We start from the raw sequence: 288358 nt of genomic DNA on the forward strand, positions 1-288358 counted from the left end.
TCTAATCGCTGGTATGCAGTACCTCTATAAATAGGCCACACCAGAAAGTTGTCCACTATGGCTATCACGGTTATTCCGCTGCAAGGTGTACTACGTTGGCCAAGGAACGGCGCCATGCGTGCAACTGCTAGAGCAGAAGGAGAAGACGGAGGAGGAGGAGGAGGAGGAGGAGGAGGAGATTATTAGTGCTTAACGTCCCGTCGACAACAATGTCATTAGTGACGGAGCTCGAGTCCGGATTAGGGAAGGACTGAGAAGGAAATCGGCCGTGCCCTTCGAAACGAACCATCCCAACATTTGCTTCAAGCGATTTTAGGGAAATCGCGGAAAACCTAAATCTGGATGGCCGGATGAGGGTTTGAACCGTCTTCTCCCCGAATGCGAGTCCATTGTGCTAACCACTGAGCTAACTCACTCGGTGACTACCAAAGCGCCACCGCACATCTCCCACAGGATCTCCCCTCAACTCATAACAACAACAGACGCGGTAGTGCAGACATTACTCGTTCGGCGCCACATAGAGCACTGCTGATAGGTGAGACCCAGAGGCGATTGAGCCAGGCAGTGCATGGTCCTTCAATCCACAGAGTCGAGATTCTGTCGCCTCCTAGCGAGGCGGCGTGGTAGCAGGGCGTCGAGCGCGACCCGAGATCTGTGACAATCCATCACGGTCCCACTCACTTTGGGAAACGCTCTCGTGGCATACCGTGGGTGATTTTGTCATTCTGGTAGGCAAAATGGATCAACGCAAGTATGCATCTATCACTGGGTCCATATCAACCCTTACATGTACTTTACTTTTCCTCGGAACAGTGGCATCTACCAGCAGGACGATGCCACATGTCACACAGCTCGCAGTGTACGTGCGTGGTTGGAAGAACACCAGAATGAGTTTACTGTACTCCCATGGCCAGTAAACTCCCCGGATTTAAACTCAATCATGGATCTATGGGACCACCTCGAACGGGCTGTTTGCGCCCTGAATCCACAAACGAGAAAGCTAGCTCAGTCGGCAACAGTACTGGAGTCAACGTGGCTCAGATCCCAGTTGGTACATTCCAGAATCTCATTGACTCTCTTCCTGCAGATCTCGCAACGGTCCACTCTGCAAAAGGTGGTTCTTCAGGCTTTTGACAGATTGTCACCTAAGTGGACAGTCACACTGAACAGACAGCTTGTACCCTGTAATACTGGTTCTACTCGTTATAACTGTCTGAAATTCGTTGACGCGACAGGCTTCTTCCGGTATACCATGTCACGGATCTGATGGACGCATCCGACTGTGTATGGGCTGCGAGATGAATGAACATTAGCAGACAACATTCGTCATCGTCACACGGTGCCAACATGGTGGTAAGGTGAGCCACGAGGAGCTCCTTCGCGGAGCTGGTAATTTGTACAGCAGCCGTTCCATTTCTAGCATGTTGAGGCTGGTTGCTGGGACCTAATTCTGAGGCCTCCATGACGTCATCTTTCAACAAGCTAGCGAAAGATACAGAGAGTATTTCACAGCTGCCCTAGCTCGTACGTTACACAGATCTGCCAAGCACTGAAAGCCTTCTGGCCACTCGTAGCCGCGAGAGAGGCACACTACCGTTCGTCAGCCACTACTCTTGAGAAACTCTTGGACCGAGTTAAGCAGCATTGAATGGCGTACCTGTATCTGAGCTTAGATCGACACGATACCCAGCTGGGATAGTGCCGTTGGATCTGCAAACGAGCTGTTTTGCGAGGTAAGGGACAACGTGTGACCACGAGCTGCCATTGAGATCAGTATGAAACATCGTCATTGTTGGGATAAATTGGAAGGTCACTGTTGATTCAGCCACCCTCCATTTCGATTACGTGCTTCCTCAAATCGATTTCGCGGGAGTTCTTTAATATATTTTCCGATAGCTCGGTGGTCGATTTGGAAGTGCATCTGCTACATGGCAAGTATTTAGAATGAAATTACAGTGAAATGAACACCCTTAGCTGCTTACAGGCGTTGACATACGTCAACAGGGACAGATGAAAATGTGTGCCTCGACCGGGACTCGAACCCGGGATCTCCTGCTTACATGGCAGACGCTCTATCCATCTGAGCCACCGAGGACACAAAGGATAGCGCGACTGCAGGGATTTATCTCTGGCACGCCTCCCGCGAAACTCACATTTTCAACGTATTGTCCCGCACTACATTCGTAGTGCCCCCGCCCATTATACTCATTACTCGCGGCGCGTTGCCGATTCCCGTAAGAATTCGGGCACTGCTTGTGCATTCGCACAGGAGAAGAAGATGGTCAAGTGGCCGGTGAGCCTTAACTATATATATACTAAGATGGTATCTGTTCTTTCGGACATGTCCGAAAGAACAGATACTATCTTAGTATATAGATGTAAGTATTTAGGTTTCACTGGCGTCTTTGCAGCTAGTATATCAGTAAATGAACGTCCAAAATATTATTGTCTGCCGAGGTCACTTGCAGGGCGTGCAGCGCGTTGTTTGTATTGCGTGCACACCGAGGCCGCATATTCACTTCCTAGTGGCGTAGAGCCACGATGCCGGAAGCCTATTGCCGTCCTCCCTACTGAAATTACATCCATTCTTGTAAATTTCAACCGCTTCTCCGACTTCTCTTCCATAAATGTTAGTTTCCTTAGCCCGCTCACGTACGTTATTAAAGTTACCCCGGCAGACAATAATATTTTGGGTGAGCATTCCCTCTCTCTTACTCTGTCCGTTTCGGATGGCAGTAGGAGGGATTTCAGCCAACAACCCTTCTCCAGCGTAAATGTGGGAAAGTGCCTTTCTATCCAATGACGATGGGCCATCAGTAGCAGTTAGCTAATAATGCCCCTTCTTCTGCACCAGCGATGGAATATTCGTCTATGACGATGGCCCACCAATGGTAGCCACATGAATTTTAACCGATACTCCCACTTCTCCAGCACAGCTGCGTGAAAACTCCTCTTTAGAAGAGAACGCAACATTGGTCTCTGACAGTGTTCTAGCAATAGTGAACACCGAAACATCCTGAAGAAGATCCCAGCAGATGAGTCGAAATGTCGATTATTTTAGAAGGAAATATGGCGCGTCCTATCAACCTCGGAGGTTTTAACTTGAGTTAGATCATGGCAATCAATTTATCTCCAGCAGGTGGCAAGGCAGGCGCGACGTCCACTGCCCAGACTGGTGCCGCTCGCCCACACATAAAGGTGGTGGCGTGCGCTGCCCCAACTTATACCATGGTCAGCCTTTCCGCAAGAAGGCGTGGTTGACACAAAGAGATTTATCGACGTGGTCACGGCCAACAAAAGGACCAGCAGCCTAACCTGAAAACGCCAGCAGGATGCGAAACTTTCTCTTCCAGCACACAGTCCAAATAATGGCAAAATAGTGGTTGTGAAATGAATAGATATCACATAGCGATATGCGACAGTAGTATCACAACATATATCTGACTTTACATCGTACCGATAATTCTTCGTTAGCGAAGTGTAACCTCTCAAATACGTTTGCATTTCCGGGATTATTTCCCTATTACAATATATACTGGCAGTATGGGGGGAGGGGGGAAACAGTAATTAGTTACATACACTTCAGCTGCTCGGAGAATGTGTTTACTGGAGCACTGTGCTCTCAGTTGTTTGAAGTTTTGTGTAAATTGTGTTACACAAAGATGTGAACAAGATGTGCCCTCCATGTCATAAATAAGAGTAGCGTTTTCTCTGTGGGGGTAAAGGAAGGTATGTTGATGAAGTCATCACGGATTATCAGCCGAGTCATGGCGTCGCGGGGTCGCAACGTTTTGACGAGTATCCTTCCTATCTTTTCTTGAAGACCTATTTTCCATAATCATCGAATGCTTGTCTAGCCGACATTTTATTTTGCATCACTTGTTATTCGAAGAAATATTCTTTCTACAAAAAGAGTGGGGCTACACGCACATCTGTGACTCTTACGTTGTTATAGAGTGTTTGAATTTCTGCCATTTTAAAATGTATATGATGATATATTTTAACCACAACAAATTTTTAATGATGTTTCGTATAATATAATCGAACTATAATCTGTGAGCTGTGCTTTCGATTTCATTCTGTAACTTCTCTTTTCACTGCAGTTGTTTACATGTAATAAAGCGGATAACGTACTCGAAATGTAAGCGAAAAGAACGTCGATTGAGGTCAGTGTCTGTTTGCCGATAAACTTTCCGTCTATAACCAAAGTTATTCACAATTTATTTTAGTTTACTATTTACAAGGTCTATTCGGAAAGCAAGAAACGATACGTCGCGAAATGGAAACCACAGTGAAAATCAAAACTGGTTCATTTGCAACAGTTAGCTACAACTTCCACCTACTTATCTCCATAGTCGCCAATCCGACTTAGACGTTTGTCGTAACGTTGTACCAACTTCCCAATACCCTCGTTATAGAAGGCAGCCGCCAGTTCAATACGCCAATTCTCTACGCTGGCCTACAGCTCGTTGTCTATGTCAAAATATTGTCTTCAAAGCCAGCGGTTCATGTGAGCAGAGATGAAACTCAAAGGGAGACAATTACGGGCTGTATTATGGGAAATCAAACGTTTCCAGTTGAAAACGATGCAGGATCATCTTCATTGCCCCTGCAGAATGCGGCTGAGAATTCTCTTGAGAAGAAAACGCACGACAGTTATGTAATGTTGGCTGCATACTTCAGACGAAAATTCTCACCAGGCCCTCGTACTTTGCGGGAGACACTATTGTTCTAGGTATCTTTATGTGCTCCCTGTGTGCTCAGAACTAAAAAGAAGGACGTAACGCGATCGACGGGCGTACTAGAGACACTGCCCAACACAGCTGTGCAAAACGTCATCGGATTTTTACTGCGGTTCCCGTTTCGCGACCGGTCGTTCCTTACTTTCCGAATATTTGCGACAACTACGCGATTTTGCACGATGTTTCTAGGCAGGCGTCTCTTGTCTGTAGCAACTTTTACTAATTCGGTTTGACTTATTTTTTGGAAGTACACTTTTTAACGCCGACCTTACCATCATCGGAAACCGGTAACTTATGGGCCGAGAACGTTATCATTTTGTGAATGAAATACATGTCAACTAACAAGGGGAAGGCCTCAGACACGGCCAACCGATTCAGCTCAAATTTGGCAGGTCGCTTGTGTATAATCTAAAACGAAGGACTCTAAGATATTTTTGACCAACACCCCCGCAATTTTGAGAAAATCATCCCTAAAGGTTATGACGACCAATCGACTCAAAATTGGAGGGATCGATAGATAATTGTAAATAGAGCATTTTTCATCATCATGTATGGGGTCCGCAAACGCAAAGTTTTCCAGAAATCGAGGAAAGAAACTTTTACAATAGCCGCATCTGTACCCACATGGTAAACGCTTTTCGCCGACAGCGTAAAAAATAAAAAAAAATAAATTAAAAAACCAAAAATTAAAAAAACTAAAAAATAAAAAAAATAGCGCAACGGCCAAGGTAACTGGCTGGGAATCGGAGAACCCGGTTTCGAATCTCGAAGAAACCTAGCGAATGTTATTCTTTTCGTTTGTATTTTTCCATATCTCAATTGATAGGGATAGGAGGGTTAATAACATAAGTAAATCAATAAGGAATTACAATAATAAAGTATGCAAATAAATTTCTCAAATCTCTTGGGACAGTAAACAACTAAAATGTTATTCCAGGTCACTTGACAATGACTCTTCCAGTCACTGTGACGTCTCCTCACTTTTCTTCGAACAACTAGATGGATGGTACTTGTCATATAAACATTCGAAACAAATACACTCACGGCACCAAAAACATCTAATGAATGCAATCTTTCGGCAGCTACACTGTTCCTTCCGAAGAGTCGGTGGAAAACAAACTTAGTTTACATTTAAAAATATGTCTTTTTCGAGAATTAATTTTGATGCGTACCACGCATACGACATCATTGCCTGAAAAATCGGTACTGAAAGTTAGTTGTGAATTATGCTGTGAATAGTTATTGCATCCGTGCGGTTGTGTAATTCCCGCTGGGTTTCCAGAAGCACACTGCAATTCTGAAGCCTGCAATGAAAGCTTTTAACCTGGCGATAGAAATAAACATCACACGGCTGGCACACAGGTGTGCAGTTTGGCGGTATTACTTTTACTGTGCATGTCGGCTGACCTTCGCCATCTATAAATATTGTGTCATATACGGTAGTGTTAATTTGTCCACTCCAGAAATCCGATATTAGACAAAATTTGTTATCAGAAACGTACGGTTTTAAAACATACTCAAGAAATGATCTGTAAATCGCATTCGTCAGTTTCCCGGATTTGGAGCAAGTAATGCAAACATTTTTCAACGAGTCGCTTAAGCGATTGACTGCTTCTATGAACTCGAGGAGCAAATGTAACATTCGTTTCTTGTAAACTCAGGAAAACCTCAGGCAACACTTTTCCAGAGGCTGTGATGGCATATTGCGCCGTGTACGAATGTGTTAGTTTGTCTTTACTACCAACTGCGACAAGGTTCGTTTTTCTCCCTTATGCGATAACGTGCGTCGAATGTTCACACGATACTCGCATCCTGTTTGAACGGTGTTGATCACGTAATCACCATTAAAACTGCTCATAAGTGACGCCGTTTGCGTGCTGAAAAGAGCCGCCACTTTCTGTATATCTTCTATCTTTTGTACCTCATTATGAGAGACGTAATTAGTGACGTGTCGTTGACGAATTTTATACTCCGATTTGAAATTTCTTGCACGAGATAATGATGCAGCAAACGTAAAATCCTTGTTGGTCGTATACTGAAGCGCTGCACCTGCAGCCCACTCCTGAAGTATTCTCGTTGTTGCATTCTCGTTACGACAACGAGATTCGACAAATCGGTTGTATGTCCACTTATTTATCGCCTGGTATTTGTCGTATCTTCTCCCTCCTTTAACGATATCACTTTCCCATAATTTCAAGTCCTTCTTCCTTTTCAGGGCTGTTGTTGCTCCATTCTTTTGCAGTGTTTGTAAGTTCCAATTTGGATGATTCCTGGATAGCGCTACCACCTTAACTTTTACTTCAAGGGGTATAGCGCAGTAGTTAAATCGTTTAGTAACAGGTTCATAATACTCATCGGGAACAGATGAAGCACATATTCCCAGTGACGTGGAAATTTCGAAAGTGTTATGACCATTTTGCGATTCACTAGTCGGGATATCTTCCACTGAATCACTTCTGCTTCGTCTTCATGGTATAGTACTTCAGTATCAACAAAAGTCATTTCGTTCGTCAGCTCCTAAAATCGCTCGACGATATCCGCTCCTATGAATCTGGAACGCCGAGAAACAGAACTGCCTGCTTCCGTTTGTGCATTGATAACGCATCTGTCTTGCGGAGGTTCGAGTCCTCCCTCGGGCATCGGAGTGTGTGTTTGTCCTTAGGATAATTTAGGTTAAGTAGTGTGTAAGCTTAGGGACTGATGACCTTAGCAGTTAAGTCGCATAAGATTTCACACACATTTGAACATTTGAACATCTGTCTTGCAACACTTTTACAAACCAAAACACAGCATCGGTAACTTCCCGCTTGCCATCGTCTGTGACAGGCTCCCAACTATATTTTACAGCGCTTGTCGAAGGGTGTACATCCTCCATTATTTAAATTATGCCCTTGAAAGATATGACACAACAAACAATAACTAGTTACTACGGCATAAACAGACGAGCGAATTACTACGTACAAACTACATACAGGACTCGTCATATGTTATTTACGGAAGAACACTGTATTCATTCACAAAACGTATTTTATTCGGTGTATTAACGATGGAAAAATCACTACATGCATCCGCGTGGTTTGCGGCAGCCTAATGATGGAAAACAACTTTTTCCGATTGATTTCTATAAGGCTCATGCTGGACACCTTCACTCTTCCAGGTTCACAGCCATGATATGACGAAGGGGCAACCGGGACAACATAACTCTCCCCGCGTGCATTCTGTCCCTTGCCTCGCTGTAAACAAGCGTCGCGCGGTTGGCTATCTGTCATCCCTCATGAGAAATTCGTAGCACTCTTACTTGTACTTGTTTTCATGTGACAAGGGTTAAAAGTTTAGTACTTTACTAACTCACGGCGTTTGGGAAATTAGTTTGCCTACCTGATTATTATCGTTCCTTATTAATTTACTTACGTTATTAACCCTCCCTATCAATTGAGATATGGAAAAATACAAACGAAAAGAATAACATCCGTTAGATTTCTTCGAGATTCGAACCCGGGTTTTCCAATTCCCAGACAGTTATCTTCGCCGTTGCGCTATCGGCGAAAAGCGTTTATCATTGGGTACAGACGCGGCAGTTGTAAAAGTTTCTTTCCTCGATTTCTGGAAAAGTTGGCGTTTGCGGACCTCATACCTGATGATGAAAAATGCTCTGTTTACAATTATGTTTCGATCCCTCCAATTTTGAGTCGATTGCTCGTCATAACCTTTAGGGGCGATTTTCTTGACCCAAAATATCAGAGTCCTTCGTCTTAGGTTGTACACAAGCGACCTGCCAAATACGAGCCGAATCGGTTGGCCGTGTCTGAGGCCTCCCCCTTGTAAGACTCAGATTTTTCGTTTGTATTTTTTAGCTATACTGCAATGGTCGTCAAACTGCGGCCCATAGGCCACATACGACCCGAATCAAGTATTCGTGTGTACCGCGGTTCTCCGCCGTATTTTAACAACAACATGCGTCTGCCAGCTAACAGGCCAATCCAAAAATTATCAACTAACGTTGAAAGCTTTTTAAGAGTGTAGTTTGCTACTTAATGACAAACAAAAATACTTACAAAGATAGTAATATTTCAAGCTGGACTTATTTCTGACTTGAACATATTTGACCGTGAGCAAAGTGCAGTTGGCCGCTAACTTATAAGGCAGAGACGTAGGTAGGGCAGGAAGTCAGTGGGGAATATTTTATTGTTTGTATTCCAGTACTGACAACTCAAGGCCTTGCGCGGCTCGTACCGATGAGCTGCTATGGAATAAACTTAAAACGGAAGTAAAATGGGTTTGTGAATATGTGTTACCGAGAAAAGTTTTACATGTTTGTGGCAAGGAATATGAAATTAAGTTAAGGTTCATATAAGAATACCCAGTTTCGTAAAAGAAAAGTGATATTAAAAATATTTATTAAACATTTGCTATCATGCTAATATTGCACAATGTATTTAAGTATAAGTTCAATTATTGCTATTAATCAGTTAATCAATCACATTGACAACGCAACAATACTTCGTTATACAATTACAGTGTCACAACTTTGTGATCGCTGTCGGATGCGGGAATGTGAAAGAGAGAAGAGTCGACCCGAAGTGTTCCAAATGATATGGATAGAAACTTTCAGTACTCTGAGACCGGCGGCCAACTTATCACGTCCTTAGCATCAGCTAGGCTACTAGAGGCTCATAACACAATAATTTACGTAGGTTACCGATTAGTAATACGTTCGGGACAAATGTGGCCCGAGGTGCCGTCCCACAATTTCAGATTAGCTATTGAGCAAAATAGTTTGACGACCACTGATCGAGTGCGTCAGTCTTGTAATGTGTACACCAAATATAGGGCAGAACAACATATGTGCCAAAAGTTTTCATATACTATTGTTTAATTGTGAGCCACAAATGAGTTTCCTTGTGATATTCTTCTTTTGTAGATTTGAAAATCCTGTAGCTCACTCAAAAATCTCAGTACACCTTTCAGAATGCAAGGACGATCGTTTGAACAGTGCTTGTTTGTCGTAAAGGCATTATACACAAATTCTGAACGTACTGTTACGGTCCGAAGCGCATCCATCAGCACATTTGGTCCAAGAGCAGCACTATCGGGAATTAAAACTTCTCCGTGAGGTTACAGTAGTGAAAGGAAGTCCAATTGTGACGATAAAATTAAAGCATCCTCTGGTAAAATAAATGTCGTATGACTAGGGCCTCCCGTCGGGTAGACCGTTCGCCGGGTGCAAGTCTTTCGATTTGACTCAACTTCGGCGACTTGCGCGTCGATGGGGATGAAGTGATGATGATTAGAAGAACGCAACACCCAGTCGCTGAGAGGAGAAAATATCCGACCCAGCCGGGAATCGAGCCCGGGCCCTTAGGACTGAAATTCTGTCGCGCTGACCACTCAGCTACGGGGGGCGGACAGCATCCTCTCGTACGAATTTTGTGTAATGTTTTCACTGTCTTTTTTAGCTGGTGATTAAACGTTTAAACTCAAGGAGTGGGTTCTCAAGACGACCAGCCCCAGCCGAAACCACGGAGAAAGTGTAACGAGGGCGACTCCTATTCAATTAGGACCCCAACAAATGAAAAAACAACAAATCATGATGTCACGACGGTCTCATCCGAGAACAATGAAACAGATATTAAACCTTTTCCCTTACAAAATTCAACTGTGACAACTCTGTGGAGCTGAGATATTCTTTTAGAAATGAGATGGTGGGGTCTTTGATAACCGAACATTCGTTAACGGTCAGGTTTGGTGATGAGCCACACGTCAATCTCCATGAGGACGTCAACAAACAGAATTGACTCCACTGGGATACATTTAATCCTCACGGTGAAACTGCTGGAAATGGTGTGGGTAGGCCTCCTTATCGTCTCAGTCTCAACCGTACGATTATTTCTTTCGGGATTATCTAAAGGACAGAGTCTTCGAAGACACACCTGCAACAGTTCTGGACCTTCGTACTGCAATTTCATGAATGATCCGTGAAGCCTAAGACGGTCTTCAGTGATTCATCACGCAATTCAGTTCAAGACTCTGCACATTCGTTGCTGCAGAAGGAAGGCACTTTGGAAACCTTTTCTATTAAATTTCAGATTGCCTATTGTAGCATAAATGTGATAACAAAAATCTGTCATCCCATATTGTGTAGTAATAGACAAAAACTTTGTAACACCTATTTTGCCCCACCCTGTACATCCTATCAAGACCCACGGTGACCCTGTGGAAACCTGAACTACAAGCTCCTCACGACGGTCGTGGTTTTTCCATTAGGGAATCAGACTCGCCACTTTATAGATTTTTTTACATGGTAGCTAAATTCTTCGCTTCGCAGATGTGAGTCAATGAAAGCTGCTAATGTTGTATAGGTGAGCGGAGGCGGTAAGCACTTCCCACGCCCTTGGCTTCACGCTTGGCAGAGCACGTCATCTGCCGGCTGCCGTGTGCCTTCTCAATAATTATACAGGACGCTGGGTACGTCGACGGTCAAGGCGAGTGGCCCACGCCAGAGCGGAGCCAAGGTCAGGATCAGCTGGCAGCGCGATCTTCGCCCATTGGCGCAGAGTGACCAGCTCTCTCCTTCTTTGACTATCTACGTCTACATCTACCTTCATACTCTGAAGGGCATCGAACGTCGGAAAGTTCTAAGTACACTGCTACCACTAAAATCGCAGCACCATGAAGGCGACATGCAGCAACTCTCAAACTGTCATGAAGTGCACTACGTGCTTGGATGTGCGAATGATTAGCATTTCACGCGATCAACGAAATATGTAGGAGTAACGCCATCAACATTCTGTTTATAAGGGAAGATAACGCAACAAGTTGTCATTCTGAAATTGTATGTGAATGTTGATCATTTGTGACAACATAGTGTTATGTCTTGTCTAAGAATATGCAAACGACAACCATCACGTGTCGGGATTTGACAGTGGAAGACAGTCGTTTATCGTTCCGCGGTATTGCTGTATGCGTTGGTCAGGATCTCACAACTGCCATAGGAATAAGAGTCGACGGCATCGGGAAGAGCTGTCCAGTCACATTAACGTGACCACCTGTCAAAGCCCTAATAAGCACCACTTGTAGCGCTGATCGCTGTGATATGTGAAGGATATGAGTCTGTGAGACTATGGAAGGTACCAAAAGGGATGTGGAGCCATGCCGACTCCAGTGCCCTGGTCAGCTGTGCTGGACTTCATGGTTGAGGAACCATGGCGCATACAGCTCGATCGACGTGGCCACACAGATTCTCGATTGCGCTTAAATCCGATCGTGTATATATGCAGACTGAAGCGATGAATGAGAATTTGTACCAAGGCCGAGATTCGAATTCAGGCCTCCTGCTCACTAGGCTGATGCGCTAACGACTACGCCACCCGCCACCTTCCTCCTAAATCCAAATTCCCATTCACGCCCCAGCCCACTTGGTATTTCCTTTAAACTCGAACAGAATTGCAGATCCTTTCAAAGGTATTGGAACAGCACCTTAGCATCGACGGAACGGGTGATCCTGCCTCAAATCCAGTGATACGATCTTTAGCCAAAATAAACTACATGGTTCCAGAGAGCTTTTCAAGTCTGAGACATCTGCGATGTATACATCATATACGTCTGAGACTGGAAATGATCTCTGGAGCCATATAAATTCATTAAATCCGGGGGGTAAGGTAAACTCTTCCTGGTGTGCTTCGAACCATGCAGATACACTAAGAGCTATGTGGCACGTTCCATTGTCCTGATGGTAGATGCCATCATGTCGAGGCAAAGCACAAGCTGCGTCTAGGGGTTGACATCGTCCCCAAGGATAGATTGATACTTGTGTTCATCGATTGTGCCTTCCAGAAAGACGCGATCACCCAGAGACTGCCAAGAAATCTCTCCCCAGACCATAACACTCCCTCCTCCGGCCTGGACTCTCCCGACGATTGTTCCAGGGCGTTTGCTTTCAGACGTTCCCGCCGCATACGCGGGGCTCCGATGTGCATAAAACGTGGCGTGCAATTTCCGATCTTCGTCGCTGATGAATAGCAGTCAGAATGGTTGCATGAAACAGGAGCCTGTTGCGGAAGCTCTTGTTCAAAATGTTCAGATGTGTGTGAAATCTTAAGGGACTTAACTGCTATGGTCATCAGTCCCTACGCTTACACACTACTTAACCTAAATTATCCTAAGGACAAACGCCCAGATCAGCCGCACAGTCCATGACTGCAGCGCCTTAGACCGCTCAGCTAATCCCACGCGGCGCGGAAGCTCTTACGCAGCAACGTTTGCTGAACGGTAGTTGGAGAGACACTATTGGTAGCCATTTGGTTCGTCTGCGTTGTCAGTTTCTCAACAGTTGCACATCTGTTCGCCCGTATACATATATCTCCGCAGCCGTCGTTCACCCTTCAGGTCTACAGCCCGTCCGCCTCTGTGGCATAGTGGTAGCGATACAGCCTATCACGCAAGAGGCCCGAGTTGGACACCCGGCAGGCGACTGTGTGTTGTCTGCCCTTCATCATAATTTTCATCATCATTGACTCGCAAGTCGCCTTTGTGGCCTCACCTAAGAAAGACTTGCAATACAGCGGCCGAACTCCCCCGAATGGGGCCTCCCGCCCATCAATGCCATACGATCATTTCATTTCATTTCATTTCTTCTGTGGCCCGCGAGCACCACAGTTGCCTCCTCACTGCTTTTGCATAGCGACATTTTGCCATCCACGGTTTTTTTTTTAACCACGCCGGCACGTGAATAGTTTACAAACTTAGCTGTTTCGGAAATGCTTCCATCCTTGTCCCGAAAGCCAATGATGATGCCCTTTAGAACGTTTCCCCATTATGAAGACTCCACTTATTTCCGCATCCCGCAGACAAGATTTATATACCCCCTCTGCTAGTGCTGCCACCTGCCGTCTGTGAGTGGTTATTGGACGTTGACGTCGTACATTGGCGGTGATTACATTAATGTTGAAACGTCCCCTTAGAACAATGAAACATGACTGTGCTTAAACTGACACACAATATTTTTAGCGCAACGCAATCTGACTTTCAAAAATCCCTACAAAAGAATGGCCCTGACTAACATTAACCTATACGTTTCAAATGGTTCAAATGGCTCTGAGCACTATGGGACTTAACATCTATGGTCATCAGTCCCCTAGAACTTAGAACTACTTAAACCTAACTAACCTAAGGACAGCACACAACACCCAGCCATCACGAGGCAGAGAAAATCCCTGACCCCGTATACGTTTCACAAATCACTTACCTCACAAAAATCTTGGTTACTTGAACTACTGCAATACAGCGAGCGCCACTACTGCCAGCTAAATAAAAGATTCAAACTACGGAAGGCACTAACTACTGATAGGCATAGTTAGCAAATGAAAGATTTTGATAGAGAACAAATGATGTATTTACCTTAATAGTCATAATATATATAGCAGTTCATGACATACAGTCTTACAAATTTCAAAACTCCCCCATTTCTCTCCCCACATCCACCACTGCTGGCGGCTCACGTCCAAATGCGCAACGCTACGCGCTGTTAACAGCCAGATGCCGCTGCCCAACACTACAATGGCAGACAACAATGCAAACTAGCCACAGACTGCACACAGCACAGCCAGTGATTTTCATACAGAGCGCAACGTAACGTTGCCAATAAGAAAACATAAACAGCCTACTTACATAGCCCCCATGCTCCCCATAAAAAATTTTACAAGTTGTTTTGGGCAGTGGCCAATAATGATTTGATAAAATTTTTCATAATTACAATAACAAAGAAATCAAAGGCACACACTTATTGATACAATGTTGGTCAAAAGCTAAAGTTTTCTCACAGTCCATAAAGACAGTCCTGATCGTTCATCACAGTAAAATAGCAGTGTTTTTCTCAAAGTCTGAGCAGTAGAAGAAAATGCACACGGAAGTAATGGATTTCCATGCAGTCTTGAAGAAGTAGTGTTGTCCTTCCAACGAAAAGACAGTGCTGACTCTTGACATGCAGACAGGTAATGGGTCACAACAGAGCAAACCCACAGCAGAGTCAGTCGAAGTTTTGAAGAATATTGATAGGTAGGTAATCACAGAGCCGACCCACTGTAGTCCTGGTAGAGATTACGGTATTGGTGGGCTACCAGAGGTGCAGAACCACTGCAGTCCTTGTAGAAATAATAGTATTGGTGGGCCATCAAAGATGCAGACCCACTGTAGTCCATGTAGAGGCGGCCAGCAGCCATCTGTTGCGACTGTGCAGGTGCACAATCACCATCGAAGAGTCTTGTGGACAATACAGCAAGTCCATGAACCACCACTTGTGCACTCATAATTTTTTTTTTTGAAATGTCCTTAGAACCAGCCATGCTGTTATCCAGTCCCTTGCTGAATTATTAACACTTGTGCGAACACTATCAGTCCCTACTTCTCTCATATTGTCCATATACTATGACCAACAGAAACGTGTGCAGTGAAATGTAACTTACAAGTTACTTAATTTGATGAACTGGTGTCAATTACAATTTTATAACGTAAGAACACAATAACAAAGGTACAAAATACATCATCAAAGAACATAACAATACAGATAACATTTGTAGTAATACGGGCTTTACAAAAGAATCGAAATAACATATACATCAGTGTTACAGGAATTATGACATAAGTAAATACATAAAAGATCAGAATAAATTTTGAAAATCAACTTCACACATGAGCATTAAAACAAAACAGAATAAATAATGTCTAAGCATATTTACAAGGTAAATAACATATTATCAGAAAAATTCTACAACATAAATCTTATTAGCTAGACACATACAGACAGGAAAAATACAAATTCACGTAGTGTAATAACACAAAAATACAGGACAGGGTTTGTTTTCAGTGTGACATTTGGTACTGCAGTCCACCCCAAAACTTCATTCCATATATCCTTCCTCTTATTTCAACATTTGTTTCCACCAAAAAAATTCTATCCAAGCATGCTTTCTGTATTTATATGTTCACACATTTCTTACCTCATTATTTATTTCCCATTATCTTACCTCATCATTTATTTCCAAGAAAATCCTACCTAAACCTGTTGTCCCTAAACCCTACTTTTTTGGTTCATATCCTCTTTCAAAATACTTTTTTGGCCAAACCATTTTCTTATAGCTTCTCAATGCATTTCTACCAATTCATCATAGTTAGTTTCTTATATAGTCTACCCCCTCTTAAGCTAACTTAAATCTACTGAGCTCAGATGCTAAACTAAGGGACGAGGCAATGCAGCATCACAAAACAATTAACACAAACAGCAATGACAAAAAATTCAAATTGGCAAAGCAATCGCAATATTACAACTAATATAAAGCACTGTGCAGCAAACAAGAAAAATAAATCCGTAGCAAAACTGGCTTAACAGCATAATACAAAGTCAAATTCAGTAGCACTATGCCTGGCACACAGCAGCAGCAAATGCAATAACTTATATCTAAACATGACAGAGCTCAAGCAGAAAAAAATATTACATTAAAGACAACAATGCAGACAAAGGAAATGTATATTTACATCGTAATGTCTATGTAATTAAAGTGGTGCACCACAAAAACTAATTCTACAAAAAAATTACCAAGTACTTGAAAAGAAAATTATATATACAGTTACTGTTATTAGTCCCTTCTTATTGTTCTTTCGATTCCAAGAGCTCCTTTTTCGAAGAATGTGGATCATAAAGTAATTATTTAATAGATCTGTTGACAGAAAGTGTTCACATTAGCAAATGCATTTAATTTTATTTTGTGAAACCGATGCTGCAAGACAGCTGGAAACCAGATATCAAATGAAATAAGCAACTATGTACAAAGTAAAGCATAACATAATCATTCAGTAGTCATGAGGCATTTCATAAGTTAGTAGAAATTCTCTCAATTCTCGTAGGTAGACACTTGTCCTAATCAGGTGTGCAGATGTAAGAATGTTTCCAAGTTATGAGCGTGTCGTATTTGCGGTGCTTTCTACAAAGGAATGTCAATAGCGAGGTTAATGGCCTCCTTTTTTCTCCACCTGTGCCTCTGAAAGGCACACACTAATGGCTTTTTTTCCAGGCAACTGTCGTGTGGCTGGGTGCTTACAGTGACCTACCTTCCTTACCGAAATATTTACATCAGTTTCCACTACAGCGACAGTTTGATAGAAATAAGATTTCACAGGTCGAAATATTTGCGTTCCGAATCTGTAGAAACAAAATCCTATAAATATAACAGTGTCCAAAAAATTTTCGCCGGCATTGTGATACATTCACGCATTTACACACATTTCATAACTCTTAAAGTACGATTCTTGGTTTCCAACATCCTTTTTCACAAGTCAGAGTCCCTAACCACTACTCATTATTCCTTACCTTATTACACATATACATATTCATCAACACGTCTTCAATATTTCATCATAATAAATACATAGCATAATCAGATTCCTCATATAGCATCATCTCATTGATAATAAACATACCTCAACAACATAATACACATCGTCATTGTAATAATATCATAAAACCTCAGTCAAATCTCAAAAACGTCATAGCTTTCTGCAATAATTTCAAAACCTAAAAAAAATTCAATGCTCATTTAAATAGTGTCATCCACCTCAAACGTACTTTAAATATCATGACCCATACCAAATACATCATTCAAAGCTCTCATAGTATCACAATGATTCTGCAAAAATATTAAGAGTTCACAAAGAACATACAAAATACAATTTCATAAATGTGAAGTTACCCAACTGTGTAATTGCGTAAACATGTGTCACTGATGTAGTAAAAAAAAATGTTTATCTCTCAGTTAAATGATCAGATACCTGTGTAATTTGTGTGTTAGAGAAATATGGTACCGATGTGTAAAGTTGTATAAGCAAATACCATATTAGCTAGGGCTCCTTGTGCTTGCCAAACACATGGTACACAAAGTAAGTGTGTACCCCCCTGAGGATTAGTGTAATTATACCCTCAGGTGTTACAGGTTACAGCAATGGAATGAAATGTATCACGGAAAACCCTCGTATCATTGTACTTCAAATATCTTAAAAAATAAATGTTTTAAGTGCGAAATTAATCACTCAAATACGTGTACTGTAGCGCTAAACTGTGTGTCATGTTGTAAGATAATCTCTGTGGAAGTCTCGTAGTTATCGTCCTCCGAAATCTAAGTTCTGCAGAAGTCAATGTACTTACCTCATGATAAACAAAAGTGAAATGCTTTGTGTATAGATATCGTAGTTATTATGCTTATTGTTGTGATGAAGAAAGTACTGTACTGTAACGTATTGTTGTGCTACAGAAAAGGCTGTCTCATTGTAGCTATACCACAAAATTTACTACTAAAACATGTTTTATTTTCCAGACTAAAACAGAAAACTGTGCAGATATAAAACAGAAACACTGCAAAAGCAACATTGTAAATTGTCACTCATTAGTAGCGTCATGATAAAATCGTGTAGCTGTCACATAAACTAACCACTATGTCATCTGGTATCTCACTGAAAGTATTTTAAATCCAGAATGTATTTTCAAGTAAACCAAAATGTTGCATTAAAATCTCATTAGCAGTGCCAGTATATGTCCTAAGTATGTAAGCCTGATAGTCATTATGTAATCGTGCAACTGACAAGCAAGAATGTACAAATACAACACTGTGTCGTCTGTTCACTATAACAATGCATTCGTAATTTCTGTTTAAAAATGTTCCCTAGGTTCTAGACTGGATATTTAACTTCAAACATTATTGCATGTTAACAGTTTCTTAAGTCTGACAAAGCATACTAGAAATGTGAAGTGAAAAGTTTTATGGCAAAGACAAAGTTAAAAACCAGATTATCTTTCAATAAACGGTTTTACATGTGAAATGTGGTGTAAACCTTTACTCTTCCTAGTACGCAGAGTTTCAACTTCAGCGCAATTATCATGTAGTATATGTCGGATTCTGTAAGGTCCATTGTAAACTAGAAATAATTTGTGACTCAAGTGTTTCTTCTTATGTGACACTGAATGAGCTTTAATGAGAACTTTCTGACCAATATATAATTTCTTTGCATTTGCTTTACCATGTGGTTTTCTCCTTTTGTCTGCTGCAGAAATTATATTTTTAATAGCCAAATCAATTGTGTCCTTGTGTCGAAGTTTACGTGTATTCGGGAAAGGTACAAGCTCTGGTTCTTCATTCTTCAGTACAAGAGTAGGTGGTAAAGCAGTGGAGTCGTGAGGCATTTCATTCAGCACGTTTTGAAATAAGTGTAAATATCTGTCCCAATGCTGATGCTTTCTTTGACAATAAAGTCTGCAAAGCTTATTGATTTCTTTCATAATCCTTTCAGATGGGTTACAATGTGGTGAGTACAATGAAATAAAAACAGGTTTGATTTTATGATTCCGAAGCATGCGTGACCAAACAGCAGATCTGAATTGCAGTCCGTTATCTGAAATGACTTTACTAGCATGTCCAACTTCACGTAAGAAATTTTTAACAAAGGCGTTGGATACAGACCATCCAGTGGCTTTACGTAACAGAGTGAAAGAAACAAATTTTGAAGTAAGTTCAACAGCGACTAGAATGTACGAAAATCCATTCGATGTTCTGACAATGGGCCCCAAGAGATCAACAGCAGCAAATTCTTTTAATTTAGAAGGAATTAGAGGAAACAGCGGAGCACGATGGGAGATAGTAGGTGGTTTCGCCTTTTGACAAAGTTTACAAATAGACAAGACTCTTCGAATTCTCTTTTCCATATTGTTAAAATAACAAGTCGTTCGAAGAATATGACAACATTTTCGTGGACCAAAATGTGCGTAGCTGAAATGAATGTACCAAATGAGCTTATTAACAAAATCATCTGAATGCAAAGTACCCATAGCTTGTCATCAACAGTGCAGCGTTTGAACAGTATGTTGTTTCTAACCAGATAATAATGCCGAATCTGTGTATGTGTCTTTTCATGCCATTTACTTTTGATGTCTTTCCAAATCGGATCTTTATCTTGTTCATGAGCAATGTCCTTTAAAGATGTGGTGATGAAGTTTTCAAAGGCGACTTTCTGAATGTAAAGAATACTGAAATTTTTCTCGAGGTTGCCTTCTGTGTTAATTTTCTCAAGCCCAGTCGGTGCGCGTGACAGTGCTTCCGCAACAATGTACTCCTTGCCGGGAATGTAGACTATTGTGAAGCGGAATTCTCGCAGAAACAATGCCCAACGTTTTAACCTGTCATGATTTAATTTTGAAGACATAAGAAATTGTAATGCACGATGATCACTGTATACTTTTACATGCTTACCAGAAAGAAAGAAACGGAATTTGTTAAATGACCAAACGATAGCTAAAGCTTCTAATTCAGTAACGGAATAATTTTTTTCAGATTTTTTTAGCACTCGGCTAGCAAAACCAATGGTTTTCTGAACAGCAGTGTCATTTTCTATGGCTTCTTGAAGTAAATGGGCACCAAGACCGACTTTAGAAGAATCCGTGCTAAGGCAGAAATCTTGTGACAGATCTGGATGAGCTAGTATTGGCGCGTTAAGTAGCGATTCCTTTAAAGAATTGAATTCAAACTGTGCTTGTTCGTCCCAGTTCCAAATAGTATTTTTTCCAGTGAGAGAACGAAGTTTTGGTGTAACTAGAATTTGCATATTCAGAAAACGACGGTAAAAATTTACGAGACCTAGAAAACTGCGGACTTGTTTTTTTGTGGGTGGAACTGGAATGGCTCTGATTGCTTCTAACTTTTCAGGATCCGGCTGAATAACTTCAGAAGAAATAATATGTCCCAAAAACTTCACCTTTGTCCTACCAAATTCAGACTTTTCCAAGTTAACTGTAATTCCAGATTCTGCAAAAATATGTAACACGCTGTTGAGGATGCGATTGTGTTGTTCCCATGAGGCTTCTGCTATCAGAACATCGTCCACATGTAAGGTGATGTGACGTTTTAAGAACTCAGGTAATATGGAATTTAGCCCGCGAATGAATGCTGCCGAAGAAATGTTCAAACCAAAAGGAAGTTTCCGAAACTGATAACAAACGCCGAAACAAAGGAAAGCTGTGTATTTTCTACATTCTTGATGAAGTTCGATCTGATAAAAGCTGGATCTGAGATCAATAGAAGACAACACTTTTACGCCATTAAAATTTTGAAGAAGTTCTTCCATCGTTTGCGGCCTGTCTATTTCAGGAATGATGATAGTATTGATTTGTCTCGAATCTAAGACAAGTCTGATCGATCCATTTTTCTTCTCAACAACATGTAATGGATTGTTGTATGAGCTTACTGCAGGCTCAATAATGCCCTCATTAAGCATAGATTGTATTTCTGTTCTAACACGGTCCCTATAATGTGCTGGAATTACGTATGGTCTAACAGAAAATTTAGTATGCTCACGAACACGAAATTGTTATTGAAATCCCTTGATTGTTCCTGCTTTGTGAGTAAAAACTGTGGAACGTGATTGTAAAATCTCAAAAAGGTCTTGCCTATCAGTGTCATTACAATTCTCAATTGTTCGAATTTTATTCTGAATTAACTCATTAGTATCAAATATGTCGTCGATATCATCCCTGTCAGTACTTGCAGAGAGATTGTTAGTGTCTAGTTCCGCAGAAAGGTAAAGCCGATTAATTTACTCGTCATGGTTTGAGAGCCTATCTTCAAATTTCAAAGCTATTGACTTACCTTCTTTCTCTAAACTTATTTCAGCATCGTGAAAGTTTAAGATTGCTTTGTATTCATTCAAAAAGTCTACTCCGAATATAATTTCCGTCGACAATAATGGAACAATGAGAAAGTTCATAGAGAAGCTGTGGCTTTGACAAAAGAATTCTAAGTTTGTTTGTTGGCGTACATCTACACTTTTTCCAACGATTGCACCTTGTAATTTAATCTTACGTAACGGAAGTGTGGGGCAAACGTTCGATTTGTTGCATTTGCTAAAGGCTGTTTCACTAATTACTGAAATGGGACCGCCAGAGTCAAGTACTGCAGTAAATTTTACGTCACTTACTGTAATGTGAATCACAGGATATGCAATGTTGTTATGTTTTATGTTGCGTGTTCCTGGAGTAAGATGTCCCTAATGTCTTCCATTTTTACGTAATTACTAGCTACGGCAGCTGCGTCATCAGTTTCATACGTACGTTTTGTGGCTGCCAGCGGTATGAGTCATTGCCTATTGTCTCTTTGTTGGCGCGCGTCGTTATTGGGATTTGGAGACCTCACTTCTACAAATTCACCTTGTCGAGAGTGCCCTGCTCTGTTTGACTCCCGCCAGTTCTGATGGAATTCAGGTCTGTCGTTTTGTCGGTAGTTTACATAGTTTCTTGTTTGTCGGTCATGTGGTGGAGAATTTCTCCCGGAATCGTAACTGCGCGCTGAACTGTTGCGTCTTAAGTTAGTCTGTCTCCCTTGATAATAATTGTTTTTGTTCCCATATTGTCTGTTTCTATGGTACTCTCTGTCATATTCATGACTACGGAAATGCGATCTTTCTCTGTAACTATTATTACTCTGCCAGTGGTTGTCATATGGGTCGTGTCTGTTTTGGTCACGATTTGCGTTGTAAGAATAGACTTGTCGTGTCCAGTTATTGGTTCTGTCGTCACGGAATTGTGACGGATGTGACCTGTAGTGATTGTTTTCCTGTTTTCGCATCCCGCGACTGTCTGTGACAATTCCTAATTCTTGTAAGAGTCCCTGAAAAGCTTCAATGTCGTCTTTGCAACGTCCTGCCAAAATAATATTTCTTAAATGTTCAGGCAATTTCATTAAGCAAATGCGGATGAGTTCTGAAGGGCTGTATGGGTTTGACAGGTATTGATTCTTGTGCAACATGTCTTCAAAATATTTGACAAAACTGGAAAATTCAGATTGTTCAAAGTGTTTCATCATCATGATGCTATGTTTTACTCGGTCTTACATACCTTGAGACCAATATGCTGAGAGGAAGGCATGATTAAATTCTCCTTCACTGTGACAATCGTGAATGACCGATCACATTCTTACAGCTGGTTCATTCTCTAAGTAGCCACACATAAATTCTAACCTGTGCTTCAACGACCAGTTGGGAGGAAAACAATGAGAGAATTGATGGAGCCATGCTTGTGGATGAATGTCTTTGCCAGAATTCTTAAATGACATTCGATTTTATGTAACTCAGTAGTTAAATCTTCACGTGTTTGTTCAAGTGTGGTGTGAAGATTTTGTTCCATTGGGTCTAACTGTTGCTGTGTTTGTCTCTGGTGTTGTTCCATTGTGTCTAACTTTTGAAGCTTTTGCTGTGTTTGTCTCTGATTTTGTTCCATTGTGTCTAACTTTTGAAGCTTTTGTCCCATTTGTTGCATTAATTGTAATAACAATGCACTGGTGTCTGAAACATGTTCCTCAGTGCTTTTAGGCAGTGAATTTGCACCGGCAACATTCACATTTTGACAAACGGAAAATGTGTCTTGACTCATTTGAGAAAACAGTGAGAACCCAAAACCTGAGTCTACAGTATTTGCAATATTGTGTTCTGTCATTCCCGATTCCTGAGGCGAGCTGTTGCCAACCAATCAATCGATAATGCTTCCCTGTTCACTACCCGTTTCACTGTCTACACCATTATTTGACGCCCGCTCCATTTCCCTATGCACAGTTACCAAATTACTACTTTGAATGTCTGTTAATTGATTACACAGCGATGCTGGTAAGCTACGCTCGTCGTCACTATTATTTCTCTGTTTACTTTGGAGCCTAGTGTTACGTTTTTCACACGCCATTATTGTCACAATATTTCACACGATAACACAGAAAATAAGAGAACACATTAACATAGCGCTGAAAATAATATCTAGTTCATTGCAAGCTGCGAAATACTTGGTGCAAATTTACATGCGTGCCACACCTGTTTTACTGTACAACAATGAAAGACTGCAACTACAAAGGAGATTCTCTCTACAATTACGCGCTAGCAATAAACAAAATCTACACTAATTACACAAACTACAAGAAAAAATCAGAAGATTCCAGGTTCGAATCCTGGCAGGGTCGCCATATGAAACGTCCCCTTTTGAACAATTATACATGACTGTGCTTAAACTGACACACAATATTTTTAGCACAATGCAATCTGACTTTCAAAAATCCCTACAAAAGAATGGCCCTGACTAACATTAACCTATACGTTTCAAATGGTTCAAATGGCTCTGAGCACTATGGGACTTAACATCTATGGTCATCAGTCCCCTAGAACTTAGAACTACTTAAACCTAACTAACCTAAGGACAGCACACAACACCCAGCCATCACGAGGCAGAGAAAATCCCTGACCCCGTATACGTTTCACAAATCACTTACCTCACAAAAATCTTGGTTACTTGAACTACTGCAATACAGCGAGCGCCACTACTGCCAGCTAAATAAAAGATTCAAACTACGGAAGGCACTAACTACTGATAGGCATAGTTAGCAAATGAAAGATTTTGATAGAGAACAAATGATGTATTTACCTTAATAGTCATAATATATATAGCAGTTCATGACATCCAGTTCTACAAATTTCAAAACTCCGCCACTTCTCTCCCCACATCCACCACTGCTGGCGGCTCACCTCCAACTGCGCAACGCTACGCGCTGTTAACAGCCAGTTGCCGCTGCCCAACACTATAATGGCAGACAACAATGTAAACTAGCCACAGACTGCACACAGCACAGCCAGTGATTTTCATAAAGAGCGCTACGTAACGTTGCCAGTAAGAAAACATAAACAGCCTACTTACAATGTGACTTTACCCTGTACTCACTGTTCGCCACGGGAGAGTCTGTCTGGCAACTGAAGCTAATACGAATTATACTCATTAGCTTTTGACAGTGCCGATCATTTCCCCTACCCAAACTATTTGGACTCTTTGTGGGTAGGGTGTTCGAGAAATCTGTCCGATACCCACAAAAAGATATCTTTGTAGTTGGAAGATGTCAGTAGTAAATACACGGTAACCGTATTCAACAGTGAGAAAAAGAGGCGTGAATTTCACGTGTCATTCAAACAAATTTCTTAAATAATATAGACGAGCATACGGAAATTTATAGACAATCATTCTTTCCGCACACCTATCGCAAATGGGAGAAGAGGTGAAATGTTAATGGCAGCAAAAGTGTATCCTCCGCCACACACCGTAAGATATCCTACATAAAAACAGAACACAGGAAATGCAAACATGATGGAAAAACTCATCTGAATACAGGGACTGGAGATGCCAAGAGAACAGATTAACTGAAGTACCTTGGTGAGTGAATCCAGTCAAATGGGCTTAATAGAGAAGCAAACAAAGTAGAAGGCAGAAAGATAGAACTAGCAAACAGGCTAATGTAGAACAGATGAAAAAAAAAATCCTCCTGTAATTCAAAGATTAGGCACTACAACAGGATTGTTAAACCTGATCCAGAAATTAATGTAACGGAATGTAATCGAATAAAATCAGGTGATAACGCGTTCGTGCAATGTCTGTATTTAACTGCGTGTGTATAGCTCGATGCAATGTACGACGGAACAGATGCTGCTGACGGTTGACAGCCCTAATAAATTATGCAATGTATACGCAAACCGAAAATGCGTTATCACAAAAATTCAACGGAGTCGTCTGAAAATTAGTGGCAGCTTGGGACTTGAACCCGTATTTCCGGCTTAGTGCGATCGGTCCCTTAACCTCTTCGGCTATCGCAGAATACTTTGAAGACCGATCCAAATCTCAGTATATCCCACTTTCTTCTTCCCATAGCGCTTACACAATTATGTGAGTCTCGCACAGATTTCCGTCAGGTTCCTTCGGCTTTGGCATGAAATATTTGTGAATACATTACATGACTGAATAAAAATCTCGATCATTCCTTCGCAGCATTGGAAAAAAATAAACATTGAGAAGAGCCGGGCACTTGAAATAGAATGAAGATGGCGGCAATCTTGCAGGTAGTGTAATTAAATTTCTGTTACATGAAATTCTCCGTCGGATGGCAGCGCAATATGGTGAGAGTTCTTTGAGTCGAACCCAAGTGTGCAAGTGGGCCGATAAATTCAGTGTGTAACAAGTGCTTGAGATTCACCACGACCATGATGGTCTCTCTGTGCAGTCGAACAACACTGCGAGAGCTGATGAGATGGTACGGGAAAAGAGGCGTATATTGCAGCAGCGATCAACATTAGTGTTGGATCACCCCACCATAGGCCACCCCGGAACCTGAGTGGTCAGCGCGACAGAATGTCAATCCTAAGGGCCCGGGGTAGGATTCCCTGCGGGGTCCGAGATTTTCTCCGCTCAGGGACTGGCTGTTGTGTTGTCCTATCATCATCATTTCATCCCCATCGACGCGCAAGTCGCCGAAATGGCGTCCAATCGAAAGACTTGCACCCGGCGAACAGTGTACCAGACGGGAGACCCCAGACACACGACATTTACATTTTATTTTAGCCCACCATACTATTCATGACTTACTGATGTTTAAGGAAGTGAGTTCGACGTGGCTTCCAAAACATTTGACATCAGAAATGCAAGAAAGACGCATTCATATGTGCAGGGAGACCTGAAGTTGGTATGCTTGCTCCGCCATCCGTACTTCCCGGATCTGGCACCTTCAGATTATAACATCTTTAACAATTGAGATAAGCTCTTAGTAGCTCAAGGCTCGCTGGTGATGAGGAAGTACAGGCAGCACTACATAACTGGTTGCACACATGCCGCCAGGAATTCCTTGCACATGGAATTGACAAGATTGTCCAGCGCTGGTGTAAGTGAACAGGACTTGTGGTGGGGGGTGGGGTTGGGGGGAGAAGGACTACGTTGAAAAATCGGCACTTTATTCTCGTAATAGATTTTTTTAAATAAATAAATCCGATTTTTCATTGAATGACTCTTGCGGAAAGCAGTTTCGGATGGATGTAGTTTGCGGTAGTGGGGATGCAGAAGATAGACTATCGTGGAGACCTACATCAAACCAGTTTTCGAGCTGAAGGCACAACAACATGTGAATGATACTGACTGTTCAGGCAGGCATTTGTTAGATGGGTGAAGGAGGAGAGGTGGTTTGTAGACATGAAATTTGGTCGCTCCTGAAAGATAATGACAAGGAACACAGAGGAGAAGGTGGGGACAAGGATGCACGATGCCATGTATAGAAAGTGGGGCTGTAAAAGAAATTTTGTATCATATGCATTCCGTAAATCCGCCTGGGGTTAGTTGCCTTACAACAGCCACTGCCGGTCCCAAGACTGGATAAAGGAGGAGGGTTGGGCATTGGGCTAACAACCCAATCCTGTAAAAAACTCTTTTTTACGAAACACAAACTTGCCTCGGACGTGGATGGATGCAATGGAATACGAAAACGGCAAACGCAAAATGGTATACGATTTAGAAATTTTAATTTTGGATCTCGGAATGTTAAGAGCCTATATAGGCCAGGAACCATCCAGACTATTGCCTCAGAAATTAACCGATATAAACTGGACCTGGTGGCGGTACAAGAGACAAGATGGCTAGGAGAAGGAACTCACAAAGAGGATGGATACACACCATTCTACGGCGGATGTGTAGATAAACACGAATTCGGCACCGGTTTTGTAATACACAACAAAGCAGCAAATTTGCTGAAGGAATTAAAAGCTGTTAACAAGAGAATGTCCTACATAGTACTTGGAAACCAAGTTTCAGACATCAGATTCATCAATGTTCATGCCCCAACTGAGGAGCAAACAGATGAGGAAAAGGAAGAGCTCTATGACCAACTAGAACAAACAATTGAGAGCACACAAACTAGAAATATCAGGATAGTACTGGGAGATTTTATTGGAAAAGTACGGAAAGAAGAATTCTATATACCAATTATAGGAAGACACAGTTTGCATGATGAGACCAATGAGAATGGTCCGAGGATGATCAGTTTAGCTATCTCAAAGTACCTGAGTGTAAGTTCGACTTACTTCGAACACAAAAAATGCATAAGGGAACATGGTGCTCACCGGATGGAAGAACCAGCAACCAGATAAATCACATCTTGGTGGACCAACGCTATAGCCATAGAGTCATGGATGTCAGGTCGTATAGAGAAGCCGACTGTGCGTCAGACCACTTTCTCATTGTGTGCAGGCTTAAACGTATGTTCACCTACATGCATAAGAAGAAGGGGACACTAGAACCTGCTTTGAATGTTGAGAAACTACGAGAAAGTGCCACTAAAGAACAATATGCTATAGAAATTAAAAAGCGTTTTGAGGTCCTAGAGACCCTGGAAGCAAGAGAAAACATGGAGGTAAAGTGTAAAGAAATAAAGTCCACGGTACTAAGTGTTGGGACGAAAGAAGATATATTGGGACGAAAGAAGATATTGAAGAAGAGAAAATGGTTCAACGAGACATGCCAGAAGGCTACAGAAAGGAGAAGGAAGATGAGGGAGAACTGGCTAGCTGACAGGGAGAATGAGCAGAAAAGGGAACATTTTATCAACATCAGAAGGGAGACAAAGCGAACCCTAAGAGCAGAGAAGAGAATATATCTAATCACTTCGCTGGAACAAGTTGAGGCAGAGAGCCAAAACAAGAACTCAAGGCAATTCTTCCAATAAATAAAAAATCGGAAACCTGGATTTCAGAGCTCAGCTTTTTTCATTGGTGATAAGAACGGCAACTTGATAAATGACAAGGAAAGAATTGTAGAAATATGGAAAAAATACTTCTCAGAACTGTTGAATCGGCCAGATCCAGATGAGATATTACCTGCAAACACTACGGAGAAAAGGAAAGATGAAGAAGAATGGGAAGTTAGTGAAGAAGACGTGAAGATCGCAATCAAAGGACTCAGAAACAACAAAGCCCCAGGGGAGGAAAGAATAACATCAGAACTAATCAAGGAGGGAGGTGAGAGCTTACACTTAGAGATATATAAACTGATCCAGTTGATATGGGAGAAGGAGACACTGTCGGAAGAATGGAAATTGGCTATAATATGCCCAATATACAAGAAGGGAAGCAAAATGGAATGCGGTAACTACAGAGGAATCAGCTTGTTGAATTTAACGTATAAGATGCTGTCCGTCATTATCCTCAGAAAATTGCAACCGTTCATAGAGAACCACATACGGGACTACCAAGCTGGCTTTCGACCAAATCGATCAACAATAGATCACATTTTCACTAAGACAATTGTTTGAAAATAACTGGGAATATGATAAAGACATCTACAGCCTGTTCGTCGATTTTCAACATGCATATGACAGCATCCACAGGAATAGCCTATACAATGCAATGCGTGACTTCAGAATCCCTGAGAAGCTAGTGAGAATGGTGCAAGCTTGTATGGAAGGGTCAAAGGCAGCAGTACGTTTCCGAGGAGCCACATCAGAAACATTCGAGATTGATACATCCCTCAGACAAGTGGATGCTCTCTCATGTGTTCTGTTCAATGCCATCTTAGAGAAAGTAATAACAGAGTGTAGGCAACAGGAGTTGGCTGGAGTAGAGATGGACGGTAACTTCAGTTGTCTTGCATATGCAGATAACATAGTACTACTAAGTGAATCAAAGCACGAGTTGAAAGGAATGTACCAGAAGTAAGACAATTATGCACAGAAGGTAGGGCTCAAGTGAATCGAGACAAAACAGAGTTCATGCAGGTAGGAAGAAGACAAGAGCAGGAAGAATTTCTTGAGGTAGATGGCAAGAGGTTCAAGAGAGTACACCAGTTCAAATACTTGTGATCTTGGTTTACCACGGACAACAACATAAAAATGGACATCAAGGAAAGAATAGCAGTGGGAAAGAAATGCATGCATTCGCTCAGAGAGACGCTCGGCTCTAAATCGATCTCAGTGAACACTAAGATGAAAATCTACAACACAGTGATATGCGCAGCAGTAATGTATGGTTAAGAAACATGGAGCATGACTAAGCGATAAAAGGAAAAACTATTGATATTTGAAAGAGGAGTAATGAGGAAGATACGGGGACGTTTTAGATAACGAAGAATGGAGGAGGAGGAAAAACGAGGAAATCTACCTTCTGTTGCGACAACCAACTGTCCTACAGAAGATAAAGAGCAAAAGAATACAATGGGCGGTCCATGTAGCCCGTATTCCAGATGGAAGACAAGCGAAGATGGCACTAGAAGGGAAAACAAACACCAAACGCCCCATTGGGTTACCAAGGCAGCGCGTGAATGGACGACCTGGCGACGGACCTAGCAGCCCTGGGAACTGAAGACACCTGGAGGAACCGGGCACTAAACAGAAAGAAATGGAGGCAGGTTGTCGAAGCAGCGCTTGGTCCGCAGGGCCTGTGATCGCTGGATATTAATCCATCATGCATTCGGTATTGTCAAGAGACACAACCGTTATAAAGCACTCGTGGGCTCAGTACACATCCATGGGCGTCAAGGGAATTGTCAGTTTCGTAACGGTGGGAGGTGTGGGGGAGTAAAAATTATAGAGGGAGACCATGGTTTGGACACAGTAAACACGTTCAGACGGATGTAGGTTGCCGTACTTATGCAGAGATGAAGAGAAATGCGCTGGATGGGCTAGTGTGGAGAGATGCATCAAAAATCAGTCTTCGGACTGAATACCAGAACAAAAACAGTACTCAAATTGTATGAAACAATCGATACTGCACGGAAGTGTTGTAACAAATATGTATGAAATGGCCGCGGTTTCCGGGGTATAGGTGAAGGGGTCTAGATCCTCTGTTCCTCTTTGAGCTAGGAACATGGGGTAGAAAGTTTTAGCTCTAGTCCGGTGCAGTGGCCATTTGTATAGCCATTCGAACATATATATTACTGTAGCCTTTTTTTTTTTTTTTTGTTCATCAGTCTACTGACTGGTTTGACACGGCCCGCCACGAATTCCTTTCCTGTGCTAACCTCTTCATCTCAGAGTAGCACTTGCAACCTACGTCCTCAATTATTTGCTGGATGTATTCCAATCTCTGCCTTCCTCTACAGTTTTTGCCCTCTACAGCTCCCTCTAGTACCATGGAAGTCATTCCCTCATGTCTTAGCAGATGTCCTATCATCCTGTCCCTTCTCCTTATCAGTGTTTTCCACATATTCCTTTCCTCTCCGATTCTGCGTAGAACCTCCTCATTCCTTACCTTATCAGTCCACCTAATTTTTAACATTCGTCTATAGCACCACATCTCAAATGCTTCGATTTTCTTCTGTTCCGGTTTTCCCACAGTCCATGTTTCACTACCATACAATGCTGTACTCCAGACGTACATCCTCAGAAATTTCTTCCTCAAATTAAGGCTGGTATTTGATATTAGTAGACTTCTCTTGGCCAGAAATGCCTTTTTTGCCATAGCGAGTCTGCTTTTGATGTCCTCCTTGCTCCGTCCGTCAATTTTACTGCCTAGGTAGCAGAATTCCTTAACTTCATTGACTTCGTGACCAACAATCCTGATGTTAACTTTCTCGCTGTTCTCATTTCTACTACTTCTCATTACCTTCGTCTTTCTCCGATTTACTCTCAAACCATACTGTGTACTCATTAGACTGTTCATTCCGTTCAGCAGATCATTTAATTCTTCTTCACTTATACTCACGATAGCAATGTCATCAGCGAATCGTATCATTGATATTCTTTCACCTTGTATTTTAATTCCACTCCTGAACCTTTCTTTTATTTCCATCATTGCTTCCTCGATGTACAGATTGAAGAGTAGGGGCGAAAGGCTACAGCCTTGTCTTACGCCCTTCTTAATACGAACACTTCGTTCTTGATCGTCACTCTTATTATTCCCTCTTGGTTGTTGTACATATTGTATATGACCCGTCTCTCCCTATAGCTTACCCCTACTTTTTTCAGAATCTCGAACAGCTTGCACCATTTTATATTGTCGAACGCTTTTTCCAGGTCGACAAATCCTATGAAAGTGTGTCTTGATTTTTCTTTAGCCTTGCTTCCATTATTAGCCGTAACGTCAGAATTGCCTCTTTCGTCCCATTACTTTTCCTAAAGCCAGACTAATCGTCACCTAGCGCATTCTCAATTTTCTTTTCCATTCTTCTGTATATTATTCTTGTAAGCAGCTTCGATGCATGAGCTGTTAAGCTGATTGTGCGATAATTCTCGCACTTGTCAGCTCTTGCCGTCTTCGGAATTGTGTGGATGATGCTTTTCTGAAAGTCAGATGGTATGTCGCCAGACTCATATATTCTACACACCAACGTGAATAGTCGTTTTGTTGCCACTTCCCACAATTATTTTAGAAATTCTGGTGGAATGTTATCTATCCCTTCTGCCTTATTTGACCGTAAGTCCTCCAAAGCTCTTTTAAATTTCGATTCTAATACTGGATCCCCTATCTCTCCTAAATCGATTCCTGTTTCTTCTTCTATCACATCAGACAAATCTTCACCCTCATAGAGGCTTTCAATGTATTCTTTCCACCTATCTGCTCTCTCCTCTGGATTTAACAGTGGAATTCCCGTTGCACTTTTAATGTTACCACCGTTGCTCTTAATGTCACCAAAGGTTGTTTTGACTTTCCTGTATGCTGAGTCTGTCCTTCCGACAATCATATCTTTTCGATGTCTTCACATTTTTCCTGCAGCCATTTCGTCTTAGCTTCCCTACACGTCCTATTTATTTCATTCCTCAGCGACTTGTATTTCTGTATTCCTGATTTTCCCGGAACATGTTTGTACTTCCTCCTTTCATCAATCAACTGAAGTATTTCTTCTGTTACCCATGGTTTCTTCGCAGCTACCTTCTTTGTACCTATGTTTTCCTTCCCAACTTCTGTGATGGCCCTTTTTAGAGATGTCCATTCCTCTTCAACTGTACTGCCTATTGCGCTATTCCTTATTGCTGAATCTATAGCGTTAGAGAACTTCAAACGTATCTTGTCATTCCTTAGTACTTTCGTATCCCACTTCTTTGCGTATTGATTCTTCCCTACTAATGTCTTGAACTTCAGCCTACTCTTCATCACTACTATATTGTGATCTGAGTCTATATCTGCTCCTGGGTACGCCTTACAATCCAGTATCTGATTTCGGAATCTCTGTCTGACCATGATGTAATCTAATTGAAATCTTCCCGTATCTCCCGGCCTTTTCCAAGTATACCTCCTCCTCTTGTGATTCTTGAACAGGGTATTCGCTATTACTAGTTGAAACTTGTTACAGAACTCAATGAATCTTTCTCCTCTTTCATTCCTTGTCCCAAGCCCATATTCTCCTGTAACCTTTTCTTCCACTCCTTCCCCTACAACTGCATTCCAGTCGCCCATGGCTATTAGATTTTCGTCCCCCTTTACATACTGCATTACCCTTTCAATATCCTCATACACTTTCTCTATCTGTTCATCTTCAGCTTGCGACGTCGGCATGTATACCTGTAGCCTTGTTACAGTATATTAAGCAGAGTTTGATTGACGAACCGGAATTGGTGCGCAAGCAAACTGTGCAAATCAAAAAATTCCTTTTTAATTCCTTTTTAATTGGGCTGAAATTAATACTCAGCTGATGACACCATCTGCATGTGCACCGTTCGAATTTTACGAGCAAAAGTAGTCACCATAATTCGAATTTTACGTGGAAAAGCAGTCACCCTAAATAACTCCGGACTGGAGCGAGACTGTTGGTTCAGATTTGTTGTACCGATGTATCATATCTTAGTCTAAGATAAATTTAAATCGTTTGAGAAAATCTTGCTTCCTTTGAATTTTACGTGCAAAAATCTTGTTTTCCTGGGAGGCTTTTGAAGCGCGCCACTTCTCTACCTTGTTCGAATCGGTTCAAACTTTACACGAAGGTAGGTAAATGGATAAACCCAAAATAAAATTTTTTCTTACAGTAATCTTTATCCATTGTCAAGATACGATGGTTTTAAGTCGAGCTTAATTGAAGCACGTAAAATTCGTTCTTACGTGAATTGAATCCGCAGATACAGTTTAAAGTGAATCATATAAATAAAGAATGCATTCTTACGACAAAATTGAAAACTCGCTTCATTCGAATTTTCGTGAGTTTTTTACGCGGTCCACTTCTATGTTTCAAACTTTGAGAATCGGTTCAGATTTTGTAAGAACGTGGACAAATAACTGAAATTAGTGGTCGTCTTGTTTCTTTGCGAAAGCTTTATTCGTTGCCACGATATAAGCATATTGGTCGAAAAACAATAAAAAAAATTTACATCGATTGCCAAGCTACGACAGTCAATTTTAAAATTATGATAGAGTTAATATTGGGAACCATAAAGAGAAATGCTCCTATCATAGTACAAAAAGGGCGAATATGTCTTGGGGAGAGTTAGGGACGGAAAAGGAGGGAACTATCTTTTCGTCTTATCAGGCAGCTTAAAAGACACTTGAACCACAAAATCTTGACATATTCGCACTTACGAATTAACCCTACTTCCCCAGCTCAATAAGCTCTCTTAGCTACAAGGTGTTGGCACACCTGCATCTTGACAGTTTTAAATAAAGTTTCTTACCCTGTCCCCAAAATTCAGAAGATTCGCCAGTCACAGTAAACGATACATAATATCATACAGCTGAAGAGCATACATGCAGTAGCTAAAAATGTTTCTTAGTGGGGATTAAATGTCTGGATGCATTATATAGCATTACGTGGGTAGTAATACTAACTAGTAAAATACAGCGAATATGCGAAACTGGTTTGAATTAAATGTCTTCGAAGGTATCAGATAAGTCGGAAAACTAGTTCCTTTCTTTTACATCCCTAACTCTGCCCAGGATACAATGGCCCTTTTTTATGCGATGAGAGAAGCATTTTTCATTCTGGTGTATTAGTTGCCTGCTACGGAGAGTTTCGGCACTAACTGGTCGATCGCAGAGTAATTTTGTGGAGTTGTGAAGGCCTGCACCCACTCCCCCAGCGCCGCCAGCCTGCTGCGCAGGTCGGGAGCCGAAGCAGCTGCCCACTGGTAGGGCGGGACTCAGTATCCTTGGGACGTCGGGGCCTAACCTGACAAATGGCCCCCCAAACCGGACCTTCCGGAACTTTTTTTCTCTCTTTTCGGGTCTGCCCATTTGACCTGAGCGGCGTGGGTCACGTAAGGCCTAAATCGACGGCTATCGGGAAGGACCACGCATGCGGTTTCATTTATCAGTGCTCTCCACCAGAAACGATAAAGCCGAGCTTTTCACATGTAAGTGAAGTAACATCATAGCGAGTGGCATGACGACCGATACGCTAGTGACGACGTTTCTTGTTTCCGCACTATCCAGCCAAAATTCTAACGGTACTGTTTCCAATATGGCGTCAACTAAAATTATTCATACGTACCTTCGTGTTCTCATTCGAGTTACGGCATTAGAAATGAATCAAGATTTCAGTAAGAACAAAAGAAAGCATAAAAGCTTTCTCAGAAATCTCATGCGCCTGGAACTGGTTATGAACGCCTACATTCGATATATCTGTGATATTTGTCTCTTCTATTGTGTAACCTCATCATACGAACAGCTATCCTGCCTGCGTGCAGACAGGCGCAGAGATTTCCGTACCGTCTGTCTTCTCTACTGTCTAAACAACGTACATTGTCCCTCATATCTCTCCTCGACTTCAGCCCTTCTGTCTGAACAACATGCCAAAAACACCCGTCCTCATCGAAGAAAAATCCTTTCTGATCCAATACGTCACTCATCAACTTTTCGAAGGCGTTTCCGGTAGCAGGAACATAACTCTGGAATAACCTTCATCATTGTATTGGAGAACTGAGTAACATCTCCAGTTTCAAAACACAGGTAATGACATATCTACTGAAGCAACAATAATGACACTGTCCCTGTACGTACTCACTACCTCTGTTCATCCTTCTTTCCAAACTGATATTCCTCGTTTCCCAGTGTTCCTAGCAGGTGCAATCTCCTTAAATTTACCTTCCCCAGAACTCGATATCCTAGGAAGGATCCATTCTGTACACCTATAAATTCTTTTATATCTGCCATCATCATTATTATTGTTGTAGTCATAATAATAATAATTATTATTATTATCATTATCATTATTAGTAGCAGCAGCAGCAGTAGAAGAACCGCCAGTATTAACTTTATTACCTCTTACTCTGTAATATTTTTTCACATTGTCTCTACACATACTCAGATCATTTTATTACTATTTGTCATAATAAAATTATTGTTGTTCCTCGGGTAACTATGATGTAAAAAAGGTACCGTATTTGTGAAACCGTGGTACGATGTAAGTCAGGAGCTGAAGGCCCTAATCTGATAAGGTTAAATAAATAAATCTGTGTGCAGCTTGTCCCGGCGGAGGTTCGAGTCCTCCCTCGGGCACGGGTGTGTGTGTTTGTCCTTAGGATAATTTAGGTTAGATAGTGTGTAAGCTTAGGGACTGATGACCTTAGCAGTTAAGTAACATAAGATTTCACACACATTTGAACATTTTTTTAAATAAATCAGTCTTGCCTTTTAAAGTGGATTTTGTCCAGAAATAATATGACGGTGCCGAAACACACTTATAAAGGAAGCAGCACTCGTAAACATCCATTCGTGAATCATTGTCGACTAACAAAAGTATATTTCGAGTATTTCTTGAACTGCGCGTCGAACGCTAGTAAGAGAATCGATACTCATGTTACACATCCAATACCGGCTTGATGAAACTATAAATGACACTTCGAGAACATCTGGCGATTGCCTCATCTCTCCGAAACTAAAATTTCGGAGTTCTTGTGCGATACGTTACTTGTTGTTTACGATGCCCTGAAGGCTCATTTGAAAGCATCAGTTACTCAAATAAGACGTCACAACAGTAGTAAATATTGTAGTTGTTCTAAAAAGAATTTCGAAGCTACGCTTTGTGTAAGTACACCAAAAGATACACCAACGTAGTTCGTCACAGGAAATTGATGTTCCTTTACTAAAAGGTACAGTCAAACTGAAATTATACTGCCACTTATTTTCTCGAATTCACTGGACAGATGTTTATGGGCATGTATACCTTATGTTGCTGATACTACAATCACAATATACTGCTATAATGGCATTAATTAATTTTTGTGATTCTACAAACGAGGTCGCACCTCGTATGGTTCAAAATTGTACATTTGTTGTTAGCGACCACTTTTTCGACATTTTTTGCGCTGCGAAACACACTAAAGACAAAACCACTAACACGAAAATGAGAATACTGCGATTCTGATTAGAAATTCAGCTAAGAGGCAGTAGTCAATGTAGGCTAATCGATGGAGTGCGGACGAAAGTTGAAGCGGCTTTAAGTTTTAGTCATTATCATCAAATCGACGGTAGAGGACCTTGTAGATCATGCGCCGACCTCACACTGCTCCTCCATAGATGGCGATCCTGTGCACTTAGGGCCCAGTAGTGACGCACTCCTAACTGGCAGAGGTCTTTCTGCAGCTCATCCTCCCATCGCTTCCTGGGACTTCCGACTGGACGGGTACCAAAAGGTCTTCCTATAAGTACGTCTTTTGCCCGAGAGGTGTCTAGTCTCCTAGCAATGTGGCCTGCCAAGTTTATTCTTCGCGCTTTCAGTTTTTGAACGATGCTTGGTTGCCTCATCAGCTTATGCAATTCTTGCTTTTTTCTACGTCTCCCGAGCTCGACTTCTGGACAGGCCCAAAGATCCTTCTCATAATTTTGCTTTCGGAGACCAACAAGTTTTCTTCATCCTTCTTTGCTGTGCTTAGGGTTTCTGTCCCATAAAACAATACTGGCATTGTATGCCTTAAGTTTGGTCTTAATTGACAGATTCTTGGATGACATTGTCTGCTTTAGACTGAAATAAGTTTTAGACCCATTCACAATATGTTGGTTTATTTCCTGTTTTAAATTATTTTGCCCGTTGAACCATGTACCAAGGTAAAGCCGGCCGATGTGGCCGAGCGGCTCTAGGCGCTACAGTCTGGAACCGCGCGACCGCTTCGGTCGCACGTTCGAATCCTGCCTCGGGCATGGATGTGTCTGATGTCCTTAGGTTAGTTAGGTTTAAGTAGTTCTAAGTTCTAGGGGACTGATGACCTCAGAATTTAAGTCCCACAGTGCTCAGAGCCATCTGAACCAAGATAAAGCAAGTTTACATATTCCTACCTGTAATGGGATGTCATTAGGGACTACTCTTGATACCTCCATTACCTAAGTCTTTTCCACAGTTTCTGCCATCTCTTCCTCTGATTTGCTAGAACTGCGATGTAGTCTGCATAGCCCAATAACTCTGTCGTACCATTTAGCGTCACTCCTTTGTTTTCTCTTTTCATTTCTCGGATTACTTTCTCTAGGACAAGATTAACTAACATCACCCCCGTTCTGATATGGAATTCCTTGGACAGCTCCACTTGGTATTTGGTTTTAGTCTCCACTGTGGACACCTTGATCACACTTATTAACTTCATTGGTATACCAAGCTCTCTCAGGATATTGCACATACTTAATCTGTGGATACTGTCATAAGCCTCTGAGAAGTCTACGGCCGTCACCAGAAACCGATGGTTCAATTCCCAGCACTTTTCCCAGATTGGCCTCGGGGTGAAATTTTGATCGATGGTCGATCGTCCTTCTTGGAAGCCTGCCTGGTAATCTTCTACAATATCGTTTGCAAATGGATGAAGTTTTTCGAGTATTATTGAAGATAGACCTTTGTAAGGTACACTTAGGAGAGAAATGCCTCTGTGGTTGATACAATTCCTATGACTGTTCTTTTATGTAGTGCGATAATAACGGCTGATTTCCACTCTTCTGGGATTTCCTCTTTTTCTCACATTTCTTTTATGAGATTTTATAGCTCTTTCTGAAGTGTTTCTCCTCCTGCCTTCAACATCTCTGCCGTTATCCTATCACCTTCTGGCGTCTTATTGTTCTTTAGTTTCCTCGTAGCTCTTTCTTCATTTTGTTAAGTCACTTGAATGTTTACGGTTTTTCCTTCACCCTGTGTATTATTCTCATGAGCAAAGACACTCTCTGGATCTCCAGCATTTAATAACTCTTCAAAATATTTGCGCCGTGCACGGCTTGCGTTTATCCCATTTATTGTTTGTCATCTTCTATTATGCTACTGCCGCCTCGTTTTCTTGTTCCATTTACTGGCGTCACTAACTTCCTGCCTTACTTGCCCGTGAGCGGCAGCAGCAGCGCGTGTCGATAAGTGCACTGTCATACCATCTTTGGAGCGACCAATAGTATTTCCGGGTCGTCGTGTGTCTGCCAGTCAGTTGGAGACGGACCAGCAGTGCAGTCGGGACGCAGCAGCAGTGAAGTCGGGGACGGAGCGCCGCTGAGGCGCCGACAGCCAGTGCTCGCCGACCACTGACGACACCCATGAACTGTCCGAAGGAGGCAGATTGGAGAGGGTTGTCGTTCGGTTGGTCATCTCATCGGCCGACATATATTTGGTCCTTTCACCGTTTCCGGCCGGTTGGCCGGGGTCTGGCGGCGTCCACGTGCGGTCGGAGTGTGAGGGGCTGTTCCCACGGCTACGAGGTCCGTGGCTCACCGATCCCGGACACGAAAGATACGTCATCCTGTCACTTGGTCCGTTGCCTGTCTGTCGTTTGTGTTGTCATCGGATCGAAAATGGTTGGACCGACTGCCTGTCTCACCTGGGCGAGCGTTGGTGTATGAATTCCAGGCCGACCCTCGGAACTTCTCAGCGCCCTTGGGTGTACTGCGTTTTTTTTATTTGTTTCTTGTTGTTTGTACTCGTATGGCTTCTAGCCGATTTTTAAAAAAAAATTAAGGTTGTTTTGCCCTTAAGGCATAAGATTCTTTAGGCCTTCAGTCTAATTTAAAGAACTGTTTCACGTAAGACCTTCGGCATTTTAAAGGTTTTAATGTTGTTGAATTTAAAGTGTTGGGCCTTTAGCCAATTTTGAGTTTGAGTTGTTTTGCTCTTAAGGCCTTCAGCCTAAATTAAAGAACTGTTTCACGCAAGGCCTTCGGTATTTAAAAACAATTAAAGTTATGGAGTTTTAAGTGTTAGGCTTTCAGCCAATTTGAATTTAACTTTGCTCTTGAAGTGTCTGATTCTTTGGATCTTCAACCTAACTAAGGAACTATTTTAAGATAAGGCTTTGCCTTTTAAATTTCTGTTTTGGTTGAGTTTTGCCTAATTAAGAACTGTTTTTCTTCTTTTTAAAAAAATTAATGTAGTTTAAAGTTTGGGCTTTCAGCCGATTTTGATTTCAAATTGTTTGCTCTGAAAATCTCAGATTCTTTGGCCTTCAGCCTAAATCAAGAACTGTTGCAAGATAAGACTTGCCTTTTAAATTTATGATAATGCTTGCGTTTTAAGTTATTGGCCTTCAGCCGTTTTTATATTAAAGTAGATTTCAGACTGTAATTAAGTCCCAAAGATTAATACAGTGTGTTAAAAAAATTTTTTGTGGGCTCTTGTAATGTTTGATCAAATAATAAAGTTGTATTTTCGAGTATAACTGACAGCCCCTTATTTTGGCCCCTTTCCACAATTTAAACTACCTGTCCTGTCCTGCGAGTAACCAGGGCGTTTCTCTCCACCTATTCAGAATTTTTTTCTTGTCTGTTACCATATATCCATCCTTATCATTAATAATTAAAGCTTCGTTTCTGTGACCATTCCTCACATGTTTTAACATCTGAAACATTAAGTTTTAGTGGCACAGTTAAAAGCAGCGACATTCGAGTGATGCGCCACAGTAATTTGGGTGTTCCCAATGCAACTTCAGTGTCGCCATTCGAGTGACACCCGAGTGGCGCCACTTGAGCTGTATGTGGAAACCTGGTTTGTCCCGCGTTCATATACGCAACTAAATAACGCCATACCTGCTGGCATGCAGCAGTAGCGCTAGCAGCTGCGGTTCATGAAGAACGCTGTAAATTTTACGTAGTTGTTCAACTTTTCAATATTGCGTCAGCCGATTTGGTTAGCGCGAATAATTATGTTACAGTGCAGTTTAAGGGCAAGAGTAAAATACAAGGCAAAGTAAACGACAATGACGGAGCCGAAAATGGATTTCGCACAAACTTTGAAAACAAATGTAGCCTGCTATGGCAAAAAACCAACAAGTGGATTGTAAATTTCATCTTCAGAACAATACTCTTCCGAGATTTTGGAATTTTATTGTGTTCGATAGTGTAGGCATTTTGAATAGTTCTGTTTTTAATTTCATAACTATCACATCACTCTCTGAGTTTCACTCCTGCATAGAATCCACAATTTCTAAAGTGCTTGGTCTCTTAGACTGTGATATTTATTTTATTTACTCCTACAGAGAGTAAAAGAGTAGTAACAGGTTGCTCTACCGGTATCAGAAACTGACTACTTGACCTGCACACCACTTTTTTTGACGTATTTTTCAGTGATTAAAAATCAGGTTCACCGAAATCGAACAGTCCAGAGCAGCAGTTATTCCACAGAAACTGGAACGGAGTTCTGGATTTTCGGAACCAATAAGAATCAGTACAATCAGGACGTACTGCCTGACAAAAAATGTGAAGCAGCGTCAAGGGAGATAGGAAACGAAACAATACTTCATCGGTTGAGATGGTATATGAAGTTATTATGGGTGGAGGTTACACTCAACAACCGAGCTAGGTTATTAATTGGCTCCTTTTACCGATCTCCTGACTCAGCAGCATTAGGGGCAGAACAACTGAGAAAAAATTTGGAATACATTTCACATAAATTTTCTCAGCATGTTATAGTCTTAGGTGGAGATTTCAATTTACCAGATATAGACTGGGACACTCAGATATTTAGGACGGGTGGTAGGGGCAGAGCATCGAGTGACATTATACTGAGTGCACTATCCGAAAATTACCTCGAGCAATTAAACAGAGAACCGACTCGTGGAGATAACAACTTGGACCTACTGATAACAAACAGAGTCGAACTTTTCGACTCTGTAAGTGCACAACAGGGAATCAGTGATCATAAGGCCGTTGCAGCATCCCTGAATATGGAAGTTAATAGGAATATAAAAAAAGGGAGGAAGGTTTATCTGTTTAGCAAGAGTAATAGAAGGCAGATTTCGGACTACCTAACAGATCAAAACGAAAATTTCTGTTCCGACACTGACAATGTTGAGTGTTTATGGAAAAAGTTCAAGGCAATCGTTAAATGCGTTTTAGACAGGTACGTGCCGAGTAAAACTGTGTGGGGCGGGAAAAACCCACCGTGGTTCAACAACAAAGTTAGGAAACTACTGCGAAAGCAAAGAGAGCTTCACTCCAAGTTTAAACGCAGCCAAAACCTCTCAGACAAACAGAAGCTAAACGATGTCAAAGTTAGCGTAAGGAGGGCTATGCGTGAAGCGTTCAGTGAATTCGAAAGTAAAATTCTATCTACCGACTTGACAGAAAGTCCCAGGAAGTTCTGGTCTTACGTTATATCAGTAAGTGGCTCGAAACAGCATATCCAGACACTCCGGGACGATGATGGCATTGAAACAGAGAATGACACGCGTAAAGCTGAAATACTAAACACCTTTTTCCAAAGCTGTTTCACAGAGGAAGACCGCACTGCACTTCCTTCTCTAAATCCTCGCACAAACGAAAAAATGGCTGACATCGAAATAAGTGTCCAAGGAATAGAAAAGCAACTGGAATCACTCAACAGAGGAAAGTCCACTGGACTTGACGGGATACCAATTCGATTCTACATAGAGTACGCGAAAGAACTTGCCCCCCTTCTAACAGCTGTGTACCGTAAGTCTCTAGAGGAACGGAAGGTTCCAAATGATTGGAAAAGAGCACAGGTAGTCCCAGTCTTCAAGAAGGGTCGTCGAGCAGATGCGCAAAACTATAGACCTATATCTCTGACGTCGATCTGTTGTAGAATTTAAGAACATGTTTTTTGCTCGAGTATCATGACATTTTTGGAAACCCAGAATCTACTCTGTAGGAATCAACATGGATTCCGGAAACAGCGATCGTGTGAGACCCAACTCGCTTTATTTGTTCATGAGACCCAGAAAATATTAGATACAGGCTCCCAGGTAGATGGTATTTTCCTTGACTTGCGGAAGGCGTTCGATATAGTTCCACACTGTCGCCTGATAAACAAAGTAAGAGCCTACGGAATATCAAACCAGTTGTGTGGCTGGATTGAAGAGTTTTTAGCAAACAGATCACAGCATGTTGTTATCAATGGAGAGACTACAGACGTTAAAGTAACCTCTGGCGTGCCACAGGGAAGTGTTATGGGACCATTGCTTTTCACAATATATATAAATGACCTAGTAGATAGCGTCGGAAGATCCATGCGGCTTTTCGCGGATGATGCTGCAGTATACAGAGAAGTTGCAGCATTAGAAAATTGTAGCGAAATGCAGGAAGATCTGCAGCGGATAGGCACTTGGTGCAGGGAGTGGCAACTGACCCTTCACATAGACAAATGTAATGTATTGCGAATACATATAAAGAAGGATCCATTATTGTACGATTATATGATAGCGGAACAAACACTGGTAGCAGTCACTTCTGTAAAATATCTGGGAGTATGCGTGCGGAACGATTCGAAGTGGAATGATCATATAAAATTAATTGTTGGTAGGGCGGGTACCAGGTTGAGATTCATTGGGAGAGTCCTTAGAAAATGTAGTCCATCAACAAAGGAGGTGGCTTACAAAACACTCGTTCGACCTATACTTGAGTATTGCTCATCAGTGTGGGATCCGTACCAGATCGGGTTGACGGAGGAGATAGAGAAAATCCAAAGAAGAGTGGCGCGTTTCGTCACAGGGTTATTTGGTAACCGTGATAGCGTTACGGAGATGTTTAGGAAACTCAAGTGGCAGACTCTGCAAGAGCGGCGCTCTGCATCGCGGTGTAGCTTGCTCGCCAGGTTTCGAGAGGGTGCGTTTCTGGATGGGGTATCGGATATATTGCTTTCCCCTACTTATACCTCCTGAGGAGATCACGAATGTAAAATTAGAGAGATTATAGCGCGCACGGAGGCTTTCAGACAGTCGTTCTTCCCGCGAACCATACGCGACTGGAACAGAAAAGGGAGGTAATGACAGTGGCACGTAAAGTGCCCTCCGCCACCCACCGTTGGGGGCTTGCGGAGTATAAATGTAGATGTAGATGTAGATGTAGACTGCAAAATCGAGTCAAATTTACAATGAACCTGGTCTTTACAATGAAGCCATTTATCGACATGAAGGCACACCCCCTGTGGCCTGGATGCTTGCACTGATTCGGTTGGGAGGATGTCGTAATGCCGTTGTATCCTCTTCTGAGGCAAGATATCCCACAAATGTTGTAACTGATGCTTGACATCCCAGATACTGGCACTGGAATGAGTTGACGTCCGAGCTGTTCTACTGGGAACAGATCTGGATATCACTGGGCAAGGGAGTGCCTCAACGTGGCACAAATAGTTCACCCACACACGCGCCTTGTGCTGAGTTGATGTATTGCAACGAGACGCACCACAGGCGATAAGTTATACGGACGCTGATGGTTTATGGTTCTTTTACTAGAAGTAGGATGATGATTCACTTTCAAAACGTGATTACCGAAATTTGTTACAATTAAATGAAAATAATACACACAGTTGTTGGTATTATTCTTGCTTAACATAAATGTAACAACTGCTTTCCCATTGTCCATTAGAAGATGGATTTACAGGGAAAAATCTGCCGTTGTGAAGCACTATCTCGATCTGGGCCACGGCATGGACTGGAAAGACGAGATACTCCAGTTCGCCACCCGTACTGGGGCTCCATCATCAAGAAAGCAGTTGAAATACGTACAGTTAACAACTTAACGGAGAAACAGGACTGCAGCTCAGCAAAGTATAGGTACCAGCTGAATCGCCACTACGAGCGTTTTTTTCACGCGCGTTTCTGCTGGCGTTCACGCCGACCTTATAGACCACTGCGTGTTGAATGGGGCTTGCCACACGAGGCGCTTTCGCATGCCGCGGGCCCGCAAACTTCGGCGTTCACGCTGAGCGAACGCTCTCGGGTGCATTCGTTCTGCGTGTTTTTCACGCTGGGCTCTGGCCACACGGGCGGGAGACACGCTGCGGCAGAGTCCGGAACCTCAGCCCTTTCCTCCGACTCTTACTGACAGTTACCGCACTGAAATCGTAGCGATGCTAACATATGCAACAATGCGTGCAGCGGTATTATTTCAATAGGTATTTCATAATGAAGAACATATGCAGTCTAACAATGCGTCGTGCGATATTATAAAAAGTAGGTATTTCATAATGAAGTAGCCACACATGTCTTATTTTTGGTTTAATAACATGTCAAATGCATGATAAATGTACGTGGTTTGAAAGCCAAAGTACGAGATTTTAGTTGTTTATGTACGAGGAAAAAAGTTTTATGGTTGGCAACCCTGCTCGGCAGCTCGCTGTTCAGTTCACGGACAGACTTTGGCGTCCTCGCTTCGTTGTCATTCTAGCAGTCTTCTTGTACTTTATAAAGTGCCAGAACGGAGCGTCTGGACAGTGAAATCAATATTACTGAAGTTGCCAGGTGCCGGGGCTAGCAGTGTATTTAACACTAAATTCTTCGAGAATCTTCATATATAAATGATGCTCTAAGCCCCCCCCCCCCCCTATTCTAACTCCGACTTTTGCTGTTGCACATGGATTAAAAAGAAACGCGAACTGACTGTAATAGACCCTGCAAGTGGAGTAGAAAAGAGTTTGGCACCTGCAATAATTTAATTTGATAGACATTAATGAAATAAAGGAAAGTTTCAGTAACGTAGTGAGAAATGAAAGGGTTGCTCTACCGATTAACAGAATGAAAGTTCTGTCCAAAATAACAATATGATTTATTATGACTAAACTCAAAATAATAAACAAAACACATGAAACATTTACAATACATCAAATTGGCTCAAATTGGATACTCAAATAAATGCTGTGAAGGTGAAGTTGTCCCTAAACTAGATTGTGACATTTATGACGAAGTGGTATGTGGAGCCAATTCCTTGCAACTCAAATCTTAAGAGAAAACACAAAGCCAACCCAACATTAATTGCTGCTACCAAAAACAGAACAAAGTTAGAAAAAGACGAACAGGCGCGCTCTGCTGAGCTCTGATTATCGCCTAGGAAAATCCCTGTCTGCTGGTGCTGCGGACATACATTACCAAACTGTCTTCTTAACTGCAAGAACACGATCTGGCGTACCGGAGGCGATGGCTGGTTGCTTCGACGTCCTGTCGTGGTGATGATAATGTCGCGAGTGTAGCCCGAAACTAATTATCCTGGTCTGGTTGTTCCAGACCAAAGACTTCCTAGCAATACAAATGCGCCTCTGAGGGAGATGAAGAAGGCTTGCCACACAATCACTGATGGTACAGTGATCGATTTTAACAAGCGAAGTCACACTGTAACTCCGGTACAGTCGACTTTAGCCAAAACTGCTCAAGACAGACAACATAGGCCGCTTGTACGCAGAACGCTCAATTGCCAACTGTACTCGGAAAGTTACGTTGAAGTCGAAACTTCAGCAACTTCGTCAAACAGTTATAATTAATTAAAAGTATATTAGACAGCCAACGGAAAGCAGGCTGTCCAGAGCAGCGAGAGCTCAGTCTTGTAACCTACTCCGACCGAAAGGCGAGAGCCGACTGCCCACAAGAGCACCCGTACAAACCGAACACAGAACATTCCCGCCCCCACGACAGTGGACGTGGTTAACCGTTCCAATTAGCAACTCGAAAACCGGCGGAAAATTCCACTCTATTGCCAGAGCACTACCATTCCACCAATGGAGATTCTTGGCGCCAATTTCTGCGCCGATTTTGCTACGTCACGGAGCTATGCCCTGAGCAAGCCAATCACAGTTACTATACGGCAGAAAACGCGGGAACTTGCGGGCCAAGGCTGCTTGGGAACACAAGTCATTCCCCCGCCTCACTGGTAGCCCGCCAGAAAGTGTTTTCGCTAAGTTTCTGCGAAGTAACGGAACCTCTAGCCCAGCCGCTACTTCAGGCCCCTCCGGGTGTGTCTTTTCACAATGTCGGCGTCTGGAAAGCATTCACTCAACTCCCTCACACCCATCAGCTTACCCTTTCAAGATCGGCAGAGCCCGCCTGTCACCGGACCACCTGGGTGACGAGAGACACTGCGTGGGAAGTCTGCGTGTGAAGGAATAGCAACTTTTCACCGCATGCAATTAGAGAGGAAAATCGTAAGATAGAAATATAAGAGGGGGCTCATGCCACCTTTCAAAGTGCAGAAACATCCATGGCTGTACAATACAAGGAATCCAGAAAACAAAATTAAAGAAAGAAAAAGAATCGTGGCGAGCAGTTACAGCGACTGTTCTGGGAAAAAAATGGGATGGAATGGATAACAAGCAAAAATCAGATCTAGGTAATTACAGACAGTAAATATTTTATTAATTGCTATAAACAGTGTACAATGAAATTTATACATGAATAAAATGTTAACAAGCCAATACAGAAATTAGTCTTCATCCAAAGAAGTTTGCATAATGATCTTGCCGTGGTACAGATCCTTGAGGGGAACAGAAGTAATCAGAAAAATGATCTCTGATACTTTTGCCACTGACCGTTCCTTTTGTCCCATGTGCCCGAATACTTTCCATTGTGCAAGTCAGTGTGTCTTCAAAATTGTAACCATCGTGTTGTCTCACAAAATTGTGAAGTACACAACATGCTTGAACAATAGTATCCGCCACATCCACGTTAACATCAATTGGACGATGGAAAATTCTCCATTTATTGAATTAAATGGAAAATGCACATTCCACATAATGTCGTGCTCGTGACAGTCTGAAGTTAAACACTTTTTGTTTATTCGTAAGGTTTTTTGCGGGATATGGTCTCATTAAATTGTCACTCATCGCAAAAGCCTCACCAGCTACAAACACATAAGGAATTTTCAATCCACAAGGATCATTCGGAAGTGGCGCGGCTTCTGGCAAATTCAAGGCTTGTTGGCAAAGTTTTTTACCCAATTCAGTTGCTCTGAATATATTGGAGTCTCCTTGGTGACCAAATGCCTCTACATCTATGAATCTGAAACAATATTTGCTGTCTACTATGACCATCAATATAATAGAAAAATTCTTTTTGTAGTTATAAAATTCGCTGCCTGATGTCCTGGGTTAACGATCCTAACGTGTTTTCCATCTATGGATCTCATACAGCGAGGAAAGTCTGCTGTCTTCTCATACTGGTAGTTGATATTCTTCCACTCTTCTGTAGTCGGGGGTTTCATATACTTCACTTTCAGCATCTCCCATATGGAAGTGCAAGTATCTCTAATAATATCAGCAATTGTGGATCGGCCGAGAAGAAACTCAAAATGCAGAGAACGCATCGAATTTCCAGTCCCCAGATGCCTGTAAAATTTGATTTGATCAGTTATAAATGGTTGGGGAAAGCCAATGGATTTTCTCTTTATTTATGTTTCAGGAAATGGTTCTCACTGCCAAACGAATTTTTGTGTGCTATGCTACTTTATCGTGTAAGGTGCTCCGTTGTCCTGTTGTCTTCATTGTAATATATTAAACCAAGAGGAATATTGAAGTAATTGTCGGTCTTTATATATAGTTAATGGTGAAAGTCTGCAAAAACGTCGATCATTAGTTAAAACTGCACATGGATTTATACATTAAAGACAACACAAGACTGCAGTACCGGACAGCACGCAGAAATTCACTTGAAAATGGGAACCATTTCATAAAACACGTTGTGGAAAATATAAATGGAAAAAATCGTTCTTGGTAGCAGAAAAATTGTTTCATACACAAACCTGTTAAATGATTTCATTTTAAGTAGGAGAAATTAAATGAGCTCCAGGTAATTATATAAATCTACAATACTTTTATTCGTTATCTTTTAGGGATAGAAGTTCAGAAACGGTGGAAAAGTATGACAGATTCCTATACAAAATATATGAAAAGCATAGGAAGAAGTGGTGATGCTGCTACGTCCAGCAAACCATATGTATTTTATAAGCAAATGACGTACCTTGAAGGAGTGCTGCAACAAAGGACGTAAGTGACAATTATCCCTTATTGTCTGTGGATTATGAGGTCACTTGTTGAACATAGTAGCTGTTTCAGTACGTTTAATATGAAAGGATACTGTTTTAAATAATAAAAAAGGTTATTTTTTCAGAACTGCTGGGAATATGAACGTCATTGAGAATGACGACAGAGCAGAGAGCGTACTAGCACCAGAACCTCGAAGTGCAGAAAATATTTCAAGGCCAAAACCAAAAAAGCGGAAACAAGATACGTTCGAGGACAAAATTGTGAAGGTCTTAAAAGGGCATTTGGAACAACCTGCACGTCACGTGCCTGATGCGGATGAGATGTTCCTCATATCGCAGCTTCCTGTTATTAGGAAGCTTAAAACGGAGGACATATTAGATTTTCAAATGAAATTCCTTCAACTTTTAAGGTCTTACACAATTCCGACGTCTTCACCTTCACCATCTTCACCGAGTGGCAGCACAATTAATCAGTCTTTTGTACATCACTATGAAAGCTATTCGTCACAGTCCACAGAAGAAAGAGAGTCCACAGAAGAAAGAGAAGATGCTTTTGTGACACTTTTTGACTTGTAATTAAAAACTATGTCAGGTCTTTCAGACCTAGATTTTTTTCCTTGGCATAAACATTTTTAATTAATATTAATATCTAAACAGAGAAAGAATTAAAAAAAAACGTACCTTAAGGTTACTGCGAGTATATCTTCTGCACTGATACATTCCCTCATGTTCGTGTTCCTTTTAGAAATTTTCTCTCCAATCATATTCAGAAGCATTGCAAATCAGTTCACCGACATCCTGTAGTATTCAAAGAATTTGTCTGGATTTGCCTTCAGTTTGTTGTGTAGAAGCACGAACTTTCCTTTAGTTGATCTGTCGCCAGATATGGGATGAATCCAGTATTTTTTTCCTGCCGCCGTTTCCGACGCCTATGTACAACTAACGCAGCACATACTGCAAGAACCGCGTTCATTTTTAATGTATTTCCGCTCATAGTTGATACTAAGCTGTGCACAGTGGATGTTGTCACAGCTTGCACCAAAGCACTACTGGCGTTTCGCTGGGCTTCACGCCGCGTGAGAGAGGCGACCATGTGGCCGCGCGTGTTGCGTGAATTCTGGCAGAAACGCTCGTGGAAAAAACGCTCTTGTGGCCGTAGCCTAAAGTCGGCGTGAACGGCGGCAGAAACGCGCGTGAAAAAAACGCTCGTGTGGCCGTAGCCTAAGGCATCGTTGGACGCAGACAAATAAATTCGGAAAAATAATGCCGATGGGTAATCGAAGTCAGAGTAGCCCCAACACCACGCCATCGTCCACACGCTAGGGTTCACGACTCTAGGCCGGAACAGGCCCAATGCATGCTGAGTCCTGCGTCTGTGGCCTGTTTCTGTTGCAGGGAACTCTGGATTTCAACATACCTTGCGATGACGATATGGCTTTTTTTTTGGGGTAAGTTCGTATGGGACCAAACTGCGAAGGTCATCGGTCCCTAGACTTACACACTACTTAATTCAACTTATGTTAAGGACAACACACACACCCATGCCCGAGGGAGGACTCGAACCTCCGACGAGGGAGGCCGCGCGAACCGTCGCAAGGCGCCTCAGAACGCCCGGCTACGCAGCGCGGCATGAATTTATACATTATGTGATCAAAAGTATCCGGACACTCCCAAAAACATACGTTTTCCGTATGAGGTGCAATGTACTGCTACCTACTGCCAGGTACTCCGTATCAGCGACTTCAGTAGTCGTTAGACATCGGGAGAGAACAGAATGGGGCACTCCGCGGAACACACGGAGTTCGAACGTCGTCAAGTTAAGTTGATGTGTGTGAAAACTTATGGGACTTAACTGCTAAGGTCATCAGTCCCTAAGCTTACACACTACTTAACCTAAATTATCCTAAGGACAAACACACACACCCATGCCCGAGGGAGGACTCGGACTCGAACCTCCGCCGCACAGCCCATGACTGCAGCGCCCTAGATCGCTCGGCTAACCCCGCGCGGCCGTGGTCAAGTGACTGGGTGTCACATACATCTGTACGCGAGATTTCCACACTCCTAAACAACCCTAGGTCCACTGTTCCCGATGTGATAATCCAGTGGAAACGTGAAGGGACACGTGCAGCACAAAAGCTTACAGACCGACCTTGTCTGTTGGCTGATAGAGACCGCCGACATTTGAAGGGGGTCGTAATGTGTAATAGATGGACATGTATCCAGACCATCACACAGGAATTCCAAACTGCATCAGGATCCACTGCAAGTACTATGACAGTTAGGTGGGAGGTGAGAAAACTTGGATTTCATGGTCGAGCGGCTGCTCATAAGCCACACATCACGCCGGTAAATGAAAAACGACGCGTCGCTTGGTGTAAGGAGCGTAAACATTGGACGACTGAACAATGGAAAAACGTTGTGTGGAGTGACGAATCACGGTACATAATGTGGCGATCCGACGACAATGTGTGGGTATGGCGAATGCCCAGTGAACGTCATCTGCCATCGTGTGTGGCGCCAACAGCAAAATTCCGAGGTGGTGGTGTTATGGTGTGGTCGTGTTTTTCAAAGAGGGGGCTTACACCCCTTGATGTTTTAAACACCAACTTGCTTCCCACTGTTGAAGAGCAATTTGCGGATGCCGATTGAATATTTCAACACAATGGAGCACCCGTTCATAACGCACGGCCTGTGGCGGCGTGGTTACATAACAATAACATCCCTGTAATGGACTGGCCTCCACAGGGTCCTGACATGAATCCTATATAACACCTTTGGGATGTTTTGGAACGCCGACTTCGTGCCATGCCTCACTGACCCATCTCGATATCTCTCCTCAGTGCAGCTCTCCATGAAGAATGGGCTGCCATTCCCCAAGACACCTTCCAGCACAATATTGAATGTATGCCTGCGAGGGTGAAAGCTACCATCAAGATCAGTGAGGGCCAAAAGCAGTAGTACAACAAAGTTCGTACAGCCCCACTTCCATTGTTTTTCAACATGGCGGATCCAATATGGCAGCAATAGATATGGCAACGTCGCAGTGACGTCATGGTGGGAAGTTCAAATTATGGTGAGGAGATAGGTTTATTTGGCTACCTCACCAGCCTAACACCTCCCCTCCCTCTGTCCCTCCAACCGCCAGAAAATGGCAGTAAGTTCAAATTCCAGTAGGATGCAACATACCATGATTACCTCCACTAACCTATGAAAATGGCGGGAAAATAGGTAACTTAGGCTACCTCTGCCTAGGAATCGGCAGGAAAAGGACTCAGCCTGTGTTGGATAGTATGGACATAAGTCTTTCTTTTGCAGGCAGTCTTTATTTAAATAATTTGAAGCAGTAGCTTCATCCAGTGTGCTCACCATGAGGTCTGGAGTCTAACTGACATAGTACACAATGCTGCCACCAGAGCGCACTGTAATCAGTCCTGTGACATAATCCAAGATGACGCTCTGGAGGGAAGAAACGGTGGAAAAAGGACTCAGCCGGTTCTGGGCTGCTGGGGAGAGGAAGGTGGGTACTTTATTTATTTTGGAACAATATATTTAGGGACGGATTTGACATTGTATATTTGCTACACTAATACAAAACACTCACCCTGACGTGCTTGAAGTCGCAGTAAATAGTCTACAGACATGCAAAAAGTTGTAAACTGTTGAAATAATGCAGTACACTGATGTACAGACACGCAAACAACTCATAAATTACCGAAATATATGTTTTATGTTTTTTTTTTATAAAAGGAAAGGGAGTTCAATGTTGAATGTGGAAGGATATAGTTTGTAATTGGATGTCAATTGGTTATCAACTGTTAAATAAACTTCGAGTTCGAAGTTGGAACAGTCAGTTGACTCTGTTGTTATAACATGCATCGTAAATATTACTTATGTGTGAGATTTGCAAGTTTTATTAAAATTCAGACTTCTTGAAGAGGTTCTGGCAGGGTTTTGTCGAGAGTGTGGACGATCTTCAATGGTTGACAGGTTTGAAGTTTTATTGGTGAGAGGTCGACACATATTGATATTTTTAAAATAATCGATATTGTGAAGTGTGTTAGGATTCTGTTTTGAAACTTTATCGGCGATTGTGGTCGGGAGAATCGGTTTTAAAGTGGAATATTTCGTTGAATGAAAACAGGATTTATTCTTTAGTGGCATCAATTAATTATTTTAAGGAAAAATCAAGAGAATTTCAATTTATTCTGGAAAAGATATCAAGGAGTGTCAGACCGCACAACTAACATATAGAAACTCTGGGACTTTTTTGAACTGTCAAAAATTTTTTTTCGATAAAACTTTTCTTCAACAGAGACTGGTGAATTTTTCTGCGTTTATCCTTATTTTCTAGGTAGAATCTGCTGGAGCTTAATGTTTTTCTTTATGGATTTTTGAAGTAACTGGGAAATGGACTTATAATCTGATCAGCGGCGGACCATCTATATTGGGTACACGGTTAGGCTGTTGTGAAGCCTGTTGGTTTGTAGATTGCCTTTCTTTCCCCTGCTGCAGACATCGTTGCTGAGTTCCTGCGACAGGATCGGTGGTTCAGCGCAATAGACACGCAAACTACTCGTAAATCACAGAAATAATGCAGTACACTGATGTGCAGAGATGCAAACAACTCGTAAATTACCGAAATAATGCAGTAACAGCATACAAACATGCAAACTGCTCGTACATCATCGAAATAATTAATGTGAGAGTCTCTGCAAACTTGCTCACAACTCTTAATCAGTCGAAAATAATGTAGTGCACAAACACTCATTGCATGTAAAAAAACGATTTTGAACTATCGTCAATCATGACATATAGTGAACTGTTCCAACATGCGCATGTGCAGACACTGCCGCAAACCATCATTAGAGTTATTGCTTTCAGGATGCTGCTGATGGCAGGTGAAAGTTGTGTCTACAGTTAGAGTTCTTCGAGTGTTATACTGACGTCACATGTTTACATAAACAAGTGAGATGGCAAGTCACCCTCTGGGCCATGTGAATGTGTTTATCACTGCTGGCGTGAAACCTCTCTACCTATGGATACTGATGTCACAGGTCGCGTTATAGAAATCTGTTCCAATGCTTTCCAGAAATAGCCCAGGGTGCATTGTTCCTAGCGATCCTAACGGGACACACGAGACGCCTCCGACCGACATTACCCAGCCACCATGCATACCTGCCACGCCTATCGCTAACTTAGTTACAAAACTGAAGTATCGATTTTACACCCAAGATACGACAGGGGAATGGAGTACATCACATAAATCTTCATTCATTTAGAGTAATGTGTCACGTTTCATCACACATGAGATGGATCTCCCACACAGAACATGCGTTTGTATGTGAGTCGCAGGCTATGTCACACAACTGATGCATCCTGACAGAACATCAGGAAAAGTGGTCAAAGGTCCTGAAGCAACTTCTCCCTTTCTCTCTCTAGAGTGCATCATCAGCCTCCCATTAAATCGTATCTCATTACAACTCCATCTCAACCGGTCACTCCATCCAGTGTATGTCACCCTTTAACACAGATGCAAGTAAGTTTAGAGGCAGACGGCTCCCTGTCTTCCTGAAAAGGGTCAAATACGGTAGCCAACTCACGTGTATCCCTGTTACCTCAATAGACAGGCAGTAGAGTGCTGCCTCGACAGAAAAAAAGTGACTGTTTCCCTGGTTCCCTTCACTTCCATGTCGATGTTTCCTCGGATTCCACTTGCTGTCACATACTTGTTGCCATGTACAAACTGCCGACCAGAAGACGCGCAAGTACTTCCTAAATTTCCCACACATTTTAGCGTATATTCTCTCAATTTATATGTATTTTCAGCAATTCTATCGATTTTTTATACCACTGCTTTCCATGCGATCATAACATAGCCTAACGTTCCATGTTCTAAAACTGTATGTAAATGTAGTGCAGCTACAAAGACCTGCGCAAATTCACTATTTTTCTGATTTGAAGGCGTAGTATAGCACTGTACTCGATTGTATCCAGTCGCCTCCAACCCACATATTCCACACCTGCAGAGCGTTTGCTCTGTTTTCTGCATGTCTGTTTATGTGCATGTGTCACAGATGGCACCTTAGGCGACGTGTAACCGCAGTGTTGATCTGATACTATAAACTCTGGTGATCACTGTCTATATTCAGTGTCACGGCATTTGTATGGAAAAAATGCCGTACCCCGTTTTATAAAGCCAGTATAGCTTTTAACATGGATACTTGTATGCACTTGTAAAACCGAGACCGCTTGTGACAGTAACATACAGTAGTTCTTGCGATCAGGTTTTTTAACGTCTGGCGGTTTGTAAGACGATTACGCCTCTCTTTCTAAAACACAGTGGTACCACTCCCAAGAAAAACTTATGAGACAGGTCCACCCATCGTTGATTTTCGGTCAGTATTATTTCGTATTGCCAGCGATCAGTTACTGACGAAGTATTGTACTTAGCAGTAGGGGGAGTGCGATAGGTTCGCCTTGAGAATCAGGCTTATAAAGTATGTGTTTGTGTTCCGACATGAGCAAAGGAAATGACTAAGTCCAGTCATAAGGAAAGTACGGATTTGACGAGCAATACTGTGATAACAAAGGGAAGACTATGTCAAGTCATAAGAATGGTACAGATATTCTTATTTCCAGAGCCACAGCCGTCAAAAATGGTTCAAATGGCTCTGAGCACTATGGGACTTAACAGCTGAGGTCATCAGTCCCCTAGAACTTAGAACTACTTAAACCTAACTAACCTAAGGACATCACACACATCCATGCCCGAGGCAGGATACGAACCTGCGACCGTAGCGGTCGCATGGTTCCAGACTGAAGCGACTAGAACCGCTCGGCCACCCCGGCTGGACACAGCCGTCAGCAGGGTGTATTTCCGGTACTTTGCTCATTGTCGAATGTCATTCAGTTTAGACCGCAATCGTAACATTTAATTGTAAGTATAGTGATTAAATATGTATGTGGCCGATTTCCTAGGACCATTCTGTGTAGGGGTACCGGTACATGGCGTGCCACCGGTGGCCTGTGACGAGAATGATCCATGCGTCCCATTAACGGCAGGAGCCATCGGAATGAAAAGGCCTGTTGTGATGCAGGGATGTAGCTGACTAAACCGTGTCGTCCTCTAGACGGCCGAATTGCGAACTAATACTTTGTATGTGTTGGACAGCTTTCGTAATCGCGTGGAAATTTTAGAAGACTCAATATGGGCATGTGATTGCGCTGACCATTATTACCTCAAATGTAGATTGTCCTATTGACTGCTTCTTCACATTTCCCGTCTTTATTTGGTTGAGAGAACATCGATTGTGGCGTGTGTTGAGTGCATCCAGCAGGTTAAAGACGGGTGGGGGACATGTTTTCTGGTTCTCTAGACATAAGAAACACATTAGTTGAGCTTGTAAATCGTAAGGATGATTTGGAATCTGTTTTATCATCGAAATCTGTATTTGCTAGTGGAAATATGATTTTCCACTATTTTTCCCGAGTTTTAACGTAAAGGTCTTCGCAGATGGGAATAGTTTCTTGTTACTCAATGGTTTACAGCACGCTCCGCCTCTCTGAAGTTTCGGGTTTGTAGAGAAAGAATTTCCAGACTATATCTTCGGAATTATGTTGCATGAGCGATCGGCAGGATACTCCTATGTGCTTGATATCGAGAATTATAGTGTAAATGGTATAACATTCTGGCAAAACACGTGAAAATACATGTGCTCTTGTAATCCCAGACTCTGGAGATGTGTGCAGAAAGCAAAAAAGCAAGGAAATAGGCCGGGGCCAGAAGCAGTGACGCCTTTGTGCCTAGACAACGGAAACAGCCTTTGTACAACAGTCTTCACGGTATATGTACGAGTACCTGGTGGTCGCTGCTGCGTCCTATAGTGAGGAAGGTATAGATTCAGCAGACCGATAGCTGTAAGGGGAATGAAAGATTTTTCTTCTTATGTGGAGAATTATGTGTGCTATAGATACTGAGATTCGTTCCAGAACCACGTTCATAAACAGGAGACATATCCAGCACATTGCTCCATGTCAGACTATGGCAGCAATCCTGATATGTAATTGTAGTTACACTGATAAATATGTGTCTGGTTCCCAATATTCTTGTGAGTCCCGAGATGGCTGTAGAAAGCGTAGCAGCAAGCGAACAGGCTCGAGCCGGAAACAGTAACACCTTTGTTCTGAGATGGGGCTTGCTCATCATTTGCACATCAGTTCAGAGAGTCCGAGAAAGCTTATGGCTTATGACGATTTGACTCACGGCTCCCCCTGGGCAGCTGAATAGTAAAATAATACCCAGTTTGCATTGAGTTGATTTCGGGACGGCATGCATGCTCTGTGGAAATTTGAAAAGATTAAATACGATGAGTTTTTTCACTGGGAGTATCGACAGCATTCTCTCGGGATGTGGGGTCGTCGTCCATGGCTGGCTGGCCTCTCTCTCTGGTTGACACACAGTTCCGCAGCGGCAAGGAGAATACGTGGGATAAATTTGACAATATGTAGATCACTTTTGCAGGGTTTAACTGTCAGTGCAATATGTCGTTTTGTACAAAATAGTTTTCTGCCACTGAAAGTCTTATCTCCAGAAAAAATGTGGACAGTGCTTCCACACTGGCAGCATTAGTAACTTGGCGGGTAAATTCAGTAAGAGCCTATCAGAATGCTCCATTCATTCACAAAACATTCTTCATCCTGGGGCATAGGAGCCTCTACATAGCGATGAGAACGTTTGTGTTTTGGAGATGTTTATTGAAAGTAGGACTTGACAATTTCTGGGAAGCGTAGCACGTGATGGACAGAGTGCCTCGTTAGGACCATCAGGAAGAATGCAATCGGTGTTATTCTGGGCTATTTTCGTGAACAGGTCCTGTTAGGACAGGAATATCCATTCAGACAAGCTGAGACGTCACGAAAGCTACAAATAAAGCGAGGGTTAACTACTTCTCTTAAAGTTTACCAATTCCTAGAAGGGAATGATAAGTATTGGACAGGCTGTCCCATTCGGATCGCTAGGGGGAAAGCGTTTGGTGTTATTCTGGGCTATTTTCGTTAACAGTTTCTGAAACCATTACAGAAGATTTCTATAGCATGTCCAGAGGGGGCTTGGCTGTTATTTACATAAACACGAGACATCAGTATAATACTGAGTGCATTTAACTGCACTTGAATGGGTGAGTCACTATTCGCACATCTCTCACTTGGCTATTAGCCCTGCACTGGACTGGCAGGTAAGTATGGTGACTGGGTAAGCATGTGCTTGGTCAGAGGCGCCTCGCGTGTCCCGATAGGATCGCTAGGAACAACGCACCCTGTGATATTCTGGGAAGCATTGGAACAAATTTCTACAGCGCGACTTATGACGTCATATCCACAGGTAGAGAGGTTTCGCACGAGCAGTGGTAAACACGTTTGCATGGCCAAGAGGGTGACTTGCCTCTTATTTACATAAACATGTGACCTCAGTATAACACTCGAAGAACTCTAACTGTAGACACAGCTTTCACCTGCCCTCGGCAGCATCCTGAGAGCAATAGCTCGCCCTCCGGCGAAGGCTTGCATTTGATGGTGGCTTGCGGAGGCGCCTGCATGTGCACGTGATGGAAAAGTTCACTGTAAGTTGTGGTTGATGATAGTTCAAAATCTTTTTTTTTACGTGGTTCATAGTGTGGGTTCCTGTAGTCATGTCCTAGTTCATGAACCGCGGGCAAAGTATGAGTGGCCAAGTAAGTGGTCCCGACAGTCGGGATACCAGTTACTTTGGAATAAGGCTGAGCATCTCGGACATATTCTGAGTCGTGGTCACCTTTGTGCTCATACGGCAAAGACTACCAAATCCACCGGTGAGTCTCTCAACCGTTAGGGGTAAAACTCAATGGGACTCGGGGCAAGTAAGGCTAGCAACCTGCTTCCCTGGTACTATAAATATGATGCTGGTAACAATCAGAGCAAAATGCCTCGGACCTTTGGAGGTAACGGAGTCCCACCTCTAACTGACAAACCAGGGACTCCTAAGATACGACTTGGCAGATCTGTCATTGACTATATAATAACAGATCAGGATTTCAGGAAGGCTGTGAGGGATACACGTGTATTCAGGGGATTCTTTTATGACACTGATCATTATTTAATCTGCAGTGAAATTGGGATTGTGAGGCCGAAAGTGCAGGATGTCAGGTCCATATGTAGGAGGATAAGAGTGGAGAAACTTCAGGATAAGGAAATCAGGCACAAGTACATAACAGTGATCTCAGAAAGGTACCAGTTAGTTGAATGTAGTCAATTACAGTCATTGGGAAAGGAATGGACAAGGTACCGGGACACAGTACTAGAAGTGGCTAAAGAATGTCTTGGAACAGTAGTGTGTAAAAGTAGGATGAAGCAAACAGCTTGGTGGAATGACACAGTCAAGGCAGCCTGTAAAAGGAAAAAGAAGGCGTATCAAAAATGGCTACACACTAGAACTCAGGTAGTCAGAGAAAGTTATGTTGAAGAAAGAAACAAAGCCAAACAGATAATTGCAGCATCCAAGAAGAAATCTTGGGAAAACTTTGGAAACAGGTTGGAGACGATAGGTCAAGCTGCTGGAAAACCATTCTGGAGTGTAATTAACAGTCTTCGAAAGGGAGGTAAGAAGGAAATGACAAGTATTTTGGACGGGTCAGGAAAACTGCTGGTGAATCCTGTGGATGCCTTGGGCAGATGGAGGGAATATTTTGAAGAGTTGCTCAATGTAGCTGAAAATACGATCAGCAGTGTTTCAGATTTCGAGGTAGAATGGGATAGGAATGATGATGGAAATAGGATCACATTTGAGGAAGTGGAAAAAATGGTCAATAAAGCAGCTGGGGTGGATGAAATTAAGTCGGAACTCATCAAATACAGTGGACTGTCAGGTATTAAATAGCTACACAGGATAATTGAAATGGCCTGGGAGTCGGGACAGGTTCCATCAGACTGGACAAAAGCAGTAAGCACACCAATCTTTAAACATGGAAACAGAATAGATTGTAACAACTACAGAGGTATCTCTTTAGTCAGCGTTGTGGGTAACATCTTCTCAGGTATTGTTGAAAGGAAAGTGCGAGTATCAGTTGAGGACAAATTGGATGAAAATCAGTGTGGGTTTAGGCCTCTTAGAGGTTGTCAGGACCAGATCTTTAGCTTACGGCAAATAATGGAGAAGTGTTATGAGTGGAGCAGGGAATAGTATCTATGCTTTATAGATCTAGAAAAGGCATATGACCGGGTTCCTAGGAGGAAGTTATTGTCTGTTCTACGAGATTATGGAATATGAGGCAAACTTCTGCAAGCAATTAAAGGTCTTTACATGGATAGTCAGGCAGCAGTTAGAGTTGACGGTAAATTGAGTTCATGGTTCAGAGTAGATTCAGGGGTAAGACTAGGCTGCAACCTGTCTTCACTGTTGTTCATATTATTTATGGATCATATGTTGAAAACAATAGACTGGCTGGGTGAGATCAAGATATGTCAACACAAAATAAGCAGTATTGCATATGCAGATGATTCAGTTGTGATGGCAGATGCGATTGAAAGTTTGCAAAGTAATATTTCAGAGCTAGATCAGAAATGTAAGGACTATGGTATGAAGATTAGCATCTACAAAACGAAAGTAATGTCAGTGAGAAAGAAATATAAACGGATTGAGTGCCAAATAGGAGGAACAAAGTTAGAACAGGTGGACGGTTTCAAGTACTTAGGATGCATCTTCTCGCAGGATGGCAACGTAGTGAAAGAACTGGAAGCGAGGTGTAGCAAAGCTAATGCAGTGAGCGCTCAGCTACGATCTACTCTGTTCTGCAAGAAGGAAGTCACTACCAAGACTAAGTTATCTGTGCACCGTTCAATCATCCGACCAACTTTGTTGTATGGGAGCGAAAGCTGGGTGGATTCAGGTTACCTTATCAACAAGGCTGAGGTTACAGATATGAAAGTAGCTAGGATGATTGCAGGTAGTAGTAGATGGGAACAATGGCAGGAGGGTGTCCACAATGTGGAAATCAAAGAAAAACTGGGAATGAACTCTATAGATGTAGCAGTCAGGGCGAACAGGCTTAGGTGGTGGGGTCATGTTACACGTATGGGAGAAGCAAGGTTACCCAAGAGACTCATGGGTGCAGCAGTAGAGGGTAGGAGGAGTGGGGGCAGACCAAGGAGAAGGTACCTGGATTCGGTTAAGAATGATTTTGAAGTAATAGGTTTAACATCAGAAGAGGCACCAATGTTAGCACTGAATAGGGGATCATGGAGGAATTTTATAAGGGGGCTATGCTCCAGACTGAACACTGAAAGGCATAATCAGGCTTGAATGATGATGATGATGATGATGATGATGATGTGCAATGAGTGTTTGTGCACTGCATCATTTTCGACTGTTGAAGAATTGTGAGCGTGTTTGTGGGAACTTTTACATATATTATTTCGGTGATCTATGAATAGTTTGCATGTCTGTATGCTGTTTACTGCATTATTTCGGTAATTTACGAGTTGTTTGCGTCTCTGCACATTAGTGTACTGCATTATTTCGGTGAGTTACGAGTAGTTTACGTGTCTGTAGATAAGTGTACTGCATTATTTCGGTGATTTACGAGCAGTTTGCAGGTCTGTATGATGTGTACTGCATTATTTCACAGTTTACGTTTTGTTTGCGTGTCTGTAGACTATTTAATACGACTTCAAGCATGTCAGGGTGAGGGTTTTGTATCAGTGTAATAAATATACTTTGTCAAATACGTCCCTAAATAAATTGTTCCAAAATAGGGAAAGTACACTCCTCCCTCTCTCCAGCATTTAAGAACAGACTGAGTCCTTTTCCCACCGTTATTCCCCTCCAGGCCACCATCTTTGATTACATTACAGGAAGGATGATGGTGCTCTCTGTCGGTAGTACTGTGTAGTAGGTCAGTTTGACTCCAGAACTCATGGTGAACACACTGGATGGAGCTACTGCCTCAAATTGTTTAAATAAAGACTGCCTGAAAAATAAAGACTTATTTCCATCCTATCCAGCACAGGCTGAGTCCTTTTCCCACCAACTCCTAGGAATAGGTGGTGGTCGGATGCCTTAGGTTAGTGGAGGTAGCCCAAGCGACCTATTTTCCCGTCATTTTCTTGGTTTAGTGGAGTTAGTCATGGTGTGTTGCATTGTCATATTGGAATTTGAACTTCCCGCCATTTCCTGGGAAAGGGAGGGGAGGGGACAGGGGAAGGGGTTAGGTAAGTGGATGTAGTCTAAGGCACCTATCTTTCTGCCAAAATTTTAACTTTCCGCCATATCGTCATTGCGATGTTGCCATATTTATCGTGGCCTTCTTGGATATTTTTGGCAACAATGGAGAGTTGGGCGGCGCCCCTGTCGTTCCACTACTAACACCATATTAAATTCCAGCATTACCGATGAAGGACGCCATGAATTTGTACGTCGTTTTCATCCAGGTGTCCAGATACTTTTGATCACGTAGGTTAGCTCTGCTTCTTGGCGTTTGCACTTCCCTGACGAACCAGCGTATAAATTGGCGAGCTGCAACAGCTAACTGCACAGGACTGACAGGTGGTGAGAGTCATACGAACACCATGGTAACTGAAGAGATATTTGACAGCTGGCCAGGGGCTGGTGTGCGAACCTCTCCACTGCGGAAACTCTCACCGAAACTTAAGCGATAAAATACGTTCCCACTGAACAACTTCATCGCAGAAGAACATCTTTACAAATCTCGTACACTCTAGCTTGTCGATGAGTATAGACGACGCCCGGCAACCATTGTTCCTCTTCGAGATCAGAAAGATCATAATGAAGCAAAAAAGGGCATCTGCACTTGAAATCGGATTCACCATTAACGATCGAACCCCATAAGAATTGCTCCTGCTGTACAGGGGAAATACATCTCAAAAAGATGCACGCGTCTCATGTAGACATTGGACCTCATTTAGTAATTTTCTTTCTCACCAACGAAAAAAAACAGTTATGTTATTATTAGTACTGAAATCTGTTGTCCGGTTTCCTTGTAAAAAATTTAAAAGAAATGTCAACCATAAAACCTTGTCATTCATCTCTTAGTGCGAATAATCTTGTTACGGTCTTACCAAGAGATAAACAATGAGCATCAGTGTGTAGTAGTAGTGTTTTACACCACCGGTCAAAAGTTTTCGATCACCCATCACTATATATTTTATTTCAGTGTACGAACACCTAGTACAAATTAAATAGACAAACAAAATAAATAATTTCTCTCTCTCTCTCATTAAGTACAATTCAATATGGTTTAGATTTTAGCCTATCAAGGTATCTACCCTTTGGCCTCGTAAAAGTTGTACAAACACTTGGCATTGTGGAGATAAGATTTTGTAGTGTTTTTGCAGGTATTGCTGTCCAACACGTCTGTAAATTATTCCATAGATCTTCAACAATTGATGATCTCAATTTTCTAATCTCCTTGTGAAGTTTATTACACAGGAGTTGAATGGGATGCAGATCAGATGACTGACTTAATCGTATCATGTTCTTTAGGTCCACACATTTCTTTCTTCTATTGACATAACCTCAGCACAATTTAGAAGCTTGTTTGGTATAACTGTCCTGATGCAGAACAAACCCACGACCGATAAGTCTCTTGCCAGATAGAACTACATTGCTGATCGCTATCCTGTGGTATTCTTCCTTTCTTAATATTCCATTATTTATCACTAGATCACCGACGTTATCAGTCGAGAAACATCCCCGTACAACGACCGACCCTCCACAATGCTTCACCGCTGGTGTCACACACTGACTATTAATACCAGCTTCACGAAGTCGATGAACAAACATTCGACAATGGCTTCCACACTACTTAATCTAATTTAAACTAACTTACGCTAAGAACAACACACACACACCCATGCCGGAGGGAGGACTCGAACCTCCGACAATGAAGCCGCGCGAACCGTGACAAGGTGCCCGAGACCGCTCGGCTACCCTGCATGGTTTTGTTTTATTATGAGAGCATGGGTATGGAAGAATATTCAGAATGAAATCCTCGTTTCATCCCCAAGTCTATATTTGTGTTAGGTGATCGAAAACTTTTGACCTGTAGTGTGTATCTGCACCCTTAATCTTCACACGATATTGAAAACGATCGGTAACGAAGAGCACTTCAAATAACGTAATTGATTATTTTTGATGCTTCATCAAGAACGAATTTTAGATCTGGCACCATCTTCTTTATCGTTATTGCTTGTCTATACGGGATGCAATGGTTGGGACTAAAGTTTGAGGCTTTACTTCTTATTAATGGTACCGCTCCTGATGTTTTAGCAGCTATTGCATTGGCCCAGTCATTACAAATATCGATACAGTCGTTCTGATAGAAATTGTTTATTTGAAAAAAGTTGTAAGTCATGTTAAAAATTTCTTTTTCAGTAGTGTTACTTGGCAGCGATGCTCACATAAGCAAGTTTTCTTCGAGTGAATGCTTATATGTCTATCGTACAATTATCAGCAAGATGGCCAGTCCAGCATCATCAGTCGACTCATCCTATTGTAAGCCGAATTTGTTGCTGAAGGCGACGAACTATGTCTTGCTTAATATAGCATGCGAGGTCATTTATTCGACGTGAAACAACGTCGTTAAAAGTTACACTGTAGAAAGAGGCTTTGCAGATTTTTTCGTTGAGCATACATTGTGTTCCACTACATGCGGTGTTATTAAATCTTAGTGACAGTGTGTCCTTCGTCCACTTGTGCAGTGTGATAGATGACCAGATATGATGCCTCTGTGGCGTTTTCTCTCACAATTTTAGTCGCATGCTTCACAGTTTCTTGACTTGTTAGTAATTGTTCTATCGTACGTACAAAAAATTCTGCATTATCGTCTTTGTAGTCGGGGTGTATAGTTTCCAATTGTCGGCGCATCTCAGCAGATACCATGGAACTATTCTGAAGTAGGTTGCTAATAATATTCAGAGAGGTAAACCGTTAAAATCAACAAATCTTAGACTGATGTAAGTTTTGTCATAGTTTTTTTCCTCACCTTTATTGGATTGTTAGATCTCTTACTGTTGATACCAAGGAGCTTGAAGTCGTTATATCACGTTCTTGAGTCTCATAGTATTGATTGGAAATTTTTTAGATTGATGTTACATGTTCCGTGTGAGCCACCATTGAACTTTTGATGTAAGGTTTTATTTGCAACACCTCTAAGCCAATGCTCTATTTAATCTTTTGAAATTAATAGTTTATTGTTACAATATGACAAAAACTGAATAATATCATCACAAGACAGCGATTTTAACTGTAGTCAGTAACAAACACAAATCGGGTATTCAAATGTCCGAGAGCGGTACACGGATTCGACGTGTCGAATTGGACTATACGTTGCACTCACAAATTGGAGTAGAAACTGCTGTACGATGCAGGTTCATACAGCCATGAGCGGTGAAGCATATGTAGCTAAGCGGCAAAATCTTTTGAGGCGGTTCGAGATGTTTCTGGATGAGAGAGAGACGGAGAGAGCATAGTGGAATGTTCACATTGTGTGTAGATGAGACAGTGCACAGAGAGAGGGGAAGAGAGACAGAGAGAGAGAAAGAGAGAGAGAGAGAGAGAGAGGGAGAGAGAAAGCTCCACCACGGCCATTGCGTGCATGCTTAATGACGAGTATCGAGTCGCTACATACCTACTCGCACAAGCTAAATTCTTTTGTTTGTAGTTTTTGATCGTAGCATTACTGTAGAGATTTTATGCTGCCTATTGCCTCATTTTCGGTTACTATGAATCGAGAGAAAAAAATAACTTTCATAAATCCAAGACTTAAATCGTATTTACAAGAGTTGTTTTTCTTAGTGTTTGACAAGACTTGTTGTGATTTGTTCTTCAGGTTGCTATTACTTTAGCAAGGCCTTTGCAGAGGCAGTACAGAGACCTAAGGCTCCGCAGGGCACAGGTTCAGTATTGCTGTTCTATATGACTCCGTTGTGTATGGTAACAACGAAGCTTCGGTAGCAAGGAAGGGTGAGATCACTCAGCGGTGGACAATATGGAATGTAGATCTCAGAGAAGATTTCAAGAACGTAAAATTGCTCGAATTGCGCCCAAATTTGTAACTGAAACGTCCCCTTAGAAAAATTAAGAATGACACTGCTGATAAACCTCTTACGGTATTTGATTTTCAAACAGCTGAGCGGAACTGAACGTACTCAGACATTTCTCTCTTTGAAACTTCCTGGCAGATTAAAACTGTGTGCCCGACCGAGACTCGAACTCGGGACCTTTGCCTTTCGCGGGCAAGTGCTCTACCATCTGAGCTACCGAAGCACGACTCACGCCCGGCCCTCACAGCTTTACTTCCGCCAGTATCTCGTCTCCTACCTTCCAAACTTTACAGAAGCTCTCCTGCAATAGCATGTCATATTTGCGTTGCTTTCTACAAAGGAATGCCAATGGCCTCTTTTTTCTCCACCTAATGGCCTTTTCTCCAGGGGACTGGCGCAGCTGGGCGCCCACAATGCATTACATCAAGGTCACTTGGCTTTCTTACCCAAAAATTTATGACAGCAGTTTCCGCTACAGTGACAGTCGCATATAAAAAAATTTCACACATCGAAAAATTACAGTAGTGATGGATAGAAACGAAATCTCATGAATAGCAGTGTTGTAATACATTCACACATGGACACACAACTCATAACTCTTAACGAACGATTCTTGGTTTCCAACATCCTTTTTCACAGAGTCCCTAACCACTACTCATTATTTCTTATCTTATTACACATATACATATTCGTTGACACTTCTTCAGTATCTCATCATAATAAATACATAGCAGAATCAAATTCCTCATATAGCATCAGTTTATTGATCATAAACATACCTCAACAGCATTATACACCCTGTCATCGTAATAATAACATCATAAAACCTCAGCCAAATCTCAAAAACGTCGTAGCTTTCTGCAATAATTTCAAAACAAAAAAAATATTCTCTGCTCATTTCAATAGTGTCATCTACCTCAAATGTAGTTTAAAAATCATGATCCCATACCAAATACATCATTAAAAGCTCTCATAGTATCACAATGGTTCTGAAAAAATATGAACAGTTCAGAAAGTACAGACAAAATACAATTTCATAAGTGTGAAGTTATCCAACTGTGTAATTGCGTAAACATGTGTCACTGATGTAGTAATAAAAAAAAAAATGTTTGTCTCTCTCAGTTAAATGATCAGATAGCTGTGTAATTCTGTGTTACAGAATTATGGTACCGATGTGTAAAGTTGTATAAGCAAATACCATATTAGCTAGGGCTCCTTGTGCTTGCCACACACATGGTACACAAAGTAAAGTGTATACCCCCCCCCCCCCCCCGAGGATAAATGAAATTATACCCTCAGATGTTGCACATTACAACAGTGGAATGAAATGTGTCACGGAAAACTTTCTTTGTAATTCAAAAATCTTTAAAAACAAATGTTTTAAGTACAAAAATTAATCACTCAAATTTGTGTCGTGTAGTGCTAAACTGTGCATCTTGCTGTAAGATAATTCTGTCGAAGTGTCGTAGTTATCATCCTCCGTAAGCAAAGTTCTGCAGAGGTCAATGTACTTACCTCATCACAAACAAAAGTGAAATGCTTTGGGTGTAGATATCAAGTTATTACGCTTATTGCCATGATGAAGAAAGTACTGTACTGTAACGTATTGTTGTACTACAGAAAAGGCTGTCTCATTGTAGCTACACCACAAAGTTACTAATAAAACATCTTTCACTTTCCAGAATAATACAGAAAAACCGTGCAGATATAAAACAGATACACCACAAAAGCAACAATGTAAATTGTGTCACTCATTAGTATTGTCGTGATATAATCGTGTAGCTGTCAAAGAAACCAAATACTAAGTCATCTTTAATCTCACAGAAAGTACTATAAATAAAGAATGTCTTTCAAGTAAACCGAAATATTACATTAAAATCTCATTAGCACTATATGTTCTAAGTATGTAGGTCTTATAGTCGTTACGTAATCGTGCAACTAACAAGTAAGAATGTAGAAACAACAACACTATGTCATCTGTTCACTATAGCATTGCATTCGTAATTACTGTCTAAATGAGTTCTTTTTTAGGTTCTTGACTGGATAGTAAACTTCAAACGTTGTTGCATATTAACAGTTTCTAAGTGTGACAAAGTATACTAGTAACGTGAAGTGAAAAATTTATGGCAAAGACTAAGTTAAAAACCAGATTATCTCTCAATAAACGGTTTTACATGTGAAATGTGGTGCAATCTTTTACCCTTTCTAGTGCGCAGAGTTTCAACTTCAAAGCAATTATCAAATTGTGTACGTCGGTAAGGAATGCTAAAATTTTTCTCAAGGTTAGCGTCTATGTCGTTTTTCTCTGAGCCAGCCGGCGCACGTGGCTGCCTGCGCTGCGAGTCATTGTCTGTCTCTTTGTCGGCGCGCGTCGTTATTGGGATTTGGAGAACTAACTTCTACAAATTCACCTTCTCGAGAGGGCCATGCCCTATTCGAATCTCGCCAGTTCTGATGAAATTCAGGTCAGTCGTTACGATTATATCGTCTGTCGTCATGTCGGTAGATTCCATAGTTTCTTTCTAGTCGGTCATGTGGTGGAGAATTTTTCCCAGAATCGTAACTGCGCTGTGGACCGTTGCGTCTGAAGTTATTCAGTCTCCCTTGATAATAATTGTTTTGGTTCCCATATTGTCTGTTTCTATGGTTGTCTCTGTCACATTCATTACCATGGAAATGCGATTTTTCTCTGTAATTATTTTTACTCTGCCAACGGTTGTCATACGGGTGGTGTCTGGTTTGGTCACTATTTGCGTTGTAAGAATAGACTTGTCGTGTCCAGTTATTATTTCTGTCATCATGGAATTGTAGCGGATGTGACCTGTATTTGTTGTGTTCCTGTTTTCGCTCCCGTGATTGTCGGTGTCAATTTCCAATTCTTGTAACAGTACCTGAAAAGCTTCGATGTTGTCTTTTCAACGTCCTACCAAAATAATATGTCGTAAATGTTCAGGCAATTTGATTGAGCAAATGCGAATAAGTTCTGAGGGGCTGTATGGGTTTGACAGATACTAATTCTTGTGCAACATGTATTCAAAATATTTGACGAGACTGGAAAATTCAGATTGTTCGAAATGTTTCATCATTGTGATGCTAAGTTTTACTCGGTCTTGTGTAGCTTGAGACCAGTATGCTGAGAGGAAGGCATGATAAAATTCTCCTTCACTGTGACAATCGTGAATGATCGAACACATTCTTACAGCTGGTTCATTCTCCAAGTAGCCACACATAAATTCTAACCTGTGCTCCAATGACCAGTTGGGAGGAAAACAATGAGAGAATTGATGGAGCCATGCTTGTGGATGAATGTCGTTGCCAGAATTCTTAAATGTTTTGAATTTACGTGTGGTAATGAACAGCTTATAGTCAAAATCATCATGTCGGCGAGTCGTATATCGGTCATTGTTACGTCGTGTAGGCGGTTCCATCTCAAAATTCGGTGCACCTTGCCAATTTCTTTCATAATTTCCGTAGTGCCCTGTGTTATTTTTTTGTCGCTGTTTCGTATTTCTATGTCCCTCTTCCCGTGTTGGAGCGCGAGTCTCCTCCGAAATATGTAATACTTGTGTTATTTGTGCCAACTGATCTTGTACTTCCCGGATTTCTCTTTTGTGTTGCTTATTAATTTGATTCTGATATTGTTTGAATTTCCTAATCTTCAGGAAACGCAGTTCATCCACAAACGAAGCTGATTATAAAATACTTCTAGAATGAAATTTTAACTCTACAGCGGAGTGTGCGCTGATATGAAACTTCCTGGCAGATTATAACTGTGTACCGGGCCGAGACTCGAACTCGGGACCTTTGCCTTTCGCGGGCAAGCGCTCTGCCAACTGAGCTACCCAAGCACAACGAAAATTTCATTCGAGGAACATCCCCCAGGCTGTGGCTAAGCCATGCCTCCGCAAAATCCTTTCTTTCAGGAGTGTTAGTTCTGCAAGGTTCGCAGGAGGGCTTCTGTAAAGTTTGGAAGGTAGGAGACGAGGTTCTGGCAGAAGTAAAGCTGTGAGGACGGGGCGTGAGTCGTGTTTGGGTAGCTCAGTTGGTAGAGCACTTGCCCGCGAAAGGCAAAGGTCCCGAGTTCGAGTCTCGGTCCGGCACACAGTTTTAATCTGCAGGAAGTTTTATAAAATACTTGTTTGACCGATCCTTGAGTAGTCTTCATTCCTAAGAAGGATTAACAGAAAAAGTAGAGAAGATCCAACGAAGATCGAGTGCTTCTTCACGACATCGTTTAGTCTGGGCTAGAGAGTTATGGAGATGCTCAAAGTGAAACATCCCCTTTGAACAATTTATATATAGGACTGTGCTTAACCTGACACACAATACTTTGTTAGCGCAACGCAATCTGACTTTCAAAATTCCCTACAAAAGAATGGCCCTGACTAACATTAAACTATACCTTTCACAAATCACTTACCTCACAAAAATCTTCGCTGCTCAAGCTACTGCAATACAGCAAGCGCCACTACTGCCAGCTAAATAAAAGATTCAAACTACTAAAGGCACTAACTACTGATAGGGATAGTTAGCAAATGAAAGATATTAATAGAGAACAAACAATGTATTTACCTTAATATCATCACAAGTCATAATATATATATCAGTTCATGACAAATTGCAAACCTCCGCCATCTCTCTCCCCACATCCACCACTGCTGGCGGCTCACCTCCAACTGCCAACGCTAGGCGCTGTTCACATCCAGCTGCCGCTGCCCAACACTACAATGGCAGACAACAATGCAAAGCAGACACAGACTGCCCACAGCACAGCCAGTGATTGTCATACAGAGGTGGCGTTACCAATAAAAAACCTAAACAGCCTACTTACATAGAGAAAACATAAACAGCCTACTTACATAGAGAAAACATAAACAGCCTACTTGACTTTCAAAATTCCCTACAAAAGAATGGCCCTGACTAACATTAAACTATACCTTTCACAAATCACTTACCTCACAAAAATCTTCGCTGCTCAAGCTACTGCAATACAGCAAGCGCCACTACTGCCAGCTAAATAAAAGATTCAAACTACTAAAGGCACTAACTACTGATAGGGATAGTTAGCAAATGAAAGATATTAATAGAGAACAAACAATGTATTTACCTTAATATCATCACAAGTCATAATATATATATCAGTTCATGACAAATTGCAAACCTCCGCCATCTCTCTCCCCACATCCACCACTGCTGGCGGCTCACCTCCAACTGCCAACGCTAGGCGCTGTTCACATCCAGCTGCCGCTGCCCAACACTACAATGGCAGACAACAATGCAAAGCAGACACAGACTGCCCACAGCACAGCCAGTGATTGTCATACAGAGGTGGCGTTACCAATAAAAAACCTAAACAGCCTACTTACATAGAGAAAACATAAACAGCCTACTTACATAGAGAAAACATAAACAGCCTACTTACAAAAGAAACGCAAGTTACTTTCGCTGCAAGAGAGGCACTCTGAATTTAGTATAAGTTTTACTGTTAAAATTCCAAGAGCGTACAGGAGAAGATTTGTCACGTTAAATATTATTCCTTTTCATCCCTTTCACTGAAACCTCTCGAAATGATCACGACGCGCGACTAAGAGAAATTATAGTGCATACGGATGCTCATCGGCAGTCCGGAAGCCGTTCATTCCACGCATAGCTCACTAATGGGTAAGGGAAGGCTAGAAAATTATAATATTATCGGAGACAATTTCGCCACACGCTGTAAGAACCCTTGCAAGGTATATACGTTCACTGTGCAATACATCTACACAGCACTTTTTTGAAAGACTGAAATTGTCTCCCATCGCTACACAGAAGTTTGAAATTTGGCTCAGAGGTGCCTACAGCCTTCCTCTGCAATGGTGCAAAAGCTTGATTGTTAACACATGCAGAATAAATAAATAAATAAATAAAACGACAAACTAAGAAGTTTGTGTAAGGTGGGTTAATAATGTCGCGTTGGCATCAAATTTCACCACAATTCTATCCAGTGACACCGTGTATGTGTTACACGATAGGTAGGTCGTCGCAGTCCCTCTTACCCACTCCTCTGCGATCGAGGTCAGAATCACTACACCCAGTGTTGCAATCACACGGGTTTCTTTTGGATGCCCGAGGAAAACGTTTCAGACACACCACCGTTCAGTAACGATACAAAAATGTCTTAGGGGTGATATACAGTTCGTCAAGGAAACAATCCCTTTCCTTAAGACGTTGATACCAAAACGCTTAGCGGCCGAAAGCGACAGTTTGGGGAGCGATGAGCAACAGGTAGACGTTCTTAAAAAACTTGGTACCATTTTGGGACAGATTGAAACCACTAGGAACTTTTTAAAATCATTAGATTAAATCTGTATGTGATCCGAATCAGCGAAAGGGTCTTATACTTTTTCAGTGCTCCTGTTTCATGCCCTCTTGTGGCGTCACATGGAGGGGTGCGACATTGACACATGCGTAAGTAAAAGGGCAAAGGGTCCCTCTAAGATCCTCCAGTTCGGAAATAAGCTCGGTGGCACCCTTCCCCCTCCCCCCCCCCCCCCGCATTTATTGAGAATTTTAAAAATGTGCTGTGACAGAGAAAAGCTTTGAAGTCGTGCGTCCAAGGTGGCTTCAGGAAGGCAAATGACATTGGAGGTGTATGAAGTGGTTGCCTAACGGCAGGTACTTAGCACTACCTTGAAGTATTTCTCTATAAGGGCACATTTTTAAAATGCTCAATAAATGTGGGGGGGGGGGGGGGAGATGCGAACGAGGCTATTCTCGAATGTCGGGGGAGGGGTGAGGGTGTCTTACAGTGATCCTTTACCATTTCATTCACGCATTTGGCAATTTTGCACCCTCCATGATCACGCCACAGGTGGGTATCAAACAGGAGAGCTGAAAAAGTGTAAGACCCTTTTGCTGCTTCGGATCACATTCAGATTTTGTCACATGGCTTTCAACGGTCGCTGGTGGTTCCAAGCTGAACAAGAGACGTCCGAAGAGAACGGTTAAATCGCCTAGGAATGTCGAAGGTTGTTCATTGCACTCTGAACTGTCGTTTGCGATCACGAAATGTGTGGGAATCAGTGCCCGGAGGAACGGGGTTGTTTCACGGACGCCCTTTATGCCTACCCATGAGGCTTTCGTTTCTGAGCGTCGGTGTGTCTGAAATGTTTTCTTCGGCCATCCAAAAGAAATCCGCGTGATTTTATCGCTCGTTGTCACTGTTCTGGCCTCCATCATTGAGGCATCAAGACTACGGGTGTAATGTGGGTTAAAGGGTTGTGACGAGCTTCCCATCGTGTAACACGTGCACGATGGCGTTGGACATAACTGTGCAATCTGGTACTAATATGACGTTACTATCTTACCTTACACTCACATGGACTTCTGAGCTACGATGTTTTCTTCGCATGTGTCGACACCCTGCTGTCTGAAGTGACGCCGAGCCGAGAGTAACGCCGCAGGGTGAAATGCCTCGAGAAGACACCTTTGCAACCAATGACAGACATAGAAAGAGTGACTCTTGCGCAGTACAGGTGTGATTCAGACTGAGATTGTGGTGTATTCCCGTAAAGGAAACAATACGTTGCAGTAAACAATAAACAGTTAACCATCACTAAGGTTGAGAAACTCGTTGTGGAAGTTGTGAATATGACTACTGAGATATGGAAGCAAATAGTGAAAAATAGTGCAAATGTCATCAGAGAGGCAGCCTAGAAGCCGCTGCTGAAGGTTATCTCACGCAATTCATCATACATCCGCGAGGTAGCAGCGGTAGTTCAAGTAAAGTAGAAGAAAGCGTTTCGCAATCATATTCTGTCAACGATGTGAGTAGAGTTTCTCCACTAGCAAAAAATACTTCGCAGACGGAAATTTAAAAGAGACATCGACAGATCCTCAGATTACCAGTTCTGGTATCAGATTGTAACTGTTACTTTTCTGATAGATTCTTCAGTTGCTCATTTGTAGAGACAAGTACATATTGAAAGTATTTAACAACGAAAAAAAAAAACATTAGGAATGTTGTACAATATTGTGAAAATAGTTTGCGTTACCACTGAGATATATTACAAATATTCTTAAAATATTTCTGCATGCTAGATAAAGAATACTTGTGTGCAATTTTTAGAGTATATATTCTACGAAACGTTCCCTTTCGTCTGTTGTCTCGGAGCTTCCGTAACGTCTGGTGAAGACCCAGTACAGCTCTAGGAAACCTACATAAATACTTTTTCCCTTTTCTTATTTTTTATTCCTTATAGTTAGCAACAAATGTCAATACGCTCAGATTTTACGAGAAAATAAGTACACTGATCAGCCAGAATATCACGGCTTCCTAACTAATAAACGATACGTCCATCTTTGGCACGGATAACAGCGGTGACGCCTCGTGGCATGGAAGCAATGACACCTTGGCAGATCATTGGAGTGATCTGACACCACATCTGCACACACAGGTCACCTAATTCCCGTAAATTCCAGGAACGTGGGGGGGGGGGGGGGGGGGGAGGGGGCGGGGTGAGCTCTGACGCCACGTTCAATCACATTCCAGATGTGTTCGACTCAGTTCAGATCTGGAGAGTTGGCGTTACAGCACATCAATTGGAACTTGCCACTGTGTTCCTCGAATCACTCCATCACAATTCTGGCCTTGTCACATGGCGAATTATCTTGCTGAAAAGTGCCAATGCCCTCGGGAAACAAGATAATCATGAAAGGGTGCATGAGACCTGCAAACAGTGTACAACACTCTTTGGTCCTCGTGGCGCCTTTCACGGGCTCCTCTGGACCAATGGATGCCCACGTGAATGTTTCCCAGTGCATTATAGAGCGCCGCGCGGGGTTAGCCGAGCGGTCAAAGGCGCTGCAGGCATAGACTGTGCGGCTGGTCCCTGCGGAGGTTCGAGTCCTCCCTCGGGCATGGGTGTGTGTGTTTGTCCTTAGGATAATTTAGGTTAAGTAAAGTGTAAGCTTAGGGACTGATGACCTTAGCAGTTAAGTCCCATAAGATTTCACACACATTTGAACAACATAATAGAGCCGCCGACAGCTTGCCTCCGTCCCGTCGTAAAATTGTCGAGGAGTTGTTCCTCTGGAAGACAACGGATTAGCGCCCTCACGTCGGCATGATGAAGAAGGTATCGGGATTCATCAGACCGTGCAACGCTCTACCACTGCGCTAAAGTACAGTGCCGATGATCACGTACCCACTTCAATTATACTTGCCGATGTTGTAGTGTTAACACTGGCACACGCATGTGTCGTCAGCTGCGGAGCCTGTTTTGTACTATCGAGCGTAAGACAATCGAGTGCCGATGCCTTGACAAATAAGAGTCGTTGACTGATGACGTGACGGTTGACTGGTGGGTTTTTTTCATGGTAAAGATACGGAGAAAACATTTAAATTGGTATTTGCACTGTATCGATGTCAGCTGTAGAAAGTCATTCATAGGGAGTGTTGTGAAGCTTAATCACAAGTTGTCAAAAGACAAAATTTTTGAATATATTTCTTTCCTTTCTTTTTCATTTCTATTCCCCTTCTGTTCCCTCTCTCTCACTTTTTTCCGATGTTAGTTACTACTTCAGTTTTTCTCTTATATTAGATGGAGGATAGTTTTAATGGGCAGCTATTATTGATAAATTAATAACTGGTTACTGAAGAAACAAGCCCTTGTGAAACATAGGGAACGATCATTCACAGGTCGGTTGGTACTCGAAATGACAAGAAAAATACCAGCTAACTGTCAACATCAGAAGATCCTGAAGAAGGTCCCAACAGAGATGTCGAAACATCAGTCGTGTAGAAGACACTGACGAGCAGAATGACGCAGTCTAACAACTGAGAACATTTCACTTTCAGTCAAAGAGGTGACAAAGCCTGTAGACCTAAATAAAATTATATGTGTCCTCCTTTTTGTATAACATGCTGTGCATAAAGAGCTGTCCGTTTAGTTAACTAGGTTATGGATCATCAGTAAAACGTAGTTGTAAATCTATGAGTAGTCATGTCTGTTTCTTGTCCACGGGGCTTTTAATGACCAAACAGCTGGGACCAGCAGTTCTGTGATTTCTGATCGGGATAAAACGGCACTGCTTTTGTGAGATTCGAAGGGGAAAGTCCGTTTGACAAGCACGGCCACGTATTGACAGGGAGGTCTGCCCAACCCACACCGTCCGATATCGCCCTTCTAGATAACTCTCCGTTGCCGACCGTTCAGCGTAAGACTTTCATGGAGACGCTCTTGTTTGTGCTGTCATCTGCTGAGTGCAGGAGACGGCGATTTATCTGTGTTTGGAGTTCTTCTTATCGAATTTATGTGTACGTTCTGATCTATTTCTGCCGCGCGGGATTAGCCGAGCGGTCTGAAGCGCCGCAGTCATGGACTGTGCGACTGGTCCCGGCGGAGGTTCGAGTCCTCCCTCGGGCATGGGTGTGTGTGTTTGTCCTTAGGATAATTTAGGTTAAGTAGTGTGTGAGCTTAGGGACTGATGACCTTAGCAGTTAAGTCCCATAAGATTTCACACACATTTGAACATTTTTTGATCTATTTCTGTGATAACCCGGGTTTAGAACCAATAACACGTGCAGTATTTCCTGCTCTACTCTATTTGTATTTCTTCTGTATAGCTCCTAACCTCAGAGTTTACGAATTTACATTTTTAGCAGAGTGTGATATATCGATACACCTCCCTCCATTGCGTTCTTCATCGTCACATTACACTAGTGATATACCATTATTGGATCTCTAGGATGTGACAAGAAGTCAAGGATATGCATTTCCTTTTATTGCAATATTACACAATGACTTTGCATTCTTCTTCTTTTTCTTGTGCCGTTGTCCCACATCTGCACTGTCTGTTAATGGATTTGGCACGGTTAATGTGAGAGGTTCCCGGTGCCCTTCCTTCGCCACCCCGTTATCCTGCGGGACGGAATGTGTGTACTCCAGCTGTCTGCTTGTTGTGTGATTCATTTGAAAGTGACCAAAAGCTTTATGAGTGTTGGTGAATCGTGTTACTGAGGCGGGACTTAGATGCCAGTCAGACTTAGTGCAGTGGTTCCCAACCTGTGAGCAATTAACCTGGAGGGCTAAAATTAAATTTTCTTACGGGTAAAAACAAAAGGGTTCGTCTGTGTTTCTATATCGAAACTAATTTCTTTTTAAAATAGCTCTATTTAGTAAGCTATCATACTAACTTCATAAGATACCCATAATTACATTTCTTAGCTTCAAATACTAATGTTACCGCCTGAGAAATAGTGGTGGATGCTACAGGCTGTGAAACGAGAAAGATGAACATCTTCCTCACGTAGTCCACCCACTACATAAATATTTTATATTGTGCATCCATGACAGTAAAATTGAGACATTTATATATCACATACGCTTAAAAATCTAATGAAAATTCCTGCTCCAAGTAGTAGGTACTACCTGAAATATACCGGAAATTGGTTCATTAGGCACTTAGCAACAATAAAGGAGTTAATTGATAAGACAACACGACGGTAATAACGTAATGGCTACTACACTGCTGTAGGGCCTACATAATCATTACTATTGGTAATATTATCATTATCGTCATTATTATTATTATCAGTGGCACTGCTCAGCCACAAACATTGGTAGCCTGAAGTGTTACAATTCCTCCCGTTTCAGAATTAAAGAGCTCAACGGTGAAGTGATTTACAATCAGTGAGTATAGTGAGTATAGTGATTTTCAATAGGGATGAGTGGTGTCGGTAAATTAAGTGTCACTAGGGAGAGGAGTGCTGTAGAGGAAGCATGTTTTGCAACGAGTGTCTACCCTCAATGTGGATAGTTAGTTTTCTTTTCTGAGGAGTAGTTGTAGGTTTGGCTTACGAGAGCTGAAACTGCTTCATCGTTGTACACTAAAGAGCCAAAGAAAACGGCACACCAGCCTCATATCGTGTAGGGCCTATAATATGACTTGGCAAGCACTTGACTAATGTCTAAAGTAGTGCTGGAGGGAACTGACACAATGAATCCTGCATGGCTGACTAAATCCGTAAGAGTATGAGAGGGTAAGATCTCTCCTGAACAACGTGTTTCAAGGCATCCCAGATATGCTCAATAATGTTCATGCCTGGGGAGTTTTGTGATCAGCTGAAGTGGTTTAACTCAGAAGAGTGTTCCTGGAGCCACTTTGTAGAAAATCTGGTCGTGTGGTGTATCGCATTGTCCTGCTGGAATTGCCCAAGGCCGTCGTAATGCACAATGGACATGACTGGATGCAAGTGATCAGACAGGATGCTTACGTACGCGTCACTTGTCAGAGTCGTATCCAGACGTATCAGGGATCCCATATCACTCCAACTGCGCACGCCCCGCATCATAACAGAACCCGCACCAGCTTGAATAGTCCAGTGGCGATATGCAGGGCCCATGGATGCATGCGGTTGTCTCCATGCCCATACATGTCCATCCGTTAGATACAATTTGAAACGATACTCGTCCGACCAGGCAACATGTTTCCAGTCATCAACAATCCAATGTCGGTGCTGACGGCCCCAGGCGAGGCGTAGAGCTTTGTGTCGCACAGTCATAAAGAGGAACCTTCGGCTCCGAAAGTCCATATGGATGATGTTTCATTGAATGTTTTGCACGGTGACACTTGCTGCATTGAAATCTGCAGCAATCTGCGGTAGAGTTGTACTTTTGTCACACTGAACGATTCTGTTCAGTCGCCGTTGGTCCCGTTCTTGCAGGATCTTTCTCCGGCTGCAGCAATGACGGAGAACTGATGTTTTACCGGATCTATGATAATCAGGGTACACTCGTGAAATTGTCATATTGGAAAAATCCCACTTCATTGTTACCTCGGAGATCCTGTGCCCCATGAGCTCGTGCGCCGACTATAACACAATGTTTAAACTCACTTAAATCCTGATAAACTGCCTTTGTAGCAGCAGTAACTAATCTAACAACTGCGCCAGACACTTGTTGTCGTATACAGGCATTGCCGACCGCAGCGTCGTATTCTGCCTGTTTACGAATCTCTGTATTTGAATACACATGCCCATACCAGTTTCTTCGGCGCTTCAGTGAATAAAACGATATTGTTAAAAATGAACAGTCCCAATGGTCTCATTAAGTCGTTAGTTCCTGGTTTAACAAAACCCTTACAGGTAAATATCTTTCATCTTTCATCGTTTGAAAAATAAATTCTTTTTCATTCTACAGTTAGGCGCTAATGTTTATGTTGGAAGAGGGAGATTTACTCCTTTGTATCTGATTTAAACGTCGGGTACGACCGACCTAGTAGAATGACCACCTAAATATCACATCCAGGTTGACCCGCACAAAGACTCTCGACATTAATCCGCTTGGCAGATCCGATACGGAGCCAGCGCAACTACCCATCCCGGAACACGCACGGCTATACGGAAAGGTAATGAAATGACTTTATACTGTGAAATTTTATTACAACACAGTGCTAATGTTAGCTGTGTAAAACCTGAAAGACAACTCTAAGACTTCCTCTGAAGACACTCACCAGTGGAACAGCAAGAGTTACCTATCAATAACATGTTGAGTTCAGTCTTAAACTCCACCACGGTGCCCATGACATATAAAATACGAGCTGCAGTCACATAGTTTTAAGTACCAGCGCGAAATAATGACGTTGCAACCACGAAATTTGTTGGCAGTTTTCATCCTTCTCTACATATTCAGCATTCAATGCGACACATTTTTCTCAGCGATGGATGGCTCGGCAGAGATCTTGATTATAGAATTCTACATTTCTGTTGCTCAGGAAATGTTCCACTTCGAAAATGAAGGTATCTTCATTCAGGAAGTACCTTCGTGCAAAACTGCCGTATTCGAGTAAGGACCAAAGAAGTATTTTGCGAGGTATTGAGCGTATATCGAAAAGACAGATTAACTTCATACGAGTTCGCAGTCGGCAAAAATATTGTATCTATCTAGGTCGAAACTAGGCCTGGTTGTGAAATTATCTGGACATGTGCAATTGATCTAGGTGAACTAGCGGATGTTTTTGTCTGTCATCCGATTCTGCCTAGATTATTTTAGAATCATTCAAAGACAGTCTACGCTGAGCAGCGCGAAAATACCCACATCATGCAGAATTACTTGGAGGCGACTTTAAGATACCGGTTACCGACTAGGACGCCCATGGCTTCATTGCGGGTTGTACGGTCAGGCAGTCTTGTGTAGTACATTGGCCCACGTTTTCAGAAAACTGTTTTGACCAGCTAGTTCGACAGACCATGTACAATAGAAATATTTTAGACCTTGTAGTTACAAACAGGGTTGACCATAAGGAGAGTGCGGTGTAGAGACAGCGATTAGTTATCATGATGTCATCATGGCGACGACGCTTACTAAAGTTAATGAAATTCTAAATTTGTGGTAAGTTCCTATGGGACCAAACTGGTAAGGTCATCCGTTCTTAGGCTTACACACTACTTAATCTAACTTAAACTAACTTACGCTAGGGACAACACACACTCATGCCCGAGAGAGGACTCGAACCTCTGACGGGGGGAGCCGCGTGAACCGCCGCAGGGCGCCCGAGACCACGCGGCTAGCCCACGCGGCTTAAAGTTAAGGACTCCATCATGAAGGGTAGGAGAGTATTTCTGCTAGGAGAAGCAGATTAGCAGGTGTTAGAATCCCACATACACAATGAATGGACGCAATCGAGTTCCAATATAATGGACGTAGAGGGATTATGGGCAAAGTTTAAACGGATTGTAAATCGCACTCTGCCGAAGCATGTGCCGAGTAAGTGGATTAAGTGCGAAAAACACCCGACATAATTTAAAAACAAATTTCGGAAAATGCTTACGAAGCGGAGGCTGTTGCACTATCAAGATGATTTACTTCAAACAGCACAGTGTCGACACATACGAAAGAAAGGGCAGAGCTGAGTAGTACATGTGGCCCGTAAAGTCCGTTACTGATGTTCCATTGGTGCCAAATTTCACCACAATTCTACACAACGCCTCAGTGAATGTGTCACACGATGCTAAGGTCGTCATAGATCCTCTTCCCCACATTTCACGCCTTCCTTTGACGGCCGTACTTTGGAGGTCAGAACTGCGACGCTCAGCGTTAAAATCACGTATTTTTCTTATGAATGACCGAAGAAAACATATCAGACACACCGCGGCTCAGAATCGACACGAAAGGGCCTCAGAAATGGCATACAGGGCATCCTTGGGATGTTGATTCCCACACATTTGGCGGTCGAAAACTTCAGTTTGCTGTGCGATGAGCGACAGGAACATATTCTCGACAATCTCTGATACTGGGGCTAGCAACCCCATTAAACGTGATCTGATCCCTTGGAGTGCAATGCGAGGGCAATTTTTACTCTGGTGCCCAGAGTGGAACCACTAGGGACGGTTTCAAAACATTCGACAAAATTTCAACATGATTCAAAGTACCAAAGAAGACTTCCGCTTTTTCATTGCTGCTGTTTTATGCCATTCTGTGGCATGATCATGGAATGGTGCAACGATTATACGTGCGTGAATAAAATGACGAAGATTCCCTTCAACGACCGCCGGCCAGTGTGGCCGAGCGGTTCTAGGCGCTTCAGTCCGGAACCGCGCGACCGCTACTGTCGAGGGTTCGAATCCTGCCTCGGGCATGGATGTGTGTGATGACCTTAGGTTAGTTAGGTTTAAGTAGTTCTAAGTTCTAGGGGACTGATGACCTCAGATGTTAAGTCCCATAGTGCTCAGAGCCATTTTGAACCCTTCAAGGACCCCCAGTTCGACAATAATCTTTGTGGCACTCCACACATTTATTCAGAATATTAAAAATGTGTGTTTGTAGAGAAAGGACGTCAACTGGCAACAAATGTATCAAGTGATATTTTGTCAAAAACTGACATTTTGAGGCGTGTGGCTGTGTGCAAAATGTAGGTCTACTCTTACATAGAAGATAACAGCAACCAGCCACTTTTTACAATGCTATTTATTTATTTAAAACTGTATGATGCATTTTATGTATATGTGTGCGCATAATGAAAAGCACCCTCACATACTAAGAAGTTTCATCACATGGCGGTATGTATACAAAGATGGCGATATTACAACCATAACAATGCCAAAGACTTCCACTCTCAGAGAAACGTCGTAATATACATGTATGTGACAGTAGAAATTTACAAATTACTAAGGTTACATGACTTACTTTTTACATTAAAATAGAATTAATAAAAATTAAGATAAAAAAATAAAGCAGTCAGTTTGTTATTATCCTTTGTCAGTGATGTTATGTAAATATTATGGTATACATTGGAACCAAAGTAAATGATAAGGCCCAGAGATACATAAATAACTATTACAACTATGGACATATTATGTAAATATTATGGCGCACATCGAAGGGTCTGTAAATGGTTTGGTATGGATGTGCGTATATAAATATTACAACAGTGGACATTTCACTGATTTTTTAAAACTTTAAACTGGAAAGCAGGCGAATGAAATAATGAAGAAAGGCTGCATTGGCTAACTCAATCTGTTCATTGAGAAGATCCTCTGGTGATTTGCTGTTATGTACATATATTTCAATCTCTTCAAGCAAATTCATAAAGCTACCTTTCTTAGCATGCTGCGATACTTGTACCTGGTCTTCAATGCTCTTTATTCCATGACTGTTAGTAGTTGTGTGCTTGGCAAATGTGGATTTTGAAATGTTGTTCAAACGTGTGGTATATATATGCGCTTTGAACCGAGTATCAATGCCTCTTACAGCTTGTCCTATATAGTAACAGGGGCAACATTGACAACTGAGTTTTTATACGCCAGATTTTTCGTATGGGCGACTGTTATTCTTTAAGTTGTGAACTGCTAACTGCTAGAGGTTGTTGTTTGTGTGGAATATTACCTTTAAATGCGACCATTTTAGGTTAGGCTTTACCGTGACTGTTATTGACATTAAATTAAACAACAAGTTTACTGTTACCAGTCACTGTTTATTTATCTCCACGACGCGTTTCAAAGGTTTAAACCTCGATCATCAGGTGGATTTACATTTGCTATTATGCCATTTGCATGTGAGTTGTGTTACGATTTTTGGAGGAACTTGTCGCACATGCTAGTGGAGAAACAAAACACCATTTCAGAACATGGTTTTTGGTTTCTTCTGACAAAAAACTAAACTTATATCTAATGGTAAAAATAAATTAAGTAAAATAAAGTACCTCCAGTGGTGACAGGTTCCTTTCACTGTCGTAACACCTTACATGTGCACTGCCGTATTTTGTAAACAAATGGGGCGTCTGGAAACTATTAGGTGCAAGTATTGTGCAAGGATTGTCACAAAGTATAAAGAATGTATGTCATAGCAATAGTTTAAAGAATACATATAATAACAATATTATTTCAGAATAATTTTTAAAGGATTTTGGAGATATTTGTCTTGAGGTGTCGAATGCAAGCTTTGGAATAAACATTTCAGGTGGTATAGAAGTCCGATTTTGACAAGTTAATATAGCTTAAATTAATATTCGTTTGTAGAATGTGGTGGCTTGTTACAAACTTTAAGTACAATAATTATGTTGGCTGGAGTGGTAAAATTATGCACAAATAGCAATTTTGGTTGGGATTAACAGATAAATATGGAAGACTGGAGACAGGAGGAGGGGAAGGGAAAGAGGAAGTAAGAGGGAGGGAGAGGGTGGAAGGAGTGATTGTATGAAAGCAAACTTTGCAAAGCTGGGAGTCTTAAGATCATATCTGATACAGCCGGCCTCGGTGGCCGTGCGGTTCTAGGCACTTCAGTCCGGAACCGCGTTGCTGCTACGGTCGCAGGTTAGACCCCTGCCTCGGGCATGGATGTGTGTGATGTCCTTAGGTTAGTTAGGTTTAAGTAGTTCTCAGTTCTAGGGGACTGATGACTTCAGATGTTAAGTCCCATAGTGCTCAGAGCCATTTGAACCATATCTGTTACATGTACTAACTGCCTGAAGGTTGGGGTAATACATTGGTTAAGGCTTCATAATATGCAGATGGACGTACAATTTGTGCCAGTAGTTTGAATCTACACTCCTGGAAATTGAAATAAGAACACCGTGAATTCATTGTCCCAGGAAGGGGAAACTTTATTGACACATTCCTGGGGTCAGATACATCACATGATCACACTGACAGAACCACAGGCACATAGACACAGGCAACAGAGCATGCACAATGTCGGCACTAGTACAGTGTATATCCACCTTTCGCAGCAATGCAGGCTGCTATTCTCCCATGGAGACGATCGTAGAGATGCTGGATGTAGTCCTGTGGAACGGCTTGCCATGCCATTTCCACCTGGCGCCTCAGTTGGACCAGCGTTCGTGCTGGACGTGCAGACCGCGTGAGACGACGCTTCATCCAGTCCCAAACATGCTCAATGGGGGACAGATCCGGAGATCTTGCTGGCCAGGGTAGTTGACTTACACCTTCTAGAGCACGTTGGGTGGCACGGGATACATGCGGACGTGCATTGTCCTGTTGGAACAGCAAGTTCCCTTGCCGGTCTAGGAATGGTAGAACGATGGGTTCGATGACGGTTTGGATGTACCGTGCACTATTCAGTGTCCCCTCGACGATCACCAGTGGTGTACGGCCAGTGTAGGAGATCGCTCCCCACACCATGATGCCGGGTGTTGGCCCTGTGTGCCTCGGACGTATGCAGTCCTGATTGTGGCGCTCACCTGCACGGCGCCAAACACGCATACGACCATCATTGGCACCAAGGCAGAAGCGACTCTCATCGCTGAAGACGACACGTCTCCATTCGTCCCTCCATTCACGCCTGTCGCGACACCACTGGAGGCGGGCTGCACGATGTTGGGGCGTGAGCGGAAGACGGCCTAACGGTGTGCGAGACCGTAGCCCAGCTTCATGGAGACGGTTGCGAATGGTCCTCGCCGATACCCCAGGAGCAACAGTGTCCCTAATTTGCTGGGAAGTGGCGGTGCGGTCCCCTACGGCACAGCGTAGGATCCTACGGTCTTGGCGTGCATCCGTGCGTCGCTGCGGTCCGGTCCCAGGTCGACGGGCACGTGCACCTTCCGCCGACCACTGGCGACAACATCGATGTACTGTGGAGACCTCACGCCCCACGTGTTGAGCAATTCGGCGGTACGTCCACCCGGCCTCCCGCATGCCCACTATACGCCCTCGCTCAAAGTCCGTCAACTGCACATACGGTTCACGTCCACGCTGTCGCGGCATGCTACCAGTGTTAAAGACTGCGATGGAGCTCCGTATGCCACGGCAAACTGGCTGACACTGACGGCGGCGGTGCACAAATGCTGCGCAGCTAGCGCCATTCGACGGCCAACACCGCGGTTCCTGGTGTGTCCGCTGTGCCGTGCGTGTGATCATTGCTTGTACAGCCCTCTCGCAGTGTCCGGAGCAAGTATGGTGGGTCTGACACACCGGTGTCAATGTGTTCTTTTTTCCATTTCCAGGAGTGTATATGTACATCAACTACTGGCATGTGTACGCAAATGTACCTCTTGAATGAAGCGATGTGTATAAAAACGAGGGAGAAAAGAATGTATGCCGGTGATAAAAGGCTAAAAACGCTTTTCTCTGATTGTGTGGTAAGTTTACACCGCTCATCTTGCCCATTATTTTGCACATATTTTCATAACCTAACACCAAACCTTTTCATGAGAGGAATATGCATTCACGTCATTCAGGAGAAAAAACAAAGCATGTATAAAGACAAATTACACCTGATGATGGACCCAAAGCGTCCGAAATGCATCATGTACTTAATAAAACACGAAAATTTGTGACTGAAGGCGTTTGTTAATTCATACTTGCACTGTATTGAATACAGTCACGTTTGAAGCTGCGAAAGATGTCTAAAATTAAACTAATTCAGTTACGTTCTTACTATTGAAGAATTGCGTGATTTTGTCAACATAGTCATTTCCATACACCATCACGGCACAATTACTGTTATCAGCTTCGACTATTAAAGCTTTATTCTGAGAAAGCTTGGAATTGACATAATTTAGAACGTTTAGGTCACTGTTTCTGTGTCAAATGTTGATTTTGAGGTGTCTTGCTATTATTTTATTGGTTTTGATAGCTAAAGCACTGGTTTCCCTGGAATTTAATTTTGCAGCAATACATGCAATAAGTCTCTTCAAGTTACTGGCATTTACTCTGGCTCTATGTCATGCTTTAGACCTTTGTTTATGAGAACAAATTCATTATTTCTAAAGCTGATGTTAGTTGAGTTAAGATTTCTTTCATGAAACTGATGTCGGCTATCATGCGAATTTTCCGGGAGGAGGGAGATTCCCGTTTTTCATTCACGTTTTTTTCTTATGCTTACATAATATTTTTTTTGATGTTATTCTTCAGTGATGTCCTCAATCTATTGTAAGATGTAGGACAAGAGACAGTAAGAAACAGCAGAAAATAAATTGCACTACCTTTCTCAGGGAGCATATCCTATGAAACAAGCAATCTATTTAAAAACACAAGCATTAAAATAAGCTTCCACACAAACAAAAACTCCAGCAGTTAGCAGTTCACAACTTAAAGAATGACAACCCCCACACAAAAAATTGGCATATACAAACTCAGCTGCCAATGTTACCCCTGTTACTATACAGGATAAACTAGAAGTAGCATTGAGAGTCGGTTCAAAGAGCATACATATGTTATACGTTTGAGCAACATTTCAGAATCCACATTTGCCACGCGCAAAACAATCGTTGAATAAAGAGTATTAAAGATTATGTACAAGTATTGCACCATGCTGAGAAAGGTAGCTTTATGAATTTACTTGAAGAGATTGAAATATATGTACTTAAAAGCAAATTACCACAAAATCTCCTCAAGGAACAGACAGAGTTAGCCAATGTAGCCTTTTCTTCAAAGTTTCATTCATCTATTTTCCAATTTAAAGTAAAAAAAAAAAATGAAACGTCAAGCCAACGGCCTTGCCGGTTCTCGTCAGATCACTTAAGTAAAGCACTGGCGGATTGGGCTAGCACCTGGATCGGTGACCATCCGGTCTGCCGATCACTGTTCGCAATTGGGGAGCACTCAGACCTTGTGAGGCAAACTGAGGAGTTACTTGACTGAGAAGTAGCGGCTCCGGTCTCGGAAACTGTCAAACGGCTGGGAGAGCGGTGTGCTGACCACATGCCCTTCAATGTCCGCATCCAGTGACGCCTGTGGGTTGAGGATGACACGGTGGCCGCTCGATACCGTCGGGCCTTCGTGGGCTGTTCGGGCGTAGTTTAGATTCAATGAAATGTCCACTGCTGTACTATTTATATGTACACATTTTGTGTTTGTAGTGTGTGTGTGTGTGTGTGTGTGTGTGTGTGTGTGTGTGTGTGTGTGTGTGTGTGTGGGCGGGGGGGTGGGGTGTTTGTGTGTGTGCGCGCGTTTTTCACACCTATTTTTTGACAAGATGTGAAAATAATGTTGACGTAAACATTGTGTTGTTGAAATATTTGGAGCAATTTCAGACACTGAACTAACATTATGATATTACATTTACATGTGGAAACACTTAATGTGAGGATCAATTCTACCATACACCAAGTGTAGACCTAATACTGGGCTGTCAGCCACTTGCTTAGAATGTTACTTTTAGACACGTGTGTTTTGTAACAATTCAGACATGGAAATATCACTGGAATTCTTAAGTTGACAGTCCAAAACCGTGTTTTAGGCATCACTGTTGACGAATATACACTGCCCAACACCATTAGATTGTTACTTTTTTGAAACCCCGTAATTGTCTCCCATTGCGACGCAGAAGCTTGAAATTTAGTTCAGAGGTGCCTCGAAACTTCCCCTGTAGTGGTGCAAAAGCGTGGTGTCTCGCGACGTGACCCTTCAGCTCGGTTACGCTTCTAACAACAAGGTGTCAACAAATGCGAGAAAAAGGCCACAGCTCAGAAGTTCATGTGAGCTGTATGTAGGGTTGATGATGTCACATTAGCAAACAATTTTACCACAGTTCTGTCCAGAGACACAGCGGCCGTGTCACACGTTGGGAGCATAGATACACTCGCTCTAACCCACATTTCAATCCTTCGTTTGAAACCTTTGTGATTTAGGTCAGAACCGCGATGCCTAGCGTTGAATTCACATGCGTTCCTTACGGTTGGGTGAGGAAAACACTTGCTCCACTACACATGCCACAAGATGGCGCAAAAAAGGTGGATCTAAAAAGCATAAACATTCCTATATGTTATGTATCACGCTCAAATTTCGTCGAATTGTTTTGAATAGTCGCTAGTGGTTTCACCTTGTACACCAAGGCAAAACTTGAGGTCATGTTACTCTCTAAAGGGGTGAGATCATGTTCACTGGGTTTGTAGCCCCACAGTGTCCTTAGAAAAGGGTTAAATCGTCCAGGAAGGTGTCAGCAGTGGCAAAATTTGTCAAGAAAGTCGTCGTGTTGTAGACCGCACTCCAAACTGTCATTTTCGAGTGCTAAGTGTGGGAAAGGGGTTGTTTCATTAACGTCCTTTACGCCACCTTGTGAGATCTATTCGTGTTGATTGTGATCGGCAATGTGTTTTACATGTTTTCCTCTGCCATCATTAAGAAATCCGGTGATTTTAATGCTTTGCTTTGTGGTACTGACCTCCATTGCAAAGGTGTCAAATGAAGGGAAGAAATGTGGGTAAGAAAGGCTGTAGCTACCTATCCAGCATGTGACACGTCCACCGTGGCGTTGAGCATAATTGTGGTGAAATGTGCTGCCAATGTGGCATCATTAACCTACGTAACGGCTCACATGAACGTCTGAGATCTGGCCTTTTATTGCCGATACCTTGCTGTTTGGAGCGTTTCTGAATCAGAGGATGACGTCACCGGGTGCCATACTTTTGCACCACTAAAGAGGTAGATCGTGGGCACCTTCGAACCAAATTTTAAACTTCTGCGCCGCAGTGGGAGACAATAACGTGGTTTCAAAGAAGCGATCCTTTAACGGTGTTGTGCAGGGTACATGTCGGGATGTAACATTGTAACACATGACAAACTTTGCATTTTTTCTGTTGATGACATATTTTTGCAGGTATTCAAGACGCTACATTAACTTTGCAACACATGACAAGGGTTATAGAACAATTTAGATGCGGAAAATATTTAAACTGATGATCCGTTGTGTCTTACACCGAGTAAGTTGACAAACCTGCTTAATCTGTAAGTTTATGGTATAAACATTGTGTTTGAGCTTGTGTGTGTGTGCGTGTATGTGTGTGTGTGTTCGTGTGTTTCTGACGTATTTCTGTGTGGGTATGCTGCAAGATACACCCTCTATGTAATACTTTGTATAAATACTTTTCAGTGTGGCACAAAAAAAATATCAGTATGCTAAGATACCCTTCACCAGGGCCAAAATGGCGCTTGGTGCTACGTTGTTACTTCTTGCTACGTTTTATCAGAGTGTAAAGTTCTGGCATGATAGGCTGTTTTACTTGAATGCCTGCTAAAATACTAGGCTGTGACTGGATGCAGCGAGGTGGATGGTGAGGGGGAGAAATTCCATTGCCTTAGTTTTTTAATTTTTTTAACTTTTCCACCATTTCTACATTTTTAAATTTGCTGTAAACGCCATATTCGATATTTTGGATTTCCCACCACTTACCATCTTTGGTTTTTGAATTTCCCACCACCAACAGCAACTGCAGCGTCACAACGGCAGTGCCGACTACATGCAGAAACTTGGACAGTGTTTTGGAATGCTGGTAGCCATACTAGTCATGAGTGATCGTTCCAGACAGTTGACTTATCATCAAGCTCTGCATACACACATTCAGTGTAACGCTTCATCCAGAGGCGGTGATATTTCTCAAAGGGTGACACAACTGATAGGTCTACGCAAGGAGATTTCCCTGTGATGAGCCCAACGGAACCGCTACCCGCCAACAAAAGAACCCTCTTGGTCTTTCTAACCCTCTGACCACTTATAAACACAGCTTGAGCTTTTTTATGTACCTTGTCAGAGAATTTCTTGGGTTGTTCGTACACATTTAAATATGGTCTCCAGAGCAGCGAAGCTACTAGAGATATCTGGGCTAAAGCTAGCAAACTCGTAGCAACTCCTGAACATTTTACCTGATCTGGCAGATTTTACAACTGTCGAGTCATCCAGCCTATTCCTAGCTTTACTACTGCCGACTACGGCTCTCAACTGTTCTAATTCTGCTTGTACAGGACGTATTCGGAAAGTCAAGTACGATTAGGAGCGCAATGGAAACCACTGAGAAAATCCGATGAAACTTTGCACAGATATGTTGAGCAGTGTCTTTAGCGTGTCTGTCGATTGCTTCACGTCGCTCTTTTCAGTTCAAAGCGCAAAGTGATGATGTAGAAATGCCTAAAACAACGGTGCCTCCCGTCAGGTATGTGGATCTGGTGAGAGATTTCGCCTGAAGCTATGCAGCCCACATAACATAAATGTTTGGCGGAAAGCACAGGCGGCTTCTTTCTATGACGAAGGTACTGGGAAGTTTGCACAACGCAACGACAAATGTCTAAGTAGGAGAGCGACTATTTAGAGTGGTAGCTGTAAGGTGTGGCTAATTGTTGCGAATAAAAATTTTTGATTTTCACTGTGGTTTCCATTTCGCCTCTGATCGGACCTTACTTTCCGAACAACCTTCGTACTACCGCCAGATCAGCTTTAAGTTAAGATCAGCTTTAAGCTCTTCCTCTATAATTTTTGATTGATAGCCAACGACTACTACAGAGCCAAAGGCAAGCCACACGTCTATCCTAGATGATTGCTTCACAGAACCCAACGTGAAAAGAGCATATGTGGTCTTCAAACATTTCTCACCACTCCGTGTGTTTCCACTCTTTCCATTTCGATAATTTTTTGTGTAGGAAGATCACTTAGCCGTAGCTACCCAACTGAATATTGCGATTACGAGACATTTTACTGTTTTATTTAATAAAAGCACCTGACTTATGACACCAGCACGTAATTTTTTGAAGAAACCCGCATACCTATACACAAACTGCAGCTATCACTAAATATTTTCCACGGAAGGTGATGTTTCCCGTCCGCAATTTAACTGTCTCTACCTCAGATGCTGAGAATGAGTTAAGGTGCGATCTCCATAAAAGCAAAATAATAAACCTTTTCGTAAAATATAGTAAGGCAATTTGAAATTTTTACTCTCTAAGTTGCTGAAAATCTTGCAAGTTATTTATTTTTATAGCAATACTGATGTTAGCACAATTTTGAAATTGGAAGAGATAAAAAGGATGAAGAAATTCTAGGGATAAAGTACCAGAAACATGAAGACATTACTAGCGTTCCTGAGAAGGCATCAAGGAGAGAGGAAGAATGTGAATAACAATATGGCGCGGTTCACAGTCTGATGCGACCCTTTTGAGTGGACAGCAGTCCGGCTGTTTGCTTCAATGACGTATCTATGACGTCAAGTACGTGCTGCAGAGGTGACTGTGTTGAATGATTAAGTAACGTTGTAGGGTATGATTGGCTAGGAGGTGTCAACGAGTAAGTTCACCCACCAAATTGAAAGAGTCTTTTCTTTTTCTCGCGCAAAATATCACTTTTCCTTTGCAATGTGTGAAAGTTGTGCGTTAAGTGTATCGGTCAAGAGTAAGTGACTGTAATAGTGTGTGTATAGCGTGGTGTCATCTTTGTTCTTTGGTTTCCCTTCAAAGAGAATAAACCTATCGCCTTTCAATATAATGAACGACTGTATAGCAACAAAGCATCTTCTGAACTTCGATTTTACATCCAAAGAAATGGTGCACAATTTTGTGTTTGAGACTTGGCGAATTCAGTCGAAAATATATTATGGTCATAGATAATTTAAAAATATCAAACTAACAGACACGCATAATTCTTTAGTCTTGTGCAATTATTTGCGGTAACTGTATTTTTGTATGTTGTTATCATTACTTTACATATGACAAAAAAAACAACAAAACGGAATTTCTCTCGAGCAGGCTGTCCACAACAACTGACTATGGCTGCTATCGGACAGGGTTCACTGCTGGCACTGATGTATTTTACATTCAGGATTCAGAAAGTGGAAGCATTATCTGTGATCGCTGCTAAGCGTAGGATCGCCTGGCGTGGCCTGAAGCGCGCCCTTTTTGCTGAGCCGACGTTTTTCCACTCCAGAGCAGAGTCTTTGGGCACAAGACATGTCTCCGATTACTTAAAAGGAAGTCCACGTCTAGAGGAAGCATTAGCACATGCTAAGAGCCTCTGAACTGGACGGATATCCCTATCGCAGCGCCACAAAAAGTTGACTGCCGACTGCAGATGCAGTGCCTCCCAAAACAAAGCGACCATCATGGGACTAGTGTGCTATATTTAGACTCTAAGCTCTATGCTTCTGCTTTAGGACTCTACTTTTTTTAAGAGTCAGTAACGTCAAAATGATACCATTTTACTACACTGATTGTCATTGGATGGACTAAGACATTCCTTTATTTTTGTTTCCGCTACTGTACAGTTGTGACTGTGAATTCGTTTTTATCTGTTCATAAAAGAACACCCCAACCCAGTAGTCGTAGATGGGTCATAGTCAATTCATTTCATTTCTGTTCCAGTTATTGTCATGAATTTTACACCTGTTCTCTTAATACACTAAACAAGGCGTATATATTCAGTACTCACAATAATAATGGCTCTAAGCACTATGGAACTTAACATCTGAGGTCATCAGTCCCCTAGACTCAGAACTACTTAAACCTAACTAACCTGAGGACATCACACACATCCATGACCGAATCTGCGACCGTGGCAGCAGCGCGGTTCCGGACTCAAGCGCCTACAAAAATCGACAAAACTCTTGTGCAAACATCGGGGGACCCCGAGATCTCGGACGCTGTCAGACATTAGAGCCCAAGAGCTCATCATATCGCAAAAATAATAGTATAAACTTACAGATTAATGCTGGGCGAAAGTGCCCGCCAAACAGCAAAGTGATATAGTCGTGATATATCCCACGTACTTAAACCGTGTGAGTCTGAGGCAGACACCTACATGCACATGAGAGGAAGAAGGTTCCCCAGAACACACTGTCTTTTTCTGTGAGCAATACGCGAACAATAGACCTACACTACACTTCAGACTACACAGATACAGACCTAGATATACGAGTATACACAGGAGGATGAGGATACTGGTGTTTAACGTCTCGTCGACAACGAGGTCATTAGAGACGGAGCACAAGCTCGGATTATTGAAGGATGGGGAAGGAAGTCAGCCGTGCCCTTTCAAAGGAACCATCCCGGCATTTGCCTGAAGTGATCTAGGGAAATCACGGAAAACCTAAATCAGGATGGCCGGACGCGGGATTGAACCGTCGTCCTCCCGAATGCGAGTATGCACAGCAATAAGAGACGAAGAACAATGGGCACAATTAGACGTATTGACAAACGGTATTTCAAAAATAACACATGAAGAATACGTGCGGACACGACATAACAGACATGCCTATGTGCAACGTAACAACAATCTCCAGAGGGTAGACAGCGATACCCACAGTGACAGCGAAAACAGTGACAATGAGGAGGAACAGCAGGAGGAAGCCGAGATGTGAGAGTAAATAAGCATAAGGTGCTGGCGATCTAGCCAAGAAATCACCAAATGCTGTACATGGATGGGCACCTAAAGGTAATACATAGAATTAGTAATAAACATGTGTGTGTGTGTGTGTGTGTGTGTGTGTGTGTGTGTGTGTGTGTTGATTGGCGGTCAACGGCTCGAAGAAATCATTCAGAGGTATTCACCGTCAGTCACATTCGATGACAGTACTAACAAATCTCTCCTCTATCCTATCATCTTTTTATATTGTTCTTAAAAAGCAACAAGATTTTAATTATATTTGAACCTTAAATTATTGTTATTTTGAAAAGCATTATTCTTTGTAAATGTTGTAGATAAAACAAAAGAAAAGAAAACTGCAAAAAGGTGAAAAACGATATTTGTAAGATGTACGACCTGTTTTAAAAAATCAGGTAACAGGTCTATAATTTGGCAATAAATAAATAATATAAATAAAAAATCACAGGTGTGTGGGATTCAAGTGCTGTCCTCAAAAGTAAAAAGTTTGCTAATTCCCAATTGGATGTTAACGAATATCGTCTCGATGCAAAAATTGATGAATAGCGCTTAACGTAAAGAAGTGAAGTTCTGGACTTGAGGGAACGTCACCGAAACAGTCAGTCGTCACAGGAGTATCTGGAAGTACGATCTCATGGAGTGTGGCTGAAACAACGATAAACGCTTGTTGTTGTTGTGTTGTGGTCTTCGGTCCTAAGACCAGTCTGTTCAGCTCTCCACGCTAGTCTATCCTGGGAAAGCATTCTCATCTATCTATATAAGGAGCGATCACAAATTTTCCATTAGAAGGTTATACAGTCGAGAATCGGTATGTCAGTCAGGCACAATCACCGTGAGCATTGGAGCAACGAACCAGGTTGAAGATTCCTGTTTGGTAAAACACTGTGTCCTGCTGGATGAAGAAGTGCGAAAGTGCCTGCTGCACATACTCGCCCCACCGGTATCGTCGATCTTTCGAGGTTTTTTCTGAGGAACCGAAGGCATAACAATCACATGGAAAGCGATCAGGACTGTAGGGTGGGTACTCGAATGTCTCCCGCTTGAGCTGGTGTAAGTTCTGCGTTACGGCATTTGCGATATGGGGACGTGGGTTATCATGAATCAGCAATACCCCCCTTGTGGCACCTTTCCACAACGTTCGTTTTCGACAGACACGCTGCCCCGTACACAGTCTTCATTCTCCGATGGATGTCTAACGGTATCGGTCTTTTGGCAGCCAAGAAAAGAATAACAGCGCGTTGGTCCTCTTTGAAAGCATTAGGTAATAACGTTGCCACAGTTTACGTTTGCGCAATCACCTCACGCACATCGGAAAGACAAGAATGCCACAGTAATCCCTTGCCTACATGTCGATGATTATATACCCGCCTTAGAGTCACAGTACAGTGTATATACGCTGCAGCAATGCCCTCAAATGGAGACTTTTGATCGGCCCTTACATGTCGTAGAATTGATAACTAGCTTCTTGTTGCTTATGTACGGTCTGTACTAGGGAAACATTTTATACTACTCTATAGTCTGTAGTAGAGAATGCCAGATGTGAAAGTCTGTGTAACAAGGTTAGGATTAACAGAAGTTAAGTGGCCGATAAAAAAAATACAGTTTCTGTTTTGGATGAATAGCATTTTGCAACTATCCTAACAGTGAATCACAACCCGCCAGTTGCCTTACCTAAAAATAAGCCTACACTACCGTTTAACTCTATGTTTCTACACATTGTTACACCCAGATCAATATTAATTGTCAGATTAGTGTCCTGAATCACAACATAATTACACAATTTCTTGGTATGTGTATATCCCTGCATTGAAGAAATATGCTGTGCCTTGTCCATTTCTGAAATATGGATATTCGTGTGTCGACGTTTTAGATTCGTTCCTGTAACAGAAGGACAATATCAAATTGGACGGTTGATTTATTCCAACAAATGTAGAAAGGTTTTCTAATCAAGTGTTGGCCGACAATAGACGTTTCCTCACTTTTGAGAACTAAAATAGCTCTAAGATGGTTATACAAAGCTCTTCGTAGATCTTCCCACAGTGAGATTTCCTTAAGAAACTCTTAACGATTTCAAATTATTTGTCTTTTTGTAATTTCAGTTCCACCATCGTTTAAAGTATTTCTTTACTCTAGTTCATTGTATAATTCACTTTATATCAATTTTATGTCATTTTGCAGATATTTTCAGGTCGTTTTACTGGCAGTTTTCCAAGTACTTCAGGTTATACAAATGTCCGTAAACTAAATGGATTCTCACTAGGAGCAGCTGCCCCCACTGGCCTTCCGCAGCGGGCGCCCCTGCTTTGAACTGCTATACTGTTTTGTTTTTTTGGAGATTATTGGCATTAGTTACTACAGAACTTATGGAGATGGTACACTGACTGTGAGCAATGGACATTTTACAATTCAATGCTCGGATATCTGAGTTGTATTATTCTTTGTGAATAGTGGCAAGTGTAATCCTTACTCATAGGCACAGAGCCGGGCTGAGGATCATTATTTAAATCGATGTTGTAGTGTAGCAGAGTTTACAATTAATTCGGGGCTGTTAACGAGCTTTGGCGAATAAATCTAGTGCAGTACGTCATATACCGGTTTGTTTTCGGTTGTCCATCCGAGTTTAACGCACAATATTTCGGCTACTGACCCAGTCATTTTCTTTAGGTATTGCGCCTGAAGAAGGACGTCGATGCGTTGTGCATGAAAAGAGATCGAACACTCGGCTAGACACCCGATAGCACACTAGTAGCCAGTCACACAGAGAACGTCTGAGACGTCACAATACGCCACTAGGTTTGGCTCGCGCGCCTCACAAAGCCAACAATGCTATAGTTCTGGCCGCAGCCGTGGCTGAGTCATTGCGACGCAAAGGAAGCTCCGAGCGAGGGACGTTGCTACTACACAGAATGACCGTGCGCATCAGATTTCGTCCGTGAGGCGCACGAAATGTTTTGAGTGCTGAATATTCAAATTCGATCGCCAGGATACTGATCCAAGACCCTTATCCAAATTCAATAAAGAGATTTTTCTTCTATAACATATTGTGAGACAAAGTTAAGACTTGGATTTCACTGCAGATATGGTATTTCGGTTTCACAGTTGCAGTGGTGGCTTTGTAATGAGCTAAACTACAATTCTTATTGAAAATATGTCGTTCCTCTTCCCACGATATCCGCTAGAAGGCTAGAATGACTACCTGAATACGACACAGTGAGTGAATAGTTCTAATTAAAACCACCCATCTAGTACACTAGCTCGCTGTCGTAATCGTTCAGGAAAAATGCTCTGCCAACTGCCACATTGTGATTACTCATGTGCAGTAGTTTTCCAGTTTACCTAATCGGTGGGTAGATGCCATGCTGCAATTATTTCTGAAAATATACTTAAATTGGTCTCAGGGGAGTCCAGGGGAGTCCATTCACACTTAACTTACAAACAAAACACTCTTGAACTGATTTCTGTTTAGAACTAAAAGGCTTCAATTCATGTTTTGAGAAACCATCTGCAATCTGATTAATGAAATGAAAGTAAAATTTACTTACATTCTCTGTTATCATTCCAATTAATTATCACACATTCGTGATGAACGTGTTATCGTAAATTTTTCAGTGATCACTGCTCTTTCATTCTTAAAACTTTTCTATTCTTTTCTCGTCTCTATAATCTCACAGGAGACAACACATTTCATTTCTCCATCCAAGAAAACATCAAAACATTCTTAATGATAGGAAAATAATACATCAGCATATCAAAGAATAATTATTGTTTTTTATTGTTATATATATGCCATCGATTTTAAAAGGATGTTGCTGGAGCTGCTCAGTTCTTCTCAACCCCTCATAGATGTCACTCTCTTCCACAGCTCATGTCGTCTATATTGAGTCCTCCTCAGCCCCAACAGAAGGCAATATTCTCACCTGTCACAGAGTTTCTCTCACACTATTTCCATCGTTTGCGGCATTAAAGACGAAATGAAACCCATTTTAACTACAATTTCCACTTTACTTACTTACTTTAAAATATTTTACTTAAATTATATTCCATTCGTGCGCTGCAAGAAATTATCTACACTTAATGGGGTACAAAAAACATAATACTTGTGGACGAAATTTGTATGAAAGTGTATATACAAAAAGTATGACCTTAAAATGCAAAGAACGTTGCAGTAAACCTCGCGAAACCCTAAAGAGAAAACTTCAAGAACATTAGACAAATAACAGCATGCACAAGGGCATGCAAGTAGTAGTTTTTTTTCCGAGCTCCATCCATTACATGGTAAAGCAAAAAGTACCATCTGCCACACACTCCGACGGGAGTCGCGTTGGTGTGGACGTATCAACTTTCTCTTTCCTTCTTTGCCAACTCCCATACCGTTCTTTGGGATCCACTGACTTCATGATCTGTAACGTCATTTGCGCCACCTGTCTGTGAATCGTATGAACTTTGTTCTCTGTGTTACAGAATTCTAAATGTTTGTGCATCGTGTGTCATGAGACACAGATTTGGGGAGCTGCCCGTATTTGCATGAACGAGTGTGGAGAACAGCCTAAACACTACATTCAGGCTGGTCTGTGTACCAGACCAACGGTCGTCAATCCGCCACGCAGGATTCGATCCCTGTCTGGCTCACCTCCCCGGCTCTCAAGTTAGGTGTGCTGCGCGTTTATCTTGTGGTATAAATCAACCTACGGTAATAACGCTCCTATCGAAGAACAAAAAATGCCAGTGTATTCCTGTTCATTTAAAAGACTCTGAAATAAGTGGGGCACCAGCTGCCTCATTCTGCCTTCCTCAGCTACTTTAACAGTTTTCCCAAAACTTTTGCCATGCGAACACATTCGCGCTTTTCTTAACAACGTGTAAAGTACCTCAAACTCTCACAAGTTCCCGTGACTGTAACTCACTCACACCCATTAGTCCATCGCTGTGATTCGCTCATACCGCTCCACTCCCACCTGCCCTTTCTCACTCATTTACTCAGTCTAGCTCATTGTCATATCTCTTTGCATCTATCCGTGATTGTATCCTTTGCCATAGCCCTTCGAGCTATCCTACCACTAGGGCCTCCTCTCTCTGTTACTGTATTCCTCTTGCTCTTTCTCACTGCTAACATCTCGTTCCTTTCTTCCAACTGCTGTTGTCTCTTCTCACTGTCACTATCTCTCTCTTCCTCGTTGTCATTGTCATATTGTTGTGTACATAGTTCCGCGTAGTCAGCGCGTACGCAACTTTCCCACTAGAGCGCGCTACGCTAACCACAACAGCGCAGGCGCAGCGCTCGTCCGTTTCCGCACTACGAGTTCGTGCTGCCATAGAGACGGACCAAATTCTGCTTCCGCCGATCCGCGTATTAATATGTAATGCAGCTAATGAGATTGCTGCTAACGTAGAACCTTTTCTCCTCGCGGATCACACTCGCGCAGTGATACATGAACGCGCGATTATTATAACGAGTGTACAGACCTCCGTTTAGCCAGTCTGCATTTGTCTGTACCAGTCTGTACGAGTTCTACATTTCTCTGTACCAGTCTATAGTCAAGTTTCAGTCTGCGCCTAGTAAGATTACCATATTTCTGTACATAGCCATGAAGATAAATGTATAGACACTTTTGTCAAGTATCAGAGATATATGTGAGAATAAGATTAACGTACCGATACCAAAGGAACTTCAGATTGTCAATTGTAAATAACATCCAGAACCAAGTTAAGTAATTTTTATGCTTGTTATTATTTTAATAAATGTGTGTGAAAATTAATCAAGTTCTGTTTAAAGTTGGTCATCGTCAATCTGCTACTCTAAGCGTGCAAGTGGCATTTCTATCGTCTGACCTAACGGCAGAAGATAAACACACCACGATAAGACCACAAGACATATTGCTGACACTCGTCTACTTCGTTTGAGTGATGAGTCAAATAATCTGATGGTGTGTGTACTGAAAGTCTTGCGGTACTCACACCACACATATACTCTGCCTCTCGATACCACTGGCTCTCATCCACTTCACTTTCTGTTTCTCTTTATTCCTCCCCCCTACCCACTCCCCACCCCTCGCACTGTCTCTGTCACTCTTTTCCTAACACTGTTCTGTCACTGTCACCTATGTTCCACTGCCACTGTGTTCCGCTCCTTCTCTCACAGAGCCATTATCTCCTTTGCTCTTTCTGCAGCACAACCACAGTCTTCTATCATCCAGTATTTGTTAATTTTCCGTCTCTTTCCAATTGCCACTGACTTCTTCTCTCTCAGCATAAAAAAGCGCGAATATGTTTACATTCCAGACTGTTTGGGAAAATCTTCAGTGGTGCTAGAAAGGTAGAATGAGGTGGATGGCATGCTGCTTTTCAGTCAGCATCCTTCGAAAAAACAGGAACATATTTGCATTTTATGTGCTCTGATAGGAGTACTGCTGCAGCAGTGCATGTAACTCATATGAAAAGGAATGTATTGGACAGTAAAATTTAGGTAGTTTAATTATGTGAAACTGAAATAACGCAAAACTAATTTTACACTTCAGGCTGTATTTCACATGCAAATAAATTTTGCTCGTGCTTCAATACTACAAAACTCGGTTCCCAGATGATAACGGAGACACTTTACACCACACTTCTCTGTGCTACGCCACTTTATAAACTACATTTTCGCCTCACACCAGATTTTACATGTACGATTAGGGTAACTTTGAACCTCTTCATATAGGAGACGGCCAAAGATATGAAGAAAATTTTCAAGGTTGTTCGAAATGGGGATCTTAAGGACACATCGTTAAAATTATAGCCATTTGCTGTGCATAGCGGTCTCGGAATCCGCAGCTGGGTTTCCAAAACGGATAAAGATTTCTGAAATCGAGAAGATGGCGCTGCTAGATAAATGCCTAGAGAATATATCGTTAAATCTGAACAATTTATGCGGTTATTTACTATTTAGGTATCGCCTCTTACCGGCCTTTTGTGTTGGAAACAGATAAAGACAACAAGAAAATTTTCAAAGTTATTCGAGATCGGGATCTTAGGGATATACTGTAAAAATTTCACCCATTTGCTGTGCATATCCGTCTTGGAATATTCAGCGGGGTTTGGTCCGCGGTGAATGCGAAAATATCGTAAAGAGTACTTTTTCTCGGATTTTCAGAGGATTATTATTTATTTAGCGCATGGCTAGAGATACAACATCTATCATGATTGAAATTTACACTTGTATGTCCAGATTACGAATGTAGTCTATCGTTTGTCGCGAGGGCAAAGTCACTAGCACTGCCATTATCCTTTCTTGTACTACATTCGGTGATGGTGTGCTATTGTGTAGCACCACAGTCACACTCAGGCGTTGAAGTTATGTTCGTTCCACTTGAAGTGGGAGGTTGCACAATTCCATGTTTGGTTGAAACCAGGTGGCGGCGTCTTCTTCACAGGTGGCATTGTTGGGCAGCATTTGTCGTTAAGTCTCTTCTGCCACTCAATGGAAGTTTTGTAGTTGCTGTTCCTCAAGTTCATGCCATCTCTTGCTGGTATTACTCACGTCCGTAGGTCTAACCTTAAAGTACCCTACAGGTGACCCCCGGGTGGTGCTAAGGGAGCAGCAACGAATAGGCGATCAGACGTAAAGTCTCTTTTTGCCTCCTGATCAAGATACAATGACATCACAAACGACCAGAATTTAAAAAAAAAAAAAAAAAAAAAAAAAACGCCTAATGTGAGCAGTGATGCTAACAGCCTTAGCACTACATCGACGGGTGTAGCAAGCAGACGTTTTGAGAGCCACAGGCTTTTTATGGTATAAAAGTGGCAACACTGATGGAACGGATATGGAAATTTGTGGTAAGGTCTTATGGGACCAAACTTCTGAGGTCATCGGTCCCAAAGGTTACACACTATTTAATCTAACTTAAACTAACTTACGCTATGGACAACACGTAAGGGGAGCCGTGTGGACCGTGACAGGACGCCTTAGACTGATGGAGCGAGATAGACAACCAACGGTCACAGTCAAAGCGCTTCCACGGGAGTCGTGGATTTGAGATTCTACCTTATTAGTGAGGAGCTCGTATTAACGCCTTTTAAAATACACCTAGGTGAACCACAAGCTATAGGAACAGATATAGAAGTAGGAAGTATTAATAGAAAATTGAAGCAATGCGACAATCGGTCATGTGGGAGATCTGGTGGCGTCGGTTATTCCCTCGTATTATTCAGGAACGTAGGCATGCATGCATCGTGATACCTCTCGGAGACACATATTTTCGCCAACGTAACGGGACCCTTAACGGATAAGGAAGGCTGTAGGATTTATCGCTGCTGATGCAACGTTAGGTCTAAAAAAGGAGCGCTTCTCGTTATCTCCTGCATGGTAAACACGGTTGCAGATTTTTTCTCGCCTTTCTCCCCTCATTTGCGGGCAGCCCGTGGCGCGCTGTCCGCAGGGCTGGAGGTGTTTGTGTTTGCCGAGGGCGGCAGTTGCTGCGGCTGAGCCGGTATTATCTTATCTCCAGCTGGGCGGCGGCGCGGACAGCGCGCGCTTTGTCCTGGAGTCTCCAGCGGCTCTTATCTGGCACCACCATACGCAACACCAGCCTCAACCCGTGGGTTGCGGGGCCTTACGGGGACACCACCCTCACTTCACCACTGCACTCATGGAATGCAGTTTGGGTCTCTGAAATTTAAGGTTGAGAAATCATAGGTGTAAAATCCCCCTTAATCTGTAATCACTGAACCTGTTTGCTGTGGTTGTCTTTCATATTTATCTTATTAACAGAATCTTCCGTCGGTTCTTGGTAGAACAACATTATAATAATAAATGAAAAGCACCAGTTTGCTTTTGTTCTACAATATTACTTTTATTGCTAACCGCTTTTCGGCTTACAAGGCCATCTTCAGACATTTACTGAGTATTATTCCCTCAAACACCTCCATTTTCCTGCATTTATTAATTTCTGTTTATCTTATGGATATTGCTTAAGTTCCTTATGTATTCTGTATTTACATTGACAACTGTCTCTTCTTTTTTAGTTGGTTGTGTATCACTCTCCATGTTTCATACCTCTTGATGCAGCCTTGTCTAGTACTAATTTTATCTTATTTTATTAGTTTTGTTTATTAATAGAAACTGTTATGTAGGCATTCTATTCCTATTTTGTGCTAAAGGTTTTCCTGTCAACTCCATTGTTATTTATGTACTGTTCAGTTTTTACTATTTCACTGCAAACATGTTACTTACTGTATGTTTCTACTTCACTCTAGATGTGTTACTTCTCTTCCAATGTTGTCTGCTAACATTTAACGTCTTTGGTGATAATACACAGTAAATGTCTTAAGATGGCCTTGTAAGCGGAAAACCGGTTAGCAATAAAAGTAATATTGTAGTAGAAAAGCAAACTGGTGCTTTTCATTTATTATCATATTTATTTCTTTACTTTTGTATTTGATCATACTGAAAGTACAGTCGTCTACAATTATGTGATTTCACAATACAAATATAACACTTTATTTTCTTACTTACTCAATAGATCAGTTTCAACAAATGCATTACAGGCCCACAAAGATTTAACTAATGCACAGTGTTTAAAAATGTATTGCCTTTTCTTAGAGTAAGTACTACTAATCTAAACTAGAAGAGTAGTACCTGTAATTGTACGTCCAGAAAAATGCGTTTGAGATATGAGCACGAAAAATGTTGCGTGAAGCATAACAGACATTTAGTTGCATCTTTAATTGGACATATGGTAGAGTACGAGGACCTACACCTGGCTTACTTAGTTGCGGGACTTGACAGGCTTTAAACTGGAGTAGGACAGTAGAGAGACACAACGTGGAGTGACACGTCGAACAGTTGAGGACACGAAGTGCTGTCCCAACCGTGCGATAAATGCTGGTCATTGCTCCATTTCTTCGTCGAATGCTCAAAATGGAGGAGGCAGCTTCGCCCTCGACCGGGGTAGGTCGGTGACTGGAGGGGGGGGATAATTTTACAGAAGAATCTCCTGTTCGAGCTGAAGTTGCGGTAAGAAGAGACATAGCTGCGGTTCTAGAGATGACGGAGGAGGCACAGTAGACTGGTCCTTCCGTTCTGTGGGATCTAGAGTTCCTCGTCAGTTTCACTGAAGATGGCAATGTCATCAGCGAATCTTATGATTGATGCCCTTCCATCCTAAGTTTTAGTCCCACTTGTGAACCTTTCTTTTATTTTCGATGTGTAGAGCGAACAGTATAGGAGAAACAAGCACCCTTGACTTGAGTCCTATTTCAAATGGTTCAAATGGCTCTGAGCACTATGGGACTTAACATCTATGGTCATCAGTCCCCTAGAACTTAGAACTACTTAAACCTAACTAACCTAAGGACAGCACCCCAACACCCAGTCATCCCGAGGCTGAGTCCTATTTAATACGAGGATTTCTATCTACTAATAGCGTTCTTATTATTACTTCTTCATTCTTAGACATACATGGATCATTCCGTAAATCATGGCAATAATGGTCAACTTGCGACAATGTGACAATATGGGGATTCCACGATGTGTATTAAACCGGTAACACAGCGTGTATCTGAATGCCAATATAAAATAGGATTCCAATACAGGAGGTCACGGCAAAGGTTGAAACGAAACACACGCATTGGATACTAATCGTGCACGAGTACAAATGGAACAAAAATGAATCAAAATCAACTACTGTCCTTACAAATAGTCCCCAAGTGCTAACACACAGTGTTGCCAATTATGGCGAAGGCGATGAATGATATTGGCATTGTCAAAAATGTGTGCCATCTGTCGCCGAAATGACGTGAGAATATCCTCCCTGATTGCAAAGTGCACCCCATGCAATTGTTTCTTCAGTTGCGGAATGAGGCCGAAGTAGCACGGACTGCAGTATAGGAAATAGGGTCGGTGGGGGAGGATTCCCCACTTCCAACCACTGTACGCAATTCTTGACGACGTCTGCAATGTGAGCTGTACCGTTATCATGGAGTGTAACTGCTTTATCCAGCAGTGCCAGATTTTCCCGCCGAAGTGCACGTTGCAGATGGTACAGCAGGAATTTGTGGTAGTATTGGGCACTGACGGTGTCTCCGTCCCTAACAGAGTGACACTCCAGGATGCCGTGGCTGTAATACGCCAGAATGATCGTGATCCTCGTGTGTGATAGAGTATGTCGTTCCTTTTGTCGTCACGGTTGGTTGGTTCGTTGATTTGGGGGAGGGGACCAAGCAGTGTGGTCATCGGTCCCGTCACTTTAGGAAAGGATGGGGAAGGAAGTCGGCCATGCTCTTTCAAAGGAACCATCCCAGCATTTGCCTGAAGCTATTTAGGGAAATAACAGAAAACCTAAATCAGGATGGCTGGACGCGGGTTTGAAGCGTCGTTCTCCCGAGTGCGTGTCCAGTGTGCTAACCACTGAGCGACCTCGCTTGCTTCTGTCGTCATTGTGACCTGGATAGCGCCATTCTATTGACTGGCTTTTCAATCCTGGCTCATATGCTAGTGGCCTGCTTTCATCAGTCCCATTAATGCGATTGAGCATGTCCTTATCTTCCCACTGAAACTGTTCGCTTCAGCACCTCTGTTAGCTGATGTGGTACCCATTTTGAGCACTTCTTGCGCACCTTAAAGTCGTGTCGTAAATGCGGAGCACTGCTGCCCTCGACACAACTGTCCGCATCATTAATTCCTGCATAGTCTAGCGACGGTCCCCTGTTGACACTGTTAACGTGGTCCGTCCACTACGCGCCGAATCTGTCGTTGCTGCGCGTTCACGTTGGAAAGGCTCCACACAATGTGGAATTTTACTATAGTGCAATGCCCTATCACTCACAGCTGCTTGTAGTTCCACATAAAAGTGAGTGGCATTTCTGCCAGCGAGAAAGGCAAATATCACGCATGCTCGCTGTCCTGTCTAGTAGCATCCATCTTGTAGCACGGCCAAGTTCACTTTGAATGTTTTAGACGCTGGTGCCGATCCATCCTCGCATGCGATCGCAATCGGTCGTTTGTTTTCTGTACTGTTTACCGTGGGCTTTCGAATGTTTTTACTGCGATTGGGGTGATGCCACATGTTCGCGCGATATACCGTAGCTGCTATGACTTATTGGAATGACCCTCTTAGTATATTTCATCCGTTTTCATTGTAACTTATGTCCAGTTTTAAGAAGAATTTTGTATATCGTACACCATTTTAAGTCGTTGAACGCTTTCCTTCTCTGTATCGAGACAATTTACGAAGGTGTCTCTATCTTTTTAAAGTATTGCCTCCAGTAGTAAGCTCAATGTCAAACCTTCACCTCTGGTGCCTTTCTTGACCTTTCCTAAAACCAAACAGACGGTTATCCAACAGACATTCTGTTTTTTTTTCATTGTTCTGTATGCAGTACTTGTATTATTATCCTCAGTAACTTGAGTATGAACTGTTAAGCTGACTGTACAATTGGAAGACGTAAGATAACGAAAATCCAAACAAAGCGTCAACTTGACGATGCACAGCAAACTGCGGAGTCGGTCCAAAAATTTGTGGATGAGATAAACAAACTTATCCCACCGTTCAGTAAGGAATTTGTTTTCAACTCCGAACAATCGGGATTTGAAAAGGAAATACATATGGAAGGAACCTTGGAAATTAGAGGTACAAGAAGAGTTCTGTCAAGATCAACTAATATCAGTGCCTTAACGCATTCGTATACAATTATACCGACTGTTAACCTGGATGGTGAATTGTCTGGAAAATTATTTATTGTGCTGCGAGAAACTGGAGGTGTTCTGTTCCCCACGATTTTTTCTCGTGTCCGTGATCTTGGAAGAGCAGTAGGAAATATTTATGTCACAGCAAGCAAGAGTGGGAAAAATGGGCGTTAGAGAACAACAACTGTGATATGAACATTTCTTTTACCCAATAGCTGGCCAAACTAACTTGCTTTTGCTTGATTCCTGGTCTGCCTATAAAAATTACACTCCCTTAGAGCAAACTCCCACAAAGTGTGTGACACTGCAATTCATACCACTTGGAACCACTGGACAAATTTAGCCTCTCGATGTTTGTTTTTCCCGTGCCTATGAAACATATTGTCGCACTATCTGCAGCTGCACCTTAAAAGGTATCCATTATCACGATAAGCTCCACGACAGACGGTTTCACATTCGGTTACATGCCACCACATTTCATCAGTGCTCCTCACCCCGTTGCACCAATACACCAATATGATTCCATATGCGTTCTTTAAAAGTGTATACCTAGCTGAACGTCCCGCACGATTTGTAACTCACAAGAAGTTGACCTTTGATCTTGGTGGTACGAACGTTTGTGATCACTGTGGCGCGTTATTTTCCATTCGGTGTTCATGGCGAATGTGAATGGTTTGTTTCAAATGTGTCTTGAATGTGAATGATGTCCATTTTGTGAAGTGTAATATGTACATTCCATAGAAGGTTGATCTCTGTACCTCCAGGACACTCATATTCTGTCACCCTCCTGATGCACATGGTGAGTCATTAGCAGCTAATATTCCTCTTGTCGTAATTGTTAACACAACACTTTCCAATTATCATTACCAAAGATTGAGCCTGCGACCTCGCACTCAAGGGGTTCCTTGTCAATGGAGCCTGGTCTCGGCTAATAATAGGTTGTTGTGTACTAATTTCATAATATACCTCCATGTGTTAGGGTAACGACTTCTGCCACCTTCACCTCAGTATCCATTCAAATCAGTGACTGTCTGCATGTAGGGTCATTGTCGGTGTCTTCTCCCAGTCTGATAGTTGATGGATTACCAACCGTAAATCCCCATGGCCTATCAGATTTGTCTCTCTCATTAACTAGGACAAGCTCTTTTCGTTCAGGCCGCCTAGGATACGAAAATTGTGGCAGTCCGTTTAGGTTTGGTACGACAACCATAAGACACTCGGTAGTTTTTTGCTTTCACTCTCATTGGCTCTGCCAGCTGACAACCGAACTGTCACATCCCAACGTAAACTAGACCTCATGCTAAGCTACACATCTGTCTGTTTCCAGAACCTGCTTTTTTGCTTTCACCCTGGTAGGCTTCATCAACTCACAACTTAACTGTCACACTTGAACTCAACATAGAACCCAGGCTAAGCTACAGATCAGTCTGTCGCCGCAATCACGTTTTATGCTTTGAAATTCGTTGGTTTCAGCAATTCACAACCAAACTGCGAACTTCAGTCATGTGTGTTACCACAGCCAGCTGCGAAAAGCCGCTTATCCCAGCTAGAGCTCAAGTTCCACAAAAAACTCCTGCAGTAGTCTCACTCGACACAAGCGTCCCAAAGTATCACCACTTCGCCTCCTATTTCGCTTAAATGTCGCTGACTCTTCAATATGTTATTACTCGAACGCTCCCTAAAACTCGGTGCTGAGAAACGGTCTCCAGCTCTTTTAGTTCCACTGTCTGTGGCCACTGAAGTGGGACCTCAACAGCACAGTCGGCTTTCTCACTCTAACTTCTAAGTTATTTATGTTAGCCTGTTCTGGCTGTTCTTACATTGTGTTAAACACACGGATTGTATCTGTATTCTGGCTTCTGACGGACAGTGCCCAGATATGGAGTCTTCAAATCAAGGCGGCTGACCAAGTGCCACTGACCTTCACCACTGTCAGCAGTTCCCTTCCGAGAATTCTCACAGGGACGGCCTACTTGACCAGCTTTGCGCCCGTGGATTTATTTGCAGCTCCGCTCAATGAACCACACAGTTCAGTATAAAAATGTAAACTAAGTTAATAGAGTACTGGCAATCACTGGTACTATTAGACATGTCATTTATTGGTGAGAATTAATTATTTAACATTTCATTGGGCTGTTTAGTTATAGTTTATATCAGTTATGGGAGAGCTGTTGCCTTTATACTATACACAGCTACACCAAACGAAGTGCCTGTTAGGTGTAAAATCTTTATCATAATTGTAGATGTCGAACTAGCGACATGGAAAAGGGTCGAAACATAATTATAATCCTGCATGTAACCACGCATATCTAGTCAGACGTAGGGTCCATTATCTTGTGGTAAAAACAAAGTGTCTTATGAGGCGTATTAAATGTTATGGTACGCTCAGTTCATTCATGCCTTCAATAAGCTTATTTATTTTTATAATGTCATACGCTGCTTTAAAATCAACCAATATATGATGTGTTTCTATATCGTATTTCTTCGTTTCTTCCAATGTCTGCCAGAGGATTTTTTTTTTTTTTTTTGGCCAGTAGTTGATTTACCATATGCAAAGCGTGCCTGATATCTCCCAACTGCTTTTTCTGCGAAAGGTTTTACGCGGGCAAAAAGCAGGGAAGAGAATATTTTATATGCAGTGTTCAATAATGTAATTCTCCTGTAGTTTGTAAATTTCAGGGTATCACCTTCTTATGTATAGCACATTTTACGCCAATATTCCAATCATCTGATATGACTTTTTGCGTCCATGTATCTTAGGTCTAACTATAAGTTTTTCACCAAAATTGATAAGCTCAGCTGGTAGATTGTCATTGCCAGGGTGACTTATTGTTGGTCAAATCTTTTACATCGAGAGCATCCCATTTTCCTCTTCATCCACTTGTTGGTTTTCAGTTATTTTCCATGCTTCAGCTTACCAAAATGTTCGGTAAGTTTGACTATGGGAAAAGTAGTATGTAAAGTACGCATACAAGGAAGTTTAACACAAAGATATGAAACTAACTGTGCACTGAGGCAAGGAGATGCACTCTCATGTATGCTTTTTAACACAGCACTAGAGAAGGTAACAAAGACAGCTAGAATCAACCCAACTGGCACTATACGCAACAGAATGGTGCAGGGTTCTGGCCTATGCGGATGATGTGGATATTAACGCCAGCTGCTAAATTAACATTCAGGGTACTGGTGGCCTGACAAATAATTTCAGAAACCTGTCCAGAAGAACAAAGTGTCAACTTATAAAACTTTATGTACGGCTCAGAAACCTGGGCACTGACACAACAGTGGGAAAAGCTAATAGGTTGTTGTGTACGAAAGGTGGTTGCTACTAACGAAGATGGAGCACAGCGCAGACGACAGAATTTTGAACTATAAAGATTATATAAAACCTTTGAAATCATGAAGTTCATTAAAATAAACCACCAGAAATGGGTCGGCAATGTTTCTCGCCATGTAACACGAGAACCCAACAAAAATAACACTGCTGCAATACCCAGTGGGACGAAGGAACAGGGGAAGATCAAGAGTTCGATACTTACATGATATACAAGAAGATTTTAAAATTATTGATGCCAGACGATGGAGACGCAAGACGCTGGACAGGGACTGATGGAATGAAGCCCTGTAGCAGGCCAAGGACCATTAAGGGTTGTAGAGCCAGGAAGAAGAAGAACAAGAAGAAGAAGAAGGAAGTATCTTACAGCTGTGGTACGTAGATCGTCGCGCACTATTCCTACCAAGCGTTCTTGTGATGATGACGGGCTGTGTGCCCGAATACCGGTCTGGCAAATAAATATTTCTGAAGTGCAGCTCATGGCGAACAACGAGTTGTCGTTTATCAGATACACACAAGACGCACAGCGCCCAATTTGTTTTCTGATCTGACACGTTTAAGAGTTACATCATGAACTATACGTGAAGCTGCTGCTTGTCAGCACAGTTAAGTCGCATTCTGGAGGATGATTATTCAGACTCCAGTCCAGCGATCCAAATTTAGGATTCCCTTGTGTAACACAAATAATCGATAGGTTTATGTATATTCCTTGTAAGTTGTCGGTTGTCTTTGTACACTAGTGTGTCTATATAGTCAAGATCTTTGGTTGCGTGAATATGTAATAATTATGTTAATTATTTTGGCGTTTTAAGAAACTATACAGGATGGAGAAAAATTGTGTCACGAAACATCAACCCTGGATAGCTGGTGATAGCAGGAACCAAAATCACTAATGTTGAGTAGGTCGATAACGCACCATTTTTAAACTACGGAGACTTGGCGTAAAACGCTCCGATTGGCCGTGGGAATGCCCTGTTGCCGTTCGTCGGTTGACGGGCAGCGCTATGGTTGCCGGTTCACACATACAAACGTCCCTCGCCCCGTCACTGCCCCAACGTCATACGCACACGTGTCCAATAGGTCTCCACCTCACGTCAGAGGCATTCACACTAAGCTTCGCTTCGGAGCACACACACGTCACCTGCGGTTTAGTCATGCAGTAAGCATGTCGGCACTGTATTCGTTTGAAGAACTACGAGATATGGTTTTTGTTTATGGACTATCCGACGCTAATGCGCATGAAACTCGACGGTTGTGTGAGGAACGGTACCAAGCAAGACGCTACCAACACCCGCATACGTTTACAGCAATTCACCGGCGACTTGGCGAAACAGGCTCGAAAGCGCGATATGATGGTGATCCTGGGAGACCTCGAACACGATGGGATGCTGCATTTGAAGAGACTGTTCTCGAGCGTTTAGAGGAATGACGTACGACAAGTACTCGAGTGGTTACACACGACATGGGGGTCACTCATCGGTTAGTCTGGGAGGTTTTGATCGATGACCGCCAGCATCCATTTAGTTTCCACCCTGTCCAAGACCTAAAACCTGTGGCGCACTGTGAACACAGGCTAGGGTTTTTCTGGTGGTTTCTGCAACGTGTGGCATGAGATTCCGACTTCCAAGCCATTGTGTTGTTACCGACGACTGCACCTTCCATCGCGATGGCCTTCACAACGCTCGAAACGTTCATTCCTGGGCAAGGGGAAATATTCACTTCACGTACGTCCACGGGCACCAGGAACGATTTTCGATCAACATTTGGGCAGGCATTGTGAGTGACCGTCTGATTGGGCCGGTCCATCTACCCCCTCGACTTACTGGGGCAAATTACCTTCACTTTTTGCAAAAAACTCTACCAGGCCTGCTAGAAGATGTTCCTCTGGACACACGACTACCACGCATGTGCTTGCAGCATGATGGGGCGCCCGCACTTAACAGTAGTGCTGTGCGCGGATATTTAAATGAACTCTTCGACGGCCGGGTAATTGGCAGAGGTGCTCGTAGGACATGGACCCCGCGATCACCAAACTTTAAGCCAGCGGACTTTTTCCTTTGGGGGTTCTTCAAGGTTCTAGTTCACCTACCCGGACGCGAACCACCTAGAAACGAAGAGGAATTAATGGATCGCATTCAACATATCGCCACTCACAATACGGCAATTCCAGGAATCTTTGAATGAGTTCGGCAAAACAATGTTCAACGTTACCAAGCTTGTGTCACGTCAGAGGGTCGCCAATTCGAGCACCTGCTTTAAGTAAACAATTTTTAATTTAATCGTATGGCTAGGGCACACGGTCGGGCAGGCCTTTCGCCGGGTGCCGGTCTTTAAATGTGACGCCACTTCGGCGACCTGCGTCGATGAGGATGATGGGATGATGATGAGGACAGCACAACACCCAGTCCCTGGGAGGAGAAATTTCACCGACCCATCTGGGAATCGAACCCGGGCCCAGAGGACTGACAATCCGTAACGCTGACCGTTTAGCTACCGGGGCCGGACAAGTAAACAATGTCCTAGCTACAAAAAAACCCTTTTCAGGACCGACACAATTTGTAAAAGACTTTCTGTAAGCGAACTAACAGGTGTTGACGGGTTTTTTCCCGATACGTCTTATCATGAAACTGTAATGGATGTGTCGGGACCCCGGCGGATTCGCCTAGGAGTGGAAGGCTGGCCCGCTACCACCGAGCGTGCGGTCCGCCATAATAGATACATCGCGATCTCCGGCAGGCAAAGCATTCGTGTTTATGCGTTGTCCAGAGCATCCGGCAACAGGGCAACCCCGCGGCCAATTGGAGTGCGTGGCGCCAAGTTTCCGTAGTTTAAAAACTGTGCATTGTTGACCTACACAACATTAGTAATTTTGGTTCTACTGGCATCAGCTATCCAGGGTGAAAATTTCGTGACACAATTTCTCTCCAACCTGTATACAGACCACCATGCTTTAATGTTCCTATGAACTGTCAGATATACGAGTATCAGAGTGATGCTTTGAGCACTGGCGATTCAGGAATTCGATCTGGAAATCTCTTATTGCCAGGGTAATTACAGCAATTTGCCTACTGGTTAAGCCGAAATCCTTCGCTGGAAGACGACGACGAAGAAAACGTCGCGCGAGAAAATAATGAAGTTACAGTGACAATGTTACAACACTGGGACTAGGCGTACATCCGACAATACAGGAGAGAGTTAGCCACAGCATAGAATAAACAACCAGAAATCCGCAGAGTATAGGATTTTCTGATGTACGGCGTTGGTGGAGAGGATGTGAGAATTAGAAATACTGCTTTATTGTGCATGATCGAAAGGAGGGTATGTTTCCGGTGGAATACGAAAAAACGAAGGTGGGAAATTTGGATCGCTGACGCACTTTTAGAAGATTTAATCAAACGCTATCACAGCACCGTGGGAATTGCGGGGCGACGAACTTGTATGCTACAATCGCCAAGGCATGGGAACATGCCATTCTCGGACAGAAAGTTACGGAGATAGTTATGAAATGCGACATGTGCCGGCGTGTAAAACATCCAAACGCGATAGTGCGAGGTGAAATGCATGCCATCTCACCAGAAGCACCAAATGACCTGGTGTGCGTTGATCATTACGGTCCTACGCCAAGGGGACAGTACGGGCGGCGGTTAGTTTCGTTATTGTGGACGCATTTACTAAGCACGTCAGGCATTACGCCACAAACTGCACCACAACGAAAGTCTAAGTAAAAATTTTGAAGGAAGGTCAAGTGCGCACATACGTCCTCTTAGACCATGCTACAATTTTCACATTTCCGAGATTGAACGCAGGATTAGAAAAGGAAGGGACCAAAGTGACATTCTCCTGAATTAGAAACCCTCAAGACAACCTTGCAGAATGATGCATGCGCCAGCTTGAAGTGTTCTTTAGAATATGGGTTCCTGACACATAATTCCTGGATACTGCCACTATCGAAGATAGAGAGGTACTTCATCGGAGCCGTGGATTGTAGTACAGGGTACAGACCGATAGATCCACAGTTCCACGAACCGGAGAAGTCTGTGGCTAAGAGGATCGTCAAACTGCCGCAGGAGGAGAGGCAGAGACACACCAGTAACGCGTGAATCGAGCCTGAGAGTTCATGATGGAGAAGGCGACGAAGAGAATCGAAAGGGAGCAGGGAAAAGGGACGAAGACTTACGAGACCAGGGACCGCGTCCCGGTAAGAAGGCATACAGTCGGATGCCGAAAAGAAAAGAATAGTAAAGTTCTTCCACATGTACGAGGGCCCATACTCGGTTAGACAGGAAGTAGCACCCAGTGCCTACGCAATTTATGATGCCGAGCGCGAGATTGGTAATTTCAACGCCGGCAGCCTGAGACCGTAGGTGACTCAATAGAGTACTGTGCGGCAGTAGTGGTATAAAGCAATTGTGGTTGTCTGACAACAGCACGCTGTATCTTGTGGATTTTCTCTTGTAGTAATTAGTACCTATTTATTGTGCTTACGTGTACCTGAAGCATGGGACACTTGGTGTGAATGTGGAGAGGTGATATGGCGGTTGCAGGTGTGTGTGCCTGCGTTCTGTGCGCTGTCGGGACGCGCAGAGCAAGGCGGAGAGGAGCCGCCCGCATTCGACACCACCATACGTACTTCCACGTACGTAGCACGGGAGTATCGGGCACCTCACGCAAGCGCATTGCCATTTCCATGTCTTTCAATTGTTTTTTGTTTGTTGTATATATTGAATTGTAATGACTCTAGCGTGAAGGGTGAAAATTAGACACGTACCAATATTTGATGAGATTTCTATTGCAGTATACAGAGGCGTACAAAAGGTACCTTGCTGTTAGTTACGTCTGCCACAGACGGCCCCTGCCAGGCAGACTACACTCAAGACACCTCTGTGTACCATATAACATACACAAGCACTTGCAGGTGCAACCAAGAGGAAAACAATTCTTCAAAACAAACAGAACTTGCTAGAGCCTAATGCGAACCTTTTTCTGCAGAGGTCGCCTCACAGATACAGGGAAAGTTGGAGTACTCCGCCGGCCTCCGCCGGCTTTATAAGGCCAGCGCAACAGCAGTACAGCCAGTTCCTCGCCAAGCTAGGACCAGCTCTGACAGACCTCACTGACGCTCTTGATGAATGGTCGGCTACAGGTTATTTGTTTTTGTGTATATATAGGGATTGTTCGAGAAGTGTAGTTCAGTTTCAATAAAAGACATTATACTGAGTGTTCTACAATACTGAGTATTCTGCAGTGGCGTGAGGAACTGGCTGTATTGCTGCTGCACTGTCGGTGGAGACCGACGGAGTACTCCAAATTTCCCTGTATCTGTGAGGCAACCTCTGCAGAAAAAGGTTCGCATTAGTCTCTAGCAAGTTCTGTTTGTTTTGAAGACTTGTTTTCCTCTTGATTGCGCCTACAAGTGTTTTTGTATGTTATATGGTACACAGGGGTGTCTTGTGTGTAGTCTGCCCGGCAGGGGCCGTCTGTGGCAGACGTAACACTTGCAGTTGGCAGAAAAGAAATTTTAGTATTGCAAAGCAGTGCACGAAACGTTGTTAGTATATAGAGGGGTACAAAAGGTACCTTGAAGTTGGCAGAGAAGAAATTTTACCATTGCAAAGTAGTGCATGAAACATTGTTAATATTACCTTGCCTGTTAGAATTTAAAGGTTGGGTAAAATATCTCGAGTGTACAAAGCAAAGTACTCAAAAGGTTTGTTTCCAGATTATTGAAATTCTAGGCGTTGGCACGGCTTGCAGAGCTGACGGTATTGAATTTAGTGAAAAAAAAGTATATGTATATTGCATTCTCAAGTTAAGGCTCTAGAAAGTTAGGTATACGATCATTTCTTTTTCTTGACATTCGAGCCCGCCAACGCGGCTCGCATAGCTGACACTACGTAACCTCCTAGTAAACGAGAAGGAGGTCTCCCAGAGATCAGTGATGAGTACTTCAAACATGTTGATTGCTGGTTCGATAGAAATTTTATTTTTGTACGTCTTACAAGGTTAGATAACATGTGCACAGTTGACGAAAACGTGAAGGTGCTGCGCGTCCCATCCTATCTAGCATAACCTTATCGGTGCAATAAAGTGTGTCATCGGAAAATTTATTGTTTTGTGTGACCAGATGTTTGAAATGGCATCCATTCTGTATCGATTTTATAGTGCTCTTCGCTGAACAATGTCACTTAAGGTCAATTCTTGTGTCACTTTCCTTAATGCTGTCTTTTGTGTTTTCCATGTTGGCATTTCTGACAAATAAATTTTTTATAAACATTATAACTTTTGTTTCAAATGGCTTAATTCTATGTGCCGTTTGGATGTGTAGTATTCTCATCTGTGATGTGATGAACAGTATTGTGGTGAGCGGTTTATTTTTGATTTACACTCGTCTTGAATACACGTTTGTTTTTCATACATCTAACGAACGTCTGTGGCGTTATCATCACGTTCGTTGTGTTCAACGTCGTTTGTGTTCCTCAAGTACTGTTTAATTGTTTGATCTTCATTTATTTATGCATGTCTTGTCTTATGTACAGATGCGATGTTATCATCACTTCAATGTAACGGTATTCTTCATGAATAGTTTACTTGTAAGGAAATTTATTTGCCTCTACATGTCTTGTGCATATACACCGAGGGCAGCCGACTCGCGCCGCACAGCTCCGAGGCAACTCGCCGATCGACGCAGCGCCTGCCGCCGGCAGCAGTACACGACGAGCGGTAATGAATGATGGTGAGACGACTCGTACCCTTCTCCTTCCCCTTAAAAACTGAGTTGTGTCCACATCCAGTCAAATCGGCCATCAGATTTATAATTTTGTTTTGTATTGTGTAAACAGAATCAAAGTAAATTAATTCATTTCTGGTAGTGTGGGACGAATTCTGGGATGTACAACACGTGTTTGGAATTCATGATGAATGATCTTTATGCGTTAGTGTACAGCACAACCGTCATTAATTATTTGGATTGTAAGACGTCGTGGTCTCCTGACCCTCACTGCTTACATATTCCGCCCTCACAATCATATTTCGCACATCAAGACACTTCATTCGAACCCGAACCCGATAAGATAAAGTCAATGTTGTATGAATTCATGTAAACGATATGCAAATAACAAGTGCGCACCGGGGTTGAAATACTCGAGGCTGGCGTACACACATACATTCCAGACACGATGGTCACAGGAGCTTTTAGTTCGAGAGAGGCAGACCACACACCAGGAGGCTGGCCCTTCAGAGGACGAGTCAACCTCGGCCACCAGTGGATCAGACAGCATGTGCCCGAGTGAAAGGGGGAACGACCCTGTGTTCGGCTTAAAAGCAAATTCCGCTACATTGTGTGGGAGCATCCAACCTACGCATTCTTTACACATAGCACGCAGTTTCTGAGATTTTCACAGGGAGACAGCAAACGCCAAACGCCGATACTACGGGATTTCAGGATTGGTCACCTTAAACGCAACGTCATTCTCCCGTTTTAGAAGAACAATACTGATTGGCAGACGATATTTCTGACGCCTTGAGCTGAAGGAGTAATGGAAGAGACCGAAAGATATACCCCTTCGCGTGTAGTATGGAGAGGCGCCGTTCCGTTGTCGCTCTTGGAGCGAGGAACAAGTCTCTCCTCAGTACTTCACAGAGAGAGCGCCTCTGTCGAGAGCGAATCGAAGAGCGACTCTATATTGAGTCCTTGCAATTAAGCGTTGTTCACTGTGTTGGCCAACACACGTATTATGCGGTGTGAACACACAGAGTTATAGTTAAACGCCTGCGAGCGAATTTTTGAGTGGCTAGGGGCGAATAGGAATCATTGACTTCATCAAGGCGTAGGGAGAGTTTGATTGGCGAAGGTCAATCCAGATAGAACGAGAGTTATCTTATTCGTCAGCAGCGAGCGGCGCAGACAGCAATCATCGCAGCTTACAGTATTGTGCGCTACAGCTATTGCGAGCCCCATATTTCCTCCACAACAATACACTTCACTGCATTTCACACGCGACAGTCTCAACCGTACCTAGCAACATTCTAACGGATAATTATTCAAGTTGAGTAGGCGGGGCTCTCAGTCATTCTGCCAAGTCAATAACAATGTTAAACTTTGTATAGAAATTTTATTAGCGAATCCTATCCTTGAGAGGTAACTTCACATTCAGAAAAGAACCTGGAAATAACTTGTTCAATTCATAACTAAATGTGCCATTGTGATTTCTCACAATTTTTGCAAAATAAATAACTTTCGTTAGTTTCATGTTTTTCTTACACTAACTAGCACTACTCCAGTACCCAAGTATCCCACTAATTACGTAAGAAATTTTGTGAATTTTTGTGTCATTTCCTTACAGCGGACGACTCCAGAAGATATTTATTGCTGAAAGTTTTTCAGGCATTTCTCTTTAGAACGTTAGGAGCGCCTGTCTGACTTCTATAGTAGTGTGGGGGTGGAAATTGCATCTTGCAGCAGCCACAGGGTAAAGGGTACATCTCAGATTAATCCGTTGCGCAGAATAGCAGATCACCCCACGCGCGCAGAGCATAAAAGAATAATTTTCGGCTTATTCTCCTAATATTTTGTCTTTATATATCGCTGTGTACGAAACTTTGGTATGAAATGAATTTAACATGTTTCTTTTCATGGAAATAAAACTAAGAAAAAAATACGGAATGAAACAAACAGCAACACTGCACTTTATTGCTATAGGCATATTCTTCATACTAATAATTTCATTTGGGTCAACCAAAAGTACCGTTCTATATAGATTGAGTATGTACTCCATTTCAGCATCACTGCAGAATGCTTGCAAATTATATACTGCAGCTGCCCATCCCTTATTATCACAGTACTTCAACAGGTTTAGTATTTGGGAACACCACACTTAAGACTTGCAGCTGACGTGCTTGCGCTGCCCCTCTTCATACCTCAGGGTCCTTCAACAAATCTTCAGTTATTTTGAGATGATCACACCTAAAAGGTCTGATATTGATCTGTTGCTACTGTCCATCTCGCTATGTCAGAGTCTTCAGTAAATCATCATGTATTTGGAGAAGATCTGACGTCAACGTGCCTTACTGTGGACCTCGTAGAACCTATAAAAAAGGAAAAAATCGCATAAGTTAAACTAATTTCAGTAACTTACATTACGTAATAATTTCCTACCCAAAAACGTCATGTACAGTAGAATGGTAGACTACTAACTGTGTACTAAATGATGATATACACTACTGGCCATTAAAATTGCTACACCACGAAGTTGACGTGCTACAGACGCGAAATTTATCCGATAGGAAGAAGATGCTGTAATATGCAAATGATTAGCTTTTCAGAGCATTCACACAAGGTGCTGACATGAGGAAAGTTTCCAAGTAATTTCTCATACACAGACAGCAGTTGACCGGCGTTGCCTGGTGAAACGTTATTGCGATGCCTCGTGTAAGGAGGAGAAATGCATACGATCACGTTTTCGACTTTCATAAAGATCGTATTGTAGCCTATCGCGATTGTGGTTTATCGTATCGCGACATTGCTGCTCGTGTTGGTCGAGATCCAATGACTGTTAGCAGAATATAGAATCGGTGGGTTCAGGAGGGTAATACGGAACGCCGTGCTGGATTCCAATGGCTTCGTATCACTGGCAGTCGACATGACAGGCATCTTATCCACATGGCTGTAACGCATTCGTCCAGCCACGTCTTGATCCCTGGGTCAACAGATGGGGACGTTTGCAAGACAACAAACATCTGCACGAACAGTTCGACGACGTTTGCAGCAGCATGGACTATCAGCACGGATACCATGACTGCGGTTACCCTTGACGCTGCATAACAGACAGGAGCGCCTGCGATGGTGTACTCAACGACGAACCTGGGTACACGAATGGCAAAACGTCATTTTTTCGGATGAATCCAGGTTCTGTGTAGTCGGCCATTGAGGCCGAGCGGTTCTAGGCGCTTCAGACTGGAACCACGCGACCGCTACGGTCGCAGGTTCGAATCCTGCCTCCGGCATGGATGTGTGTGATGTCCTTAGGTTAGTTAGGTTTAAGTAGTTCTAAGTCTAGGGGGACTAATGACTTCAGATGTTAAGTCCCATAGTGCTCAGAGCCAGCCAGGTTCTGTTAACAGCATCCGTGTTTGGCGACATTGCGGTGAACGCACATTGGAAGCCATACTGGCGTATCACCCGGCGTGATGGTATGGGGTGCCATTGGTTACACGTCTCGGTCACCTCTTTTTCGCATTGAGGTCACTTTGAACAGTGGACGTCACATTTCAGATGTGTTACGACCCGTGGCTCTACCCTTCATTCGATCCCTGCGAAATCCTACATTTAAGCAGGATAATGCACGACCGCATGTTGTAGGTCCTGTACGGGCCTTTCTGGATACAGAAAATGTTCGACTGCTGCCCTAGCCAGCTCATTCTCCAACCAACTGAAAACATCTGGTCAATGGTGGCCGAGCAACTGGCTCGTCACAATACACCAGTCACTACTCTTCATGAACCGTGGTATCGTGTTGAAGCTGCATGGGCAGCTGTACCTGTACACACCATCCAAGCTCTGTTTGACCCAATGTCCTGGCGTATCAAGGCCGTTATTACGGCCAGAGGTGGTTGTTCTGCGTACTGATTTCTCAGGATCTAGGCACCTAAATTTCGTGAAAATGTAATCACATGTCAGTTCTAGTATAATATATTTGTCCAATGAATACCCGTTTAACATCTGCATTTCTTCTTGGTGTAGCAATTTTAATGGTCAGTAGTGTACACAGAAGGAAAAGCCTTTTAAACTGATGGTACCTTTCACCCTCATCTATTACAGAACTAATATTAAACAAATTGTGTCCACCAATTCCGTGTTTCAGTGTAATATTAGAGCTCAGGAATAATATACTGAGAAACGTGTTTCCCTGTAGTAGTATATAAGTTGGAAGTTTCTCATCGATAACCACATCTGCATTCCAGTACACCACCTAGGATTTTACGACTAATTTTCGATTCCAATCTAATATTCAGAAACAGTGTGGACAAATCCAACACTGTAATATATTTCTTGACATACATACCTCCACAATTTTGCTGACGATCAGGTAACGAACATTTAATGATGAATCGTTCATATAAGTTTGGAACTCTGAAAGGAGCTCCTGGCAGACTTCGACAGAAATATTCACTAACGATTCAGCAGCTCCCAGACGTATTATTTCCTAAAGAAGCAAACGTAAGGTTTGATAAATACCTCAGATCAAGATACCCTTTTAGAGTTAAAAGACATCTATTGTAATATTGACGATAGTATTGAAATAGCAGACTATTATGAGGTTAGTTATTAACAACCATAAATACAGTTGATAGAAATAGTTTTATCATGCAAACTAGACATGAAAAAACTCCACCACTTTTGCAAACTCCTTGAGTTTTCTGGTTGCATTTTCTCTCACGTTAACACTTTCATCGATACACAGACGATAATACATTTGGCGCACGGAAGCTACAAAGAAAATAAACGAGTAAATCAGATTTTTTTTTTTTTCACAGACTGACAATCGGAAATACGTTTGTCAGAATATAATATATAGCGTAGTCAGAAACAGTCTGAAAAGCGTACAAGCATTTTGCAGGGGAAGCTGTGCTGGGAAATAACTGGTAAGAAAGAAATTCGTTACGTTGCGCCGTTTCCGACTTGTTGAACATTGAAGTTGGCCAATCAGCTCGTTGCGTGCGCAAATTCAAGCACCTGCATGTTTTAAAACGTGGTAACAGACATCCTTGGGTCAATGACTTACAGCTTGTTAGAATTCTCATTACGTTACATAAAATGTACCTTTTCCGGAAGTGATAGATTTGTGCTAGGTGAGCAAAGGCTTTGTTTCATCGGTTTCAGAAAACCAAACGAAGAACAAGATTGGCGACACTGTCTCTGACAAGTTGTTTGAAAGTGCACGCGCAATGGCCTGACAGGCTAACTTCGATACTAAATAGTTAGCAAACTGCAGAACGTATTGAATTTTTTCCTCACAGTTATTTCTCGGCACAGTCTCCCTTGTAACTCCCTTACAAGCAATTCAGATTGTTCTGACCACCCTTTACCCTCGTATATTACAAATAATAGTAATTAACGATTACTAAGTACTAGCTACAAGTGACAGAATAAAATAGAATGTACATAGTATAATTAGCACCAATACTTCAGTACTACGTGTAATGAAACTGAAACAAGTTCTCTGTTTTCCTAACTGCCAACTGTCAGATAGCTCCTCCACATTTTTAGAGAAATAATATCATGTGATTACTCTTTTGTGCCGCAAGACAAGAAATTTTCTCTCGAATCCTTGTTTAAAGCCTGTATTATGACTGCTGTCACTGACGTGTTTGGTGCAAAACGTTTTATAAAACCGAGAGGGTTGCAGGGAAGAATACACGTAACAAACGGTTTGCTGGGCGAATAAGCATGCCCCACGCGGTCAGATGCGTACGCTATTTACAATAAATCTGAGGTTTAGGGCTCGCAAGCACGATTCTCTAAAGTTGAGGGCTCCATTAATTTATATTTTTTGTTGTATAAAAACCCAGAAGCTTCTTGTTCTTGTTCGAGTATTGGATCCTTTACATTTCGAGACGTTCTGCGTGTGAAATGATCCACGCCACGTACTTTTTGGAGCCGTTGACATGGGCTTGTGGGCACGGCAACACGTGGTCTTGCACGTGTCCTACATGCAACCTGTCGTGCTGTGCCTGCGTCGTAAAACTTATTTCCATCATTTTCTGTGTTTCATTTCCTTCAAATTTAGTAAGAACAGCAGGTCAGTGGTCGTGTTTCCAAATTTCGTGTTTCCAGGAGAACCTTGGACTTAGACGTTGCTATAAAAGAGGTTATTTTCTCTAACTCGTGAATAATTCTTTTAAGCACATTTTCTCTCTGCAGACTTCTTCACGCTCCACATCTCTCCGCATATCTGTTTCAGTGATACGTAAAATTTCTCAACATGCCATACCAATCTTGCTGCAGTTAAAGGCAATGTGCAGCTCTGCCACAATTAGACATTTTCCTAATATCTGATGCTTAGTCAGTTGTTTGCTTGACTCAAGGTGCACGTGTCCTCGAGTAGACGCTTTGCGCATTTTAAATTCCTTCTAGATCTTTTAGTGTTACCTGGACAAATTAACGAAACACTTACACAAAGTCCTCTCATACTTCTTCCGCACTGATATGATGTTTTATTCTAACGAATGATTCCTCTTTTTTTTCTAATTTTCCTATAGAGGATGTCTTATCGTGCTTAGAGACAGCTCACTAAAGGTCCTCCAGAACTGCCGTGCTGTATACGACGGGGTTCCCAAAATTGACTAACACATTACTAAGGCAGTACAAGTAACGGTGAAACCTTCCCGTCTCCTCTATATCTCTTTTGTTATGCAACCTTCTCTTCTACAATAACCTATGAAACCTTCCCTTAGGATTTCTATCTCCTGCTTAGTAATAACAAGTGGAATCTTCCCTTTGAAATTTATTCTCTTTCTCAATCTTCGCATACAAATTTAAATGCTGCTTATTAAAAGTGATTTTCTGATTATTTCGACGAAACAAAGAATGTGTCGTCGTCGTGGCCCTCAGTCGTTACCTGCAATAACCCAGAACTGTTCCTTACCTTTTTTACTGTTACTGGATCGCCATCTGATTGCTACATCGAACTGCGACATGAATATACTTACTCTGTTTTACTATACATTATTAGCTGCTGGTGGGCTGTCATAATAAGTGGCTGTATTTATTACCAAAGCTGACGTTATTCTTTAATAGCAAAGCTGACGTTATTCTTTAATTAACTTGACTGACGTTGCTTAATTGATAGTTAAACTTTTTCTTGACAATAATAAAATTTTGCAAAGTTTTATGTTGATGCTTTTTGGGATGTATTATAATCAGTAATGCAATATTGCTGGCAAAAATTAATTATATTCTGAATGAAATGATTTTACAAATGTTCAAATGGGACTTACTTTTTACAATAATCTTACAGCTAGCATTGCGCAAACATACCTTCAGTAGTCCTGAGTTTCTCAAAAAAATAATTCAATAATATTAGTTCCTTTTATGGTAATAGTTAGCTGATGTCTCTGTACATACGTTTATAATCTCTTGTAAATCATAGCTGGTGGTTGGCAGGCACACCGCTCCTCTCAACCTCTCGCTTCAGACCTGCTACCGACTCGCTTCACTTCTCGCTTACTACTGACTTCCTACGAACGCTAAAGTGCGGTCTTTCCCACCAACAATGCTTTCTGGTGTAGACAATCCCTGCTACCATTGTAAAATCTATCAATGCGCGGCCTTTCCCGCTCTTTTCTTAAAATATATCCATACGCGGTCTCTCCCGCCCTTTTCAAAATTATATCAATGTGCGGTCTCTCCTGCCAACAGTACTTTGGTGCAGACGTTCCCTGCTACCACAATTATTTCCAACATAACAAATATTAATTATTCCTACTTAATCCTATTTATAAAATATAAACATATTTCATAAATTGTGGTTTGACAATGGAAATATGCACGTCTTACAACGGTTATTAAGTAATGTGTTGTACCTCAAAGTGATACAGGCGCATGGTACTATTCCTCATCATAGTCCACAAGTCTCTGTAAGCAACTATCACAACGTTCTACCGGTTATTCGGTTAACCGACGACAGAAATCAGCTCCTTGGTCACGGAGCTTCTCAAGAACTGGAGTGTGAAGGTCCTCACCGTCGGAATACCTGAGACTGCTCCGAATCGTTCCTCGACTGCCTGGACATTTTCATCTGTGGTCGATATCGAAGGTCTCACTTCCTGACCAGCATCTCCACCGTCTGTGCGGGCTTCGTCAAATTGTTGGCACCGTTTCACTACGGCTGGACGCAAATTTCACCTGGTCCATATGAGGCCAGAATTTCACGGTGAATCTCTGTTCAGATTACATATTTTACCCACAAGAATCCTACTGTCCAGTTCAATTCAACATTGCTGTACTTTCCCAACTGCCACACCATTTCACTGCCACACAATGATGCACTGGTAGGCCATACCGAAAGAGGACTGTGTCTTCGGGAATCCCATAACATAACGCTCTTTTCTGATAATGCACAACTCTTGTTGGGCAATGGCCTTAGCGTGGGACAACAAGCGTAACTCAGTTTTTGACTTCTCCTCGCACATTACTATGTTATACACTGATGTCAAGAGACAGAACAGAAATATCGGTCAGCCTTAGCAAAACCCTCCAGATACGGAAAGTTTGTGGTAGCTGGGAAATCACAGGACCTACAGAGATTGCCAGCTATAGATTCTTTGGCCTCAGCTCTCATGCCCGTCATTGGCAAGTATTGCAGCTTGAGCTTGAAGCTTAGCGTCTCTGGATCGTAATGGTTAACCCTCTTCCGTCATCAGTGCAGCATATAAATTACCATCGTGACACCCAGTGGTAGCCAATTGAGTACATACAGTGTTTACACTAATGTGGGCACTCACATTTCCCCATTTCAGGACCTCAGCTTAAATTAAACTCAGAGTTAATAATTGGTCACTGAGCTTCCTAAGCAGTTCGTCTCTTAACACCGCTTGAACAGTATGTGCCACTTTTGGAAAGAAGCAGTTTCCGACAAATATTACCTGCTCCATTTATAAATATATACTTTTTTGTAGTAGATATTTGGCCAGGACATTACAGATATTATGGCAATCACTTTCTTTACCGTGAAGAGTACAACTAACGTCTGATAGAGGTATCATCTGAAATGGAATAATCTTTGAACTGACAGTAGGATCTTTATGAAATACGTGTGCTGCAACTTTCAGAAAATTTAATCCCAGCGTCGTCGATTGATCTTAGTTGAAAGTAGTAACCCATATCTTGACACTAATATAAAAACTAGTATCACAGACTGAAGAAATGACATAGTCTCCATTTTTGCAAACAAAACAAAAAAAAAAAATACTGCTCGATATCAAATGTACAGGGTTATTACAAATGATTGAAGCGATTTCACAGCCCTACAATAACTTTATTATTTGAGATATTTTCACAATGCTTTGCACACACATAGAAAAACTCAAAAAGATTTTTTAGGCATTCACAAATGTTCGATATGTGCCCCTTTAGTGATTCGGCAGACATCAAGCCGACAATCAAGTTCCTCTCACACTCGGCGCAGCATGTCCCCATCAATGAGTTCGAAAGCATTGTTGATGCGAGCTCGCAGTTCTGGCACGTTTCTTGGTAGAGGTGGTTTAAACACTGAATCTTTCATATCACTATGCGTGAAACTTGCCCGCACGCGTTCAACCGTTTCTTCACTCACTGCAGGCCGACCCGTTGATTTCCCCTTACAGAGGCATCCAGAAGCTTTAAACTGCGCATACCATCGCCGAATGGAGTTAGCAGTTGGTGGATCTTTGTTGAACTTCGTCCTGAAGTGTCGTTGCACTGTTATGACTGACTGATGTGAGTGCATTTCAAGCACGACATACGCTTTCTCGGCTCCTGTCGCCATTTTGTCTCACTGCGCTCTCGAGCGCTCTGGCAGCAGAAACCTGAAGTGCGGCTTCAGCCGAACAAAACTTTATGAGTTTTTCTACGTATCTGTAGCGTGTCGTGACCATATGTCAATGAATGGAGCTACAGTGAATTTATTAAATCGCTTCAATCATTTGTAATAGCCCTGTACATTCCGTCTGTCAACCCATCACACACAGTAATAAAAGAAAAAGGTTCTGGAGAAGTAAAACACTAACATTTCCTACTGCATTCTCCATAAGTCAGATGAGTACAGTTAGTTGACTGGGCGAATTACCTTTTCCAGCCTGCGGAAGTCCTGCATAGCACTTACATAGGAACGTGCATGCTAAAATTCTAGACTTAATTGACTCTTCTGCTGTCAATATATTCAAGAAGGAGACACGAATCGATCTTCGTAATATTGACGAAATATTGTTGGAGTTAACTCCCTTTCGCAGCACTGTGTTGTGTCGCGCACATCTGATTCCTCTGTTGTTGGAGAGTGCTCCAGAACAGACTGAAGAGGAAACAGAACAAATATAGGAATGAACACAGGAAAACTATAAAATATCAGCATTCTACTGTCTAACATTTCAGTCAAAAACTCAAAAAAGTACCTCGAATGTTAAAGCAAATAGCTATTATAACAATCATGTACGTTACAGAACACGTATGTTTCTAGAAACCAGAAACTCTTTGAAGCACTTAGCAAAGACACGTGACAGTGTGTCACCGAAATTACGGTGTTTACTTTGAGAACAGCTACAAAATGTTTGCTTAAAGTCCCGAACATCGTTATACCCATTTTCTATTTTCTTTATCGTTAATCGTAACATTTTGTGTGGCACATTATTCTACAAGAAATAAAAATTGCTTGAATATCATTTCGGTTCTGAAACAGCATCAGTCACGCAGCATTTTGGGACTAATAGTTGAGATGCTTAGCAACTCTGTAATTACAGTCGACCTATCACAATTTCCACTGCAGTTACGAAATGAGTCCACAGTTTTTCACAACAAACCTTTCATTATCCTATTTCATTTACTACATAATGAGGCATTTACCTCGTAAATAAACTATCTTATGGAATTAAAAGGTTCATAGTTCCACGTTTTAATTTCATAGTTCCGCTTGGTCGAAAAATAATGTCAACTGAAGAATGGTACAACTAACAGAAGTCGAACTGGAGAAGTTAACTGGGAACACGCTAGGCAATAGGACTCTACGACTGATCTTAGAAAACAGACTTATGACAACCCACATTGCAGATTTCTGGTAAGATTTTGATCGTTCTGATTAGAATATAGTATTTGAATTTTGAAATAGTTACAACTATGAGTGGAAGCCTATCTACAACACATACAGAAAAACTGCAATTATAAGAATCAGCGAATATGAATCAGAAGTAGCGAAAAGTAAGAACAGAATGTAGCCTTTCACCGATGTTATTCAATTAGTATACTGAGTCGGTAGTTAGGGAAACGAAGGACAATTCTGAAAGGAAGTTGAGTTCCGAAAAAAGAAATAAAACTTTTTAGTGTTAGCCAGTGTCCTTGAAATTTTGTCATACACAGAAAGTGTCTTGAAATACCATTTGAAGAGAAAAAATGGAATCTTGAAAAAGAAAAACACTGAGATTTGCTGGCGATATTCTGTCAATGGTGGTAAAGGACTTGGAAGAGCAACTGAGCAGAATCGTGTCTTAAAAGTTAGGCGATGCTAAGGAAATTAAATTAGGAAATCAAACACTAGTCTCGGAAGCTTTTCTGGTCCGATATCTATTGTGCCAGCATTTAATGTGAGTTGTAAACTGTGAATGTCGTATGGCGCTACAGACTGGGATGTCTTGCCGAGGTTCAGCAGCCCAAAATGCAGTTGAAGCAGTCACAACAATCAACTATCCAGAAGTTTCTGTAAAGAGTCATTCAACATGGGACGAGAACATAACCGTAGGCTTGGTCAAGACAGGTGCCAGACTCATATTCCTTACAAGAATAACAAAGAACAGAAATTAACGCACGAATGAAGTCACCCGCGAATGGTCAGATCTTGAGCACTGTGTATCAGTTTCGGATCCTTACCAAGCTTGAGTAACGACACGTAGAAAAGATTGAAAGAAGAGCTGAACGATTCGTCACAGGTCTGTTTAGTCAATAGCACAGTAGCACTGAGGTGCCCAACAAACTGCTCTGGGGTGGGGGGGGGGGTGGGGGGGGGGGACGCAAGGCAGACTTTCTGATCCCGAGAAGCCTTACACACAAAGCTCGGACGAACGGCATTCCGAGAAGCTAAGAAACATACTACTTGTACATCCTGTAACATGAAATTTCTCACATGCCACGGCGCTAAAATCTGATACTGACAGTCTTCGTTGCTGTGTTCCATACGCAAGTAGGATGGTGTCGTTGAGTCGACATGAGGGAGGCGGGGGGGTGGTCTCTGTACTGTTACATTATATCTCTTACACCACAGAATACCTATTTAGATGTAGTACACGTCTAAGAGATTATATTTCGAAATGTGCGTTCACATATAGTGTTCCAATTTTTTTATCTTTACTAAAACAGTTTTGTTGATAAACGCCTTCTTCCGTTACAAGTTCTGTTCCTCTTTCACTTCCCTTTTCAAGCACATTTTATGGTGTGTTATAGCACTTATGCGTGATGTTATCGATATGTGAGGTGCAGCATTTTGCTGCTGCCTTTTGCCTTTTCAGTAATATATAAACACGCTAAGTTTTCTAATAAACGCTGGATCTTTGCGTATAGGTTATGGTGAACTTGAAAAAAGCTTTTTCTTACGGCTTTCTTCTGGTTCACTTATGCAGAAGTTCCCACATATTAAACGTCAGTCATACACGGCACAGTAAACGCTGAAAACAGTAAACATACAATAACAAACAGTCGCAAAGATATTAAGCAGAGCTTAAACTATAGAATGCTCACGGAGTGTGTATATTACTCTTTCGTGGAGAGGGTATTTTTCATCTGTAATGTGTGCTTATACACTGTTCGCAAAAATACTTGTTACGTAGCGCTGTTTTATTTGCTTCTTTAAGGATCCTATCTAAGCGTCTAAAGGAATTCACTGAATCAATTTCCAATTTTTCATTGAATATTTCACCATCTTATTTTTTGTGATGCGAACATATCTCCATTTCTTCAGTCAAATGCATTTTAAAACTTTTACTTAGTCAGTGGCGTTCATTGACATTTTGGTCTACGTTAACAAGTGGGTGACCTGTACTGTGTACGTGTAGGACTATTGCTGATGTATGTTCGTTGTGTGTGTAGGCTACAATGGGCTCTGTAAACCTCGTGTGAACTTCTATCCCTGTTTGTCTTAGGCAGAAAAGGAATAATCCTGACATGTTATTTTATATATTTCAGAAGCTGAATATGTATTACGATTACACTTTGCGGTACAGATGCAGAGAATCCAATTTCTGGCATGTTTACTTTGAAGGTATTTGGAATCTGTTGTATGTACAAACTCCTATATACAAATATGTTGTTACCTCTTTTCTGTGGCGTGTCTTATATCTGGATCTTCCTTTACTATACTCAGTACCTACTGAGTCAACCATGGAAACAGTTCAAGCATTGGCTACAGCAATCTGTTTCGCAATGGTAATTTCCTCTTCCATGTTTTCTTGATTCAAATGCATTTTATTTGCTCTGTGTAGCACTAACATCGTTGTTGCTTGTTTATGTATGTTTGGGAGGCATGCGGTGCAGTGATTGTGATATTAGTCATTGTGCCAATCCTATCAAAATTGATTACAATAGTTGTCTGTAGTGTTGTTTACGACCAGGTTATTTATGCTTCGTTTTATTTTGCTCCCCTGTAAAACTTAATTTTCTGGTGTAGACAATTGACGCAATTTAAAGTGTCCAGTATGTTTCTAGTGTCTCCTTTTACTAGCAGTGACTAGCAGCAGAAAAAGTTCCTTTATAAACAAACCTGTTGTTTTCACAGTCTTGGGGTCTCATTAAACATTTGTAATGAATTGAGGACAATATTATGGAAATGGAAGAGGATGTAGAAGATGAAATGGGAGATATGATACTGCGTGAAGAGTTTGACAGAGCACTGAAAGATCTACGTCAAAACAAGGCCCCTGGAGTAGACAACATTCCATTAGAACTACTGACAGCCTTGGGAGAGCCAGTCCTGACAAAACTCTACTATCTGGTGAGCAAGATGTATGAGACAGGCGAAATACCCTCAGACTTCAAGAAGAATATAATAATTCCAATCGCAAAGAAAGCAGGTGATGACAGATGTGAAAATTTCTGAACTATCAGTTTAATAAGTCACAGCTGCAAAATACTAATGCAAATTCTTTACAGACGAGTGGAAAAACTAGTAGAAGCCGACCACGGGGAAGATCAGTTTGGATTCCGTAGAAATATTGGAACACGTGAGGCAATACTGACCCTACGTCTTATCTTAGAAGCTAGATTAAGGAAAGACAAACCTACGTTTCCAGCATTTGTAGACTTAGAGAAAGCTTTTGACAATGTTGACTGGAATACTCTCTTTCAAATTCTGAAGGTGGCAGGGGTAAAATACAGGGAGCGAAAGGCTATTTACAATTTGTACAGAAACCAGATGGCAGTTATAAGAGTCGAGGGGCACGAAAGGGAAGCAGTGGTTGGGAAGGGAGTGAGACAGGGTTGTAGCCTCTCCCCGATGTTATTCAATCTGTATATTGAGCAAGCAGTGAAGGAAACAAAAGAAAAATTCGGAGAAGGTATTAAAATTCATGGAGAAGAAATAAAAACTTTGAGGTTCGCCGATGACATTGTAATTCTGTCAGAGCAAAGGACTTGGAAGAGCAATTGAACGGAATGGACAGTGTCTTGAAAGGAGGATATAAGATGAACATCAACAAAAGCAAAGCAAAATAACTGATGATGGTCGATGTAGAGAGGATATAAAACGTAGACTGGCAATGGCAAGGAAAGCGTTTCTGAAGAAGAGAAGTTTGTTAACATCGAGTATAGATTTAAGTGTCAGGAAGTCGTTTCTGAAAGTATTTGTTTGTAGTGTAGCCATGTATAGAAGTGAAACATGGACAATAAATAGTTTGGACAAGAAGAGAATAGAAGATTTCGAAATGTGGTGCTACAGAAGAATGCTGAAGATTAGATGGATAGATCACATAACTAATGAGGAGGTATTGAATAGGATTGAGAAGAGGAGTTTGTGGCGCAACGTGACTAGAAGAAGGGATCGGTTGGTAGGACACATTCTGAGGCATCAAGGAATCACCAGTTTAGTATTGGAGGGCAGCGTGGAGGGTAATAATCGTAGAGGGAGACCAAGAGATGACTACACTAAACAGATTCAGAAGGATGTAGGTTGCAGTAGGTACTGGGAGATGAAGAAGCTTGCACAGGATAGAGTAACATGGAGAGCTGCATCAAACCAGTCTCAGGACTGAAGAACACAATAACAGCAACAAGGAATAAAACAAAAGAAAAAGAAACAGTTTTATCCCTCAAGTGGCTTTCCCTTAATTCAGAGCTCTAATGCTTGGTTGTGTGCAAACAGTCAGTATTTTAGTGACACTCATCACATAAGCTGTGAATGAGTGTGAAAGGGGAGATAGAATCAGCGCATTTCACTTCGACAATTGTGTAAGTGCCTGTAACGTACAGAAACATCAGCCTGATGCAATGAATAATGTCTGGCGGTGACTACTATGTACGACCTCTTGTATACTAGTGATACAAAATCCTTGTCTGGTAGCAAGGCCTGCTTACCTCTGATTCGCTGCCGCTCACTTCCTGGACACACATTAGTTCTTCACCAGCTTCCTCATGTCTATGCCTTCGCCTACGGAACGCCCATAGGCAACAAGATTGTTCACAGGAAAACAAACGATTCTTGAGACGCGCCCACATCTGTGACAGACAACAGTCTGTTTCACATGCTGCGCATTGGTGCGTAAAAAATAATTGCCCGAACTGTTCCCAAAGCCATATTCCTCCTGTCTCCTCTACAAAATCAGCTGATAAAACACAACAATTTTGAGTAATCAGAAAGCCACAAAATATACTCAGGCATGATAGTCACCAATACATAAGCCTAATTTCAGAGTCAGTTAAACAATAATACTTCCAAATATTAGTAATTATGAAAAGAATAAAATGCTTCTGATCAAGCACTTCTGACATTGCAGTGTCTGTACGGACAATAACCGGGAGAACAGCACGTATCATGTAGTTTGGTCTTCATAACAATGCGAGATTTAGCAGTCGTGCATATGTGTGTGTGTGTGCGTGTGCGTGTGCGTGTGCGTGTGCGTGTGCGTGTGCGTGTGCGTGTGCGTGTGCGTGTGCGTGTGCGTGTGCGTGTGCGTGTGCGTGTGCGTGTGCGTGTGTGTATGTGTTCTGTCCCTGCATATATATTGGGCATTTGTCAATCGTAAAGTGAAGAATGAAGTGGACAATATGTACAGGTCAGGATCAAAGCAACATGTTTTAGCTGTGAGGAATACAGTGGCAAGTCAAGGGACAAAGGCATTCTAGAAGCCATATTAGCATCGTTTTTTCAAATATACTTACCGCTCACTCCGAGGAGACTGCTAGTTTCCTGAAGATAAATTATGTTTAAAGTTGAAAACTAAATTTTAATTTCGGCTGTCTGCTCTCCAAAGAACGTCACAATACAGTTATACAATCAGATCGTCGCTCAGAGACAAAACAGTTTAACAGGAGTGACTGGCAAGGGAATGATAATCAAGTGAAAATGAGAGCTACACAAGGATGGCCTAAAATCACAATGAAGCTCAAACATTGACGATACCATACAACTGGTGTTATACTGCTGAGAAACAACTTCACAATACCACTCAAAACTAGTGACAGACACACTCAAACTCTATCCTTCACCTACAAGCCAGCAGGAAAAAGGAAGGGGTGTATGGTGTTACCTTTATTCTTCTTGGCACAAAATACATTCAACTGACGAGATGTTGGTGTTGGATAGAGACGAGTTTAAAATGTGTATTACCTGTTGGCATACAGCTGAGGACGGTATCTATCATTGTTCGACGTCAGAGTTCGCTATTGACACCTGGTTAAAAAACACTCTGCAGCCCAGGTAACTGAAGACTGTACACACAACCACAACTGATGGAAAAAATGCATCACAGTTCTAATTACACATCTAAATTGTCGTGAGAAAACCAGTATTTGTAATGGATGGGCCATAATGCCAAACACGCACTGGGGAAAATCGTCATCCCAAAAAACTGCAGAGGGGGTGGTAGTTTAATGTGCGTTCCCGTCAAGAGGCTCTCACAAACTGCTGAAAATCGAGGCCCTCTTACCTCCTCTTATTTCTCCCCTCCCTTCCTCCCTCCATCCATCCATACAAGGGGAGGACACAAATGGCCAGCTGCTCCACAGTGTTTTGCACTCTACTACCCTTCCGCCTTCGCCACGGTCGCTAACCGCCTTGAGGTGACTCTCCTTCACCAACATAATAGCATGTATAGTCAACTAAACAGTAGGAGCTAAAAGGATGGCTGCCTCAAATGGAACTTTTTTGTCTAATATATAGCGAGACAGTCCCCACACAGCATGCCCTGGTCAGAGTGCACCTGTGTTCAGTGACCACTCACAGTAGACTCGCCCCCCACACCCTCAGCAGCCCAACATTATGCGATGGAGAAGAACTGTCTTTCACATCAATGCATCTCCTATAATAAAGCAAATATTAAAAACTTAAAACACAATTGCAATGATACCTTTTAGTTTTATGAGCAAAATAGGTATAGCTTTTACATTCAGCTGCAGGATACAATTGTCATCTCATTATTTTGTGACATCCAGTGAAGTGTACCACCTTCGATTACAGATGATCGGTAGAGACACGTCCACCCTGTGTAAAACAATGACATCCTGCTGTGCCTATCACGCCTACTTTTATATTCTTAAAGATCCATGATGATGGAAGACAATCATCCCCATTCCACTGTTTTGTGTGTTAGATGTCCATCATATGGAGGGCGACAGTCCTTTGTGAGTATTATTGTTATGTATGGCCCCTCACAACCAAATATTCTATATGATTCAGTGAATTTGTATTATTTTTCTGTATGTCTACGTCTATGTGTGTGTTAGAGATGGCGGCCATAAACCTCACCAAGTACTCCAGCTGGTACATGCGTCCTTGGACTCTATCCTTGATGTATTACATTGCAGATCCCCCAGTGGGTTTACAGGAGTCATCCGCAACATATGCGCAGACATAGACACACAGAAAAACAGAACAAATGCATTTTATCTGTAGAATATTTCATTGTGAGTGACCACACATAACAATATTACTCACGAAGGATTGTTGCACTCCATCTGATGGACATCTAGAATACAAAATAGCGGAATGGGGATGATTATGTTCCATCATCAAGGATCTTTAAGAGTACAAATGTAGGCATGATAGGCACAGCAGGGTCTCATTGTTTGTTGTTATTACTGGCGAATCTCGACAATACTGTTACGGAATACCGGTAATATAACATGCATCAAAGATGTTATGCTCTTTAGCAGTATGTTTAAATATGCTTGCATCCCCTACAGAATCGCTTTGCAAAGAGTTTATCGCTATTTGCTGGGATGTAGCATTGTCGAAAATAAGGTATAAGTGGTCGAGATAGAGATTTAGCGATTAGTAATATGCATGCATAGTCTCTATACATATGTGTGTAGTACTGTCAGCAGTTGATGGTTGCAGGTCAAATGCATAACATACTAACTGTTCGTCTATAAATTACACTGCTGGGGGTGTGCACTGCCTAGGTATGGCGATGGGAAACTCTCGCGGTCCAGGATGCTGTGTGCCGTCAACACACTGTCAACTAACGAATAACTTACTACTAGGGTAAAATAAATGCCTGAAACCTACAGTTTGATGGTGTATCAGAGTTGGGCGATGTAAACGTAAGTAGCGAAGCTCATTTGGTAAACAATAAGAGCATATACTTATGGGAAAAAAGAATATCAGAGCAGCGCTGAAATCACCTTTGTACACATGCCAGCTCCCTGTTGCAGATCCCTATACGGTAGAGTGGAAGTCAGACGAAACTATAGAACTGTGTCAGTCTTGAGTTTCCATCAAGTGCATCACTACATGAGTCTGCAGACATGCTCTCTGATGTGCCATAGCAGTACACAGATTTGTTTTCAGCACCACCAATCTGAGGCGAGTGTTACTATACTTTTCATGATCTTTCTATCCAAAATGTGTCCATGTAGATCATCAGAAAGAAGAGAATTCTTTGGGTTTTTAAACAGCAGGTGTATAGGACATGCAAATATCCACATATAAAATCAAACAATGCATGGGAATGACTACAATATAACCATATACCTATGGTTAAATATAAGGAAAAAAGACATAAAATCCATAAAAATCGACTAAAACTTGGTATAATTGTGACAGATTTGCGGGAAATACGTAAAATTGAAGAAAATACGACTAAATATGTACAACTGCGAAAACACATGCAAAAATTACTTAAATTGACTGAGAATACATAAAATTAGAGAAAAAGTACAATGACATGCGAGAAAATAGAGGAGGGTTGGAGTGGTACCCAGTCACTCAAGACCAAGAAAAGCTTAAAAATTATACTCTGACTGCATTCACTTTTAACGCTCCACCTCCCCCTGTAAACTACGTGGGTTTCTGTAATACTCACTCACTGTGTATGTATGACACAGAAGCGCCATCTTAAACCAGGCGAAACATACGCATTCCAATCCAAACTCACACATCCAGTCGAATATATATATATATATATATATATATATATATATATATATATATTACGACTGGTTCTCATAAACAGTGTTATTCCTTAGGTATTAAAGGGAAGAATCACTGCATTTATCGAAGTTAAGCCATTCTCTGGAGTGTTGTTTGTTTGTTTTGTTTTGGTTTTAGGGCGCAAAACTGCTATGGTCATTAGCGCCCCTCTGGAGTGTTCCGGTGTTCTGTAGGAGAGTGGGTCGATGTCACATATATCACCTGCAATAGTGTGAGGGAGGTGAACTCGAGATATGTGGTGTTAGTATAAAATTGCTGTGTTATCCTACACATGATCAAAACTATCTAACATGAGACCAGGACTTCTCTGTACAAGAGAAAAGCTACCAGAGTTGTGGTGATGTTACTGTAAACAGAAATAAAACTGTTACACCTCCTTTTGTTTACTGATTGTTGCACTTACTCCCTAATAAGAAGTTGCTGCTTCATCATGCGCATTTTCCTGCAGTAATGTGTGTGGCTCTTCGATGTATCAGCTATCATGAATTTTCAAGTCAGTTTTTCTTCACTCTATTTCCTAGTAAGGCATAGCCGCATCCGTCAGAACCGATGCTACTACTATTACTAATGATATGCAGGACTCACATGGGAAGTGTGATGGAGGATATATACGTTTCCGACTTAAAAAGACGTATAAAATCCATTTCCTAAGTGACAGATCAACAGTCTCCAGACTTGGTATTAGTAGGTTTATAAACAGATCGAGCAGTGGATATAGACTGACGATGTCTTCCGAAGATACTGGAATAGTGTAGAAAGAAGTAGTTTTATCATTTTAAAATTAGTCTCCATAGTGATTGGGGTAATATACTTGTGGGTTGGTTCTGTGTCTTGTGTTGACAAACATGTCTTCCATTAGAGTATTAAGAGCGTTGCATTCCACACAACTAATACTTCACAAACCATATGGCTCTAACAATATAGCATTTCTCGACGCAAAACCGTTTAATCAACGGAGTGTGCATTTATGCTCTATGCTCATTTCTCTCACGTCTTTACCTTCCTGGTACTGGCTCCGGACAGTGGAATATAATGCTCCAGAACTGATTTACATAAAATGTTTCAAACTCCATACATCTGGTCCTCCATCATGTATGAACTACACATTTCTTCTTAACAGTCTGTTATACCAACTGTAATGACACATTCCGACGCAGAGACATTCAATACCTTAAAGGCTGCGCCAAAGATTAAATTGAGAGGCATGTAGATTATAATCTTTGTAATGTTCACATTGGATTCTCTTTTGTTTCTTACTCCAAGAAGGAGCTAAGAGACACTTTCGATTGTTGCCTTGTGGAGGATGGACGTAATTTTTGGAGTGTGCGGAAAGGCAGGCATATAGTTAGTAATTATGGTTTGTGCGACCAGCACAGCAAATCTTATTGTGTTGTGAATAAAAAATAGTGAGAAGTATGTAAGTCTTACGAGAATTATTTAAAGTGACGTAGCATTGTATTCCTTGGTTTCCACCGTCTTCGTTAAGTGAACCAATGCCGACTCAGGAAGATACACACGGTCAACAAAGAGAAGAACACCGATGGCGAATAATGAAGTAATATTGTGGCAGAAGGACTAATTCTACGTCTAAGGTGAGAACTCTGATTAAATCAACAATGACGTAGAATTCAAAATGTAATTAATCGGAATGGTAAATTATATTACAAGCATATTTCACGCAGCACTGACTCTGTCCGCATTCAAGCCGGTCAATACAGTCCGTAAAAAAAAGCCTTTCAAAAATTCTAAAGTTACAGTTCCATGTCCATAATATTCCCTCTTTTCAAAAGACCGAAAATTTAATTTTTTTTCATTTATTTCGCCACACAACACAACACTCTCATGTCTACCATACACTAATAAGAGGTGTGTCCCTTTTCAACATGCATGCATGTGGGAAGATATTGTGCTGTGGGTGAGATTAGTGTTGCAAGAATGATTGGTCATGGACAATATGGGAGGGATATGTCAACCTCTCATTTTATCCTATGAATGCGATGATACTATGTGGCACCCATCTACACAGGGAAAGATGGCCACTAGTAATCGTAAATTCTGCACTATGATCTATGCACTGAAATACGTAGATGACCTCTTTGCATCGGTATAGGACGCTGTCTGGTATACTTTGGAGTATATGGTTGAATGAATGTACTGCGCAGCTATCTATCTTCATATCTACCACCTCGTCTTGCAGGAGAACTCTTCGTTTGGCACTGGTCTTACACACTGTAACAGTTGGTAGAGCTATGACATTTTCTCATTTCCACGAATTAAAACACGGTCCTGTCGCATAAACTCAGCTTGTCCTGTTTCTCCATAGGATACAGAAGGTCATAGATATAGCGTTCTCCGACTGTAGTTGAGATCCGACTTAAATAGGGATTCTCACATGGACAAAGCTGAAGGGAGGGCGGGGCAGTGACTGACGAGCAGTTATTATATGCAGAGGAACTGTCTAAGAAACAGCTCTGGAGTTTTTGCTGTATGGGATCATCAGCAGATAGGTTCGAAGAAGGTGACTCGTTTTGAGATATGAGAGTGGAATATCATTCACCAGTGCTGTAATCATTAAAAGACGTCTATACAGGATCCAACACATGTATGTGTTTGGATGGATAAACTTGATTCCGAATTCCTACCAGAAAGTGTAACGCTCTCAGCGACCCATATGTGCTTGCAGACTCCAGACCGCTCTTTATGAGAGTGACAGTAAAATACTTGATATGATCATGTTTTTAATAGCAGTGTCCTGACACGAAATGCATTTTGTGGGCTCTAGAATCCCCCTGTGGTCAGTTTCAAATGTCGTTTCTCAATAGTGTTCTTCGAAAAGAACATCGTCTTCACTCCATGGAATCCAATTTGACCTACCTGTCACATGGTGGGTGGAGGATATGGATAGGGCACCACAGAGCGATTCTTCACTGGCTCTCACAATTCGTTTCATAAATGCTAGTATGATATAGCATCGCATTGGTAGAAGGGTACCTGCCGTAGGGTATAAAACAGCTACATTCTCTTTAATTATAACTTGTTGTTGTAGAACGTAAAATGATTGTGTTTTCCTGACTCTAATGCTACTTCAAGTTTCTCACATGTTTCCAATACACACATGCATGACAGTTTTTTTCAGACACTGTACTTGAGAGACACTCTCAGGTCATGTAATTTATCCATCAAGCTGAAAGAAATTGCTTAATATAGATGTTTTTTCTCAGGAGTTTAAATTCTCACTTTTTCTTTAGTCTGATAACGGTTTAGAAATAACGAGGACATACAGCGGTAATCAGTAATTTTCGCAGAAAATAGTCAAAGTTTATTTTTTCCTGATTTTACGCCATGCTCTGACCACGGGGCGGCCTGTGGGGGCTGTGTCATTATATTTTAGACGAACAAGTTGCACTTGTGGTTGCCATCCTTTTATCTCCTATTGTTTAGTTGACTATACATGCTATTCTATTGGCGAAGGAGTGTCGCCGCAACGCAGTTAGTGACTGCAGCAAAGGTGGAAGGGCGGTAGAGCGCAAAACACGGCAGAGCAGCTAGCCTCTGGAAAAAGCCTGTGTCCTCCCCTTGGGTGGATGGTTGGAGGGAGGAAGGGAAGGCACAAATGAGGGGAGGTAAGAGAGCCTCGATTTTCGACAGTTTGTGAGCGCCTCTTGAGGAGAATGCACATTCAACTACCACCCCCTTTACAGTCTTTTGGGATGACGATTTTTTCCAATACATGCATTGCATTGTGACCCGTTCAATACATGTGCTGGTTTCTCACGACAATTTTGAGTTGGAATTAGAACTGTGATGCATTTTTCCAGCAGTTGTGGTAATGTGCATTGGCTTTGGTTACCTGGGCCGCAGGCTGGTTTTTGAGCGGGCGTCTGTAGCGAACTCTGACATGAATCAACGATAGATACTGTCCTCAGCTGTATGCTTACAGGAAATAGACGTTTTTAACTCCTCTCTGTCCAACACCAGCATATGAGGGTTGGAACTGAAATAGTGACAACTATTTATTCACAGCTGATACAAAAGAGTTACATGTTTACACCTGTTACTGTCGTTCAAAGTAGTCACCAGCGTAGTGGAACTCGTTGCCAGCGATGTGGAAGGCATAGCATACCGTTAGCAGAGCCTGTTCTGTTGATGGTGCAAAAGGAGTGATCTGCCGCCTGTCGAATCTCTGGAATTGTTCTGAAGCGAATGCCACGAAGTGATTCCTTCATCTTCGGAATCAAATCAAAGTCACAAGGACTTAAGTCCAGAAAGTATGGTGAATCGTACAGTACTTCCCAGTCCCATCGACCGAACCGTGCGTTGTCGTGCGAAATGATCGGTGGGTTGCACAGAAAATGTTGCTGCTTCTTTCGCAAAGCTGGTCGCAGGTGATGCTCCAAAAATGAACAGTAATACTGTGCATTGATGGTCTGCCATGGAGGAATGTAATGCTTTGGGATAACAGCATCAAAGTCATACATGAGAATCACCATAAATTTCACCATACTGCAGCTCTGACACACTTTCGACTTTTGCGGCGACCCATTATGACGAAATTCGTTGGACTGGCGTTTCAGTTTTTGGTTGTATGATGTGGACCATGTCTCATCCAGTGTTACTATATGGTGTAAGAAAGCATCTCCTTCGCTCTCATAGCGCTCCAAGTGCACCTGAACAGTGTCGTATTGCATCCATTTCCGCACTTCAGTCAAGTCATGTGGAACCCATCGTGATGCAATTTTTTGCATGCCCAGGCATTCCTTCAGAATGCGAAGCACAGTCATATGTGCTAATCGGGTTTCGTATGTGAGCTCACAAATCGTATGGTGTTGATCACTGTCCACTAACACAAACAGCATTCACTGCTTCTTCAGAGACGCTAGGAAGACCTGCAAAATGCATTCTACCTCAGTTTGCCGACCTTCGTTGAAGGCTTTCACCCAACATGCCACTGTTCTGTACAGCAATGCCGAGTCCCTGCACACTTCTTGTAGACCTTGATGACACTGTCGTGCTGTACGATGTCTGGCACATTCAATCTTGCTGCAACTCCTTTGTTCCTGTTTCGAAAACATAGTGACACTGTTACGTTAGACCGCTCGCTCATGAGTGTTTCCCTCGCTTGTGTGCACGCCAGTGACCTGGGACAGGCGAGTCCATTTCCTCGTCCGCAGCTCGTGGTCGTGCGGTAGCGTTCTCGCTTCCCGCGCCCGGGTTCCCGGGTTCGATTCCCGGCGGGGTCAGGGATTTTCTCTGCCTCGTGATGAGTGAGTGTTGTGTGATGTCCTTAGGTTAGTTAGGTTTAAGTAGTTCTAAGTTCTAGGGGACTGATGACCATAGATGTTAAGTCCCATAGTGCTCAGAGCCATTTGAACCATTGCCATTTGCTCAGAGGTAAGGTAGGTATGTCAACAACGTGTACTATCAGCGAAAATAGTAAATTCACTTGCATAGTGTCTCCACAGCAGTGTTGCCACTATTTAAGTTCCAGTTTATGTACTTCACACCAAAAGAAATACCTTACACCCCTGCCTTTTTACCGCCAGCTTGTAGGTGAAGGGTAGAGTCTGAGTGTGTCTGTTACTAATTCTGAGAGGTATTGTGAAATATTTTCCCAATGGGATAAGACCAGGTGTATGGCATCGTCAATTTTTTGGCTGTATTCCGATTTTAGGCTGTCTTTGTATAGCACTAAGCATATAGTTACGTTATTAGGTCAAATCTTTATGATCAGATATGTAATTAATGTCAATCTTTACATCAGGTTCCCAATCAAAATTAAGAAAATACACTAACCTAACCTTCCTCTCCTGTATCCGGACAAATTCGAAATTCTGACCAATAGCGTAGGTTGCGTGAGGGGGAGAAGTGGGGGGCGAGGGGGCTGGGGCCCATGTGCAGGCTGAGAAAACGCATGACGTCATCTCGGGCAGGGGTGGGCGTGGTCGAGGGTGGGTGTGGGTGTGGTTGGGGGATTAATTGATCCATTTAATTAATTTGCATATCAATCTGACATCAAAATTGGTCTCATAACCCCTTTACTCTACTACTAAGGGCTACATCAAACAAGTCAGAATGCTGAAGAAACGCTGTCCACTTAAAATAGGCACTAAAACATTACTGTAAATTTAGTACATCCATTATCTCAAAAAATATTTGCTCTTTCCCACAAGCATACTCTCAGTCTTGAGATAAAAGACATGTTCTTGAGTAAATTGTGGAAACAAAGAAATATACCAGAAATTTTCCTGAGACTATATATTCAAACTTGAGTACTCTGTTGAACAATGTTAATAAGGTATTACTTTATCATTTTTGCCAGCTCCTCCTGTTTGCAAAAAATCGCATACAACGTTCTACCATTCAGTTCATCTTAAAGAGTTACTTTTAAAGTAACGCAGCATACACGTAAAATTTTCAGCTATTGTTGTCAAGAAGCAGGAGGTTTACTGTAGGTCTGTGCCATACGTTGAATGATACCCTTATTTCCGCAGCGTCGGTAACAGTAGCGCAAAACAAAATTTGTATCTTAGCTTTATCTTGTTGGAACTCATTTGACAATAAAATGTACGAAAAAATACAAACAGTGACAGAGACTACCTTGAATTTAAAATGGCCGAGTCACATATTGAGCAATACCGCTGATACTGCATTCCCCCTGATTATAGATGTGTGAAAAATCGAGATGAAAAGTCAGGCGTTAACAAAAAGTATGCTGATGGATGAACTAAAACCACAGGACTTAACACGCGCGCGAATTTACAGTTTCATCTTTATAATTTGCAGATACGCTACATGTTCAATAAATCTTCCACATGAAAATATGGCAGTTGCCACTCGCAGTAACTCAAGCTGAACTACGTAATCCCATCTTAACTACATCTTAACAAAACGTTCTACATTAATAACACGGTCATAAGAGAGGATGGCAAATAGCTAAATTGAATTCCTCATCGCAACAACCATATTTACATAACTCACATTTTTTTGCGGTGTCATAAAACACGGAGTGTATCTGATAGCGAGATGTGTAAATTCACAGATTTCCGACAGATGCGCCAGCAGTACCCACGGAGATAATCGCCATAAGTCCCTTCTTTTTGGTTAATACATACTAAACTGAACTAAATTAAAAATGCACTAATTCATATCGCTGACTAAACTCCAGCGAGGATCTGATCCTATTCTACACTTTAGTGAGTCATAAGATATTATAATTACACATTATTCTAGATGCCACGTATGCTCCTTTTCAGTTTTAACATTAATAACTTACACCTGGCTCTAGGACTACCGGTATGCGAACTGAAGCTGTAACTCGCAAAATTACAATCGTGCGCCACATATCTCGTGGAGACTGTAATTTTTCATGCACTATTTCATAAATCAGAGTGTCAAACGTTTCCAACAGCTCATTCAGATAATGAAACGAAAGACGTTTAGTACTCACCACGACAAATAATAAGAGCCTTCACCGACAACGCAAACAGGATTCGTCAGTAAATTGACGATGCGTTCAGTATTGGCCTCAGACTCGGTAACGATACATCTCGCCTCCAGTCATATCTCATTGTTCACTCGTCTCCGGCACTTAGCGGAGGATACGGGACATGAGAGATGACAGCTTTCTTGCAACTCTAACATAACTGACTGCTGTTGTGGTTAAGAACGACAGTGAAATACGTAATTGGCTACCAACCTCTGTACGTCGACCATAGCTGACGCTCACAGTGTAGCTTACGTGGTGCTGTCTTTGAGAACAGAAGTTCTTATCCGAATGGAGAACAAATCAGAAGTCTTCAGGTTCTCCCGCTTGAACAACTGGCGAGGTGTTCATGCTAAATGTGATACGAATGTAGAGCGGTTTTATCGATTTTCTTTCCTATTTCATTTTCATACTGAGCGAGAGGAAAATAACTGTACGCGCACTACTCTCGTGCCTTATTCTTACGAGCGTTACGCGAAAATCTTTGTTGCTAGCGTAATGGTTGCACAATCTTCTTCGAATACAGGTTTTCGAACTTTACCAAACATGCTTTCGCGAGATCCACGTCGTCCTTTTTCCAAGGATACCCATTTCCGTTTCCCGGGAATTTCTGGTGTAATTTTCTGCGGGTTACACCCACCTTTAACCCTGCTGTTCTGTTCACTTTTACTTGACATATATACTGTTCGGGTCAATATGACCCGACATATCAAAATGCTTTAGAAACATAAATTTTGGTACAGTTTTAGCTATCGACATTGTTGTTCTATTCCAGTACCTTGTTAGTAATAATAATAATAATAATAATAATAATAATAATGGTAATAATAATAATAATAACAATGCATACAACTTTATTGAGGGATATTTTTCATTTAAATATGCACATAAATTTGAAACAACAGACAGTTTCCATTACAGGCATTCAACTTAGAAAGCACTACAGTTTTTCCATACTTCTATTCTTATTGTTGACAGTTTAGACGTAAGTATTGACATTTTCTAACAACAGACAGTTGTCATTACAGATATTCATCTTAGAGCACACTACAGTACAGAACACACTACAGTTTTTTTATTACATTCCAACATAGAAAGCACTACAACTTTAGAATCCTCTCTTCTTACTGATTGTAGTTTAGGCACAAGTATTCACATAAATTTGAAACAACAGAATTTTCAATACAATCATCTTATAAAATACTACAGTTCTTTTCTTACTGCTTGCACTGTGGACACAAGTAGGTTACATGTTTCTTGCAAATATGTTTACTACATTTTCCACACACCATGTTTGTTTTATTGTCATTACTTGATGGACAGAACTTACAGCGTGCACGTTTTGTAGATTTTCTTGTTGTTACCGATTCTGACACACCACCCACATCATTCGGGTTTTGGATGCTTGTGACCATTCTCAAAGAATCTTCTGTTCTTGGGAAATGCGTTCTTGATGCAATATGTTCTTTTATCAGTGACTTTCCAAGTTCCTCCAAGAATATTCTCCTTCTAGTCAATTTGCTTGCATTCCAATTAGGGTCAACCGAAATCCACAAAACGTATGCATTATAAGCAGAAACATCAAGAATATTGTAGAAAACTATCATTGGCCACCTATTACTTTTTCGTTTGCATGTATATGTACCTAATAACTGATCAAGCGTGTCTACAGCACCTTTGGTTGAATTATAGTCCAAAATCATTTTTGGCTTCTTATCAGCCCTGTCACTGATTTCCGCATCATGGTGGAGAGTGCTCATAAGTACAACATTCTTGTGTCTCTTAGGAATATAATTAACCACAGTAGTGTCATTTGTGAAGTAAAATGAAGAGCTGTGTACCTCCTTGTTGGTCATTTTGTGTGGAAGCTCCGGCTTATTTTTCCGTATAGTTCCCAACATAGTCAATTTCCTTTTCAGAAGCAGCTGCCCCAAATTGTACGACGTAAAAAAGTTGTCACACGTGATATTCTGACCACGTAACTCAGAAGTGAGATCAGATACCACCCTCATTCCCTGATTTCTTTCTGGTGCCGCTCCACTCACCTTTCCTGTATAAATTTGGGCTTTCAGTACGTATGAAGTTTTGCTGTCACACATGGTCCATATTTTGATCCCATATTTTGCCGGTTTACTTGGGATATACTGCTTGAATGGACAGCGACCTCTAAATGCTACTAACTGCTCGTCAACAGTAACATTTTCTCCTGGATTATACAGTTTAGGAAGGACCTCTACCCACTTCTCCCAAATACTACGAATTGCGGCAAGTTTGTCAGTACGTCGTCTTTCCTCTCTAGTAGATTTCTTGTCAAATCGCAGGACACGTGATATCTTACAGAATGTTTCATGAGACATGGTTGCTCGAAATATGTTTCGCCCAGTATCTTTATCCCACAAACTTTTTGTAGACTCCCCATGAGATCGATATACACCCGCTAGGAGTAAGAGTCCTAAGTATGCATGGAAAACAGAACCATCAATATCTGTCCACTGTTCACCATAAACTCGCTGCCCTTCAATATTTGTCATCTCTATTATTTCATTTTGAAGCGCTGTGTGAAATACTGCTTCAAATGAACATTTTACATCAGATATTCTGCTGACTGCATACCTGGTAACTCCTGGGGTACTCTTGATGATGTTCGAAGCTGGTAGGCGACCATGTTGTGCTGGTGGATGCAACTGCCATTCTATATTCCCATTTTTAGAAAGAAAAGTCTCTACACTATTTTGTATGGGCTGTGGACTGTCGTAACTGTCATCGGAACACTCGCTTTCAGATGCATTGCTGATGTGATCTTCAAACTCAGAAAGTGATCCTTCATCTGGTGAGGCATTTACTATTTCTTCCAACTCACGATCATTCAATGGTCTCATCGCCATGGTGTCACAAGTCAAACTGGGCAGAAACAAAGCATTCCAATTATTGAGAACTGCCAATTATTATTTCCTGGGGAAAGCAACAAACAAGCCCATTGTTGTGAACGCATGGAGCTTTAGGTGATTGTTGAGAGTAAGTTGGAATGATGCAGTCACTATTCCCACACAACACAACAAAAATAATTTTCGCCATTTCCAGATTTTAGAAATAAATACGAGTTACACTAAACATATTTGTGTCGGGTCATTATGACCCGAACATTACATATGCAACTATTACAGTTGAAGCCCAAACTTCTTAAACTTTTTTAAAACCTTTTAAAACACATGCTGCTCATCCATTTTCAGACAAAGTCACAAAGTTTCATAAATATATATTGGTATTTACATAATGTAAAATAACGTTCATATTCGTTTCGGGTCATATAGACCCGAACAGAACAGCAGGGTTAAAGATTCTAGCACCACTTCACTGACTTTTACCAAGCCCACTTACTAAGGTTTCAAAATACTGGGACGATATTTTAGAAATGGTATCGGTAGCTTCTTGTACGCGATTTCTTTTACAGATGTATTGCATTTTCTAAGAACAATTCCAATAAATCTAAGTTTTTCATTCGTCCTCCTTGTTAATTATTTCACGTTATTATCGCGTTTCATATCATGTCTTAGTATCATCCCAAAATTCTTGTGTGATATGCTCAACATGTTGACAGTGAGATATTATGCGGTTCTTTATGTTTGTTATTTTTGTGTAAGATCTTTTTTTCTAGAAAAAGCATCATTTAGTAAACAGATTACACGTAATACAAAAGATACCTGATTTCAAAATCAGTTACAGACTAAAATATTTAATTTAGAAACTGAGTGCTGAAGTGTTGTGACAGCTGCCTCTGAACCTCTGCAAGATATCGATGAAACGGTTACAATCGCATGCTTACGGAGCGTGTCTGCTACAGTCTGAAAAATAATAAAGACCTCTCCGAATCAATGTGATTGTTAGGTTTTTTGCAATAGTGGTATCGTTACAGGTTGATGGTAATTTGTAACATTTTACCTGACGTTTTTTAATATTTTCTTCAGTTCTTATTTCATGATGTTCGTCTTCAAGGTAGGAGTTGGCGCAGGTGTTTCACATTATATGCCGGTAATTCAGAGTTCGTCCGCTGCATGTTCCTGCATTGTTTTTAACTGCGTGCTTATCGGGGCTCCTCAGGACAGATAATTTTTTTCACGCAGATGTAATTAGGGTCCGTTCGCCCTACCATTGTCAGTTTGCGACGCAGATTGCAGGTATTGCAGTGGCGTTTCCACATGCAAACCTATAAATTAGAGAATCCAACAGCCAACAAATCCCGTGTGCTGAAGAATGAGAGAAATGAATTTTCTTCAGTTCCTCGTTTATCGGTATTTTGTCGTTTACTGTGAGGTACCATTGTTATATGTCTTAAGAATGATGGTAGACTTTGACTGTGGGCTTATCTCCAGATGACATTCCACTTCAACAATGGTCATTTCTCTTCTACACTATTTCTATTACTAGCTTCATTCGAGAATTCACGTTTTCTTACAGTTCCTCTGCAGCCTGAGAGAATTTGAAATATATAATGCGACCATTCGCAAAGAACCACTGAAGACATAAGGAATATGGTACAAAGTAACGAATCGAAAGAAAGAAAACCAAAAAATGTCGGTAATATCATTCTGCAGTTGTGAGTACACTCATCTATGGTGCGTAAATAACTGAAAAGTAAGGAGGGATCCCGGTGGCCTACACCTGGAGGGCACCAAGTAGTAAAGGCGATTTTGCCTTTAACGAGCCAAAGTCTGAGAGTTAAATTGAAGAGTAATTGAAAATTCTAGTTTTGCACGAAATATTGGCAGTGGAATGAATGGCTTGGCTCCTTGTTTTCGCGACCGTGAAAGGCTGAAATATTTCAAGAGCGCTAATTTTGATTTGCACTGAACAATGGGACTTTTTAGTTGAATTATACGCAGGTTCTAAGCGATTACTACAATGGCTGCTAAATGGATAGCGTCCATGCAGGTTATTCGCGTTAATACAACACGATTCATCTACATTTCTACTCGGGAACATGTCAACAACAAGTTAATTAGGTTAGTGGTAGTAAATAATAAGACATGAACGAAAATAAGTAATAGTTCTCACTTACGAGAACCTTACAATGATGCATATAACTTAACGGGCCGGTCCAGGAGGAGAAAAAATAACGAAAACAGCAACAAAAGAATAATTTCAGACAAATAATAGAAATTACTTCACAAAGATATCGTAATTTCGATTTATTCTCCTAAATTTTAAAACCCTATGGATTCATGTTTTACATATAAGATTCTATTCTGTATTATCAGTGCCACAGTGCTCGATTATCTCATTATATTCAGAAAAAAATAATTTTGCTAGCACAGAAAAAAATCTAGAAAAAAATACTAATATATTGGTATATCTTACGGCAATGTTTCGGATTATACAAGACAGTTTACAAACCCACTGCCTCTAAATGGACCTTGTTTTCATCCACTCATTTCACATTCTGTCTTTTTCGCTGTGTGGTCAAGAAGTCAGAAGTAAAGAATCCGTTTCCGTCAAAGAGCATGTGCTTTTAGCAGGCGGATAAGTTTTTCTCTTTTCGTGTCTTTTTATCTTTTTAACTCGTTTCGGGCAAAACCTATTTGACCAGAGAGAATTATGTCCCATAATGATACGAAGTGGATATGTGTCAGAAATAGCATCAAATATAAAACACAGTGTATTAAATAGAACCAAAATACATAAAAATAAGTGAACAATTGTCTGACATTATTAGTCTAAAATGTGCATTAGTCTGACTTCATCATTGCACTACGAGATTCAAATTAAGAGCATTTTCTCTGGAGATTCGGCAGATATGTGCAGTTGCGTTTTAGCTTAGTTGCGTTTAGCAGGAGAAGGCGAAACGCGTATGGGATTAATAAAATAACTAGCAGCAGGAAAAGGCAGTTTGATTTGCAAAACAAGAATGAAAGGAAGTTTAGTGTTTGAGGTTCCCAATGACGAACGAGTGCATTAGAGATGGAACTCGAGCTCGCATTGTGGAAGGGTGGAGAACTAAGTAAGCTTTATAAAGAAACAATCTGTGAAAAGTTAAGTAGCCAGGCAGATCTCATGTGTTGACAGGCAGGTGCAACAAACAGAGCGTAGGCTAGTTGCAAATAATCGTATGAAATCAGTGGAAGGAAAGGTTCGTGAGTACCATTGTGCTACCAACAGCCCAGCTAGTGCGATGACTCTGTGTAGGAGTTCAAACGAAAGGGGAACAGTGGTTGAGCAGCTCCTCCTAAACACACGTTTCTGTAGACAACGCTAAGCCACATATGAGGGGTGTAAAGGGCGACGGCAGTGATCAGTAGATAGGTAGAAATAACTGATTTGGAGGGATGAATTACGCTATACCCTGTGGCCATGTCATAAATGGGTTTGGGTTTACCAAATGCCGGGAGAACGTAAAATGCTATCAAGTGTAGCGCCGACAGTGAAGCGCTAAGGAGGTGGTGTTATGGCATGGGGATACTTTCCGTTGTCAGGTGGTCCCCTTATTGTACTTTTGTAAACGGTAAATGTGGAAGACTACGAACACAATTTACAGCATTGTGTACACCAAGCGAGGTAGCCCAGGGATTAGCACACTCGACTCGCATTCGGGAGGACGACAGTTCAAACCCTCGTCCTGCCATCCTGATTTAGGTTTTCCGTGATTTCCCTAAATAGCTCCAGGCGAATGTCGGGATGCTTCCTTTGAATGGATACGGCTCACTTCCTTCCCCATACTTTCCTAATCCAATGGGACCAATGATCTCACTGTTTGACCTCCTCCCCCAAAATTAATCAATCAATCAACCATTGTGTACTGCCTACAGTAGTTTCTATCAGCATGAAAATGCGTTCTGCGAAGAATCCGGATTAGTGTGGCAATATTTTGGGGATGAGAATATTCCAGAAATGGCTGGTTTACCAGAAACCCGTCCTGAACCCAGCGCAATGCATTTAGGATGATTTATATGTCGACTTCGCTCTAGACCCCAGCGTCCAATACCACTCTCTTCTGTAGTTTCGGCTCTTAAGGAAGAATGGACCGCCATTCCTCCACAGAATTTCAAACATTTCATTCAAAATGTCCCCGACGGAGTTCAAGCCGTCAGAAAGGTGACTGGTGGACACTCCTCCTATTAGTCTCGAGTGATACGGTTGCGAATATTTTTGATTATATAGTGTATAGGATGATGGCAGCAGAATTGTCTCACACTATTTCACGAATGCTTGTTCTCTAAACTTACACAACGAAATTTAGTGAGGATCATAGAGAATTCCTTCGAGAGATGTCATTTAAGGTTCCATAGCATGTCAATTAAACTTCCGTATGGACTATGTCCTCCCCCCCCCCCCCTCCCCATGGACCATGGACTTGCCGTTGGTGGGGAGGCTTGCGTGCCTCAGCGATACAGATGGCCGTACCGTAGGTGCAACCACAACGGAGGGGTAGCTGTTGAGAGGCCAGACAAACGTGTGGTTCCTGAAGAGGGGCAGCAGCCTTTCCAGTAGTTGCAGGGGCAGCAGTCTTGATGATTGACTGATCTGGCCTTGTACCACTAACCAAAACGGCCTTGCTGTTGTAGTACTGCGAACGGCTGAAAGCAAGGGGAAACTACAACCGTAACTTTTCACGAGGGCATGCAGCTTTACTGTATGGTTAAATGATGATGGCGTCCTCTTGGGTAAAATACTCCGGAGGAAATATGGTCCCCCATTCGGATCTCCGGGCGGGGACTACTCAAGAGGACGTCATTATCAGGAAAAAGAAAACTGGCGTTCTACGGATCGGAGCGTGGAATGTCAGATCCCTTAATCGGGCAGGTAGGTTAGAAAATTTAAAAAGGGAAATGGATTGGTCAAAGTTGGATATAGCGGGAATTAGTCAAGTTCGGTGGCAGGAGGAACAAGACTTTTGGTCAGGTGGATACAGGGTTATAAATACAAAATCAAATAGGGGTAATGCAGGAGTAGGTTTAGTAATCAATAAAAAAATAGGAGTGCGGGTAAGATACTACAAACAACATAGTGAACACATTATTGTGGCCAAGATAGACACGAAGCCCACGCCTACTACAGTAGTACAAGTTTATATGCCAGCTAGCTCTGCAGATGATGAAGAAATTGATGAAATGTGTGAATGGATAAAAGAAATTATTCAGGTAGTGAAGGGAGACGAAAACTTAATAGTCATGGGTGACTGGAATTCGAGAGTAGGAAAAAGGAGAGAAGGAAACGTAGTAGGTGAATATGGATTGGGGCTAAGAAGTGAAAGAGGAAGCTGCCTGGTAGAGTTTTGCACAGAGCATAACTTAATCATAGCTAACACTTGGTTCAAGAATTATGAAAGAAGGTTGTATACATGGAAGAATCCTGGAGATACTAGAAGGTATCAGATGGATTCTATAATGGTAAGACAGAGATTTAGGAACCAGGTTTTAAATTGTAAGGCATTTCCAGGGGCAGATGTGGATTGGTTATGAACTGTAGATTAAAACTGAAGAAACTGCAAAAAGGTGGGAATTTTAGTAGATGGGACGTGGATAAACTTACTAAACCAGAGTTTGTACAGAGTTTCAGGGAGAGCATAAGGGAACAAGTGACAAGAAGTACTGAAAATGAAGATTGGGTAGCTCTGAGGGATGAAGTAGTGAAGGCAGCAGACGATCAAGTAGGTAAAAAGACGAGGGCTAGTAGAAATCCTTGGTTAACAGAAGAAATATTGAATTTCATTGATGAAAGGAGAAAATATAAAAATGCAGTAAATGAAGCAAGCAAAATGGAATACAAACGTCTCAATAATGAGATCGACAGGAAGTGCAAAATGGCTAAGCAGGGATGGCTAGAGGACAAATGTAAGGATGTAGAGGCTTATCTCACTAAGGGTAAGATAGATACTGCCTACAGGAAAATTAAAGAGACCTTTGGAGAAAAGAGAACCACTTGTATGAATATCAAGAGCTCAGATGGAAACCCAGTTCTAAGCAAAGAAGGAAAAGCAGAAACGTAGAAGGAGTATATAGAGGGTCTATACAAGGGCGATGTACTTGAGGACAATATTTTGGAAATGGAAGAGGATGTAAATAAAGATGAAATGGGAGATACGATACTGCGTGAAGAGTTTGACAGAGCACTGAAAGACCTAAGTAGACAACATTCCATTAGAACTACAGACAGCCTTGGGAGAGCCAGTCCTGACAAAACTGTACCATCTGGTGAGCAAGATGTATGAGACAGGCGAAATTCCCTCAGACTTCAAGAAGAATATAATAATTCCAATCCCAAAGAAAGCAGGTGTTGACAGATTAGAAAATTACCGAACTATCAGTTTAATAAGTCACAGCTGCAAAACACTAGCACGAATTCTTTACAGACGAATGGAAAAACTGGTAGAACCCGACCTCGGGGAAGATCAGTTTGGATTCCGTAGAAATATTGGATCAAGTGAGGCAATACTGACCTTTCGACTTATCTAAGAAGAAAGATAAAGGAAAGGCAAACCTACGTTTATAGCATTTGTAGACTGAGAGAAAGCTTTTGACAATGTTGACTGGAATACTCTCTTTCAAATTCTAAAGGTGGCAGGGGTAAAATACAGGGAGCGAAAGGTTATTTACAATTTGTACAGAAACCTGATGGCAGTTATAAGAGTCGAGGGACATGAAAGGGAAGCAGTGGTTGGGAAGGGAGTGAGACCGGGTTGTAGCCTCTCCTCGATGTTATTCAATCTGTTTATTGAGCAAGTAGTAAAGGAAACAAAAGAAAAATTCGGAGTAGGTATTAAAATTCATGGAGAAGAAGTAAAAACTTTGAGGTTCGCCGATGACATTGTAATTCTGTCAGAGACAGCAAAGGACTTGGAAGAGCAGTTGAACGGAATGGACAGTGTCTTAAAAGGAGGATATAAGATGAACATCAAAAAAGCAAAACGAGGATAATGGAATGTAGTCGAATTAAGTCGGGTGATGCTGAGGGAATTAGATTAGGAAATGAGGCACTTAAAGTAGTAAAGGAGTTTTGCTATTTGGGGGGCAAAATAACTGATGATGGTCGAAGTTGAGAAGATATAAAATGTAGACTGGCAATGGCAAGGAAATCGTTTCTGAAGAAGAGAAAGTTGTTAACATCGGGTATAGGTTTAAGTGTCAGGAAGTCGTTTTTGAAAGTATTTGTATGGAGTGTAGCCATGTATGGAAGTGAAACATGGACGATAAATAGTTTGGAAAAGAAGAGAATAGAAGCTTTCAAAATGTGGTGCTACAGAAGAATGCTGAATATTAGGTGGGTAGATCATATAACGAATGATGAAGTATTGAACAGAATTGGGGAGAAGAGGAGTTTGTGGCACAACTTGACAAAAAGAAGGGACCAGTTAGTAGGACATGTTCTGAGGCATCAAGGGATCACAAATTTAGCATTGGAGGGCAGCGTGGAGGGTAATAATCGTAGAGGGAGACCAAGAGATGAATACGCTAAGCAGATTCAGAAGGATGTAGGTTGCAGTAAGTACTGGGAGATGAAGAAGCTTGCACAGGACAGGGTAGCATGGAGAGCTGCATCAAACCAGTCTCAGGACTGAAGACCACAACAACAACAACATGGGCTATGTGAGCTACACTTTGTGATCAAAAGTATCGGGACATCTGGCTGAAAATGACATACAAATTCGTGGCGCCCTCCATCGGTAATGCTGGAAATCAGTATGGTGTTGGCCCACCCTTAGTCTTGATGACAGCTTCCACTCTCGCAGACATACGTTCAGTCAGGTGCTGGAAGTTTTCTTGGGGAATAGCAGCCCATTTCTTCACGGAGTGCTGCACTGAGGAGTGGTATCGATGTCGGTCGGTAGCCCTGGCACGATGTCGGCGTTCCAAAACTTCCCAAAGGTGTTCTGTAGGATTCAGGTCAGGACTCTGTGCAGGCCAGCTCATTACAGGGATGTTATTGTCGAGTGACCACTCCGCCACAGGCCGTCAGTTATGAACATGTGCTCCATCGTGTTGAAAGATGCAATCGCCATCCCCGAATTGCTCCTCAACAGTGGGAAGTAAGAAGGTGCTTAAAACATCGATGTAATCCTGTGCTATGATACTGCCACGCAAAACGACAAGAGGTGCAAGTCCTCTTCATGAAAAACACGACCACACCATAACACCACCGCCTCCAAATTCTACTGTTGGCACTACGCAGGCTGGCAGATGGCATTCACCAGGCATTTCCCATCCCCACACCCTGCCATCAGATCGCCATATTCTATACCGTGATTCGTCACTCCACAAAAGGTTTTTCCACTGTTCAGTTGTCCAATGTTTACGCTCCTTACACTAAGCGAGACGTCGTTTGGTATTTATCTGCGTGATGTGTGGCTTATGAGCATCCGCTCGGCCATGAAATCCAAGTTTTCTCATCTCCCGCCTAACCGTCATAGTACTTGCAGTGGATCCTAATGCAGTTTGTAATTCCTGTGTGTTGGTCTGGATGCATGCCTGTCTATTACACATTACGTCCCTCTTCAACTGCCGGCGGTCTCTGTCAGTTAACAGATGAGGCCGGCCTGTACGCTTTTGTGCTGTACGCGTCCCTTCACGTTTCCACTTCACTATACATCGGAAACTGTGGACTTAGGGATGTTTAGGAGCGTGGAAATCTCGCGCTCAGGCGTATGATACAAATGATACCCAATCATCTGACCATGTTCGAAGTCCGTGAGTTCCGAGGAGCACCCCATTCTGCTCTCTCGCGATGTCTAATGACTACTGAGGACGCAGAGAAGGAGTACCTGGCAGTAGGTCCCAACACATCACACCTAATAGGAACAACGTATGTTTCTGGGGGTGTCCGGATACTTTTAATCACGTAGTGTATATCGACATTTTATGATCATAGCAAATCATCTCTTTGCTCGTTCCATTCCTGCAAATATATCAGCTTGATAGAAACTCGAAAACATACTCCTTGAATAAGTGATCTTGAATTGCTCTAATTGTATGCAGTTTGCTTTATAGATGGACTAAGTCTTCCCAGAGCCCTTCCGACAAATTCAAGTCTTCCATTTGTTTCCTACTAATGATTTTACTTGTTGGTGCCATTCCATATCGATTATTACCATTACCACAACATACTTATACGACATGGGGCAGTCCAGATCTTTACCAAATTTTTTTATCGTACTATCGTGCTTTTTTATCTGTATTATTGACATAATCTTGAAGTTATCCGCGTTTAGTGAGAGTTCTCATTTGTTGCACCAAGTAGAAATGTTGTCCAAGTCTTCCTACATTTTCGTAAGATCGATCAAAGATGGTACCTTTCCGTACACGACAGCGTTATCCACGGACAATCTGATAGTGCTGCTGACACGTAATGATAAATCGTTGACATATACTGAGAACATTACAAGTCCTATCGCTTTTTTCTGTACACTACGGTACTTTCATTTCTATAGAACATTAGCCGTCCAATATAACGTATTGGGTTCTGTTAGATAAAAGTGCTTCTAGCCAGTCGAATACCTGTGAAGATACTCTAGACAAATGTATCCTGATCGAGATGTGATTCAGTGGCGAACGTCTTTCAGAAATATAAGAACTGATTCTTGTAGAGAAGTTGTTTGGCTTGCCTAAACGTCACCATATACGTTGTGTTGATTGTTACCCCCTGCAGTCAACTAGATCAGTACATGAATAGCTACGTTAGTAATGACGTGGTACCTGCGGTTTCAAGTGTCTTCATTCCTTTCTACCAATTCCACGCAGGATTTGTAGACACCCATTCACAATAACCGACTGTATTATCAATCTTCATACGTGAAGCGAACGATTATGAGTTTTAAGTAAATAACAGTTGCATTTAAAAACGGTCGCCGGCGTGCCATAGACCAGTTGACCCGAATTCTTTCTGACAGAACGTGAAAGAAATGTTGATAAATATTCCGTGAAAAGGATGATATTTTTTTATTACAGTCTATCTAAATTTATACGGTCATCTATGTTAAAAGAAACGTAAAACAGTTCTTAGCGCAATGGCTTTTTATGTGGCGACTTTTAAATGCCTGCCAAAGTGCACTCCGAGCGTTTAACATAGTATTGTTCATACAAATGACTTAGTCTTGCTTTAAAGAAGTGTACAAATTATAGAAGGCGTCCAGGATGATTTGACTAAAGCAAGCACACATTCACTATGCATCCAAATCTAACCGTGTAATGAAACTTCTTATTTCTGCCACCAACTCCACAAGATATATTTTAATCTATGTTTGCAGGCTTTCTGGGCCGTTGGCAGTGACGGTAAAATTTTAGAAGTTAGGCCGCGTCACTCAAAGGTCATTCGTGACCGCCTCCACACCTTTGGTGCCCTTGAAACGATTTGTGGCTTCGGCAAAGTGTATACCGGCAGAACTGGAAAGATAGTAGAAGAACGCGTTAAAGGGCACGAACGCCACACAGGCTTAACAGCAATTGTAAAATCACCGGTAGGGAAACATCAAGAGGAATGTGACTACGTTAGGGATCTCTTTAAAGAAAAATGAAAGAAAGAAGGAAAAAAACACACAACTGCTAGCGAGAGAAAGAAATATTTGTTGTGTTCTCTTTCCGTTTGCTCATGTATGACGTAACACGCCATATCGTCATCTTGTCACTGTATGAACCCGCCAGCGGTATTGGTAGGTTCACTTGACTTAGACCACTTCACTGACATATGCGCCTGCTTCACCATTTTGCGTTTACCGTGAGGATCCCTCTAGACACATTCTCACCCGAGTCCGAGATTCCACTTTTAACTTCTGACCCTTTCTGTCAGTAACAGTCTCTCCCTCTGCTCTTCAGACTCAAAGTGCGACTACTTTATGCTCCCGCTCTTGCACCAACACCCAATTCCTATGGCAGTCACGTGCTAAGGAACTAATGCCAAACCACGCCACCGATTATGTGGGCGTGGTCACATTAATGACCGCTAATCTCTCCGCCGAATAGTGCTGATTTCACGCGTTCTCTAACTAAGAATTCTGAATTCCTGCCATTATTGCAACTGGTTGAATACTAAAAGCTTAGAATTACCGTATTTCAATAGGCGGCAGTGTCACTTGATTTATAAAAATACACGAGTTTCCTCTTCTGGGTCGGGCCTCCATTGACGTTATGTAATCAAATAATCACTTCCTTTGCTCCGTATACAGGCTGCGCTGCGATAATAACTGGAGCGAAAGTGGCGGCCATAAACAATCATTTGGTTTCCAACGTCTGCGGTAACTCTCGAGTAACTGCCAGGATTACTAACACAGCGTCATTATCTCTGGCGAGCCGTTCACAGCCAAGAAAGAGATGTAACACATGTTGGCGCAATAGTTCGCCATTTCGCTTTCTATTTGTCTGCCGGGTAGATATAGACTTGTAAATAAAATGCAGTAGTTACAAGCCCTGAAATGATGTATGACACTCCCAGCACAATATTTGTTGTTTGTTCGCTGTTTAACCCTTAACTCACGAGGTGAGGTCTCTCAGACCGCCCGAAAATTTTCGAACTCGCTCTCCAAGGCCAGTTGTGGCAGAATGCTCCTGCACTCCCACTAGCCTCCTTAAATTGCCAAGCCTACGATGTTTTGCTGTCGGTTGCGTTAGCGCCTTCTGTGTTTATTGTTGACACGTGAACTACGTACCCGTTTTCTTCAGTACGGTACCATATAGCTCAAAATGTACCATTTTTAACTTTCCCGAGTTTGATGAAATTGTTAGTCGGTCTATGGAGTAAGGTGTCAGTGATATAGATCAAGAACTAAACGAAAAAGACGACGATTTTACATTAGCCAGTGATCACAGTTATGCTATAGAACAATAGTATCCTTCAGAGCAAGAACTTCACGAAAGTTGAGATGGAGATCTATCTGTTTCTTCAATGAAATACTTACAGTGTCTATTAAAATCGAATGTGTTCTGAGTGGTGATAAAAATGTGGTTCCTAGCAATGAATGTCAATTTGACAGACTTTCTTTTTGTACATATCGAGAGCAAACTTAAACCCTGGAGTTTAGTTTTATTTTTTTTGAAATTTATTTGCCTCAGAGATGGTATAATTTTTCAGAATGTAAAATTCAGTACTCTAACAGTCTATTTATGTGTACTATTTAAAAGAACCACACAAAATTATGTACTTTTGAGAGATAAATAGTAAAATGCTGCAGGCTTTGTTTAGTGCAATAAAATAGACTAGAAGCATTTAAACAACACTTGAACAGTAGTAAAAATAAATGTTATATAGCATAAACTAAAAAGTTAAAATTATTTTTGCCTGAAATCTTGGTTTAAACTTAGGGGTCCCAGAGATCCCATCTCGTCGTATACGTTACAGAAAAGCCACCTCGTGAGTTAATGGTTAAACGAAAGGAAATACTGATACTTAGTATATTTTATATAAACCGCTCTGTAGGTGAGGTTACCAACGCACGCCTTTGCTGTTGCTCTCCTCTGGAACGTAGCCAGTAGCGTAGGAAAGTGACTGCCGGTACCGTAAATACTCAGTTGCGTGAACAGTCATAGCCACCAAGACATTGCACACGTGCAATAAATGCTAGTTCACATCTTAATTTTTTCGCCACCACAAGAGATGAGACAAAGTGCTGTGGAGAACGATCATTATCACAGTATACTGAAGTGTACGTCATGTTTCGAGAACCATATGAAGTAGTATGACATCATCACTTTGATCGATTCAAAAAGACAGTTTCAAGCAGTTTTGTAAATGTTGCCAGCAACGTATTGTGGCGAATACAAACTACTTAGCAAGATGTTTTATTGGAATATTCTTTTTCGTTCTGTGACGTTATTCTATGTGCAGTTATACACTTTCACAGTCGGGGTCAGTAATGCAAGCTTGTGGGATGGTGCTTGACTTGGAGGTAGCTGGTACGAATCCTGACAACGGAAGAAAGATTCAGCAGCAGTATTTCGCTGGAATGGTGCGGGAGACGATGACGTCAATTTCCTGATCACCACACATATTGAAAAAAGGGATTAGCTGAAGCATTCAATATCACTTTGGGCCCAGCCTGAAAATCAGCTTCCAGCACAATCATCCTTTTATATCTTATACATATAAAGCAGAGTGTCCAGGATATCGTTCCTAACCTTTGCATCGATTTCAAGCAAATTTGGTACAGAAACAGCAAGTCTCCTGAATATCACTATGTAGTATACAACGCTCTAGTTCCAATAGAAGTGGAGATATGGGAAAAAATGTGTTTTTGCAGTCCCCGCTGCCCGGAACGACACGTATGTTTTGTGGGAACAGTATCAGCCTGTATCACTGTATCCAGGCTCTGATGTGTAAGCGCTCTGCATGACAGAAGTGTTGTATTGGAATAGTACGGGCCTGCTTTATTGAACTTTATTGCATGGGCTCCACATGGTAATGAACACGAATGGCACAGATTGAGATGGATAGAGGAAAGGATGGACACTGTGAGGGGTATGAGGAAATGGAAAGATGTTGGGGAGGAGGGGGAGATGAATGAGGGAGGTGGAAGGTGTTTAGGGGTGGTGGGCAGGTGGATAAGCAAGAGGGGGAGGCAGAGATGGAAAGAGAGAGGGCGTGGAAGGATTTTGTCAGAGGGAGGTGGGATGTAGACGTGATCAGAGAGAGGAGCTGGAGAAAACAGACAAAGAGGGGGGGAGGCGGGGCTGAAGAGGTAGTGAGATTGGGGCGGAGGAGACAGACAGATAGATGGTGAAGGATAAGGTGGGCAGACAGAGGGAAGAAGAGTTGGACATAGAGAAGGGGAGAAGGAGATGTGTTCAAAAATGGCTCTGAGCACTATGGGACTTAACATCTTAGGTCATCAGACCCCTAGAACATAGAACTACTTAAACCTAACTAACCTAAGGACGTCACACACATCCATGACCGAGGCAGGATTCGAACCTGCGACCGTAGCAGTCCCGCGGTTCCGGACTGCAGCGCCTACAATCGCACAGCCACTGCGGCCGAGATGTGTTCAATATATGTGGCGAATACATATGCTTTTGAAGCTGCGGCGAAAAGGCTAGTTGACATATAAAGCTCAAGGCAATCTCATTTCATGAGAAATGACAAACTAACATTTCTAGAGATCTGGTGCAGAAATACCACATCTGCATTGCAACTGTTAGAGAATAGTACTTAATTATTTAAATTCGAGAGTTCATTTGGACATCCTCTGATGAAATGGAGTGGATTGGGCGATTATACAGTTTATCTATACCTGTACATGATTTCATGTAAATATGGCTATATGCTGACAACTTACAGCTCATTACATCGATTATACGGTTTATGTATACCTGTACATGATTTCATGTAAGTATGGCTATATGCTGACCACTTACAGCTCATTACATATAAAGGTGGCTTAAATTAAAAAATTATAATTCTTGACATCATTGTAGAAAAACGGCAATTGCACTTAATACTGTAATAAAAAGCTTTGCAGATCACAATACTTTTTTATTATTTTTAATTCTGGTACTTGGGTTCAGTCTTTAAGACTATCCTCAGACCAAAGCCAATCTATTAACACATTAAAAAAGTTTAAAATATATGTGCACAACCTAATATTCTGGCTGTTGCTATCGCTCTAACTTTTTCGATGTATTAGTACATCATTTTCCAACACTTGGTTCTGTAACCCCCATGGGGGTCGCGAAATATTTCAAGGGGTTCATCAAAAAAAAAAAAAAAAAAAGTGTGTGAAATCTTATGGGACTTAACTGCTAAGGTCATCAGTCTCTAAGCTTAAACATTACTTAACCTAAATTATCCTAATTATCCTAAGGACAAACACACACACCCATGCCCGAGGGAGGACTCGAACCTCCGCCGGGTTCATCAAAACTCTTTTCCGTAATGGCGGATTTCAAGGCTAGGCCTATTACAGTTTAAATTAACCCTACAATGCCACTTGTTACACATGTGTAACATCGTGAATTTATCGTATTATTTCTACAAGCTATTTAGCGTGAATGCCTGATTTACTGTCATGTAACAACGTTAGGAGTGCATTTTATTTCGCTACAACGGAAATTCAACCTGCCAGCTTCTTTGTGTTCTAATAATACAAACAAAAGTATGGCGACCCCACTAAAAAACGGTTGCACGGCGTTCAGGCCTTTGATATTCATGAATAATCTACTTCCTCTTCGCTTGTGACAAGTGCAGTAAGTTGTCAGTTGTGTACCAGGATCATTTCCTTTTGAATTAGAATGGATAACCGGTTGAAAAACGGAAGTCTGAAAGAGAAACAAAGTTAAATAAAATCGCAAGTTAGTGTTGTGTCAACAGGTCATTTCTCTAGGGATGTGTATCAATCAGATAAAAGTGAGCAGTGCGTAAAGAAAAGAAGGTGCGAAGATAATCACATTAGGTTTGGCTGATTCACTGACAATTCATAAAGTAAACAGTTTTTTTAATACAGTCCATTAGTGCGCTGTAGCTCTATTTATCAAGTCAATTATAGACTCACAGTGCTTTCGTAACTTTTAAGTTGCATCTTCTGGTATATTTTATATGTGACATTAGGTTTGGATTTTCATATAAAGTGACAAGGACTGTCCAAGAACACAATGTGTTGTTTGTGGCGACATGTTTTCTAACAGTAGTCTGAAAGCTTCTCTACTTAAATGTCATTTAGGAACTAAACATCCCACCCACATAAACATATCTGTCGACTATTTTACACGAAAAGCTAACGAGAAAAATATACTTTAACTAAATTTGTATCCGCAGCAAACAGTGACCAATAGAATGTGGTTTAAGCGCATTATCGCGTTAGCTACAGAACTGCTGAAACTGCAAAACCTCATTCAGTCGTTGAAGATTTAGTGTTGCCGTGTATAAAAGATGTAGTACAGTGCATGCTTGGAGAATATTTCGCACAAAAGTCAATATGGTACCATTGTACGATAATATGATTAACCACCCGATTACTGACATGTCAAATTATGTCGAAAATGAAATTTTGGAAAGAGTTCGTGCCAGTCCTTCTGCTACTCAGCTTTACGAATCGACTGATGGTGCTAATTTAGCCATTTTGTTACTTTTCACCCGTTATATTAACGGGAAGTCTGTAGAACAGGAGCTAGTGTTTTGCAGATCATGACAAGATAGAACTGCGGGAGGAAATGTATTTAAGTAACCAACGAATACTTCCGCGAAAATTCAGTAGACTGCTCTCGCTGTGTAGGCACAGGTTCCAGGGTGTTATGCTGAGTTCGTCGCCGAAATGAAAACAATAGTGTTGCGTTCGTAGACAAGATCTGGTTCCTAAACGCATGCTTGATGGATTGAAATCTGTGCTGCACGATGGAGAAAATCATTCATTTTATGAAGTGTCGCTCTACAAATTCCCGCATCTTTGCAGTGCTTGTCTCACACTGAAGTTAGCTGGCCATCTCAAGGCATAACTATTCGCAGACTGTAAAAGCTTGAAGCCCGCAGCTCGTGGTCTTGCAGTAGCGTTCTAGCTTCCCTCGCACGGGGTCCCGGGTTCGATTCCCAGCGGGGTCAGGGATTTTCCCTGCCTCAAGATGATTGTGCGTTGTTGTGTCGCCTTCTTTATCACCATTTATCCCCATTACGGTCGGAGGAAGGCAACGGCAAATCACCTCCACTTGGACCTTGCCTCGTCGGCGGCCCATCGCATCGTCCCCTACGTTCCTCGGAGTATGGGACCTCATCATCAAGAGCTTAAAGATGAAGTTTACATTTTTCTCACCAGCCATGCCTTTCACAAAGTGAACTCCATGGAAGTTGAAATCTAGTTTCAGACTTTAGCTTATTTGACAGATATTTTCTCAAAAATTAGCAGTTGATACTTATGTCTCTAGGCGTCAAATATAGAAGTTTATGTTTACAAGAGACAGCATCCAATCATTTCTTAAAAAACATTTTTGGTAAACATGTTCCAACAGGAATTAAACCGAATGCTTTGATGCCTTTCACGACTTCTGTTGGCAAGTCATCTTTCTTTCGACTAAAATGTCAAGAACACGGTTAACGAATTTTTTAAGGGATCTGGAAAAGTCTTCAGAGAATATTTCCCTGCTGTGTTGAATAACAACACTTGAATTTAAAATTTCTTCGAAGAGTCGACGATTTTAGAATCTACATTAAGCGTAAATGAAACAAAAAAAAAAAAAGAAATTCCTGAAATTTCCAATGATTGTCAGTTACTGACAAGCTGTTAATGTTTGTTATTAATTGGTTTCTGGTTAAGTTTAAAACAGTTCCCAGTGTTAGCGAATAAAGCCATAACGGTTTTGTTACCAATTTCACCCACATAATTGTGTGAAAAGTCATTTTTTAGATGCCCATTTAAAAAATAAGTACAGAAATAGACTTTGTGCTGAAAGTGAAATGAGACTTTATTCTACTTCTATGGTTCCCTACTTCAAAGCTCTGTGCCACGCAAAGCAGGCGCAACCATCTTACTCAGTTCCAAAGACGAGATGAGTAATTACAGTGAAAACTTTATTTCTTATTACAACTAGGCCTACACGTTGTGAAACCTTTGAGCCGTAACTAGTGAAGCTTCATGTTTTAAACATTTTTAAGTTAACTTAAGGTTATTAAACCTTTTGCTTGAAATTATATTTTATGCATGTTTACTGCAAGTATATTTAAAAAGTCCGTGGTTCACCCATCTCATATCGTTGTAGAAGCGATTCGCTAGTCGAAAAAAGTTGTAAACCTCTGTGATAGTAGACTACCTCTGGTCTGAGGATGGGCTTATAGACCGAGTCAGCTTGCCAGAATTAAAAACAGTAAAATACTAATTGCGATCTGGACGATTAGTGTTTTAAAAATAGACGTAATAGTTCTTACCACTACAAGCGTTACAAGTTAAACAGAGATTTAAATACAAAGTTAATCTATTTTTCTACTATACTCCTCAAGTTACTAGTCTTTAACTAAATATTCGATTACGGAATAAAACGAGTTGTTCAGATTATACGATCGGAAATTAGATTTACTGTGAGTTTGCTGATAACCTCGCATTTGAATGCCAGAAGCTCCAGCTACATGTGAGGGATTTATATTTTTGGACAAATAAATGCGGACTTTTTTGACTACATGCTGAACTCCTTCCTTAGCAATTAACAGCATTGGCGACGAGTAATTTATGTCGAGTGTTGCAGCTGCATTCAAGACTATTTTTTTCTCATGACAAAACTGGTCATCGGGGCTCAGTTGGAAGCGGAACTCATCACTGAACATAGTTCTACTCCATTCAGTGGGATCCCACGCCGAAGACGTGTGGTGAACACTACGTGTTATTCTCATTGCTGGACTTTGTACCAATCATTGCTTCCTTCCTAAGTCATTACTTACCTCAGAAAACTGTGACATTAGTTGTTAATGAGTAAAAGCACCTAAAATATATAAATAAGTTCATCTGATTGTATCCAGAACCAGTAACTATGAAAAATTTTGTAATTGCTAATAATTCATGTGTCTGAGGAATTCAGCAACATACTTCTTGTGCTTCAACTTTCAATACGCACACTCAAAAATTTCGAGCATTCTTCCCTCACGACTGCTTCATGTTCATGTCCCTCATTAATTGGTATGTTATTCTATTTGCTGTGCAACATTGAATTATTATTTTAAAAAACATTAGTTGCCATCTTTGTGACAATTATGGAACTATATGAAAAAAACGTAAATTAGTTACAAACGACGTCGTGCACACATTTTAATCAACTTGTAAACGTCACTACAGATATTCGGATTTAGGTTATGACATGTTCGATACGCCTGCCATCATTGGCGATAATGGGGCGCAGACGAACAGTGAAATTCTATATGGCCAACTGAAGTGCAGGAACAGCGATACTGTAGATGACCTCCTGAATGGCTGTTTTCAGCTCAGCAATGGTTTTGGGGTTATTGCTGTACACCTTATCTTTAATAAAGCCCCACAAAAAAGAGTCGCACGTGTTCAGATCCAGAGAATGTGGCAGCAAATCGAGGCCCATGCCAGTGGCCTCTGGGTACCCCAGAATTAGAATGCGGTCCCCAAAGTGATCCTCCAGGACATCGAACACTCTCCTGTTGCGGTGGGGTCCAGCTCCGTCTTGCATAAACCACATCTTGTCGAAATCAGGATCCCATCAAGGAATATCTCACCGATTATTCCGTGACTGGACACTGCACGCCACATAGTCACCCGTTGAGGGTGAAGAGACTTCTCGGTCGCGAAACACGGATTCTCAGTACCCCATATGCGCCAGTTTTGCTTATTGACGAACCCATCCAAATAAACGTGGACTGCATCGCAAAATGATGTGTACTAATTCCCATCATTCCCCGTGGCCAATCGTGCAGTTTGAACGCCCTAACGGAAACCGTTTACAAGGTGTGACTATTTCATTTCATGTAGTTCAGTATTTACACTGAAGAGCCAAGGAAACTGCTGCACCTGCCTAATATCGAGAACGGCTCCCATCAGCACGCAGCAGTGCCGAACCACGACGTGGCATGGACTCGACTTAAGTCTGAAGAACTGCTGGAGGGAATTGACACCAGGAATCCTGTACGGTTGTCCATAAATCCGCCAGAGTACGAGGGGGTGACCTCTTCTGAACAGCACGTTGCAAGGCATCCCAAATATGCTCAATAATTTTCATGTCTGGGGATTTTGGTGGCCAACGGAAGTTTTTAAACTCAGAAGAGTGTTCCTGGAGCCACTATGTAGCAATTCTTAACGTGTGAGGTGGCGCAGTGTTCTGCTGGAACTGCCCAAGTCCGTCGGAATGCGCAATGGACATAAATGGATGCAGGTGAGCAGACTGGATGCTTACGTATGTGTCACCTGTCAGAGTCGTGTATAGACGTATCAGGGGTCCCATATCGCTCCAACAACACACGCCCCATACCATTACAGAGCCTCCACCAGCTTGATCAGTGCCCTGCTGACATGCATGTTCCATGCATTCATGAGGTTGTCTCCATACCCGTAGACGTCCATCCGGTCGATACATTTTGAAATGAGATTCGTCCGACCAAGCAACATGTCTCCAGTCATCAACAGTCCAGTGTTGACGGGCCCAGGCGAGGCGTAAAACTTTGTGCCGTGCAGTCATCAAGTGTACACGAGTGGGCCTTCGGCTCCAGAGGCCCATATAGATTATGTTTCATTGATTGGTTTGTATGCTGATACTTGTTGATAGCTCAGCATTGAAATCTGCAGCAATTCGCGGAAGGATTGCACTTCTGTCACGTTGAACGATTCTCTTCAGGCGTTGTGGGTCCCATTCTTGCAGGCTCTTTTTCCGGTCCCAACTGTGTGAGAGATTTGATGTTTCAGCGGATTCCTGATATTCACGGTTGTTGTTGTGGTCTTTAGTCCTGAGACTCGTTTGATGCAGCTCTCCATGCTACTCTATCCTGTGCAAGCTTCTTCATCTCCCAGGACCTACTGCAACCTACATCCTTCTGAATCTGCTTAGTGTATTCATCTCTTGGTCTCCCTCTACGATTTTTACCCTCCACGCTGCCCTCCAATGCTAAATTTGTGATCCCTTGATGCCTCAAAACATGTCCTACCAACCGATCCCTTCTTCTAGTCAAGTTGTGCCACAAACATCTCTTCTCCCCAATCCTATTCAATACCTCCTCATTAGTTACGTGATCTACCCACCTTATCTTCAGCATTCTTCTGTAGCACCACATTTCGAAAGCTTCTATTCTCTTCTTGTCCAAACTAGTTATCGTCCATGTTTCACTTCCATACATGGCTACACTCCATACAAATACTTTCAGAAACGACTTCCTGACACTTAAATCTATACTCGACGTTAACAACTTTCTCTTCTTCAGAAACGATTTCCTTGCCATTGCCAGTCTACATTTTATATCCTCTCTACTTCGACCATCATCAGTTATTTTACTCCCTAAATAGCAAAACTCCTTTACTACTTTAAGTGTCTCATTTCCTAATCTAATTCCCTCAGCATCACCCGATTTAATTTCACTACATTCCATTATCCTCGTTTTCCTTTTGTTGATGTTCATCTTATATCCTCCTTTTAAGACACTGTCCATTCCGTTCAACTGCTCTTCCAAGTCCTTTGCTGTCTCTGACAGAATTACAATGTCATCGGCGAACCTCAAAGTTTTTACTTCTTCTCCATGAATTTTAATACCTGCTCCGAATTTTTCTTTTGTTTCCTTTACTGCTTGCTCAATATATAGATTGAATAACATCGGGGAGACGCTACAACCCTGTCACACTCCTTTCCCAACCACTGCTTCCCTTTCATGCCCCTCGACTCTTATAACTGCCATCTGGTTTCTGTACAAATTGTAAATAGCCTTTCGCTCCCTGTATTTTACCCCTGCCACCTTCAGAATTTGAAAGAGAGTATTCCAGTTAACATTGTCAAAAGCTTTCTCTAAGCCTACAAATGCTAGAAACTGTGGTTTGCCTTTTCTTAATTTTTCTTCTAAGATACGTCTACGGAATCCAAACTGATCTTCCCCGAGGTCCGCTTCTACCAGTTTTTCCATTCGTTTGTAAAGAATTCGCGTTAGTATTTTGCAGCTGTGACTTATTAAACTGTTAGTTCGGTAATTTTCACATCTGTCAACACCTGCTTTCTTTGGGATTGTAATTATTATATTCTTCTTGAAGTCTGAGGGTATTTCGCCTGTCTCATACATCTTGCTCACCAGATGGTAGAGTTTTGTCATGACTGGCTCTCCCAAGGCCATCAGTAGATCTAATGGAATGTTGTCTACTCCCGGGGCCTTGTTTCGACTCAGGTCTTTCAGTGCTCTGTCAAACTCCCATTTCGTCTTCATCTACATCCTCTTCCATTTCCATAATATTGTCCTCAAGCACATCGCCCTTGTATAAACCCTCTATATACTCCTTCCACCCTTCTGCCTTCCCTTCTTTGCTTAGAACTGGGTTTCCATTTGAGTTCTTGATATTCATACAAGTGGTTCTCTTCTCTCCAAAGGTCTCTTTAATTTTCCTGTAGGCAGTATCTATCTTACCCCTAGTGAGACAAGCCTCTACATCCTTACATTTGTCCTCTAGCCACCCCTGCTTAGCCATTTTGCACTTCCTGTCGATCTCATTTTTGAGACGTTTGTATTCCTTTTTGCCTGCTTCATTTACTGCATTTTTATATTTTGTCCTTTCATCAATTAAATTCAATATTTCTTCTGTTACCCAAGGATTTCCATTTGCCCTCGTCTTTTTACCTACTTGATCGTCTGCTGCCTTCACTACTTCATCCCTCAGAGCTACCCATTCTTCTTCTACTGTATTTCCTTCCCCCATTCCTGTCAATTGTTCTCTTATGCTCTCCCTGAAACTCTCTACAACCTCTGGTTCTTTCAGTTTATCCAGGTCCCATCTCCTTAAATTCCCACCTTTTTGCAGTTTCTTCAGTTTCAATCTGCAGTTCATAACCGATAGATTGTGGTCAGAATCCACATCTGCCCCTGGAAATGTCTTACAATTTAAAACCTGGTTCCTAAATGTCTTACCATTATATAATCTATCTGATACCTCTTAGTATCTCCAGGATTCTTCCAGGTATACAACCTTCTTTTATGATTCTTGAACCAAGTCATGCTCTGTGCAAAATTCTACAAGGCGGTTTCCTCTTTCATTTCTTCCCCCCAATCCATATTCTCCTACTCTGTTTCCTTCTCTCCTTTTCCTACTGACGAATTCCAATCACCCATGACTATTAAATTTTCGTCTCCCTTCACTACCTTAATAATTTCTTTTATCTCGTCATACATTTCATCTATTTCTTCATCATCTGCAGAGCTAGTTGGCATATAAACTTGTACTACTGTAGTAGGCATGGGCTTTGTGTCTATCTTGGCCACAATAATGCGTTCACTATGCTGTTTGTAGTAGCTAACGCGCACTCCTATTTTCTTATTCATTATTAAACCTACTCCAGCATTACCCCTATTTGATTTTGTATTTATAACCCTGTAATCACCTGACCAAAAGTCTTATTCCTCCTGCCACCGAACTTCACTAATTCCCACTATATCTAACTTTAACCTATCCATTTCCCTTTTCAAATTTTCTAACCTACCTGCCCGATTAAGGGATCTGACATTCCACGCTCCGATCCGTAGAACACCAGTTTTCTTTCTCCTGATAACGACGTCCTCTTGAGTAGTCCCTGCCCGGAGATCCGAATGGGGGACTATTTTACCTCCGGAATATTTTACCCAAGAGGACGCCATTATCATTTAATCATACAGTAAAGCTGCATTTCCTCGTGAAATGGTCGTACAGGAAAATCCCCACTTCATCGCTACCTCGGAGATGCTGTGTTCCATCGCTCGTGAGCCGACTATAACACCACGTTGAAACTCACTTAAACCTTGATAACCTGCCATTGTAGCAGCAGTAACCGATCTAACAACTGCTCCAGACACTTGCCTTGTATAGGCGTTGCCGACCGCAGTGGCATATTCTGCCTGTTTACATATCTATGTATTTGAATACGAATGCCTATCCCAGTTTCTTTGGCGCTTCAGCGTATATGGCAAATGCTTGTCAAACAGGAGGAGTAAATACAACATTTGAGTCATCTGTAAAAGTTTCTAACCCTACTTAATGTGTGATAAATCAACGAATGTAAAAAAGGTAGTTTGATTTCTTGAACAACTAGATACAAATTTATATTCGGAATCCTCGTTATTTCTAATTGCCGGGCTGTATGGCAGGCAACAATGAGGGCGGTATCCTACCATTGTCTTGGCCGTGTCCTGACACGTCTTCACTGGTCATCGAAACACATTTCGAAGCAGGGCTCATCACTGAAGACAATTCTACTCCATTCAATGAGATTCCAAGCCGAAGACGTGTCTGGAGATGACCTCGGCGGCAGTGGGGTACCAACGTGGTTGTTTCCCGCCCTACGGCCGAAGAACCATGAATGTTGGTCCGGGGAGTCATTTCTGTTCATAGCATGATCCTTTTGGTTGTCATCTGCGGCACCCTTGCAGCACAGCTGTACGCTGACGATATCCTCCGCCCCTTCTGTTGTCCTTCATGACAAAACATAGTGAGCTTACATTTCAGCAATACAATGCCCGCTTCCACACTGGGAGAGTTTCTACTGCATGTCTTCTTTTCTGCCAAACCCTACCTTCCTCGTAAGGTCGCTGGATCTCTCCCCAAATTGAAAATGTTTGGAGTATTAATGGGCGGGGACATCTAGTCAGCTCTGGCATTTGAATCTCTAATGCACCAATTGGACAGAATTTGGCACCACATCACACAGGAGGGCATCCAACAATTCTATCAATCAATACCAAGTCGAAAAACTGCTCACATAAGGGTCAGAGGTGGACCAACGCTTTATTGACTTGGTCAGTTTGTGAAGCTCTTTTCTCTTGAGTACATCATCAATTTTTTGTAGAAGTAATCATTTGTTTGTCTATTTGCGTCACTTCTACCTGTTTCCATCCCATTTGGATAATTCCTTCGTAGTGATTTTTGTGTTATCAATTAATATGACAAAAAATGCTGCTCATTACATTATTTAACCTGCCAAATCTGTTTGCATAATATAAACCACTAGGCTAGTCTGGCGCCGTCAATAGTCCTTATCGTATACAGAGCAGCGAATAACCTAACTGCAGCACAGTGTTAATTTCCTTTACTCGGAAACCGCTGCTGGCTGTTGAAGTTCCTTCATTGTATTCTGTGTCCACTCTTCACAGCATCCGTCCCAACCACATTAGTTTTCCAGGTACTCACTCCCGCGTTATGTGATGCTAGGTGACGACTCAATTTTTTTTTATCGGTCTGTAATATGTAACATATTTTAAAGCACAGAATTATCAGATGAATTTTCACGTTCATCCCCTTTTTCTATAATTCAGAAATGGATCTCATTTTTATCCACCGGACGAATCACGCTTCTCGTTACACCAGATCGACGATCGTATCCGGACACGTCGTCATCCAGGCACAGACACAGGTGGGTGAGGCCGGAATGGTGCTGAAGGGGACATTGGTCTTGGCTTCCATGACATCTTTTACAGTAATTTAAGACACCATTACACTTATGGACTCCGTAAACATTGCTGCGGACCAGCTGAATCCCTTCATGTTTGATGTCTTATCCGAAGGGGATGCCATCTTCTAGACATACTGGTGCTACATTAGTCTGAGGAGCATGATAGTGAGCTGAGATTGACGTCTTGGCCACCAAATTCGCCTGGTGTGATCCTGACGAAACAAATCTGTCAAGAAATGGGGCATCAGCTCCGCAGCCACATACCACAGGCCCGGTATTTACGAAAATTGCTTGACATATGCGTAAGAATAAAGTGTCACGGATGTCCTGACACATAGTAAGAACTCACCGAATCCATGCCACCCAAAATCGCAGCTCTATCCCAACCCAAAGATGGAACAAGTTGCTTTTACGTAGGTGGTCCTAATGTTTTGGCTCTAAGTATAACTGGACCATCACAGTTTCAAAGTAATATGTACGACTGCCTTAGCAATTTTGCGGATCCCTTTGATCTCCTGAAGAAATCTTTTCTCGTAGAGGACTTCCTTTCTTTTTGCCCCATCTCGTTTTTAACTACCATATCCACGCGAATCTAATGCGCACTTTTTTTTGCCATATGCAATATTCAAAACTGGGGAGCGCATAAGATTCTATAGCGCATTACATTCGAGTACAAACTTGAATCCGTCGTTTACAGGCCACATCGTTGAAATTTGGGTATTGTTAATTACGCCAGAAAGCATTGTTGTAATTCTCAACTTAGTTACATTATTGTTAGCTTATTACTGAGTAGTGTGTTTGCATTAGGTAGTTATGAAATGGAAGGGCATGCAGAGAAGGTTATCGTATGATGCTACGTCCAAACCTAAAGTAATTCTTTGTGCTGGAATATATGGTAACAGAAGGGCCGGAGGAGAGTTCAGTGTTGCTGAGAGTAACGTTCGCTTATGGAAGAAACAGTAATTGGGATTATTTTCAACTACTGCAGGTAGAACATTGGCCCTCCAAAGGAAGACATCCTGAGGCAGATACAAAAATTTCAGAATTCTACTGTGAAAGGTGGGAGAATAGGCAACAGCTGTTTAGTGACAGAATAAGAAAAAAGTAAAAGAGGTGGCTACAGTTCTTAATATACCGAGGCAAGAGTTTAAGGCTACTCGTGGGTGAGTTGGTCACTTTATGAAACGGGCTGGCTTATCTCTACAACGCTGTACAACAGTATGCGAAAAGTTTCTATAGGATTTTAAGACAGAACTCAAGCATTTCAGCGGTAAGCCATCACACTTTGGAGAGGAAGATTTTTCGATGGGCCAAATTGGCAGCAGTGGTAAGACGCCAGTTTGGTTTGATATGACACGTAATTACACGACTGACGAGGAGAGGATAAAACAAGCTACCATCAAAACATCAGTGTGTGAAAAAAAGTGTACAGCAGATGGGCGCACACTTCCCCCTTTCTTAATCTTAAAGCGGAAAAAGAGCCCCGAGACCCTAAAAATTAACAGTTGCCACCTGATGACGTCATTTTTCGAAATAAAGAGAAGGCATGGGTGACTGAAACTTTAATGTTTGAGTGGCTCCGAAACGTAGAGGAACACCGTTGTCTTGATTTATTTCTTGGTCATCTGAGTGACGACGTGAAAAAGGGTCTACAGGCTAGCCAGTGGCCTTGCTGTTATTCCTGGAGGAAGGACTTCTGTGTTACAAGCCCTGGAGGCCAGTAAAAAGATAAAAAAGTACGGAAAATGGTTTCCCGACCGAACCGTGAACTGTCTACGACATGAAAAATTAAGCGTGCTGCACCCCACGTTATTGCACAGTGGATTTCGGCTGCCTGCAAAATCATACCAGCGCCAGTGGTCGCAAAATCATTCAAGAAACGATGTATCTCAAATACTCTGGATGGTAGTGAAGGTGATGTGCTTTGAAACGATACCGAGGATGACGGGGGAAGAGAAGATGAATCTGTTTCTGAGGTAGACTCTGCTGAAGATACCAATAATGATGACATTATAGAATAATGATTGAGTAATGCGTGTAATTATCCGTTTGTTTGTTTGCATGTCATATAGTTAATTAAGTCAGTGGGTCTCTTTTAATAATGAGTGTGTCACTTAACAACGGATGACTTAAAATTGTTGTTTTGATAGTCCTTGAATACATCATTTGTTCTGTAAAATAAGTGTAGTGTACCAGTGATGCGCCAATGAACTCTTTTTTTATGATTTAAAATAGGGCTGCGTATTACTTTCTACGGCTCATTAGATTCGCGTAGATATGGTACCTGAACTCGGACGTCGCCTTCTGGTGCGGCAAGGCTCATGAGGCACACAAATTGCTAACAGTGAAAAGCCACCTCTGGGGGTGCCAGACGTGTAAGTTTCCCGGCCGCGGAACGTTTAACCTTTCAAAGATCCAAAATTCATATCACGTCCTGAACCACGTGTTTTACTTTCTCTAGCAGCAGTGCGAGCCGCCGGCGCTTGCCGACCTTAACGTGAGGCCTGTTACATCACAGTCCCCCTGTTTCTGAAGTCTGATGTCTGTCAGGCAACAATGCTAACGCCATTTGTCTAATTTCACAACGAGGTCTGCCTTCTCCATACTAACAAACACGTCACAAAAGCATCGCTCGTTCTTTATCCGTAATGCAACCGGCAGTTCGAAGATAGATTGAGGCAATCTGCCACGCTTGACTATTCTGTGCAAGCCTCTTCATCAGTGGCGGCTGCTGTGTAAGAGCACAAAAGCACGTGAACACCCTAACCTTTGACGCCTTGCGGGTTTGTTGGTTATTTTTCTTTGAATGCTGTTAAACGCAATGTAGATGCGGTAATCTGAAACACACGGCACTAAATCTACCGTGCTATGCTACATTGCTGCTCCTATTGACTCGGTGAAACTTCGCATCAGGATCGCGAACACACCATTAGTTGTACACGTTTTGAGGAACTTTTGCGCATGCGCAACTGGCGTGATGCAAATGTCTTACAGGCCAAAAACATACGGATTTGATAGACAACGTGCACGGTTCACGGCGTGCACAGATAGCCCCTACCACTCAACTACAAGTTTACGTCACTGCCACCAGGTGGTAGCACACTGCAGCAGACTTTTATCTTCGTTAGCTTGGCGGTAGCACACTCCTCAGATATACCAATTAACTTACTACGTAATAAAATTAGATCGTTATCAATGTATGTTATAGTTATACTGATAGAAAAGCCTGTTTTATAGGATTCTGAAGAGATACATTATACTAAGCTATCGAGTTTATCATACAGTAATCCATTTGAGGCGCTTAGAACCCCAAAGTACATCATTGTCGGTTATGAGATTGAAGCACTTACTCATGCTTCTGGCATCTGTTGATTTTCTGGTGGGACAGGTTTATCTCTTCTGTAGGCCCACATCGTACGTATATGCAGGGTGTATCACATTTAATGGCATAAAGTTGAAAGTACACGATACTAATCTCTTCTACTGCAAGTTCTTTGCTCTTCATATTTTGGGAACTGGTAGTATGGACCAAAACAAGAAAAAAAGTCAGTAAACATGTGCTCTAAAATGCATTTCTTAAGAGATATCAGCACTTGTTCATCTTTGCTACTTTAAAACACAACTCTTCTAATGCTCAAGTGCTCGTAACTTTTACGGTATAAGTTTTAGAGCACATGTTTGCTGGACATTTTTTCTTCTTTTGGTCCATACTACCACTTCCCAAAATATGGAAAGCAAAGAACTTGCAGTAGAAGAGATTTTTTTCACAGTATCGAAGGTGAAAAATTGCCCGTAGCTCTTCAGGTATGCATTTTCGACTCTATGTTTACTGAGACCTTTTTGCTTCTAGTATCATGTACTTTCAACTGTATGAATTTACACCTTTAATTATGATACACCTTGTATGAACAATTACGAAAAGCTGTCTCACTGGTTTCTCTGAGATTCACTTAAATGTGGGATCGAAAGCTGCATGCTTTTGGTCCTTATAGCTCTCTGCGCCTCGTTTGTATTCTAGTCAAGTGACAATGTTGGTAGACAGTATTGCTTGAATTTAACTGCTTATGCAAATGGCTGTTTGTGTTTGGGGTTGGTTGCTTACTGTGCAGGAATCGGCTTTCCTGCGAAGTGTCAACATGAACTCTGTTAAATCTGCTTTAAGTGCTAACAGAAAAGAAAATTACCAGGAAAAGTTAGCCGCAAAGGAATTAGGGGCTCCCGGATGAGATCTCTTGTACGAGAAAGTGACGAAATCAAATAAGCGTGACTACAAGCGAACTTTTAACAAAGGAGTCTATAATAAGTGTAAGTTCTTCTGAGGTGCAACGTAACAATGTCTAATTTTCAGCCCAGAAATTAAATCATTAACCAATACATGTATTAGAGCTCTTTTACATTTGTCCGAAAAAAATTAAAAAGTACGAAAACTTCCACTTACACAAAAATGCGAAACGGAAAGTAGTGAAAGCTTAAACATTATTTCTTTCTTGCCATCAACTGTAGTTAATTATGTACAAAACAATAAAATTCTACAGAAGCAATTCTTTCTTTTTTCAGAAAAGTTATGCATATTATTATTATTACTTTTATTATTACCATTATTATTATTATTATTGACAGTGGCTGACGTTGCATAAATATGTTGATAAGCATAACTGTTATACGACTGATGCTATTAACATCACACTGTCATATTTATCTGAATTTAAAAATTTGTGAACACTCAGAATGTATAATAACCAGCCGTCACTGCTCTTCATTTCTACACAACTACTGCATCCTAAATTCATTTGAACGTGCTTACTGTAGTCAGACCTACACGGTTGCTTTAAGCCCTTATAGAAGCATGAGGCAACTTCATGTAGCATAGAGATAACAGCGAATTAAACAATCAAATTAATAAATCGATCGAGAATATTAATAAAAGTTATAAAGGCTCTGATCTCGCAAGATAATAATGTGAGCAACCAAATGATTAATCTTGACTGATCGTTTTTTCAACTCTCTCGAACTTATTTCAGATGGTGGTCTCACACAAGTAGCTGTTGAAGACAATATAGAAACAAGAAATCAAAATGTGCGTTCGCAGGCAGTAACGAATGTAAACTAAAGACACTGAGACGTGCGTCCCGTCCCGTAAACGGCGTCAAAATCTTCACAAGTCTTTATGCAGCAACAAAATTAACCTTGGCTAAATAGTTCAATCAATGACAGCTCTAATAAGAGTGTATGCCAACTAGCACTCATTGTATGAAAATATTTCTAGGTCCATAACTGGTAAACATCGAAATATTTCCAAGTCTCCTGATACAAAAATGGTTCAAATGGCTCTGTGCACTATGGGACTTAACATCTGAGGTCATCAGTCCCCTAGAACTTAGAACTACTTAAACTTAAGTAACCTAAAGACATCACATACCTCCAGGTCAGAGGCAGGATTCGAACCTGCGACCGTAGCGGTCGCGCGGTTCCGGTTCCAGACTGAAGCGCCTAGAAGCGCTCGGCCACAACGGTCGGCTCCCCTGATACCCTTCAGCCCAGGCGGCACTCTGGCAGCCAAATCGTACCAAACTAAACCTTACTGACCTAAAGAGAAGACGAAACACCACGAACCTTGCTCTGCCAGCAAATTTGTAAAACAGTATAACATTTATACCTTACGGGCAAACACACTCCTGGAAATGGAAAAAAGAACACATTGACACCGGTGTGTCAGACCCACCATACTTGCTCCGGACACTGCGAGAGGGCTGTACAAGCAATGATTACACGCACGGCACAGCGGACACACCAGGAACCGCGGTGTTGGCCGTCGAATGGCGCTAGCTGCGCAGCATTTGTGCACCGCCGCCGTCAGTGTCAGCCAGTTTGCCGTGGCATACGGAGCTCCATCGCAGTCTTTAACACTGGTAGCATGCCGCGACAGCGTGGACGTGAACCGTATGTGCAGTTGACGGACTTTGAGCGAGGGCGTATAGTGGGCATGCGGGAGGCCGGGTGGACGTACCGCCGAATTGCTCAACACGTGGGGCGTGAGGTCTCCACAGTACATCGATGTTGTCGCCAGTGGTCGGCGGAAGGTGCACGTGCCCGTCGACCTGGGACCGGACCGCAGCGACGCACGGATTCACGCCAAGACCGTAGGATCCTACGCAGTTCCGTAGGGGACCGCACCGCCACTTCCCAGCAAATTAGGGACGCTGTTGCTCCTGGGGTATCGGCGAGGACCATTCGCAACCGTCACCATGAAGCTGGGCTACGGTCCCGCACACCGTTAGGCCGTCTTCCGCTCACGCCCCAACATCGTGCAGCCCGCCTCCAGTGGTGTCGCGACAGGCGTGAATGGAGGGACGAATGGAGACGTGTTGTCTTCAGCGATGAGAGTCGCTTCTGCCTTGGTGCCAATGATGGTCGTATGCGTGTTTGGCGCCGTGCAGGTGAGCGCCACAATCAGGACTGCATACGACCGAGGCACACAGGGCCAACACCCGGCATCATGGCGTGGGGAGCGATCTCCTACACTGGCCGTACACCACTGGTGATCGTCGAGGGGACACTGAATAGTGCACGGTACATCCAAACCGTCATCGAACCCATCGTTCTACCATTCCTAGACCGGCAAGGGAACTTGCTGTTCCAACAGGACAATGCACGTCCGCATGTATCCCGTGCCACCCAACGTGCTCTAGAAGGTGTAAGTCAACTACCCTGGCCAGCAAGATCTCCGGATCTGTCCCCCATTGAGCATGTTTGGGACTGGATGAAGCGTCGTCTCACGCGGTCTGCACGTCCAGCACGAACGCTGGTCCAACTGAGGCGCCAGGTGGAAATGGCATGGCAAGCCGTTCCACAGGACTACATCCAGCATCTCTACGATCGTCTCCATGGGAGAATAGCAGCCTGCATTGCTGCGAAAGGTGGATATACACTGTACTAGTGCCGACATTGTGCATGCTCTGTTGCCTGTGTCTATGTGCCTGTGGTTCTGTCAGTGTGATCATGTGATGTATCTGACCCCAGGAATGTGTCAATAAAGTTTCCCCTTCCTGGGACAATGAATTCACGGTGTTCTTATTTCAATTTCCAGGAGTGTATGTCACATTCTGTTGACTGATTAGTAGTCTGATATTACATTGTCTAGGGTGCACTGCCCAATGCCCGTTCAGTTACCTGCCCCACTCACTACATGGCAACTTGCTAGCCACATATCGCTCAATCAGACACTCTGTTATGGTTCCTTACCTAAGTCGGTAGTAGAGGAACCCTTATAGGATCACTTTGTTGGTGTCTGACTGTGTGTCCGACTGTTTTTCTCAGGAAGGGTTATAGGTATCAAGTTGAAGTGTATGTCAAGTACTAAGGTCTACGGTCCGTTGGCGGTGTGAAAAATTTAAGCTTCTAGGTCAATACAGTCACAAGATATGGCTATTTATGCGACATATTTTGACACTCGCAAACTCACTCATCAAAACCTTTAGGGCGTTCCCCACTGACCTATACCTAGAATCGCCGGCCTTAGTGGCCGAGCGGTTCTAGGCGCTACAGTCTAGAACCGCGCGACCGCTACGGTCGCAGGTTCGAATCCTGCCTCGTGCATGGATGTGTGTGATGTCCTTAGGTTAGTTAGGTTTAAGTAGTTCTAAGTTCTAGGGGACTGATGACCACAGCAGCTAAGTCCTGTAGTGCTCAGAGCCATTTGAACCATTTATATCTAGAATCACAAAATTTGGCAAGAGGCAAAGTTTCACAGTATAAGTAAAGAAAAAAATCAGAAATGAGTTAATTTGTAATTATATCACATAAAAAATATTGCTATTGTTGTCCATCTTTCGATCTGCGTGTCCTCCTGTTAAGACTCATTTTTATCAGGAACGAACAGAGTTATTTTGAGACATCACCCTCTAACTGAACTTCTCCTGTCTGGTCCGACAGACTCCAGTATTAGGTCTGTCCTCAGGATCCACTGCTAATTAATGAAGTTACGCAATGGAGTTTTGATAACGCGGTCTAGTGTAAGCGGTCTTCAGCACTGTATCCCAATTGAGGTCCCTTTGAATTTTTTATAAGTCGTTCCCATGACATGAGATTTACTAACTATGAAAGCAAAATCATAGACAATGACATTCACAATTTCTTTCGTAAACAACATTGAAGTTAGCAACGAGTGGACATTCATTATTTTACAACCTCGTTTCTGGTAATCTATGATAGTTCACATTAAAGTCGTCACTATTGTTGGGGAGATCCGGAAACGAGTAAGGATGTCAACTGGTTTATGAAGCGTCACTGTCATACATACTGAAACGCGGAGTCGTATGGTAGATACACAGTGAATGTGTGACAAGGAAATGACAGCGAATGAATACAGCTCTCTTACTAGGGCAGAGCGATCGTTATGGGAGAAGCTGCTTCCTTCCAAAGGAAGAAACTATAGACCTATCCTCCCATAACATGCTGATGCAGCAATGTAACCTTACCGTGAGCTGTCTTGATTGGTGTTGAACTGTGGTAACTCGAGATGGCCCTCTGTCACTGTATGTCGTATGTGCTGACACTGTCCGACTCCGCATCCCTGATCTCTCTTACTCCCCTATCTGATTCAGAACAATCTTGCTTACTCGACTGCCCAATTGCAACCGTCTAAAAGCCGCATTACCCTCTGCCTGGCTACAGCTTGTCGCGCACCACAACCTATCTCCGATTTAGCCACATGCATTAGTTAATACACTCCTGGAAATGGAAAAAAGAACACATTGACTCCGGTGTGTCAGACCCACCATACTTGCTCCGGACACTGCGAGAGGGCTGTACAAGCAATGATCACACGCACGGCGCAGCGGACACACCAGGAACCGCGGTGTTGGCCGTCGAATGGCGCTAGCTGCGCAGCATTTGTGCACCGCCGCCGTCAGTGTCAGCCAGTTTGCCGTGGCATACGGAGCTCCATCGCAGTCTTTAACACTGGTAGCATGCCGCGACAGCGTGGACGTGAACCGTATGTGCAGTTGACGGACTTTGAGCGAGGGCGTATAGTGGGCATGCGGGAGGCCGGGTGGACGTACCGCCGAATTGCTCAACACGTAGGGCGTGAGGTCTCCACAGTACATCGATGTTGTCGCCAGTGGTCGGCGGAAGGTGCACGTGCCCGTCGACCTGAGACCGGACCGCAGCGACGCACGGATGCACGCCAAGACCGTAGGATCCTACGCAGTGCCGTAGGGGACCGCACCGCCACTTCCCAGCAAATTAGGGACACTGTTGCTCCTGGGGTATCGGCGAGGACCATTCGCAACCGTCACCATGAAGCTGGGCTACGGTCCCGCACACCGTTAGGCCGTCTTCCGCTCACGCCCCAACATCGTGCAGCCCGCCTCCAGTGGTGTCGCGACAGGCGTGAATGGAGGGACGAATGGAGACGTGTCGTCTTCAGCGATGAGAGTCGCTTCTGCCTTGGTGCCAATGATGGTCGTATGCGTGTTTGGCGCCGTGCAGGTGAGCGCCACAATCAGGACTGCATACGACCGAGGCACACAGGGCCAACACCCGGCATCATGGTGTGGGGAGCGATCACCTACACTGGCCGTACACCACTGGTGATCGTCGAGGGGACACTGAATAGTGCACGGTACATCCAAACCGTCATCGAACCCATCGTTCTACCATTCCTAGACCGGCAAGGGAACTTGCTGTTCCAACAGGACAATGCACGTCCGCATGTATCCCGTGCCACCCAACGTGCTCTAGAAGGTGTAAGTCAACTACCCTGGCCAGCAAGATCTCCGATTCTGTCCCCCATTGAGCATGTTTGGGACTGGATGAAACGGCGTCTCACGCGGTCTGCACGTCCAGCACGAACGCTGGTCCAACTGAGGCGCCAGGTGGAAATGGCATGGCAAGCCGTTCCACAGGACTTCTTCCAGCATCTCTACGATCGTCTCCATGGGAGAATAGCAGCCTGCATTGCTGCGAAAGGTGGATATACACTGTACTAGTGCCGACATTGTGCATGCTCTGTTGCCTGTGTCTATGTGCCTGTGGTTCTGTCAGTGTGATCATGTGATGTATCTGACCCCAGGAATGTGTCAATAAAGTTTCCCCTTCCTGGGACAATGAATTCACGGTGTTCTTATTTCAATTTCCAGGATGTAGTATTATTTTTTTAAATTTCGTCTACTCCCTCAGTCGGCTCCATAAAAGCTCCTCTCCGAACCGAATTCCTTTCCTCCCATATCTGCTCCAAAAGTGGAACTCAGGACACACATCACAGTCTGCCTACCAGTAACACGGCATATTCCCGCAGTCACGATTTCGCCGCAGTGGTAAAACAAAAATAAAAAAATAGTTTCTGCTGTCTGAGCATCGGCTGAGAGTCACCTAGCCCGTAATAACAGCACAGATAGTGGTATGTGTCATTTAGGCTGCTTTCTAAAGCTATCTGTGTCGGGAGCCTATACTGCTGCATACCGAAAGAGCATTTCTCTGTATTCCCTCACGAGGTTTTTAGTCGACCTGTGGACACTCCATGCCGTCCGCAAGCTGTGCTAGAGGAGCAAATAACGAATGGCGGAAAACGGAAAAAATGATGTCATTTTTCTTTTCTAAAGGTGTGTCCGAGTAAACTAATAATTCCACAGATGACATAAGATGGTGTTTGTTTGAATATAGGATATCGCCTGGTTACCGACAAACAAACGGATTTGGTGGCGGATTACCATCCAGATATTATCTTATTAATAACTTTACCACTTTTATCCATATAAATCATATCTGTATGTACACAGCAATGTGTGTTTGTTTTACATGGACAGAGAAAACAATATAAAGTACAAGTAGAAATATCAATGGGTACATGAATGAGCTTCGTTTTACCACTCATAATCTTACTCGTATAACGTGCACCTAATAAGATGCAAGCCATCAGTCTGCTGACAACACAAATACTGTTCACTATAGAGCAGATCATTCGGTCTCCATGTAACATGGGTAACACTGGCAGTCGTGACGTGGTAGTTCCAGCATGCACTGACACTCGCGAGAATGGTCATACGGCACTAGCATGTGAATGTATTGAGAGAGGGGAGGGCGAATCTCGTCGTTCGGCGCAAGGTGCTTCTTGAATCTAGGCGCCTCCGTTGCATGGACGCAATGGCAGTCATACTTCCTTCGCGGCAATGGCCCGTCTAGACGCTGGAATTCCATCATCTTGTACATCGGTAAACATGCGTCGGCCTTTGTTTCGTTGTCGGTGATGCCAGATCAGATATTTATTTTGGTTTGAGAGGCAAACTGAGGGCAGAGTCACAGTATATTTCTTTTCACTTGTGCAGAGCGTCCGTGTGTGGAGGATCTCTACACTCTTGAGCGTCATCTTCAGCTACGTGAAAACAATAAGACACCATAAGGCTTCAGGCAGTTCAGATAACATAAAACAAAATCAAAGTAGCGCTACCATGTGTGGTATTACTATACATGGATGTCAAAGACAGAAAAAAATGGAGAGCTGTATGATGCTACACTGTACAATCGAAATCATATGGGTAGTGCTCACGAGGAGAAAATCTAAATACGGGTGCAGAGGTTCTGGCAGCCCGATTGATTGGGCGTCCCCAAAGAGGAATGGTCCCTGACATTACCTCGCGCGTTTCTCGCTGCGGTGTGACGTGACTGCAGCCTTATACCTCCCCCCCCCCCCGCCCCTTGTCGGGGTGGGATCCTTTCTCTTCTGGCACAAGCCTCCTCTTGTGACATGGCGGCCATTTACCCAGCTGGATTGCCAGTGCTGTTGAGCCTCACTCCGCTCGCAGGGGGGTCGACTCCATGTTATGGCATGGGGGCAGCTGGTTCCCTCAGTTTGGTAACCAGACAATAGTGTGTCCATCTGACCTCGTTTCGCCTGTCACCAGACCCATCCAGTGGGCGGTCACCCACCAATTAGGCCAATAGCTACGCCAAAGTTCACTTATGTGGCTGCTCATGCCACCCTCATGCAACTGTACGTTCCATCCCATCCCATACTAGCCATGCGTTGTTCTCGCCAGCTGTCATCTACGCCGTACTCATGATCTAAAGTTTACTTAGTTATCCCATTGAAGTTACCCAACAATGCCTTAGTACAAGATACATTTTCTGATTAAAATTGCTATTTTTATGCTTATTACTATGTCAGTATGCGTTGTGTAGCTTTAATTCGTGTTTTATAGTCATTGTTACCTTATTTAATCTGGGTACTACAGTTATGACGTTGCATAGTTTACTCTTTGCAGTAATTCTTCGTAACTTAATATTACTCCCATTTATTCAGACACACGTATCTCCTTTCAGTATGCTAAGTATTAGTAGTTTGGCTATTGTTTAGTACGCCGTGCATTGCTACCAACTATCATTTATTTACATGCATTATCCTTCTCATGCACCCCATGTTATATTTTCTACTTTCGTGTGACTACGTTACTTTCAATAAGTTATAATTATGTGGTAATAGAATACCATTACTTGATACAACTGCCCGTTATCACCAAGCTTGGTCTTCTTCTTTCTCATTGTTGTCCTCAGCTGCCATCAGTAATGTTTTCTTTTTATACCATCCAGTATCACGTTATTTCGATTTGTATCCTTGGTATACTGTACGGGTCTGTTCCCGTTCTTAGCATTGCCATCCCGATGTAGCTATCTCCTTCCTTTGACGCAGTCAAGAAACAAAGTACCAACATTTTATATATCCTTCTGTGATTCTACTACCTGAATTTACCTTTTATTGGCATGGACTAGTGGGATATTATCGTAGTTTATTCACTAGCCCGAATAGTGCTCGATACTGCCTGTACAGTTTATTGTACAGTCCTCTGTATATTTTACTTCGACCGTCAGTGAATTCGCAAACAGTGTATCTGCTTTCTCCATCATCATCAGTCCCTCTTTTACAGAAAGGTGTGGTAGGGCTATCCTGTTCATCTAACAGAACAAACGAATCCACAACTCCTTTTTGGTCATATCTCCATTCATGCACATGACTTATAGGTCTACTTCTTCTTTAGCCCTTCACTTCCTCGACGACCTTTAAGTCGAATCACTTGTTTTCTATCTTCGACAATTACTACAGTGTGAAATACTAAAATAAGCTCACTCCTTCTTCTTTCTACCTCAGTAGCTCACCACATATACAACGAATACTGGTCACTCCATTTACCCCTATTTATCGCGTACTTACATTTCACGCCCATGAATATATACGGTCATCTAATACCTGATACACTAAGTCTCCTCCAATTCCAAATCTACTTGAAGTCATGAACATTCCCCTTCCCTCCAATTATCTCCCCTCTAGCTGCAGCAGGTACTCTCTTAGCAGGTCTTCTAATCTTACTTGCAATATACACCTACTTCATTCATACCCAGAGTTCCTACTTTTTCCTTCTTTTTGCTACACTTGTTAAGCTGCATTGTATTACCAAGTTGTCCACCTCTCACTTCCACCACTAACCACTTGGGTGGCCATTTATTTACTCTCCTTGCTCATAAAATGTTAACATTACTCATGCCTCACAGGTTTAGCTACCATTCTTGGACAACTCTCTGAACAATATTATGTTCAAGATAACGTGTTTTCCTCCATATTTGCCGGTTTTGTTCGTCTCCATTTCTATGTCATAGGCAGGATCTTCAGGGGTCCATAACACAGTGGCAGCAATTTGTGACACACTGCCTTCTGTCAGCTCAGTAGCCTAAGCGATCATATCACAATCTTCTGCCCTATTCAGAGTTCCACACCTTCACATTTCTTGCCATCCTTTCCTTTAGCTTGGCTGCCATTGTACGTATCTTCTTTCTAGCACTTTTTGATTACTTCTTTATCTCATAGGAGTTGCCTTTGTGAGAATGCTATTATTACTGTAATTTTGTCTGTTGCTACATTATTTTTTAGCAGTGTCACCTTATGCTGAAAATTCTGAAATGTATCCACTTTAGGCAAAAAAACCTTCACTTTACTGTTTACAATATTTCTAGGTTGGCTTTTAGCCACAGTTCCACCTCCCATACTTCTTCTACCTTTCCTGGAATCTGTCACTTCATTTACTCTTCTGTCGTTTGATGGTCCAGTCGAAGAATTTATTCTGTCCGTAGTTGTCTTCTGTAGTCTCTACCAATGTCGTCTGACTCAGTGTATAGTCCGAAAAAGTTTGATGTTTGATGGCAGTTGTTCCGACAGTACGTGTTCTTCGAATCAAATGTGTATTTCCTTATTCTGCTGTAAGATTGTCTCGCCTCTGTCGATATCCTTTATTACATGATACATTAGCCCAAAGTGCGTGTGTAAAATTGACATGGACGTATTCGGTTCTATCAAGAACTTCTATCCTAGGGTACTGCCTTGACACATGAACTGCAACTGCATTGTGTCCCACACATGCATATTATTTCTGGTTAGCGCTACTTTTATGTTCATCTTGCGTAAATTTAGCACGGACTGGCTACCATAGTCGAGAATGGTCTCAAAACCTACCACCGACTAGAACATTACCTCTGATTGTATGCTCTCCATCTGCATTGTCTGTATCTCCTCTAACAATACTTTTTACTAGTTTTCATGTGCGATGTAATTTACTTTTTCTAGTCCAGTTCCATTTATGGGCTTTCTCTTTCTGGTGCCTGTGAAACTCATCAGTCCTTGTTGTGGTGATACTCCTGAAATCGGTTCCGTCTGTGGGCCAGATGAGTGCAGTTCAGTAATCTCTGCTGCTTCTCATGGCTGTACATGCTCATTTACCTCCTGTCGGTATTCCATATTCCCGTTACTCTGGTGGCCATTGTAACGAATCCCTCTTTAATCACTGGTATTACTCCATCCTCCATGGTTCGACTGATGCAGCCTAAAATGTCCGCCACCACTGGAATGCGCCATATTATTTCTGTGTTCGTGGTACAGCCTCTGCTGGCTGGTAAAGTTAGTTACTTGCGTCAAGTATTATTTCGTTCTGTGCTCCTGCAGTGTACAAATGTGATTTCCCGGAGAAGGTCCTTGAACGAATATATATAATAGCTTCGGTATTCTATCAGTATATGTTGGTACTGCCATGGTAGATTTTGAAACGAAAATTGAACCACCTCTTCTCTATTTTACGGTACCACCAAGACTTGGTTTTTCCTCAGCATCTCTCCAGACTGCTGAGTCCTGACCCTTCAAAATCACGCCACATGATTATCTCATTTTTAACTTAGACTTGCTTCTGTTTCGACCAATAGTTGGCTAAATACGGCTCCTCAGACTTGTGACACGACGTGCTCTTTAGTGCTATCTGGAGCATCATCACCGTTGGTTTGCCTTCGAATAAACTACAGATATCCAAATGGACCGGCTTATTCTATCTCCTGACACGAACTCGCTGCCACAGAAGTGTGGGAGTAACAACTTCTGACCACATTGTGGTTATCATGCCAAGTCGGAATCCAGCACATGACAAGGCAAGCAGTGGGCAACACAGTAATTAAATATACCCCTACAGCAGATTTTGGTTTACCAAATTTGCAGCCTCGAATTGAGGCCGTTTTATATGGTACTGTTTTGATTTGAGTTCGCAGTATTGTTTTTTTCATGATAGTTCTTCATATTCGTCTGGATCACAGAGGCTGCACTTTCAATACGACAGTTTTTGGTTCTCTTCTAAAACCGTCATCAGATCTTGCGGTGCGTGAATCATGTGCAGTTGTCAGACCAGGCCTGGAATCACCCTGAAGCAGAAATTTCTTCTGTGGTGAGTCTCCTTTGGAACTGAGCCTCGATGACCAGCGAAGACATATCTGGAGATGCCCTGGACAGTGGTGGGAGACCAACCTGACTGCCGCCCGCCATACGGCCCGACAACCAGGAATGACGGCCTGAGGCGCCATTTATTTTCGTAGGAGGACACCTTTGGCTGTCATCCTCTGCACCTTTATAGCACAGCGGTATGCCGACGATATTCGATGCCCCGATTTGTCACCCTTCATGAGAAGCCATCCTGGGTTCATATTTCAGCACAATAATATCCGCCCGCACACAGCGAGAGTTTCTGCTGCCTGTCTTTGGGCCTCCCAAACTCTACCTTGGCCAGCAAGTTCGTCGGATCTCTCCCCAGTTAATAACTTTCTGAGAACTATGGACAGGGCTCTCCAACTAGCTCGGAATTTTGACGTTCTAACGTACCAGCTGGGCAAAACTATTTCAGTAAATGCAAAGTGATATAACTGCTTGTATATGGGCCAGAGACGGACCAACGCGTTATTACGAGGGTGAGTCAAATGAAAAACTTAATTATTTTTTAAAATATTATTTATTGTGCAAAAGTGGTACAAAGCTGTATCACTTTTCAATATAATCTCCCCACACTCAATGCAAGTCCTCCAGCGCTTACAAAGTGCATAAATTCCTTTAGAAAAAAATTCTTTTGGTAGTCCGCACAACCAGTCATGCTTCGCGTGGCGTACCTCTTCATCAGAACGGAATTTCTTTCGCCCCTTTACGTCTTTGAGTGGTCCAAACATATGGCAGTCACACGGGGCAAGGTCTGATGAGTATGGTGGGCGAGGAAGACACTCAAAATGCAGGCCTATGATTGTTGCAACTGTTGTACGGGCAGTATGGGGCGCCGGCCGGAGTGGCAGAGCGGTTCTAGGCGCTACAGTCTGGAACAGCGCGACCGCTACGGTCGCAGGTTCGAATCCTGCCTCGGGCATGGATGTGTGTGATGTCCTTAGATTAGTTAGGTTTAAGTAGTTCCAAGTTCTAGGGGACTGATGACCTCAGCAGTTAAGTCCCATATTGCTCAGAGGCATTTGAACCAGTGTGGGGCCTTGCATTGTCATGTTGCAGAAGGATACCTGCTGACAGCAATCCACGTCGCTTTGATTTGATTACAGGCCACAGATGATTTTTCAGGAGATCTGTGTATGCTGCACTGGTGACAGTGGTCCCTCTAGGCATGTGCTGCTCCAAAATGACGCCTTTTACGTCCCAAAAGAGATTCAGCATAACCTTCCATGCTGATGGTTCTGTTCGAAACTTCTTTGGTTTCGGTGACGAGGAATGGCGCCATTCCTTGCTCGCTCTCTTCGTTTCCGGTTGGTGGAAGTGAACCCAGGTTTCGTCCCCAGTAACGATTCTTGCAAGGGAGCCATCACCTTCACGTTCAAAGCGCCGAAGAAGTTTCTCACAACGATCAACACGTCGTTCTCTCATTTCAGGAGTCACCCGCTGTGGCACGCATCTTGCAGTCACTTAGTGAAACTGGAGCACATCATGCATAATGTGGTGTGCTGACCCATGACTAATCTGTAAACATGCTGCAATGTCGTTCAGTATCACGCGGCGGTATGTGCACATCTGCACTATGCTGCCACCTACAGGCCATTCTGCACGCTGTTTGTAGCACGCTTACCAACTTACAGAAGCCGGCCGCTGGTGGCCGAGCGGTTCTGGCGCTACAGTCTGGAACCGCGCGACCGCTACGGTCGTAGGATCGAATCCTGCCTCGGGCATGGATGTGTGTGTTGTCCTTAGGTTAGTTAGGTTTAAGTAGTTCTAAGTTCTAGGGGACTTAATGACCTCAGCAGTTGAGCCCCATAGTGCTCAGAGCCATTTGAACCATTTTTTGAACTTATAGAATAACAGCGCGAAATTTCGATTTGTTATTACAAATTTAAGGTTTTCATTTGACTCACCCTCGTAACTTGTTCAGTTTGTAAAGCTCTTTCTGTTGAATGAATCATCCAAATTTTCTGAAACTGTAATTATTTTTTTGTCTGCACCACATCTACCGATTTCGGTCCCATTCGAATAGTTCCTTCGTGGTGCGTCACTTTCTTAATTTTTTTTTTAATTTTAAGAGTGTATTATCAAAAGCAATCTCTTCGAACGTGCAGTTCTCAATCACGACTTGTGTAACACGACACGTGTATTTTAATAAATCCCGATGTCACAGTTTACAAGGAAAAAAGAGAACTTCAAGTGTTTGTCTTTATCACTCGCCTGCGATTACTCTGCGGCACTCCACGGTCAAATATATATCATAATTCCTACAATATTATTACGTCTCTTCAGAGCTCCTAATAATACGACCTACCATGATCGAAGCTGAGCTCCTAACTTGATTTGAACTCCACACAGGAATTCTGCTGGCCCACAAAATATGCGCAAATGTAGTATCTTCTGATTTTCTGATATATATTGTAGCCAATCCGTTGTCAGAATTAAACGACGCTATCCCACATCCTTCACGTTGGACCAATCACAACTTAATAAGCCTGCTAAGCATTAAATGAACAATTTTAGAAAACCCACAAATATGAAATTACTTCACTCTTCATATAGCTGAATAAACATAATATCTTTCTCCTTCCCGGAGAACGGTAAAATGACCAGCTGCACTTTACCAAATTTCCCCTGAGCCTGTGACTCATTTTGTCTGGATATAGTTCTCATGCTAACACACAGGGTGTCCCAGCTATCTTGTTCACCCAAAATATCTCTGGAACAATAATAGCTATTGGAAAACGACTTTCACCGGTATCAATGTAGGGCTGGGGCCCATGAATGTACATATTTGGAAACATTCTAAAACGAAAGCATATGTGTTTTTTAACACAAACTTATGTTTTTTTTAAATGGACCTCCTATATTTTTTCTTCAGCAATCCATAGCATGACAAAGCACATACACAATGGCGTTGATTGCATCTCAATATTCCCATTACATCCCGAGATATTAAGACGCCAAGTTGACGCTTGAAACACCCGACATTCGCTGCTAGCTCACGTCCTGAGGCTCAGGCGTGAACCCCATGCTGCCCGTAATCGCGATGTGATTGACATGCGTAATCACACTTTCATACTTATCGAGGTAAGTAGGGCCTGTCGGGTGTTTCAAGCGTCAACTTCGCGTCGTAATATCTCGGGATGTAATGGGAATATTGCGATACAATCAACGCCATTGTGTATATGCTTTGTCATGCTATGGATTGCTGAAGAAAAAATATAGGAGGCCCATTTAAAAAAACATAAGTTTGTGTTAAAAAACACATATGCTTTCGTTTTAGAATGTTTCCAAATATGTACATTCATGGGCCCCAGCCCACAATGATACCGGTGAAAGTCGTTTTCCAATAGCTGTTATTGTTCCAGAGGTATTTTGGGTGGACAAGATAGCTGGGACACCCTGTATATACAGTTAATATATATAAGAATATTTATTTATTAAATTACTTCCCATTCACACCTTCATTCACACTAATAGCAAAGCATATTAAATCAGCAATAGTTATAGATTATTTAATAAGATTAGCTATTGATAATCATATTAAATCAGCAGTAGTTATTGCTGATTTAATATGATTAGCTAATAGTGTGAATAAAGGTGTGAATGGGAAATATTCAGAGAAGATACTGTTTTATTTCCGTTTTTATTGATAAGGATTTCATAGTGTGTACGATGCTGACACCTTTCAGGCACAGCCTTTAGTTACTGCTTGTAGCCAGCTTAGAATACCTACCTGTCATGATGTAGCCGTAACACATCGTCTGTATCAAGCTGGTCGCTGCAGTAGCATTACTACAGCCGCGATATAAAGGTGCTACGCCTCACTCTCTCATCCAAAATGATGATATATTTGATGGCAATACAGCCAGAGTCAGTAAGAAAATAGTCTGCTGTTACTGGAAATAAAATCTGCGCTAATGCTCGGCAATAATTTGAGATGCTGTACGCCAAGGAGAGTGGCGCCAGAGCAAGGAATAAATGTATCATAAGGCAGCTTTAATGCACCAGTTCCGTTCCAGGTGGTGTCCTGCTTGATGCACTATTCCGTCGAAGCGCAGTAAGATGAGACTCACGCTTCTTGGAAGCGTGTTCTGACCAAACAGGTTTCTGACGAGGGGGAAGTGGATTTTACCGATGACGCTGTGAGTGCTAGTGTTTATGAAACGAGGTTAATGAAGATTGCCAGCGATAAGCATGTGTCTGTTGATTAGGGAAATTTTCTAATTAGACAGTTCATCTTGTTTGCTTTTACAGTCCATAAACGAGTATATTATGTTTAAGAAACTAAGAAGAAGGTGAACTTCATTCGACTACGTAGGGAAGTACCTGCGGCGCAATTAGTAACTTATCAACACATATTATAAAAATAGATGTATGGATGTGTGTGTGTGTTTTCCTCATCTCCTCCTAATCCGCTTGACAGATTACAACCAAACTTGATACACATATCCCTTACTATCGCGCAACAACCGCTGTGGGGTAAGACCTGCATACGTTTCATGGTTCAGGGGATATGACGTAATAAACAATGAGATGTGTAGAAAACTACTGCATCTAAATTTATTACTTCTGTGCTACTAACTCCGTTCACAATACATTTCGCAGACTGTATCCACATACGCCGCTAAATGCACCTATAAAATTATGGTTTGGCAGCACATATCCTTTTCTCTGCCTCGTGATGACTGGGTGTTGTGCGATGTCCTTAGGTTAGTTAGGTTTAAGTAGTTCTAAGTTCTAGGGGACTGATGACCATAGATGTTAAGTCCCATAGTGCTCAGAGCCATTTTATTTAGCACATATCCTTATGTCATAAACACTCAGATGTGTGGAAAACTGCCACATTGTGCATGATGCATAAATGTGTTACTTCTTTGCTACTAACTCTATTCGCAATATATCACTGAGCGACACATTGTTCAAGGCATATGACGCTATAAACACTGAAATGCGTGAGAAAATGCTGCATCATGATGAAGTTTCAATACATATATTCTTTACCACTAAGACAGTCCTACAGTCGACTCAGTTTAAGGCACCACTTGACACCTGGCAACACTTTTGAAAGCTTTCAACTGCGAAGAGAGGAGGTGTTGACATAGAAACTTTACAAAATCGCATTGTAGACACGCGAAGCAGCTGTGGTCAGCGTACTAGAAAAATGTTTAGTTCTGAGTTAAATAAACGTTACAGAGAATTTGTGGTATGCATACTTTCTTTCTTAATTTGGCTACTGTACTTATACATCTGTACTTTATGCATACGACTGTATCATAATTTGAAAGGTGTCTTCACAAAAACATGGAACTGAAATGTTTTCGATATTGCAATAGAAACACATTTCATCTTTTGTTTTCGTTTGTAACAGAAAATTGTGAAAATGAATACCTGGGCAATTCCAAGTTTGTCATCTAGTAATAAATAAAATGTGTTTCGAGATTAAATGAATTGAAAGAGGTTTTTAGGACTGAACATAAAGTAACTATTGACGAATGACTTCGGAGCAAGAGTCAGAACACCGAGCATAACAGAAGACGCTGAAAATCGAAAACATTATGACCACTGGACTCAGCAAAATCGGTAGCCACCTGGGGGCTTTGCGGACATGTGTCTTAGTGAGAGTCGCGCGGGGTAGCCGTGCGGTCTAGGGCGTCTTGTCACAGTTATCGCGGCTCCCCCCGCCGGAGGTTCGAGTCCTCCCTCGGGCATGTGTGTGTGTGTGTTGTCCTTAGAATAAGTTAGTTTAATTAGTGTGTAAGCCCAGGGACCGATGACCTCAGCAGTTTTGTCCCATAAAGCCTTACCACAAATTTCCAACTTCGTAGTGAGAAAAGTATATAAATCGAACAGGGACGAATGCAGAATTACTCACATATGGGCCGCAAGCGGGGAACTCCACTGACCTCAGCGGCATTTGCAAAGGGGGGAGCTGTTCGGCTGTTCACGTGCTGCTGTCATGAGCATGTAAGGAAACTGGTTGAAGGGCAGTGGAAAGACGCGCAGGCAACAAGGAATTGGACATCCACACCTAGGAATTACAATTACGAACAACTTAAATTAGAAGTAACACACAGAAAATGTTGTGGGGAAGACTAACCAAAGGCTGCAATTTATTGGCAGGACACATAGAAAATGTAACAGATCTACTAAAGAGACTAACTACACTACGCTTGTCCGTCCTCTTTTAGAATACTGCTGCGCGGTGTGGGATCCTTACCAGATAGGACTGACGGAGTACATCGAAAAAGTTCAAAGAAGGGCAGCATGTTTTGTATTATCGCGAAATATGGGAGAGAGTGTCACTGAAATTATACAGGATTGGGCTGGACATCATTAAAAGAAAGGTGTTTTCATTGCAACGGAATCTTCTCACGAAATTCCAGTCACCAACTTTGTCCTCCGAAAGGGAAAATATTTTGTTGATCCCGACCTACATAGGGAGAAACGATTGCCACGATAAAATAAGGGTAATCAGAGCTCTTACGGAAAGATGTAGGTGTTCGTTCTTTCCGCGCGCTATACGAGACTGGAATAATAGAAAATTGTGAAGGTGGTTTGATGAACCCTCTGCCAGGCACTTAAATCTGATTTGCAGAGTATCCATGTAGATGTAGATCAAAGAACATGGAGGCTCTGTCAACTAGGGTACCGTTCAGTGCACATTGTTGAAGATGGGGCTCTGCAAAAGACGACCCCTAAGTGTTCCCTTGTTGAACCTATGTCATCGTCAATAATTACAATTGTAAAGGGCACAGGATCATTGAAACTGGATCCCGGGTCAATGGAAACATGTCACTTGGTCGAAAGATTCATCTTTCTTGTTACACCAGACCGATGATTGTGTTGGAAAATGAGCATATAAAACTAATATCCAGATGGTATAATTGAGGATGTAATGGCAGAAAGAACAAAAATAATAGCCAGATAAATAAAATTTAAGTAATGCCTTGTTAGAAAAAATAAACAGAAGAAACTGCAGACAAGTTTCAAAATAAAATTGAGTATTTAATTTTTCACTTACGAAGCATAAGAAAATTGTAATTAGCCTTCAGCCAGGATAAATTAGAAGACACAAATTATTCGTCGATTAAATGGTGCATTTACATGTTAAACAAAGGTCCTGATAGTCCCACAAAAAGAGTAGCAAGGAAAACAAAGAGAGATATACAGGGTGACTCACGAAAGAGGTAACACCCCTTTTATTTCGTGAATAGTTCTAAGTATCTAAACGAGGGTTTCGGCAAATGATAACACTTTAGGGGGCATGTAATTTTGTATCTGATAAAAATTTCATTCTTGTATCTATCAAGGTATTGAAGCAAGTATGTTTTTTTTTACATGAAGTGATATACTTTTTAACGGAGTCAGATATCGCTGCAAAAGACGAGTAGAATAATATAATGCTTGTTAATGGTGAGGCTGAAACTCTTCCCAAAAGATTCGAAGAAATATTCTAAAACTGAAAATCGGCTCGAATCAGCTATTGCATTGTAATCACACTTATGCCAGGCTACATCGCTGTTTAAAGCCTTTCGACTGTTTACTTGTCTTCACTGCAGAGCTAGCAGAAACAGTGTCGTCATCTATCGGCATGTCTTTTCTGCTTCAACATTCCCTGCATGCAGACATGTACACCAATGAGGAGAAGTTAGACACGCTACGGCTATACGGTTAATGGTGGCATGAGAGAAAGGCCAAGAAATGTGGGACCAGCCAGAGGAGTGTCGTTTGTATCTTGCATTGTCATAAATTCCACAGTTATCATCTGTCTCTGAATCAGAAACTCGGAAGAAATGATTTCGAAAGTCGTATAGAATTTTGTTGGTTCGCTTTAAATCGCTCATTCGAAGGTTGGATTCCCTCACTTCTTCATCGAGGACTCGCACTGCCTGGGCTACTCTCAGGGTGTATCTTCGACGTGGAAGAGCCCTACCTTTTCCTTGCCGTGTTGTCTGCTCGCCGTCACTACTGCTCGCCGTCCGGTCCTCCTCGCCGCCGCCGCCGCCGCCGCCGCCGCCGCCGCCTGCCGGTGCTCGCCGCCGCCTGGTCGCCGCCTGCCGGTACTCGCCACCGCCGCCGCCGCCGCCGCCCTTCTCGCGCGCCGCCACCATGTCCCAACCCACCACCACTATCATTTTCACCTCTCCCTCCGCTCTTCCAACCACCATCACATGGAGCTCATCCTCCACCCCCTTCCCGTCCTTCCTTCTCTCCCTGTCCACCCCACCCCTGCGCCATTTTCGGCTGTAACTACCCCCAACTCCCCCTCCCCTATCACTGTCGCCCCATCGACAGCTACTGACTTTCCGCCGCTCCCTGCACCGCCTCCGACAGGCTCCAAGCCAGCACGGATTTCGGCTCGACGTTCCACAGTCTCTGTGACACCCACGCCCCCTCCCTCTGCGTCGTCCGCTGCTCAGGGTGGTACTGCCCCCCGCCATCTCCCCCTGCAACCAATACCCTAGCCCCCTCTCCCGAATGTTGACCCTTCCCCCGAAATCTCCTCCAAGAAAACCCCCGATCCCCATGACCCACCCACCCCCGTGGATGCGACCCCGACCCCCACGCCTGCCACGCCTGCCACCAACACCTTTGTCCTCTCCAATCCTGACCCTCAATTCCTTGATGCCCGCTCCCTCACCTTCGCCATCCGGAAATACTACCCCAATGGCCCCATCTCCCTTCTGATTCCTCGCAAGGACTCGGTCCTCATTAAATCCCCCCCATGCTTCCTTCCACACTGTCCTTCTCTCCTGCAACCCCCGTATCCAATTTGGCCAACGTGCAACCCTCACCCCCTACCACACCCCGTCCTCTCCCCGTCAGCCTCAACCTCCCCGACGTCCGAAACCTTCACCGCTGTGATCACGAAGCTTAGCCCCGTGATCACGGAGGCTGAGGTGTTGGCGGAACTCAACTCCTGGCCCAACATTGAAATCTGCTCGGCCCGTCACATCTTCAATAATGCCTGGCCGACTTTTCTCATGTGGATATTCACTGAATCCTCCTTCTCCATTGACCACCTCCTCACCGAGGGAGCCCTCATCTACAATCCCCGTTATTAGGTGGACACCTCCTGTTCCCCAGTCCAATCCTACAACTGCCAATGCTGCCTCACATACAACGACCATGTTACCTCTGCCTGCAAGAGCCCCCCTACTTGTCCCCACTGCAAAGCTTCACACTTCCTCAAGAACTGCCCCAACCTCACCTCTCCCCCCTCCTGCAACACCTGTAATGAACCACATCCTACCTACTCCTTGAAGTGTAAAGCGAAACCTCCTCCAGTCACCCCTGAGCTCACTGTCCCTGTCTGTCTTGTTGATGACCACATCCACCACAACAACTCGCTCCGCCCTCCACCTACTGTAGAGGACATCATCCGTTTCATCACCATTGTGCTCCAAAACATCCACCCCTTCCAGTGCTCCCACACCCTTTCCCAAATTGCCCTCACTGCCTGTTCCATATTCCATCTTACCACCTATGCCACATACTCCCACAACCAGGCCCACTTCACCTTCACGCCCCTCACCACCCTCATCTAACTTTCCCCTCCCATGGTACAACAACCCTACCGTATCCTGTACCACAACATTCGCTCCCTGCCCACCCACAAACTCCTCTTCCTCCACACCCTCCGTCAGCACTGCGTGGATGCCTTTGTCCTAAATGAAACCTTCCTTCAACCCCGTATCTCCATCTCCACGGCTCCTTACACCCTTCACCGCACCGATAACCCATACCCTCTGGCGCATGGCGGAGTTACTATAGACCACCTCAAGCACCCCCCTGTCCGGCCCCAACCTCTCCTTAACAATCCTGATGAGCATCTCACCCTCAGCCTCTTCTTCCCCACCCTTACCATCATCTGTGCCACCATTTATGTCCGCCCTTGCACCCCCACCCAGTACGATTTCCTGGCCCACATTGACTGCACCTTCTCCATCTACATGATTCCCACTGACCTCAATATCCACAGCCATGATCCTGCCGACCTCCAGCGGTGGCATCAGTTTCTCACCACCCTCCAGGGAGACCTGGTTCCCCTGCCTTAGCACACCGGACCCGAATCCAACACCACTCCCAACCTCCTTGGGCGCATCAGCACAGATGTCCTTGACCTCATTGGCAGTGACCATGCTCCTGTTCTCCTCACTATCTCTAATGGTCGCCATCCCCGCAACGCTCCTCGCCCCGACGTCCCTCCTAAACTTGTCCATGATTACTCCCGTGACAACTGGGACGCCTACCGGGAGTCCATTCACACCCAGGTTGACGGCCACGACCTTACCCTCCAATCTCCTGATGACATCTCTTGCACTGCTGCCTTCCTGCGCCAGACCTTACCTGACGCTGTCGCCACCCATATCCCCACCAAAGCCATCCACCCTCACCACCCCACCCTGTCTCCACAGGCCGTCCTTCTCCTGCAAGAATCCCGCCGCCTCTTTTCGCTGCACTCGTGACTGGGATACACTTACCCACCACCGGCAATTACAACGACACATCCGCAACCTGCTTACTGCGAAGAAACGCCGTGCCTGGCGCCAGACATGTACACAACTCAACACAATGCTCCCCATAAACTCTTCCAAGTATTGGTCTGCTTTCCACCGCCTTACTGGGAACCGCCCAACCCCCCAGTACCCTCTCCTCCTTGATGACCGTTCCTTTCCTGACAACCTCAGTAAGGCCAACCACTTTGCCTCTCACCTCTCAGATGTTTTTTCCATCCCAGATGATCACCACTTTGATTATTCTCTCTACCCTGACGTCATGGACCATACGAATACCTCTGTTCCTCCCCTTGCTCCTAGCTTCCAGTACTTTGGCCACACGCCACCATCTGAACTCAACACTCTCATCAGTACACAGGACATCAGCCTCACACTCCGCACTAAATGCAACACTGCTCCTGGCCATGACTGCATTACCTACCGCCACCTCAAACACTGCCCTCCCTCCATCCTTTCAATCCTTGCCACCCTCATCCTTGCCACTGGCTTCTATCCCGACCAGTGGAAAACCTCCTGTATCCTGACGTTCTCCAAACCCCACAAGCCTCCATCTGATGCCTCTTCCTATCGTCCTATCTGTCTCACATCAGTGTTCAGCAAGCTCTTGGAATCCATCCTTTCCCAGTGCATCCATCACCACCTCTGCCAAAACCACCTCCTCCCCAACACCCAATGTGACTTTCGACCTTCCTTCTCTGCCGATGACCAACTCCTCTGCCCCACTCACCTCCTCTCTGTCCAGCTTAGCTCCCATCGCTCCGCCATTTTTTCTCCCTCGACCTCGAAAAGGCCTACAACCATGTCTGGCAACCCGGTCTCCTGTTTAAACTCCAAACCTACGCCCTTCCTATCAATCTACATCCGTCTGATGGCCTCCTTCCTCTACCGTCGCCCCTCCCATGTTACCATCCATAATGCCAATTCCCACACCTTCTACCCCTCTGCAGGTGTGCCCCAGGGCTCTGTCCTCCCCCTCTCCTCTACCTCCTGTACACGGCAGATATGCCCCAACCCCCCCCCCCCTCCAGTACACCTCTTGCAATATGCTCATGACACCGCATTCCTGGCCATCGCTCCTACCCTTCAACGGTCCCAACGCCTTCTCCAGATTCACCTTGACCTTTTTGCTTCATGGTGTAACCAGTGGATCCTGAAAATCAATCCTTCCAAGACCCAGGCAATCATCGTAGGTCGTACCACTCGCTCCTTCTGGCTCCTGGCCGGATGTGAGGGTTGCACCCTCTACCATCCTCCACACCTACAAATCCTTAATCCATCCCATCGTCTGTTATGCCAGTCCCACCTGGATATCTACCCCCCCCCCCCCAAATTCTATAAGTCCCTCCAGATCCTTGAGCATCATGCACTCTGCCTCGCCTTCCATATACACTTCCCGTCCCCCACGCGTATCCTCTATGACCTCATTCCTTTCCCCCATCTACTCCTATTCCTCGAACATATCCGCATCGTCTACATCTCCTGCCACCTTGATCCCCCTCTCCCCCTGGTTGCTCCTCTCCTCTCCCATCTCCACCCCCTGCCATGTCTTCACTGTCGTGTCCCCCCTACCCTCCATCTCTACACCCTTCATCTCCTTTCCCAAGGTGGCTTCCCTCAACTTCCTCTCCCGGATGATGCCCTCTCTCTCTCCATTTATCCCTCCTATCAACTCTGATCCTCACTCCCCCTCCTTTCCTCTGTCCTATTCCCGGGCTCCCTCACCCCCCCTTCCATCCTCTTTTTTCCCCACCTCCCCTCTCTCCGCCCCCCTCCCTCCCCCAAGTCCTTTTGCATTTCCCTCCTCTGCCTCTTCTCATTCCCTCTCGCGTTTGCCCTGCCCCTCTCCCCCCTTATGAGTCCTCTCCCTCCTTGGTTCCCCCCTTTCGTTTTTTCCTCTCCTCCCTCCTTGTTTTCCCCCTCCTCCAGGTCCTCCCCCCCATCTGCCTTTGGGTCGGGAGGGTCATCTTTGTGCCGCCATTTTCGTGCAGTGTTTTACAGTGAGTGTTTTACGGTGAGTGTCTTTTGGGAAGTGTTGCGAACGGCCACCATACTGTCGCTGGGTGTGATTTTTTATCTCTTGCGAACAGAAACCATACTGTCGCCATGTTTTTTAATTGTGTGTCTACTATGTTACTTGTCTGATTCCTGTGTATTTTATTAACATTGCCAACCCCTTTTGCTTTCTGTTTTAACTTTCAGCATTTTTCCGCCATTTTACACTTTAAGTCACCGTTTTATCGCCTGTTTTTCTTGTTTCTTTTCGTCTTCCGTTCTTACAAAAGTCTGTAGGCTGTAGAGCAGCATACTAAGCTGCTGCCAGCCCGCCCCCTTCGGGGGGAATTGAAGATCAATAAAGAAAAAAAAAATTGAATCGCTTGGGAGACGATACTACCTTTTTTTCAACCTGTGCTCTTTAGCAACGAAGCAACATTTACGAAACACGTTAATGTAAATTTACGTAATATGCACTTCGAGGAAGGTAATAATACACACTAGCTTCGCAAGGTACAACAACTACCGGACGCGGTGGCCGTGCGGTTCTAGGCACTTCAGTCAGGAACCGCGTGACTGCTACGGTCGCAGGTTCGAATCCTGCTTCGGGCATGGATGTGTGTGATGTCTTTAGGTTAGTTAGGCTCAAATAGTTCTAAGTTCTAGGGGACTGATGACCTCAGATGTTGAGTCCCATAGTGCTCAGATCCATTTGAACCATACAACAACTACCGTTAATCGTAAAACAATCGTGTGGCATCGTAAGATACTCCATTGTGGAACCTTACTTCTTCCCGTCGATGTTAAATGGAAATACGTACTTTCTTATGAACATTCTACCTTTCTTCTAGAAGAGGTACCACTGGATGACCGATAGCGTACGTGTTTCCAACACGACAGCTGCACAGCTCACTCTTCCCCTGTTGCAAAAGCAAATTCTGAGCGAAATTTTTTCTGACCGTTGGATAGGACGGAATACTGCAGTGTAATGTCTGGCCAGGTCTCTTGTTTTGACCCCTCTCGTTTTCTTTGCATTGGGAACCCTAAAAGATGCAATCTATCTTAAAGACCGAACCACGCAAGCCGATATGCACAGTCGAATCGCCCAGCATGCAACGGCATATCGTCCAGTGTACTTCCATCTGTTCATCCATCTCTCGAACGGTGATTGCAAACGTGCCTTGCTTTTGACAAGTAAGCAGCAACGAGGAGGGTTTAATCGGAAAACCGCCTGACGAAACTGAAGCCGTTTCCACGAAAACCTGAAACATAGTCAAATATAAGTTTTATAGGTTAAATACCGTCTTTAGGAACTTTAACTGCGGAAAAAAAGAGGGCGAGAAACAAAGAAGACAAAGCGTACATTAGAAATAGTTTTCCGAAGCCCCATCTGATTGCAGAGACAGCTAACATATGCCGTAGTTCCATACAGAAATATCGTAGTTGACTCTATACCTATATCCTACAGGGAAGGAGGTTTCATCTTTGAAGCGTAGGCGCGTTTTGTGGCACACAACGATGGAGCCTCGCCTGAGAGCTCTGCTTGACGGAGTTTACACCGCAATAGCTGACTGCCTATATTGCCTTCTAATTTCAGTGCAATTCTCTTAACGAGCATTATTTCACTGTGTTCGTGCTTTCAAGAGCTTTCGGACCGTTAGAGAAAGTATTTCATTCTATTTAGATAACCATACTCGGTGCAATATCTCGATCGATATAAGAGTTAAGACGGTTTATCACACATTAAAAGTACACCCCTTAGCGTATTACCATTAGCCGAAAACCTCGTTTCGGTACCTGGAACCATTCATGAAATAAAAGGGATGTTATGTCTCACATGATTCACTTTGTACGTGCGTTGTTGCCTCATATTCATTCTTCTCTTTTAATTAATGGGGTTTATTCCTCTAAATAAAAAGACGACTTACCAGCATCTATGTAGGCTTATTGCTATTGCGTAACACAAGTGTATGTTGTTATCTGCTCATCACATCAACAACGCTGCAAACGACGTATATTAACAGGTAATGTGGTGAAGCTACAGTACAATTTTGTGTTACAGCAGCACATCATAATTATGATAATGCTATATGCGTTTGCCACTTACATGTCGTCAGCAGTAAGAAAGTAACAATGAAGATACCAGACAGCAACGATACTAATCCCAGCCTCGAACCCAGCATCCGGTTCCACGTTGAAGGTTACAGTCGCTTTTGTTCGGACCCTGTGTTTACTGGAACATATCTCACAACTCACTCTGGAAATTTGGCCTTCCACATATTTTTCCAGTTCACTAAACCTCGCCGGATCTGGTCCGCTTGTCAGGCAGGTGCTGGCATTGAAAACAGTGGAGACTTGTAAAAGGATTGAGCTGACTGACATTTTTTAGCACCTCGCCTCTGTTACACCCGTCAGTGCCACGGTCCAAGCACTCATTTAAATGCAGTTAACTGATTCCACCAAAATACCCATGTAAACGCAACATTTGGCTGTTATACGACATACTAAATGTAAATTTTTCTACGGTACTGCAGCGCCTGTCTTGTTAATAAGAACGATGCAATATTCCTTCGGACATGCATGGTTATTAACAACAAACGCACTGCAATATCGTATTTATCCGTCGATACCAAGCAGCGACTTTAAATTAAAATATCCTCCTCTGTGCGAGAACTAGATAATGTGTGTTCGAGTACAGATTGCGACATAAGAACGACGACACATGGGAGTTTGGGCCTGGCCGCGAGTATTCCACATAGAAATGCAACATTATTTTTTGTCGTTAGCTTCAATATCTCTTGCATTTTCTACACAACATATCTGGAATTGTGTGTGGTTTAGTAACTGACAGACTCTTACAGCATAAAGTCTTGTGCATAGATCTGACACATATCTGGACATGGGTGTAGGATTGGTAACGTTGTGTCATATTCTTAAACCAAGTTGTGCTTGGTGCCCACTGGCTTCAAATAAAAGTTTCACATGGTTTCTTTAAAGTTACACGCAAAATTGTTTCAAAACAAAGAACCAACAGTAATGAACTTTGTACAAGGTTTAGAAATGAACTGTTTAGAATGCGTACTCGTTCTAAATTAATAGAACAAACGCAAAACTTTCTTAAACTAGCGCTTGATGCATAATCGGATAGATAGGAAGGTCTTTCTACGTTTTTGTACTAAATTTTGCGTTCTTGTTTTATTATTTATCCTGACAGACTGGTTTAGCGGGCTGAACCAGGTAAGAGCGTGCAGACTGAAAACCTTATGAAGCTGCTTTCCTTGACTGCTCTTCTGTATTTTTACTGTTTAGAAATTTCACGTGCGTATGTAAAGTACGTGTTGAAGAGTAAATTAGGAGAGGCTACTTATGAAGAGGAGCCACAGAATGTGGAAAAACAAAGAAATAAAGAAGGCACATAAATCCAAATTGTGGCAGTGAAAGTCCCTTTCAAACGGAAGAAGTTTAAATCTTGAATATGGCAGCAGTAAGCAACTGTATAATTATAGGTACAATGGGAATCATCAGCCAACCAGTTGCGTGTCAAAAGTTTATTCAAACCCTTACGTATGTTTCGTCAGATATAAACCTATCTTCCTCAGAAGAAGTAATAACACATAAAAATTGGATATGTGACAATCCGTACATGAACGTTACATGTGCAGTAATAATAAACGTTAAAAATGAATGGAAAGTAAACAGAAAATAAACTTACGCATTATATAATGTGTAAAAAGAGAAACGAATTCATGAGGCTTCGTCAACAGTAAAATGATCCGTATAAATGCTATGGCATAGCCACAACGCTTAGTCGACAGCATAAATGATCTATTTAAAAGTTAAGGCTACGTGCATCACACACACATACACAGACAGCTAACAGGACAGAAGGAACAAGCCAGCAGGAAATCTATGCACTGGTGGCGGTCACATAAGTAGGGCTGCCAGCCACGAAAGATACCTGGCACGCCAATAAAATTACATTAAAGTGACATTACAGAAACAATAACATAACAAAAATTATAAAAAAGCATATAAAAGTATGCAAACGGTGAATAAAACTACGACGCACATTAAAGTAGGACAATGACAGATTCCGTCTTTGAGAAATATAATACGTCCAAACAGTACGGAAAACACGATACTGCTGCTATGTGAATTTAAGAAAAGATTGAAAACCATCCAAAGAGTTTCTGTTTGCAAGCTATAACTGATCAGTAAGAAAGAAGTCACTATAATTGACATTGTGCTTAAAGATTTGAAATTCCTCCAGCAAGTTCAACGTAAAACTCTTCTCTTCCCTGTAAAAGACAACCGTGTCTTGGCCGGCCGCAGTGGCCGAGCGGTCCTAGGCACTTCAGTCCGGAACTGCGCTGCTGCTGCGGTCGCAGGTTCGAATCCTGCCTCGGGCATGGATGTGTGTGATGTCCATAGGTTAGTTAGGTTTAAGTAGTTCTAAGTCTAGGGGACTGATGACCTCAGATGTTAAGTCCCATAGGGATTAGAGCCATTTGAACCACTTTAACCGTGTCTTACAGTTTATCAGGGGAGTGCGCGCATTGTATGAGATGCTCGGCATAAGTAGAGCCATGAACGCTACCGCCCCCTTTACCCAATTAATGTTCTTTGCATCTAACTCTGACTGCTCTTCCTATTTGCCCTGGATAGAAACAGGGACAATCATTATACCTTATTTTATAGACGCCAGATGAGAAAACAGTTCATTACCCTATAAGACATGAACTAAATTTGTCCCACGACTATTATTAGTCATAAACGAAACTTTACAGCCATATTTCGTAGTAAGAAGACGGTTATCTTGTACAAAACATTTCCTAAGAATTGTTGTGAAAAAGATATTCTCTTCCTCTTTATCTTGACTTGATGAGGATCACAAGACAAAATTTCAGCCACCGCTTAATGCAGCACGCCTCTCGTTCCGGAGCGCTGCATGTGGTGTAGAACTGGTTCCTAGCTGCCCTGTCAGCCGCAACCCTCACGTAAGGTATAACAGTAGTGTGAATGACCCAGTCAGTTGCATGGAACCACCGCAGTAAAATAGCTTGACGTAGGGACATCCAGAATAGTAAAATGGCGTGAAAAGTGTTTGGACGTGCCGAAGACCACACTGTGAATGAAGTTCCCCTTTTGTTGGTGCAGAAATGCTCCCTGAACAACGTGTCTAGCGTGTACACTCGCAGCCGTTTAAGACGGACTAAGAACAGTGGTCGATAAAAACGTCATAAGCGACAGGGCCGGAGACGAGTGTCACGTCTTCGTAATCGGCTTCAGACCTGACAGGAATTGTTCTCAGTGAACGCACGTCCATATCAACCAGTTTCCGAACGAGTATTACAAAGATAACTGCATACATTGGGCATCTGGTGTCGGGTACCTCATAAAGGCCGTAGATATGGTGGTTCTCGCTGAAGCAATCGGTATTCAATTACATCGTTCTCTTCCCATCCTAGTTTAACTCGTTACAACCGATTAAGACAACCGGTTTCTGAAGTAACCGATTTTTGTTTATTATTTCTACTGTTTCCTGTAATAAACGTTAGAAATCGAACAAAGATTGAAAAAAAATTGACTCCCTCAGTGTCAGGATCCATAGACTCAAAATATTGAATTATATAGCTACAATTCGTTGCTTTTCTCTACAAGTGGTTGAATACTACAAAAAAATCACCAGTAATCTCTTACAATGTTTCTCGAAAGTCTGCTCAAAAATAATGTTGTAAGCGGGGATCATACCACTATTTGGGCATTACGAATAGTCAGTGATAAAGGGTGAAAACAGAGGTTGAGGAACTAGACAAAGGGAGCAGATCAGCTACTTTCTATTTTTAGTGTATACTAGGAATGAACTGTTTTCCTTCCTCTTTTATTATTTCTTAGAAATGGCAGACAAATCTTTAATCTTTTATAGCAAATGGTGTAATGTACTTCACTGCTGTGCCACTTTTAAAAACATTTCCGGTGAGGGTTTGGTGCCAATCTGCAGTACGAGGGATGTCCGGCAACAGGAGGGAGGAACTACCGCATAGACAGTTGGGGGTCAAGTGTTGCACACTACATGTACACGCGTACCCTAGACCTCGACACACCACAGCTGGGTTATTATTGTCTCAGTAATGTTGTACCACAACTAATGTCACGTGTTTGTTGCTCGTTTTTGTCGGTACTCTATTAAAATAGCACTTATCACGTTTCCCATCTCCTATAATAACAAAATATTTCAAACCAATGCAAATTTTACGAGGAAAAACTGCTCCTTTTTGAACAAAGGTTTATTTAGTACCGAAAATTTCTGCACTGCTACTATCAGTAATTGATATTTCGCTTTAGTTTTACTAGGTTATTAATAAAAAGTAAAAAGAATTCTTGTTATAACTGAGACCTAGCAAACCCCTAAAAATAGCGGATAATTCAGAACTAAAATGCCGGTATCGGTTTCAACCTGTCGTTTTTTCCATCCCTAAAAGGACATTGCTCACGGCGGAACATGAAGCTGTACGTCTTCAGGAACTGGACAGTAGCTGGCTGGAAGAGATTGTTGTGGTCCGAGGAGTCGTGATTTTGCTGCTTTCCTGTTGACACAAGAAGCCGAGTTCACTGACAGACCAACGAGGTGTTTAACCCGCAGTGTTTGGAGCGTGTAGTTTAGGTCGGAGGTGGTTATGATATACTTTAAGGATGTTTGCGTTCCATGAATGGGGCCCACTGATTCAGATTACTGTGAATAAGACCAGGGATGTTCATTTCAACACTGCTGTTGACCAAGCGTTTACATATTTATGATGTATGTGACGTAGACACTCTGGTTTCCAAGATGACAACAACCGTGTTCAAGGAGCTGCACGCATACAGTCGTGGTCTGAAGAACATTCAAGTGCGCTGTCTCATCTCGAGTAGCCCGCTAAATCACCTGAACTTAATCCCATAGAAAACGTCTGGGACCATTTGGGACAGCGGGTGATACATAGTTACTAACATCCAAGCAATTTTGTACCTCTGCAGGATATAACAACCAACGAATGACTTCAGATGGAATAGCACTTCTGAAGAAAGTTGTGGGCTCTCTTCCTCGCCGAACTGAGACCGTTATCTGATGCTGTTGTGTCTCCTGAAGACTAGTATGCTTATTTTCCATGCGTAATAATGGGATTTGAATGTATGCCAAAATTTAGGGATTCGATCAACACTCGAACCTTTTCGTTTCTTCCTGTCACTTTTCTTTTCTTTCAGAATGGCAATCATTACTGAACGTGAAGAATGTTATTTTCAAAAGTAATATTCTTGCGGTCTTCAGTCTGCAAACTGGTTTGTGCACCTCTCCACGCTAGTCTGTGCAAGCGCCTTCATCTCTGCATAGCTGTTGCAAACTATAAACGGCGATCAAAAAGTTTCCGTTTGAGGGCGTTGCTGCAGCTTATATGAAACGTTACGCAACCACGACGCGGCTATATAAGCTCCGACACGCAGACAAGGAATTAATGTGATATTCGGGTCTTTCCGACGTGCGTATGGTAAATGCGGAAACGTGAACTATGGCGACGATATTAACAAATGCGTTCAAACAGGACCGACACGCTAGTATTCTTTCCTCCATCGGAGAAGGAAAAATGTGTATGTCTGCCGATAACTACCGTTGTGGAATGGTATGCCAAGTTCCGTGCTGGTCGCGGTTCAGCACACTGGTCGATCTGGAAAGCCAGCCACGTCAAGTGGGAGACACTCGATCATCCACACTATAGTTCTGATCTCTCCCCAACGATTATAACGCTTTCGGTCCCTTCAAGGGTCGACGGTTACTGTGGGACGATCATGTGCAGCAGGCAGTTACAGACTTCAAATGTTCAAATGTGCGTGAAATTTTAAGGGACTTAACTGCTAAGGTCATGAGTCCCTAAGCTTACACTCAACTTACACACAACTTAACCTAAATTATCCTAAGTACAAACACAGACAACCATGCCCGAGGGAGGACTCGAACCTCCGCCGGGACCAGCCGCACAGTCCATGACTGCAGCGCCTCAGACCGCTCGGGTAATCCCGCGCGGCTTACAGACTTCTTCATGCAGCGGGACACAGTGTTTTTCTAAACGGGTGTCTTCATTATGGTGCGTCGGAGGGATGATTGCCTCAATGCTCATGGCGATTCTGCCTTATTGACATACCAATTCTGGACTGTATAGCTTTCGAACGGAGACGTTTTGATCGATTGTTATAAATCCATTTGCAGCTGCTTTCTGTTTTAAAGTCTTGGTACCCCTCTGCAATTTTTACTCCGTGCCCTTCCCTTCATTATCAGAGTACGAAATTCTTGACGCGAACCTAAAAGCTTTTTTTTCCCTTCTTTCTGAACTTCCTCTTTCTGTTCCTTTACTGCTTGATCACTGCACAGATTGAATAACATTGGGGAGAGGCTACAAGCCGGTTTCAGTCCCTCCTCAACTATTTCTTCCCGTTCATGCCTTTCCACTCTTAAAATTGCACTATAGTTTCTGTGTTAGTTTTAGATAACTTTCGCTCTCTGTATTTTGCCTCTGCTACAGTCATAACCTGAGTGGGTGTATTCCAGTCAACAGTGTCAAAATCTTTCTCTGAAGTTACAAATGATATAAAAGCAGTTTCACGTTTCTTTGACTTATCTTATAAAATAAGTCTTAGGGTCTGTATTGCCTAATAGTTGTTTACATTTTTCCCGAACTGAAACTGATCTTCTGTAAAGTCGACTTCTGCGAGGTTTTTCTATTCTCCTGTAAGTCATTCGTGACAGCATTTTGGAGCCATGACTTACTAAACAAATGATTCGGTAACATTTATATCTATAGGAATTATTAAATTTTTCTTGAAGTGTGAGAGCACTAAGGCTGTCTCGTGTATCTTGTGTACACCAGATGGAATACTTTCGTCACGGCTAGCTCTCCCAGGCGTCTCAATTATTCTGAGCAAATGTTGTCCATTTCGGAGCGCACTTTTTATTTGAGGTGAATGGCTTCCTTATGGATCGCCTAATAGGTGCGGCTGTCAGATGCTCGACGACAGTCGATCGCCCTGGCTTGCTGTCTTCTGCCTGTGTGATTCCATACGTGAGCTGCTCTGCGGTGACAGTGAGTGATGCTGTTTTTGAAAACATTTGATTCCTTGCATTAGTTGTTTCACTGCGATATAGGCGATGACAGCGACGATAAAATGTAAGAGAACGCGGTTCCACTGGACCAGGCAATGGCGAAGTCCCTCCCACTAGCCTAGCGCAGACGGCTCGCCTTTGCCGGCCAGCGCTGTCGAAACCAGACGCGGCGCTATCGACCGTGTTGCCCCCCGCCCCCCCCCCCCCCCGGTCCCTCCCCCACTCGACCGGTGTCCGATCGCATAAACTCATTCGCCGTGAATCGATTGTAATAGGGAGCGTCGCGTTGTAATAAGGCCGCACGGCCCATCGCGCCATCCATTTCCCGCTCATACAAATCAAGTCCGGTCCGCGCCGAGCCGGCGGCGTGCGCTCTACCCAGGCACTGCACACCTGCACAGTCTGGAGAGCCATCCGTCACCTGCATCCCAGTTCCTAGCAGCCCGTCCAGACAGCAGTCCTGCAGCCCCGTCACTGTCTACATTAAAACAAATATCTCTCGCACTTAAACAGCGTGCTATCGTGGTCCGAGCTTCGGCTGTTCGATGAGCATCCACTTTTACAAAATATCAACAGAGATACTTCAATACGTTCACTGAATTCTTTGAAACATCTTAACATCGATGTTACTTACTTACTTTTACTTTTAAAGAATTTTCCTCTCTTCAGGTATTGCCCTGTATTCCCATTCGCCATTTTTCGCGATCGTGGCAGTCTCCTCTCCTCTTCTTCATCATTTCAAATACCCCCATTCTCTGTGTTAATATCGGCCGTCCATCCTTCCTCCTTCCTGGCTGCGACCGCTCCAGGAATGCTTTTGCCATCGTCCTTGCTCCATTCACCACTGGTTGTTCCATACCCATTTTCTCATTTCTTGTCCTCTCGGTTCTGGATATCCTAGATGCCGTCCTTATTCCGTCCATCTCTTCTTCCTGTATTCTGCTTCTCTACAGCTCTCCACGAACGATCTTTCTGCACCGTACGTTAGTATACTTTCCATTAATGTCTGCAGCCTTCTCTTCTTCCTTTCTTTTGATATTGCCTGGCTGAACAGAACTTCTTTTAACATTTCAATTGCTCTTCTTGCCTTCTGGATCCTGCATTCCACACCCCCTTCTCAGCTTCCCGAGGAATGGATAATCAATCCTAAGTATTTAAACTGCTTTACAGCTTTAATACACTACTGGCCATTAAAATTGCTACACCATGAAGACGACGTGCTACAGACGCAAAATTTAACCGACAGGAAGAATATGCTGTGATATGCACAAGCATTCACACAAGGTTGACGCCGGTGGCAAAACCAACAACGTGCTGACATGAAAGTTCCCAACCGATTTCTTATACACAAACAGCAGTTGACCGGCGTTGCTTGATGAAACGTTCTTGTGATGCCTCGTGTAAGGAGGAGAAATGCGTACCACCACGTTTCCGACTTTGATAAAGGTCGGATTGTGGCCTACCGCGATTGCGGTTTATCGTATCGCGACATTGCTGCTCGCTTTGGTCGAGATCCAATGACTGTTAGCAGAATATGGAATCGGTGGGTTCAGGAGGGTAGAACGGAACGCCGTGCTGGATCACAATGGCCTCGTATCACTAGCAGTCGAGATGAAAGGAATATTATCCGCATGGCTGTAACGGATCGTGCAGCCACGTCCCGATCCCTGAGTCAACAGATGGGGACGTTTGCAAGACAACAACCATCTGCACGAACAGTTCGACGACGTTTGCAGCAGCATGGACTATAAGCTCGGAGACCATGGTTGCGGTTACCCTTGACGCTGCATCACAGACAGGAGCGCCTGCGATGGTGTACTAAACGACGAAGCTGGGTGCACGAATGGTAAAACATCATTTTTTTGGATGAACGCACATTGGAAGCGTGTACTCGTCATCGCCATACTGGCGTATCACCCGGCGTGATGGTATGGGATGTCATTGGTTACATGTCTCGGTCACCTCTTGATCGTCCTGACGGCACTTTGAACAGTGGACGTTACATTTCAGATGTGTAATGACCCGTGGTTCTACCCTCCATTCGATCCCTGCGAAACCCTACATTTCAGCAGGATAATGCACGACCGCAAGTTGCAGGTCCTGTACGGGCCTTTCTGGATTCAGAAAATATTCGACTGCTGCCCTGGCCAGCACATTCTCCAGACCTCTCACCAACTGAAAACGTCTGGTCAATGGTGGCCGAGCAAGTGGCTCGTCACAATACGCCAGTCACTACTCTTGATGAACTGTGGTATCGTGTTGAAGCTGCATGGGCAGCTGTGCCTTGTAATGTCTGTTGATGCGATCTCTCCACGATATTTTCAGAAATTTTATAAATTATATATAACTCAGTACATATCTCGAAATATTTCTTCTTATCTTACCGATTCCTTAACTTTAATATACGATGCAAAGTAGTTTCAAGCCCTATTATTCCTTGGAGTGTGCATTTACTCCATGGAATAGCTTCTCTGCTATCTATGTTTTCTCTTATAAAAAGAATGAAGGAGATCTTGCCGATTAGCCGTGAAAGAACGAAGATGTATATGTATGTATTGTTGAGCTAGTCGTCATCTTGATGAGATTCTGTATGAGAATGAATTTAATACATGAACTAAACTAAAGTAAGTGTGTTCGCGTGTTATTTAACTGATTATTATTGACAGTGTCTGCTTACTACGATGTGTTGCACGGGATCAGTGGGGAACGTCTGACTTACACTGGACGAACCTGCCGTTTTGTATGCTCAAGATATCCAGTTTATTACTTCCAATAAATAGGCTAACACGGTCTTACCAGCAGATCTCCGGTCTTCCACATGTGATCACCGAAAGCTAATAAGTATTACAAATGTTTTCAGGAGATCGACTGACAATTTTCGTCGCACCGAGACTTCGAAATTGCTTCACTGCTTTATGTAATTTAAGTTATGCTCAATTTAATCAGGATAGAATAGTATTGAACTGTGTAAATGTGATGAGCCTGCTTTTTGAATGAAAATTCCCTTAATATACGCATGTTTTTTACTATCCTGATCAGTGAAGCTAAATCAGGCCGGTGTGAGAGAGGTTTTTAAATTTCAGATCCCACAAATAAAATATTAAAGCCTGTGCACGCCATCCAAGCTCTGTTTGACTCAATACCTAGGCGTATCAAGGCCGTTATTACGGCCAGAAGTGGTTTTTCTGGGTACTGATTTCTCAGGATCTATGCACCCAAATTGCGTGAAAATGTAATCACATGTCATTTCTAGTATAATATATTTGTCCAATGAATACCCGTTTATCATCTGCATTTCTTCTCGGTGTAGCAATTTTAATGGGCAGTAGTGTAGTTCCTTTTGCAGTACTCTCCTCCCGCTACTGTGTATTGTGTTTTGCTCATATTTATTCTAAGGTCGCATCTTTAAAATGCTTCCATTAACTTCTTTATCGTAAATTTGACATCCTACTTTGTGCTATGCTGGAAAGGAATTCCTCTGCCTCCTCAAGGCATATTCCACCGTTCCAATATACAGTGATCACCGAGAACATTATGACAACATACCTGATAGCCAGTATGTCCACCTTTGCCACGGTTAACAGCGGCGACGCGTCGTGGCATGTTAGGTCGCTGGAGGGAGTTGGCACCACATCTGCACACACAAGTCACCTAATTACCATAAATTCCGGGAAGGAACGCGACGAGCTCTGACGCTCATGTCACTCAAGATGCGTTCGATCGGGTTCACAGCTAGCGGGTTGCAGGGCCAGCACATCCATTGGAGCTCGCCACTGTGTTCCTCGAGCCACACCATCCCACTCCTGGCCTTATGACATGGCGCATTATCTTGTTCAGAAAAGTCTCTGCCGCCGGGAAACGTCGTCGTCATGAGGGGAGTGCGTGGTCTGCAAAAAGAGTGCCATACTCCTTGGCCATCATCGTGCCATGCACGGGCTCCACTGGACCCATCGATGTCAACGTGAATATTTCCAATAGCATAATATAACCGCCGACGGCTTGTTTCCGTCCCGCAGTACAGGTGTCAAGGAGCTGTTCCCCTGGAACACGGCGGATTTTTGCCCTCCCATTGGCATGACGAAAAAGGTATCGGTTTTCGTCAGACGATGCAACGCTCTGCCATTGCGCCAACTTTCAGCGTTGATGGTCACGTGCCCATTTCTGTCGTAGTTGCTGATGTCGTGGTGTTAGCACTGGAACACACATGGGCCGCCGGTTACGGAGGGCCATCGTTACGAGTGTTCGGTGCACTATGAGTTCAGACATACTCTTAAACTGGCCAGCATTGAAGTCTGATATCAATTTCCCAACAATTCATCGCCTGTCCTGTTTTACCAGTCAGCCCAGCCTATGACATCCGACATCTGTGATGAGAGGTGACCCCCCCCCCCCCCCCCAAACCCCACGATGTCTGGACGTGGTTTCACCTTGGTTTCGCCACGCGCTGAAGACACTTGCCACAGCGCTCTTCGAACACCCAACAAGTAGTGCTGTTTCCGAAATGCTGTTGCCGAGCTTCCGGGCCATCACAATCTGCCTTCGATGAAACTTAGATAGATCGCGCACCTTCCCCACGCACACGGACAGCACGCTCACAGAACTAAATGCACCGTGCGTGTCTGGCAATGATTCCTCGGCAAGTGACGCTGCTATCTGCTGGACGCAGTTACATCGATAGTAGGTCAGTGGTCTTCACGTTCAAGCTGATCAGCGTATACTGCACATGTATTTTAAATTGGCTCAGTGACATACTGATGTCCTATCCAAGTGCTTCCGATGTTTAGAATGTCTCACTCAGCTTTCTCCCTACTTTAACTGCTGCGTACGATTGGTGCTATATCCTCCGAATTAGGGGTATTTGTTGTGCTGGTACACCTATATACTACATTGCCTCCCGTAGTGCGTTGATGGGTAGAGAATCGTATGCTTTCTTTAAATTCCCAAACATCAAGTGTATTTCCTGAACCTTAGAACACACCTTCTCATTTGTCTAAGGCTAAAATATGATCGATACAAGACCATGCAACTGTAAAACCTGCCTGAAAAAAAAGAAAACAGGCACTAAGACTGAAAAATTTGTTTTTGATGCAGGTAAGATTGTACTGACGCCTTTCATTGTTCATTCAGTTTATTCTTTCGTGGTGCAGTTTATTTCTCTGAATTTAATGCACTATATTTTATGTAAAATACGTTTTCAGTTTAATGTAACAGTAATATACCCTCCTTTTTCTGAAATGTCATCTCTTTGTAACGTACACTCCTGGAAATTGAAATAAGAACACCGTGAATTCATTGTCCCAGGAAGGGGAAACTTTATTGACACATTCCTGGGGTCAGATACATCATGATCACACTGACAGAACCACAGGCACATAGACACAGGCAACAGAGCATGCACAATGTCGGCACTAGTACAGTGTATATCCACCTTTCGCAGCAATGCAGGCTGCTATTCTCCCATGGAGACGATCGTAGAGATGCTGGATGTCGTCCTGTGGAACGGCTTGCCATGCCATTTCCACCTGGCGTCTCAGTTGGACCAGCGTTCGTGCTGGACGTGCAGACCGCGTGAGACGACGCTTCATCCAGTCCCAAACATGCTCAATGGGGGACAGATCCGGAGATCTTGCTGGCCAGTGTAGTTGACTTACACCTTCTAGAGCACGTTGGGTGGCACGGGGTACATGCGGACGTGCATTGTCCTGTTGGAACAGCAAGTTCCCTTGCCGGTCTAGGAATGGTAGAACGATGGCTTCGATGACGGTTTGGATGTACCGTGCACTATTCAGTGTCCCCTCGACGATCACCAGTGGTGTACGGCCAGTGTAGGAGATCGCTCCCCACACCATGATGCCGGGTGTTGGCCCTGTGTGCCTCGGTCGTATGCAGTCCTGATTGTGGCGCTCACCTGCACGGCGCCAAACACGCATACGACCATCATTGGCACCAAGGCAGAAGCGACTCTCATCGCTGAAGACGACACGTCTCCATTCGTCCCTCCATTCACGCCTGTCGCGACACCACTGGAGGCGGGCTGCACGATGTTGGGGCGTGAGCGGAAGACGGCCTTAACGGTGTGCGGGACCGTAGCCCAGCTTCATGGAGACGGTTGCGAATGGTCCTCGCCGATACCCCAGGAGCAACAGTGTCCCTAATTTGCTGGGAAGTGGCGGTGCGGTCCCCTACGGCACTGCGTAGGATCTTACGGTCTTGGCGTGCATCCGTGCGTCGCTGCGGTCCGGTCCCAGGTCGACGGGCACGTGCACCTTCCGCCGACCACTGGCGACAACATCGATGTACTGTGGAGACCTCACGCCCCACGTGTTGAGCAATTCGGCGGTACGTCCACCCGGCCTCCCGCATGCCCACTATACGCCGTCGCTCAAAGTCCGTCAACTGCACATACGGTTCACGTCCACGCTGTCGCGGCATGCTACCAGTGTTAAAGACTGCGATGGAGCTCCGTATGCCACGGCAAACTGGCTGACACTGACGGCGGCGGTGCACAAATGCTGCGCGGCTAGCGCCATTCGACGGCCAACACCGCGGTTCCTGGTGTGTCCGCTGTGCCGTGCGTGTGATCATTGCTTGTACAGCCCTCTCGCAGTGTCCGGAGCAAGTATGGTGGGTCTGACACACCGGTGTCAATGTGTTCTTTTTTCCATTTCCAGGAGTGTATTACTTACTGGCAGCATATTTGACACTGTTGAACTTTGTAACCACACTATATTTATTTTTGTATAAGTGACCCAGACGTAGCGTTGCTTATTGGTATTTTGTTTCTTGAGCATTGAAACTGTACAATACTGAAAACCAAAGCGCCCACTTGTGTGTGTGTGTGTGTGTGTGTGTGTGTGTGTGTGTGTGTGTGTGCGTGTGCGTGTGTGTGTGTGTGTGTGTGTGTGTGTGTGTGTGTGTGTGGGTTGGGTGGGTGAGGGTGAAAATATGAATGTAATTCGTTGGAGGGTAACTGTAAAAACTAAATGTTCCAGCCGGACATTTCACGTTAGGTGCATTCTGACACAACTCTGAAGCGCAACCGCAATTATTAGACTTTTGTAATAGAGCACTATTGCTTATCCTGGGGCAACTCACCTGTAAACTAACGTGACATGCGTTTTAACGAAAGTATGTAAGCAGTCTGATAATAAACTGTATCAATTCGAAAGCAGCAGTGGTACTTTTTGAATAAAGTAAACCGAAAGCAATTTGTTTCTGTCTGCTCCTGCGCGCCATCAACAATTTATATCACGTAACATCCACGGTACCGACCATTCTTTGTTTGACAAAAGTTCATAATGTAATTATTACGAACACAGTTTCTCAGTTCAAAACCAACTTATTACTGTATTTACTCAAATGATTACGTTTCCCACCTGCACTTTATGATAAAATATTGTACTTTATTTTGGCAGTACTTCTCTATACTTTATTTCTCGTAATTTGATGTCATTATTGTTAATGTTAAAGTTTCTTGTCGGCGTTGCTATTGAGAAAGACTCACAACCGGTTAATTTCAGATTCTTTGCAATGAATAAATACCGCATATGAATCTTCTAGACTGTGTGAGGTAAACAGATCTCTCTGGACTGTTTATTCCACGGAAAGTTAGCCGACGGCCTCCAAAGTACTGTTCGTTGCATACCGGCCATAATTGCAACATTTTGTGTCATGAGGTGGCTGCCGGAGGACTGACAGTTGTGGCATTAGCATGGCAAGGCCTTGTCTTACGTGTTTCAATTTGCTTTCGCTGCAATAAAGCTGGGCTCTTCGGTTTTATAGCTTCGTGCAACAGTGAATCACAGCTAAAGGCAACTTCAAAAAAGTACTCCCTGTGCACTTAAAAAACTTAATCTTAACCGTGAAAGAGATGAATTAGATAATGGATATGTAACACCGAAAACACGCACCAGAGATGGTACAGAAGACAAAACGATTGCAGAAGTATGAAAGTCAATCAGCAGTCGAACATGGTGCCCCGTTAACTAGTGATCCACGAAACGAATATAATGGAAAATGCAAATTACGTGGATCACATTTACAGTTGCTTTGCTGGAACAGGAGAGGTGAGTGGCAAAATCTTTTGCTCACGCATATGTTGTGTATACAGGTAGGTATATTGGACTCGACATCAGCATTCAAAGACAGAGATTTTTCTGTGATTTTATAAAAAATGAATTACTTACTTATCTCAACCTAAATATTGACTGAAAACCTGCTGTGAAGCTATTTAGCAGAGGCAGCTATTTCTTAAACACTGTTAAAAGCTAAAGAAAATATATTTTTAAACAAAATAGTTAAGCAAAATAAATAATACTTTATTTTGATACAATGTACTTTTTTCTTACCTTTAACAACCATTATACCTTATCTGCTCTGAAAAGTGTGGCAACCCTACACATGAGTTTCGGCGAATCATTAAATTCCCATTGGGAAATGAAAAGTTATTCTATAAAATTTCCGCGTTCTGAGTCTAAATAGATCGCTGACGTAGTGGTGTCTTCCGTAGCTCTAACTGCCTTCTGTGGCTCTGATATCCTTACTATGTTAACAGACTGCGATTTCATCAACTGGCAGTATTGCATAGCGACTCTCGTTCGTGCGCTGCCATACAAACAAACAATCAAAAAATGAATGTCAGTTCTGTTTCTTAAGCGTTTCCCTATTCCTGTCTTAAGCAAATCTGTTTTGTTTTCCATGTTTTATTGCATTTACCATGTTTCAGTTTGTACATTCGTAACTTATTCGCGAAACGTACTCGCAGGAGGAAAGGAAGCATGGGCGTCCGCAGATGTTTATCAAAGAGGAGAGAATATTCTAATATATTTGATATAACTCATTCGGTGAATCTTTGAATCTTTCGAGCCCCAAGAATTAAATTGGTATCAACGTTCGATATCACACTTGTTAGGTTATCGACCGCTGTCAGTATTAGCGTCGCTGGACCCGCGAGTCGCGACCAGCGCCGCTCCGCGGCTTGTGTCAAGTTTCTAGCGATCCCTCGTCCACTCTTGCTAGGGACGTCAAGCAGTAAAGTAGCATAGCCTTCAGATGATAGGAAGCAACCTCTAACTAGGCGCTTAGTAACTTATGCCCAAGTGAGGCCTCAAGAGGCATTTGTTTATAATTATATGTAAGCAGCCAAGAAGAATCCTGTACAACCAGTTAAGTACAATATATATTATTTTTTACCAAACGACTTCTAATTATTTTAGTCGTTGCAGATCTAGACCATGCAGCCAGCACCTTATCGACGTTTCTGACAGATCTGCTGTGAGTTACATGTTTCTATTTAGCCTTGGCCACCAGTCAACATTAGCGACGATTCGTTGGTCATCAAAACACCATATTATTTCCCACTCTTTTTGCTACATAACCCTATTTTTCAACATCATCTCCGTTCAATGCGAGGCCTTACGTCACCTCACTGGGAGGGCCTGTATGCTCACACGATACCACTCTGCTGGTCGACGCTGGAGCCAATGTCTTGCTACACCAGCAACCTCCCCATCATTCACGTACTGCTTGGAACAGAGAGCATCCTTCATTAGGCCAAACAGATGGAAGTCGGAAAGTGCAAGATCCTGGTTGTAGGGTGGGTCAGAAAGAACAGTGAAGAACAACGAAGTTTTGTGAACTCCTCTCGGGTGCGCAGACTTGTGTGAGGCCTTGCGTTGTCAGGGAGAAGGAGACATTCGTTTGCATTTTTGTGAGATGAAGACGCTGAAGACGTTTCTTCAGTTTAGTGAAGGTAGTTCTATACACTTCAGAGTTGATCGTTGCACCATGAGGGAGGACATCGAATAGAATAACACCTTCAGAGTACCATGAAACCGTCACCATGGCTTTACCGGCTGGGCGTGAGCTTTTGAAGTTATTCTTCGGAGGAGAGGTGGCGTGCCGCCACTCCATGGATTACCGTTTCGTTTACAGTTATAAGCGATGAATGTATGTTTCGTCTCCTGAACGAAAAAAAAAAATGGTCATGATCAGCCTTGTAACGCACATGCAGTTTCACACAGATGGTCCTTCGTTGCTCTTTATGCTTTTCCGTTACAACGGAAACAACGGGTACACACCTTTTAGTACCACTGCAACTGGTAGACGAATGTGTCAGCATTACCAACAGAGACATCCAGCGAGGTGCTTCATTGTGTTCCGTAGGTAGCCTCGAATGAAAGTGTCCGCACGTTCCAACATGCCAAAAGTCACATCTGTGTGCGGCGGGCCGGCACGAGGGAAACTGGACAGGTTTGGGGAAATTTGTTGAGATGATGACAGACGCCTCGCCCAACGACTCACCTAGATTTTGTTCATTGCCAGGTCTCCGTAGACATTCTCCAAACGGTTATAAATATTTCAATGCTCTGGTTTTTCGCCAAAAGCAAGACTGGTCGACCTCCTTTACAGACGCCACTTTGAGGGCTACGTATAGCGCCGCCACCTATCGGAACATCATGAAAATATATGGGCTGAAGTGGGAATATTCCACGATATCCCAAAACAAATTTCGCATTTCTTAGCCGAAACAGGTCGAGAAAAATACATGTTGCATCACTTATTGAACGCCCCTAGTACATCGTTTTATATTGTCAATAGGAACAGGAATATGAATGGCATCTTTTTGATTCTGTGATCTGGAATTATATGCTTCTTTTGATAAGGTCCAGGACCTCCATCGAGTTATTCGCAGATTCATACTACAAAAACTTCGGCTTGACATTGAAACTTCAATAAAGAAAATGACCTAGAAAAGAAAACTGTGATAACTAGAAAATGGTGATGCATAGGAACAGAAATAATCTGCAAAAATTACCACATTAATACTTCTCAGTACGGACTCAAGGACAGATTTGAACTTGCTGCTATTTCCCCTGCACGGAGTGACAACAAAACAAACCCAAGTTCCATGGCGATTGCTAAAGCTACAGTATTTCACAAAGCTTTCCGAAATGCTGTGGTTTAGTAATATCATTGGTAGAAACGTATGTGACTAAGAAGTCGATTGCCCAGATCCCAGGAGAGGGCAAGTACACCCTCATCCACTTCTCCGTTTCCTCACTCGTCCCTTCATCTTTGGGGATGCCTATGGAAGGAAAGAAGATTAGTGTTTAACATACCGTAGACATCGAGGTCATTCTAGAAGGGTATATTTGACAAATAGGATTACTTCTAAAATAAAAAATTAAATCCTGTAGGATGTCAGAGCGATAGTTCCTTGACAAGGTGAACACAAAACGTATCCCTCGGCGTGATAGTAGTACAATGAGTAACAGCTCTTTGACAACTGCAAAGAAACGTGTTTGCACAAAAGTATGGAAAACAAATTTGCTTTACAGAGAACACACCACCCAAACTGTTGACCTTATCGGTTGTACAGTACAGATCCTTCAGTTATTTCCATGCTAGATTTGTACTGGGAAACATTTCCGGGCATTTTACTGGATTTTTAACGAGGTGCTCCAGCGACAGTGGACGAAATGAACCCATTAGCCGGCTCCACGTGTTTGTTCTAGCAGCAGACGCCTGTCAGCTAATGACGAGCCCGGAGCGGGGAAACAGGGAAAGGGCTGAGGGCGCGTTAGTCACCTCATGAAAAATTCCGCCGGCCGCAGCATGGGGAAGACCGGCCGGCGCCACGTGCAGCTCGGTCGAACGCGTATTGTGTGCCGTCGTGTTGGTACCTCTGGCACTGCAGCACGCAGCGGGCAGGTCTTACGTAAACACAGACTATCTAATCACGTCCACGTGGAAGCCAAGCTTATGGGTTTTTCAAGGGCCCTCACAGGCCTCCTTCGTAACAACATCAAACAGCGTCCACCGACTGGGGGGTGTGTTCAAACTATAAGGAATATTGTTTATTTCACGTGTTTTTTCGTTGTGTTGGTTAGTATGTCTGAAAAGTATCTGTACAGTGTTAGCCATAACAGATATCACTGGTCAACAAAATTTAAGTTATTTAATGTTAAAACACTGTAATGCATTACTGATACTAGATGTTTTGTGCTGATTTCAAATATTTTTACGGAACTTTTTCATTGCCCAGTTTTTGAATAATCACAATAATAACACTTTTGGTAATTACATATTTGAGCAAACGCAGAACATTAGCTGAAATACATTTCACCAATCTACAATGTACGTGAAGCAGTTTTTCGGCTATATTTCGTTCTGAGGGACATCTCAGTGTCCAGCAGTAGTATGCCAAAGTATTTATGTCCACTATCCCTGATAGCATTTTTCCATTTAAGCGATGTCCCCGTGGAAATGTTCGCCATGGTCATCACTGATAGCGCTGAGGTTCTCAGAGATGAAATCAAGATGGGAGTCAAACATGTGTATTTTCAACAATCTATTACATTCAAATGGTTCTAATGGCTCTGAGTACTACGGGACTTAACATCTGAGGTCATCAGTCCCCTAGAACTTAGAACTACTTAAACCTAATTAACCTAAGGATATCGCACACATCCATGCCCAAGGCAGGATTCGAACCTGCGACCGTAGCGGTCGCGCGGTTCCAGACTGAAGCGCCTTAGAACCGCTCGGCCACCACGGCCGGCTGATGTATTACATTCCATGACGCTGTACTTCTCAATCAATTTACTGAGTACGTCTTTGTTATGCTCGGACATGCGTTTCCTAGAAGTTTTATGACAACATTTTTGAATGAGAACCATGCATCTGATTCTTAAATATTTAACAGACTACCAAACTATGAATGTTTCATAAACTTCCTGATTTGAGGGCCAACAAACATTCATTCTTGTAGCTTCGCTTCCCTAATCCTGGGGAACTCGGTTTATACGGAGAGAAATGCGCTCCCATCACGATCCATTGATTTCACGAAATTGTTAATCAAATCTAGTTTGGCATGGAATGGAGGCAATAAGATTCCGTCAGCAGTTTTTAATAAACGCCATTTGCCTGCCGTGAATTGAATGACTCTCTCTTTAGTTTTCTTCTCCTTATATATTAACTGCTTTTATCTCTTTTATGCCACATACAGAGGAAACAGCAAAATTTTGCAAACCCAAGTTGTAAACCAAGTAGAAAGCTTATATTTTAAAATCTGCACCCATCTGCCATGAAAAGGCATCATAGTCGGATACTGAATAAAAAGAGACGCATATTCATGTAACTTCCCTTCATACCAACTTCGTGAGCTATAGGAAACGATGGAAATCTATTTCCATTACGTAGCAAGACCACTTTGAAACTAGTTTTCGAGGAGTCAATGATCAAACGCCAATCTTCAGGTTTATGTTCGACACCCACTGACTCCATCAAAAAATCAATGTTACTGGAGAAAACTAGGTCCTGTTTACAAAATAAATGCTTAAATTCCTGCTGGCGTTGGCAGAAAGAACTTATTTTGGTGCCATCCTACAGGAAGTGACAGCCTTTCAATCGAAACAAGCAACCCGGCTTCAGTTTCAGGTAGCTCCAGATCACGAACCAAGTCATCTAGATCTATGTGTGTTAAAAAGTGAAGTTTACTTGTAATATCCGTATGGTGCATGACGGAGGGTACCTTGTACTCCTACTACCGACTTCCTTCCCTGTTCCTCTCCCAGCTGGAGCGAGGGAAAAACTACGATCTATATGCATCCGTATTGACCCTAATTTTTCTTCTCTTATATTTGTGGTTCTTGGGCGAAATTTTCGTGGGGGGCAGTAGAATCGTTCTGTCGTCAGCCTTCAATGTTAGTTCTCTAAATTTTCTCAAGAGGTCCTCTACAGAAACCCATTTGAGTTCACGAACCATCATCGCAGTACTTGCATGCTGATCGAACCTATTGGTAACAAATCTAGCAGCACGCCTCTGAATTGCTTCGATGTCTTCCTTGCCCCTGGAGAGGTGCCGCAAACTTGAGCAGCACTCAAGAATGGGTATTCTATACGCTGAATGCTTTGTAGATTAGCTGCAATTTCCTAAAATTCTCCCAATACAACGACTTCGGCCATTCGTCTTCTTTACTACCGTCCTTATTGGTCATTCCATTCCATACTGCTGTACAGCGTTACATCTAGATATAGAGTAAGGTGGCGAAAGTCATGAAATACCTCCTTCTGCCCGGCGTAGTGCAGAAACTCGACGTGGTATCGGCTGAACAAGTCGTTGGAAGTCCCCTGCTGCCTCTATAGCCGTTCATAATTACGAAAGTGTTTCCGGTGAAGAATTATGTGCACTAACTGACCTCGATTATGTTCTGTAAGTGTTCGATAGGATGAATGCTGGACGTGTTAGGTGGCCAAATCATTCGATTGAATTGTCCATGATGTTCTTCGACCCAAATGCGAACAATTGTAGCCCGGTGACAGGGCGCATTGCATCCATAAAAAATCCAACGTTGTTTGGGAACTTGAAATCCATGAATGCTTGCAAATGGTCTCCACTTCCAGATAATGATCCGTTCAGTGGGACCAGCTGACCCAATCCATTCGATGTAAACACAGCACACACCATTATGGAGCTCGCACCACTTTGCACAGTGCCTTGTTGAGAAACTGAGTCAGAGGCTACGTGGGATCCGCAGCACACTCGAACACTACCGTCCGCTTTGAGCAACTGAAACGGGACTCGTCTGACCAGGCTACGGTTTTCCTATCGTCTAGGCTCCAACCGATAGGGTCACGAGTCTAGGAGAGGCGCTGTAGGCGATGTCGTACTGTTAGCAAAAGCACTCGCGTCGGTCGTCTTCTGCCATAGCCCATTGACGCCATATTTCACCGCACTGCCCTAAATAATACGTTCGTCGTACGTCCCTCTCTGATTACTAGCGATTATTTCTCGCATAGCTGCTTTTCCGGTGAAACTGACAACTCTACGTAAACTTCACTGCTCTCGGTCATTAAGTGAAGGCCGTCGGCCACTGCGTTGTCCGTGGCGAGAGGGGTCACCTGAAATTTGATATTGTTGACACGCTCTTGATACTATAGCTCCATCTACCATTGCGCATTTAAAGTCGATTAATTTCTGTCGTGCTGCCATAATGACGTCGTAAACCTTTTCACAACAATCACCTGAGAGCAAATGGCCACTCAGCCAATGCACTACCTTTTATCCTTGTGTACGTGATAATAAAAGTGGTTCAAATGGCTCTGAGCACTATGGGACTCAACTGCTGAGGTCATTAGTCCCCTAGAACTTAGAACTAGTTAAACCTAACTAACCTAAGGACATCACACACATCCATGCCCGAGGCAGGATTCGAACCTGCGACCGTAGCGCTCTCGTGGTTCCAGACTGCAGCGCCAGAACCGCGCGGCCACTTCGGCCGGCACGTGATAATACCGTCATCTATATGTGTGCATATCGCTATATCACCACTTTTGTCAATGTATAATCGATGCGACTTTGTCGGGCAGCACACACTAATGCTGTATTGAAGATCACAAGATCGTTTTTCCTACTCATCTATATTAACTTACATTTTCATACATTTAAAGCAACATTCCATTCATCACACCAACTAGAAATTAAATGATAATTAAATCAAGACCCTAAGCTGTCGACAGGCGTTGATATACATCAATGGGGACAACTGAAAATGTGTGTCCCGACCGGGACTGGAACCCGGGATCTCCTGCTTATATGGCAGACGCTCTATCCATCTGAACCACCGAGGGCACAGTGAATAGTGCGACTGCAGGGATTTATTCCTTGCACGCTCCCGGTGAGACCCACATTCCCAACTGAATGTCTACACACTACATCCGTAGTGCCCCTGCCCATTAACTAGAAATTATGTCTGAATCACACGATCACTCAACGACGATACCTTTCCGTACACCACGGTATCACCAGCGAACAGCCACAGGTTGCTGCTCACCCTGTCTGTCAAACCATTTACGTATGTAGAGAATAAGAGCGGTCCTACCACACTTCCATGAAGCACTCCTGACGATACCTTTGTCTCTGATGAACGCTCACCGTCGAGGATAGCATAATGAGTTCTACTATTTAAGGAGTCTTCGAGTTACATATCTGGGAACCTCTGTGTGCGCATACCTTCGTTAACAGTCTACAGTGGGGCATCGAGTCAAACGCTCTCCGGAAATCTAGGAATATGGAATCCACCTGCTGCCTTTCATACATGTTTCACAGGATGTAATTCGAGAAGAGAGCAAGCTGAGTTTCGCATGAGCAATGCTTTCTAAGTCAGTGCTGATTTGTCAGTAGAAGCTTTTCTTTCTCAAGGAAGTTGTATTTAAATTGCAATATGTGCAGATTAATGGTATCATTTGATTGTTTGTCAATGTACATGTAATATTACCAATTTTAGACCATGCGATATTTGTACTGAAATGTGTCTCTCGTACAGAGGCAACTACACTACTGGCCATTACAATTAAAACACCAGTTTGAGTATTCACCGCTCGTTTTGAACAAGAACTGGAGGAAGAGGAGATCAGTGTTTAACGTACCGTCGACAACGAAGCCATTAGAAACCGAGCAAAAGCTGGTATAAGGGAAGGATGGGCAAGGAAATCGGCTGTGTCCTTTTAAAGGAGCCATCCTGGTATTTGCCTGAAGTGATTTAGGGAAATCACGGAAAACTTAACTAAGGATTAACACGGGTTTGCACCGTCGTCCTCCCGAATGTGAGTCCAGTTTCAACAAGAACTACACGCAATCAAAACAATAGATGTTAACCATGCCTACCAGCCCACTCTTTCTGACAGTATTGTTAAGAAAAAGGTGAAAACTCAGCCCAAAACACTACTACAGGGATATGCACCAACAGTGCCTCAAATTATTGGCAAAAACCGTATGTATTGCCATTCGGTAGTAGATGATCTACCAAAATAGAGAATATTCTGTAAAAAAACCATATTTAGTGACAAAATGTACCGGAGAAACAGTAGGCAATTCTTTTTTAATCAGAAAGACAAGCAGTCCCCAGTGAACAGAAGTGAGTCTGTCATATGAGTTCCAAAGAGAACTACACGCAATCAAAACAATAGATGTTAACCATGCCTACCAGCCCACTCTTTCTGACAGTATTGTTAAGAAAAAGGTGAAAACTCAGCCCAAAACACTACTACAGGGATATGCACCAACAGTGCCTCAAATTATTGGCAAAAACCGTATGTATTGCCATTCGGTAGTAGATGATCTACCAAAATAGAGAATATTCTGTAAAAAAACCATATTTAGTGACAAAATGTACCGGAGAAACAGTAGGCAATTCTTTTTTAATCAGAAAGACAAGCAGTCCCCAGTGAACAGAAGTGAGTCTGTCATATGAGTTCCAAAGAGTTACGTAGGAAAAACAACCATATCAGTGTGCACTGAACTTAAATAACACCACAGAGGCTGGAAGCTCCAGATTCCATCTTTGCGAAGCGCTATCTGGAAACGAAACACAGTTATGTAGCAGATGCAGAAATACGACATTAAGGGCTCACAAATTGCCCCTATATTAGATGCTGCACATCAAGAGACAATACAGGAACGATCCTGAAGCACTACTGAATCAGCAAACAGACATCAATTACTTTCCACTTCTTGCTCATGCTAATCCTTACTGCTTAGCTATTACGGTTGTGTTAAATTGTTCCCCACTGTAGACGGTGTCAGAGAAACATTGCAACAAACTTCGTGGAGTTGTAAAGAGTGTCTGATACTACGCGACCCTTTCAGTGGCAGCAATGACTTTGTAGAGTGATGGACCATAGGTGGAATGTCTACCAATATTGTTTGTTATTCAGCGATCTTGACTGATTGCCACAATCGCCAATGGAGAAAATGTAGCTAGCTGCTACGTAGAAAGGTTTTGTCTTCTATGAATACTATGTTTTGTAGCCTCAGTGGATGACCACTTTGGACACAAGTTTCCACCTGCTGTATATGTTTCTCCTGGAACCCTCTAACATGTCCAATGTTTTTCAGGACACAGGAAAGAAAGAAATTTCAGGTCCTGTCCGAAATCATCTCTACCAAGCCAACAGAACATCTCATGCACAGGAGACAGGGCCTGTCAGTGCAGCAACTAGCTACATCTTCTCCACAGGCGATCATGGCAATCGGTCGCAATCACTGAATAACAAACGATATTGCAAGACGCTCCACATAGTGTCTGTCAGTGTAAAAAGTCACCTTTACTGCGAAGGGGTGGTCTGGCAGCAGGCGCCAGCACCTACAACTACAAAGCTATGTAGTGTCATAGGATGACATTTTCGGACCAGGGATCCTATCCTCGACGTGTTTCTCAAGACAGCCCCCACAACCCCTCTAAGTTTGTGGCAACATTTCTGGGAAACCCTGTATATCTATGGTTGGTTGGTTGGTTGTTTTGGGGAAGGAGACCAGACAGCGTGGTCATCGGTCTCATCGGATTAGGGAAGGATGGCGAAGGAAGTCGGCCGTGCCCTTTCAGAGGAACCATCACGGCATTTGCCTGGAATGATTTAGGGAAGTCACGGAAAACCTAAATCAGGATGGCCGGACGCGGGATTGAACCGTCGTCCTCCCGAATGCGAGTATATCTATGTCCTAGTTACGTATTTACTTATTTACTTTAGTGTCTTGTGGATTATAGATGTACTATTTTGTATATTTACTTCTTCGGTGGTTACAAATTCTTTGTTCTTTACATCTGAATCGTTATGCACAACAACTTCTTTGCCAGTGTTGTTAGACAGTGGGAAACAACTTGCAGCCTAGATCGTAAAAACAGTTAGCGAAACAAGTGACAAGTAAGGGTATTTTCTCCATATAATGCAACATTGAGCATCCACAATGAAAGCAACAGAAACACTCAGTGCAGTATTACAATACATCAAGTTATAGCACGAAACTTAGTACAGAATGTACTCTTAATGAACAGCACACCATTATTGTCCGTTTAGAATTAATTATATTGAATACTGTAGTACATGACAAGAACATCATACTGAACAGCGTATGTGTTTATCTAACATGCCAAGATTAGGGTCATGAGGCCTTCTCTTATATCTCAATATTTATTTATTTACATGGAGAAAATGCTCACTATTGTGGACAGTACAGATTAAGAAATTACATGACACATAAGCCTATTCTTAGAATGTTTTCATTTGGAGTACCTTATTCAAAATAGTGTGAGTCTACATAGAAGAACACAAGTTTTTAATTTACTGTGTGTAAAACAGTACAATATTGTGAGTCTTAACACTCAAATATAGCGTCTGAATAATAATAATAATAATAATAATAAACCCCATGGAGGCCTCTGGTATGTTTTACCAGTCGTAAAAGGCCACGAAAACAACAAACCACTAATAGGGCTAACCCCCTTTTTAGTGTGATTAGTTGGTTCAGGACAGAACTAATAAAACCTCGTACAAGTGCTGTCATGGTCGGGGACGATGCTTGAACCTTATGCCCGTCCACAATGGTAACTATACTGCTAGCCACACAGAAAATGATTTAAATCCAAATAGAGGTGTTTTGCAGGATATGCTTCCTGCAACCACTCTAGAAGGAAAACAAAGACAGAGGATGAGATGGTCATATGAAGTTAACCGAGACCTCATGTTCTGTTATTACCAAGCAACAACCTTAGGAACCAACACAACTGGATATAGATCACAAGTATACACAACATTTATTACCAGATACCCAGAATTAAAATTTTCAAGAGAACAACGACTAGCTGATCAGATCCGTGTAATAATCAAAAATAACAGGATACCCTGGTCAGAATTAGAAAACATCAAACAACAAGTACAACAAATACTGGAACAAAATAATGTGCAATCAGAAGAAGAAGAAAATACAGTAATGGACTCAAACATCCCAGAGCAAACAAACAAAGAACAACACGCATCAATTAAACAATCAGAGGAAAATGAAATCTTAAGATAGCCACCAGAACACGAATACGAAGTGACACACATGTTAGATATCGAAGAAAAATTTCAGCTAACATATATAGAATACAAAGACACAAATACAGACATTAACCATTCTTGCATAGACCACCAAATAATCTACAAGTCGAAACAACAATAACAACTATCAACACAATCATACACAACAAAATAAATTAAAATACAACTGTGGAAGAGTTACAACTACTGGTTTATATAGGAGCACTCACTACACTAAATATACACACTAGGCAGAGATCAGAAGCAACCAACACACAGAAGAAACCCACAAAACCAGCATGGCAACACAGGCTACAGATCAGAATAGAAAAACTGAGAAAAGACATCGGACAGCTAACACAATTTATAAGAAATGAAATATCAGACAAAAAACGAAAAAGGTTAGGTAAAATCTCACAACAAGAAGCGATAGAGCAATTAGATGAAAAGAAGCAGAAATTACAAGCATTGGCCAAACGACTTAGAAGATACAAAAGAAAGTGAAAATAGAAGGAAACAAAACCAAACATTCAACACAAACCAAAAGAAATTTTACCAGACAATAGATAACACACACATTAAAATAGACAATCCACCAAACATAACAGACATGGAACACTTCTGGAGCAACATATGGTCAAACCCGGTACAACATAACAGACATGCACAGTGGATACAAGCAGAAACAGACACATACAAAATGATACCACAAATGCCTGAAGTGATAATTTTGCAACATGAAGTCACCCGAGCAATTAATTCTACTCACAATTGGAGAGCCCTGGAAAAGATAAAACAGCAAATTTCTGGCTAAAGAAGTTCACCTCAACACATTCACATCTAATTAAATTAACAGTTACATTGCAGACCCATACACAGTCCCTCATACACTTACACAAGGAAGAACTTACCTGAAACCTAAAGATCGAGGAGACACAGCAAACCCAGCAAAATATCGCCCCATAACATGCCTACCAACAATATACAAAATATTAACTTCAATCATTACACAGAAATTAATGACACATACAACACAGAACAAAATTATAAATGAAGAACAATAAGGCTGCTGCAAAGGAGCATGAGGATGTAAAGAGCAAGTGATAATAGATGCAGAGGTGACATATCAAGCTAAAACTAAACAAAGGTCGCTACACTACACATACATTGATTACCAAAAAGCTTTTGATAGTGTACCCCACTCATGGTTACTATAAATATTGGAAATATACAAAGTAGATCCTAAATTGATACAGTTCCTAAACATAGTACTGAAAAATTGGAAAACCACACTTAATATCAAAACAAATTCAAATAATATCACATCACAGCCAATATACATTAAGCATGGAATATACCAAGGAGATTCATTAAGTCCTTTCTGGTTTTGCCTTGCTCTGAACCCACTATCCAACATGCTAAATAATACAAATTATGGATAGAATATTACTGGAACGTACCAACACAAAATCACACATTTGCTATACATGTATGATCTAAAACTAGTGGCAGCAACAAATCAACAACTCAACCAATTACTAAAGATAACAGAAGTATTCAGCAATAATATAAATATTGCTTTTGGAACAGACAAATGTAATAAAAATAGCACAGTCAAGGGAAAACACACTAAACAAGAAGATTACTTATTGGATAACCACAGAGAGTGCATAGAAGCGATGGAAAAAGCAGATGCCTATAAATATCTAGGATACAGACAAAAAATAGGAATAGATAATACAAATATTAAAGAAGAACTAAAAGAAAAATATTGACAAAGACTAACAAAAATACTGAAAACCGAATTGACAGCAAGAAACAAGACTATACCAATATTGACCTACTCATTTGGAGTAGTGAAATGGAGTAACACAGACCTAGAAGCACTCAATACACTTACACGATCACAATGCCACAAATATAGAATACATAACATATATTCAGCAACAGAAAGATTCACATTAAGCAGAAAGGAAGGAGGAAGTGGATTTATCGACATAAAAAACCTACATTATGGACAGGTAGACGATTTAAGAAAATTCTTTATAGAACGAGCAGAAACTAGCAAAATACACAAAGCAATCACTCATATAAATACATTGGCTACACCATTGCAATTTCATAACCACTTCTACAATCCTTTAGATCACATAACATCAACAGAAACGAAGAAAGTAATTGGGGAAAAAAAACACTACATGGCAAGCACCTGTATCATCTAACACAGCCACACATTGATCAAGATGCACCCAACACATGGCTAAGAAAAGGCAATATATACAGTGATACAGAAGGATTCATGGTTGCAATACAGAATCAAACAATAAACACCAGATATTTCAGCAAGCATATTACTAAAGATCCCAGTACCACAACAGATAAATGCAGACTTTGCAAACATCAAATAGAAACAGTGGATCACATCACAAGCGGATGTACAATACTAGCAAATACAGAATACACCACAAGACATGACAATGTAGCAAAAATAATACATCAACTACTTGCCATACAACATAAACTAATACAACAACACGTTCCCACATACAAGTATGTACCAGAAAATGTACTGGAGAATGATGAATATAAATTATACTGGAACAGAACCATTATAACAGATAAAACAACACCACATAACAAACCTAACATCATACTCACCAGTAAAAAGAAGAAATTAACAGAACTAATCGAAATATCCATACCTAATACAACGAATATACAGAAGATAACCGGAGAAAAAATTGAAAAATACGTCCAACTGGCTGAGGAAGTCAAGGACATGTGGCATCAGGATAAAGTTGACATCATACCAATGATACTATCAACTACAGGAGTCATACCACACAATATCCACCAGTACATCAACGGAATACAGCTACATCCGAACGTAAATATACAAACTACAGAAATCTGTAATTATTGATACATGTTCAATTACCCGAAAGTTCCAAAATGCAATGTAACATATACCGTACAGTTAAAAGGAAGTCACGCTTGATCAAGGTCCGCGTGGCTTTCCATTTTTAACCAGACATAACGTCTGAGAAAGGAAAGAAATAGTAATAATAATAATGATAATAATACTAGTAATAAGAGTAATCATAGTAGTAGTAGTAGTAGTAGTAGTAGTAGTAGAAGTATATATACGACGAACAGTAGCGTGTTATTCCAATGACTGGAGTGTCTCCAATGGATTACTTGAGCCAAGAGGACTTACAGTACAAAGCTTAAATCTATGTATCAGCTCTTCGTAAATATTCCACTATCAGGCATTCTATATATTTTACAGTACATCCAACATGACAAGCATACTCTCAGTTAGACGTAATTTAGAATCCTACATTTAGATATTGCTGTGACACAAATAGTGAAAAACAGGCACACATATTATATTCGTTCATCAGAAGAACAATAATGAAGACACACTACTGACAATCATATTTAAAGCATTAGCGATAGCAGCATTGGATTTGGGGAAAAGGATGGCTGGAGGCAGAGAAAGAGGACCGTGATAAAGCACAAGTAATGAAAGTATGGGAAAAACATGCGACATTACTGACTGAGAAATGAAAAGGGAAGAAAGTGTAACTGGGAGAGGATCGGAGCACTTAGCTTACTGTCTGACAGAGTGTTTCCGCGATGATGTTAAAAATTGTTAGGGATGATGGACATGGATTAATGTATCAATTTGAGGTAAGGGACGTTGGTCCGGAAACGACCGTGTCGGAAGTTACAAGAAAAAATTGTTCTGATGCCTCCGACAGTAGACCTCGTCTACTAGAAGTTCTCTGCTATCCATGTTTTTGGACGTCCAATAACCATGGGCTTTTAAGTGCATGCCTTAAGAGCTATGAGCACTTACTCATCTTTGCTACTCCGAAACACGTCACTTCTACTGAACAACTGTTAGCAACTTTAAAGATAAGAACTTTAGAGCCTATGTTTACTCACATTTTTTTCTTATTTTGGTCGATACTGCCTTAGCCTAAAATATAGAACGCAGAAAACTTGTCGTAGAAAAGATCCACTGTCGGAGGTATCACAACGATAGCCGCTTGTAATTGCCGACTAGGTCGTTCCAGATCAGGGACCTCAGATCAATGTATTTACCCTTTCCCACTATCCCTGAACCCTTTTAACATCATCACGGAATCACCCTGTACGTTAATTCTCGGGGAGGTGTTTCGAGATTGACAGTAGGAAGCGTTTCGGTATCTTCTTAAAAGCAACAGGTCATTGAATTGTTCCCAGACTGCATGGTGCTTTCCTAGAGACGAATAGCACCAGCAGAGAAGGATAATAGATATAATAATAATAAAGATATATGTCATCATACTCATCGAGAGGCTGTTTCATTGTTGATACTCTCGTGCCCAGTGTGACGTTAATTATGAATATTTAGTGCGAATTTTTGTGGTTTATCTGTTGAGGGAAATACATGTATGTGTGAATGTGTGTTTGTGTGAATGTGTGTTTATGTGCGTGTGTGTGTGTGTGTGTGTGTGTGTGTGTGTGTGTGTGTGTGAGAGAGAGAGAGAGAGAGAGAGAGAGAGGGAGAGAGAGAGAGAGAGAGAGAGAGAGAGAGGAGCGGGGAGGAGGGGGGGAGGTTGAGAAGCAGGCTCATTTGGGTAACAGAGGGTGTTTGCATACTAGGTTTTCTTTGAAAAATGTCTTTAAATATGTTTTCTTGCATAGTGTTGTTACTTACAGGGGTCATATAATATCCCTCTGACAGAAAGCAAGGGTTGTCAATAGCAAAGAGTCACGTATTAAGCTATATGGTCTAATCCAGTTCGGAACTAATTACATGTAGTGCCCTATAATGTTCTATCTTAGGGTCGTTACTTTTTGTTGTGTATTGTTTATTAATGATCTTTCAACGGTAACATTATCAGGTAGCAGGTTTGTTTGGTTAACAGCTGATACAAACATGGTAATAAATAGCAATAAAGTAGAGTTTTAGAAAGATCGGTTATTGAAATTTTTGTGAACATTAATAAATGGTTTATAGTCGGTTATTTCTCACTAAACTTTGATAAAACCTACTTTATGCAGTTCAGAACTTTTAAGAGGTTTCATCGCAGTCCAGCCCTAAAGTTATACGATAAGGAAATAGAAAATGTTGATAAACTTAAATTCTTGAAATAACAGCTTCATAATAAATTCAGCTGGTAGCAGCATACCACAGAACTACTGAAATGCCTAAACAAATCTCAATTTGCATTGCAGATGTTGTGAGACACAGGTGAGATAAAAAAAAAGCTACCATACATCGACAGCTCAGTTAATGGAATTAGAACTGGAAATAGGAATAATCTTCACAAAGATTCAAAGTCACTTACTCTGGACCATAAACGTGTCCACTATGCACGAAACACATTTTCATTAACTTTCCAGCAGCCATTAAAGGTATAAGCACAAATTCAAGATACCAGAGGAATCTATGGAGTTTAATGATGGCCAACTCCTCATACCCCACTGACGAATTTTTTGGATGAACCTGTATATATTATTAATGATATCAAAGAATACATAAAATTTGATGTCTGCACGTCTTCAGTGCAGTAATGGGATCAATGTAATTAAGTGTTTTGAAGTGATGTTTCTCTTTCATGATGTGTTGCTGCAATAGACAACGAATCATCGTATACAACTCATTCTATAAACATTTATTTGTTATGTGACACATTTTTATTAACTTTAGGATCAACATATGTTTCATATTATTGAATCACTCCCTTCCCCAGTTAGGATCTGTGTAAGATGCACTAAAACATTAGTATTTCCTTTACGAATGTGTGTTGTGTATTTTTGTTTTATGAAATTTTCTACATCGTAATGGATCTACTCTCAGTGAAATCAGTTGGAATGAAAAGTGTTTTTTCTCTATTACAATCTAAAATTTCATTCAAAACTTCCTTTCATTGCGCTACGGCTTAAGTGTAAGTTTTCCTTTATTAGTGGAGACTATTGTTTCCTCAAGGTCCTGAGACAAAGCAATAGTCGCTGAGACCACGTGCAGATTGTGGCAGCGGGTGTTCCGGCGTCGTCAGCACCGGCGCGAATGTCACCAGCGGCCGCGCCTGCGTTCCCAAGCACGCACAGCTGCGCCCGTGCGTCCCACGGCCCGCCGCCGGCTCGGTTACATCACGGCGGGGCGTGACGTCACCGCCAGCACATCCGCGTGCTGCGCTTTTGTTCGCGACCGCCATCTGGCCGCGGGCGCTGGAGGCGAGATTTACGGCGCGAGCAGGTGTCCGTCTGGCGTCCCTGTAACACACCGCGTCTCGCCAGCGCGCCGAGCAGCTACACAACGCGGGGAACTCTAAGCGCTCGCTTCTTCTACATCACTCACGGACACAAAGCACTCTTTTCATCGGATGCAGACTAGTGATGGTTAGAACTCAATATTGTAGCACATCGAGAACTTTGGTCTAGAAAGCCGATGTAATCAAAAATATACCCGAGAACTGTAGAGCGTAGATATACATACACCGCGAACGTCTATTTATGTTTGAAACCAACATCTAAGTCGTATGTCTGGTGAAGGACGTCACATTCGCCATTGACCGTAGAGATTATTTACTTCACAATTGCTATTTTGGCCATGACGCCATCATCAAATAATAATGCTAAAGCTAAGAAATGTAAAAAAGAAAAGACAGTGTAGATGAGGGTCGTCCAGTAAGTAAGTTTCTCTATTTCATTTCTCTTCAAAACAAACTGTGCTCGTGTCATCTGAGGGCTGGCGAGTTCGATTGGTGTCTGTTGACAACTGACTTATTGGATGCCGCTCGTATATACAGCACGTAACATGTATAAGTGCCGATATTCCTACTGAACAACATAACATCAGTTTGCAGACAAATAATTATAGGTGTTACAAGTTGTGTGTCTTTCGGTTGCTCAGTACCTCCAGGTACATGTGTGCAAGAGCAAGCCATTGACGCTTATTTTCCCCTGGGCAGCAGCAGGTGTTGAAGTGAGGACGTATGGATACAAAACAGTTAGTCTATACTGACAACAGTACTTCACGTAGTGGCGCTGTTAAAAACCATGCAGGAAACATCAGGTCATAAAATTTGTGATGTGTTTGTGGGAAAACACTTCATGACAGAGAAAAAGCAACCAGTACACAAACGTGTGTACATATTAAGGTTCCACAGTCCGCAGCTCGTGGTCTTGCGGTAGCGTTCTCGATTCCCGCGCGCGGGATCACGGGTTCGATTCCCGGGGGGGGTGAGGGATTTTCTCTGCCTCGTGATGACTGGGTGTTGTGTGTCTTTCCTCATTATTTCATCATCATTGACTCGCAAGTCGCCGAAGTAGCGTCAACTAAAAAGGACTTGCGATTTCCACGGCCGAACAACCCACGTGGGGTCTCCCGGACAACGATGCCGTACGAGAATTTCATTTCAAGTTACCACACGTAAAAATATCTACAGATATACCCCGTATAGGATTGCAGGTACACACCGTGTATACGGTAGCACGTCCCAAAAATGGCAAAAATAACGCGTCTGTTACATGTCACTTCAACACATGTCAAAGTTTAGGACCCTCCTGCATGTATACATTTTTTCTACAGAACTAATCCTCTACACTCTAAGAATACAGCGGTGATGAACGAGCGCGAAACTCTGTAGATCGTGAAATGATGGAAATTGCCGGCCGCGGTGGCCCAGCGGTTCTAGGCGCTTCAGTCCGGAACCGCGCTACTGCTACGGTAGCAGGTTCGAATCCTGCCTCCGGCATGGATGTGTGTGATGTCCTTAGGTTAGTTAGGTTTAAGTAGTTCTAAGTTCTAGAGGACTGATGACCTTAGAAGTTAGGTCCCATAGTGCTCAGAGCCATTTGAACCATTTTTTGATGGAAATTACATGAACTATTGGCAGTGTTACCATCCTTAACACAAGTCGCAATAAACTAATGTTCTTACACGTTTGGACTGAGGCAGTTGCTACAAAAAATTCATTCACAAGTCTTGCTTTTGTTAGAGATATTATATTCCAGAGAGAAAAAGTGTAAGCGTAGTGTTGAAACATCATTTTAAATTTGTTGACAAAATGCATCTTTCTATGTAATGATACGTTCAAACGGTACAGAGGGATGGTATAGGAAAATTTCTGTATAACGCAGTGGCGTAATCAATTTTACGTGACTGAGTCTCAGGCCTGAGAAGTCAAAGCCGAATGTCTTTCATTAGACTACTGGTAGCCTAATTTCTGCAAAATGCTAAGCGCTTTATCAGTCGGCCTTTGTAAGCATAACAAAGTCCGAGACATTGTTTCTGTGTGTAGATTTTACATGCGCCAGAATTACATTTTCTCCAGTGAATTTCCTACTTTTTCTAAAACTGCATAATTTAGTTAACCGCTGCCACAGAACTACAAGACAAAATGTGAGTTTCGAAGGAAGTATTTGGTTTCCAGACAGTTCCTAAGGAACGTGCGTCAAATATTATTTCAACTGTTATAAGACCTGGCATCTGATTTTATCAATGGCATCCCCTTCATACACAAAATAATCGCTTGCGTTTTTTGACCTTTATTAAAACCAGTACAGATACGGAAACGTTAGCGAAATATCAAGAAGAATATATTAGAAAACGAAATTCTTGTAGTGGGCAGTAAGCTATGCAATCTGTGTTAGTGTGTTAGAGAATAAGAACAGTGGTCTTATATGGAAATTAGTCATGACAAGTGCATTTGATGTGCCCAGAAAATATGACTTCTAGATCTGGAACCAAGAACTTCAGAAAATTTCTTAGGTACATTACCCTTAGGAACACTGAGCTGCCGCGCGGGGTAGCCGCGCGGTCTCTGGCGCCTTGTCTCGGTCCGCGCGGCTCCCTCCGTCGGAGGCTCTAGTCCTCCCTCGGACACCGATGTGTATGTTGTCTTTAGAGTAAGTTAGTTTAAGTTAGATTAAGTAGTGCGTAAGCTTAGGGACCGCTGATCTCAGCAGTTTCGTCCCACAAGACCTTACCACGAATTTCCAACACTGAGATAACATATAATAAAAAGTTAAAAGGTGCGTAAGACGAACATGAAAAAGAAAGGATATGCAACTAATATTTCCTAAATGTATGGACTTTTCTTGAAGAGACAGACATAGAAGAGTCCTTATCAATAAATTCATAATATTTAAACAAACAAATAGTCTCAAACAGAAAATCAAATGGCACTCCTTAGAGTGAAACCACGATGATGCCTCAAGGCTTGGGCGTCCATACTTGATCACAGCACGTGGATGTCAGAGACTTATCCGCTCTGTAAAGCAGCATAGGCGGCGATCTGTGGTGGATATGAATACAGGATACAACGCTGGTGCAGGCACAACTGTCTGGAACACACAATTCAGCGCACATTACCGAACGTGTGAGGCTTCGCAGCGGACGACCCCACCGTGTCCCATGTTGGCCTAACGACACCGTCAATTACGACGACAGGGTGCACGTACCACCAGGTGGGATGAGTCACTTTCTTACTACACCAGATCTAAACATGCACCGCGCCATGAACGAAGGCCAATGGGGGCAGTATTAAGCTACCTGGGTGCTTGTGAGTGCTTCACTGTTTTTGTTAGGAATGACAACATACATTTGTCACACACCGTTAGCCACATTATCAGATTGTGCACTGGCGTTCTTGCTGCCACAAGTAGTAAGAACTGAAAAAAAATTGCATGTAAATACACAACTTTGGGGATCTGGGTATGCATTATTTGCTTTTTTTGTTTCTAGTTTCTCTCTGCCAACGAGAGCATTATCAGCTATTTAGAGTTTGCCGACCATAATGAGCGTAGCTCAGAATTTTCGACGTGGTGACATCAGGCTATGAATATCTGAAGATGCACTCGTTGGCAGAGCGAAACCAGTAATAAAAAAGCTGCCAATAAGACCTGTGGCGATTTATCTTTACATAGTTCCAAATGTTCGATGTGTCCTCTGCCGTGGTACCTGCGTTGGCTAATATTGTTTTCTATCAGTCCCTTATTCTCGTGAATGTTCACTTTGTCCTTAAATCTCTGTTATGTGCAGTGTAAGCAGATGTGCACATTCCTGAGTGCTTGTTCAACTGCTGTGCCAGCTTCTTATAAGTTGGGGCGTAGAAGGAACACGACCTGGAGTTCGCCTAACTGTCTTTCACCTGCAACCCGCACAACTTACGTGACTTGCATATCTTGGCTCAAATGGCTCTGAGCACTATGGGACTCAACATCTTAGGTCATAAGTCCCCTAGAACTTAGAACTACTTAAACCTACCTAACCTAAGAACATCACACACACCCATGCCCGAGGCAGGATTCGAACCTGCGACCGTAGCAGTCCCGCGGTTCCGGACTGCAGCGCCAGAACCGCACGGCCACCGCGGCCGGCACTTGCATATCTGCTTCATCATCAGATGGTTTGGTGAACGGTGTTCATTATTTTAATTGGTGTTTTTCATGTATCACGCTTTTGACACCAGTCACGTAACAGACTTACGTCTTTCATGCTCTCACTCAAATATGAAATAACTCCCTGGGCGATTTGTAATATCTGAGGGAATTAACAAGCCTATACAAAAATTTACAGAACTATGGGGTGTCCCATAAAGGTCGTAGCTTATGAATTCATTGTAACACAGAAATTTATTTATGAAATTAAGTAAATTACATATTATTGCAGTGTATGCTACCTGCAATTATGTGTGAAACGTGATATTACTTAAATGCCCGTCATGACTCGGCAGATATACTCTAGTTCTTTCGATAAAATTTTCCATAACTTGGCGGCAACTTGCACTTCTAATTCTCAAATTGCACTCTGAATCACTGTCTTGAGCTCTACAAGCGATCCTGGTTTGTTGGCGTACACACTAAAGTTCAAACACTTCCACAGGAAGAAATCACACTGCGACAGATCACAAGATCTGAGTGGCTAATTTACGTCACTATTGCGGGCAATCACCCGATCAGGCAACTTCTCTCGTAATAGGTCCATGCGCGAATGTCCCATATTTGTTTCGGGAGCATCCTATTAGTAAGCGTGCGGTGCTTTTCTTGATCGTTTGGCTTCAATTCTTGTGTCGGATTTTATAAGCCCAGAGACGCAGATTTTCTGTCAGAATTCGGTGTATGCTGATTCTGGGAATATCCCGTTTGTTCTGAACGTCTGCTAATTGAGTTCACCAGACTTACAGCAAAATTGCCACACAGGATGGCGGTGTTTTCCACAGAACGACTAGCAGAAGGACTTCCAGACGGCTTAATGTCCCCAGTAGACCCGGTTTTCTCCGATTTATCAGTCAGTCTCATCGCAGCTCAGTCTCATCGCAGCTGACTTATTCGGTGGATTACGTTGGCTAAATATTCTATGGAGATTTAGAATAATCTTTGCACAAGATTCTCCACATTTGTAATAAGTTCTCAATGTGAAACACCCTATTCCGCTGTGAAGCGCTCTGTTACTAACTACGAGTGACTATAAAATACGGACACTACAACCGAAATTCAAGGAGGGTGAAGTGACATCCTTTGCTTGTAACTTTGGAGACGCCATATTGGATCTCATTGTTTTTTTTTTAGTTTCTCTATTACAACTTGCGCTACATGTCACTTATGACAATATACCATTTCATGGAAATGGTGGGTTGAACATTTGTCACAAACGTCACTCTTGGTATCATTTGTAACATTTAAGTTTCAGTTAACGACACGTAAGAGGTAAAAGGCGTTTAGGAAATTTCCAAGGTAAACAATACTAATGCTCAGAGTTATATGTGACCAGCTTGGTATTCTGGTTAGAGACGCGTGGTTATGGAGTCGAAAGAAGTTGGTTCGCGTACTAGTAGCTAATAAAAGCACTCCGTCTTCAGGCCGCAAGTGGCCCGTCGGGACCATCTGACCGCCGTGTCATCCTCAGTAGCTAATAATATTTTTTCCAATTTCCACGTTCGTAACATATTCCGCTTGTTTCCTAATCATGTAATAGAAGTATGTTCTGCAACATTTTATGTTATTTACATATAAGAGTGTGGTCCGTCAGGAATAAGTTTCTTCGATTTTTTTGACTTCAATCTGATTGAAAAACGAAAGACGAAACTGCTACAAGTGAAATGACCACAAATGATATTTGTATTCTTGATTGTCACAAATATGTGGCCTCTTTTTTACGAATATGTGGTGATTACCGAGAGTGTGGTTAGGTAAGGAACCTGAGAGTACACCTCAAATTGCTGCGAGTGAAAGAAGCAGCAATCCTATTTCTAGTCTTGATTGTCACACATATTCATCTGCGCTCGAATTGTTAACAACTCTTCTGCATATTCGGAGGTCAAGACAAAGATCGCACCACACAGTGAGCAGGGGACGCCACGTGAGTCAAACTCCAGCAAAATGTCTAATTCCGACTGTAAAATCCTAATTTTAGTCACTCTTTACGAACTGCGATGTAAACAGATGAAAGTCGTGGCATTATTAAATACTGCCAACTTAATAGAACAGAAATGGCGGACTTTTCAAATGTTGCATTCCTTACGGGACCCATTTTTACACTATTGGTCATTACAACTACCACACCACGAAAGTGGTGATGCAACAAACATCAAATCGGCTTGAAGCGTACATCGTGTAAGCGACTGGCACTTCAGCGGAGCCGCGACACTCTGTCTTGCTTTTGTTACCCAACATGATAGCTGCGCGCCAAGCGGCCAGCAAGTTCTACTGTTGTGAAAGCGAATGCAAATCGTAACCGTTTATATTAGTTTGTATAACAGTTTTACAAACGGTAGCATCTGTAGTGCAATAAATTGCAGCAAAAACAAGAAGAAGGCACACCATTTGTCTTTTTTATGGGTTTTCTAAGAGCCCTGAGAGGTTTTAAAAGGTATGTTATAGGACAGTTTATTTCTTGTAACCTACAGATATTTACTGAAGAATTTCGTTTTGTTTTAGGCACAAAAATGGCTACTAACCAGCACCAGACCTTACCTTTTGGAGTAAAACATCGTATATCTAAACAAAAAGTGAAGTTTTTTTCACTGCACTTCCCGTCAAATCAGTGAATATGGAACGTGGGAAACTCCTATGGGATTCAATACCTACATTAATTAACGTACAGAATAAGCCACCACAACTGTGGCTAAGGGGGAAACCACACAGACGTCACAATAAAACGTCAGAAGTAATAAAACTGTTTCCCAACGAAGACGAAAACCAATACCACAATTGAATCGGTGAGTGCAGAAACCACTTCAGTCACAAATTGTAAATTTTTCAGGAGAGAGAAAAAAACGTCATAACTCCTTCAAATTATCAAATATTTCAACTTTTTTTCCCTTTGTCATAACAACATTTATGTTGTGTCATGCTTCGACACAACTTAGGCTCAGGAATATTTAAAATTTGTCCCGGAAGTACGCTGTTTCTGCACTCACTGGTTTTTACAGACACTTGAAAACTTGGAAAAAGGTAATCATACATTTAAAGTTTATATTTTTTCGTAGTATATTGAAAATGAAGTTACAGTATTGCAAAGTTATCAGAAAACAGGAATGTAACAAAGTAAAACGCTCTTAAAATAGATCATTCTCGACCATTGTATCATTGCCATGTGCAGTGGTTGGCCAGGTAAATAGTTCATCATAAACAACTGAAGTTTTCAGGAACATGAATTATTATCTTCTTGATGTCTACTATTTTCTTAATGTTGATTGGAACTTTCCCTAATTGGTAGGCTGCGATACTTGGAGGAAAATCAATACCTACGTTCTGTGAAGCAGGTTTCAGCAGCTGATAGCTGTGCTTTTGTAATCCATCAATGGAAGTTTATGCTGCGATTACCGCTTTTTCTTTAGAGTTATAGTGCATCTCTGTATATCGAGTGGGAGAAAGCTTGAATTTTGCTTCTTGTGGCACACTCCTCCCTGGGCAATGGATTTTTTTGTGTAATATTCCTTCCACCAACAATCAAAATCTTTTACGTCAGTGGTGAGCAGCTTAGCGAGGTGAAAACTGTTATTGGACTGAGCACACAACTATTCATATTCATCAGGTGTATATATCCGATAATTTTTACGTATCATCCTCTTGATAGTACCAAAATCTTGATCGTTTGGAAGATATGAATGTCTTCGGACCAGAAAGTAATGAAAAAACCTACTGCATCTGCAAAAGCAAGGCAGAATCTTATGTTTCTGCCTTGATTCCGATTATGTGTGTAGGTGCCATCGCAAAAGAAATACAGATTTCTAACATTTGATGGAATATTAGTGTCAATGTATTTCAATAGCATGCTGCATATCTCATTGGCTCCTTTGTGGGCTGCTCCTTCGTGGTACACAAATATTTCAGATTTCATAGTTTTTAGTTTTTTATCCCAAAACAGTTCACCCAAAGTTGTCTCAAGTAAAACTCACATTTTATGCAGGTATCTATCTACGGACGTCCTAACCGTAATGAAAAGTTGTCATGAAAACATGTAAGATAAAATTCATATTTTACTTCCAAAAGAGGGTACTTTTCTTTAAACAAGGAATGCATTTTTTTTTCACATCAAGGTGGGCGTCAAGATAACTGATATCTTTGGTGCCATAGTGGGTAATCTTGGTGGGGAATGATGAAATATGCTCATGTATTTTAGAACCAACTTCGGCAGAAATCGTGTTCTTCTTGAGACTTGTACTCGTTTATCTTGAGGTGATTTCCCTTTATCAGGAGATCAGTAAGCCTTCGAACCCTGCCCTCAGTAATGCCGTAGAATGAAATAAACGCTTTCTTACATATCCTTTTCCTTTCTCCTTTGTGTAGTAAGAACTATTCGAAACTGGCTGCTGTTTTTCTAGGCTGTTCAGAACGAGACCTACGGTGCTTAATGGCGTGTTTTTCAATCAGTTGTTGTAAGAAAATATCTTGCTCGTCTTTTGATTTCAACTGATTCAAATTAGAAATAAATTCAGATGTTTCATCATCACTAAACTTAGTAAAGCATTGTAATTTACAGTTACAAGCAGCACCTGTTGGTCTAGACGGGATGAGACGCCGTTTCCAGTTGATGTGTTCAACCCCACGAACTTTAGAGGTTCCAATGACGTTTCTTCGATGTTTTTCTTCATTTCTCCTCCTCTTCTTAGGAGCTGTTTCATGATCACTTTCAATGCTTGTAGTACTCACAGTCACATTGAACATACAACAGGAAACGTTAAGCACGAACTTGGAACACGTTGAAAACAATCAACAAAATAAAGACTTCGATAAGAACAGCCGTTTAGGCTGGTAAACAGATGGCGCATGCTCAGTAAAAGGGGCAAGACTGGTCATGCGATGAGGCGGTGGGAGCAGAAACCACGTCGGTCACTGACTCGTGTTATTTCTGCGCTCAGTGTTCGAAAAAGACACCCTGCATCTACGGATGTACTCAACAGAATAACTTGGTTCTTCTACTCAACACGCATCTTGCCTTTCTAAGCATCTTTTTATCGAAAACGATTTTTCGCAATTTTATGACTCGAGTGGTTTTTGCACTCACCGATTCAGTTGTTGTACATCTGAGCCAGAAACGGCAAGAGTCTTCAACACATTCGCTTTTGAAGCAAAAGTGATTACGTTTACAGAAATATTCGTGAAGTAGAAAGTCAAGACAAAGGAAGTATAAGAACTTGCGAAATTAGAGATCGTACAAAATTGTTATGGGTCAAGGAAAGTGCCTATCATAATAAGAACAGACAAGAACAAAAATAGTTGCTCCTCGTGCATTAAATAAAGGCTTTCAGCTGCAATTATACACATATACTAAAGTATTTCTTCGTGAGTAAACTGTTGCTTATATCACCGATTGAGTGAGCGTCGGATGTTTTTACACTTATTTCACAGTCGCTCATGTTTGCTGATATTACAACAACTCTTTGAAGGAAAAAAGTAAGGTGAGTGTTTCGTGAATCATGTAGAAAGGGGATGAAAAAGAAACATCATTCTTGAGGCGAATGTGGCTCAGCTTTCCCACCAATTGGAACGCTGGTGTCGCTCCAGCTCTCAAAAGGTAACAACTCTTTCACTAGAGTCTTGACTGTACGTATTAGACGGTGATATATAAGGTAACTTTAAGCATTGTGCAAGATTATTGATGTCTGTGATGACCTATTTTCATACACGTGGTGTATGACTTTTGCCCTACACACCACCCACTGGAAGCAGCACGCATTGGTTGCTGAAACACTGGCCGTCCCCACTCGTCGTTCACCATGATCCGTTAGTTATCTAGTTACATGTTTCACAGGCCATGTGAAAGATTCTTTTATCGAAAAAATGTGGAACGAGTCAGTTTAGAGGATATGCGTAGATTAGTAGTGTTAAATTAATGATACATTATTACTTTTATGCAACTACACTTAAAAAAGAGATTTCATTTATTTACTTATTTTTACTGGCTACCAGTTTTAAGCACAATTTAGTCACTGGAATAGAAGGAACTGTCCAGGAGAATTGATTTTATGTTAGGTTTAAAACTTGTTTCGCTACCTGCCAGATGTTTTGTGTTATTGGGCAAATGATCAAAAATTTTTGTTGCTGCATACTGAATTTGTTTTTGAGCTAATGTCAGCTTTAGCAGTGGGTAAGAAAGATCTTTTTTCCCTCTGTTGTAGGTATGGAGATCATCAAATTGAGATGGATTGTTTATGATGAATTTCATTGGCGGGTATACAGGGTGGTCCATTGATCGTGACCGGGCTAAATATCTCACGAGATAAGCGTCAAACGAAAAAACTACAAAGAACGAAACTTGTCTACCTTGAAGGGGAAAACCAGATGGCGCTATGGTTGGCCCGCTAGATGTAGCTGCCATAGGTCAAACGGATATCAAATGCGTTTTTTTTAAAATAGGATTCTCTTTAAATAACGTAACTATCAGGCCAACGGTCCAGACACTTGGATGATGTCGTCCAGGATACCGAACAGCATACATAGCACATGCCCATTGGGCATTTTGATCACAATAGCCATACATCAACATAATATCGACCTTTTACGCAATTGGTAAACGGTCCATTTTAACACGGGTAATGTATCACGAAGCAAATACCGTCCGTATTAGCGGAATGTTACGTGATACCACGTACTTATATGTTTGTGACTATTACAGCGCCATCTATCACAAAGCGAAAAAAGTGGTCCAACTAAAACATTCATTATTTCTTTACGTACTACACGAATATGTAATAAAAAATGAGGGTTCCTGTTTAAAAAAAACGCAGTTGATATCCGTTTGACCTATGGCAACGCCATCTAGCGGGCCAGCCATAGCGCCATCTGGTTTCCCCCTTCAAGCTAGAAGAGTTTCGTTTTTTGTAGTTTTTTCGTTTGATGCTTATTTCGTGAGATATTTGGCCCGGTCACTATCAATGGACCACCCTGTATGTATTGTGATAGCTCAGTTAAAATGCTTAGCTCCTTGAAGAGGTATCTACAGGATGTCCGTGATAAACCACATATTATTCTTACTGCTCGTTTTTATGTAACCAACCCATTCTTTCTAAATGATGAGTTATACCAGAAGATTATTCCCTACGACATTATCGAGTGGACATGTGCAAAATATGTCAGGAGGTTGATACGTTTATTTCCAAGATTTGAAATTAGAATACAAGAGCAGCTAAACTTAATTGCTTTAGAAGCACGGTAATATACTTCTTCCAGTTCAAGTTTTCATCAATTTGGAGCGTTATGCCGTATTTACTGACTCCTGCTCATGTGCTTCATCCGTTGTTGATGTGTCTCTATTTGTTATACAGATATGAATGTAGTGTGCGTTTTTCTTCAAAATTTAGAAAGACCCTATTTCCGGAGAACCGCTTAATAATTCTTTGAAAAATATCACCAACTTTTCTCTTGTTTTCTCTCTAATGAAATTTATTATAACATTAGTACCGTCTGCAAAAAAGTACCAAGAATAGAAGTGGTCCCAATATTGAACCCTATAGGAGTCCCTTTGTGATTTTTTCCACTCTCTAAAATTTTCTAAACCAGCGTGGATTGGTAAACCCGTTATCTGCCATCCAAGCTCGATTAGGCTCAATGCCCAGTCAAATTAACGCCACCGTTGCTGCTGTGGCAGCTCTGTGAACTGAATTTCGCAAACTGTATCACCTACAAATTCAGACATGTATTTTTCCTGCTATACTGTCATGTTGCTGGAGGCTTTAGTCCTGAGGGTGGTGTCATGAAAGTCTCTAGCTAGCATATCCCGTAAATGTATCTACACAAGTCTATATAATTCCTAAGTCGGCAGTTGCGTGTGGATTGACTATGGACCATGGCATAAATGGCCACGTTCGCAACGTCTTCGAATGAAGAATCACTATAGTCGCGGGACAGGGATAGTACCAAAGCTTATAGATGTTTCTCTGTTACTCTGTTTAAACCTTGCTGTCGATTTTTATATAAATTCATTACGTTTGTCCACCCCTGGAAGCTGAGTGGTCAGCACGACGGAATGTCATACCTAACGGTCCGGTTTCGATTCCCGGCTGGGTCGGAGATATTCTCCGCTCAGGGACTTGGTGTTGTGTTGTCCTTATCATCATCATTTCATCCCCATCGACACGCAAATCGCCGAAGTGGCGGCAACTCGAAAGACTTGTACCAGGCGAGCGGTCTAACCGACGGGAGACCCTAGCCACCCGGCATTGACTTTTTTTTATTTACATTGTGTCTTATGTCCTGAACTTACGAACCTGAATAGAAGCTTGAAATATAGCTTGTCACGCTATGTTGTGGAGGTAAAATTACGTTAAACTTTGCCTTGCATAATATTATATTGTATACTGTCCAGTCACATTAATGTGACTACTGCCTATGTTGGACGTCAACGTGCAATTACCACTCACAGATGGCAGGAGACATCACTAACAATGGAGGATATATGAAGCGGGTCGGGACGACACGGTAAAGGGTGCAGTCGTTATTGTAATGCAGAACCGGAGCGATTTATCTGACGTACAAAATAGCACGATCAGTTGTTATTGAGCCAAGGGAGGAAGCATTTCCGACACGGCTAAGTTTGTAAACTGATCGCTTGCCGCCGTGGTTAAGGCATACCGTGCATGACAAAAGGCGCTATCCAAAACCGGCGCCGAGGCAACTGTGGTGCATCACGGGCCATGGACGTCGGGGGTGAAAGACGACTGCGATGTGTACGGGCGAATAGATGTGCAACTGTTGAGCAGCTGACGGCCAAAGTGAAGCAAGGGCTACCAACAGTGTCTTCTTCACAGCGTTCAACGAACGTTGCTGCGTATGGGCCTCCGCAGCAGGTTCATGCACCGATGCTGGCTGCTGCTCGTCGGCGACAAAGGCTGAAATTCGCACGCCAGACCAAACAGGAAGCCCACTGAGTGGCAAACGGTGGCCTTTTCAGATTAATCATGTTTTACGCTCCATCGGCGTGAAACGTATCAAAGGAATCATCTTACTACAAACGTCGGAAGTGTCCGTGCCAGAGGAGGGAGCGTTATGAGCTGGGTAGTGTCTTCGAGGCCTTCTGGAAAAGGCAGTGAATCAACACAAGTACAAATTTATCCTTGAGAACCATCTCTACCCCTACATGCAGTCTGTTTTTCCCCGGCACGACGGCATCTACCAGCAGACAGTGCAAGTGTCACACAGTCCACTGTGTACACGCGTGCTTCAAAGAGCACCAGGATGAGCTTACCCTACATCACTAGTCACCAACTGCCGGCTCTAAACCCAATCGAGAATGTGTGGGGACCACATCGATCGGGCTGCTCGCCTCATAGATGCGCAACCGAGAAACCTAGCGCAGCTAGCCATGGCACTAGAGTCGTCATGGTTCCACATTCCTGTCCGTAGGTTCCATAACCTCATTGGCTCTCTTCCTGTACGTGTCGCAGAGATCCACACTACAAAAGCTGATTTTTCAGGCTTTTGACAGCTGATCACATGAATATGACTGGACAGTGTATAATCTTATAGGTATACTTTCAAATGTTTTGTAAGCACAATTCTGCATTTTTAGTTTCCACAGATAAATTTTTATGGGATGACTGTGTGCTTAATATAGAATATAAATTTGAATTTTTAACGTGAAGAGTTGTATTCATTATTTATGTAGATTATTTTTAATGTGATGGCTGTAGACTCAATTTTTAGACGTTATTTTGAATTTCAGCGTGACAATTTCAATTCGTTGTTTCTTCATTTAATGAAATGACCGTATTGTTTCTTTCTATTTAACACTGACAAGTGCTATTGCCGTTAACGCCACGTTTTTTCTTCTTTTCTCTTTAAGATACGCTGCGTCACCGAACAGCCCTAGGCAACGAAACAAGTGTTCGTGTAACTGACGAGATGCGGTGCATGGAGGTTTTATTGGCTTGGTTCAAATGGCTCTGAGCACTATGGGACTTAACATCTGTGGTCATCAGTCCCCTAGAACTTAGAACTACTTCAGCCTAACTAACCTAAGGACATCACACAACACCCAGTGAGGTTTTATTAATGTGGTATGTCTTTATTCTGTTTTTACACAATGTATCATTGGAACTGTTATAGTATATTACTTCTCACTTATTCTCTTAATCTGGCATATTCTGATTATAGCTGTGGTCTAAACACGTAAAAAAAAAAAAAAAAGATATGAGAGATCTACGTATATGGTGATAATGGTCGTCGACCTATACGATGATTTTATCTTATTTATGGACAAATCTCTGCTTAAGTACTGTATCATACATCAGTATGAGTCTGATTACTGTATTCAAGTCTTGGTCTTCCTCTATAACATTGGTCCACATCAACCAATCGTTTCTTTTGGTCAAGTTGTGCCATAAATTTCTCTTTCCACAATTCCGTGCAATACCTCCTCATTTATTATTCCCTTTACCCAAGCAATCTTTAGCATTCCTGTGTAGCACATTTGGAAAGGTTCTATTCTCGTTTGAAGCGATGCGCGTCCAGATTTCACTTCCATACAAGACTGTGCCCCACAGAAATAAGAGGGTCGTCCAGAAAGTAAAGAACGACCGGTCACTATGCCCGGCACCGATCCCCCACCACCGGGATCACAAGCGTGCCCGCTCGCTCCTTCCCCTTCTCAGTGCTAGCCGAATTTGGCTGCCGAGCGGTCACTCCTCTGTATTCTGCAAACTTTGGAAATGGCCACGTCCATCGAAAATCCCGCCAAAGGAGAAATGTGTAGTCTTATTAGTTTAATCCATGAGGAGTTCGTGCCAAGAACGGGAACAGTCAATTCAGAGGCCAATTGTGAAACTCTAGAACGACTGCGGCGCGCCATTCAAAACAAGAGACGTGGAATGTTGGCGGCAAAGGTGTTTTTCATTCATGTCATTATGTGGTCTCGCGCATCGGCACGAACACAGTAAGCACTTAAGCGTCTTAAGTGGGAAATTTTCGGACATCCTCCTTACAGAACTGACTTGGCGCCAAGTTCAAATGGTTCAAATGGCTCTGAGCACTATGGGACTTAACATCTGTGGTCACCAGTCCCCTAGAACGTAGAACTACTTAAACCTAACTAACCTAAGGACATCACACACATCCATGCCCGAGGCAGGATTCGAACCTGCGACCGTAGCGGTCACGCGGTTCCAGACTGAAGCGCCTAGAACCGCACGGCCACATCGGCCGGCTTTGGCGCCAAGTGATTTTCACTTAGTCCAGAAGCTAAACGAGTTTTTGGATGGAAAACAGATCTCAGACAAGCCGTGGCTCAAATCTTTGGCGGTAGAGGAGTACAACATGGAAACCGAAAAACTGGTCCCATGTTACAATAAGGGCCTTGACAGTTATAGCGACAACGACAGATAGAGAAGGTACTGTAAATTTGTAAATAAAGTTTTGAGATGATGTATCTCCTTTTTTTCTTAGTTATGCCAAAACGTTCTTTACTTATTAGACGAGTCTCGTAGCTTCGGATACACTCCCCATACATAAATTTATATTCCTTGTTAACAAAATTCTCGTTTTCGAATGACTTTTGTCGTTGCTGCCATTCTGCATTTTATATGTCCTCTCTACTTTAGTCATCGTCAGTTACACTACCATGCAAAAAAAAAAAAAAAAGAAACTGAAGCACCCGGCAACATAACTATGCTTGGTTTAATACCATTATGTATGGAGGAGCAGTGTAGAGCAGCCCATAATACAGCTGTGGAAGCCAAATGCCAGTCTCAAAGCAGTCGTTTCATTCCTTTCATCGACTGCAACATATATTGTTCTCTCTTTCTCTCCCTAAGCTAAATAGAGTGAAATCAGTACCGATTATGGTCGCATAATATATTTGACCAAAAAGAGGTTAACTTTGAGCATTCTTTTGGAACCAGAGAGGTTTACATAATGTTCCCGAGAATATTTCGCGGTAAAAACAATTTACTGTTCCCTTAACCTTTAGATAAATACACTGCCTGAGACAATAAGTTAAACATCCGAAAGACATGGTCGGATGTCAATGTAGCTCCGAGCACGTGCACACCATCCGCGGGCATGTAAATGACTACAGATGAAGTTCTCTGTGACAAGTAGAACAGCCAGCAGAGTGCATTAGTGTTGTTCACGTTTAGTTTTCTTACCAAGCCTCGTAGGATGTACAAGAAACGAGAACAGTCTCAGATGTTGAGTGATCAAAGTAGAGGAACACGTATTCGTGTGAGACACCGTTATCAACTCCTGACAGAGTTTGAAAGCGTCTTATTGTGGGTCTTTATTTTGGCGGCCGGTCGAACGTGCAATATGAAGATTAGTGGGGCATTTGGATATGACAACAGCCCGATGCTGGACTGTGTGAAACGTGAGGACAGACATACTCATCGTCAAGGTTCAAAATGGCTCTGAGCACTATGGAACTTGACATCTGTGGTCATCAGTCCCCTAGAACTTAGAACTACCTGAACCTGACTAACCTAAGGACATCACACACATCCATGTCCGAGGCAGGATTCGAACCTGCGACCGTAGTAGTCGCGCGGTTCCCGACTGAAGCATCTAGAACCGCTCGGCCACCACAGCCGGTCATCGCCAAGTTCCCGGTCGACCACAGCGACAACCACAAGGCAGTATCGCCGTATTATGCCCCAAGCACATTGTAGCCATTTCACACCTGCGTCTGCAATCCGAGAACAAGCAATGAACTCCCTGCTATAGTCTGTGTTACCATGTACCATTGGTCGGAGACTAGCAGCACGCGGGCTAGAGAGTTGGAGCTACAAGCGTAGGCCGCCGTCTGCACCACAATAGAAACGGCTGCGTCTGGAGTCATGAGGTTAACGGGAAGCAAGAACTGCTGATGAATTGTGTTTCATTTTTTTTCCAGGGATGATTCGCGGTTCTTCATTATTCCGAACGATCATCGTCGGCGAGTGTGACGGCGACTGGGGAGAGATCTCATTCTACCAATGTTTCTGAGAGGCACAGCGATGTTAGTCTTGGCGTAGTGGGGCGGGGAGTCATGGGATGTGACTTCAGGTCACGGCTGGTAGTGTGTGAGGAAACTGTGGCGGTACAACACCACATCACAGGCATGGTGCGAACTTATGCGTTTCCTTCATACGGCAGTACTTTGGTGTCGTTTAACAATACGATAATGCTTGTTCAAGTGTGTCACTTGTCTGTATCAACTGTCTGCGTGATGCTGTGCTACTCCTGTGCCTAGCAAGATATCTCCTAATAGAACACGTGTGGGACCACCTTGGACGTCAATTCCAGAGCTAGTATACAGGATATCAAGTTACAACAGTTATGGGGCAATAATAAAATAAACTCCGCTCTAGCAGATCATGAAGGCCCAACGGTACCGACCGGCCACCAAGTCATCCTCAGGCCATAGGCGTCACTGGATGCGGATACAGAAGAGCATGTGGGTAGCACACTGCTCTCCTGGCCGTACGTCAGTTTACGAGACCAAAGCCGCTACTTCTCAGTCGAGTAGCTCCTCAGTTTGCCTCAGAAGGGCTGAGTGCAACCAGCTTGCCAACAGCAATCGCCGGCCCGGGTGGCCGAGCGGTTCTAGGCGCTTCAGTCGGGAACCGCGCGATTGCTACGGTCGCAGGTTCGAATCCTGCCTCGAGCATGGATCTGTGTGATGTCCTTAGGTTAGTTAGGTTTAAGTAGTTCTAAGTTCTAGGGGACTGATAACCTCAGATGTCAAGTCCCATAGTGCTCAGAGCCATTTCAACCATTTGAACCAACAGCAATCGGCAGATCGGACAGTCACCCATTCAGGTATTAGCCCAGCCCAACAGCTATTAACTTCGGTGATCTGATGGGAACCGGTGTTAACACTGCGGCATGGCCGTTAGTATTTGTGGGCCAGCTTTCCTGAAAAGAAGATAAAGCGTCTTTATGACACCCTTCCTAACCGAACCAGTACATGGCTCGGCTCCAAAGTGGGTGTAATATCATACTCGTAAGTGGGCTCATTTTGCAATATTCTTTGTAAATCAGATTCGATTTTTTAATCATTGGAATAACGTCACATACTCCTTCAACCAATAGTTTTTTTATTTAATTTCCTCCTCGCTCTCTGGGTTTCACAGGTAGTTTGGATACTCCACCCTCGAGACGATGAAAGGCCTGAAAGCGCCCATTCACAGCCCGACTGGTCCGCCGACACACTCGCCAACCTATCCTACTGTGTGGCCAGCGGTGACTGCTTGGTGGACCCTAACTGCCTGCACTGAAGGATTATGGGCGGGCAGTTCGCGACCGGGGCTAGCAGTGGAGGACCGCAGGTCAAACCGACGAATGTAGACCGCGGATCGGACTGGGGAACCGCGACCACGCATAGGCGAGTGGGTCTGTGCAGGCCCGCTCCTTGGACGGGTCGGTGGACTCGCCCGATGTGTGTGGGGGGCCTTTACTGGAGCTGGCGATATCCGAACATCTCCGCTTTCGAGCCGTCGTCTCCGCGTCTGTCCCAACACCGCCAGCACATGAGGGGCATCCACAAGTTAAAAATTTATTAAACAATACTATATTTCAGTCCAACATAATGAAGCCATCATAACACTGTCAATTTATTAACCGCCAACTGTTCCTGACCATGTGTTCCTGTGGTTCAGTCTGATAAAGTACACGTTTCTAAAATTGGATATACGTCATAATCTCCTTCCTCCCTCTGGCTCTGTTCATCTCCTCCTCTCCTTCTCTTTGTCCCGTGAAACTCACGTCGATTTTACAGACTACCAGTTAATGTGTAAATACGATGTACGGCTCGAAGTGGACCACAGCAGGAATGTGAAATACTGCTGTGGTTTAACTCGACAGACTGAACCTGTGTTTTCATATTTAAAATGTGAGCAGTGTCCCCGAGATTAATTTATTAAGTTCACAGCTGGTTGTCTAGTGGACGTCAGCGCAGTAGCTCAGCGTGTTCGTTCAGGGGACGGGCACGACCTGTAACAAAAATCTGAGTAATGATATCATCATTGAACTTTGGACTTTGAGAGACGTCATGTGACATCCACACAGAACTTCAGGGCAAAAATGACGAAGAAACAGATAGAAAAAGAAGTGGCTAGCGCGCTGCATCTATATCCTTGAGTCCCGGGTTCAATTTCTGGCATGTCAGAGATTTTCTTTCCTCGGTGACTTAGTATTTATCATCTCATTTCGTTTTATCGCCGCCCAAGTAACTGAAATAGTGTCAAATAGAAAAAAGAATTATCGGCTAGTCAAAATATGCTAGCCAATAATGTCATTTTTTAACCATATTGGGAAGTATTAAATACAATTTACTACACAGACTTATGCTATCTATGAATTTTTTATGACTGGTCGGTTTCCTGAACGATTAAAGCACTCGGTAGTAAAGCAGCTTTATAAAAAGGGAGGAAGGGATAATGTCGACAATTTTAGACCTATTTCTATGCCATCAATGTTTGCTAAAATTATTGAAAAGGTTGTGTATGTAAGGATAATTGATCATTTTATGTCACACGATTTGCTATCAAATGTATAGTTCGGCTTTAGAAGTCGCTCAACAACTGAAAATGCTGTGTTCTCTTTTCGCCGTGAGGTACTGGATCGGGTAAACAAAATATTTCGAACTGAAGAGTTTCCTAATGGGTCACTCCTTCTATTCTGTCGAGGAGTTTCGTGAAAAAGTAAGTTGATTCTTGTCGTATTGTTAATTGCGTTTACTTCATCTTATGGATTGACTTTTTTTCGGGTTCATAAACATTTTATTTTTATCTGATATTACTTTTATGTAGTAATTTCATGTACTGACACGTTCCAAGACCTTGGAGTTTTGCTACTCAATTTGGTCCTGCGGAACTTGGCGTTAAATAAAAAATATAAAAAATACGTTATTAAAAATTATAGATGGGTAGATTGCTTCCATAACAAAAGAAGACTTTATGAAACACAGTGAGTGCGCAAAGAAAATTAAAGGGCATTACATTTCAAGTGAAAGTTTACTGGACCAAGGCTGGACATGATCTTAAATGTGGGACGTGATACAGACTTCAACAGTGAAAGTCATGAGGATGGAAGCAATACTGATTGCACAAGTGAAGATGACAATTAATCAACTGACAATGTGTACTGATTGTGGAAATACCGACAGCAAGAGATCCTTAGTTTTATCTCAGACAATGAACTGTATTATTTGAAATGTGTATTTGTGTCTATAATTATTCTTATGATCTTTAAACATCTTATAAACAGGGAAGCTAGTACTTACCACCAAACTGTACTTTTCACATGACTCTGCTTGTGAAATAAATCTGCTTATACTTCCCTATGTATGCTCGTACCGTCTCCAACTCGTTTGCTTGTAATAATACCTCATCCCCTCCATTGCATTGTAATATCTCGCCTCCTCCGTTGCATTACCCCTCTTGCGCCTACAAGTGTCCTCTGTTTGCATGAAGTTTAACACTAAATAATTTTATTACTTTTAATTGGAAACTACTATCTGTTAAGTTACCCCAGGAAACTGAGCCATGTGACTATCGGGTCCCTGATAGCTCTGGGCCTGTAGCATATGTTACATGCGCCACATGGATAAACTACTTGTGGTGAGGGGGCTAGAGGACACACTGATGAACCGTAACATGAGCACTGTCCACTGCAACACTGAGTGCCACCTGGCGGGGATGCAGGCGTCTGAGGCATTAAGGAGACCAAATAAGTGGAGCAGAGACGAATGGGGAGTCAAGACCCTTGACATGTCGACTCTGACATTTTACCTCCGGAACATAGCAGCCTAAATATCTCGCCAAGTGAAGCGCAATGGCTTGGCTCATAGTATGGTATCACTTAATGGTATGGCAAGTTTCTGTCCAATATCAATAGCTGCCATATGCGATCTGGCAGACCCAATGGAACCCACCCGCTGGGCCACACCTCCAGTGGCTCTGGACAGTGAGTGCCCTCTACCACCACAACAGCATCAGTGACACAGCCCACTTCTGCTTGGAGCCACTTCACAATGACACCATCGATTGTGCCCAGTACGATGAGATTCATCCTTGTTGACGTTATGATAGGTGGACTCTACTTCTTGCTGTATCACATGTAATGTGTCTTCATATGTTTGGAGAAATACAAAGTAAGGAATTCTTTAGTTTTTTGTATTAACACGTTGTAAGGTGGCAGAATAAATGAAGATCAATATCGCACTTTACATAAGAGTTTCATACATCGTAACGGGGAGGTGAATATGACGCCTAACTTACTTTGGCGGTAATGGGCTGATTTGCCTATAAGTATTTAATGCTGTAGGGATGACACTGAATCGACAGTAGTAACACACCACTCCTATATAATGCATGTCAATGAGCAGAAGGTGAAACAAGCAGCGAGAGGAAACGTTGTGTGTGGAAGCAGGAGCGGGCAGAAACCGAGGCCACACCACGGGGGGCACCACGAAAACCTCTTAGAGGGCGTCCTGTGGCGGGAGTCAGCGACCGGACAGGTGACGCATACTGGAGAGCAAGTAACGGGCCACCAGAAGTAGGACAGAAAGAAGCTTTAGAAAACTGCGTTTCGAAATTCCAAATGGATGTGAACAAAACCAGTGATGCAGTTGATCACTTCAACAGCAAGTGGTACACATGTGATGTACGCATGTAACTTTTAGGTCTCTGGAGCGGGCACAAAATGTTCGATTGGCGGAAATGAACTAGGAAGGAGTAAAGTGCCGAGATTTCGACGCAGTTTAATGATAGTCCCTTGCGATTGCAGAAAGAGTTTCCACAAAAATAAGAGGATCGCTCCTATTGGTCGAAAAAGCCATGATGCGGAGATGAAAGAAACCAGGTGGGAAGACAGTTCGGCTATGAGAAAGACAAGAGCGAAATTTTTGGGTACCCTTTCTGAACTGGCGTCAAATGCAGAATGGAGCGCATAACACTCTGTATGATGCAGAGGAGAAATTTGTGTGAACACTGCATCATTGAGGTCCCACTGTGAAGAAATGAACCAGCCAGTTAGTTAATTGTTCTTGAAAGGACTGAGAGGGCATTTTAATATGCACGCTGCTCCAGCCATGCATGTGCATATCGCCATATTCCAAGTCTAGGGATGAGTACATATTTTCTCACATAACAAGAAACATAGGGAGAGTTCCAGCTGGAAAAATTACCAGAGGCTTAATTAGTTTTTATAGGAATTTCAGAGGAAGAGAGCAGCCATGCAGACGACAGCTCACCACAGCTAAGGTAAATACCATGAGCAGAGGTGTAAACGTGTTGGTTCACCAGCTTGTATCGACTGTAAACTTGAGCGACCTTGGGTAATCTGTTGCTCAACTTGTCACAAAACTAGCCATCCTCCGTAGACTTGATTGTCATCCTAAATAGTACCAAACCTCGAACCGGAATCGGATGATTTATCGTAGTACTGGCCAACATCATGACATAGTCGTAAGAATAATTTTGTATAGAAACTTCTAGTTAAAATTTAGCATTTTTTTTGTGTTTAGGATTATTTCACTTTCTGAGGACGAAATGCGTTCGTTTGACAACTGTCGTAACGTTGTCACATTGTTAACTGTGTAAATGCGTGTATTTCTGTGATAAGATTGCAACATTAAACCAAAAATACACTCCTGGAAATTGAAATAAGAACACCGTGAATTCATTGTCCCAGGAAGGGGAAACTTTATTGACACATTCCTGGGGTCAGATACATCACATGATCACACTGACAGAACCACAGGCACATAGACACAGGCAACAGAGCATGCACAATGTCGGCACTAGTACAGTGTATATCCACCTTTCGCAGCAATGCAGGCTGCTATTCTCCCATGGAGACGATCGTAGAGATGCTGGATGTAGTCCTGTGGAACGGCTTGCCATGCCATTTCCACCTGGCGTCTCAGTTGGACGAGCGTTCGTGCTGGACGTGCAGACCGCGTGAGACGACGCTTCATCCAGTCCCAAACATGCTCAATGGGGGACAGATCCGGAGATCTTGCTGGCCAGGGTAGTTGACTTACACCTTCTAGAGCACGTTGGGTGGCACGGGATACATGCGGACGTGCATTGTCCTGTTGGAACAGCAAGTTCCCTTGCCGGTCTAGGAATGGTAGAACGATGGGTTCGATGACGGTTTGGATGCACCGTGCACTATTCAGTGTCCCCTCGACGATCACCAGTGGTGTACGGCCAGTGTAGGAGATCGCTCCCCACACCATGATGCCGGGTGTTGGCCCTGTGTGCCTCGGTCGTATGCAGTCCTGATTGTGGCGCTCACCTGCACGGCGCCAAACACGCATACGACCATCATTGGCACCAAGGCAGAAGCGACTCTCATCGCTAAAGACGACACGTCTCCATTCGTCCCTCCATTCACGCCTGTCGCGAAACCACTGGAGGCGGGCTGCACGATGTTGGGGCGTGAGCGGAAGACGGCCTAACGGTGTGCGGGACCGTAGCCCAGCTTCATGGAGACGGTTGCGAATGGTCCTCGCCGATACCCCAGGAGCAACAATGTCCCTAATTTGCTGGGAAGTGGCGGTGCGGTCCCCTACGGCACTGCGTACGATCCTACGGTCTTGGCGTGCATCCGTGCGTCGCTGCAGTCTGGTCCCAGGTCGACGGGCACGTGCACCTTCCGCCGACCACTGGCGACAACATCGATGTACTGTGGAGACCTCACGCCCCACGTGTTGAGCAATTCGGCGGTACGTCCACCCGGCCTCCCGCATGCCCACTATACGCCCTCGCTCAAAGTCCGTCAACTGCACATACGGTTCACGTCCACGCTGTCGCGGCATGCTACCAGTGTTAAAGACTGCGATGGAGCTCCGTATGCCACGGCAAACTGGCTGACACTGACGGCGACGGTGCACAAATGCTGCGCAGCTAGCGCCATTCGACGGCCAACACCGCGGTTCCTGGTGTGTCCGCTGTGCCGTGCGTGTGATCATTGCTTGTACAGCCCTCTCGCAGTGTCTGGAGCAAGTACGGTGGGTCTGACACACCGGTGTCAATGTGTTCTTTTTTCCATTTCCAGGAGTGTATTTACAGCTTACACAGTTGTTGTTCTGTCCTCAAAACCTTACATCTATTACTAATCATTTCTCGTTCTGTTCAGCTTTCCTATGACGACAGTTGCCACACACATACACTTACTGTTGTGGACAAAGTCGTACATGGCACATATCTGATGTCTCGCCAGCTATACGTAATGTCCAGTGCCATAAAGTCACAATGGTGGCAGTTAGTGCGACGCATCCCCAGAGTTTAGTATTAGGTCATATAATCTCTTTTCGTTGTACATAAATTATGTGTCATCACTTTTGTACTATTGCAAATACTACATATACGCTGATGACCTCTCATTGTAACTAAGTGCTCAACCAATAAACCTGAGGACAGTCGTCGAGAATCTCAAAACCGACATCCGTGCATTATCAAAATAGACCAAGAATGTAGTGTCAAAGCTCAATCTATGCAAGCCCCAAGCGGTACTTACTGGTGATTCTAAGCTTGTTAGCCCAAAATACGGGGGCTATTCGGAAAGTAACATCCGATAGGTCGCGAAATGAAAACCATGGTGGAAATCAAAAATTTTTTATTCGCAACAGTTAGCCATACCTTCCGTTACCTCTCTAAATAGTCGTCGCTCCGACTTAGACATTTGTCGTGGAGTTGCACAAATATTCCAGTACCCTCGTCACAGACACAAGCCGCCTGCGCTTTGCACCAATTCTCTACGCTGGTCTGCCTTTCTTTGCTTGTGCCAAAATTTTGTCTTTGTAGCCTGGGGTAGATGTAAGCAGAGATGAACAGCAGAGGAAGCCTATTAAGAGCTGTATTGTGGGTGATCAAAAACTTCCCATCGAAAACGCTGCATGAGCGTCTTCATTGCCCCTGCAGATGCTGCTGAAACTTTTGAAAAAAGAAATGCATGAGATTTATCTCATGTGGGCTGCATAGCTTCAGGGGAAGTCCCTCACCAGATTCACATACTTGGCGGGAGACACTGTTGTTTTAGGCATTTCTACGTGATCACTTTGCGCTCTGAACTGCAAAGAGCGACGTGAAGCGATCTAACGGCACCCTAAAGACCCTGCCCGACACATGTGTGCAAAGTTATATCGGATTTTCGCATTGGTTCCCATTTCGAGCATAATCGGACCTTATTTTCCGAATACGCCTCGTATCCAGAATCCCTACCGCCTTTAATCCTAAATGGGACAAATATCAGCTTCTCTCCCTCAGATGGAAAGGTGAACTGGACTGAGCATGTAACTGCAATATGTAAGAATGCATCTGCTTCTCAGCATGACCCACAAAAATGGAGATAGCTCTTCCGTCCTGGCCTGTTGATTACGGCGTACATCGCTGGATTTTCTCTACCTCTTCTGACAATCCTGTCTGGTAAGGATCCCAGATTGATGAACAGCACTGAAGAATCGGTCGAACAAGCGCCTTGTAATCCACTTCCTTCGTTGAGGAGTTACATTTCAGTAAGATTCATCCCGTGAATCTAAGTCTGGCATCTACTTTTCTTACTATTTGTTTCATGTAGTCATCCCACATAAGGTCGCTCTGTATACTTACTCCTAGGTATTTTACGGTAGATCCTGTTTCCAGCAGTTTGTCATCAGTAGTATAGTTGTACAGTGGTGGATTTCTTTTCATATGTACGCGCAATATCTTACATTTATTTAAGTTGCGGGTCAAGTACCAGACACTGCATCGTTCAACAATCCTCTGCAGGTCACTCTGCAAATCTACCGTCTTCTGGCGTTGCTGCAAACAGATGTGAAGAGCTTCCGATACTTTCTACTGGATCGTTTATATACATTGTAAACAGGAACGTTCCTTTCACACTTCCTTGGGTTATTCCGGAAATAACCTTTATACTTGTAGATTTTGTTCCGTTAAGGGCGACATGTTGAGTTCCGTCTGCAAGGAAGTCCTGAATTCAGTGGCCATTCCAGTCCGATACTTGGTATGCTCGTATTTTTTTCACTAGAAGTCGAGGAACACGGCATCAAACTAAGCACCGATGTCTACAACGCTATGGATCTCATGGAGTCCCCCGTCCGACCATCCTGATTTAGGTTTTCCGTGATTTCCCTAAATCGCTCCAGACAAATGCTAGGATGGTTCCTTTGAAAGGGCACGGCCGAGTTCCTTCCTTGTCCTTCCCTAATCCGATTGGACCGATGACCTCGCTGTCTGGTCTCCTCCCCCCGAACAATCCAGTCTCATGGAGGGATAGAGTGAGCTGGGTTTCGTACTCGCATACGCCGTTATTCAGGTGAACGGCTGCTTGAAACATACACTGCATCATGGACGCAGCCAGGTCGGGGGCAGTATTATGCTATGGGGGACATTCACCTGGTCTTCCGTGGGATCTGTGGTAGTAATCGAAAGTACCAGCACGACTGTGGACCGAGTGAACGCTACTGCGGACCATTTGCATCGAGGGGCGAATTTAGCTATTTGCCGCCCCTAGACAAAGAAAAATACTCCCATCCCTGATTTCAACATAAATGTATCAGACGATAACTTACATCTGCACCTAACTAAATGCTACAACTGCTATGTTGTTGTTGTTGTGGTCTTCAGTCCTGAGACTGGTTTGATGCAGCTCTCCATGCTACTCTATCCTGTGCAAGATGCTTCATCTCCCAGTACCTACTGCAGCCTACATCCTTCTGAATCTGCTTAGTGTATTCATCTCTTGGTCTCCCTCTACGATTTTTACCCTCCACGCTGCCCTCCAGTACTAAATTGGTGATCCCTTGATGCCTCAGAACATGTCCTACGAACGGATCCCTTCTTCTAGTCAAGTTGTGCCACAAACTTCTCTTCTCCCTAATTCTATTCAGTACCTCCTCATTAGTTATGTGATCTACCCATCTAATCTTCAGCATTCTTCTGTAACACCACATTTCGAAAGCTAGTCCTGTTAAAAATATTAATAATAATAATAATGGTAATAAATACATGCATTTGAACTCAGAGTACTGAAGTCAGGCAGAGGTGTACCTTTGTAGCAAATTCATTGATCACATTTTCTCAGTTTCGTTGCCGTGTTATGTCAGAATTTATGGAGAGGACGTTAAGACTGTTGACTCAGTCGTGAGACATGGACGACAGCAAATAATTCTTGAGGCTTTTGAGGGGTGAGAAAGAGTGCTCCGCCGAACAGTTACTTGCAGTGGTCGACAAAAATATCCGTAGCGCAATCTCCAAATTAGGAAGCGCTTCTTCCAAGCAATACTGTATATGAAGTACATAGGGATGAGGTTTTTATTTCGTGTCTATGTTATTCATATCCATTTCATTTTGAGTTACGTTCGCATTCTCTTTTCGAGAGCTGCGAATAAAATGTTTCAGGTAAACAGTAATAGGTTATAAGTGAACCCTCAACAAAGGCTGCCATTCAGAATCTGCCGCCCTGGGCAGCTCATTAGCCTGCCTAGGCCTAAACACACCTCTGCTTGCATCCCTTCGTACTTAATTCTCCAGTGCCAGTGGCATTCTTTGGCAAGGTAACTGTCAGTGTCACAAGACCAGAATCGTACTACAGTGGTTCCAGCAGCACGATTGCGAACTCGTGTTGATGTCTTGGCCGCCAAATTCGTCAGCCTGAATCTAATGGGGAGCCTATGGGACACTTCAGAATGCCAATTCGACACCGAAAACCCACTAGTCGTAATATCCGGGATTTATTTGACCTCTGCCTGTATATAACCTCGAAACCTACCAATGACTTGTGGAATCCATACCAGTTGCTGCTGTATTGACTTCCAGAGATGCACCAACACACCCTTAAGCGGGTGATGATAAAGTTTTGACCCGTCAGTATAGGTAATGCCCGCTCTGGTACAATGAGTTAGATGATGTGTCGTTTACTGCCACCCCTCCCCACGCCCAGATCCTTAGATTCCTCCACGGAGCCACAGCGGAGCGCCTGGCGAGGACAATGGCTGCGAGCCGGCCGGCCGTCATTCCTCGACCAATTACAAGGCGCGCGTGACGTCACCGTGACCCCGGGCCTTGACCCCCTCGCCAGGCAGGTACTCTCGCCGGCTTTCGCTGCCACGGCCTCACCGGATGAAATCACCGCCGCGCCGGCCCATCCTGCTGCTTACCTCAAAACACGCCAGCCTGCTGACGTCTCTATGTGCCTCTTCCATGACGTAGGCGAGTGCTAAATCTTGATCGTCGTTTCCGAATGAACATAGTCTTCAGGAAAGTTCTGCGGAAAACATCTCTTTCTAAGAAGTCGAGGTCTCTGGTTGTCGAAAAGTGGCACAAACTACTTTTCCCAACAGTTTTCTGCCGATTCCTGAAAAAACGGAGCGTCTCTTGCAAGGAGTAAAAAGCAGCATTATAATCTCCATAAGCGCAATGTCTGGCAGGGTTCTGTGGCGTGACATTTATTTAATTACTGAATGTGAATTCGCAGTATACATCACCCATGTTTTGTAATACATATAGAAAATCATCTCTGTCAGCAAAGAAGTTCAGTATCTCTACTCCTTTTACTACCTGCTTCCACCCAAGCTCTAGTCTCCTCATTGGTTCATAAATTAATTTACAAAATGTTATTGTGTGTCCCATTTTCTGTCAGGATGAGAGATGAAAAGTTAGTAAGGGAATACGTAGAATGACGACAGTGATTAATTAGTCGAATTTCAAGTAAAGTTAAATAAATATTCTCCAACTAGCGCCATAGATTATATAAAGTTCCAAAACGTTAGTGTAAATAAAATTCTTCCTTCGTGTATAACACACATAAAGTCTTCCATAATCATCACTTCCTGTCTGAAATGTTCCTTCTTCTGCTTTCTTAGCTTGTAAAAATAAAAAAAATGGAAATGAGCGTTTGGCGCCATTGACTGGGAAGCCCCTTGCGGGGCAGGTCCGGTCGCCTTGGTGCAGGTCTTATTACATTCGACGCCACACTGGGCGATCTGCGTGCCGGATGGGGATGAAATGATGATGAAAACAACACAACACCCAGTCCGTGAGCGGAGAAAATCTCCGACCCAGCCGACGATCGAACCCGAGCCCGTAGGATGACAATCCGTCACGCTGACCACTCAGCTATCTTTTTTTTATTATTATTTTTTTCTTTTTTAGACGCTACCCTTTTTTTTTATCCAATGTCAGGCTTACCACCTTTGCTGACATACATGTTGTTGTACTATCGCATAAATAGTGTCTACAAAGTCCATATGTTGACAAATAGTGGCTAATTAGAAAATTAATTAATGAAGGAATGGAATAAAACTGAAAATGCTCAAATGAAAGACATGAACACATTGCGGATAGAACAAATACAAAAAAAACATGCTCCTGTAGCAATGAAACGAAATTCGTGTCGGGGGCGACACCTGCTCACGACCCGACGTTCGATAGAGCAAGAGAGCCATCTATCGACGCGTTCTCCAGACGTTGGTGTAAGACTGGGTCGTCTTCTCGAAATTAACTAAGGGTCCGTAAGTGTGATCGATGTCTATCTCGGCTTCTTCGTCTATCTCATCTCTCACCCGTCACACCCCATCTGGCCGGCGGGTCGGTAAATGTAAGTCGCAAGTAATTAGCGAAGTCTTGCCGATATTTCTTATGCTGTTGTAGCTTCGTGTGTCCATCCAGGAGAAAATGCCAAAAATCAATTTTGTCCTTTTCCGATTCGTTATACACGTAGCCCACCACCATTCCCCGCACCCATGTCACTGCATTGGTTTTTTGGACCGGGAAATAAGATTCTTGGGGGAAAAAAAGTGTGTCTGATGAAATTGTGTGAGGGGCGGAGCGTAACAGGAACGCCAATATCTGTTGTGCCAAGTGCCACACTGGAGCCGTCCCATTACATTCTAAACGATGTTCATCAGTGTCCACTGTTGCGCAGCCTAAACATAGTGGAGTGTCTGCCAAATGAATCGCGTGCCGCCGTTGATTCGTTGCGAACTTCCTATTTATCACCACATACCATGCTGAGCGTACCGACGTTGGGAGGTAAACGTTCCGTATAACGCGCCATATCTGTCGCCAGTTCTTGTCTGGGTACTTCTTTTCCAGGGTATTCCTGGGGCACCGGCGCAGTAAGAGTTGGTATACGTCTCGCGTCGTCGGTAGTCGTGTTGTTGGGAAGGAATCTCTGACATAGCTAAGCTCCAAAAAAAAAAAGACTTGAAATGTGACAGCTTCGGTGAAATATGGCCCACATCGACTGGGGGCAGCATTGAAGTGGGCGCTAGTACATCGGCCAACGTACCCGAGATATTGCGAAATTGACCGCGCCACTGTCGGAAAATCGTACTGACGAATAACGCCCGTGCCTTTTCATATACGTTCACTAGACCAAGTCCACCCTCTCCAGGTGGTAGCGTAAGCGTTGTGTATCGGATCTTAAACAGGTGTCCCACACTCACGTAGGTTCCGAAAGTTGCTTGTATCCGTGATGCCATTGTGCGCGTTAAAGGCAGGACATGCGCTACGTGAGTGAGTCTCGGTGCTAGGTATACGTTAACATAGGTCACCCTCTGAATCATATCCAACGCTCTTAATTTCTGTAACAGCACCATTGTCCGCATCAGCTTCAATATGCGTCGGTAGTTATCCGCCGCTGTCCGCTGCACATCCGTGTGGAACGTAATACCTAGGCATTTTATGGTCTTAACTAAGATGAGCGGGCCTTCCTCCCCCGGTTGTAATCCTCGACCGACATTCATGCAGCGTGATTTTTGCAGATTAAGCACGCTTCCTGCCGCCATCCCGTATCGCTGTATCCATGCCAACGCCGTTCGTACTTCTTCGCCTGTCCGTGCCACCAGCATCACATCGTCAGCATAAGCGCGGCAATGAAAGGTCAGTTGTGGCAACGGCACTCCCTCCAACCGTCTTCGGAGACCATATAGACAGTGTTCCAAAGCCATTGCATACAAAAATATCGAAAGGGGGCAACCTTGACGAACTGACCTTGAAATAACAATGTAGTCAGTGCCCCGCCCATTCACCGAGACCTTTGATCGTACGCCGTGTAACAGTCGCATGATCACTAGGATGAAGGCCTGTGGGATTCCCAATATGCCCATCACCGCATGCAAAAAGGTATGATTCACTCTGTCGAATGCATGATCGAAGTCAATAGCGACGAGTGCCCCACGCACTCGGCATGCCGCTGCTAATGCGATGATATCTCGGTAGTCACTGAGCGCCGTATGTACGTTGCTCTTACCGCCGAGGCAAGTTTGATCTATGAGGAGTCTATCAGAAAGTGAAGACCGCAGGCGAGCCCCAAGGATGCGCGCGAAAATCTTATAGTCGCAGTTCAAGAGAGTGAGTGGTCTATAATCTCCTGGATTTCTGCCACCGCGTGGTTTGGGTATTGGGATGATGATACCCTCCGTGAATTCGGCAGGTATCTCAGTCTGCGGTAACAGGAGTTCGTTGTACATCTGAATCCAGGTCCGTCCCATGAGGTATGCAAAGGCGCGGTAAAATTCAATTGGGAAGCCGTCCTGTCCTGGGGACTTGTTCGGAGCCCCCCTGGCAATTGCGTCTGTCAGCTCGTCCTCTGTTATCGCTGTGATGAAAGTCTCTGCATCCAGTGGTGGTCCTCTATCTGGCATTTCCGAGATGACATCATGTAGTGTCTCGTGGTTCACATGTAAAGGTCCATATAACTGGCGGAAATAGTCGGTAAACACATGCGCAATATCACGCTGGTGCACAACTTGCTGGCCAGTTTCAGAGATTAGTTCCCTGATCAATGTCCTGCGTCGTCGTTGGCGTTCACGTACCACGTGGTGCATGGAGGGGGTTTCGGCAGCAACTGTGTCCGCCAATCTCGTCCGGACCATTATACCTTTCATTCTTAGTCTCGTCAGCTGTAATAACTTGGCTTTTATCCCGCGCATGGCCGTGTGCCTTTCCGGCGATGGTTGTTGGGTCATCAGCTCCCTCAGGGCTGTAAAATAAAAATCAGCCGTTGTGCGGTTCCACTGCGATTTATCCTGCCCGTATCGTATCAACGTTCTCCGTAACGTTGGTTTTTGCGCATTTAATCCACCACTGGAGAACCGAGGTGTATGCTCGTTGGCGGCGAACGCAGGTCTCCCAGGCCGCCTCTATCGACCGGTGACATTCAGTGTCACGTAAAAGTGCACAATTCATTTTCCAGTGACCTTTACTCCACCATATCTTCTGACGCGTTAGTGAAATCGTACAGACGTACGCCATATGATCCGTAAAAGCCGCTGGCCAGATTTCGGCATCCAGTATCGTCGTCCGTAGAGCTCGTGTCACGTACACTCTATCAAGTCTACTCGCCTAGTGTCCCGTGACAAACGTATAACCCGGTCTGTCACCATGCTGCAGTTCCCAGGTATCCAGAAGCGCCATTTCGGTAATCAACGCACGCAGTTCCATGCATGGCACATAATGAGGTACTTGGTCCTTTTTGTCGACGACACAATTAAAGTCGCCGCCCACTATATAGTTATCAAAGCGTCCAGCGAACAACGGTGCTATCTCTTCGGTGTAAAAAGTCGCCCGTTCTCTTCGTTTTGTGGAGCCAGATGGTGCGTATAAATTGATGAAACGAACGCCGTCGACAGTGATCGCTATGCCGCGTGCCGAAGGGAGAGACCTGACGTCCTCCACTCCTATTCCTTCCCTGGTGGGAATCGCCACACCGCATCCACTTTCATCGTGCACTGAATAATGTGCCTCGTAACCGTAGAACTCTGGCGGCAATGTGAAACGCACTTCTTGTAGGAGGACAATATCCACGTCCGCAGCGCGTAACATATCTTTCAGCATTTGAATTTTAAGCGGTGTCCGTATGCCATTAATGTTTATCGTGGCAATGCGGTACGCCTGGCTTGTGTTCATCAGGTGTAGGGCGGTGTCATTAAGCGTCCATCTGCACCCCCGGCGCTCCTCAACACACTAAGTTGGTCAACATTTCCCGACCCCTCCCGGCCTCTGGCCAGGACTGTCCTCAATCGTCGCGTTCGTATTTTCATCCTGTTCCTGTTGGTCCATTTCTTGCGCCCAGTCCCCCAGCATATTTCCGGAACTGATCGAAGGATGGGAGGTAACGTTGTCATCGCTCTGATGTCGGACAGTTGTCATCTCCACTTCCGCCTTCCGGTCACCAGAAGGAGAGTTCAAGTTATCGTCGCTGTGTAGTTCCTGCATCGTCATCTCGGTATCTGTTGAATCCACTGGTCTCAGGTCGATACTGTCGTTGTCGTCCACTGTTCCCTCGGGACTATGGCTACCGTCAGCAGAAGTCAGTCGACGCTTCTTTCTTCTCCCGGCGAACGCTGTTTCCGTTGCCTTGCATCCGCATCGGTTGTTGGGGTTGCGTATCCTCCGTCTTGGGCCTGGCCCATCACGCTCTCGGTGGAAGCACTGGCAGCCACCACGGATGAGCCTGGAGCGGCCGTCAGCTGCATCTCTTCTGTGGTGTCCTGTGTCTGCTGTGGTGGAACCGGTGGTCGGAGTTCCAGTCTGTTGGTGTCCATGTTCTCTATAGGGGGCAGCTGCTGGTGCCCATCGAAAGGCTCCCTCACGTCGCCTCTCAGGGCTTCCACAAAGGTCAACGGTAAGACAGTCGTCGGTTGTGGCGGCTGAACGTCATCCCGTGGAGTTTGCACTAAACGTCGCTGGAGGCATTCCGAGCGGACGTGACCTTCTTTCCCGCACCCCGAGCAAGTGCGAGGTTGCCCATCATAGATTATAATCGCTCGACAATCTCCTATGTACAAATAAGAGGGGACGTGCTTGCGCAGTTCTATCCGTATTTGTCTCACCCCATTTAAAACGGGGTACGTGGTAAAAGTCCATTTTTCGGCCACATGGGATAGAACTGTACCGTATGGTCGAAAGGCGTCGGTAACAAGTTCAGACGGGACCTCAAACGGAAGTTCGAAGACTCGTATAGTGCGGATCCCCATTCCCGCGTGATCGACTGTAACCGCACCAACATTCCCGTCGGCATGACAGAAACGATACCCGTTCGGTGATCGTTGTAGAAGTCTTTCGCAAGCAGCCTCGCCAACAAGCTTGACATAGACGACGCTTGAAACGAGCGATAAATTGATTCCCACGATTTCCTGTGGATCGATTTTTACCTCTTCTCTGAGGAAACGTTCAATCTCGTGTGCCTTTGGTCGTGTATAGTCGTTCGCAAAACTGAACTTCAAAGTCGTTTTTCTGTACGAGTGTGCCATCTCGTTCTAGACTCACAACACCGCACACGCGAAGCTGCTCCGGCGTAAACAAACAGGCGCGCGCACCACAGCGCGGCCGGCAGGCAACACGGTCCTCACTGTGTCACTGCCGAAGGCAGACTACCCCTTAACGTTAGTGTAAATAAAATTCTTCCTTCGTGTATAACACACATAAAGTCTTCCATAATCATCACTTCCTGTCTGAAATGTTCCTTCTTCTGCTTTCTTAGCTTGTAAAAATAAAAAAAAATGGAAATGAGCGTTTGGCGCCATTGACTGGGAGGCCCCTTGCGGGGCAGGTCCGGCCGCCTTGGTGCAGGTCTTATTACATTCGACGCCACACTGGGCGATCTGCGCGCCGGATGGGGATGAAATGATGATGAAAACAACACAACACCCAGTCCGTGAGCGGAGAAAAATAGTCGTCGAAATTTTAATGAATCATTCTATTATTCTCAGATATTATTTAAATGCAAAAAATGGTTCAAATGGCTCTGAGCACTATGGGACTTAACTGCTGTGGTCATCAGTCGCCTAGAACTTAGAACTACTTAAACCTAACTAACCTAAGGACATCACACACACCCCACCCGAGGCAGGATTCGAACCTGCGACCGTAGCGGTCACGCAGTTCCAGACTGTAGCGCTTAGAAACTCTCGGCCACCCCGGCCGGCATTTAAATGCACATTAACTTTTATCATTGGAGGTGAAATAAAAGGAGGTCGCCCTAGAGACTTACGCTGTTCATTTCTTTGAAGCCAACGTCACCATATTACTAGCCCCTAAACATTAGCAGACCATTACTTATGCTTGATTCTGGTTTTAATTTCTGTTGTCTTCAAGCAACAGTTACTGTAAACAGTAAATATTACACTAAATTTTCTCATGTTCAGAAATTCCAAGAAGCAATCTGTTTTACTTAGTAAAAACGTTTCTGTAGCCAGAATTGCATAAATTCTTCACATTTTATGTTCAAACCCGAATCCGATCATCTGTCTATCATGTAATTTCTTTATTTTACTGTATATGTGTCTGAGTGTGAACGAATGAGTATTTTTATGTATACTTTGGGGTTTGTTGGGTAGTAGTAGTTCCATGGAATGTCAGCTCGGAACAGAAGAGGAGTTGCTTGTCCTCTGCTTCAACCCGAACAGAGAGGTCTACCCTTTACGAACGGGGGTTGGTTACTATTAGGCTGGTGGCGGAAACGGCTGCTCTGGTCAGTTCCGTCTGCAATCCGGGGTAGCTTGGAGCTTTGTTCAGAACGGCACTCTTCGTCTGATCGCCTATGAGTGTGATCACAGGAGTAAGTAAGCCTTCTGCTGTGTTGGATTATGATTTTAAGTACGTTTTGTAGTTACTAAAGAAAACGTTCAAAGTAGATATATTCCCTTAGGTTAGCTATAGTGCCGTATTTCATTTTTCAGTTCGTTTTTGGATTCTGGAGTGGAATATGTTTGTTTCAGAATTTACCAGTGAGTGAAACTTCCGTTGTTCCCTTGGAACAGCGGGGTAGAGTAATCACCAGTAGCAGTGTTTAATGTGAGGTAGTAACTCAAAATATCGTGTGAATGTGGTTTGACTGAATCCATATGCGTGTGTGCTTTTATGTTTCTGATTTTACGTATATTTCTGTATGATTTCCGTGTCTGGTTCTCTTTGGTTTGACATCATGTACGTTAGGCGACGAGCCAAGAGTGCTGCTCCTACTTTGTAATCGTGTTTCTTGATTCGGTTTGAATTTCACTTGGCTGGTAAATCATTTCTGAGTGTTTTATACGCACTTGTGAAAGATGCCTTGTTCGGTGAAGAGCAACGCGTACCGTGAAACTGTCCTCAGTATTCACTTTTACAAGCTTAGTTCTCCTACGTTTGGCTCGCGATCATTTAATCTCGTCGTGATTTCTGTCAGCTTTCCGGTATTCTCGGTGTTCCTATTTTCGTGGAAGAGTTTCAGTTCGGATAAACGTGTATGGTAACTTGCCATGTGGAAAAGTCGGCTCTCGGTTGTCGGTCGCGATTCATTATTCTTTTATATTACTTTTATAAACTATTCGAAACGGGTTAGACCTCTTTGCGAGTTAGTGCATGCATGTAGTGTCGATAAATTGTGTCTTGATCTGTTTTATCGTGTGAGAGTATGAGTAAATGTTTCCAGCAGTTTATCCTCTCGCTCCCTCACCGAAGTTACAGCTTGAAGTGCTTTTTATCTTATTGTATTACCTTAATGCTATAGTGTTCAGGTACCGGGTTATAATGTTAACTGAATATCCCTCACACCCCCGCCCCCTCATTTTAATGTGTTTTTTCGACGAATAAACCTGATCCATGAAAGTTAACCTCATGTGGCCTGTTCGTTCATTTACAATTGTTTAAGTGCCTTTCCCATTTTAAAAAAAATTGTGATTTCATGCTCCTCTCACATGTTCCCTGAGAAGAGCTGTAACCAGATAAATTCATGAGACCACTATGTCAGCTAAAGGGGAATCAGTAATATCTCAAGCCATTGGAATATAAATTACGTTCATCAATTGTCCCAAATAATTTAAATGAAATTAATATTTCTCATTGAAATAATTATTCATCTGATGTTCCAGTTCAGTCATTTTTAATACTTAGGAAAATCTAGGATGGTGGCGACTCTGTTTTATTATCATAGCTTTGTCTCTAATAGTGGCTTAACCACGTAAAGGTATGGATGTTTACGAAAATGTCATGTGGTAACAAGAAGGCAACGAACCTACACACTATACAAACGTTTGTCAGAAGTAAAACATTTACAATTAAAAAGCACGTGGTGCACGTTACCGTGTCCGCATACATAGCGTTCACAGTACACAGTAAAATGCGTATTTGAACATCTACGTTTGCGTTACATGTTCCATACATTAATGATTCATCATACACGTGGCATGTGGTGCAACTAATTGATTATTATTACACATTTATATTATTTTTACGCTGAAGTAAACCAAAAATATGCCACTTTTACGTCCTGGTATATGGTTTCAAGGGAAATTTTGCAATGGAAGTTGTGCTATCTAAATGAATATAACATAACAAATTTGAATTTAAGCCGGTCGGAGCTACAAAACCCTATCTCCTTCTTATCACCGGCGCTTTAACTTACTGTGTCATCCGATCACCACACGAGGATAAACGTTCATTACGGGAATAGCACGACGATGCTTGGCTTATTCGTCATAGGGATATACACCAACGGAATGAAACTTACTAAATAAGTAAATCCCGTGTGTTTACGAACCGGGTACAGGCCATTTGATCTGATGCCATTTCCGTGGATTGCGTGTCTGTTTCTTCGTTCATATTCTCAAAAAACTCTTAACTTGGTGCAGCGGGACTTAGAGGACCTCTTTCCAACCTATCCACCATATAAAAAAGCGAAGTGTTCACTGTGAATCGAACCTGGAACATATAAGTGAGTAGAAAGCATCGCTAATCAGCCTCCCAAAACGTCGACTACATTCACTGAACTGAAATGAAAGTGAAGTCGACAAGATGAAACATTATCGATGAATTGCGTCGATAATTGATGATACCACCATACGGAGTACCTTTGGAAGTACGTTATTGTATTGAATGATATTTGATTAATAGAACCCAGTACATTATGCTGGACGGTGAAAGTTCTACAGAAATGAAAGTAACGATCGCTGTGGCCCAAGGACACGTAATGGGACTTCCATCGCTCTTAGCAGACATAAACCATTTTTCAGACAGGATTGTCAGTACTACAAAATGGATCGCTGTCGGTGCTGTTGTTTTCAGGAACGCATCACCCTTTCACTGTTTTCTGAAAGCTTACAAAGCCTTTGACAAAAGTCATACGTGGCTTAATGAATGGCAGCTCTCTTTAAATGTGGATAAACACAGAATATTAGGATCGATCAAGAATTTCCGTTTAAGGGCAATGTTGCAGCCTGTATGAAACCTAACGCGACTCCGATGTAGTTATGTAGGCATCGAAATATAGGCAAGCGGCTAGTGTTTGTGATCTTGTAATCGCTCCCCCCCCCCCCCCCGCCCCCGCCCCCTCTCACCGCCACTGCCACCGAGCGAGGTGGCGCAGTGGCTAGCACACTGGACTCGCATTCGGGAGGACGACGGTTCAATCCCGCGTCCGGCCATCCTGATTTAGGTTTTCCGTGATTTCCCTAAATCACTCCAGGCAAATGCCGGGATGGTTCCTTTGAAAGGGCAGGGCCGACTTCCTTCTCCGTCCTTCCCTAATCTGATGAGACCGATGACCTCGCTGTTTGGTCTCTTCCCCCAAACCAACCAACCAACCGCCACTGCCCGCGCCACTCGATACGCGGCCCAATTACAATAAAATGACCACCGCCAGTGTTCGGCGGCGACGTTCGGTTACCACTCATGGGCGGCAAGTGGCGTCACTAGCTGTGAAGGGCAAATATAGCATGTTGGGAAGTCGCAGAAAAACAGTGCAGCCGTTGTCGTAAGGCGGAAATAGAGCTATTTTTTCTGACGTCCAAAACGACATGATCATTTTAGCTCAGGCCAAGGTTGGAAGCATTTCCGAAACGGCTAAGATTTTGTTCACTTGTTGCCGTATTTAAAGTGAAGTGACACTATCCAAAACTGGCGCCGAAGCAACTGTGCTCCACCGGGGGCCGCAGATGACAGGGGTGAATGACGATTGCGAAGATATGTACGGGCGAACAGACGTGCAACTGTTAAGCAACTGAAAGCCCAGACGAGCCAAGGGGTACCAACAGAGTCTCCTCAACGACTCTCCACCGAAAGTTCGTGCCTTTGGGCCTCCGCAGCCGGTGCCTGGTTCATGCACACATGCTGACTACTATTCGTCGACGACTAAGGATGGGATTTGCTCGCCAAAACAACAACTGGGCATCCAAAGAGTTGCGTCAGGTGGGCTTTTCAGGTGAATCACGTTTCTACATCTACATCTACATCCATACTCCGCAAGCCACCTGACGGTGTGTGGCGGAGGGTACCTTGAGTACCTCTATCGGTTGTCCCTTCTATTCCAGTCTCGTATTGTTCGTGGAAAGAAAGATTGTCGGTATGCCTCTGTGTGGGCTCTAAACTCTCTGATTTTATACTCGTGGTCTCTTCGCGAGACATACGTAGGAGGGAGCAATATACTGCTTGACTCCTCGGTGAAGGTATGTTATCGAAACTTCAAGAAAAGCCTGTACCGAGCTACTGAGCGTCTCTCCTGCAGAGTCTTCCACTGGAGATTATCTATCATCTCCGAACGCTTTCGCGATTACTAAATGATCCTGTAACGAAGCGTGCTGCTCTTCGTTGGATCTTCTCTCTCTCTTCTATCATCCCTATCTGCTACGGATCCCACACTGGTGAGCAGTATTCAAGCAGTGGGCGAACAAGTGTACTGTAACTTACTTCCTTTGATTTCGGATTGCGTTTCCTTAGGATTCTTCCAATGAATCTCAGTCTGGCATCTGCTTTACCAACTATCAGCTTTATATGATCATTCCTAATGCATACTCCCAGATAATTTATGGAATTAACTGCTTCCCGTTGCTGACCTGCTATATTGTAGCTAAATGATAAAGGATCTTTCTTTCTCTGTATTCGCAGCACATTACACATGTCTACATTGAGATTCAATTGCCATTCCCTGCACCATGCGTCAATTCGCTGCAGATCCTCCTGCATTTCATTACAATTTTCCGTTGTTACAACATCTCGATATACCACAGCATCATCCGCAAAAAGCCTCAGTGTACTTCCGATGTTATCTACTAGGTCATTATGTATATTGTGAATAGCAACGGTCCTACGACACTCCCCTGCGGCATACCTGAAATCACTCCTATTTCGGAGACTTCTCTCCATTGAGAATGACATGCTGCGTTCTGTTATCTAGGAACTCTTCAATCCAATCACAGAATTGGTCTGATAGTCCATATGCTCTTACTTTGTTCATTAAACGACTGTGGGGAACTGTATCGAACGCCTTGCGGAAGACCAGAAACACGGCATCTACCAGGGAACCCGTGTCTATGGCCCTCTGCGTCTCGTGGACGAATAGCGCGAGCTGGGTTTCACACGATCGTCTTTTACGAAACCCATGCTGATTCCTACAGAGTAGATTTCTAGTCTCCAGAAAAGTCATTATACTCGAACATAATACGTGTTCCAAAATTCTACAACTGATCGACGTTAGAGATATAGGTCTATAGTTCTGCACATCTGTTCGACGTCCCTCCTGAAAACGGCGATGGCCGTGCCATTTTCCAATCCTTTGGAACGCTACGCTCTTCTAGAGACCTAGGGTACACCGCTGCAAGAAGGGGGCAAGTTCCTTCGCGTACTCTCTGTGAAATAGAACTGGTGTGCTCCATCGTACAGATGGCTGTCGGCGTGCGCAGTGTGAAACGTCTGAAAACAAACAGTAGAAAGCGGAGGCGTGGGCAGTCAACTCGTCATTCAGGTAGGCGCAAAATGTATCAATACAAGTACGCACCAATACTTCGGGACTATCCTCGGCATGACGACAGTTACCAGTGGGACAATGCATGTTGTCGCACTGCTCACGGCCTACATATTTGGTTTGAAGAGCATTCCCCTGGCCACCAATCTCCCCGGTTTTAAACCCTATCGAGAATCTGCGGGACCACTTCGATCGGCCTCTTCGTGCCATCGACCCCCACCGAGAAGTGTACCACAGCTGACCACTGCGCTGGAGTCGGCATGGCTCCACATCCCTGTCGGTACCTTCTGGTTCCTCATTATCTCTCTTCCTGTATGCTTTTCAGCGGTCCGGGCTAGAAAAGTTGGTTATTCAAACTTTTAACAGGTGGCCACACTAGTGTAACTAGGCAGTACTCGTAAGAAAGAGAGCGCACCAGATACCAAGAATAATGGCGAACATACCGAGAACGTGTAATGGTACAAGCCACTAAACTATCGATTCTTTAAGGAATCCAACTCCCATGTACGTATACAAGAGATGCAATTACTTTACAATGTGTTAAATATTTGATGTAAAGCATGTAAGCTAGAAAAAGTTTAGAAAATGTTTTAAATTATGCTTTATGTGTTAAACTACTGTTTGCAACAAATCGCGTGGCTGTAGCAAGCATAGTTCCTTATAAATAAAATTTGCAATTGGAGAAAGACTTTATGCTCACCCTGTATGTGTAGATTTAGGATCTGCGGTCTAACGAATAAACAACAAATTAAAAACTGTGGGTAGTATACCTCTAAATCGGATAACCTGAACGTTGCAAGCTTTTCACTAGTTCATCTAAAATTGTTAATCAGACCATTAATTAAATCCACCTATCAGACAGTAATCTTGAATTGGTGGAAGGGGAAAGGAAGGACGAGTAAGTTTTAACGACCCATGGGTGACAAGGATTTAATGACGCAGCACAAACTCGGGTTGGGGAGAGATGAGGAAGGAAACCAGCGTTGTCTAGTGTTCCGCGACACGATTGTCGGCAGTTCTGGTAGAATACTCAAATGACGTACGTAAGAAATGATAGCATTACGGGTAGTATTGGTAGGAAAAGAAACACAAATGAATGTGTAAAAGAAAAACAGGGAACCGACGACTTCCCTGTGTCTGTTTGTTCGTTTGTTTGGTTGTTTCTTTTCCGCGTAATTAGAACCGCACGTTATGCAGTCTTAGTCCATATTTTGTTGTTAATAGAACGTTCTTCATCGTGATAAAAGGCGTGCTACCTGTTAATACTAATAAATGCGAAAGTCGTTTATGAATAACAGAAACATATTTTATAGAGGTTAGACGATGTATTGGAGGGATGTTTATTTATTTTGAGAAAATTCCGTTTCTAGAGCTTAATTTGTGCTTCTTTCTACTTTTACTTCAAATTACGTCCTCGTCACGTTACAGATCAACAGTTTTCGAATAAACCTGAATTACACATTGATAGCTTCAATTTTATTTTTATGTAATAGAAATGAGGATAAATAAGTAGAACAAAAATGTTCCGTAGGTTACGCTGCGCCTCAGATATTTTCACTCAGTTTCATTGCTTCCGTTTTCAAGAGGAATCTGTTAAGACACTGGTCGCATACATAAAAAAACGTGATTGATGAGACGTAACACCGGAAATGTATGCAACACACCAAACGCACAGGTAACGCGATTACGATCTTAAGCGAGCAAGGCTACTAGCAAAACTGCCGTAGTCCACCCTTGCTTTGTTTGATAGACTACGGCAGCCTGTGCTAGTTGTACAACATTTCCTTTTAAAAGTACGATGCTGGCAGTCTTATTACTCTTGTTAGTGAGACCATGGAAAACTTAAGACATAACGGGCATTTGAATTATTATCCTGCAGAGGGCGCGCCCAAAGCCTTCTTACCACAGTGCCTTACCACAATGCCACCTCGTTGATCCTGGGTGGGACACTTTTGTCCCTCACACGTTACGACCGACAACTACAGCGATCGACGTCAGGCGATATTCGTCACCACCAGTATCGTCGTACTACTTAATATTAATGAGGTTTGTTCGAGTGGCAGACTTTTTTTCCGTAACTGCTTTTTTGTTTTCTTAACTGTATTGTTTTCAAGCGGGTGGCGTTGCCGTGATTGTGCAATATTTGATTAATCTGAGTTGTTGCCATTTTGACGCGGTGCTGATAACAGAGAGAAGAAGTAGAAAGAGAGAGAGAAAGAGAAAGAGAGAGGACGCGAAACTAAGATGTACGCCACTGATTCAGCATTAACAGCGTCAACGCTAAAATCGTGAAGTAACTCCATAACTGTATACATCACGTAGAACAAAGAAGAAATACACGTTTTCGAAGATCAGCGTAACATGATTAAAACTACGGACTTCCTCAGAGTAGAAAAGATGAAAAGTATATGGGACGAGTAAAGTCATGCTATCCATATCGCGGTAGCATGATTTTGGACTCTGTCCATCACAGTTATCTAGCTGAACCGCGCCGTCGACGTCGGGGAAGACATGAAGGATGAAGAGATCTGTCCAATAGACATTTCTGGGTTGGCTTAAGCGGTAAGAAGCGACCATACCTAATGACGTTTAGCAGTAAAGTTTTTTTATTTTTCCAATTTGTAGTTTATACAATTTGGAACGTGAATCGAGAGCTAGCTGTGGTGTTCCAGCCGGTTGTCAAGTGTTATTCACGTGCGGTGAGGGAGATATAAATGTTCAAACGTCTCTGCATTGACAGCTGTATGTTAGGGTAGCCCTGAAATATTACGTAACGTGGTGTTTTAACAGTATTTAGTAAGTGAACGGCAGCAGAGTTTCGTTAGTAAATGAACAGACTTCTTTCTGAGCGTTAAGCGCCATCACTTATTACGATCGATATAGGCCTACCATGGCCATGTCTGATAATGCATTTTTGCGGCTTGCATATTTTTAACAGTGCCTAATGGCTTTTACTTTTAAAGTACAACATCGACAGATATCCATTATATGACTCTTGTTCAAGGAACTTAATAACTGGACCATGTCTTCTCTAAAATATTATGATTTTCAGTTAAATACATCACACTTATAGACAACTGGTGTGTCATGATCTTCGTAGGGTGAGTTTGTTCCTGCCGTTCCACATGGTCCTATTGCAGTGTTCATCCTTTCACACCCATCATGAACATGATCATTTTCATGCACGATAAGCAAGAACTTTATGTCATTGCGGCACCAGCATCACCATCCCTGCACATGTGTTACCTGTTGTGTTACATCATCTACATTGCCCGCCCCGATAGCTAAATGGTCGCCGACAAGGTAGCTCAGCGTGTTCGGTCACAGGGTTAGCTGCCCTCTGTAATTAAAAAAAAATTTCAAAAATTTCAAAAAACGGAGTTAATGGATCAACGACGAATGAAGCGGGTGTCTTGCGACGTCCGCCGCGAGCAGATGCAACAAACTAAAACGAACAAAATAAGATTTTTAAAAAAGTAAAAAAGGAAAGTCAGCGTGACGGACTGCCGTCCTAAGAGGCCCAGGTTCGATTCCCGACTGGGACAGGGATTTTCTCCGCTCAGGGACTGGGTGTCTTCATCATAATTTCATCCCCATCCGGCGCTCAGGTCGCCCAATATGGCGTCGAATGTAGTAAGACCTGCACCAAGGCGGCCGGACCTTTCCCGCAAGGGGCCTCCCGGCCAATGACGCCAAACTCTCATTTCCATTTGCATCTACATTGTCCAAACTGGTAACTGTGACTACCTTGCCCGATCTCTTCGAATCTGATTCTAGTATTTCCATATTTGTGGAACATGATGCTTAAAATTTAGAGCTGCGCTCTATCAACACAATGGTTTGGTAGTTTTGGCACAGTACATAAATAACGTAGTAAACGTTAGGATTACCGGAAGTATTGGTGTTATTGGCAGAGAAAGAAACATAAATGAAAGCGTAGAAAGAAACTGGGAGCCGATGACTCCTCTTTGTTTTTTCTTTGTTTTGGACATAATTATAACCGCACATCATTCAGCGTTAGTCTATTATGTGTTTATAACCCTAAAAAATAGAAACTGCATTTTATAAGTAACAAAAATTAGTTGATCGCGTATCTTTTGCACTTTTATGTAATTGCTTGTGTTGTGAGTTGCGTTTACATGAACGGTAATAAAAAACTCTATACAACTATTGTTATTTTGTACTCACTAGAACGTTCTCTATCATGATTAAAGGCAAGAGTTTCCTTTTATTATTTATAAGTGCTAAAGCTGTTACTGAATATGTAAGCTTGACGAAGTACTGAAGTGATGTTTCGTATTATTTTGTTTTGAGTTTTCGTTAATTTTACCTTTTTTGAGACAAATGCGTTTTATAGCGCTTTATTATAAATCTGTATTTTTTTTTAGTTTTGCTACAACCTCTCTCTTTTTCACGCTACAAATTGACAATTTTTGAATAAAACCTGAATTAAATATTAACAATTTCTATTTTTCTGTGAACACTGTTTATTTTTAAATTACTGACCTAAGGATATCTATGTTAGAACAGCCGGCCGATGTGGCCGAGCGGTTCTAGGCGCTTCAGTCTGGAACCGCGCGATCGCTACGGTCTCGGGTTCGAATCCTGTCTCGGTCACGGTTGTGTGTGATGTCCTTAGGTTAGTTAGGTTTAAGTAGTTCTAAGCTCCAGGGGACTGATGACCTCAGATGTTAAGTCCCATAGTGCTCAGAGCCATTTGAACCATATATTTGAACAACAATGCTGCGTAGGTTACGTGGCTCTTGATGTATACTCACTCAGTTTCTAGACGGTTCACCACATGTGGCTTGTAGGGAAATCTAGTAAACTACTGGTCACGTACACAAACAAAGCGCCGGCCGCGGTGGTCTCGCGGTTCTAGGCGCGCAGTCCGGAACCGTGCGACTGCTACGGTCGCAGGTTCGAATCCTGCCTCGGGCATGGATGTGTGTGATGTCCTTAGGTTAGTTAGGTTTAAGTAGTTCTAAGTTCTAGGGGACTGATGACCACAGCTGTTAAGTCCCATAGTGCTCAGAGCCATTTTTGAACAAATAAAGCACTCAAAATGAGGTAACGCCTGATAGGTGTGCAACACATCTAACGTACGGGTAACATGGTTATGATTTTTAACTTAGCATGGCTACTAGGAAAGCTGACGTAGTCTATACTTACTTACGGTAGCCTATGGCAGATCTACAACCCTATTAAAATTACGTCGTTATGCATGCTAATTTTTGGTGCAAAAAAAATCGTCTATATGAACGATGATGTGCGTACATGATGACTATTGGGTATGTCTAACATTACTGGAACTTCTCAGGTGGATATCGCAACGCATCATGCCCAGAGGACCCTCACTGGAATGATAGAAAAAGGAGCATCATATCTACGGACCGAACAGACAGTTGGTTGCAGAATGAGTGACGACGGGAGGGAATCGCGGCAACACTCAGGCAAGAAGAGTATCCATGGGTCTTTCCAGAAGGACTACACCATGAGAAGATCGTAGGATTGTTCGAATGTCTCTGACGAATAGACACCACCAGCTGGAAGCTGGCCACATGTTACAAGCAGAGTGTCACCATGAAAGGTCGGGAACAGATTCCTGGAAGTTGGGCATATGTCGTTAATCGCTGACACCATACGAGTAACCACGGAGTCTTGCGCGGTGTAAAGCCGAGGGAAGCTGGGACAGAGTGCCAGTCTGCGGTGTTCAGCGAGTTTCACGTTTATTTGCGACGTTCATATCGACATCGACACCGACGTTACCGTGGACGAACTGGTGAAAGGTTAAAAAAAAGGGGGGGGGGAATATTACATGTGACCATAGGACTGACACAGTAATTGTTGAATGGAGGCCACTATGTAGTAAGACTGAAGAAAAATCAAGAGAGTTCATAGGACATGTCAGCTGGAAAAGCGTTAGGTAATGTAAAATTGTGCAAGAGATTAGAAATTCTGAGAATGATAGGGTTACGTTATAAGGAAAGACGTGAGGTATATAATATGTATAAGAACCAAGAGGGACAATAAAACTGCAAGACCAAGAACGAAGTGCTCGTTTTAAAAAGGGAGTAAAACAGAAATTCTGTCTTTCGCCACTACTGTTCAATCTGTGCATCGAACAAGCATTGACGAAAATTAAAGTAAGCTTAAAGAGTGGGATTAAAATTCAAGGTGAATGGACATCAATGATAATATTCGCTGATAACATTGCTATCCTCAGTGAAAGAGACGGAGAATTACAGATATGTTGAATGGAATGAACAATCTAATGAGTACAAAATATGGATTGAGAGTGAATCGAAGGCAGACAAACGTAATGAGCAGTACCCGAAATGAGAATATCGAGAAACTTAACATCAGAATTGGTGATCACGAAATAGATGATTTTAAGCAATTCGTCTACCTAAGCAGCAACGACGTACCTAGCAAGGAGGACATATAAAGCAGACTAGTACTGGCAAAAAAGGCGTTCCTGGCCAAGAGAAGTCCGCTAGTATCAAACATAGGCCTTTATTTGTGGAAGAAATTTCTAAAGATATGCGTTTGGAGCTAGCTGTCGAATGCTAGTGAAACACTCATTGTGGGAAAACCGGACCAGAATAGAATCGAAGCGTCTGAGATGTGGCACTACAGAAGAACGTTGAAAATTAGATGGACTGATAAGGTGGGTAATGAGGAGGTTAGCCGCAGAAACTGGAAGGAGTGTAATATATGGAAAACACTGCCAAGAAGAAGGAACAGGATGATAGGACATGTATTAAGACATCAGAGAATAACTTCCATGTTACCATAGGGAACAATACAGGGTAAAAACTGTTGGGCGAAACAGAGATTGAAATACATCCTATAAAAAACTGAGAACTTAGGCTCCAAGTACTACTCTGTGATGAAAATGTTGGCACAAGACAGGAATTCGTGGCGGGCTGCACCAAACCAATCAGACGTCACGAAGAATGTTCTTAGATATTAAAATTACGAATAACTTAAGTTGGAGCGATCACACAAATAATGTAGTGGGGGGAGCGAATTAAACAGTGCGATATATTGTCAGTATGCATAATAAATGCAACATGTCTACTATCGAGACTGCGTAAACTGCCTGCGTCCGTCCTCTTCTGTGGTATTGTTTCGCAGTGTGGGATCTGTTTCAGACAGGCTTGATGGAGGACATCGAAAAAGTTCAGAGAAGGGCAGCTCGCTTTGTACTATCGCGAAATAGAAGAGAGAGTATCACGGACATGATGCGTCAATTGGGGTGGCAATAGTTAAAACAAAGACGTTTTTCGTTGCGGCAGGATATTCTCATGAAATTTCGATCAATATATTTTTCCTTCGAATGTGAAACTATTTTGTTGGTGTCCACACAGAAAGGGAGAAATGCTCATCATAACAACATGAGAGAAATCAGAGCTCGCACGGAAAAATTAAGCTTTTTCCCGAGCGCTGTTCGAGAGTAGAATGGTAGAGAAATAGCTTGAAGGTGGTTCCTTTAACCCAGGGCACTTGATTGTGGATTGCGGAGTGATCATCTAGATATAGATGGACATATAGATCCCTAACTGGCCAGCCTGGTCCGCTGATTTGTCACCTACAGACCATGTCTCGAATGTGATGTGTTGAAGCATACTTACAAACGAGCCTCTAGCCACCAAGTTTCAGGCAAGGCAAGAAATTCCTTTATATGCCAGTCGGGTACTGTTTGTTTCCATGGCACAACGAATACGAGAGTGAATTCGAGACGGTGTTGGTCACACACTGGTGTAATTGATGACCATCAGTTCCGAGTGACATTGACTTTTAACCACTTATTATCTGTTATATAATGGAAATTACCACAAAATTGAGAAGGTTCCGTACGAACGTAATTATTTAAATATAGGCTTTGATCATTGAGTTTGCGAGAATAAAAATTTCTGACCTAAATCGCCGTATCTTTTGATTGCACTGGCATCGCCCACGACCCTTAGTATTTGACATAAATTTCAGCGTTATACCTCTATCAATTTCTGAGAAAAAGGAGCTTTAACAGACGGCCATATCTTTCGATTGTATTCTCTTAGTAGCTTAAATTTTTCACACCGTGAAAGGGTTCTGCTTGCTGATTCCGATCGCTTATAGGAAACTATAAGTAGAGAATCCGTTAGATTATTCAATATTTTTCATAAGTATCACGATAGCATTAAATATTCTGCTATTTAAACTCAAAGTGACATATGAATATCAATTCACATCTTCAGTGAACATAAGAAATTGACGTGGTACCTTTGTGGTTGAGCCGAAAGGAAAACTAACAAGACGGAATGGAAGATGCCACTTCGAATGTTTCGGAAAAAAACTACATCTGATGCAAAACAATTATTTTGTTCATATTATGTTGTATAAATGTTAGTTCAGCATGTATGGGGTGAAATTGCATCTGCTCGGCAATGGAAAAGCAATCACGAATCTGTCGTCCATTCAAGAGTGTTTAGTTGTATTAATATTAACGGTATGTCAATAAGTGATAACCGTGCTTTCATAGTTTCCTTCAGGCTTGACTGAGGCAGGTATTAAAGTGCCAGTTTGATCAAATATTCTTCATATTTTTATAAAGATCTTTGACTTGACGCAAAAGGCTTATGACATCAAATATTTCGTCACAGTTACTTCAGAATGGCTTGCATGTATAACAGACGAGCCGCGTGATATCAACTCGGAAACCGCAATGTTTTAATGATGTCCGGTTCATACTTACCATTCACTAAACGAGGCAGTGATCTTTCCAAACGAATACGAAACGTGTTTAAACTAATAGCTCTGCTTCTGTTAATCTTAAGAGATAACACTAAAAGCTGAGTGTAATGTAATGTATAGGGTCCACAGTAGACGACTCGATAGTATCATTGAAATCCTGTAACGTGACAAATGAATTGTGACCTGATGTGTTTAATATCAAAAGGAACTAATTATGAGTGTATCTACATCTACATCTACATCTACATCCATACTCCGCAATCCACTTGACGGTGTGTGGCGGAGGGTACTTTGTATACCTCTATCGGTCCTCCCCTCTATTCCAGTCTCACTTCTTACTTTCTTACTAAGTACTTCCTGATGATTTAGGCTGAGCATTGTTAGTTTCACGAATTTCTTTGCGTATTTGAGGCACATTTTAATACGTTCAAAACTAGTCATGATTTGTACATTCTCAAACATTAGTTGTGGTTTATACTTATAATAGACCTTTTGGCTTCATACTTGCTTGAGTGCTTTGGTGTACCTCTCAAGTTTCTTTTTCTTTGTTCCTACATTTAGTCCTCTAGCATATCCGCCTGGGATGTTTTCTCCTTTACGTGCATATCTTTACCTACAGTTAGCACACATTCCATTACGTTTAGCAAAAAACGCAATTCCTTTTTCAGTTTTAACTACCTACCTCTGCTCTATCATCAATGAATCATATCGTGCTAATTTTCTGTCACGACAAACTACACCAGTTCTTTATTTCCCTTTTCAGTGAATAAATAAACCTCAGTCGTGACAATGAACTAGTCTTACATGTTTCCAGGTTTCCACTTCTTACAAGGACTATTCCGAAAGTAAGGTACGATAGGTTGCGAAATGGAAACCACTGTGGATAAACATAAATGTTTCATCTGCTACCGTTACCTTCACCTTTCAGCTACTTCTCTACATAGTCGCCGCTCAGACTTACACATTTGTCCCAGCGTTGTTTAACCTTTCCAGTGCCCTCGTCATAGGAGGCAGCCGCCTGTGCTTTCCCCCAATTCTCTGCGCTTGTCTACAGCTCGTTGACTGTGCCAAAAAGTTGCCTTCAAAGCCAGCGGTTCACATGAGCAGATATGAAACTCAGGGGCATCCAGTTATGGGCTGTATAGTGGGTGATCAAACACTTCCCATCGAAAACGCCGCAGGAGCATCTTCATTGCCCTCGCAGAGTGCAGCAGAGAATTGGCCGGAAGAAGGAACCGCATGATAGTTGTGTTATGTGGGCTGCTTGTCATCAGGGGAAATCTTTCACTTGGCCGCTCATACTTTGTGGGAGACACTGTGTAGCTAGGCATTTTTATGTGCTCACTGTGCGGTCAAAACTGAAAAGAGCGACGTGGCGCGATCGATGACCATACTAGAGACACTGCCCAACACATCTGTGTAAAGCTGTATCGGATTTTCACTGTGGTTTCCATTTCGCGCCCGATCGGACCCTATTTTCCTAATAGCCCTCGTATAGAAATCTATCAATCAGACTATTATAATTCGCTTTGAGGAAAGAGAGTACTTCCCTGCGTTGACTTAGAAGCTAGTTTTTGCACCGCCAAGGTACCATAGACAATATTTGACACAAATAACCTCTACCCATTTCTGAGAAACAGCTGTCTTAAGATCGGACAAGAAACAGACAGGCAGATAACAAATGGCAAAAAGATACTTTGGTGTGACGCAATTACAAATTTTCGGATTTTTCCTTTACTTGTTCTGTGAAACCATGTTCCTTGGCAAATTTCATGTTTGTAGGTCAACAGAAAGTACACTACAGGTTTTGATGACTGAGTTTGCGAGTATCAAAATATGCGGTATAAATGGCTGTATTTTTGATTGAATTGACGTTGAAATTTAAAGATATTGCACCTCGAAGGAAATGTAAACCTTAGTATTTAACATAAATGTCTATATCTCTAGCCGTTCATGAGAAACTGGGGTCTTAACATCCGGACAATAAAGCGATTCTACAAGGGTTCTGTTTTTACCCAGTAAAGTGCGGAAACCTAAAAATGAAGTCAGTGCAGAATGCTGCCCTGAAAAGAAGCACTTGGGGAAGGACTAACGTGTACCAAGTTGAAAGATATGGAGGTCAGTACGCCTAGGTAACATAACAAATCCTCATACTGTAACACCTGGATCACCAAAACGATCATGTTCGACAGTGTTTCTCGCTGCATTACGTGTCGCCAATTCTTGCCGTGTGAGGGTACGTTCAGAACCAATACCCAAACGGAATCTGCTGTTACCGAGAAGGACACGCGATCGCAGTCGACGCTCTTTGCACCTTTGGAAACGGTGCCGCCGGCGTTCGGGTGTCATCGGAACAGAACGTATTGGTCGTCGGCAAAGAGACAATCCCCATGCAGTCGCCGTGCTACTGTGGAGAATGAGATTGCATGCCTCGCAGTCTTGTAAAATGTGGTTGCAATTGCACACACTGTTTTACGTCGGCCGCTTCTCACCTGTTGCATAAAGTAACGGTCATCTCTTACTGTGGTTTACCGTGGCCAGCCACCTCCTGTCTCTCAGGTAGCAGTGCCTGTGTTCCGGAATGTTCCACATGCACATCAACCGTACCAGACTCCTGGGCTAAATCCGTCACACATCGTCCTTCTTCCAGTTTCCAGATAATTCTTTCCCATGTGGTCATATAGATTTCTCCGGGCCATGTTGTAATGAATTACGCCCAAGCAGTGCACCGTAACTGGTCGCTGATTGAGACGCACTGTCGTTTCCGCTCCCTCAGCTTCTTGTTGTTGTTGCTCCGGTACAGTTTGGCACTATAGTCGCCCTGACCACACGCCATTTGATGTTCAACTTCCTTTGCACGGCTGGGAGCGTTCTGGCAACATGCTCTGGGACTTCGTTTCATTCCACCGAATTGTTTATATATTCTTACGCCATCTGTCTCGTCATTAAGTTTTCCAGAGCAGTGTATTTCACAAATGTAGATATTGAAAATTTATTTATCTTCTTTAAATTTATATCGACTTTCAATATTAGTAAAAATTTACCTTAGCATTAAAAACCTATACCAGGAGAGAGGTTTTGTCAGATTGCAGCCCGTAGCATTGTAGGTAACTGAAATAACGATAAGGCAAAAAAAAATAGTGCATTAAAATTTTCTGTCAGTTTCAGGAAAAAAGTGGCAGTTGGAAAGCTGGAGACGTCTGATAAGAAAATTCTAGAGCAAAGTCGCGGTACCAGAGCTTCAGAAGTTTTGACTTCATACAATGCAGTCAGTTATTTCATTATATAATGAGTTTCATAATTAATAGGGGAAACTGATACAGGTGAAAGTATACGATAACAGAACCAAAACCTTCCCGGTAAATATGTGTCCAATAACGTCTACCCACTAGAGAGGAAGAATCCGAGGGAGGCGTAACTCGGTACATGTGATGTACATGTACAGAAAAAGCAAGTGATTACAATGATGAGTTATTCAAGAGAAAGAGCTTCCCAAATTGAGCAAGTTAAAAACCCATTAGTCCACCTCTGACCCTCATGCAAAAAATTATCCTGCATTGATTGTTATAGTTACTTGATGTCCTCCTGTCACGCCAATCTGTCCAATTGGGACGTTAGATCGTCAAAATTCCGAGTTGTTTGCAGGGCCCTGTCCAATTGGGACGTTAGATCGTCAAAATTCCGAGTTGTTTGCAGGGCCCTGTCCGTAATGCTCCAGACGTTCTCAGATGAGGAGAGATCCAGCAGACTTGCTGGCCCACATGGGATTTGGCACGCAGCAGAAACTCTCGCCGTGTGGAGGCGGGCATTAGCTTGCTGAAGTGTAAGCCAAGAATGATTTCCCATGAAGAGCGACAACAAAGCGGGGAGTAGAATATCGTCGACGTACCGCTGTGCCGTAAAGATGACACGGATACCAGTCAATGGAGTCCTGCTATGGACAGAAATTGCACCCCATACATTTACT

The 288358-nt window shown here is 42.8% G+C and overlaps 1 non-coding gene across 1 annotated transcript; it reads right to left on the minus strand.

The window, feature by feature from the left end:
• Positions 1 to 2021: 2021 nt before the first annotated feature.
• On the minus strand, positions 2022 to 2095 carry Trnat-ugu. The gene has a single exon. It is a non-coding gene; the product is annotated as a tRNA-Thr (tRNA).
• Positions 2096 to 288358: the final 286263 nt, after the last annotated feature.

The sequence above is a fragment of the Schistocerca piceifrons genome, chromosome 6 (genome assembly GCF_021461385.2).
Source record: "Schistocerca piceifrons isolate TAMUIC-IGC-003096 chromosome 6, iqSchPice1.1, whole genome shotgun sequence".
Taxonomy (NCBI): domain Eukaryota; kingdom Metazoa; phylum Arthropoda; class Insecta; order Orthoptera; family Acrididae; genus Schistocerca; species Schistocerca piceifrons.